The 288358-nt window shown below is 43.3% G+C and overlaps 1 protein-coding gene and 1 pseudogene across 1 annotated transcript; both read left to right on the top strand.

Annotated features, from left to right (window-relative positions):
- The first annotated feature begins 63021 nt into the window (after nt 1-63021).
- LOC145353228 (immunoglobulin superfamily member 3-like) lies at nt 63022-265459 on the top strand. The gene is made up of 10 exons (XM_080203774.1): nt 63022-63421; nt 135876-136253; nt 193020-193427; nt 195595-195984; nt 203579-203980; nt 205954-206355; nt 236730-237137; nt 246330-246740; nt 253071-253487; nt 260568-265459. The coding sequence occupies exons 1-10, from the start codon at nt 63382-63384 to the stop codon at nt 260816-260818; spliced, it is 3507 nt and encodes a 1168-aa protein (XP_080059900.1). The 5' UTR covers nt 63022-63381; the 3' UTR covers nt 260819-265459.
- On the top strand, nt 217627-217743 carry LOC145353533 (U2 spliceosomal RNA; annotated as a pseudogene).
- Nucleotides 265460-288358: the final 22899 nt, after the last annotated feature.

Genomic DNA, 288358 nt, shown 5'->3' with positions numbered 1-288358 from the left:
GATACATTCTTCACAAATTAGTCCATTAAAACAAAATGGTCAAACTACTTTAGTGGATAATGATCTTCAATGATTGTTATACTGTAAGTTCTAATATAATGTTAGTCCCCTTACTACTTTAGGGTTTTGACATATTAAGGAAACACTTTTAGAAGTCTTTTTCTCATTCTGTGTTAATATCAGGCTCCTCAAAACTGTCGGACTCAATAGCTTTACAGGTAGACAATTATTGACATTATTATAATTTTAGTTAGCACAGAAGGTAATGAATTGGAACGGCTTAAAGGCTAAACAATTTCTTTGGAGCAGAAAACAAGGACAATTAAGTAGATTTCACACCAACATCTGAGAGAGAGCACAAGATTCATTGGTATAACCATACAAAGCTCAAGAGGTTAATTTCTAGAGGCAGAAGGCACCAAGACAACCTTGTGAGTTATGGTGTAATAATGACAGTGCAAATGAGGAAAGTATATCCTCATTTTTCGCCTAGATATTTCAGCCAGTAAAAAACTTCAATGTCAGTAAAAGAGTGTAATAAATGACCAGTAGCCTTGGAAATGCTTCCTGCCTGATAGCTAAAATCATAGGAATGTGACAGTTATGCATTCGTTTTTGGATGTTCTGAGCCTCCAATATAGTGGGCAAGAATAGCACTCTCATTACAAGCTATACACAAGCACTCTGCCATATTGATATAGCATGATCATGATGGGCTAAATGCCTATTTCTCTATTTGCTACAAGTATGATCTTTGCATAGCCAAAATATTCATATCCTGGGCCAACAAGTGAAATACTTTTGATATTGGTCTTTGCATTGGTCATTAAGCGCTTATGGCTTACTTGAAGCCCTTCTGCAATATTGATTTGTCCTGAAGCAGACAGGTCTACATGCCTAGGTCTGTAAGAAGTCTCACAACACCAAGTTAAAATCCATCAGGTTTATTTTGTAACATGAACTTTCGGAGCACTGCTCCTTCATCAGGCGACTGGAGGATTTGGTTCACAAACAGGACATATAACTCAATTATAAGGTAATGGTTGGAATGCGAGTCTTAACAGTTAATCAAGTCTTTACAGGTACAGACAATCAAGTGGAGAGAGGATTAAGTACGGTTTAAAAGGGTGTGTATTGTCTCCAGCCAGGACAGTTAGTGAGATTTTGCAAGCCAAAGCAAGTCATGGGGGTTACAGATAGTGTGACATGAACCCAAGATGCCAGTTGAGGCCGTCCTCATGTGTGCGGAACTTGGCTATCTGTTTCTGCTAGGCGATCTTACATTGTTGTGTGTCTTAAAGGCTATCTTGGAGAATGCTTACCCAAAGATCAGAAGCTGAATGTCCTTGACTGTGAAGTGTTCTCTGACAGGAAGGAAACACTCCTGCCTGTTGATTGTCGAGTGGTGTCCATTCATCCATTGTCGTAGTGTCTGCATGGTCTCTCCAATGTATCATGTCTTGGGACATCCTTTCCTCACTAATCTCAAATTAATCATTAAAATCTCACTAACTGTCCTGGCTTGAGACAATTCACACCTCTTTAAGCTGTACTTAACCTTCTCTCTACCTGCATTGTCTGTAAAGACTTGATTACCTGTTAAGACTCACATTCCAACCATCATCTTGCAATTGAGTTTGTGTCTATATGTGCCCTGGTTATGAATCAAATCCTCCACTCACCTGACGAAGGTACAGCGCTTCGAAAGCTCGGGCTACCAAATAAACTTGTTGGACTTTAATCTGGTGTTGTGAGACTTCTTACTGTGCCCACCCCAGTCCAAAGCCGGCATCTCCACATCATGTCTAGGTCTAGCAGTTCTTTAGGCTGCAAGCAATGAGGTAAGATTTTACAATATTCTTATTAAATATGGAACTCTTCCAACATTCAAAACTGTTGGCAAAAGAGAAAGTGCTGCAAAATCTCAGCTGATCTGGCAGCATCTGTAAGGAGAAAAAAGAGCTGATGTTTAGAGTCCAGATGACCCTTTGGCAAAGCTAATGGCAGAGCAGGCTCTGGGAGCCATAAGGCCTGCTGCTGCTCCCATTTCTTATGTTCATATGCTCCTAAGTTGACCCTCTCCATAATCTCCGAACAAGGTTAAGGAGAATCCTGAGATATTCTATAAATACATTAAGGGCAAGAGGTTAATGAAGGAAAGGATAGGATCATTAGAGACAAATGGGGCAATCAGTGTGTGAAGCCATAGGACATTGGAAGGGTGTTAAATGAATACTTCTCATCAGTCTTCATTCAGGAGAAGGAGGACACAGAAGGGACTATGAGGACTTTGAACAGTTTGACATAAGAAGTGAGGAGGTACTTATTGAAGGTTTTGATGGACTTAAAGTGGACAAAGCCTCAGGCCCAGTTGAATTGTTGCTGAGAGAAGCGAGATAGAAAATTACAGGGGTTCTGATGCAAATTTTCAATTCCTCTCTTGCCACAGGGGAGGTGCCCAGAGGACTGGAGGATGGCTAAAGTAGTTCCACTTTTCAAGAGGATGGTAGAGATGAACCAGGAAATTAAGACTGGTGAGTCTCAAGTCAGTGGTAGGGAAACTATTGGAGAAAATTCTGACTAAGAGAATTAATCTCCACTTGGAAAGGCATGGGTTGATTAGAAATAGTTAGCATGGCTTTGTCAGAGGGAGGTCATGCCTAACAAATTTGATAGAACTTTTCAAAAACATGATTGAGTGTGTTGGATGAGGGAAGTACCGTTGATGTATTTTATGTGGATTTTAGCAAAGCCTTTGGCAAGGTCTCACATGGGAGACTGATTGAGAAGGTTGAAGCACATGGATTCAGGGAAACCTGGAGCGATGGATCCAAAACTGGCTTCATAATAAGTCACAAATGGTGATAGTAGAAGGCTGCTTGAGTAACTAGAGGCCAGTTTCCAGCAGCATACCACAAGGTTCAGTGTTGAGTCCCTTATTGTTGTATATATAACTGATAGAGATGAGAATATGTAGGGATGATACACACATTTGCACATGACACCAAGATTAGTAGGGTGGTTAATAGTAAAGAAGAGGGTTGTAGGTTGTAGGAAGATATTGATGAGTTGATCAGATGGGCAGAGCAGTGACAGATGGCATTTAATCCTGATAAGTGTGAGCTGATGCACTTTGGAAGAAGTAACAAGAGATGGGAGTATTTACTGAATGGAAGAACACTAGAAAACTAAGAAAAACAGATCGATCTTGGAGCAGTTATTCACAGATCCTTGAAGGTAGCAAAGCAGATGAATATGGTTGTTAAGAAGGCATGTAGGACAGTTGCTTCTCTCAGTCATGGTATATTGGATCTGTACACAATGTTGGTTAGGCTTCAGCTAGAGTAGTGTGTGCAGTTCTGATCACCTCACTATACGAAGGAAGTGATAGCACAAGAGGGGGTACAGAGGAGATTCACCCCCCAGAATGTTGCCTGTTATGGTGCATTTGAGCTATAAGGAGAGATTGGATAGATTTGGGTTGTTTTCTCTAGAGCAGACAAGGCTGAGGGAGATGATTGAGGTGTATAAGATTATGAGGGGTATGGACAGGGTGAGTAGGGGGTATAGCTGTTCGTCTTGGTCGAGGGATCAATCATGAGGGGCATAGTTTTAGGGCAAGGGGCAGGAGGTTTAAAGGGATTTGTGACAAACAATTTTCACTCAGAGGGTGGTGGGAATCTGGAATCCATTGTCCAGAGGCCAGAAACTTTACAACCTTTAAAAAGTTTGGATGAGCACTTGAAATATCATAACTTTCAAGGATATGGGACAAGTGCTGGAAAATGGCCACCAGGAGCTCATCAAAGGGTTAAGTAGCTCTGACATAATGCAGCAGAATCTCTCCGATGAATCTAGCATGTACAATCAAAAACAGATCAGTTATAGTTTTTCTTATCAACCGTGCCTGCCTTTCAATAGCTTTAAATCAATCATTTTCAGGATACACAACTCAACAATAATACATGTCAAATAGTTTAGCCAATTGAATTCCACCCCTCAGCATGATATTTTATTAGCCCGTGAAATCCAGAAGCTGACTCCTCTCTTGGCTGACTCCAAACCCTGGTTTCTTAGTCTAAGACCCTCAGTCCAGCGTTCAAATGTACATTCTCATGGGTTCCCTTAAAGGTCACTTTCCATAATTCGTGGCACCATCTCTGGGGACCAGTCCATCTCTCCTCGATAGTGACTAAACTCTATTCATGAAATATGACTAAGTGTTTGAAATGTTCTCCCATCTGAAACTTTACTGATAAAACTTGCAAATTTCCAAGCTTGAAATATTCTGTTGAAATATGACTTTACCCTAATGACTTTTACCATAATGTTTTGCAGTAAAATGTTTTTTGACTAAAGTGAATAATATTCCTTAAAATCAATAATTTGAAATATCATCATATGTGTTTTAATCACTTGTTTGAATCAATTACTATATCTCATATGTGTAAATTGCTTCTTGCTAGCTCATAAGTGTATTTTAAAAGTTATTTAACTCAGTGCTGCTAGTTCTGTCAGTGCCTTTAATGTCCACTATCTTGCCACCTCATTAGGGGTTCCACTTATATTTTCTGTGACCACTGACCCTCCTGTGAACAGTGACCCTTCTTGTTACTAGAGAGGCGGTCCTCGACAGACTGGAGGGATTGATTGTGGACAAGTCCCCAGGACCGGATGGAATGCATCCAAGGGTTCTGAAAGAAATGGCGGAGGTGATAGTGGACGCCTTGGTGATTATTTTCCAAACATTGCTGGATTCCGGGGAAGTGCCGGAAGATTGGAAAACGGCTAATGTTACGCCGTTGTTTAAGAAGGGTGGCAGGCAAAAGGCAGGGAATTATAGGCCGGTTAGTTTAACGTCTGTTGGAGGTAAAACGTTAGAATCTGTGATCAAGGAGAAAATAGCGGGGCATCTTGAGGGGAATTGTTTGATAGAGCAGACGCAGTACGGTTTCATTAAGGGGAAGCCGTGTCTGACGAATTTATTGGAGTTCTATGAGGATGTGTCTAGGGCGGTGGATAGAGGAGAGCTGGTGGATGTGGTCTTTCTTGATTTTCAGAAGGCATTTGACAAGGTGCCTCACAAGAGGTTATTACAGAAGGTCAGGGGGCATGGAGTTGGGGGTAGGGTGTTAGTGTGGATAGAGGATTGGCTGTCAAATAGGAGACAGGGAGTGGGGGTCAATGGGTGCTATTCGGATTGGCGGTTGGTGACTAGTGGAGTGCCCCAGGGGTCGGTGCTGGGGCCTCAGCTATTTAACATTTATATAGATGATCTGGAGGAGGGAGCTGAGTGTATGGTGTCGAAATTTGCTGATGACACCAAGATTGGTGGAACGGCAAATTGCACGGAGGGTGTGGAGAGTCTGCAGAAGGATCTAGATAGGCTGGGCGAATGGGCCAGGAACTGGCAAATGGAATTTAATGTTGGCAAGTGCGAGGTGGTCCACTTTGGTAGGAATAATGGTAGGAAGGACTGCTACTTACATGGCGAAAAACTGCAGCAGGCGACGGTGCAGAGGGACCTCGGGGTCCTTGTGCATGAGTCGCAAAAACCCAGCCTGCAGGTGCAGCAGGTGGTCAGGAAGGCAAATGGGATGCTGGCCTTCATAGCGAGGGGGATTGAATATAAAAGTAGGGAGGTCTTGCTGCAGCTGTATAGGGCACTGGTGAGGCCGCAGCTGGAGTACTGTGTGCAGTTTTGGTCGCCGCACTTACGCAAGGATATTTTGGCCTTGAAGGGAGTGCAGGGGAGGTGTACTAGGCTGATACCGGAGTTGAGGGGGTTGAGCTATGAGGAGAGGCTGAATAACTAGGCTTGTACTCGTTAGAGTTTAGAAGAATGAGGGGAGATCTCATTGAGACGTATAAGATGATGAATGGGATGGATAGGATAGAGGTGGAGAGGCTCTTCCCACTCAGAAAGGACAGTAGGACTAGAGGGCACAGCCTCAAGATAAAGGGGGGGGGGGAGTGGTTTAGAACGGAGTTGAGGAGGAACTTCTTCACTCAAAGGGTGGTGAATCTCTGGAATTCTCTGCCCGTTGAAGTGGTGGAGGCTGCCTCGCTAAATATTTTTAAGACGCGGGTTGATGGGTTTTTGATAAGCGAGGGGATTAAGGGTTATGGGGAGAGGGTGGGAATGTGGAACTGAGCAGCGACAGATCAGCCATGATCTTATTGAATGGCGGGGCAGGCTCGAAGGGCTGGATGGCCTACTCCTGCTCCTATTTCTTATGTTCTTATGTTCTTATCACTGACCCTCTCTGTGATCACTGACCCTCTCTGTGATCACTGACCCTCCCCGTGATCACTGACCCTCCTGTGATCACTGACCCTCCGCATGATCACTGACCTTCCCTGTGACCACTGACCTTCCCCGTGACCACTGACCTTCCCCGTGACCACTGACCTTCCCCGTGACCACTGACCCTCCCTGTGACCACTGACCCTCCCCGTGACCACTGACCCTTTTCATGATCATTGCCCCCCCCCCCGAAATCAAGAACATCCCCCCCAACACCACAATCATTGACCATGCCATCCACCCTCTGTCTATTCTCCAATCTCTTTCCCACTCTTGTGACCACACTCCCAACCCACCAAGCCATGCTTTCCCCACCTCCAGTACTCCCATCACAATCTCTAACTGAGCAACAGGAAACCTCAGCTGCTGCTTCTTTTACTAAGATATCTATTTGACAAGGAGCCAAGCCTATCACACAGGCTGTCTTCCTAGCAGGGTCCAGTGGGGTGGGGGGATGGAAAGAAGGAGGAGGGGGGAGGAAAGAAACATATCTGCTACTCCAAAGTGAATAGGAGCTCCTCCCTCACTTCCAATTGGAAATTTCATTGCAGGAAATAACCCAGCCAAAATGAGTTCCTTGCACCTGAGGGCAGAGTGCCTATATAGAAACTACTACATAGTGCCACCCAGAATACATTATGGATGTGACCTGGGTAAAATTGTTCTGATTCCCAGGGGAATTCCACAGTTGGTCAGAGATATTACTTCAGGATTATTATTGACAGTGGTCAAATCTTATTGTCCTGTTGAAGCCAAGGTTCCTTGTATTTTCTTGCCCCATCCTAGCACAACAAGACTGTATCGACACAAATGGATACGATCTGGTGGCCATTACAGAGACGTGGCTGCAAGGTGACAGGGACTGGGAGATGAATGTACAGGGCTATCAAGTGTTTAGGAAGGATAGGCAGGAGGAAAGAGGGGGTGGCGTAGCTCTGCTGATTAAGGATAGCATCAGGGTGGTAGCAAGGGATGATATCGGAGCCAAAGAGCAGAACGTGGAATCGTTGTGGGTGGAGATTAGGAACAGCAAAGGGAGGAAGACGCTGGTGGGTGTCGGCTATAGGCCCCCGAATAATGATCTGGAGGTGGGGCGGGCTGTTAACACGCAAATAAGTGCGGCGTGCAGGAATGGGACGGCAGTAGTTATGGGAGATTTCAATCTGCATATTGATTGGTCGACCCATGTTGGACGAGGTGGGCTCGAGGAGGAGTTCTTGGAATGCTGCCGGGATAATTTCCTTGAACAGTGTGTGTTGGAGCCGACGAGGGAGCGAGCTATCTTGGATCTGGTGCTATGTAATGAGGCAGGTAGAATTAGGGACCTTGCGGTGAAGGATCCTCTTGGAGAGAGTGATCATTGTATGGTGGAGTTTCTGGTGCAGATGGAGGAGGAGAAAGTGGGTTCCCGGACACGCGTCCTTTGTTTGAATAGAGGGGAGTATGGTAGGATGAGAGAAGAATTGGCGAATGTGGACTGGGGGAGTGCGTTGGAAGGTAGGTCTGCTGAGGAGCAGTGGAGGATCTTTAAGGAGATCTTTCTTGGTGCTCAGCAGAAATTTATTCCGATGGTTAAAAAGGACAGTAGGAAGAGAGGTAATAAGCCGTGGATAACGAAGGAGGTGAAGGAAAGTGTTAAATTAAAAGCGGAGGAATTTAGAGTAGCTAAGAGTAGTGGGCGAGAAGAGGATTGGGAAAGGTTTAAATGTCAACAAAGATTGACAAAGAAGTTGATAAAGGAGGGTAGGAGAAGCTATGAGGCTGGGCTAGCACATAATATAAAAAAGGATAGCAAGAGTTTTTATAAATATATAAAAAGGAAGAGGCTGGCTAGGGTGAACGTTGGTCCTTTAGAGGATGAGAAAGGGGAGCTAGTGGTAGGGGATGGGGATATGGCTAAGGTCTTGAATAACTTTTTTGTTTCTGTCTTCACGGAGGAGGACGTGAATAATTTGCCGGGTGTTAGCGATGGAAAGGTGGTAGGAATGGAGGGTCTTAATGACATTACTGTTACTAGAGAGGTGGTGCTCGACAGACTGGAGGGGCTGATTGTGGACAAGTCCCCAGGACCAGATGGAATGCATCCGAGGGTTCTGAAAGAAATGGCGGAGGTGATAGTGGATGCCTTGGTGGTTATTTTCCAAACGTCGCTGGATTCCGGGGAAGTGCCGGAAGATTGGAAAACGGCTAATGTTACGCCGTTGTTTAAGAAGGGTGCCAGGCAAAAGGCGGGGAATTATAGGCTGGTTAGTTTAACGTCTGTGGTAGGTAAAATGTTAGAATCTGTCATTAAGGAGGAAATTGCGAGGCATCTTGAAGGGAATTGCTTGATAGGGCGGACGCAACACGGTTTCATTAAAGGGAAGTCGTGTCTGACAAATTTACTGGAGTTCTATGAGGATGTGTCTAGGGCAGTGGATAGAGGAGAGCCGGTGGATGTGGTCTTTCTGGATTTTCAGAAGGCGTTTGACAAGGTACCTCACAAGAGGTTATTGCAGAAGGTCAGGGGACATGGAGTTGGGGGTAGGGTGTTAGCGTGGATAGAGGATTGGTTGTCAAATAGGAGGCAGAGAGTGGGGGTCAATGGGTGCTATTCGGATTGGCGGTTGGTGACTAGTGGGGTGCCCCAGGGGTCGGTGCTGGGGCCTCAGCTATTTACCATTTATATAGATGATCTGGAGGAGGGAACCGAGTGCAGGGTGTTGAAATTTGCTGATGACACCAAGATTGGGGGAAAGGCAAATTGTGCGGAGGGTGTGGAGAGTCTGCAGAAGGATCTAGATAGGCTGGGCGAATGGGCCAGGAAATGGCAAATGGAATTTAATGTTGGCAAGTGTGAGGTGGTCCACTTTGGTAGGAAGAATGGTAGGAAGGACTATTACTTACGTGGCGAAAAACTGCAGCAGGCGACGGTGCAGAGGGACCTCGGGGTCCTTGTGCATGAGTCGCAAAAACCCAGCTTGCAGGTGCAGCAGGTGGTCCGGAAGGCGAATGGGATGCTGGCCTTCATAGCGAGGGGGATTGAATATAAAAGTAGGGAGGTCTTGCTGCAGCTGTATAGGGCATTGGTGAGGCCGCAGCTGGAGTACTGTGTGCAGTTTTGGGCGCCGCACCTGCGCAAGGATATTTTGGCCCTGGAGGGAGTGCAGAGGAGGTTTACTAGGCTGATACCGGAGTTGAGGGGATTGAGCTATGAGGAGAGGCTGAATAAACTGGGCTTGTACTCGTTAGAGTTTAGAAGAATGAGGGGAGATCTCATTGAGACGTATAAGATGATGAATGGGATGGATAGGATAGAGGTGGAGAGACTCTTCCCGCTCAAAAAAGACAGTAGGACTAGGGGGCACAGCCTCAAGATAAAGGGGAGGCGGTTTAGAACGGAGTTGAGGAGGAACTTCTTCACTCAAAGGGTGGTGAATCTCTGGAATTCTCTGCCCGTTGAAGTGGTGGAGGCTGCCTCGCTAAATATTTTTAAGACGCGGGTTGATGTGTTTTTGATAAGAGAGGGGATTAAGGGTTATGGGGAGAGGGCGGGAAAGTGGAACTGAGCCACAACAGATCAGCCATGATCTTATTGAATGGCGGGGCAGGCTCGAAGGGCTAGATGGCCTACTCCTGCTCCTATTTCTTATGTTCTTATGTTCTTATGTAGTGGAATCGTTGTGGGTGGAGATTAGGAACAGCAAAAGGAGGAAGACGCTGGTGGGTGTCGTCTATAGGCCCCCGAATAATGATCTGGAGGTGGGGCGGGCTGTTAACGTGCAAATAAGTGCGGCGTGCAGGAATGGGACGGCAGTAGTTATGGGAGATTTCAATCTGCATATTGATTGGTCGACCCATGTTGGACGAGGTGGGCTCAAGGAGGAGTCCTTGGAACGCTGCCGGGATAGTTTCCTTGAACAGTGTGTGTTGGAGCCAACGAGGGAGCGAGCTATCTTGGATCTGGTGTTATGTAATGAGGCGGGTAGAATTAGGGACCTTGTGGTGAAGGATCCTCTTGGGGAGAGTGATCATTGTATGGTGGAGTTTCTGGTGCAGATGGAGGAGGAGAAAGTGGGTTCCCGGACACGTGTCCTTTGTTTGAACAGAGGGGAGTACGGTAGGATGAGAGAAGAATTGGCGAATGTGGACTGGGGGAGCGCGTTGTAAGGTAGGTCTGCTGAGGAGCAGTGGAGGATCTTTAAGGAGATCTTTCTTGGTGCTCAGCAGGAATTTATTCCAATGGTTAAAAAGGACCGTAGGAGGAGAGGTAATAAGCCGTGGATAACGAAGGAGGTGAAGGAAAGTGTTAAATTAAAAGCGGAGGCGTTTAGAGTAGCTAAGAGTAGTGGGCGAGAAGAGGATTGGGAGAGGTTTAAATGTCAACAAAGATTGACAAAGAAGTTGATAAAGAAGGGTAGGAGAAACTATGAAGCTGGGCTAGCGCTTAATATAAAAAAGGATAGCAAGAGTTTTTATGAATATATAAAAAGGAAGAGGCTGGCTAGGGTGAACGTTGGACCCTTAGAGGATGAGAGGGGGGACTTAGTGGTAGGGGATGGGGAAATGGCTGAGGTCTTGAATAACTTTTTTGTTTCAGTCTTCTCGGAGGAGGACGTGAATAATTTGCCGGGTGTTAGTGATGGAAAGGTGGTAGAACTGGAGGGTCTCAATGACATTATTGTTACTAGAGAGGCGGTGCTCAACAGACTGGAGGGACTGATTGTGGACAAGTCCCCAGGACCGGATGGAATGCATCCAAGGGTTCTGAAAGAAATGGCGGAGGTGATAATGGATGCCTTGGTGGTTATTTTCCAAACGTCGCTGGATTCCGGGGAAGTGCCGGGAGATTGGAAAACGGCTAATGTTACACCGTTGTTTAAGAAGGGTGGCAGGCAAAAGGCAGGGAATTATAGGCCAGTTAGTTTAACGTCTGTTATAGGTAAAGTGTTAGAATCCGTCATCAAGGAGGAAATAGTGAGGCATCTTGAGGGGAATTGCTTGATAGAGCAGACGCAGCACGGTTTCGTTAAGGGGAAGTCGTGTCTGACAAATTTATTGGAGTTCTATGAGGATGTGTCTAGGGTGGTGGATAGAGGAGAACCAGTGGATGTGGTCTTTCTTGATTTTCAGAAGGCGTTTGACAAGGTACCTCACAAGAGGTTATTGCAGAAGGTAAGGTGGCATGGAGTTGGGGGTAGGGTGTTAGCGTGGATAGAGGATTGGTTGTCAAATAGGAGGCAGAGAGTGGGGGTTAATGGGTGCGAATCGGATTGGCGGTTGGTGACTAGTGGAGTGCCCCAGGGGTCGGTGCTGGGGCGTCAGCTATTTAGCATTTATATAGATGATCTGGAGGAGGGAACCGAGTGTATGGTGTCGAAATTTGCTGATGACACCAAGATTGGTGGAACGGCAAATTGCGCGGAGGGTGTGGAGAGTCTGCAGAAGGATCTAGATAGGCTGGGCGAATGGGCCAGGAACTGGCAAATGGAATTTAATGTTGGCAAGTGCGAGGTGGTCCACTTTGGTGGGAATAATGGTAGGAAGGACTATTACTTACGTGGCGAAAAACTGCAGCAGGCGACGGTGCAGAGGGACCTCGGGGTCCTTGTGCATGAGTCGCAAAAACCCAGCCTGCAGGTGCAGCAGGTGGTCAGGAAGGCTAATGGGATGCTGGCCTTCATAGCGAGGGGGATTGAATATAAAAGTAGGGAGGTCTTGCTGCAGCTGTAAAGGGCATTGGTGAGGCCACAGCTGGAGTACTGTGTGCAGTTTTGGTCGCCGCACTTACGCAAGGATATTTTGGCCTTGGAGGGAGTGCAGAGGAGGTTTACTAGGCTGATACCGGAGTTGAGGGGGTTGAGCTTTGAGGAGAGGCTGAATAAACTAGGCTTGTACTCGTTAGAGTTTAGAAGAATGAGGGGAGATCTCATTGAGACATATAAGATGATGAATGGGATGGATAGGATAGAGGTGGAGAGACTCTTCCCGCTCAGAAAGGACAGTAGGACTAGGGGGCACAGCCTCAAGATAAAGGGGGGGCGGTTTAGAACGGAGTTGCGGGGGAACTTCTTCACTCAAAGGGTGGTGAATCTCTGGAATTCTCTGCCCGTTGAAGTGGTGGAGGCTGCCTTGCTAAATATTTTTAAGACGCGGGTTGATGGGTTTTTGATAAGCGAGGGGATTAAGGGTTATGGGGAGAGGGCGGGAATGTGGAACTGAGCCACGACAGATCAGCCATGATCTTATTGAATGGCGGGGCAGGCTCGAAGGGCTAGATGGCCTACTCCTGCTCCTATTTCTTATGTTCTTATGTTCTTATGTAATATTACACCCTGAAAATACACCACTAAAGAAAAGCAATCTCGGCTACAGTGAAACTTCTGTAATTGCACTTGAAGTGGGTATGCCGGCGTTGGACTGGCGTAAACACAGTAAAAAGTCTGACAACACCAGGTTTTAGTCCAACCTATTTATTTGATAATATACTCACAAGCTTTCGGGGTTAGTCCCTTCGTCAGGTGAATGGAGAGTTCTGGCCTCAGACAGAGCATATAAAGCACAGACAGTTTAGAGATTACTGATTAGAATGCGAATCCTTACACTTCAGGTCTTGAACAGCAGGTTAGGTGTAAGGATTCGCATTCTAATCAGTAATCTGTAAACTGCCTGTGCTTTATATGCTCTGTCTGAGGCCAGAACTCTCCATTCACCTGACGAAGGGACTAACCCCGAAAGCTTGTGAGTATATTATCAAATAAATAGGTTGGACTAAAACCTGGTGTTGTCAGACTTTTTACTGTATTGCACTTGAATCCAGCAGAGGGAGCAGGTTGTAGCAGTAATGCTGGTAACAGGGAAACTGCTGAAACAATTTGAACAGAGGAAGCGTTTCTCCCTCCATCACAACCCAGTTCCGCACCCAGCAGAAATTACTGATGATAGAAAAGATTAGCCTCTATGTTCCTCAGGTGGAAACGGAGAAACCAGCAACAGGCAGTGATCACTGCAGAAAAATACAAGTGTGGCCATCAGATGCATGAAAGGTGCATCTGTAATATAGCCAAACAGTTTGTAAACCCTCCTAATGTACCTGATAGCAGGCAGTAAAAGCGGGAGAGCTGCCTGCTCAACCATACTGCAGAAGGCAATGACAAATACCAAGTCACAACCATAGACTAACCCAACTGAAGTTCATGGTCGCCAACACTCTCTTGATACCTGATATGAGATGGCACGGTGGCATAGTGGCTCACAGCGCCAGGGACACAGGTTCAATTCCTGACTTGGGTCACTGCCTGCATGTTCTCCCCGTGTCTGTGTGGGTTTCCTTTGGGTGCTCTGGTTTCCTCTCACAATCCAAAAGACATGCTGGTTAGATGCATTAGCCACACTAAATTCTCCCTCAGTGTACCCGAACAGGTGCTGGCATGTGGCGACTAGAGGATTTTCACAGTAACTTCATTGCAGTGTTAATGTAAGCCTACTTGTGGCTAATAAATAAACCTTAAGAAGGAGAAGGTCATTCAAAGAGGGCAGGATCAGGCTGTAATCTCTAGTGACAGCCAAAAAACTGACACTTGATGAAGTGCTCTATACTTTCCACTGTGTGCTCTACTAATTTGGATTTTTATATTATTCCACAATCTCCACCTGCCCCATTGCCCTCCCCCCACCACCATTTCCAATCCCCGCCCCCTCTGCAGGCTTCCTGTCCAACACATTGGGGGGGCGGCTTAATCAAAAAATACGGGCAGATTTGTGTCGGGAATGGTGGGATGGGGGGGATGAAATTCTGAAAAACACAGATTCCCAGCTCAAACCTGCCTCCAACATATTCACTTTTGTATTTAACAGAGACAAGAAAGATGAGTAACTTTTAATTACAAAGGCTACAACCCTTGTTTTCAGTTTTTCTGTATGAACACAGACTTTTCTGAACCTTATGAAACTGGGTAGCCACACCAAGGCAATAATTGTTAGACGCTGGATGCAGTATTTTACACTGGGGATGTGGGGAGGAGGCCCCACCCTCAATATAAATAAAATTGGTGGTGTCGAGCTCACCTTTGCTTGGCTGGCTCTCTCTGCAGCCATTTAATAGCTGTAGGGTCTTTTATTGATTTGATGGGACTTCTGACCGTTCCAAGAGGAAGTCCCAGTTCAGAGGCCAGCCAGTCAATCAGAGGGCTGGTAGCTCACTTGTCACAGCAGTGCCATCAAGAGAGATGGCCAAGGTTGGGACTGCAGCCAATCCCAAAGAGAAGATATCAATTCAACCCAACCTTTAGATCCAGGATGGCAGTGTGTAGGGGCTGAGATCATAATGCAGGGTGAAGAGTAAACTCAAGGGGTAGGGTTACCTTAAGGATGTGGTCCTTCAGATTGGCACAGGGTGCTCGAAGAAGAGGCAAGGATGTCCTCCTTGCCCAGCCATCAGTTTGGCAGGTTTCTGTGGCAGGCTAGACACATGTTGCCAGTCTCCCCCACCATGGGTGAAGTCCCAGGGGCAATGGGAGGAAGGCATTAAGTGGCCATTAAATGGTTACTTCAGGGCCTAGGTTGGCCCAGAGTCAAGAGGGCCAGTCCATGCCATCCTGCAGATGGTACAATCACACCCCACCAACTCCCATCCGACCCCATGCAGTCGTTAAATTCTGGCCAGTAGCTGAGCCCTTATACTGGATCCAGCACATTTTTCTGGGTAATCTTTTGAGACCAGACACAAGCTGGTACTCCCATCAACTATTGGACTTGTCTGACCTCTAATCTCCCATCCCATAAACCTCCAACCTTCCTGTCAAAATCACTCTCCAGCCTCAATTTCCAGCATTCCTCCCAGAGAAAACCCCTTACAGTGCCCTGAGATTGACCCCTCCTTCTCTCCACCTCATCCCAAGATCAACTGCCTTCCCATTCTCCCCCAACAGACTGACATCTCCCATGTTTGTTTCATTTGTTCATGGGAGATGAGTGTCGCTGGCTAGGCCAGCATTTATTGTCTATTATTATCAAAGAGAAGGTGGTGGTGAGCAGCCTTCATAGAATCCCTACAGTGCCAAAACAGGCCCCTTGAATCTACACCAACTCTCCAAAAGAACATCTTACGCAGTTAATCCAGATAAATTTATAGTCAATTTTCCTTCAGAACTCCAAGAATCACTTCTCCACCTTTTGGCTAAATCAAATCTGTTGGGTGCTAGGAATAGGACAGCAGGGAACCTGGGTAAGATGTTCTTTCAGAGAATTGGTATGGACTTGATGGGCCGAATTGCCTCCTTCTGCACTGCAGGGATTCTATGATTCCATGATTCTGATCAGTAGTAGCACTACAGAGCCTGTTTTGGGCGTCCATACCTGTAAAACTGTCCCACAGCGTAGGCAATCACGTTTGGATGAGGAAAGAGACCGGGGTAGGAGGAGTATCATCTCACTGTTTACGTAAGGACACTGATTGACCCGTTTAATTGGTACTTTGGATGAATTTGGTTGCTGGTCGGAAGATTTCCAGTCGAGAGGCTCTATTTATCTGTTGAACAAAGAACAAAGAGCTTCAGGAAGCTGTGTCCTTTCCGTGAGCAGACAGATGCGTACTTTATTTCATGCTCACCAACTCTAAAAATACTGTGCTGATGTGATTAGCGCCATTTAGCCAACACATATTGATCTTAAAAAGGGGTTTGATCTCCACGTTAATAATTAAATGGTGCAAAAATAGAATTAGGCTTCAGAATTGTAAGGAAATTGTAAGCATTTGACTTTTATGTAGCTCAATTTGCATTTTAATTCGGTGTTTTGAAAATATATTCCTAAATTGCTGTAATAGGTCTGACATTAAGGTCACTATCCAATGTAGAACTGAGTCATTCAGGCCTAGAAGGTGCATATCTGATCCCTGATCTTAAATGGAGCACCAGTTGTGGTTTCAGCTTAAGTGCCTATGATTATCGAGGGGAAAAATCATGCACTCTCTTTTCTGATTCTATCTCAGGTTTCCCAGTGGAAAACAAATGTACATGGACTTTGCGCGAAAGATGTTTGTTTTACTTATTGGCCATGATGTGGAGATGCCGGCTTTGTACTGGGGTGGGCATAGTGGTCATCTCCACATCTTTTTTATCATCGACACCACAAACTGCCGGTTCAAAGTGGAGAGGATCTCCAAGAAGATTGCACATAGTGACAGATATCAACTTTCTACAGACCATTATTTTGCAATTGTGTCTTCATTTATATATGCTGTGTTTGTGAAATCTACCTCTCCACTCATCTGATGAAGGAGCTACGCACCAAAAGCTTGTGATTCCAAATAAACCTATTGTGAATTATTAGTGTCACAAGTGGGCTGACATTAACGCTGCAATGATGTTACTGTGAAAATCCCCTAGTCGCCGCACTCCGGCGCCTGTTCGGGTACACTGAGGGAGAATTTAGCACAGCAAATACACCTAACCAATACATCTTTCGGACTGTAGAAGGAAACTGGAGCACTTGTAGGAAACCCACATGGATATCACAAGGAGAAAGTGCAGACTTCACACAGACAGTGACCCAAACTGGGGAATTGAACCCGGATATTCAATAGTTCAGGATTCAATATTTCAGACTTGTGTAAGTAGCCCCTGGTGCTCCATATTGAAGAAATGCAATTTGGATAAAGTACCAAAGAACCACACAGTGGAACTATACCACAGTGTGACTTATTGATTTTATGAAGGTCATTGGGAGAGGCCTGAAGAGGAACAAAATAGGATTGTGTTTTGAACACCAGTTCCTCCACTGCTCTGCTGAAGGTGGCATACTACCATGAAACCTAGCATTGCTAATTTTAATATTCAATCACACTGAGTGGTGCATTTTATAGTGTCAATGTTAATCAGGTAGCATATAGTTAACAATTTCACATCATTCAGTTAGAATTTGAAACAAAATGCACTGCCACTGTGGTGTTATTTGGAGAGTTGCCAAGTTGAAATGACTTTGTACAAAAACAATCTTACAGATAAAGTTCCCACCCAAACACCGATGCCAAAGTAGGATGAGAAATAATAAAGTGATGCTGACATCTAAGATCAATCTCTTGTACTTTTCAGTAAAAATACTGGCTCCCTTTCCCAACTCATGACTTCAAATGTAATAATTTAGCCAAAAGTAATGGCTCCAAAAATCTGTGATGCCATTTCTGATGGTGCCACACATACCCAGAGGGAAGATTGCCACCTGCCAGCTGCCTCTAGCATTGTAGGGGAAACACCAAGTTAGCTCATTTATAAACAACTTGTTTTTTTTTAGCAGCACAATCCTACATAACACGACCCTTTACACAGCCTACAGTGGATGACAATTGCAGGATGACAAAACTTGTGTTTATATATAGTGCCCTGGGCAAAAATATTAGTGTTTTTTGAGGTTTTAACTAGTAGGGTGGAGAAAGGGGAAACTGCAGATGTCGAACAAAGAAAATTACAGCACAGGAACAGGCCCTTTGGCCCTTGAAGCCTGCTCCGAAGACTATATGGATTTCCAAAAAAACATAGGACCATAAGATATAGGAACAGAATTAGGCCATTCGGCCCATTGGATCTGTTTCAACATTCAATCATGGCTGATGAGTTTCTCAACTCCATTCTCCTGCTTTTCCCTGGAACACTTGATCTCTTTACCAATTAATAAAATCCTATCTGTCTCTGTCTTAATGACCTGACCGCCACAGTTTTCTGCTGCAATGAACCCATAGATTCATTACCCTCTGGCTGAAGAAATTCCTCCTCATCTCAGTTCTAAACTTTACTCTGAGGCTGTGCCCTTGGATCCTAGTCTCTCCTACGAATGGAAACATCTTCTCCACATCCGCTCTGTAGATAAGGTGCCACACCAAAGGTTAATTCACAAGATATGGGCTCATGAAAGTGGGGATAATTTGTAAACATGGATAGCAGACTGATTGTACAGAAAACATGATCAGGGAACAGACAGTCAGGAATAATTAAAGTATTTTCAAGTTGACAAGCTGGGACTAATAGAGTGCTACAAGGATCAGGGGGAGGGCCCCAGCTATTTACAATCAATACTGACACCTTGGATGAAGAGAGAGGGAGTAATGTATTGAAGGTTGCTGAAGATACACATCTAGGTGAAAATGCAAGCTGTGAGGAATATACAAAGAGGTTTTAAAGTTTCTTCACTGTCTTACTTGTTTGTGCTGGTCTGCAGAAAAAAGACAGGTGCATAAACACACAAAGGATGAGCTGGCTTGTCACATGACCTGCGACTTTTCAACTATCCTGTGACTCAGATATGGTCGTGGCCAGTGGGTTTCAGTTGCCTGGCTTACTTGATTAGGTTATGTCTGGGCAAAATTCTTTCATATCCCGGGTCCCATTGTTCAAATGATTATATATAATTGTTTATCTTCACCCAGTTAAGTATGCAGGTGATTGTCTAGATGGTTTGGTGATGGAATTGGAGATGGCCCCCTTTCAAACTCCTTACATGCATTGTTCCCTTTGAACATTTGCAGACAAATGCTCCCAAAAAAATTCCCATGTGTGGGAAAACGGGAGTAATTTCCACCAGTATTTTTAGCGTGATTTCCACGATGCCTACTGGGGTAGTGGGGCTTACTGGGGGAAGTGCGATTGGTTGGGGAGTACTCACTGCCACTCTGCAAGTGAGATCACTGGGAGAGACAGGGAATGAAGGGGGTCAGGGCTGGCAATCTGAGTGGTTGTGAAGAGGATCAGTGCTGCTGGGGTTGGAAGGGGATCAGAGCTGCTGGGGGGATCGGGGCAGCCACTCAGGTGAGGGGAGGGGGTGTGATCAGGATTGTCGGCGGCGGGGAGGAGATTGGGGCTGGTCTGGTGGGCAGGGAGGACATGGGTGCTGACCTGGGGAGGTCCTGGATAAACACAGTAAGAAGTCTCACAACACCAGGTTAAAGTCCAACCAATTTATTTGATAGTAATCCCACAAGGTCCAGGATGCCAGGGATCATGGAGTGGGGTGTGTCACAGAGTGCCCTAGTGGGACTCCCTCTGAAAAAGGGTGAGTGGGGCCCATTTCCACCCAAGAGGCCGGCAGCATAGCACTGAGTGGGTCACTGTGTGTGAGCTGATCTGTCGGCATGGAGATTGGCGCATGCACAGTGGCACCCCATTGCCAGCCTCCAGATCGCTGGCCAGCCTATTAACTGTTCACCATTAGCCTTCTGACACACCCCACTCCATGATCCCTGGCATCCTGGACCTTGTGGGATTACTATCAAATAAATTGGTTGGACTTTAACCTGGTGTTGTGAGACTTCTTACTGTGTTTATCCAGGACCTCCCCAGGTCAGCACCCATGTCCTCCCTGCCCACCAGACCAGCCCCAATCTCCTCCCCGCCGCCGACAATCCTGATCACACCCCCTCCCCTCACCTGAGTGGCTGCCCCGATCCCCCCAGCAGCTCTGATCCCCTTCCAACCCCAGCAGCACTGATCCTCTTCACAACCACTCAGATTGCCAGCCCTGACCTCCTTCATTCCCTGTCTCTCCCAGTGATCTCACTTGCAGAGTGGCAGTGAGTACTCCCCAACCAATCGCACTTCCCCCAGTAAGCCCCACCACCCCAGTAGGCATCGGCTCATGGCCCGCCCCCTTTGCACTGCCTGGTGAGTAGTGACAAGGTGCCCATTGGTCATTGCCTGTTTGCCCCTTTGGCAGTGCCAGAGTGCCAGGCTGCCGCAGTCCAAGGGGCAACCCCCTTACCTCTGACTTACCGGGGGGGGGGGGGCCTCAATGGCCTCTCTCCCCCTAGCGGGGGCAGGCCACCCATCAGTGGGGAGAAGTTGTAAACTCCGTTGGAAGAAACCACTTCTGGCGAGGGGGAGAGAAATTAATAGGCCCAGAGAATTCCATCCTGGGTCCGCTATTGATTTGGAAATGTCCATTTAAATGAAATTTCCATGTGATAATCAGCTTCACACCCATTTCCAGCACAGAGCTGATGACACCAAAAATGTCAGGTTGGGAGAAGCGCGGAGGTGGTGATGCTCAACGGTAATCCCATGAAACGGCCGTCACTGACGTCTCTCGGCCCACTGAGTTAGTGGATCAGTGCAGCAGGTTGGGGGAATCACCCCCAAGATGTCCCCATTTTAATAGTTTGAGAATGTGGAATGCATTTTAATGCAAATTTGTAGCCACCTTTGACTTTGATTTCAAGTCATTGAGATGTATGTTTTAGACCTCTTAAATTTCAATTATTGGTTTCCAGCCAGTAAATGCATAAAGCCATGTTTTCATAATAATACCAATTATATCCTACCATTCTGAATCCTTGTGGATAAATGCATATCCTTTAAAGTTTGCTAATTGTAAGAACAGGGATCATCTGTACCACAGTGAGTGCGATCAACATTACAATTCACTCCTTTACATGTCAAGTTCTCATTAAATTGAAAAGAAAGAAACTCTTGCATTTTAAATGATTTAATTAGACCTCTCCTAACATATATGACATTAATTGATGAGAAATATTACCCTGGCAGTATGTGGAGTTAAAGCATCATGTTAATGAGGCTTTTTAAATCTATTCTTTGTGACATCTATGGAATCGTTGGCGAGTGCTGAAGTTCTACAATATAGCACATACTAAAATAGTGACAATACCCTTTAATGACTGTGGTGCGCTACCAGATCGATTGAATCATTAATCATACGAACACAACTTCAAAGATTCTCCTACTTAGGAATGTCTGTGTTAGTCAGAATTTCGAGATCTGAAGAGACTCTGAGTGCATGCAATATGCAGTTTTTTTATAATGGTTGAGATTTGCTTTGGACCCCATGGATGGCACGGTGACATGGTGGTTCGCACTGCTGCCTTACAGCACCAGGGACCCGGGTTTAATTCCAGGCTTGGGTCACTATCTGTGTGGAGTTTGCATGTTCTCCCCATGCCTGCGTGGATTTCCTCCGGGTACTCTGGTTTCCTCTATAGTCCTAAAATGTGTGGGTTAGGTAGGTGAATTGGCCATGCTAAATCCTCCCTCAGTGTACCCAAACAAGCACGAGAATGTGGTGACGGGGGGATTTTCACAGTAACTTAATTTCAGTGTGAATGTAAGCCTACTTGCGACTAATAAATAAACTTTACTTAGATGAAAAATTGAGATATAAGTCATAGCTATACCCATGTGTTATAGAGTAAATGGTCCAAGCTTCCATATTTTTCTACCTACCTGATGGATATTGCTGAAGGCACTTTTGGCTAAGAATTGAGACAGTCATGACTTTAAAGATAAATTTAAAACTACAGTTGACAGGTCCACCTTGCTAGGCTCAGTAAGTACTCAGCTTCGATAGCACTCGAAAGCTACCAGTGATGCAATCTAACAAAGCTATCACTTACATACTGTATGCTTATCTGGTGAAGCCATTTTCTGTTGTAAAAATAAATTAGAAATGTAAAGAAGTACTAAACTTTGGATGTGGTGCAGTAAATTATATTGATGGGTCTGCAAAATAAATAGCCTCATTATAAAAGTGTATAGTTTGCTCCAGCCTCTTTCAAGTATTAGACAAGCAAATGCAATACCGTGCAACTATGTGATAAACTGCCTGGCATTAAAGGAAAATTACCTAGAAGTTGCTGTTTCTGAAATATTTATCGTCCTTTATCTTTTAAATGGAGTAAAGCAACTAAATCACGAACAGTCGACTTGCAACAAAGAACATTCTTATATCTTTGCCTTAGTTACAAACGAATAAAAGTGGGGTGGGAAGATTCAGGAAAAGGATTAATGCAAAAGCAGCTGAGGAACTGTCATGGATCTAGACACAGCAGCATTTTTGGTTATAAAGAAATAATCAGAGTGGGTCAGGAGGGAACAAAGGAAATGGAACAGTCGTGATTAAGGTCTGGAACAATCAGAGAAATGAAAGCTAATAGCATTATTTGAATGCATGAAGCATTCACAACAAATTAAAACAAATCGACAACAGAAGTTAATAGACTTAATGTAATAGGCATGTCGGAGACATGGACCAGACTTTCAAAGGGCTGCAGGATTATGACCCGGTGTGGCCAAGATTTGCAAATTGTGGTCCAGGAGGTTCTGACCTCAGAAACCCCTGTTATTTATAGCTCCTGATGGTCATTGTAGTGGTACGGCAGGGTCTAAATCAGTAAAGATATTTATCTGAAACTGATTGCTTAACACATTTAGCAAGAAGTCAATCAATCAACACTGATTAAGTAGTTTCATTAATACATTTGAAATGTTAAAACCTATAGAAGTAAATAAGCATTAATATTTAACAATTTCTGAAGTATTGTTCTGATATTTTGGCAAATTTTAACAGTTATTGGCAGCATTTGCATAATGACCAATCTTGGAACTGGTAGCAATAAACCTTCCGAAAGCTGTTCCCAGTGATATGCCACAGAAAAGTTGCCTTCCTTTTGTTGAATTCTCTTAGAAGGTTAGCATATTCACCTCTCACAGGGACTTAAACAAATGGGGCAAGTGCAGTTTAAAATCAACCAGATTATATGTATGGCCTTTGGGAAGAATAGGCCAGGTTTTAACTCTGCAAGTGGAAGAGTTCTAAACGGGTTAAAATTGAGATTTTGGGCCGTAATGTGCTATTAAGTTTTAGATTATTGTTTATTGTGATTGATAAAGGCATGAATATCTTGATGATGGCAATGACAGTGTTGTGCATTATTTTCAATATTCACTAAATCCTGCTGTCAGTTGTAAACTTGACAAACTGATGAACAGTAATCTTTTTGTCGCACCCTCACCTGTTCCTCTAGCGTTGGCAAGTAATTCAAGAGATCAGAACCCCTGGGAATGTCGTAAGCTCACAAAAGAACCCTAACACTGCATTATGTGAGAGGTTAATGAGGAGGAGGTTCATATATTTTCTAATACAACAGCTGACGGGACAGGAACATGTGGTTACGTGCCCTTGACAATTAAATATGGCATCAGAATCAATATATCATGAGTAAGATTGACAAAACTGGGGTGAAGCTGAATAAACATTTTGAAGGAGGCATGTGTCAAGTGAATTACAACCCTTCCTCTATCTATCATAGGGTCCTACAGTACAAATATTGTGGTCAGCAACTCAAACACTTAAAAGAAAAAGTATTGGTCAGTCTGATCTCAAAGAAGATTGCAGTTGTTGCACAGCAGCTTTTGGCAGGCTAAATCCAAAGGCATTTTAAGTCCATTGCCAAAAACAATTCTGCTTCTATCTTGTGCTGCATCTTTAGCAAAAAGCTTTCTGTTATCTTCAGGAATTTCCACACACAGTCAAGTGTTTCTGGAGATTTGGGATAATCAAGGGCACTTATTCATCTGCCATTTATCAGGAAGGAAAATGACAGGTCTTTGATCACCGTGACTTTACTGTGACATCTGCAGTTGTTAAATAGAATAGGCAAGAGTCAATGGTCACAAAGTTCAGTAAGGCCTGAGAAATGATGTGGGAACTGCAATGCACAGTTAACCTGCTCCTATTGCTTTCAATGCAGGCAGCAACCAAACCTCGTGCTGCTTGCTGATTTACCACAATTGCATCATGCGATCAGTTCTAAGCATGCTGGCGCATGACTGCATGTCTCAAAAGTTAGCTTGCACTAATTAAAGCTGAGTTGTACCTCACAAAACAGTGGTTAGCACTAATGCCTCATAGTGCCAGGGACCTGGGTTCAATTCCTGGCTTGGGTGACTGTGTGGAGTTTGCATTTTCTCCCCACGTCTGCGTGGGTTTCCTCCAAGTGCTTCGGTTTCCTCCCAAAGTCTGAATGACGTGTATTGGCCATGTTACATTCACCTTCAGTGCACCCGAACTGGCACTGGAGTGTGACAACTGGGGCATTTTCACAGTAACTTCATTGCAGTGTTAATGTAAGCTTACTTGTGACACTCATAAATAAACTTTAAAACTTTACTAAAGTGGTGATGCATTTTGACTAGAACAGTTGCTGGAAGTGATTGGGGAGGAATGTCTGTTCTGCAAGAGGAACAACAGGTTCATGGTACAACAGAATCGAGAGGGATTCTAATGGAGCCATTGGAGCAAGTAAGAACCCTAGCTGATGTTACTACTGGACAGTCAGGTCTTGGAATGGAATCTTGCTTCAAAGGATCATAATTTTTATTTTTTGTTTAGAGACATGAATGAACAAATTTGCAAGATTGCTGATTAACTTTTAACAATAGAATAAAATTGTATCAAACAAGAAAAGAAGAACTATAACACACTACTCCTTCTCCCCATCTACATATTTATGGATGTACACAAAATTGTAAGGAATAACACAATTTACAAAATATATCTTGCACTGTAATGTTCTCAGTAAGTACACAATCCCTGCTACCAACAGACCAACTGTGGTCAGACATCCCATGCTCTGAAACCAAATCTCCCTAAGTATGTTTCCACTCTCAAAGAACACACTTTGGAATCTTCCCCCAAAACAAAGTCTTCCCTGGGATGCCTTCACCAAGAATCCACCTCCAAGTTACAACCTGTCCTTTCAATATTCCTCTGCCCTGGATTTCCACATGCATTCAAGCTTCCACACAATCTCTCAGGTACACAGCCATGCAAACAGTACACTACTGCTTGACAGGCTGGATTAAGATATCACCAAACTTTTGATTTACCTTGAATCACTGGCTTCTCGCTGAACTGTCTCTAACCCAGAGCATTTTCTATGCTTTTTACTTTAACTTCACTTAACAAGTACTTCTTCAGCTTTTTGTTCTTTGTTCCTTGAACTTAACCCTCTTCCTGACACATACATTTTGTCCCCAGTTTTGGGTACTTACTTTGCTTTTGGGAACTCTGGATTTTGAAGCTCCCTTGCCCTGTCCAGCTTTTCCTGGTTCTAGCTTACAACTAACTCACAAGTTCTGTCTGTCCAAGGGTGGCCCCTGGTTGCTAAACGACAACCTATTTTTCCATTTATGTCTGTTTGCATTCATGTTATAAACCCTCATTACCATGCATGCATCTAAACCAATGTGAAGTCAGTAACCTTTCCAAATACAGAACCACAAAATTAAGCTTATTAAAGTACCCTTTCCAAATACCCACCAATACAAATATTCCTCAGGCACCTCCTTGCTGTAAATGAAGTGGTAGCCTTTCGATCCCCTTGTTTATAAGCTTTTCATGCAGCTTTATCAGGGTCTAACTTCCCTCCTCTCAGTCTTTCCTCTACCTTCCATTGTTCATCATCCTCATCCACCTCCTTACCCCTCCTTCTGCCATCATGAGTCTTTGTCTTTCCCCCACCTCCTTGCATTAGCTCTCCTTCCAGATTGTCCATCCTTGTATTTGTCACACTAATCCCATTCTCTCTCCCCACCCAAACACAGATCTCTCCTTGCACTCCACCCCTGGTCATACTTTGGACCTTTGTTGTGGTGGCTGCATGAGTCCTGCAGCCACTGTCCAAATAGAACGACTGTGTGGCACCAGGGGCAAGGAGACCACTACTCCCCAACTCTAAACGCAGTACTAATCCAACTCAGTGACATAGGAGAGTCCAGGAGCCCAACAGCACAGCACTGTCCATGAAGAACAGTTCGGCATGGAGATCGAGCCTGCCTGCCCCAGCAGAGTGGTGAACAGCACATCTGGAATAGTGTAGCACAATGGCAGAAAGGCATTTTTGCACTCACCTCGAAGTCTCTTATGAACTGAGGACTGTGTTTACAGCATGGAAACAGACCCTTCAGCCTGACTTGTCCATGACGCCTTTTTTTTAATGACTAAGCTTATCCCAATTGCCATCGTTTGGCTCCTATCCCCTGATAACTATCTTACCCATGTAACTGACTAAACACTTTTTAAAAGACATTTGTGCCCGCCTCTACTACTATCTCTGACAGCTTGTTCCAGACACTCACCGCCCTCTATGAAAAAAAAATACCCCTCTGGACCCTTTTGTTTCTCTTCCCTCTCATCTAAAACCTATGCCCTCTAGTTTTAGACTCTCCTACCTTTGGGAAAAGATATTGACTTGCTGATCTATGCCCCTCATTATTTTATAAACTTCTATAAGATCACTCTTAAGCCTCCTATGCTCCAGGGAAAAAAACCCCAGACTATCCAGCCTCTCCTTATAACTCAAACCATCAAATTCCAATAGCATCCTAGCAAATCTAGATGGAACTATTCCTCTCCATGCTCTGTTATCATAGGATTTTATGACATTGATGATGTAGTCTATGTATTAATATATTTAACATTAACCTTTTCTGCTGTAGCCCCCACGCCCATAAATGAAGGACTGTGGCTGCAAATATCTGGGCTTATTCGCCATGCAGGCAAATCCCATTCGGGCCACAAGATCTCCCGAGAGGGCCATAATGAGATTTGCGTCGGTGAGATTTTCAAGCTCAATGTTCTCGGGCCCTCCTTGATGACTTGATTGGGCTCATTGCTAGAAAGGAAATGAACTTGATTTCTGCAAATTAGAATGAATTTTAATATAATTAAGCTGCTTTACGCCATTGCATCAGGCAACATCAGATGCTCCTTCCGTCAGCTGAATATCATGCCAGCAGGAAACACTGCTGGTTTCTAAGAATGGAAACTTCTTGTGATGACCACACCAGAGGGGCGTGGAAATGTATAGCCCCTAGTGGACTCTGGCAGTGTCAATCAGGGAGGCACTGCCACGGGCAGGGAGTGGACCACTAGGAAACCCTATTGGAGTCGGTTCCCATTATGTGGTGGTGGGTGATGGTGCCAAGGGACGATGGTGGCAGGGGGGTGATGGTGGATGGTGGTGTGATGGTGGAGGGAAGTACCTTCATGGCAGTGGTGGGTGGGGCTGGTTGCAGACCCTGACAGTGGGGGTGGTGGCCCAATGCCAATGCCAATGATGACATCTTAGAATCCCAAATAATCCGTACAGCGCAAGAAGAGGCCATTTGGCACATCGGGTGTGCACCGAATCTCTGAAAGAGCATTTCCCCCCACCTTATTCACATTATCCCACTCATCCTAGTAAATGAGACTAGTTAACAGAACGTTAAATATAAGAGTTTGTTAAAGTATTGACTCGAGGAAAATGACTGCCATGTACCAATAAAAGATGACAATAACAGATGGTGGCAATGGTTAAACATGACACAAAGAGCAAGAAGTGAAGAGGCCAGTAACTAAAAGGAGCAGTAAAAGAAATGGCTAAGCTACTGGCAGCAATGACAGACCAGTGAATCTCACATCTGTGACTGGGAACTACTGGAGAAGGTTCTAAAGGAAAGAGTTTATCTCCATTTGGAGAGGTAGGGTTTGATAAGGGATAGTCAGCATAGTTTTGTCAGAGGGAGATCATGCCTAACAAATTGGATTGAATTTTTTAAGCATGTAACCAGTGAGGGTAATGTGGTTCATGAAGTTTACATGGATTTCAGCAAATCCTTTGACAAAGTCCCACATGGGGGACTTATTAAGAAGTTCACCTGGGATACAGGGTGATCTGATAAGGTGGATTCATAGTTGGCTTAGCTGTAGGAGACTGGAGGCCAGTGACAAATGGTGCACCACAGGGATGTGTGCTGCATATAGGGGACAGGATCGGTAAGTTTGCTGATGACACAAAGATTGGCCAAGTGGTTAACAGTGAAGTTGAGTGTCTTGGGTTACGAGAAGATAGAGACGAAATGGTCAAATGGGTGGATAAGTAGCAGGTGGAATTTAACCCTGAAAAGTGTGAGGTGATGCACTTTGGAAGGAGTAATTTGACAAAGAAGTATTCAATGAATGGTAGGACATTGGGAAGTTCTGAAGAACAAAGAGACCTTGGCGTGTTTGTCCAGAGATCTCTGAAGGTGGAAAGGCAAGTTAATAGGGTGGGGAAAATATGGCACACTTGTCTTAATCAATTGGGGTGTAGATTAAAAAAGCAGAGAGGTCGTAATGGAGTTGAATAGAACTTTGGTGAGACCACAACTCGAGACTGTGTGCAGTTCTGGTCACCACATTATAGGAACGATGTGAACAGACTAGAGGGGATGCAGAGGAGATTCACCAGAGTGTTGCTTGGAATGGAACATTTAGAGTATAAAGAGAGATTGGATAGGCTTGGGTTGTTTTCTCTGGAGAAGAGAAGACTGAGGGGCAACCTCATTGAAGTGTCCAAGATTATGAAGGGCATGAACAGGGTGGATAGGGAGCAACTGTTCCCTTTGGTTGATGGGTCAGTTATGAGGGGACACAAGTTAAAAATGAGGGATGGGAGGTTTAGGGGGCATTTGAGGAAAATACTTTTTATTCAGAGGGTGGTGATGGTCTGGAATGCACTGCCTGGGAGAGTGGCGGAGGCAAGATGCCTCACATCCTTTAAAAAGTACTTTGATGAGAACTTGGCAAGCTGTAACATTCAAGACAATGGGCCAAGTGCTGGCAAGTGGGATTAGATGGGCAGGTCAGAGCCTTTCATGCATCGGTGCTGACTCGATGGGCTGCAGGGCCTCTTCTGCACTGTAGTATTCTGTTATTCTATGTCTGTGAGGGCTATCTGCTCCCACTAGCTATCTGTTCTGTGGATATAGGAACATTCCCCTCCATTCCACATTGTTAGGTAGTTTAAATTATCTATATTGTAGAGGTCCAGGTGAGGCGTATGCATCTTGCATCTGATGGACTTGGGGGAATGGGGTGTGGTTGAATTGAGGAACAGATTTCTTCTTGAGGCTGCTAGCCTTTTCCCTCTGGGTTTCAGAAATCCTGTATTGTCTGGTGAAGACAGGCGGGCTGGAGAGTGTGATGTGCGTGTGCTGGGCTGGTACTTCCCTATGGCCCTGGACCTTTGAACCCCCAGCTGACAATGGGAGGACAAATCAGCTGCTGGCCCATGAGGGGAAGCACAAAATCTGGCACGGGAATCCATCATTCTGGCCAGTGGGAAAGGCATAGCTGGAGCCACCCACCACTCAAAAACAGAAAATTCCACCATAAATTCAGATTTCCCTCTTTCCCTGCCTCAACCCTCCCCTCTAAAAAATTTCTCATATGACAAGATATAGGAGGAAGAATTTGGAAGAGTATGAAGTTGGCACATTTCATAAGGGTAGCATGGTGGTTAGCGCAGTGGCACAGTGGTTAGCACTGCTACCTCACAGCACCAGAGACCCGGGTTCAAGTCTTGGCTTGGACCACTGTCTGTGTGGAGTTTTACGTTCTCCCTGTCTGCATGGTGCCTCTTGGTGCTCCGGTTTCCTCCTACACTCCAAAGATGTATGAGTTAGATAAGTTGGCGAAGCAAAATTGCCCTTAGTGTCAGGGGACAAGTAAGGTAAATGCATGAGTTTTTAGGGATAAGGCCTAGGTGGGATTGTAGTCAGTGCAGACTTGATGGTCTGAATGGCCTCCTCCTATGCTGTAGGATTCTATGATTCGATGATAATTACAGGGACTAAGGTGACAGAATAGTCCACTCTTAGTAACAGAATGATGTAATCTTCTGTAGAAGAACAAGCTCGACAGTAGACATGTGATTCACAGTGCTAGGAGAGATTTCATCATCCCACAAAATGCGGAACTCTGCTATGGATTGCTATCAACACTATTAACCTTTTGCCTCAATAATGCTTGTTTGCTATGCCTACTTTATGTTTGTACATTAAATTCTATAACCTTTGAACATTAACACTTCTGCTGCCACAACCCTACGTGAAGGTATGAAAATAGATGGATGTATGTCTATAAATATTATACTTTTTATGTAGAATTTTTTTTACCATATCCCAACGCTGCCCAGCAAGTCATTTACTTTATGAAGTGCAGAGGCTTGTTCTTAAATCAGCAAATTGCAATCTGATGTCCCATAAACAATAACTGAGAAGAATGACCATCTGATTTGTAAATGGAATAGATAGAATTGGAGTAAAGTTAATTAAACACTGCTATAGTTTGAGTTTTCTCAATGTGTTTTTTCATAGGCATAGGTAGATGGCAGCTCACTTAAGTGGACTTATTAACAAAGCTCTGTCTTCATGCTCTGTGTATAGGTTTAGCAGGCCCAGCTTAGACAATTAATCCCCAATATAATTCATGCCTTACTGGAAAATTTGGGAGGCCAACGTGCTCTCAATACCTCAGAAACCAGAAACGAGAAACAGTGCAACACCACTGCTTATCCACATTGATTTACAGGTGAAATAATGTGCAGAAGCAAAAGTATCCAGTAAGGTACTGGTATAGTATAATATTCAAACTCACAAGGTATGTGAAGTCTTGACATACAAAAAAGGTTGCATCCAAAACCCTTCTATGTCTTACAGGAAGTCTGTGGCACCAGTCACTAACAGTGATCATGCAAACATTTTGCTGTTTAAATGTATGGGCTTTATGACATTGGTAAAGAAAAATGAAAGAGTAAGTGCTTTATAAAACATACTTCTGTTCGAAGATCAAACAAATAATAGCCAGACAATCAAAGTGCAACCATTTTATAACATTTTGATGCTTGGGGGAACATGTAGTTGAAATGGAATTAGCATTTGAAGTAGCCTTTGTGTTACAATTTGTGACAATGACTTACTAGATTTCAAGCAGACGCACTGGACTGAACTTTATTGTGCAATCTGCTTGAGTTGGTGAGAAAATGGGGTGGTGTGATCTACCATTGTCTCTCCTCCAGATTGATTGTTCTCTTCCCAGACGACATCAGGATCACTGGCAACTCCCATTTCCCTGCCAGCTGAACCTATTAGCCTTTCTAATAGTACTCGTATGAAATTCGCTCACCCATATCTTGTAGCTGATGCAAAAAAAATTTCAGTAAATTTGAGAAATTCACAAAATGCAATGAAAAGGCTTCAGAAATAGTGAAAAGTTGGAACTGGCTTCATCAAATGAAATCTTTAATCATGAGAGACTCCCCTGCAGGGTTCGAGGTGAATGATCCATAAAACCAGGTACTACTCTATCAGGAAGAAATTCACACTTATACCATCATTCAAAATCATATTCACGTCATTGTATTGCTCAGAGAATTGGACTATATTTTCCAACTGCTGACTGTAAGTGGGCAGAAAATATAGCTCCATTGTGACTTGCAATGCACTATACCTCATATAATGTTATGAAGCTGGCAAATCTTGCAGCACTCAAATACCATGCCAAGTAAATAGTAGTGAAGATGAACACTGATTCTTAACATTGCCTTACAAATATAACAGCATAAATGTTCTGATAGAATCACCAGAATTGTGGTGATGTGAGAAGAACGCAGAACTAACTCTGCATATTTTTCTGAGAATATTTGCAGTTTCTCAGGAAGCTTCTGGCACTGAAGTTCTATGACTGGGAGTGTGCCCATCATTGGGCAGGTGTACACTACTGCAGAATATAAAGACTTGCAGTGCCTTAAAGGGGCTGAACTGTGCTTCGGAAGGCAGTAGCTTCTTATTGCAAACGGCTCTCCAAACAGTTCAGCAGGACATAGAAAGCCCTCTGGAGCTGATGGAGGATGTGAGCTGACCCTATTGCCCCTACTGACCCCATCGCTCCTACTGACCCCATCGCTCCTACTGACCCCATCGCCCCTACTGACCCCATCACCCCTACTGACCCCATCACCCCTACTGACCCCATCACTCCTACTGACCCCATCACTCCTACTGACCCCATCACCCCTACTGACCCCATCACTCCTACTGACCCCATCACTCCTACTGACCCCATCACTCCTACTGACCCCATCGCCCCTACTGACCCCATCACTCCTACTGACCCCATCACTCCTACTGACCCCATCACTCCTACTGACCCCATCGCCCCTACTGACCCCATCACTCCTACTGACCCCATCGCCCCTACTGACCCCATCACTCCTACTGACCCCATCACTCCTACAGACCCCATCGCCCCTACTGACCCCATCGCCCCTACTGACCCCATCACTCCTACTGACCCCATCGCCCCTACTGACCCCATCGCTCCTACTGACCCCATCGCCCCTACTGACCCCATCGCTCCTACTGACCCCATCGCTCCTACTGACCCCATCGCCCCTACTGACCCCATCGCCCCTACTGACCCCATCGCCCCTACTGACCCCATCGCTCCTACTGACCCCATCGCCCCTACTGACCCCATCGCCCCTACTGACCCCATCGCTCCTACTGACCCCATCGCTCCTACTGACCCCATCGCCCCTACTGACCCCATCGCCCCTACTGACCCCATCACACCGACTGACCCCATCGCCCCTACTGACCCCATCGCCCCTACTGACCCCATCACCCCTACTGACCCCATCGCCCCTACCGACCCCATCGCCCCTACTGACCCCATCGCCCCTACTGACCCCATCACACCGACTGACCCCATCGCCCCTACTGACCCCATCGCCCCTACTGACTCCATCGCCCCTACTGACCCCATCACTCCTACTGACCCCATCGCCCCTACTGACCCCATCGCCCCTACTGACCGCATCGCCCCTACTGACCCCATCGCCCCTACTGACCCCTTCGCTCCTACTGACCCCATCGCCCCTACTGACCCCATCACTCCTACTGACCCCATCGCTCCTACTGACCCCATCACCCCTACTGACCCCATCGCCCCTACTGACCCCATCACTCCTACTGACCACACCACTCCCTATTGCTCCCGTTGACCTTGTCCCTCATATTGAACTGGTACTCATCAGACCCCATTTTTCATCTAACCCCTTAAGTCATTGCTTCTCCTACCCATTCCTATTCTCAGCATCACTTAACTGCCCTCACCATCATTTCTCCAACTCCTCAATTCAGTATAACCATCCCATGTCTATATACCACTTTCCCTAATATACCAACCTGCCTCCTCTTCATCTGACCACAAGATAAAGAGAGATAAGTGCAAAGGCTCAATTTTTCACCCATATGTGGCAGAATCACAATTATCTTCTTTTGTACTTGTTATTTTCATGTCAGTGCAGACGTGAAGAAATTATAATAAAATAAATGATTTTCTTTTTAAAATAGACCCTGATGATAAATTGACTGCCATGGAGTTGGGATGGGAGAGGGGTCACCTGACTTTTGCAACTTTTGTGAGACTTCTTATTATGTTTGTCCCAGTCCAACGCTGGCATCTCCACATCATGATTACCATCAACACTGCAAACTGCCAGCTCCAAGTGGATACCTGACCAAGGAGCAGCGCTTTGAAAGCTAGTGGCTTTTGCTACCAAATAAACCTGTTGGACTTTAACCTGGTGTTATGAGACTTCTTACTGTGTTTTGCAACTTCAAAAGCCTAGCAAGTTGTCTGGAAAGTTTGAAACTGGATTTGAATGGTCAGGATTTATCCATTAATGGATATGCCTAAACAGAACTGTTCTGTGGAATTTCACACTTCTTTGTGTCAAGGTCTATTCCACAAGGTAGGGAAAATAAACTCCCAGTCTCTATGACTCTGGGTCTGCCACATAACAAAGGAGAACTATTAAGACTGAATACTCAGAATGAGGTGCTAAAGACAATTATCTATCATCTATACAACACTGGCTTTTGATCATGTGGCTCAAGCTCCTTCCTCACTATGAAATAACGGTTCCATTGTGCTTATATTGACCTCCTCAGAAGACAAACACGGGACACGGTGGACAGAGTACCCTTTGTCGTCCAGTACTTCCAAGGAGCGGAGAAGCTATGACAACTTCCCCAAGCCTTCAACATGTCATTGATGATGACAAAAATGTTGCCAAGGCCATCCCCACACCCCCACTCCTTGCCTTCAAACAACTGCACAACCTCAAACAGACCATGGTCCGCAGCAAACTACCCATCCTTCAGGAGAACAGTGACCAAGACACCACACAACCCTGCCACAGCAACCTCTGCAAGGTGTGCCAGATCATTGACATGGATGCCATCATCTCACGTGAGAACACCACCCAGCAGGTACATGGTATATACACTTGCAACTCGGCCAACGTTGTCTACCTGATACGTTGCAGGAACAGACGTCCCGAGGCATGGTACTTTGGGGAGACCGTGTGCACACTATGACAACGGATGAATGAAAACCGCTCGACAATCACCAGGCAAGAGTGTTCTCTTCCTTTTGGGGAACATTTCAGCGATTACAGGCATTTGGCCTCTGATCTTTGGGTAAGCATTCTCCAAGGTGGCCTTCACGCCACATAACAGCGCAGAATCGCTGAGCAGAGACTAATAGCCAAGTTCCGCACACGTGAGGATGGCCTCAATTGGGATCTTGGGTTCATGTCACACTATCTGTAACCCCCTCAACTTGCCAGGGCTTGCAAAATCTCACTAACTGTCCTGGCTGGAGACAATACACATCTCTTTAATCTGTGCTTAGCCCTCTCTCCACTCACATTGTCTGTACCATTAAGACTTGATTACCTGTAAAGACTTGCATTCCAACCATTATTTTGTAAATTGAGTTTATGTCTATATATGCCCTGTTTGTGAACAGAACTCCCACTCACCTGATGAAGACGCAATGCTCCGAAAGCTAGTGGCTTGCGCTACCAATTAAACCAGTTGGACTTTAACCTGGTGTTGTGAGACTTCTTACTGTTATTGACTACAGCTCAGCCTTTAATACTATTATCCCTAGAAAACTCATCTCCAAACTCTGTGGCCTAGGGCTTGGCTCCTCCCTCTGCGACTGGATCCTAGACTTCCTAACCCACAGATGGCAATCAGTAAGGATTGTCAATGACACCTCCTCCACGATCATCCTCAACACTGATGCCCCACAAGGCTGTTTCCTCAGACCCTTACTATACTCCTTATACACTTGTGACTGTGTGGCCAAATTCCCCTCCAACTTCATTCTCAAGTTTGCTGATTACACCACCATACTGGGTCGGCTCTCAAACAATGATGAGATGGAACACAGGGAAGAGACAGAGAATCTGGTAAAATGGTGTGATGACAATAATCTCCCCCTCAATGTCAATAAAATGAAGGAAATAGTCATCAACTTCATTAAGCATAGTGGAGGCCATACCCCTGCCTTACATCAACTGTGTTGAAGTGGAAATGGTCAAGAGCTTCAAGTTTCTAGGTGTCCAGATCACCAACAAGTTGTCCTGGCCCCTCCACATCGATATATAGTTAAGAAAGCCCTCCAATGCCTCTACTTTCTCAGGAGGATAAAGAAATTTGGCATGACAACTTTGATTCTCACTCCTTTTTACAGATGCACCATAGAAAGCATCCTTTCCGGATGTATCACAATCTGGTCTGGCCCCTGACTACAAGAAACTACAAAGGGTTGTGAACATAGCCAAGTCCATCACACAAACCAGCCTCCCATCCATTGACTCCATCTATACTTCCTATGGCCTCGGAAAAGAAGCCAGCATTATTAAGGACACACATACCCTGGACATACTCACTTCTACCTTCTTCTCATCAGCAAAAAGATATAAAAATCTGAAATTATGTACCAACCAACTCAAGAACAGCTTCTTCTCTGTTACTAACAGACTTTTGAATGGATGTATTGTATATTAAGTTGCTCCTTCTCTACACCCTATCTGTTGTTGGTGGCACTGGTATTGATGGAATGGGGGAATTATGTACTGGTACATGACTGAGTGTGATTGGCTAATCCTTGGATATCTAGCCTTGTTAGGTTGGTTTTCTATTTTGACTTGGCTGCACGGGTAGTGACAGTGGTTATTTAACAATTCGGCTCATGGAGTATATGGTTGGCATATTATCCTGTCGTTAGAGTTTTTCTGATGAGGGGTAAAGGGTCAAATCTTGGACTGATGGTGGGGCCTAATTGGCATTGCTGGGATACTGAGAGGCAGCGGTAGTTTGCTTTGTTCTATGTGTAAGGGTGTTGTGCATATTTTTGGCTTGTTGCTTCTTATTCTGGTGTGTCATTGAGCAGGTTAGGACAGCAGTGTCTGAGTGCTTTGGTTCGGTGTTGCTGAAGTCTTCCTTTGGTTTGAGATTGAGCCGATTGAAGGAGTAGGTCAACTCCGCCAAATGGTCTTGTATGGAGACTTCTAGTCTCTCCAGCTTCTTGAAGTTTGGGCCCCTCTAGTGGCGCAGTGTCCTGTTTTTGGGAGGTTGCGCTGTTCTCTTCCAGGTATCCTTCCTGTAAAAGTCTGTGCAGAAAGATGTCTATTGGATACTTCTGATATTCCTCCCTCTTTGGAGTTTACTATCTTTATCAGTGTAGGTGGGGTGCTGATATAGGTTCTGATTTGTGATAGTAAATTGTAGAGACTTTCCCTTATCATGTCAGGAAAAGGAAAGTCATATCCCTCCCTAGGATATTGTGTGTAGTTTTAGTTTCCTTATCTGAGGAAGAGTGTCCTTGCTATAGAGGAAGTGCAGAGTAAGTTTATTAGACTGATTCCTGGGATGGCGGAACTGATGTATGAGGAGAGATTGAGCGGTTAGGGCTATATTCACTGGAGTTTGGAAGAATGAGAGGGATCTCATAGAAACCTATGAAGTTCTAACTGGGCTAGATAGGGTGGATGCAAGAAGGATATTCCCGATGGTAGGAGTGTTCAGAACCAGTGGTCATTGTCTAAGGATACAGGTAAACCTTTTAAGACTGAGATGAAAAGATATTTCTTCACGCAGAGAGTGGTAGGCCTATGGAATTTGCTACCAAAGAAAGCAGGTCCAGTAGTGTAGCAAGGTATGACCGAATATTCCCAGACCATTATCAGCCTCACGCCATTCCTCAACACAAAACTGCAGCAGGCGACGGTGCAGAGGGACCTCGGGGTCCTTGTGCATGAGTCGCAAAAACCCAGCCTGCAGGTGTAGCAGGTGGTCAGGAAGGCGAATGGGATGCTGGCCTTCATAGCGAGGGGGATTGAATATAAAAGTAGGGAGGTCTTGCTGCAACTGTACAGGGCACTGGTGAGGCTGCAGCTGGAATACTGTGTGCAGTTTTGGTCGCCGCACTTACGCAAGGATATTTTGGCCTTGGAGGGAGTGCAGAGGAGGTTTACTAGGCTGATACTGGAGTTGAGGGGGTTGAGCTATGAGGAGAGGCTGAATAAACTAGGCTTGTACTCGTTAGAGTTTAGAAGAATGAGGGGAGATCTCATTGAGATGTATAAGATGATGAACGGGATGGATAGGATAGAGGTGGAGAGACTCTTCCCACTCAGAAAGGACAGTAGGACTAGGGGGCACAGCCTCAAGATAAAGGGGGGGGGGCGGTTTAGAACGGAGTTGAGGAAGAACTTCTTCACTCAAAGGGTGGTGAATCTCTGGAATTCTCTGCCCGTTGAGGTGGTGGAGGCTGCCTCGCTAAATATTTTTAAGACGCGGGTTGATGGGTTTTTGATAAGAGAGGGGATTAAGGGTTATGGGGAGAGGGCGGGAATGTGGAACTGAGCCACGACAGATCAGCCATGATCTTATTGAATGGCGGGGCAGGCTCGAGGGGCTGGATGGCCTACTCCTGCTCCTATTTCTTATGTTCTTATGTAAGGCTGATTTAACCTATTTACATTGGGATCACTTAGGTTTTCAACCTCACTGATGGAGATCCACACCAGAGGGGATTCTAGCTGGTCCCAACTGGGGACCTGACATGTTGGCCTCACCAGTGGGACCAGAGCCCATTGAGCCCCCCCCACCTCCCCCACCTTCCAGGAGGGAACATAGTGGCCTTGGGCATTGTCAGCCTGGCACCCTGGCAGTGCCAGCTTGATACCCTGGCACTGCCCCCCAAACATTGGTCAGTGCCAAGGGGATAGAGCCTGAAGGCAAGGCCTCAGAGGGACAGAGCCATGTGGGATGGAGCCAGACTGGGGGAAGTAGGAGGGGAGGGAAAGGTGGGAACTCTGCTTCGTGGGGTGGGGGCTGACGTGGGAATTGGGGATCAGGGCTGGCCATCAGAGATTGGGGCCGGCCTTTGGAAGGCTGGTCATCAGGGGGTCTGGCACAGCAATGGCCAGTGGTGGGGGCAGGTGGGTATGTCAACTGATCTCTGGGAGATCAGTGCATGTCCAATGGCCCCCTGAGCAGCCTTCTGCCAGCCTCTCCAGCAGGATTAGCCCCACCTTCCCTACTGGCGTCATTCTCCTGACGGCCTCTTTATTGCACAGAGTGCCATGAATTATCAAAAGTTAGCTTGCCCAAAACACAAGCAGGAAAATGGGATGCTTTTCCACTCGATGGGCACTTAAGGCGATTGTTCCAAAATAGATCTATGTGTTTTCAAGAAGGAGGTAGGCATAGGTCTTGGGTTGAAGTGGATCAAAGGGTATTAGGGAGAAAGCAGGATCAGGCTATTGAGTTGGTGATCATAGTGAATGGTGGAGCAGGTTCAAGGGCTGAATGGCCTCCTCCTGCTCCTATTTTCTATGTTTCTATGAGATACATTATGGATGGGTGTCTTGATGATTCGTTTTCTCCTTGTCAGCAGGGTTTCCTTGATGGAAAATGGTTTAAATTTTCCGATGATGGGGAACCTGATTGGTGCCTGTGATATAGCCGGAGAGGAGGAGTTATGAATCCTTTTGCTTACTGGTTCCAATATGCAAGAACATATAATACTATCACACTACATCTTGCACCGAAGGCAATGTCTTGGTGTTTCCCCTCACAAAACCAGGGACCTAGGTTCGATTCCTAGCTCAGCTCACTGTCTGTGTGCAGTTTACACATTTTTCCTATGTCTGCATGGGTTTACTCCGGGTACTCCAATTTCCTCCCACAGTCCAAAGATATGTGGGTGAGGTGGATTAGCCATGCTAAATTGCCCTTTAGTGTTAGGGGCACTAGCAAAGGTAAATGGGATAGGGTTTGGGTGGGATCATGGTTGGTGCAGACTCGATGGGCCTTGTGTACTGTAGGGATTCTAGGATTGCGTGGAGGTCTTGAGATGTTGAGTTGGGCCCCGGTCGGTTACATATTACCTATAGGAGTCCTGTAAATTGTGTAGTTCTGTCCCTATTATCCTGTTGAGGAGAGCTTGCACTGGGAGGCCATATGCTTGTGGTTATAACTTGTTATTCTGAGAACTCCCATGCCTCTCTGATATTCTTTCAGGTTCATACAAGAGGAGACGCCGACTATAACCACCGTGGCTGGCACGGTGGCACAGTGGTTAGCACTGCTGCCTTACAGCGCAAGGAACCCAGGTTCAATTCCACCCTCAGGTCACTGTCTGTGTGGAGTTTGCACACTATTTGTGTCGGTTAAGTTGATTGGCCATGCTACATTACCCTTAATATCAGGGGCACTAGCAGAGTAAATACATGGGGTTAAGGGAATAGCGCCTGGGTGAGATTGTTGTTGGTGCAGGCTCAATGGGCCAAATGGCTTCCTTCTGCACTGTAGAAATTCTATTCTATTCTACAACAATTACGATGATGATTATTTGAACTACTTGTCTGTACATTTGCTGGTCTTTTCTGTACATGTATCTGGAATAATGATTACTCTGTATATATTAGCTTTCTGGAAATTTGGTGCATTTTGGGTAAAAGATAAAATGGAACGCTTTCAATAAAAAAAATTAAAAAATAATAAACCATACTAATTACGACAGAAGGGTAAAGAGAATTCAGGGTTTCAGTTTATCTCTATCCTGTCCGTAACATTACCATTCCAATAATTAAATAATCTCAATCTGTACTTGAAAGACTAAATTAAATACCTAAGTAACAGAAGATATAATGAGAACAATTTTCAGTAACTGGACTTTATTGAAGCTGCAAAGTGCTAAAAATAATTTTAATTGGAATAATGAAATAAAATTGAATATTAACTGTAGCAATAAAGTTATGTAATATTGAACTCTTCTGGAAAACTAAACCAAAGGACTTCTAAAACGATTGCATTTGGAGTGCAATATTTTGTGCAGTTATCTTTCTCACTGCATACACAGAACCTGAGATGTATTTTATATGTCAGCATGACAGCTTTAATTAAGAATTATATTATCGTGCAGTTGTGCTTATTAGGTTAGCATAACTTTAACAGATTCCTAAATGTCATGTAACAAATTACATTGAAATTCAAAGAAATGAATCTTGGCAGTATAAGCAATGAATTGCTAAACATCCTATAATGTAAAGAATTAAAACAAAAGAAAGAACCTGCACATGTGTACCATTTGATAGTCTAAGAACATCTCAAAATACTCTCTTGAAATGGAGTTGCATTGTAATGTAGGTTGGGATTTTTCAGCTCCACTGTGACAGGATGGACTGTGGGACCGTCGACAGCTCAGCCAAAAGTCCACTGATTTTCAGAGAGATCGGATGATCCAGGCAGCAAACAGGACAGTAAATCCTACCCATCAGCAAATACAGCATCTGATTTCTGCATGACAGAAGTCTCACAAATAGCACTGAGATAAATGATCTAGTTGACTTGCTTTTGGTGAAATTGTTTGATGAACAAATAACCAGAATGGTTGTTCTTTATAAAGAATGCCTTGGATTTCATTGTATCTACTTGAAAGGGCAAATGGAGCCATGATTTAATGGCTCTTGCAGTCCCAATATGGACCAATGCTGAAAGGTTCATTGCTATTGAGGGCCCAAGTGACACCACAGTTTCTGGGGAACCCAATCCTGCTGAAATCCAGAAGAGTGTTTGAATGGGTTCTGGGATGGTGCACGCTATTGATTCCATTGTGGCAGGGGTTATGGAGGAGCCGATGAGTGTGTGAAGCCAGGGGTAGTGGGTTAGAGGGGAATGCTGCAGCTGAAAGGATGGGGGGCTGCAATTGAAAGTACATGAAGCAAAGAATCAAAAGTCATTGACAGCATTTACCAAACTTTTGCAAATGGGCAATTAATTCAGAGACTGTCACTGAGCTGAAGACAGACCTCAATGGGATGTTTCTTCAGGTCACTGCTTTGTCAGGAATGCCCCACACCACTAGGTCTCCCCAGTTTCCTCTCCAATGGACCCAAGTCCCAGACAGGAGAACAAGTTCCTGCTGCAGCCTGTGGTTAAGGTAGGATCATTGCTTTTCAGTGCTGATCCTAGTTGGTTAGTGTATATGCCTTCATTTTGTCATTCTCCACATCATCTGGGCCATTGTCTTCCTCAAAAATGGCATCTCCTATTGCAGTGTTCCCTCATTATTGTGTTGAAGCCTAGATTATGCAGAAACCTGTAGAATGGGCCTGGAAATTATGACCTTCGGTCTGATGGGTGCTATCACTGAACAAAGGCTAAGAATTTACAAGCTTTCTTGTTGCACTATATAGTCATTTTCTCCTCTTTTTCTTCTTCTGCTGAAGGCAATGCCTTATGTTGGGATATAGTTAATTTACATAGTGAGTACCAATAGCTTTTTCAGCTAAGTCGAAGTCTGCCCTAACCAACAGATGCATTTTTTCACGATGATGTAATGATGGGTAGCAATGAGGAAATTTAAACCACACTGAGCATGAGACACTGAAGCCACATCATCCTGCTTGAGATCAGTTCAGTCAATTCAGATTGATTCCAGGATCTTCCCACATGTTGTGCTGCTCAGTTCCACATTAGGTAGCACTTCTTAATCACTTAAACCATTGAAACCTTTACAATGGAAAAGAAACAACCTGTTAGAGAACAAAACAATATCGTTGGCATTAACACAGGTAGGGCATCAATTTTGGCAAAAATCAAAAGTTGGATCTGATTCTCAGTTATGCTCTGATCAATTAGATAAGCTTCATGTCAAATTTCAAGCATCAAGATGACAACATACATATAGCCTGGTAATAATTCTAAAGAAAGTGCTTGTTAAGTGATATATCAATGTGTACAGTACGTAAAAAAAAACCGCAGGCTTCTCTTTAACTTCCAAGTGATGGATCGATAGGATTCATGTCCTACACTTATGCTTGCTGTCAGCAAAGAACGATCTATTTTTAAAAAATCTGAAACACTGACACCCTCTGTATGCCTCTGCCTCTGTCACTCTTGTTCTTCTGCTGCCTTTTGTCTTTGCTCTTTTAAGTTTCTTTCTTCCTGTCCCTGACCATTTTTTTCCCTGAAGCATTTTCTTTGTTCTATCTCCCATTCTCTTGCCGACAGTTTCTTTGTTTGCTGCCCTGTTTTACAGAGTGGAACTCATTTATTTCCAATCAGGCTCATTAGGAGCGAATGCAATATTCCAAATGACATTTATAGACATCTTTGCCCATCTTTCTGAGCCTCAAATGGTATCAGACGCCCAATTAAATATCCAATGTTGTGAACTCACATGTCCTGCAAATGTGCAGTCCAGTCACAATAAAAAGTCTGACAACACCAGGTTTTAGTCCAACCGATTTATTTGATAGTAAACTCACAAGCTTTTGAGGGGACTCCCTCTTCGTCAGATGAGTCAAAGCAGAAGTGGCAATTTCGGAGTGACAATTCACACCTCTTTTTTCCTCAAGTTCTTTTAGCTGCAGGGCAAGTGGTTTTGTATCAGAGATTATTTCAATCTGCTGTTTCAAGTAGCCAGCTCAAGGATTCCTTGGATTGTGATTGTTGAGGGCTATTTTGGGACTGCACCTGTTACCTTCCATCATCAACAACCACACCCTCTCCCAAATCCTTGCCCACATCAGAGTGTTGTACCTGTAAAACCTCAGATACTTTTGACCAGTTTACTTACTCAAACGTTTTACCCAGGTGTCCTTATTTGCAAGATGAACAAAGGACAAACACAAGTAGAGGTTCAATAAGTTTATTAATAATAATACTATTGACCCCTAAATTAAAACAAGAGGATACCCCAGATTCAAATAAAGTACCTGCAATGATGGTTTGGTTAAACTGCAGGCCCGATTCTCTAAGTCCCTCTGGTCCGTTGTTATGAAGGTGAGTCTTGATGGCAGCTCCTTCTTTCCCTCCTTCTCTGGTCAGTATTCTGGATGGTCAAGGTCAGTTGTGTCGTCACTGCTGGTGTGTTTGAGATGTGTACTTTATCCCCTTCCCTCCCCAACTTTCCAGAAACTTCTCTGGCTGCCAGCCAATGAGGTTCTTGGGGGGAGGAGGTCCCAATACCCACGGAGTTTCTTGATGTCTGCCTGATAGGATGCCGGGACCCACCCCCAGGTGTCCATCTCCATGGTGTTGCCTACATGTAACCTGCTGCCATATAAGGTAACTACATGAACTCTAGCTGACAGAAAATGTGGCCTGATCTGGGCTTCTAACAATAGAGTAAGAAGTCTCACAAGATTTACTATCAAATAAACTGTTTGGACTTTAACCTGGTGTTATGAGACTTCTTACTGTGTTTACCCCAGTCTAACGCTGGCATCTCCACATCACTTCTAACAATAGGCCAGTGCATTTCAATGGGGTGTGATGGTCTCCTGCTGGGTCTCAGAAGAGTGCGATGATTTTTGATGGGTGATTGATGGAACAGCTCAGACATGTTACTTTGTCTTTGTGTATTTGACCTGAGTCAAGTCTGGCCTGCCTGAGGTTTGACTGTTTTTCATTTTAATATGCCCAATTCTTTAATTTATGATATCCAATTTATTTGGCCTTAAAACTAGGTGCCGATTATATTACCACAAGATCTTCCAGGATTTCAGTGGGTGAGCCTCCTACATGAGACAGGCAGGCATAAGCAGCACTTCAGGGGTATCCTGGTGGTGCCCACATGCCCACGACCACTAGATACTCCACTCTAAGGAGGATTTTCACCTCCACAGATTAAGTGCAGTGGCAGGCAGGGAAAGTGATGTGTCCTCCTCTGGCCACAGTAGCTACCTTTTGCATCTATTCATCAACAGGAAACATGCAGCTTTAGTGACTGGATGCCAGTGTCCAGTGGCATACCACAGGAATCTGTGCTGGATCCACTAATATTCACCATTTATATAAATGATGACGAAATAGATGACAATGTGGAGAGTAGGATTAGTAGGTTTGTGGGTGACACAAAGATTGGCTAGGAGGTTAACAGTGAGGTTGAGTATTTAGTGCTACAGGAAGAAATAGATGGAATGATCAAATGGGCAGATAAGTGGCAGATGGAATTTAACCCTGAAACGTGAGAGATGATGCACTTTGGAAGGAGTAATTTGATAAGGAAGTATTCAGTGAACGGCACTGGGAAGTTATGTGGAACAAAGGGACCTTGACGTGTTTGTCCATAGATCTCAGATGGTGGAAGAACTTGTTAGTGAGATGGGGAAAACGGCATATGGGACACTTGCCTTTATCAATCAAGATGTAGAGTTGCCAGTGTTGGACTGGAGTAGGCACAGTAAGTAGTCTCACAACACCAGGTTAAAGTCCAACAGGTTTATTTGTTAGCACGAGCTTTTGGGGCACAGCTCCTACATCAGATGAGTGAAGGGTTTGGTTCACAAACAGGGCTTAAATAGACACAAACTCAATTAACAAGATAATAGTTGTAATGCAAATCTTTACAGGTAATCAAGTCTTAAAGTTACAGACAATGTGAGTGGACAGAGGGTTAAGCACATGTTAAAGAGATGTGTATTGTCTCCAGATAGGACAGTTATTGAGATTTTACAAGCCCAGGCAAATCGTGGGGGTTACAGATAGTGTGACATGAACCCAAGATCCCGGCTGAGGCCATCCTCATGTGTGCAGAAGTTGGCTATCAGTTTCTGCTCAGTGATTCTGCATTGTCATGTGTCGTGAAGGCCGCCTTGGAGAATGCTTCCCCGAAGATCAGAGGTTGAATGCCCGTGACAGCTGAAGTGTTCCCTGACAGGAAGGGAACACTCCTGCCTGGTGATTGTCAAGCGATATCCATTCATCCGTTGTCGTAGCGTCTGCGTGGTCTCCCCAATGTACCATGCCTCGGGTCATCCTTTCCTGCAGCGTATCAGGTAGACAACGTTGGCTAATTCACATGAGTATGTGTACCTGGTGGATGGTATTCTCACATGAGATGATGGCATCTGTGTCGATAATCCAGCATGTCTTGCAGAGGTTGCTGTGGGTAACTTGTGTGGTGTCATGGTCACTGTTCCCCTGAAGGCTGGTAGTTTGCTGTGTACAATGATCTGAGATTGCGTGGTTGTTTGAAGGCAAGTAGTGGGGGTGTGGGGATGGACTTGGTGAGATGTTCATCTTCATCGATGACATGTTGAAGGCTCCAGAGAAGGTGGCATAGCTTCTCTGTTCTGGGGAAGTACTGGACGAAGAAGGGTACTCAGTTCAAAGAACAAAGAACAAAGAACAAAATCAGCCCGGGAAACAGGCCCTTCGGCCCAATGAGCCCGCGCCACCATCTCAACACCACCAGTCCACCTCTCCATCCACGACCCCTGTCTAATGTTTTATGGCCATCCAGATTGAGGGAAACTGATTTAGGGACAATTTATTCCTGCCAATCAGCTTAACAGCACATCTTTGGGGTATGGGAGGAAACCGGAGCACCTGGAGAAAACCCACGCAAGCACGGGGAGAATGCGCAAACTCCCACAGACACCGGCCCAAATCCATGTGTCTGCACAGCAATCAGCGATAGTCACTGAGCTGTCGTCTTGCCCAGTATCTTGTCCAGTTTAGGCACACACTAACGACATAAAGCACTAGGCCAATCTCGAACAACCAAGAGCAGCCCCAGTACGACCCATCGTGGGTATGCCCCTCGTTGGACACGAGGTGGACTGACTTAAAACCTGTGAATGAAAAGAGAAAAAACATTATCATACTATACCCATTTACATTACCAGGGACGCCCCAATGCTAATGACCCTTATTTAAAAGGATCTCCTACATCCACCCATCTCCAACTCAGTCATGTGCCTGTCTAAGTTACTCTTAAAGGACTCTAGCGTGTTTGCCTCCACCACCTTACTTGGCAGAGCATTCCATACCCCCACTACCCTCTGTGTGAAAAACCTCCCTCTAATATCTGTGTTGTACCTCTCCCCCCTCACCTTAAGTCCATGGTCCCTTGTCCTACGTGTCTCTATTATAGGAAATAGCTTACCTCTGTTTACTCTATCTATACCCTTCATAATCTTATATACCTTTATTAGATCCCCCCTCAGTTGACGTCTTTCAAGGGAAAAGAGTCCCAATTTCTTCAATCTTTCCTCATACGCCAGTCCTTCCATACCAGGCAACATCCTGGTAAACCTCCTCTGCACTCTCTCCAGAGTCTCCACGTCCTTCCGGTAGTAAGGTGACCAGAACTGGATGCAGTACTCCAAATGCGGCCTAACCAACGTTCTGTACAACTGCAACATTAGACTCCAACTCTTATATTCTATACCCCTTCCTATAAAGGCTAACATACCATAGGCTTTCTTCACCACACTCTTCACTTGCACTGCCACCTTCAATGACTTGTACACTTGCACCACCAGGTCTCGCTGCGATTCTATACTCCTTACGGGCTTACCCTTTATCATATAACTTCCCCCTACATTATTTCGGCCAAAATGCATCACCTCACATTTATCCGGATTAAACTCCATTTGCCACGTATCTGCCCAATCAACCAGCCTATCAATATCCCGCTGTATTGCCAGACACTGCTCCTCACTGCCCGCCAATCCAGCCATATTGGTGTCATCAGCAAATTTGCTGATCACACCACCTACTCCCGCTTCCAAATCATTTATATACACTACAAAGAGAAGAGGTCCCAGTACTGAGCCCTGCGGCACACCACTAGTGACAGACCTTCAGCTAGAAAAAGACCCCTCCACTACTACTCCTTGACTCCTCTTTGCAAGCCAGTTCTCTACCCATCTAGATACCTGACCACATATCCCATGAGCTTTAATCTTCTGTACCAACCTACCATGAGGGACTTTGTCAAACGCCTTACTGAAATCCATTTAGACGACATCAACGGCTCGTCCTTTGTCAACCATTTTTGTCACCTCCTCAAAGAACTCTACCAGATTCGTAAGGCAAGACTTCCCCTTGACAAAGCCATGCTGCGTATCCTTAATCAGATCGCAACGCTCCAAGTGCGCATACATCCTATCCCTAAGAATTCTCTCCATCAACTTACCTACCACTGACGTTAAGCTCACTGGCCTATATTACCCAGGCTATCCCTCCTACCCTTTTTAAACAATGGTACCACATTTGCTATCCTCCAGTCCTCTGGGACCTCACCTGTGTCCAAAGAAGAGACAAAGATTTGCGTCAGAGGCCCAGCAATCTCATCCCTCGCCTCTCTAAGCAGCCTAGGATAAATGCAATCAGGCCCCGGAGATTTATCGGTTTTAATGCCCTCTAAAAGCCCTAACACCTCTTCCCTCGTAATCGATAGATCTTTCAATTGGTCTACCGCTCCCTCAATGACCGTACCAGACATCAAGCTCCTCTCCTTCGTGAATACCGACGCAAAGTATTCATTCAGGATCTCCCCCATTCCCTCTGCCTCTAAGCACAATTCCCCACGTCTGTCCCTGAGAGGACCGATTTTACCCCTAGCCACCCTTTCGTTCTTAAGATAGGAGTAAAACGCCTTTGGATTCTCCTTAACCCTACCTGCCAAAGCTATCTCATACCCCCTCTTTGCTCTCCTAATTCCCCATTTGAGATCCCTCCTACTCTGTCTGTATTCCTCCAACGCTCTCTCCATTCCCAGCTGCTTAGACCTGACATACGCCTCTCGTTTCTTCCTAACCAGGTCTTCTATATCTCTAGTAATCCACGGTTCCCTAATCCTACCTTTCCCATCCTTTCTCCTAACCGGCACATGCCTTTCCTGCACCCTTTGCAGTTTTCCCTTGAAAGACTCCCACATGCCTAACGTGGTCTTAGAACATAGAACATAGAACATAGAACACTACAGCACAAACAGGCCCTTCGGCCCACAAGTTGCGCCGACCACATCACCTACCAACCTACAGACCTATCTATAACCCTCAATCTCATTAAACCCCATATACTCATCCAGAAGTCTTTTAAAAGACCCCAGCGAGTTCGCCTCCACCACCACTGACGGCAGCCGATTCCATTCACTCACCACCCTTGCCTTCCAACAGCCTATCCCAGTCTGTATCCCTAAGCTCCTGCCTAATCCGGCTGTACCTAGCCTTCCCCCAATTTAGCACTCTCCCCTTAGGACAGCTCTCGTCTTTTTCCATTCGTATCCTAAAGTAGATGGAGTTGTGGTCACTATTAGCCACATGCTCGCCTACTGCAACCTCAACCACCTGACCCGGCTCATTTCCCAGAACTAAATCCAGTATCGCCCCCTCTCTAGTCGGGCTATCTACATACTGTTGCAAGGATCCTTCCAATCCACATCTTACAAATTCCTCCCCATCAGACCCCCCAGCTCTAGGCACCTTCCAATCTGCCCCAGGGAGACTAAAATCTCCCACTGCAACAACCCTATTCTTCCTACTCTTATCCAAAATGTCCCTACATATACCCTCTTCCACTGCTCGTGGGCTATCGGGCGACCTATAGTACACTCCTAGCATAGTAATGGCCCCTTTCCTATTCCTCAACTCCACCCACAGAGACTCAATTCCCAACCCCTCCATGTTACCCTCCCTCTGCACCGCTGTGATCTGCTCCCTAACTAAGAGCGCCACTCCCCCTCCTCTTTTCAACCCTCCCCTATCACGCCTAAAACACTTATACCCTGGAACATTTAGTTGCCAGTCCTGCCCCTCCTTTAACCACGTCTCTGTCACTGCCACCACATCTAAATTCCTCGCGAACATCAAGGCCCTACGTTCATCCGACTTTCCCGTCACACTCCTCGCATTAAAACAGATGCACCTAAGACCCTCAGGCCCTCTCGGATCCTCCTTCCCCTGGGGGATTTTCCTATCAACTAGACTTACCCTGACCTCCAACTCACTCCAAGTGCCTGAGCTGTCTCTCTCCTCCCCACTCCCCCTCCATACTAGTTTAATCCCTGCCTAAACACTCCAGCCAACCTCCCATGTCCCTTGTTTGTCTTCTGAGGAGATCTGTGTGGTTTTTCACTGTCGATCAATGAGTTGAGCACCATATCCTGTTCTTACGCGGGACATATCCTGTTCTCATCAATCAAGGCATAGATTACAAAATCAGGGAAGTCATGTCAGAGTTGTATAGAACTTTGGTGAGTTCAGATCTGCATGCAGATCTGGTTCCAGCCTGTAGGAAGGATTTGATTGCTCTGGAGGGGCTCCAGAGGAGATTCCTCAGGATGTTGCTTGGGATGGAAAATTTATATTATGAAGAGAGGCTGGATAGGCTTAGATTGTTTTGTTGGAGTAGCGTACATTGAGGGGCAACCTGATTGAGATGTACAAGATTATGAGGGGCATGAACAGGTTCAATAGGGAGCAGCTGTTCCCCTTAATTGAAGGGTCAGTAAGAACATAAGAAATAGGAGCAGGAGTAGGCCATCTAGCCCTTCGAGCCTGCCCCGCCATTCAATAAGATCATGGCTGATCTGAAGTGGATCAGTTCCACTTTCCCGCTTTCTCCCCATAACCCTTAATCCCCTTGCCTAGCAAAAACCTATTTACCCGTGACTTAAATATATTTAGCGAGGTAGCCTCCACCACTTCAATGGGCAGAGAATTCCAGAGATTCACCACCCTTACAGTGAAGAAGCTCCTCCTCAACTCTGTTCTAAACCGCCCCCCCTTTATCTTGAGGCTGTGCCCTCTAGTCCAGTAATGAGGGGACATAGGTTCAAGGTGACGGGCAGGTAGTTTAGGGGGCATGTGAGGAAAAATTATTTTACCCAGAGGATTGTAATGGTCTGGAATGCACTTTCTGAAGGATGGCAGCACAATGTGAGGGTTGCCTCACATCCTTTAAAAAAGTACCTAGACGAGCACTTGACATGTCATAACACTTGAGGCTGTAGGCCAGGTGCCTGCAGATGAGATTAGTCAGGTAGGTCAGGTGTTTCTTATGTGTCGGTGTGGACTTGATGGGCTGAAGGGCCTGTTCTGCACTGTGTGATTCTGTGATTCAATTCAAGTAGCCTTTCCAACAGGTGCGGCAGGAAATGCAACTCGCATTGAAGGCTGGAGCGGATGATCACAATCTGTTTTCTTGACAACCGGATACTGACTTCTTGGCTCCCATGATACTTTTTTCTCCCACCTGCTATTATGGTCACTTTGGGTGGGAGGGTTAATCAATCCCTGATTGGGCAACATGGTGGCACAATGATTAGTACTGCTGCCTTACAGCGTCAGGGACCCAGATTAGATTCCCGGTTTGGGTCACTGTGCAGAGTTTGCATGTTCTCCCTGTGTTTGCATGGATTTTCTCCGGGTACTCTGGCTTCCTCCCACAGTCCGAAAGATGTATTAATTAGGTGTATTGCCTATGCTAAATTCTCCCTCAGTGTACCCGAACAAGCGCCAGAGGCAACCCTCACATCGTGCTACCATCCTCCAGAAAATGCATTCCAGACCTTTACAAACTAGGGGATTTTCACAGTAACTTCATTGCAGTGTTAATGTCAGCCTCCTTGTGACACTAATAAATAAACTTTAACTTTTTTCTATGTCAGTTTGACAGTGGGATTGAGTTCAGGCTCTCTCTCCTAACATCTGTCATGGTCCTGTCAGCCTCTAGATCCAGTGAGCTGGCTTGTAACATTCCTTTGTTTCAGAGGTAACGTGAAGTCAGTGGAATTAATAAGATTTTTCTCTCACATAAAATCAAAAATCCAGCCCAAAGAGATTATATTTTTCTAACCTGTCCTTATAACCTGATCCACCTGCATAGGATTCAGTCTCATGGCCCTCCTTTCCATTTCCAGGAATTGGGATGTTCACCATGTAGCTCAATAACTAGAAGCAAAGACAATATTCAAGCTGCAGCATTGCCACTATACCAACCTGCTTCGGCATTATGTGGTATCTGGAAATGATGACGATCAGAATGGTAACGTAGGCAGCCATTTTACTGATTGTCTATATTCCAGCATGATAAGTAGATTGTTGGTCTTGCAGTCTGTCTTTTTCCAGTCAAACAATACATGAATCTAAGTTTTTTTTTGCAGTGCATACAAGTTGAAAGAAAGCCTGTTGTGGTGGTTGACAGCTGTTAGCATGTTGCACGCAGGTTCTGACTAACCATTCAGTTGTGAAGCATCTAACCTCCAAAATTATTTCCCCCAAATATCTGACTATTAATTTCTTGCCTTTCCTTCAGGATTCAGAGGATGTTGCTGATCTTTCCAATGAGTTCCCTCAGTAACAGAAGGCTCTAGTTTGGATCCCTAAATTTGTTTTGGCTTGGGTACTGCAGGTCAAAACGATGGCCTGAATTTTATAGGCCTGCCTGCCACGGGGCTCGGAGCAGGCAAAGGGCGGAGCGTGGGAAGGTCCACTGATCTCGAATGGGATTTTACAGTTTAGGGACAAGTGCGGCTGTATAATTCCGTCCAATGTCAATTTGACACTGAACAGAGATTAAATCCTTTTTCATATTGTATATTCTAAAATTGTATAAAATATTACACCTAACTCTTTCTAAATTACAATAAAAATAGCCACTGTAGAATGTGGATATGAAACACCAGAAAGTTCCTTTGTTCATTTGTTGCAATGACAGCTCATGCTTAAAAGCACAACTATAATACTTAATTATATTCATAATTTTAGGTTACTTCATCTATTTAAAAAACAGAAACAATAATTTGTATTCCCACAGATGACATAAAATAGTAAACATTCCCAGATTCTTTATAAGAGAGAAAATAACAAATGCCCAGGAAAAGCTCGGAGATGTTCAGAGCCATGGTGAAAAAGAGAGGATTTCAGGAAACTTCTAACAGTAATGGATGTAGCAAGGGGAAGCTATTGAGGGAGCAAGTTCAAGAGTGTGGGCAGCATGTTGGCACAGTGGTTAGTGCCACGGCTTCACAATGTCGATTCCTGGCTTGGATCACAGTCTGTGCAGAATCTGCACGTTCTCACAGTGTCTGCATGGGTTTCCTCCGGATACTCTGGTATCCTCCTACATGCTGAATAACCTGTAGTTAGATGCATTGACCATTCTACATTCTCCCTCAATGTACCTAAACAGGTGCCTAGTGTGGGAACTAGGGGATTTTCACAGTAACTTCATTGCAGTGTTAATGTAAGCTGACTTGTGACGCTAATAAATAAACTTAAAGATGGGGAAGGTTCATGTTGGACTGCAGAAAAGGTAGGGAAGATTAAGCCAGAGTGTCCCAAAATGTTTTCCAATACAAGCCCATTTTAACACTTGACCGGCCAACAAAAATAAAGCAGCATAGTAACATGTTTAATATAATTATTAAAGTTTGTGTATTGTAGATCAACATATAAGACATCATAGAAATATAGAAATCTGTGGGGAAAATCCTGGTCCAAAGGTGACACTAGTTGAATATTAAATCTGACTCCATTGTAACTGCTTCAAAAAGTCACCCCAGGAAACCTCTGACATATTTATGTAGACAGATAGTTATTTTGCGGAATGTCTGGTCAGAGCTGCCACGGTCAATCAAATGCCAGGAATTTGTCTTGTGATTGGTTACTTCCCACTGCCAAAACAATTTAAGGGGGTGCCAGGTGCTGGCAGATGGGATTAGACAGATAGGTCAGGTGTTTCTCATGTGTAGGTGTGGACTTGATGGGCTGAAGGTAAAAGCTGATTTTATTTCTTGTGACCTCACTTGTTGCTTTTCCAACCCCCCCTTCCCCAATTTGGAATATTATACCATCTGTCACGATCTCATTAGTCGACCAAACCCAATGGGCTGAATGGCCTACTTCTGCTCCTATGTTTTATGGTCTTATGGGATCATGCCCCCACAGTTTGGGAAGTGCAGGATAGACTATGGGGAGATTTCTTTATCACCAAACACTCTTGTAATGGTACAGAAACTGGTTATGGGTCTCAACATGGTCACCTATAAGATACACTAAACAAGCAAGGCCATGTTTTTATATTCAGCAGGGACCTATAAGTGTAATTGTCATTGTTGTACTTATCTGACAGAAAGAAACACAGGATGAATTAAAATAAATACATATAATGTTGGCTGAAATAAAAACAGTAAGAGTTGCAAATCTATAAGTACACGGTTGCATTTCCACTGTTGAAATCCTCATTTATTCGAGTTCAGTGACAAATGTATCTTTTGGAGCACAGGACCTATGTGAATTGTCAAACTGATTATCATTGGAAATTAAGGGAACTGTGAGTTTCAGGCATTGTGAGTTAATTGTTTTGTGGTTATCACATTTCCCACATCACCTATTGTATTTATGCTGAACTGTAATATGCTGAAATCAGGCAAACAACGATCTGTTGGATTCAGTATAGCAGAACTAGCTTTAACATTTTCCAAAAGAGAAAATGCTGGAAAATCTCAGCAGGTCTGGCATCACATGTAAGGAGAGGAGAGCTGATTTTTCAAATCCAGCTTTGACAGACCTGCTGAGATTTTCCAGCAATTTCTCTTTTGGTTTCAGATTCCCGCATTTGTAGAAATTTGCTTTTATCCAGTGATTAAAATTTTCCAAACTGGAATGATTTAACACCTGAACTCTGCCTAGCTCAAATTAGGGGATGATTTTGGTTTAAATGATGAAATTCTCCTGTATGACTTAACTTTGATTGTAAAAAGAATAACATGATATATTTGATTCACTAAGAATCAACATGACAGATGCTGGAAAATTTCTTCAGATGGAATTTAATTTTGGATGGGGAATGGACTGTGCCTAGGTTTGGGAGTAGAGAGTCTTTTTTCATCAATTCCTAATTTCGTCCTCTCTCTCCCCATTATCAATGACAATTTACATTGGTTGTGGTTCCACAGTTGCTGATCACCTTCGAACCAAGTTGTTATTCTTTAATTTTGATCCTAGATGGCAAACTGTTTGAACTAGTCATTCCTACTCCCATCTGATGTTGCCAAGTGTTTATTTTCCAGCAGGAGACAATCATTATAAGTAGATATCCTTGCTGGTATTTTGTAGAACCAATTAGCACCCTTATGCTGCTCTGGCCAAGCACATACTAGAGGTCATATCTACATCCCTTTCACTCTGTGTGGACCAGTGCCACACTGTCAATAGTGCCGGAGTATCTGACAGGGAGTTACAGGTAACCATGTATGTATTGTATCAACCTCAGAACTCAAATCTGGATGGCAAAGTGGTTAACACTGCTGCCTCATAGTGCCAGGGACTTGGATTTGATTCTCGGCTTGGACCACTGTCTGTGTGGAGTCTTCACGTTCTCCCCGTGTCTGCATGCATTTTCTCCAGGTGCTTCAATTTCCTCCCACAGTCTGAAAGATGTGCTGGTTAGGTGCACTGACCAGGCTAAATTCTCCCTCAGTGTATCCTAACAGGCGCCGCAGTGTGGTGACTAGGGGATTTTCACAGTAACTTCACTGCAATGTTAATGTAAGTCTACTTGTGACACAGATAAATAAAATCTACGGTGGAAAACATAAGTTCCAATTTAATGTGGTTAAAGTCATTATGAAGGGAGTATTTTTAGTTTAGTTGCTGCACTGACTCCTTGCTGAGGTGAGACACCAGCAAGTACCTGTCAGGTACCTTCTGGTTTAAGTAATTATTAATAATGTGTAAGCCTTCACAATGAGAGTCACTTGTCAACTCAATGCAGAGAGCATCGCAATGGAGCCAAAATCCATCCTTACTCCAAATCCACACATTTTCACTTTGGCAAGTTCAGTCCAAAGCAAGATGGCAAACTAACCTTGAAGTCTCAAGCAAAGTGCAGGTCACATCACTGATGTACCATTGTGAAACACGTCAGTGTGGTGGGCACATGATCCAATGTGGGGGGATGATTCTGGCAAGCAGGGCTTAGAATGAGATAGCTGATGTATTGAAATTAGCTTCCTGACATGTGATGGGGACAAACACAGCCTGCTATTGACAGGTGGAGCGAACAATTACAAACAGATTTCATCGCAAAACCAATTTTTGGTCTCCTTGCCATATGTTCTGCTCACGCTACCAAACATGTCGACTGCAAATGGGAATAGAAAGTTTCACCCTTTGAGTCATGTAAGAAGTCTTTACCATTAGGTATGTAATGGCTGATTTATGCTCTAGACACTATAGAATCATAGAAACCCTACAGTGCAGAAGGAGGCCATTCAGCCCATTGGGCCTGCACCGACAACAATTCCACCCAGTCCCTAGCCCCTTAACCCCATGTATTTACCCCACCAATTGCCCTAACCTACACATCTTAAGACACTAACGGACAATGTAGCATTGTCAATCTACCTAATCTGCACATCTTTTGGACTGTGGGAAGAAACCCACCCAGGTACAGGGAGAATTTGTGAACTCCACACAAATGGTCACCCAAGGCCGGAATTGAACTCAGTTTCTGGCACTGTGATGTGCAAGTATTTTGTTGGGGTGTCTCAGTTGTACTTCTGCTTTTAAGCTGTTTTGTAAGATTTTTAAAAAACAACACGGTGTGCCTCATTAATATTGGAAATAATATTTCATAGAATCCACCAGATGATACTTTCATTTCCTTGGCAACCAGTGTTTGCAATATTATTTGGTTTAATAACGATTTTCTTTTGCTCAGTGAGGTGAGGGTTATTTCGTGCAAGTAGAACACTTGACTCACATTTTCCCCCTAACATTAGCATCAGCATATTAGTATTGGCTCATTAATGATAGAAAAACAAAGGTAGTTTTAAGGGACTTATATTTCTAATGTGTACTAGTACAAATAAAGTATAGTTTTAAATGTGTTTAATGTTTCTGTGGAAAGGTTAAACCTATAATTAGATTCCTGCTGGACAAAGGCATTTGTATGGTCAGAGTTGGTTCAGTTCCAACTTTGTGTAGGTGTGAGAGGTTTGGTTAAGTTCCAACTGTGATTTAATTGTGCTTAGAAGAGTAAATAGAAGTAGCAATCATTGCTTAGCAAGTTTTTCAACATTCATTTTTGTATGGGATAGCATTATGAGTGGTTGGTGCTGGATCAAGACTGCTGAAATATATACCTGTTGGAGAGCACAGTCTTTCAACCTTGGCTGGATTCAAGCTTGACAAGGATGAGAGTGCTAAATTATTGTACATCCTGTCCCTTTACGCAAATGTTCTTCAGGTTTCTTCCTTTTCTCTCCTTACAGTATCAATTCACACAGGGGGAAGTTTACACCAGTAGCATTTTTGTGTTAACTTGCCCCCAGTGACCACTAGTCATGTGCAAGCCAGTATTGTGAGAGTTAGCTGTTTATCCAAGCTTTGCAAGCATTGTGGATACCATTCCTGTCCTGATTCAACAATTCAAACGTGAACTTTTCCTGCAGGATTCATTAGAATTCTGGTGGAAGCCATAACTCATGATTTGTAATGGAGACTTGATTGTTTTTTAAATCCCCAACATATCTGGTTAAGTGTTACAAATATTGTTTATTTGCTCACTAAGCCAACAGGAAGCTCAGTTTTACCCATTTTGTTTTATCTCCAAGACTCTACAAAACAGGTGAAGATAGACTGACAGCAATCTATTCACTCAACTTCATTTTAAGCTGCATTTGAAATGTCTTTCTTCTGCCTTATAGGATGATAGTCAGAAGGTTTCAAGTGTCAGTCAGAATTACATATAAAATTTCATCAATCCCTCCAGATACAAAAAATGTCACCAAGGCAGGGTGGATATGGAATAATATCTTCAAATCAAGTTTTACAAAAGTCTGACTAAAACTTACCCAACAAATAACCTGAATCCTAACTGACATGTTTTATGACTAATAAATATGCAACATAATACCCCGAATCTTAGATTACCATAGAACCTACAGATGGATATACACTAGCTGTTCCAGTACAGCTACAACAAGGGCATCCACTGGGCAATATGGAAAATTTCCCAGTTCACAAGAAGCAGAATAAATCCAACCTGCCCAACTACTCTCCATCATCAGTAAAGCGATGGAAGGGGTCATCGACAATGTTATCAAGCAGCACTTGCTCAGCAATAACCTGCTCAGTTTGGGTTCTGCCAGGGCCACTCAGCTTTGGTTTTAACATGGACTGAACTCCAGAGGTGAGGTGAGAGTGACTGCCTCGACATTAAGGCAGCATTGCACTGAGTACGGCATCAAGGATCCCAAGCAAAACTTAAGTCAATGGAATCAGAGGGAAAACTCTCCACTGGTTGGTGTCATATCTAGCATGAAGGAAGGTGCTTGTAGTTGTTGGAGATCAGTCAACTCAATTCCAAGACACCACTGCAGGAGTTTCCCAGGGTAGGTCCAACCATCTCCAGCTGCTTCATCAATGACCTTTCTACTATCATAAGGTCAGAAATGGGGATGATTTCTGATGATTGCACAATGTTCAGTACCATTCATGACTCTTCATACATTGAAGCAGTCCATGTCCAAATCAGCAGGGCCTGGACAATGTTCAGGCTTGGGCTGACAAGGGGCAAGCAACATTCATGCCATCCAAGTGTTAGGAAATGACCATCTCCAACAAGAGAGAACTTAACCATTTCCCCTTGACATTCAATGGCATTACCATCACTGAATCCTGTATTATTAATATCCTGGGGATTCTCATTGACCAGAAACCGAACTGTAATCGATTAGTCATTGAAAAATGTAGCAAATCCATCATTTGGATGCACTCCATAGGATACATGGACATTATACTAAACCTGATACAACATGGCCAATTTCAAGTGGAACAAAGGACATTTTAAAGACAGTATTACTTTAGAGGTTACATTCAAGCAAAATGGCATCAAACTAGATATCGGAATATACAGCACCACCAGACCATCCAAGGAGTGAACAAAGAGGGCCATGAGTCATGGCAACTGCAGCAGGCGACGGTGCAGAGGGACCTCGGAGTCCTTGTGCATGAGTCGCAAAAACCCAGCTTGCAGGCGCAGCAGGTGGCCAGGAAGGCAAATGGGATGCTGGCCTTCACAGCGAGGGGGATTGAATATAAAAGTAGGGAGGTCTTGCTGCGGCTGTATAGGGCATTGGTGAGGCCGCAGCTGAAGTACTGTGTGCAGTTTTGGGCGCCGTACTTACGCAAGGATATTTTGGCCTTGGAGGGAGTGCAGAGGAGGTTTACTAGGCTGATACCGGAGTTGAGGGGGTTGAGCTATGAGGAGAGGCTGAATAAACTAGGCTTGTACTCGTTAGAGTTTAAAAGAATGAGGGGAGATCTCAATGAGACGTATAAGATGATGAATGGGATGGATAGGATAGAGGTGGAGAGACTCTTCCTGCTTAGAAAGGATAGTAGGATTAGGAGGCACAGCCTCAAGATAAAGGGGGGGTGCGGTTTAGAACGGAGTTGAGGAAGAACTTCTTCACTCAAAGGGTGGTGAATCTCTGGAATTCTCTGCCCGTTGAAGTGGTGGAGGCTACCTCGCTAAATATTTTAAAGATGCGGGTTGATGGGTTTTTGATGAGAGGGGATTAAAGGTTATGGGGAGAGGGCGGGAATGTGGAACTGAGCCACGACAGATCAGCCATGATCTTATTGAATGGCGGGGCAGGCTCGAAGGGCTAGATGGCCTACTCCTGCTCCTATTTCTTATGTTCTTATGTTCAAAGCTATCTGACAATATTATGCAGAAGGGTGTTGTTAGCCTTGACCAACTACAGGACAGATAATAGAAATAGTAACAAGTTTTATCCCAGCTATACAGAATTATACTTCCGCTAATGGGAAAACATTTAGCAATTCCAGGAAACTACCTTGGGACACTTAGCTGCCCATCAGATAACTCCTAAAACAGTTTGTGCTCTTTGTCATTGAAACTTGTCTATATCACTTCCATCCTTTAAGCACTTTGCACCCCTTTGTTCTGAAACTGACCAATGGGAGGAGCCAGCCAATTTTATTAAAGGAACTGCCTTTTAAAAACTATCGAACTCTGGGCAAGAAACAAAGACAGGGAGGAGAGGTAGTTGACCTTTCAGCAGTTAACTCGGAAAGGAGTTCTGTGAAGAACAATGCAGGAGAGTTGTGTGACATTGGAAAGGAGTGAATTCAGGTGTCCAAGCAGACAACTACTTTGTGGCAGAGGAAAGATCAAGGAAGATCCAGTAGCAAGGACCTTTTGTTTATAGAAACGATCTGAGGAGTGGTGAGTATATTCCACCAGCCTTCAGAAATCCCCAATTAGGTAAAGGGTGGGGGGGGGGGAGGCGGTGGTGGTGGTGGGAGGTCTAGAATTTTTGTTTTTGTGTAAATCATGTAATGCTAAGAATTTACGTTGTGCCATTAGAGTTTTCTATCTGTAGCATAGTATTGTAGTGTCTATATTTTATTGACTGATTTTGGTTGGAGTTATTCTTGAATAAATTATTTTTAAATTAACTTTGATTAGCCTCTTTCTCTCTCATTGTTCATCTTGGTGATTCACTAAAAAGCCAGAACATATTTCTGGGGTACAGAACTGTAAAGGGACCAAGCACTTTGAAACTGCTCACTCAAGGGGGTCTACTGGTCAGGAATAAACAGTGGCCCCCCTCTCTCTCTTTTTCTTGTGAATCTTTCCCTGTGTGGTACTTCTGGGTTATATTTTACTATGTACAAGAAAGAGAGACACTCAGTTGTAGGTGGCAGCCGGGGTAACTCATGTGGCATAAGGGTGAGCTCACTGGTCAGGAATAAATAATGTATCTTTCTCCCTTTCTCTTGCAAAGCTGTCCCAGCATGACACTTCTGGGTTGTGGTTTGAATATCTGCAGGAGAGAGACATCCACAGTTATCAGTGGCATTCGAGATCTGACTGTGTGGAGAGTAAAAGGACCTTTACATCATATAAATACAATGGCTATAAGAGCAGGTAGGATAGAGGTGGAGAGACTCTTCCTGCTCAGAAAGGACAGTAGGACTAGGGGGCACAGCCTCAAGATAAAGGGGGGGCGGTTTAGAACGGAGTTGAGGAGGAACTTCTTCACTCAAAGGGTGGTGAATCTCTGGAATTCTCTGCCCGTTGAAGTGGTGGAGGCTGCCTCGCTAAATATTTTTAAGACGCGGGTTGATGGGTTTTTGATAAGCGAGGGGATTAAAGGTTATGGGGAGAGGGCAGGAATGTGGAACTGAGCCACGACAGATCAGCTATGATCTTATTGAATGGCGGGGCAGGCTCAAAGGGCTAGATGGCCTACTCCTGCTCCTATTTCTTATGTTCTTAGGTCAGAGGATAGGAATCCTGTGGCAAGTAACTCGGCTCCTGATACCCAAAAACCTGTCCACCATTTACAAGGCACCAGTAATGAATGTAATGGAATATTCTCCACTTGCTTGGAATGAGTGCAGCTCCAACAACACTCAGAAGGCTTGACACCATCCACCACAAAGCAGATCAGTTGATTGACTGTCCATGTACACACATTCATTCCCTCCAATACTGACACTGAGTAGCAGATGTGTGCACCATCTCCAAGATGCACTGCTGTCCTTAGACAGCATCTTCCAAAACCATGACTGCTACCATGTAGAAGGACAAGGTCAGCTGATATGTGAGTACACCACCATCTGGAAGTTCCTCCCCAAGCCACACACCATCCTGACTTGGAAATCTATCACCATTCCTTCACTGTCACTGAGTCAAAATCCTGGAACTCCCTCCTTAACAGCACTGTGGGTGTACTTGCACATCAGGAACTGCAGTGGTTTAAGAAGTGGAGATGCCAGCGTTGAACTGGGGTAAACACAGTAAGAAGTCTCACAACACCAGGTTAAAGTCAAATTGATTACCTATAAAGATTCACATTCCAACCATTATTTTGTAAATTGAGTTTGTATCTTAATATGCCCTGTTTGTGAACAGAACTCCCACTTAACTGACAAAGGGGCAGCGCTCTGAAAGCTAACGGATTTTGCTACCAAATAAACTGGTTGGACTTTAACCTGCTGTTGTGAGACGTCTTACTGTCGTTCAAGAAGGCAGATCAGCACCACCTTCTCAAGTGCAATTAGAGATGCGCAATCAATGCTGGCCTAATCAACAATGCTCACATCTTATGAATAAATTAGAAAGAAACATAAAATCACTGAGGCTTCTACCAATGGGCAGGAAGGGATCAGGCTTTTTTTTGCCATGCTGTTAAAATCTTTTGCCAAATCCAAAACCAGACAGATACAAAGAGACAGGGAGTAGAATCATGAATTTCTTTGCTGCTGATGGAAGTTTATCAAATGCCTCAGCAGCCTCAATAATAATTGTCTTCATGAGGTAGAAAAGTTTGGGGGTGCGATCTTACAACCTCATCCCATCTGACTTTCAACAAGGCCAGGTAGTAAAATCAGGCAGGAGATAAAAAATCCAGAAACGCATTTGGTTTTTCCTCCCCCGATTTCACCAGCAAAATAGGGCCGGTACAATCGGCTTCACAAAAGGGATCGCCATTGGGTGGCGATCGGGGTGGGAGGGAGGGAAGGGAACGCTGCTGGGATGGTGATCAGCAGGGGAGGTGTCCTGAATTCCGTGGGGCAGACGGGGGGGGGAGATCTCCCACTACACTAGGATATTGGGATTCCTGCGCAATGGCACCCTTAGAGCTTGGCAGCTGGCTTCCCTGCTGGTGAGAATTGCACCCTGGCACTTTTATTGCACTCAGTGCCATAAGATTGCATTTTCAAACTTTCCCAGAAAATGAGTCTGAAACTCTCCCGTTTTCTCAGTTGCTCAGCGCTTAGAATTTTTTTCGTAAGGTCGCCTCACTAAGACTGCTCAGCTTAAGTTTTAGAATTCTTCGGTCAAAAAACATCGAAACACACAATCTTACTGTACAGAAGGAAGCCATTCGGCCCATCAAGTCTGCACTGGCTCTCTGAAAGAGCATCTTACAGAGGACCAGCTACCCTATCCCCATGACCTGGCATATTTACCATGGCTAATCCACCCAACCTACACACCATTGGACACTGAAACAAACTGCTTTGTCCAAAATCAGATAAATGTTCTGATTCACATAACTCACAGTTCAACTGAGCAAACACACACCCAGTGAAAAATAACACTATATTTTAAAAATGACTATTCTTACCTGGGGCCAACCTTTCCACACTAGGGACTCAGTTAGACAGTCTCAGATATTATCAAAATTTGATTAAGATATACTGACCCTTCTAAAAAAGAGTTCTGCAAGTCATTGGAAAAAATACGAGTTAGGCAGAAGGGACCAGTGCATCCATCACAGCTAAGACGACAGAACTGTTAATGTTAATGAACCATCTATCGGTCTATCTATTGTGCCATCCACCATACTTTCGGCACAATAAAAGTTTCACCAGCATTATTATTTGAACGAGATTGGAACAGGACTAAATATAAATTCACACTTAGTTCAGATCCAAGTAAGGAGCGCCAGCAATGGTGTCGTTCTTTCAATCTTTATTTCCCCTACCTAATTCCTTTTAGCAATGGGTAGTTTTATTTTTTAGATGGCATTGCATCCCGGATTCCCTTTGTCCCTCCCTGCTGTTAAAAATCTGGCTCTCCCTCCCTTCTACCTTGCTCTTTTTTTTGTCCCCCACAGTAGGTTTTGTTTCATGGCTCCTCCATGAGTCTTTGTTCTGTTTCTCTCCGTCCTCTCCTGACTGCACAGTCCTCCTGCGTCTGTCGATCGCTGAGCCCTTCCACTCTCTCATTTTCACAGCCCACATTTCCACCCACTCCTTGACGTCAAGCTCTTTCCAGCCCCATTCTCCTCCAGCGCTGCTGTGTAATTGGATTCCTTATCCAAGCAGCTTCTGGGCGGATCCCAATCATTCAAACCATTTCCACCCCACAGCCTATAGCCAGAGTGCCTGTGTGTGTGTGTGTGTGTGTTTCCCCAGACCGGCTCAAGCAGCTGCTCAAATGAAGTGAGAGAGCTCAGAGCTGTGCAGAGGGTGTGAGTACTTAGCTCTCCCCCCACATACACACACACCTGGCTGTGACCTCGGTCAAAGCCCTCCCTCCCTCACCTGGACAGCAGACCATCACTTACTACACAGAGAGAGGGGTGCTTAGTATCTTTCAACTCCTAGATCTCTCTTTCTCCAGCTACGGCGCACACCATGGATGCACTGAAGGGTCAAGGCTCAAAGGCGGAATCCTCAGTTTAGGATTAGAAGCAAAGAACGTCTTATGAGAGAGACCAAACTGTAACCTAATTACAAACCAAGGGGCATTGTTTAAACAATTGAAAGCGAACCTCCAGCAAAAATGAACTACCTTCCCATCCGCTTGATCGCATTGTTATTGGGTGAGTTCTTTTTTTTGTTTAAACGTTAGTAACTCTACGGTTCAGTATGAATTGTATCCCTAACAAACGGCAGTGGCGCTAACATCAAAAAGTGCATTTCTGACAGGTTTTCGGTTCACCAGTAATTTCTGGATCGTAATTTTAAAAGACTCACTGTTACCCAAGCTGATGTACTTGTGGTATTATATAGAAGCTCTGGATTGCACAAATCCTTTTCTTCAGACAATCTCACACATGCAGTCTCTGGTGGAAATGTATTTCAGAAGTGCGCAGAGAAAATCAGCATTGCTCAAGTGTCAGTTCAGAGTTGTTTTGACCGGTATAAAGTCACATTTTTATTTGGAACTGGTAAGAACGCTGAAGCCCATTAACAGGTCTTTACTCTCTTTGACCAACATCGCCTTTATTTTTCTGTTGGTTCAATGGCACCCTAGCAGAAGCTGGTGAGGTTCCGGATCAGTCGGAAAGCCCCTGTTTGCTTACATGATCGATCCAGATTGACTTCTGGTCATGTTGATCAATCTCGAGTTGGAACTGGCCATATGCCCTGTGCAGTAGAAGAGAACTGACTTGTCATCACCGTTCTGGTGGTTTTAAATTTCTCGGTGCTGATGTACAACTTGTGACGATGGTGCCACAGGCATATGGTTATATGAATATCACTCCACATATGAAATTAGAATTGAAGGAACACAGTAATTCCTGCCAGTCGCATTTAGCCATTTTACATATGTTGATCTGAGTTTAATTTGCCAATTTCGAATTGTGTACAGCTTATACATGTTGTTAGGAATGAAATTGCTTCTGTGCCATGTTTTGCTATTGGTTTCAGTCTGAAGTCAGAGCAGCCAACACTCTCATGCTCAAATTAAATATGTGAGGCAGCATTAACATGTGTTGTACCTTGAAACGCAACTCATCTGGAAGTGTAAACTGCATTACTTCAGAATGTTAATTTCAAACATGTATACGTTTTATCTCAAAGTGAGAAACTTCTGCTGGAGACTGGCACACTATTGTTCTCTAGTTTGGCACCCAGTAGTTACATCAAGAATCCCTAAGTCAGGTATATCATGCACTGGCCAGGGGTCTGGGTTCAATTCTGACCTCGTGTGACTGATGGTGTGGAATTTGCACATTTTCACCATGTCTGCATGGGCTTCCTCCGGGTGCTCCAGTTTCCCCCCACAGTCAAGAGATATGCAGGTTAAGTTGACTGGTCATGCTAAATTGCCCCTCAGTGTCGGGGAGGGTTAGCAGGGTAAATATGTGGGATTACGGAGATAAACCCTGGTGGAATTGTTGTCAGTGCAGACTCGATGGGCTGAATGGCCCCCTCCTGCACTGTAGGGAGTCTATGATTCTATGGACACGAAGTGAAGTAAACTTCCTTTCAAAGCATATGTCTTCATACCAAATTTTAGATAAACAAAGCCTACTTCAGCAATATGAATTTTCATGTCTCGCAGTACTCACAATGCTGAATTGAATTATTAATTGGAATGTACATACTAAAGAAGTACAGCAGCAGAATGTAAAACCTGTACAATCTAGACAAGGTACACCCCTGTACATCCTATTGTCATTCATTCTATCTCCAGGAAGGGACAACAAAGGGAAAACAAATCTGTGACTGATTAAGTAAAAACTTTTTCCAACTCCTTAAATCAGTTCATGGAAATCAATACTAGTTCATATACATCATAATAGCAATTAACTAATAACATTCACCCCATTACTGGAAATCGACTCTCTCAGTAACGTGTGAAATACCCAGTTAAAGAACTCTAATGACTCCCTATTGCATTTTGTATCTGTCTTCACAATAGAAAACACAAAAAAAATCCTTAGAATAGGAGTGGCACGTGGCACAGTGACTAGCACTGCTGCCTCACAGCCATGATGTGGAAATGCCGAAGTTGGACTGGGGTAAGCACAGTAGGAAGTCTCACAGCAGGAGGTTAAAATCCAGCAGGTTTATTTGATAGCCCAAGCTTTCGGAGTGTTAATCCTTCTTCAGGTGAGTGATGAGTTGTGCCTCACAGCGCCAGGCACCTGGGTTCAATTCTGACCTCAGGTGACTGTCTGTGTGGAAATTGCATGTTCTCCCCATGTCTGCGTGGGTTTCCTCCGGGTGCTCCGGTTTCCTCCTACAGTCCAAAGATGTGCTGGTTAAGTTGATTGCCCCTTAGTGTCAAGAAGATTAGTAGGGTAAATATATGGGGTTTCGGGAATAGGACCTCGGTGGGATTGTTGTTGCTGCAGCCTCAATGGGCCCAGTGGTCTCCTTCTGCACTGTAGATTCTATGATTCTGTAATAGTAGAAAAGTTGATCACTAAAGGAAAAGAGGAATTTAAAACAATCACAATCACCAGAGGAAAAGTACTAGGAAAACAAATGGATCCAAGGGCTGATAAGTCCTCTGGGTCTGATGGCTTTGAAAAAGTGGCTGCAGAGATAGTGGGTGTATTTGGTTATAATCTTCCAAACGGAAAAGGTCCTAGAAGAAAGCTACAAGTACAAGATCATCATTCATGGAAGGAGGCGACAGGAAGCAGCAACCACCGGCCAGTTACTCTTAATCCTGTCATTAAGAAACTACTAGAATCCATTGTTAAGGAGTTTAGCAGGGCATTTAGAAAATCATAACACAATCAAACAGAGGCAACGTGGTTTTGTGAGAGGGAAATTTGTTCGACTAACTTATTAGGGTTCTTTGAGGATGTAACATGCAGGATGGATAAAGGGGAACCAGCAAATGTAGTGTATTTGGATTACCAAAAGGCATTTGATAAGGTGCCACATAAAAGTTACTGTACAAGATAAGAACTCTTGGTGTTGGGGGGGATGATTTTCTTTAGTGTGGATAAATGATTGGCTTATTAACAGGAAACAGTGAGTCGGTATAAATGTGTCATTTTCAGTATGAAGAACTGTAATTGGTGCAGTGCTGGGAGATCAGCACCAGGGCCACTAGAATTCTAGTGGATGGTGGGGTGGACCGACTGCGGGATTCTCCAGCCATGCTCGCCTGAAAACCAGAGATTCCCGCCTAACTTCAGTGGACTTTTACATGGTCCGCCCCACCCCGCCCCTCCCTCTGCTAGAATTACATGGGAGAATTCCGGTCCATGTAAATGTTCATTGAAGTTGGGCAGGAATCTCTGGTTTTCAGGCAAGCGTAGCCAGAGAATCTCACTTGCTGTGTCATTAAATATATTCAATGTTGAGCTGGACTGATTTTTGATTGGCAAGGGTGTTAAGGGGGACACAACAAGAAGGTGATTAAGGTCTCAATCAGATCAGGCACGATCTTACCAAATGGCAGAGCAGGTTCAATGAGCCAGATGGCCTAGTCTTGCTTCAATTTCTTACGTTTTTATGCATGTTATTGCATTCCTTTCCAAAGAGTGATGACGATGCTGATCATTTATCTTTGAGTGTGCTAGGCACATTCTTCTGTTTCATCTTAAGTAACCTGTCTACCTGGACTGTAACCCTTTGCACCTTCATTTTAAAGATCTCTTCCATATCCTTTCCAAGTTCATCAAACTGTGAGTGGAATTTTCCATTCTCTGCACAAAGTGCTGACTGGGGCAAAAGAAACTGGGGTGCAACTCGCCAGTTGCTCGGCTAACTTTTCTCTCCAAATATTCCAGCACACCGTATAGGAAAGATCTGCAGGCATGGCCCATGTCGTCACGCTGGCAGGTCAGGACCAGAAAAGCCGGCAGCTGGGAATTCCAAGATTTGGGAAAAAAGAGAGCTCCAATCTCTGTTAAGCAACACTGCGTCCCCCCATAGACACAACATAGGGAACCACCCCCACCACCAGAGGGACCTCCTGGCACTGCCCCCCACGGGGCAATGGTAGGGTACTGCCCTGGCATGCCCCTCTACCCCTGGAGGGGCTATACTTATTTACCTGTGTGCTCTTGGCTGGTTCCTTTTGCTCATTTTTAAAAAGCAGTTGTAAATTTCAATGATGTGATGTGATATCGACAAGGGAGGAATTCCTAATGTGGGAGGATGAAATGTTGGGGAAGCCCTCTAATTGTATTTAACAGTACTGAAATGAGGTACCCGACCTTCTTGAGCGGGGACTTCATTGCGTCACCAGCAAGGGCGGGGAGAATCGGAAAACAAGATCTCATCAATGAAACTCTCCTTCTCTGCGTTGCGTGGTATTTTCCACCCACATCGCCATTTGCACTCATGGTGAATATCAGTGCAAAATTTCAGTCAGGTAGGAATTTGCCACACTATTTTGCAGAATGGTGGCACAGTGGTTCGTACTGCTGCCTCACAGCGCGAGGGCTCCAGGTTCAATTCTGGGTCACTGTCTGTGTGGAGTTTGCACGTTCTTCCCATATCTGCGTGGGTTTCCTCTCACTGTCCAAAGATGTGCAGGTTAGGTTGATTGGGCATGCTAAATTAGTGTCGGGGGGATGGGGGCTAGCAGGGTAAATGCATAGGGTTACAAGGCTAGGTCCTGGGGAGGATTGTTGTCGGTGGGCCGAATGGCACCGTAGGGATTCTATCACTGCATAATCCTTGGAGCCCCATTTTTGTTTTAACTAATTATTTGAAAGGCATTCTGGTCATCTATCTCTGCATCTCCTCCCTCTGGGGTTTCATATCCTTCACCATGTGCAAAGACCAAAAGTGAACACATTGCTTTATAACAGAGCTTTGTGTAACCCAAGTATGGCCCCAAAATTAAAGCAAAATACCACAGAACTGAAGAATAGTCACACATATTAATTCACGTTTCCCTCTCCAGAGATATTACTAGACCTGCAGAGTTCTTCCAGCATTTTCTGTTTTTATCCAAATATGGTACTCTTTGTTTTGTATGCCATGGTCCTAATAATACAATCTAAATCCTATTTGCTTTTCCAATGCACACCTCACACTACCTGCACAGTTTATTGAGTGTTTATCATGCAAACCTTTTATATCCAGCAGTGGAAGAAAGCAGTCAGCCGTTCAGAGGTCTAGAAATTCATCTTGGGCTATGGTGTAAAACAGGTCGTAAATGGATTGACTAGCCAGTTTATGCAGTGTTTGATACTTGGTTCAATTGACTGTATGTCGATTCACCACCACTTGAGATAAATTCCTACCCTAAGGACATTCAAAGCTGAACATGAAAATGAACTGAGACCAACATTAATAAAGTAATCTGAACTGTCTCTTTTAGCACAGTTGATGTCACATATGCCAGTTGAATATGCGCAATGTCATATTTAACGTTCTGTTATCAAATCTGCCAGTACAAGGGCAAAATGTGCATTTTGAATGAATACACCATGCTCAGTTTGCTAAGCTCAGAGTGCACTCCTGTGCAGTGACTGGCCCTCTGTATGTGTGCATTTGTTTTCCCAGTAATTGCTACCTTGTGGAAATCAGCTTATATAATTCTTTACACACTACAGATTTCGAGTGGACTGTCAATCTATGCCTGTATTTAGGAGAAGGGCTGTTGGCAGGGGTTTTTTTTCCTTGTCACTGGAAGAATATAATTTTGATCTTTCTGAGTCTAGTGCTCCCTCAGCACAGACAGGCTGGTTGTGGCCTTTCCATTGTATTGTCTGGATGATTCCACAGCCTTGCCTCCAAAAGTCCCTGCAGCAGTATTCTGTCCTTGTAGATATCAAAACTGAAGATAATAAATAATCACGCAAAGAAGAGTTCTTGACATGTCTTTTCTTCATGCAGCATGGTGGCACAGTGGTTACATAAGAACATAAGAAATAGGAACAGGAGTAGGCCATCTAGCCCTTCGAGCCTGCCCCGCCATTCAATAAGATCATGGCTGATCTGTCGTGGCTCAGTTCCACATTCCCGCCCTCTCCCCATAACCCTTAATCCCCTTGCTTATCAAAAACCCATCAACCCGCGTCTTAAAAATATTTAGCGAGGTAGCCTCCACCACTTCAACGGGCAGAGAATTCCAGAGATTCACCACCCTTTGAGTGAAGAAGTTCCTCCTCAACTCCGTTCTAAACCGTCCCCCCTTTATCTTGAGGCTGTGCCCCCTAGTCCTACTGTCCTTTCTGAGCGGGAAGAGTCTCTCCACCTCTATCCTATCCACCCCATTCATCATCTTATACGTCTCAATGAGATCTCCCCTCATTCTTCTAAACTCCAACGAGTACAAGCCTAGTTTATTCAACCTCTCCTCATAGCACTGCTGCCTCACAGCACCAGGGACCAGGGTTCGATTCCCAGCTTGGGTCACTGTCTACGTGGAGTTTACACATTCTCTCTGTGTCTGCATGGGTTTCCTCCAGGTGCTCTGGTTTCCTCCCAAAGATGTGCAGGTTAGGTGGATTGGCCATGCTAAATTCTCCTTTGGTGTCAGGGGAATTAGCTTGGGGATAGGGCCTGGGTGGGATTGTGGTCAGTACAGACTTGAAGGGCCGAATGGTCTCCTTCTGCGCTGTATGAATCTATTAATTTTTAACATTCAAATGTGAGACCTATACTAAAGACTTTAGAACATCTTTCACATCCCCTAGGATTGACCAAAATGCTTCACAGCCAATGGCACAGTGGCACTGCTCCGACACAGCGCCAGGGACCCAAGCTCAATTCCCAGCTTGGGTCACTGTCTGTGCAGAGTCTGCACACTTTCCCTGTGTCTGTGTGGGTTTCCTCCAAAAGCCTGAAAGACATGCTGGTTAGGTGCATTGGCCATGCTAAATTCTCCTTCAGTGTTCCCAAACAGGTGCTGGAGTGTGGGGATTACATAATAACATAAGAACATAAGAAATAGGAGCAGGAGTAGGCCATCTAGCCCTTCGAGTCTGCCCCGCCATTCAATAAGATCATGGCTGATCTGTCGTGGCTCAGTTCCACATTCCCGCCCTCTCCCCATAACCTTTAATCCCCTCTCTTGTCAAAAACCCATCAACCCGCGTCTTAAAAATATTTAGCGAGGTAGCCTCCACCACTTCAACGGGCAGAGAATTCCAGAGATTCACCACCCTTTGAGTGAAGAAGTTCCTCCTCAACTCCGTTCTAAACTGCCCCCCCTTTATCTTGAGGCTGTGCCCCCTAGTCCTACTATCCTTTCTGAGCGGGAAGAGTCTCTCCACCTCTCTCCTATCCACCCCATTCATCATCTTATACGTCTCAATGAGATCTCCCCTCATTCTTCTAAACTCTAACGAGTACAAGCCTAATTTATTCAGCCTCTCCTCATAGCTCAACCCCCTCAACTCCGGCATCAGCCTAGTAAACCTCCTCTGCACTCCCTCCAAGGCCAAAATATCCTTGCGTGAGTACGGTGCCCAAAACTGCACACAGTGCTCCAGCTGCAGCCTCACCAATGCCCTATACAGCCGCAGCAAGACCTCCCTACTTTTATATTCAATCCCCCTCGCTATGAAGGCCAGCATCCCATTTGCCTTCCTGACCACCTGCTGCACCTGCAAGCTGGGTTTTTGCGACTCATGCACAAGGACCCCGAGGTCCCTCTGCACCGTCGCCTGCTGCAGTTTTTCGCCACTTAAGTAATAGTCCTTCCTACCATTATTCCTACCAAAGTGGACCACCTCGCACGTGCCAACATTAAATTCCATTTGCCATTTCCTGGTCCATTCGCCCAGCCTATCTAGATCCTTCTGCAGACTCTCCACACCCTCCGCACAATTTGCTGTTCCACGAATCTTGGTGTCATCAGCAAATTTCGACACCCTACACTCGGTTCCCTCCTCCAGATCATCTATATAAATGGTAAATAGCTGAGGCCCCAGCACCGACCCCTGGGGCACTCCACTAGTCACCATCTGGCAATCCGAATAGCACCCATTAACCCCCACTCTCTGTCTCCTATTTGACAACCAATCCTCTGTCCACGCTAACACCCTACCCCCAACTCCATGTCCCCTGACCTTCTGCAATAACCTCTTGTGAGGTACCTTGACAAACGCCTTCTGAAAATCAAGAAAGACCACATCCACCAGCTAGAAAGACCACATCCACCGGCTACTTCTCACAGCTACTTCATTGCAGTGTTAATGTAAGCTGACTTCTGATACTAATAAACATTTTTCTTGATGTACATTTGAAGTATACTCAGTTGTTATGCAGGATATTTGAAAATTTACATATTTTTATGTTTACAGGAGAAAACCTAATGAACATTACAAAGGAGTTTCTTGGTTGAAGTTAGGTAAATGATGATAAATCAGGGAGCCCGTGCTCGTGTGACACTGATATACAGCTTCCATTTAAAGATATAGAAATTCTTGCCGCCACTTGAGTTGAGCTATATAACATTTGTAAACAACTTCACGCAGTATTAATCTGTGAACAAATCAACAGCTTAGACTTTCCTTCACTGCTCTTCTTTGCTATGTTATTGTGCACAGGAGAGGGAAATTGGGGAATTCTGTCACCTCTGCACATACTTCTGGGATTTTCCAGCAGAAGTGATATTTACATGGATGCAAATAAATCTGATGTTACTGAATAAAATAAATGTTTTTCATTGTGCCTAAGCAATTATTCCATTCCAGAACTCAAAGTTGCTAAGGAGACCAAATAATTTAAAAATCCTAAGCCCAGCAACGCATTGCACTTTTAAGATATTCTTTCATGGGATGTGAGCATGGCTGGTGAGGGGACATCTGTTGCTCATCCCTAATTGCCCTTGAGAAGGCGGTGCTGAGCTGACTTCTGGAGCCATTGCACTCCATCTGGTATTGATACTAATAGGCTAAATTGAAAATGCTTTAAAACTTGTCCACTTTCTTCAGTCACCTAGAGGTAGCTGTCGACAGAAATAGCCAAGGCCTGTGATTGTAACATGGTTGTTTTCCCCCACTCTCATGCTGATGGCTAGATATCAGCCAGAAATCACACCATAACTCCACCCAACAATACTTCAATTGGCTGCACAGGATAATCCATCCAGGTCAACAGTGGGGGGCCACAGGGAAGTGCAAAGTTCACCCTGTACTATTTCTGGCCAAAGTATTCCCAGGGAACAAACCCAGCAGGTTGAGTAAATTATTTTTCTACTGTGTCCCTGAAAAGAAATTGCTCTTCAGATTCATTTTTACTTATATTTATAAGCAAGATCTCCTGCAGAAAGAGTAAGGCCCCTTCACTCTCCCCTTGCAGTTGGAAGACTTGAATAAAATCTTTGATCCATGTTTAAGACAGGTGTCAACACTACAGCATTGGCACTTTTACCCTTTCAGTGACTGAAGTAGTCCTAATTCCCAACAGGAAGGCATTCCGATATCTGGGCGATAGTACCATTGTGGTCCGCCGACTGGTGGGTGGGGTGGGCCTGTAAGATCGCATGAGAGCCAAGAAATTAGGTTTATGCCTGATTTCTCGCCTCTCTCAATCTTACTGGATATATGGCAAAGTCAGCTTCACACCCATATCCAGTGCGAGATGGAATAAATTATTCATATTTAATCGCATATCTTTATCATGTGTTTAGCAAGTCTGGGACTCAGTCGTCCAGGCTCACTTGCCTGTGTGGCCGCTCCAGGCGAAAATCATGGCTGGTCTCCAGCAATAGGGGTCAGTCATGATTGCCTCCCCGGGAGAATTGGAAGCCATTAAGCTCCTCCCCCCAAGGAGGGGAAGGGCAAGGGGAGTTGCCCCTTTGTGCAGTGCCAGCTTGGCACCCTGGCACTGCCCAGCGGGCACTGCGCATTGCCAACAGGATGGGGGCTGAAGGGTGGAGCCTACTGGGGGCAAGGCCAGACCTGGGTGGCTAGTTAGTGGGGGAGGGGAGGGGTGACCCACTGCCATTTTGCACTCTGGTTCAGTGGGGGAGGAAGGGGTGGCCATGGGGATGGGTAGGGCTGGCCATGGTGGAGGGTGCGGTCAGGCTGGCCATGGGGGATGGTTTGGGCTGCTGACTGGGGAGGGGATAGGTCTAGAGACCTGAGCATGTGCAATTGTGCCCACTGCTGCTCTCAGCCAGCGTTTGGACGATTTCAGCCTCAGCCACTACTGGCGAGAAATCATTTTAAAGGATATTTTTGGTTGAAGCAGATAAGATAGCAGATTTGGACTCACTTAAAAAGTGGATCAGAACTCTCCTATTTTCACACTTGTCCTGGATTTAGAATTTTCTCCGTAAGACCCCCGCCCACCCTGTGTATTTTGGGAAACAAGCATAACCGTCACAATAGCTCATTTGAATGCAGGATATTTCATCTTAAGTTGCAATGTGACTTCCACACACTCTACAAAAGCCATGGATGTAGATGAAAGGCTGCACAAAAATAAGAATTGGCAAAAGCAAAATGGGAGACCGGATACTTAAAGATGGATGTGAGTGGCACTGCAGAACGGAGACTGGGGGGCAAACTAATTCTGAAGAGTCAACAATTTCGAGTCAACTCAGAGTAAAATTTGTCGATGGCAATGAGTGGCTGATATGACCAATTCCGCAAATTGTCAACTTACAGACGATGATTTTAAATTAAAATAAAAGCAAAACATTGCAGTTGCAATCTGAAATAAGGAAGTAGAAAAAGTTGGTGATACCAGCAGGTCAGGCAGCATCTGTGGAGGGAGAAAGAGAATTAACATAGATGAACTTTCATCAGAATCATGGCTTTAGGTTCCTCTCTTATGTGCGTACGTGGGACATAATGAGAAGTATTAGATTTGGATTTTTGGATTGCATTCCCACATTCTCACTGTAGGTTGATCTGACAGATGTTAAATTCTGATGTAAATAAAACATTTCTCTGTTAATTTTTAGAATGCAAAAGAAAAGATAAAACCATCATGACATTTCACAAAGATGTGAGATGGGTTTTTAGTTGCCAACTATTCCTGGAACAGGGTGTGATGTACTGCCTTGCAAAGTGTTGTGATTAGATTTCTCTGCGCAATCTTGCTATACGGACTGAGCAACCAGCATTAACCAGATAGGAGTCTGCTACTGTTTCATCTACTTCACACTTGCTTTTTGCCAAATAAGGAAGCCAGTAAGATATTAATATTACCTAACCAGCCTGCCAACTGCAGTCCACCTAAACACCACCGGGCTAGAGCTGTGGTACGTTGTTGCAGTCAGTAGGCCAGCATGAATTTATTTATTTCTCGCAGCACCTATATTTGTGGTTTGTTGAATCCAGTTGTCAATTTGTGCTTGTTATTGAATAATTATGTGGTGTTGACTCGTGCCAATGAGCATCTGGGGTGATATTGTGTCAACTATTTCATAGGGAATCTTTGTGACCAGCAGGATGAGGAGACTTGCATTGTATCATTGTAACCTAGACTGAATTTGAACTCTAAATTGTGCCAGTTATCTGCATTTTTGGTGCATATGTAGCATATGAAAAAGTTACAGAAGCTAACTACTGGCAGATTACTGGAGAACTGCCATTGTTGAAACCCCAAGAGTTCAGGTGGTATGGTTGTCATGATGGGGAAACTTATCAGTGATCGCCATCATTATTCCTCTGGAACTGACAGCACATTCTGGTGTCTGAAGTTGTGCAATTAAATGTAGAATCTTGCAGCTGTGGGCAATGATCCTAAGCTACATCATAGAGTGCATTGAAGTCCCATTGACTGAAATCATGTAGAAATCATTGAAATGACTTAAGCTTGCTTTTTTATGCCATAAGTCACCATGTAAAAACCTTTCATGGAGATATAGCTAGTTCAATGTGGTGTGGCTGGTATTTTAACAACATACTTGCTGTACAACAATCTCACTGCCCTGAAAAACTAATGATACGTTTGCGCATTGTTAAATTTCTTCATCATGACAAGTTAACATTTTTGCATATTATTAATGTTTATTTATCATACTTCAGCCTGCACTTTGACCCTATGTGTATGTTCCAGTCATTTAATTGGCTTCCTAAAAAATTTAAATTAAAAGTGGAGAATTCAGGCCATTTCACCTCCTGGTTTGCCACCTCTGGGGAGTCAATGGCCAAGTGGTATAATTGCTTGACTGTTAATCCAGAAACTCAGCTAATGTACTGGGGACCTGAGTTCAAATCCCACCACATCAGATGGTGGAATTTGAATTCAATAGAAAAGATCTGGAATTAAGAATATATTGATGACCATGAAAACATTGTTGATTGTCGTAAAAACCCATCTGTTTCACATATATCTATTAGGGAAGAAATCTGCCGTCCTTACCTGGTCTACGTGTGATTTCAGAGCTACAGCAATGTGGTTGACTCTCCAAGGCAATTAGGGATGGACAACCCATGTCCCCTGAATTAGTTAAAAAATACTTCAGTGCATTTGGTTGCTTAGTCTACTTGATGACATTACTGTTGTTGTTTGCTTGGTGATCCAACTGACTTGATGCCAGATGCAAGATGACATCAACAAACTAAAAATCTATCCCACAGGGATTGTTAAATCTTTGGGGACAGTTTTTTTAATGTGGTTAGTGGTGAGAACCATTATTTCACTGCTGAACACAACATGGAGTCTATCTGAGGTAGCCTCTTTAACTTTCCCTCAGTGGTTTTACTTTAGTGAGCCTGGGTTAAAGTGCTGAGTTTCCATGTAAGCAAATAAATAGAATTGGTACGATATCTTTTCAAGATGAGTAGTAAGGATCTACTCCAGGGGAAACGGTGGTACAATACTAATATCCCTGGACTAATGATCCAAAGGTTAATGCTTTGGGGACACCAGTGGCAGCTGCTGGAATTTAAATTCAATTAATTACTAAATCTGGAAATTAAAGCTAGTCTCTGTAAGGGTGACCTAACAATCATCGATTTGTCGTAAGAACACATTTGGGTCACTAAGATCTTTCAGGGAAGGAAATTGGGCCTACATGTGACTCCAGGCCCACTGCAATGTGGTTGGCTCTTAATTACACTCTAAAATGGCCTCACAAGCCGTTTCAGTTGTGCCAAGGGGCGACAGAAAAGTCAATGGGCTGCATTGATTCAAGAAGGCAACGCACCACCACCTTCTCAAGTGCGATTCAAAATGGAAAATAAATGTTGGCCTAGCCAATGACCCCACCTCCCATGAAAGAATGAAAAAAAAAACACGGTTTGAGAAGGGAATAACATACGGCCTGCTAGTTCTGCTGAATTTGCTTTATCGTTCTATGGTGATGGTACTGTTGGTAAGGGTAAGGCCAGGCAAGGGTTTGCTTATCTCTATCCTGATATATTAAGAAGTCTCACAAATCATGTTAAAGTCCAATAGGTCTGAAAACTGGTAACTCCAAATAAACCTGTTGGTCTTTAACCTGGTGTTGTGAGACTTCTTACTGTGCTCCCCCCCAGTCTAATGCTGGCATCTCCACATCATGGCTACCCTGATATGGTTTTGCCCCCTTTGAAGTTGATCAGCTTCCACTTTGATCTTAGCAGCACCAACTTAACAAACACTTTGTACTGCGTGTACTGACAGGAAAGAGGTGCATTTGACAGATATTTCAGCATAAGTAAGAAGAGCTGTCAGATTTTGGGATCAGGATGACATTTTAATGATTGTATCTTTCTTTGTTGCAGATGTCTCTTGTTAGTCATTGTCAACTCTTTCTGCAGCTGCTGCTACTTGCCCTCTAGACTGCTGGTCACTGCTTAACTTGCACTGTCATTAGTTTTATAAGAAACCCAGTTAGATTTAATTTCCTTGTACTTAATGTTTTGTCCTGCCTGCAAAGCGTTGCTACAAGTGCTGTTTGGTATTGCTATCAGAGTGGTGGTGGCATAGTGGTATTGTCACTGGACTGGTAACGCAGAGACACAGGAGGCACTTTGGACCTGGGTTCGAATCCACCCACAGCGGATTAAAAGGCCAACGATGATCATGAAACCATTATCAATTGTTGTTTAAAAAACCCTATCTGATTTACTAATGTTCTTCCTCCATCTGGTCTGGACTATATGTAAGCAATGTGGTTGACTCCTAAATGTCTTCTGAAATCCATGATGGACAATAAATGCTGGCCAAGCGATACCCACATCCCATGAATGAATAATAAAAATAAATTGCTGCTATCATGCCCTCTTTGTAAGAAACCAGTCACCATTTATAAAACCTCTATATTATCACATGCCTGTTCTGTGTATGTGTGCGACCAATCATTGCTTTTCCTGCACCATATGCTCTGCCATATGCTGATCTGTGTATCTGGATTAGTCACTGTGTTTTTGTACTATATTCTTTATGGGCTGTTTGCTTGTCTTAGCTTTAAAAAAAGTCAGCATGAGTACAAAGTGGCAAAGCCAAATTTGTTCTAGTGCTGCTTCTTTACTAATGGAACCAGGAAAAAGAAAATACACCAATAGGCGGTGTAACAGGAGGAGGCAGCCAGCAGCAACTATAGGAAGAACAGATGGCTCATAATATTAATTCTCGTAGGTGTTGTGAGTACAAAAACATTTGCAAAGTTGTTCTCTGCTATTTATGTGTGTTTGAAATACAATGCAAGAGTTACTTGTAGACTCCCAGTCCCCCAGGAAGACCACCAGAAAGAGAGATGGTCAGGAGACGTCTTGCTCGATACAGAATACTGAGACGCAGAACTACTTGAACTCCTGATGGAAATATAGAGGGCTGGTTTAGTCACTGGTTGTGGGGCGTCAGTCCAGCTATAATCTTGTGGAAGCTGGGAATGGAAACTTGTGCCCTCTCCTGTGGCACATTTGGTGCCAGGAGGAAGGGTGGTAAGTACGTACTCGGTCACTTTCCCGTCTCCATCCCAATTAAGTCTGGTGTAGGAAAGCCTGTAGAGGCCAAACCTCTGCCCCATGGGACCTTGAAGCGGCTGGCCTTTCCAAAAAGAGGCAGGGAGGCTCTGGGTCTCTTACAGGCTCTCTCACAAGCAACCAAAGCCCTCCTCCCTTGCCTCTGTAAGATTCCTAGGGGTCCAGCCACGTTTTTTCAATGTTTCATGAAGTGACCCACTAAATAGTAGGTAGTTAATTTCATTAAGCCCACCACAATGTGCTTAGAAAATCATAATACATTCAGTCAACATGTTTTGAAAGAGAAATCATGGATACCAATTTTATTACATATGTTTTGAGGATGTAACAAGTAGGATAGATAAAGGGGAACTAATAGGTGTAGTATACCTGGATTTCCAAAAGGTATTCAGTAAAGTGCCATACAAAAAATTAGTATGCGAAATAAGGGCTCATGAAATTGAGGGTAACGTAGAATGGATAGAAGATTGCTAATGGACAGGAGGCAGAGTGAGCATTTCAAGTTGGCCGACTGTGAATGATAGAGTGCTGCAAGGATCAATGCTGAGGCTTCAGCTAGTTACAATCAGCATCAATGACTTAGATGATGAGATGAAGAGACAAAGAGACAAATGTATATATATATACATTTGCTGATGATACAAAGTTAAATGAAAAGGTAAGCTGTGGGAGAGACAGTCATAGGCTACAACAAGATATAGACAAGTTAAGATGGCAGATGGTATATAGTGTGTGTAAGTTATTCACTTTGATTATAAGCAAAGGGAAGCAGAATGCTTTTAAAGGTGAGAAACTTGTATACGTTGATTTTTGAGAGACTTTGGTGTGCTGGTACAGGAACACAAAATTAGCATGCAGGTGCAGCAAGCAATTAGGAATGCAAATGACATGTTGGGCTTTATTGCATGAGTGTTGGAGTACTGGAATAAAAAAAATCTTTCTTTGATCATACAGGGCTTTGGAGAGATCACATGTGGATCATTATGTGCATTTTGTTTTATTTATGGAAGGCTAAAGTTGCCTTGGAATCAATTCGGTGGAAATTCGCTGAATTGGCCCCTGGCATGAGGGGGTTGTCCCATGAAGAGAAATTGAGTAAATTGGTAATATGTTCTTCAGAGCGTAGAAAAGTAAGAGATGATCTCATTGAAACAAATAGGAATTTGAAAGGGCTTGAGAGGGTGGGTGCTATGACATTGTTTCCTCTGGTTGGGAATCTAAAACACGGCACAATCTCAGGATGAGAGGTTAATCTTCAAATGAGGATAAATTACCTCACTCAATGTGATGTGAATCTTTGGAATTCTCTATCTCAGAGTGTTGTTGATGTTCCAAAGTTAAACACATTTAAACCAGGGATAGACAGAGATTGGGTCTCCCAGGGAATTAAATGATATAGGGAGCAGGTAGGAAAGTGAGTTGAATCTCAAGATCAGCATGATTGTAGTCATATAATCTCTACAGTACAGAAGATGGTCATTTGGCCCACTGATTTCATTTACTATTGTCACATGTATTAACATACAGTGAAAAGTATTGTTTCTGGAACATTATACAGACAAAGCATACTGTTCATAAAGAAGGAAAGGAGAGAGTGCAGAATGTAGTGCTACAGTCATAGTTAGAATGTAGAGAAAGATCAACTTAATGCAAGATAGGTCCATTCAAAAGCCTGATGGCATCAGGGAAGAAGCTGTTCTTAAGTCGGTTGGTACATGAGCTCAGACTTTTGTATCTTTTTCGGAAGAAGGAAGAAGAGAGCGTACCCGGTCTGCGTGGAGTCCTTTATTATGCTGGCTGCTTTCCTGAGGCATTGAGAAGTTTAGACACTGTAAATGGGTGGGAGACTGGTTTGCGTGGTAGACTGGGCTTTGTTCGTAACTCTTTGTAATTTCTTGCGGTCTTGGACAGAGCAGGAGCCATCACAAGCTGTGATACAACCAGAAAGAATGCTTTCTATGGTGTGTCTGTAAAAGTTGGTGAGAGTTGTAGTGGACATGCCAAATTTTCTTAGCCTCCTGAGAAAGTAGAAGCATTGGTGGGCTTTCTTAACTATAGCGTCGGCATGGACAGACCAGGACAGATTGTTGGGGATCGAGACACCTAGAAACTTGAAGCTTTTGATCATTTCCATTTCATCGCCATTCATGTAGACAGAGGCATGTCCTCCACTATGCTTCCTGATGTCGATAACTGTCTCCTTCGTTTTACTGACATGGAGGGAGAGATCATTATTGTCACACTAGTTCACCAGATTCTCTATCTCTTTTCTGTACTCTGTCTCATCATTTTTTGAGATCTGACCCACTACAGTGGTGTCATCAGCAAACTTGAAAATCGAATTGGAGGGGGATTTGGCCCCACAGTCAAAGGTGTATAAGGAGTATAGTGAAGGGTTGAGGACGGAGCCTGGTAGGGCATCGGTGTTGAGGATAATCATGGAGGAGATGTTGTTGCAGTCTTTGGGTTAGGAAGTCTAGGATCCAGTCGCAGAGGGATGAGCCAAGTTCTAAGCCATGGAGTTCGGAAATAAATTTTGTAGGAAAACAGTGCTGAAAGCTGAATTCCGCACTGAATCTCTGAGACAGCATCTTATCCCTGGAACTTAATGTATTTACCCCACTAATCCCACTAACTTACACATTTTGCAACACTAAGGCAATTTAATACAGCCAGTCATCCTAACTTGCACACATTTGGACTGTGGGAGGAAACCAGAGCACCCACAGGAAACCCATACAGACATGGAGAGAATGTGCAAACGCCACACAGTCACCCAAGTCTGAAATCAAACCCGGGCCCCTGGCATTGTGAGGCAGCAGTGCTAACCATTGAATAGCAGAGAAGGCTCAATGGGCCATGTGGTCTCTTGCTCCTATTTCTGGTGTTCCAATCATAGTTACAGCATTTTGTATGGAAGGGGACAATGAGGATCACAAGTTGTCAAATTATTTTTGCTGCTTGACTTGTTCTTTGAATGGGAGCAATCATTTCTTTGCTATATATGTTATCATAGTTTGTCTTGTGTGTCTTGACTAATCAACGGTTTGCTTATTCTATTGATACCAGTCACTGCTTTCCTCGCACTTTATACCATCAAGACGTCTCCTCTGCCTGTGGAACAGTCATTGCTGTTTCCTGTACATAATGCAGTTAGGATTTATGTGAAGGAGTCACTGCTTGTGTAGCACTCAAATAACTTCTGTTTTTAATTGAAAGCAAATGAATAAACACAAAGTTTAAATGGATTTACTCTGTCAGGAACAAAGGTGACCTCTTATGTTGCCTGTAAACACAATAGTAGCAAAACTAGACTTGCAAAGCTTTGATGAATGAACAAAAAGATTCTTAAGGCTAGCCTTATCTCCTTTGTTTTCATTGAAAACAAACCCAATCACTTTGCAATATTCTTTCAGACAGGGTGTTTGTTTTATTGCTTGTGGTTGTTTACATAAAAGCTTGCTCTCACTTGACAACAGAATTTGATCTTGCCCAGCACTGAATGCAGGTGAATTTTGGAGCCCCAGGGGCCTTGGCGCTTACTGGCCTCAATTTTATTTTTCAGATTTTGGAACATAACAAGATGTTGCACGGGTGGAGCTAAAAATCAGAACATCTGTGTAGAAGGAAGCTTTTTTTAAATTGGGGAAAGTGAGGATATCAAGCTCCACAGTACAGGATCTCACAGATGTTGTTAAAGGGAGAGGAAGATCATGCAAATTGAGAAGCAGTACACAAGAAACACCAAGTTTTAGTAGGAGGTTGTGAAGACTGAGTGAAATAAAACCCAGGCAGGGGTGATTGGTTTAGGATAGAAACCAATATAATGAGCCCTGTTCACAGCATTGGCGGGTGGAAAAAGAATACAAAGCACCATTTGTGGTTTAGAATAAGAAGAAGGTTCATAGAAGTAATGACCGGAGTGAAGTAGCATTTACGGTACAGTTAAAGGTTGAGAGAGAGAGGTGGCGAGAACGGCAGGGAAATGCTACAAGAGCTTTATTTCTTAGGTAAATTTCTGTGTTTATCCTGTCCAGGAAAATGACAACAGTGTTAGCATGGTAAATTATCTTTTGGGTTACCTTGTTGCAGGCTGAAATCAAACCCAGGTACCTTGTACTCTGAGGCAATAGTGCTAACCACTGTGTCCACCGTATAGGCAAAGCAGGCCCCAAGAACAACTTCATTTGAGTACGGGGACTAAATCTGTGCTTTTATGAAGTTCACTTTTAACAGTCGGAGGTGATTATAATAAGTCTCAAGGGAGACTAGAATGTAGTCTGCAAATCCAGGAGAGTTACAATCTTCTCAAGGGCAGTTAGGAATGGGCAATAAATGCTGGCTTAGCCAGCAAATCCATATCTAAAGAATGAATTTTAAGAAGTACTTCTTTGCCTGGGCAATCACAGAGCTTAATCAGAATATTTCTGTGTACCATGAGGATTAGAGAGGATTAAGAATACAGGTGGTAATGAAAACCCTATTGATTTGAATTTCATCAAATCCTGTCACAATGTAAGAAATCAAACTGTTACAATGGTGCATTTAGGCACAGAATTTTAGAGTTGATGATTTCATTAGAACGTGTCCATCTAACATAGTTTGCACCCATGAGTGATTAACCTGGTGTTACGCTTTCTCAAAATCTCTGTGTAATAATCTGACCAAGACCAGTCTTCCGTCACTAATCACCCTTTATTTACAGTGCATTCAGGATGCTGCTGGCAGCTACAGAGTACAGGTCAGTCCCGAGTCTTTCGCCGGCTGGCCTGAGTGGAGCCAGCTGGTCCCTTGTGGACTTCATAACATCACCCCCCCCACCCCCGTGTCACAAGTTGTCTCTTATCCTGCATCCCCGCCATGGGGAGGGGAGGGCCTACTTAGCCACTTAGCACTCAGCCTGGGATTGATTGGAGACAGGATTGGATCAGGGGATGTGAAGTGGACTGGAAACTTTTACTTCCAAAGGGAGTGCTGTAAAGCCACCAACACTTGTCCTTCTTGAGGCCTCGCTTCAATGGGGGTGCCGGTCTCTTCCACCTCCATCCCAGAATCCGTGCCATCATCATCCAATAGCAGGCATGGGGTAGACTTCCACTTGTAGCTCGACACTGGCAGTGCTCACCCCATGGCTGAGAATCAGGCCCGGGGATTACCAGGCCTCCACCTGAGATGGTCCAGGTGTTTCCTGACAATTTTGTCCTGCTCTTGGACTTGATAAGACAAAGGCTCCATTTTGTCCATTTCTTCCTGGGATCCCGGACATCCAACTGAGGCCATCCCTGGAGTTTCTCACATGGACACAGTGGCATGTTTTAATGTTCTTTCTGTCTTAGCAGAATCACAGTTCTTCTTCTGATCCTCTTGCACGACTCCACCCCACTATGTTTGGGAACAGTAAGCTTAATCATGTCTGAAGCCTCTGTCACATTAATAATTCCGCTTGGGTGATTCCTGTCGCTGTGTGTGGGGGGGTTTGACCTGAAGTCAAATAAAAAATGTGGCAGTTTGGTCTCAATGGACTCTGCAAGTTGCTTTTTCATGCTGAACTTAAAGGTCTGCATTGTTCGTTCAGCCAACCCATTCGATGATGGGTGTTAGGGTGCTGTCTTAATGTGTTTGATTCCATTGGAAAACATGAAGGTCCGAAACTTGCTGCTTATAAAGGCAGTGCCACTGTCACAGACCAGGACTTCAGGTATCCCGTGCATGCACTGACTTTGTCGTAGTTGCTCACTGGTAATGTGGGAAGTGATGAAGCTCACACAATGTATCTCCAACCATTTGGAGTGCGCATCAACTACAATTAGGAACATGGGGCTTAAAAAAGGTCCAGAGAAGTCCACATGCACTTGCACCCAGGACCTACCAGGACACTTCCATGGATGTAAAGAGGCTGAGAAGGGCAGTCTTTGATTCTCTAGGCGCAACTCACACTGTCTGACCAAGTTGATAATGCCAGGCCATCGTATGTAACATTTAATCTATGAAATCTAAGGACATATTTGGTGTAACTCCATGAGTATCAGGTATCAGGCTGGGAGAAGGACAACAATGTGGGAACCCCAGAGCATAACACTGAGCTCATCTTTCTTTGTCCAATGATGTTTCATGTAATCTCCAGGCTATCCTCTGAATCCCCATATAGTATTGTACGATTTGTTTTAAATAGAGCTGAGTCCTTTTGCATCCAGGCCTTGATTTACCTTGCAGGCACTGGCAAGATGTCCAAAAAAAATTCAACCCTCCCACATGGTAATGAAGCCAGGCTTATAGGCAATGGCAGATGATTCCGTGCGTCGGCGTGAACTGTCTGGGTCCTGGGGCAAAACTCTAGGAGGTATTCGTAAGCTGCCAGTAATAAGGCCCAGTGCTGTATCCAGGCAGAAACAGTGGGGATGGGAGTGATATTGTCTTGTCTTCATTAAAAAGTCCCAGCGATGGTTTATATTCAGTTATTATGATGAAGTATTTACTGTAGACATACTGATGGAAATTTTTTAGCACTAGAGGCAACTACCAATCCCTCTTTCTCGATCTAGGAAAACTTCTACTCAGCATCCGAGGCACATACGCAATAGGCTTCTCTGTTCCGTCTTTCTAGCAACGTGCCAGTACCACACTCAACCCTGTAGTGGGAGGCATCACATGTCAAGATCAGGTTTTTTTTGGTGGTCAAAATGGCCAGTAAATTAGAGGGCAAAAGATGTTGAAAAGTTCCAGCTGTGATCAAGGCATCAGCTGCTACCTGAGGTAGCACATGGAGTATGTCCTCCATGACCTGTTGAAAAATGAAACATACAAACACGATCCCAAAGAGCAGGCGAGGGTACTCATAGAGGTCTTTGTGCATATTAATTGTTATGTACTTTCTGGAAGGCTGGTTAATTTAGGTTGGAGTTATACATGGCTCATGTTCAACTTTGAAAGTATTTGGCCCCCAGTTAACCTGGTGTAGAGGTCTTCAGTCTGGGACATAAAGTGTCTATCAAGTTTAGAAACCCTATTGACAATATGCTTACAAGGTGGAGTTTTACCACCTCACCCATTGGTGGACAGAGCAAGCTGGTAAAATCATGCGAGAACCGAGAAATCGGGATCACACCCAATTTCTTGGCTCTTGCGATCTTACGAGCGCAGGATTTCTGGCACACTCAGCCTCTCACCGGAAATGGGCAAGGGGCTGAATAGATTATTTAATTATATTTTAATGAAGATTTACATGGCATTAGTGATCCCGTCACTGAATCGTCTAGGCACGCTTGCCTTTATGGCCTCTCCAGGAGAGGTTCTCTCCAGTGAGGGAAAACACCTGCTCCCCAAGAACGGGGATCAGTCATATTGCCCTCGCTGGTAGAAGTGGAGGCCCTTGAGGCCCTCCCCCAGGGAAATGAGGGATGTCCCATGGGCAATGCCAGCCTGGCACCTTGGCACTGCCAGTCTGGCACCTCAGTAATGCCCACCTTGCACTTTGGCTCTGTCCACTGGGTGGGGCCATTGAGGATGGGCCTATGGGGACAATAATTTTGGGGTGGGGCCTGAAGGGGCAGCCCAGTCAGGGAGAGGGAGTCTGCTGCCACTCTGCAGATACAATCGGTATGAGTGGGGGGTACCCACTGCGCACTCTACCTGTGATCAGTGGGGGTGAGGAGACCGCGATCAGCCTAGGCAGTAGGGAGGCAGCAGGGGCTGCATTTCCAGGTGGTGTGAGGCTCATGATCGGCTGCGGGTCCACGTGATTTGGTGCAGGTGGGGTGCTGTGTTCATGCTGCCTGCAGCAGCAGGGGCCTGGCAGCACTCTCTCTGTCAGACCTCTGCTGTTGGAGTTGCACATGTGGAGAATCAGAAATCTGGGTGGCCCAAATTCACAATGTTCTGCCAATTTTCGCAATCTGGTCAGAAATTCAGTGACAGATTCCCCAGGAGTTAATCCTGCCATGTTAAAGCAGTATTGCTGGACTATAATGGAAGGATTTGGAACATAATAGCCTTTAACCAAGTCTGCCAATTCATTAAAAGTCTTGCAGTCAGGGTGTCTAGGTAGGTCAGACCTTTTCTTACACTGAGGGTCAGGACCCTACACGTTGTCAACAGGATCACTTTCTGCTGCTTGTCTGCTCGATACTGCGTGCACTCTGCGTATTAGGCCCTGTCTTATATGCTTGCATCATAGACTTCAAGTTTCTTGAAAGAGGCATTTTTCTTACTGAGGATTACTTACTTTGACAGTAAAGATGGTCCAAAGGGAAGATAAAAACTTGCTTTACACCTCGTTGCCAACATAATAAATCTTATCGAGGCGAGTCTTCAGTCACCCTTTATTTACAGTGCATTCAGGATGATATTTGATGACTACAGAGGTCTTTCAACTGTTGGCCTGGGTGGAGCCAGCTGATTTGAAAATCCCCCTGCTGCTCCTTCCCTATAGAATGAGCCTCCACTTGCCTAATAGTGAAGCTCATACTGTATGCGGTACATGGGGAAATCTATTGGCAGTTCCCAGGGACCATCATATCATTCTGGTAACCCTGGTTAACAAGTCATTGGATGGGATTCCGCAGTTTCATCCATGGTGGGACTTTTTGCAAGCGAGAAGGTGAAATTTGGAGTTTCAGCCAAAGCTCCATTCACTGACGGTGGCAGAGGAAAATCCCAGCCACAAATGAGGATGGAAGATTCCAGCCATAGTTTCAGCATTTTGGTAAAGCAAATATCGAGGTTTAGAATATTTATGCAGCCTTTATTTATTTAGGGTGTGTTTTGAGTGACAAAACCAGCTTCACAGATAATCCTAAGATAACAAACATTGCTTCTATATTTAGCAAACACATTTGTTTAATGAATGAAGCAAGTGTTACTTGTAGGTAATCACAAATCCAATGTCCATACTTGTGCTTGCAGCATATCATAACGAACAGAGTCTCTACTTAGATCAAACTCAGATGCCATTTGTTACTGTTATGTAAGTGGGCGACATTTTACAGCCATTCCTGTTGGCAGAATCTTCCAGTCCTGCAGAAGTTGATGGCCTTTTTAATGCCTCACCATACTTTCCGGCCTCACCCTGCCATAACGCTATGGCATCATAGAATTCTGCCCATGAGCTTACGTTCTCCCTCTATCCTCAGTATGGAAATGCTAGCTTTGGACTGAGGTGGGCTCATCAAGTGAGCAGCACTCCAAAAGCTCCTGATTCCAAATAAACCTTTTGGACTTTAACCTGGTGTTATGAGACTTCTTACTATGCCCTCTATCCTCATCAGGGAACACAACACACCAAATCTGAAGAATTTTGAATTGGTGTAGTTCCAATATATATTTGAGTTGTAGCATTTGCACTGTGGGGCAGAAAGGACATGATGTATTTATAAGTTGACAAAGAGATTCTGTATTATATTTCATTGCAAATTATGTTTCAATTATATGCTTGCTCATATTTTGTGAAATGAAATCTTGTTCTGAATCAATCTCTCTGGTACCAGTCCAATTGCTTCATATTTCACATAAATTAGAGATATGTTATGCAAAAAGAAAAAGAAGAAGTCACTGCGATTCCATTAACTAAGGGGCGGCATGGTGAGATACTGGTTAGCACTGCTGTCTCACAGTGCCAGGGACCCCAGTTCGATTCCTGGCTTGGGTCACTCACTCCCTGTATGGAGTTTGCACCTTCTCCCCGTGTCTGCGTGGGTTTTGTCCAGGTGCTCTGGTTTTCTCCCACAGTCTGAAAGACGTGCTGGTTAGGTGCGATGGCCGTACTAAATTCTCCCTCAGTGTACCCGAACAGGCGCCGGAGTGTGACGACTGGGGGATTTTCACAGTAACTTCATTACAGTGTTAACGTAAGCCGACCTGTGACTAATAAATAAACTTTAACTTTAACTATCTAATAGGCTCCTTCGTAAAGTCAGCATGTTGAACATTGGGCTCATGTGAAAATCAAAGTGGGGAGTGACAAGTAGAATGCACAAAGCAGCTGAAATATCTCAAGATAGGTTTGTAACTTAGCCTTGTATTGTTGCCACTGCAGTTGTCTCTGCCGATGACTCAACAGCTGCACCAGCAGCAACTGGATAGAATTCAGCACTGAGATGTAATACAATGCCAGTGCTGTAACCCTGATTCAATTAAGTACTATACCTTTTCCTTATTGGATCATTTATCTTTTTAAATCAAACCGTCCCCTTATACTTAATTGCTTTCTTGGTTTAACTCCCCTGATGTGCCAAGACCTTTTGCTTTATGCTGGAAACAAACGTTTGAGATCGGCACCAGCCAGCTAACAGCATCTTGTTTATGAAGGGCCCTGTTGTGAGCTAGAGAAGACCAGGTAAATCCAATATCTCTGACATATTTAAGCAGCAGGAATCTCGGAACTGGGAATATATATCCAATCGGTTCAAATCCCGTACTTGATGTATTATAAATGATCTTGCAGCCCACAACGCAAGAGAGGAACCGTTAAAGCAGAGTTTCCCCTTTACAAGACTCAATTTGCCATGTTGTTCAGTTTAGTGAGCAGCTCTGGTTTTAATCTCAAAGATGGAGGCAGACAATCAGCGTAGTTCACAGCATTTCTTAACTGTTTGACTGTCATCTGCACAGTGAGATTCTGAGCAGAAGTGTCAGCGTGCATGTTTGTTTGGAAGCTTACAGAAGCAGAGCACTGCGTTTGAAGGGGAGTCAGCTGGAAGCCAGCTTGCCCTGTGCTTGTCTGCCCCACAGCCATAATACACAGCGGGTGGCATTAATTGGCTAACAGTGGGACTTCTGCCCCTCACTGTACATCTGTCAGTCAATCTGATTAGCCAGGGGAATGTAGCCACCTCGAAGTGCCAAGAGCTCAGTAGCTTGCACTACCAGGACAGCAGCCAGTCCCAAGAAGAAGGTCCGATGGATTCTGGAGTGAGGAAAGTCTGGACTAGTTAACTTGGAGGGTTGAAGGGGGTCACGATAGCAAAAGGGGTTGTGGATTTTGGAGCATAGCCAGGTAGGAAGGAAGGGGCTTGCTATCTTTTTGGAGATGCCCCAATATATAAATAACCCCCCACGGAAGATAGTACCCCCACCCCCTATTTCCTTCTGGACCTTTAAAAAATGTTTTCAAAATAATGGTGGGTTCACCATATTATGGCATGGGCAGCCATATCAGGGTCACCTGGACCCAAGATGGCAGCCATCATGGTCCTTCATGGGGCGGCACTGTGGCACAGTGGTTAGCACTGCTGCCTCACAGCGGGTTTGATTTCCAGCTTGGGTCACTGTCTGTGTGGAATTTGCACAATCTCTACAAGTCTGTGAGGGTTTCCTCCGGGTGCTCCGGTTTCCTCCCGCATTCATGCCGGTTAGGTGCATTGACCCAAACAGGTGCCGGACTGTGGCGACTAGAGAAATTTCACAGTAACTTCACTGCAGTGATAATGTAAGCCTTGCTTGTAACTAATAAATAAACTTTATCTAAACTTCTGAGCAGCTGTGACCCCTTTCTGCCACATTTTCTCACTGGCAGCAGAAGTATTGCCTGCCAGTTTTCTGCCTCCTGGAGTGGGAGAAGGATCTCCTTCCTCCTGCTCATCGCCTGGACCAGGCCCTCCAATGCTGCAATAGGGAACCTAGGAACTATCTCAGGATGTCATGCAGCCAATTTGCGTTTTACAAAGCTTCCTACCGCCTCCAGTCAGACCAGAGCTTCTCTTTAAGAGTAGCTGGCTGCAGCTTTGACAAATGATAATGAGTTCCCAGGATGGATTTCACATAGTCCCAGTGCACACATGATTAGGCAAGTCAGCGTGTGATCCCACCTCCTACCCACCTACTTCCGAATGCAATTCTAGGCCCTACTGCATTTAAATTACCTTTAACAGTCTGGCAAATCAAGTTACTACAGATGTGGCACTGGTAAATAGGATCCAATTTCAAAATTTAAAACACAATTTGCATACATTCAAACCCCTTCAATGGAAACCTTTCCTCTAAACAGTTGGAAATCTTACAGTTCGTGTGCAATTTGCTTCTGTGTTTAACAATCCCACATTTCAAAGCAATTTATTGTGCGAAGTGCTTTGAGATATTTCAACATAATATGACACTGTAAAAATGCAAGTTGTTATTATAATTTCACCTTCTGCATAATTGGGGTTTAGTTCAATAAAATTATTTTAAAGTAATAATGACTGGATATTCTTTGATTGGAGATAAGCAATCTTTCCGATTTTTTACGAAATTGCAAAACAAATTTTTTTGTGCGTACAGTCATTAGTTATATTTTGATCTTAGAAAGACATTTGATACACATTGGGAATGGGAATCTTTGGGCGGAATTTTTCCAGCCTCGCTCTCCCTGAAACCAGAAAATCCCACCCGAGGTCAACAGACCTTTCCATAGTCTGCCCCTTGCCCGCTCCGACTCTTGTGGCAGGTGGGATGTGGTATAAATTTTGTTGTAGTTTGATATTTGTCATTTTTGTTTTTGTCCCGATGAGCACAAGATGAAAAGCTTCAGCAATGTACCTCTCTTTGCAGCAAGATTCAGGTTCTGTACTAACTGTTTACAGGGGCATGATCTCCGGTGTCTTAGTCAATATTATTTCTCAGTCAACATCACAAAAACAAATCACCTGATCATTATCTTATCGTTTGAAGGACCTTGCTGTGAAGAAATTGGCTGCTGCATTTTTCTACATTGGCTCTACACTTCAAAATTATGCTAATTGGTTGTAAAGCATTTTGCAATACTCTGAAGCAGTGAAACGTAGGAATATAGGAATTAAGAGCAGAAGTCGGCAAATTCAGCCCTTTGAGCCTGCTCCACCATGCAATCAGATCATGGATGATCTCTGCCTGGTCTCAAATCCACCTCCCCTATCCCCATTTATCCTTTTTTAAATTAGAAATCCTTCTTGAAGCCATTCAACAATTCAGATTCCACCGCTCTATGGGGCAGTGAATTCCAAGATTCACCATCCTGTCTAAGAAGTCGTTCCTCCTCATCTCAGTTTTAACTCTACCGCCTCTCAACCTATACCTATGACCTCTTGTTCTAGATTGCCGCATAAGAGGTAACATTTGGTCTACATTTACTTTATCAATCCCTTTTAAAATTTTATATACCTCGATCAGATCCCCACTCGTTCTTCTAAATTCCACTGAGACTAAGCTCAAACTGTTTAATCTCTCTTCATACGTCAACCCTTTCATCCCCTGAATTAATCTGGTAAGTTTCCTCTGAACTGTCTCCAATGCCACCACACCTTTCCTCAAATAAGGATACTAAAATTGGACACATTACTCCACATGTGGTCTCATCAACACCCTCTATGATCGCAACAACACTTCTCTACTTTTATACTCCAGTCTCTTTACAATAAATGCCAACATCTCATTTGTCTTTTTTATTACATGCTGCCCCTACATACCGACTTTTGGCAAGTTTATCCTTTTTTACCTCATTATTTCTGGTCTGTGGCACTCAGTTTCACACAAAGCCACACTAATCCTCTTGTCAGTCAAGGTTCATGACATCATCTGCACCTGAGGTTGTCCCATACCGAATGGTACTGCTACAAAATTGTCTTGGCTAACGTGTTACTGAATAAGTCATTGTTGTTATGCGTTCACACAGCATGTGTGCCTACTGCACCACATGTGTTCCTGTAGTCAGGCACTTATTAATTGAAACAGTAATATTAAGTATAACCAGCAGATTACAAAGTTTTATAAAAGCATAAAGCGTCCGTGCAACTTAAGAATTGATTACTCATTCATCAGGGAAATAAATGTGTCTTTGTGTAGAAGTGGGGCTAATAATGTCCTGGGAGGCGGGTTGGGGAGGATTTGGGAAGGTCCTCTATCAAAATCCTCTGGCATGCCTAGAGTATACTTGGAAGCTGCACGTTCCTGGCCCTGAATTATTCTATTAATCACTGAAAATCAATGGATGCACAATAAGTTTAAGCTTATTTATTAGTGTCATGAATAGGCTTACCTTAACACTACAATGAAGTTACCGTGAAAACACCCCAGTCGCCACACTCCAGCGCCTGTTCAGGTACAATGAGGGAGAGTTTAGCATGGCCAGTGCACCTAACCAGCACGTCTTTTGGACTGTGGGAGGAAACCAGAGCACCTAGAGGAAACCCACACAGACAGAGGAAGAAAGTGCAAAATTCCGCACAGTGACCCAAGCCAGGAATCGAACCCGTGAGGCAGCAGTGCTAAACACTGTGCCACCCCACTGGGATTACCAAAGTAGGTAGTTTCCTCCTATTGTTCCAAGGTTTACCTTATTACTCTTTGTGACAGGTCATTGCTGTTGTGGGAAGAATTGATATACTTCATTATTTCAGAAGGGTGGTGATACTACCAGCACAGTCTCACCTAAAGTAATGCATTAGGAAGTCATTTTTTAGAAATGAATTTACAGTCTCCAAAGTGGTGCTGAAAGGACAATTAAAAAGCTACAGAAATAATTGGCCATGCAGCGTTGTTAATTAAATGAAGGGCATGTGAAATCTTCATCTTGTATTCTCTTGAACTGAAAATAGCCTGTAGCATTGGTCTCTCGAGGATATTTGAAATCGTATAGCATTAGGGTAAGCCATTGGTAGGCATACTGAAGTTAACTGGTCACTTCATAGAAGCTGTAAACTGGCAGGGCATTAAAGCATATTGAATTATTTGAAAATTTGCTGGTTACCAAATCAGTAGATAAGACTAATGATAACATGACCAGGGCAACAAAGAGCTTGTATATTGGTCCTCCTGGTAGTTTATCTGAGCTCAGCTAACTTCAAAACAAGGGGATTGTACAATGGAGCTTTCTGTTTGATGGTTATACCACAGTAAATGGGTTCATGAAAGAAATTGTACGAATCTATAAATATAAACAAGAATTTGGATTTCTATAAAGTTAAAGAGTCCAAGTAACCTTTAAATACAGCAGAACCCTGTTGTGATGAAGTTTCCAAGGACAGAACTACAGTTTATCCTCTGCAACAAGTTGAATAACAAGTAAAAAAATGAGTAACACAGCAAAAGAGTTTAATAAATGCAAAGCTATACAAAAAGCAAGGACGGATGATGAGTACTTCTCAGCGTGTAAGATTATTCAGGGCCCAAGAATTCCATAAATTGAGTTTTTTTTAAGGACTAAAATTACTGCTGCCACCATCCTCTGGAATGAATAAAATACAAAGGTGGCAGCATCAATAAAATCATGTGATTTATGGGAAACAGAGGGGGAGGTACTTCTCAATGGAAACGAAGAGATTTTCACACAGTACTTGCTGATGTACTATGAACTAAGATGCAGCACAATCCAAGATTGAGGTTCTATTATGAGGAGTATATATTATATCTTCATTCCACCATTAGTCAATGTGGAAAGCCATGCAGTTCGAAAGGCATGGTCTGATAAGAATTGGAGACACAAAGGGGAACATTTCAGCCATGCCTTTCTTGAAGCAGTCAGGTAATGTCAATGTTGAACCTGGGGCTAGACTATAACTATTCCTTGCCCAATACCTGCCACGCCAATGTCTATGACACTTTCAAACCCCCTGCCACTAACTCAAACTACACTTCTCTGGCCCTAACCATCTTTGTTTCTCTCTGACCATACAGTCGTTCACCACTCATCCAGGTCAACCTCCACTACTTCTTTGAACAGCAACCCAGTCAGTCTCCACTCAGCCATACCTCCTTCACCTGGCTGAACCTTTTCTCACTTTGAGGAACTTTCCTGATGAAAGGTATTGCTAAGGGAGCCTGCAAAGTCCTTGCAATGCCTGCTTTCATTTGATATGTTGAACACCCATTGTTCCAGTCCAACTCAGGTTCTGTTCCTGACCTTTCTTTTTCATTACAATGACAACTGTATTGGAACTTCTCACACTCTGGTTTAGAGAAGGGAAATTTGGCATCAAATTTCAACCCCTTCTTTCCCTGTTGTATGTCCCATGATTTTCCCTTCTCTTTCTGGACTCTCCCTCTCAATTTAATTTGATTTATTATTGTCACATGTATTAGTACACAGTGAAAAGTATTGTTTCTTGTGCACTATACAGACAAAACATACCATTCATAGAGAAGGAAGTGAGAGAGTTCAGAATGTAGTGTTACAGTCATAGGGTGTAGAGAAAGATCAACTTAATGTGAGGTAGATCTATTCAAAAGTCTGATGGCAGCAGGGAAGAAGCTGTTTTTGAATTGGTTGGTATGTGATTGCAGACTTTTGTATCTTTTTCCAAAAGGAAGAAGGTGGAAGAGAGTATATCCAGTTATGTCTGAGTAATGTCTCTCTCCATCTCTGGCTCTTTCTCTCCCATCAGGGGGATGAACTTTCCACTTTCCACTCACATTCCTATCAACTACTGCCTCACAATCTACCTGTGTTACATTTCTTCCTCCCACACTACTTCCTCTAGAGGCCTGATTTTATCATTGTGTTGTGCCCATTTTTGGGCGTGAAAACTTGGTAAAGTTGGGTGTCAGATGAGTAACGCAATCTGCGCCCTCCTCTGCACCAGTTCCCCCTTTACCAAGGCCCAAAAATAGCCATTATTAGACTGCGCCCAAAACAGGCATGACGGCCATTCAAATGCATTTGTATACATTTAAGAACATAAGAACATAAGAAATAGGAGCAGGAGTAGGCCATCTAGCCCTTCGAGCCTGCCCCGCCATTCAATAAGATCATGGCTGATCTGTCGTGGCTCAGTTCCACTTTCCCGCCCTCTCCCCATAACCCTTAATCCCCTCTCTTATCAAAAACACATCAACCCGCGTCTTAAAAATATTTAGCGAGGCAGCCTCCACCACTTCAACGGGCAGAGAATTCCAGAGATTCACCACCCTTTGAGTGAAGAAGTTCCTCCTCAACTCCGTTCTAAACCGCCCCCCCTTTACCTTGAGGCTGTGCCCCCTAGTCCTACTATCCTTTCTGAGCAGGAAGAGTCTCTCCACCTCTATCCTATCCATCCCATTCATCATCTTATACGTCTCAATGAGATCTCCCCTCATTCTTTTAAACTCTAACGAGTACAAGCCTAATTTATTCAGCCTCTCCTCATAGCTCAACCCCCTCAACTCCGGCATCAGCCTAGTAAACCTCCTCTGCACTCCCTCCAAGGCCAAAATATCCTTGCGTAAGTACGGCGCCCAAAACTGCGCACAGTACTCCAGCTGCGGCCTCACCAATGCCCTATACAGCCGCAGCAAGACCTCCCTACTTTTATATTCAATCCCCCTCGCTATGAAGGCCAGCATCCCATTCGCCTTCCTGACCACCTGCTGCACCTGCAAGCTGGGTTTTTGCGACTCATGCACAAGGACCCCGAGGTCCCTCTGCACCGTCGCCTGCTGCAGTTTTTCGCCACTTAAGTAATAGTCCTTCCTACCATTATTCCTACCAAAGTGGACCACCTTGCACTTGCCAACATTAAATTCCATCTGCCATTTCCTGGCCCATTCGCCCAGCCTATCTAGATCCTTCTGCAGACTCTCCACACCCTCCGCACAATTTGCCGTTCCACCAATCTTGGTGTCATCAGCAAATTTCGACACCCTACACTCGGTTCCCTCCTCCAGATCATCTATATAAATGGTAAATAGCTGAGGCCCCAGCACCGACCCCTGGGGCACTCCACTAGTCACCATCCACCAATCCGAATAGCACCCATTGACCCCCACTCTCTGCCTCCTATTTGACAACCAATCCTCTATCCACGCTAACACCCTACCCCCAACTCCATGTCCCCTGACCTTCTGCAATAACCTCTTGTGAGGTACCTTGTCAAACGCCTTCTGAAAATCAAGAAAGACCACATCCACCGGCTCTCCTCTATCCATCGCCCTAGACACATCCTCATAGAACTCCAGTAAATTTGTCAGACACGACCTCCCTTTAACGAAACCGTGCTGCGTCTGCTCTATCAAGCACTTTCTCTCAAGATGCCTCGCTATTTCCTCCTTGATGACGGATTCTAACATTTTACCTACAACCGACGTTAAACTAACCGGCCTATAATTCCCTGCTTTTTGCCTGGCACCCTTCTTAAACAACGGCGTAACATTAGCCATTTTCCAATCTTCCGGCACTTCCCCGGAATCCAGCGACTTAATGGGCTGCACTCTCAACTTTACTGGCACTTCCCTCATTACCACAGCTTTCGGCCATCCAGAATTGGCACAAAACAGACATGCTCCATATAAGTCCAATTCAGGCACTTCAGGGTTAGTGAGGAGCTAAGTGCCGAGCATCTGATGGCTGGCTGTCTGCTTGAGATTGGTTAGCGGAGATGAATCCATCGGCTCTCTGCTTGAGATTGGTTGGGGCTGCGAGAAGATGGGTCCGTTGCCACTCTGCCTGAGATCAGTGAAGGGGAAGGACGGTCTGCTGCCACTCTGCCAGTGAACAATGTGGGGGGGGTTCTGCTGCCGCCCTGCCTGTGATCAATGTGGGGGAAGTGGGGTCCGCTGCCACTCTCCCTGAGATTGGTGGGGATGAAGGGGGAGGGGCCCACGATCAGTCTGAGTAGTGGGGGTAGGGGGTAAGTGGGGTCAGTAAAGTTGTGGGAGTGGGGTAAAGACTGTGGAGGCAATATTTGACCCTGGAGGCATGTGGCAGGGGAGCAGCATTCCATCATTTTTTTCCTGCGAATGCACAATTGGAGGCACCGATTGGAGCTGCAGGATTTTGGGTGTGTTAAGCCCCACCCACAGGCTTGTGTAGCACAATTCACACTCGCTGATATTTTTGCAGGCAGGGTGCGTCAGTTGGTAAGTGATTGCAGGGCAGCCTCAGAACGGGTCAAAAAGTCAGGTCTGAAATACTCCCAGTTTCAAATCTGCCCAGCACTTAGAGTCAAAATGGTAAAATAGGGCCCTAGGAATTTATTCCCTTCTACCAGACTGTCTCTCTTTCTGTTGCTTTTGCTCTAATGAAACAGGGCTTTAAAGTTGTCCTCCTTTCTCCTCAGAGAAGGGTTAACTCACTGATGCAGATAGCAATGTGATTGAGTTTGCCCCATTTCCTGTACGTCTTTCTCACAGTTTTCCCTACACCAGTGGATGTGGTTTATTTAGACTTTCAGAAGGCTTTTGACGGGGTCTCACACAACAGTCTACTATATAAAGTTAAAGGACATGGGATTGCAGGGAATGCCTTGAGATGGATAGAAAGCTGGGGGCCAGATAGGAAGCAAAATGTTGGAATAAATGGGTCTTTTTCTGATTTGCAATCAGAGACTAGTGGCATTCCATAAGTTTCTGTGCTAGGGCCCCAACTGTTCACATTATATATTAATGATTTGGAAGAGGGAACGGAATGTATTATTTCCAAATTTGCAGATGATACAAAGTTGTGGGAGGGTGAGCTGTGAGGAGAAGGCAGAAATGCTTCAGCTTGATTTGGACAGCCTGAGTGTGTGCACATGCATGGCAGATGCAGCATAATATGGATCTATGTGAGGTTATCCACTTTGGTAGCAATAATAGGAAGACGGATGTGTAAATTGAGAGGGTGTAAATTGAGAGAGGTGGAGAGTTAATGCGGTCTTGGTGTCCCCATGCATCAATTGCTGAAAGTCAGTGCGCAGGTACAGCAGGCAATAAAGAAGGCAAATGGTATGTTGGCCTTCATAGGGAGAGGATTTGAGGATAGGGATAGGAATGTTTTACTGCAATTGTATAGGACATTGGTGAGATCACACCTCGAGTATTGTTTGCAGTTTTGGTGTTCTTATCTGAGAAAGGACATCCTTGCTATAGAGGGAGCACAGCAAAGATATACCAGGCTGATTCCTGGGATGGCAGGTCTGTCATATGAGGAGAAATTAAGTCAGTTAGGATTATATTCACTGGAGTTTAGAAGAGTGAGAGGGGATCTCATAGAAACTTAAAATTCTAACAGGATGAGACAGGTAAATTCAGAAAGAAGGTTCATGATGGTGGGCAAGTCCAGAACTAGGGGCCATAGTTTGAGTAAGGGGTAAACCTTTTAGAACTCAATTGAGGAGAAATTTCTTCAACCAGCAGGTGGTGATTGTGTGGAATTCACTGCTACAGAAAGTAGTTGAGGTCAAATCATTGATTTCAAAAAAAGAAATTAGATATAGCTTTTGGGGCTACAGTGATCAGAAGGCAGCATCAGGATATTGAATTTGATGATCAGCCATGATGAAAAACAATGGCAGAGCAGACTCGAAGAGCTGAAAGGCCTACTCTTGCTTCTGGTCCCTATGTTTCTATACCGGATTATTATTGTTCAGATCCTCACTCCAACTGCCTTCCCGTACGATTCTTCAGCTTTCACCATCTCTGTGCCTCCAATGTGATCCAACCATGGAACACATTTCATTTTCATCTTTCCAGTTGTTCTCTCCAATACGTTCTAGTTAACTCTTTCATTGACCTTTCGCTGCCACTTTTCTACACCTGTGCAGGAGATGCAACGTCTAGAAACTCGTAACAAAGGCAGAAAACTGCAGGGAATACTCAGCAGGGTCCCTGGAGAGAAGGTAATGTTTTCAGTACAGCATGATTTCTTTGTTACAATTTTAGGCATTCTGGTAAGAGTCATATTTGGCTTAGAAAATGAACTCTGTTTCTTGCCCACAATTCCTGCCACATCTGCTGAGCGCTTCCTGCGCTTTCTGTTTTTATTTCAGATATTTGGTATCTGCGGTGTTTGTTTTTGTCTAAACATTCAGCATGCACCACATTACTTACTGTCCCGAGCCTTTGATTGAGAAAGCAATTTGCTTGTTTTTCTTCCAGCCTATTTATCCTATATTAATTGTGCATTACGCAGTCGTCTCCACATTAAGACACCTAAACACAGATTAGGCGTGTTGAAAACCTACAGTTCAAGAAGTGCTGTCAATCGGAACGGGTTCTGCCAGAATTTCGAGAATGGGGATAGGAGCAGCTTGCTGTGCTGAATGGTTAGCAAGATGGTCTGCATCTTTCATGACAACCAGTTTTTTTCTGTTGATCAGGCTACTGAACTATTGGCATCTTCTCTTGTTATTTCCAGCTTTTCATGATCCCTATCCACCTATCTCCCACATCTCCATCCCCCCCGCCCCGCCACTCTGTATGTTTCATTTACAGATAGATTTGAAGAATTATTTGGGCTACATTCACTGATCATTTTTCAGCTGCTCCTGCTGGAAGTTTCAAGGACACAAACATGATTGGGTTCTGCTCCCATGGTCATACAGACTGCTAACTTACACAGTTCCAGTTCCCATGTGAATTGTTGGATTAGGTACTAAAGGGTTGGTGACCTTCACAGTGTGATTTAGCTCCTTCAGGGGGTGAAAATCGCAGAAATGGAATTAAAATAAAGAGCAAATCAGCTACTCCATATTGGTGTCACCCTATTTATTTTACAACCTGACCTGAAAGCTGCCAAGCTAGTTGACTTCGGTAACTGACTCATTTTGTACATTGATGTGAATCACAAAGAACAGAAATGATCCAAAATAAGTTGAACACAAGAACACAGGAAATAGAAAAAGTGGAGTCAGCCACCAGCCCTCAAGTCTGTCCCACCATTCAATACGATCATGGCTGATCTATCCTAACATCAACTCTTTTCTATGCCATTTCCCCACAGCTCTCTATTTCTTGGTCTATCAAAAGTTATCCACCTCCACTCTAAATACTTCTAATGATCCAGCTTCCCTTTGGGGTAGAGAATTCCACAGATTCACTGCCGCATACGAGAAGAAGTTCCAACGCACCTCAGTTTTAAACGACTGGCCCTTTATCTTGAAGATATGTCAGCTTGTTCAGAACTCTTCCACTGGTGAAAACATCTCACAATCTACCCTCTCAAGCCCTCTCAGGATCTTGTATGTTTGAATAAGGTCATCCCTTACTCTTCTAAATCCCAAGAAATACAGACCCAGGCTATTTAGTCTCTCTTGATAGGACAACTCTCTCATCCCAGAAATTAGCCTGGTGAATCTCCTTTGGACTGCCTCCAATGTTACTATACCCTTTTTAAGGCAACTGGACCAAAACTGCAGGTTTTCCAGGTGAGGCTTCACAACACCCTGTACAATTGCAATTAAACCTCCCTATTTTTAAACTCCAATCCCTTTGCAATAATGGCCAAAATGCTATTTGTCTTCTTAACGATTTGTTGGACCTGCTTGCTAGCTTTTTGTGATTCATGCACTAGAACATCTAGATCCCTCTGTACTTCACTCACCTGCAGTGTCTCTCCATTTAGATAATAATCTGCCTTTTGATTCCTCCTACATGACCTCACACTTCTTCCCCACATTAAACTCCGTTTGCCAGGTTTTTGCCCAGTCTCACAATCTATCTATATATCCTGTTGTAAAATTACAACATCCTCATCACGATATGCTCTTCCATCTCTCTTCGTATAATTAGCAAATTTGGAAGCCTTACATTCTGTTCCTTCCTCCAGGTTATAAATGTAAATAGTGAACAATTGTGGGCCAAGAACTGATGCCTGTGGTACTTCACTAGATACAATTTTGTACTCTGAAAAAGACCATTTATTCTAACTCTCTATTTTCTATCTGACAACCAGTTTTCGGTCCATGCTAATACACTTCCTCCAATTCCATTTTACTTTACATACCAGCCCCTTATGCAGTACGGTGGCACAGTGGTTAGCAGTGCTGCCTCACAGCGCCAGGAAACTGATTCGATTCCTGGTTTGGGTTACTGACTGTGTGGAGTTTGCACATTGTCCCCGTGTCTACATGGCTTACCTCCGGGTGCTCCGATTTCCTCCCACAGTGTTGTGCAGGTTAGATAGATTGGCCGTGCTAGATTGCCATGCTTAGTGTCGGGGAGACTAGCTAAGGTAAATGCATGGGGTTATGGGGATGGGCCTCGTGGGACTGTGACTGGTACAGCCTCGATCAGCTGAATGTCCACCTTCTGCACTGTGAGATTCTATGAAATTTCTATGAAATCTTGTCAAATGCCTTTTGGAAATCTCAATGCACTACACCTACAGGCTTCCCTCTATCTATTCTTTTTGTTACATCTTCAAAGAATTTGAGCAAATTTGTCAAACATAATTTACTTTTCATAAAACAATGTTGACTAGGTTTGATTATATTCAGCTTTCCTCAATGATTAGCTTTTTTGATTATTGACTCCAGCACCTTGCCAATAATAGATGTCAAATTAACTAGCCTATAGTTCCCTGCCATCTGCCTTTCTCCCTCTTTGAAAAAGGGCATCACATTGGCTGTTTTCCAATCTTATGGTGCCCTCCTGGAATTCAGCGAATTACAAAAAAATTCAACCTATCGGTCCGCTGCAGCCTAATAAAACCCTAGCGTGCAATTCATCGAATCCTGGCAACTTGTCTGCCTTTAGCCCCTTGAGTTTCTCTAATATCTATCCCACATGATTGGGCTTTTTGTATTTTTTTATCATGTCATTTGTAATCAACCCATATGATAACTTAGGGATATGTGTAATGTCTTCCACAGTGAAGACTGATGCAAAATATTTATTTAGAATATCTGCCATTTCTTTGTTTGCTGTTGTCAAATCACCCGCCTCATTCATTAGAGGTTCCACAGTTACCTTAGCTGCCCCCTCCCTATTTATATATAATAGAAACTCTTAGCTATTTGTTTTATGCAGTGTGCAAGTTTCCTCTCAAAATTAATTTTCTCCCTTCTTATGAGTTGCTGCTGGATCCTAAAAACTTCCTAGGCCTCTGGTCAATATTATCCCTTGCCACTTAGTATATCCTGCTTTTCAATTTAATATTACCCTTGATATCCTGTAGGTATAGATTTTGCCTCTTTCTCATGGAATTCCTCTTTTTGATTGGGATAAACCCCTACTGAGCATTTTAGACCAGCTGTTTGAATATCTGTCGCTGCTCTGACCTGTATCTTAGTTTGTTTGCCCAGTTCACCTTAGACAACTCTTCCCTCGTACCATTATAATTGCCCTCAAACTGTATCTAGAATTCTATCACATTGTGGTCACTACCCCGTAGAGGATCCTTAACCACAAGGTCCCTTATTAATCCTTTTTCATTACACAAAATCAAATCTAGAATGGCCTGTTCCTGGATAGGTCCCACAACGTACTGCTCTAAAAAGCTATTTCTGATACACTCCACAAATTTTTCTTCTAGGCTACCCATGCTGGTTTGGTTTGCCCAATCAATCTACAGATTAAAATCTCCCATGATAATTGTAGTTCCCTTCAAACATTCCCTTAGTATTTCCCATTTATGCTCTGTATTCTTGAGAGGTCTATAGACTACTCCCACCCTTCGTCTTCCTTCCGCTATTTTCATGATTTCAATCCAAACTGCTTCTACATCACTATCCATTGCCTTCGCATCACAAGTCAGCACCGCTCCAAATCCTTCCTTGATTAACAATGCTACCCCATTTCCTTTCCCATTTGTTCCCCAATGTTTTGTTGAAACATTGTATACCTTGGAATGTTGAATACCCAGATTTGGTCACCGTGCAACCACATTTCTGTAGTAACTAACACACCATTATCATATGCTGCAATCATCTATCTTGTTGCAAATGATTTGTGCATTCAGAAAAAGTACATTTAGCTTTATGTTGCACATTTTTGTTTACGTTGCCCACCCTGGCCTGTCACACAATGACAGTCAAGTGCCCCCTCACTATCCGCTCCCTCATATACCTCCAATTTTTTTAAACCCTTCATTCTTGGAACCCTCCCCGACTTCAACCTAGAACTCTTGTATGAGTTCTTATTGTAATATAGTGTTCATATGATTTATCTCTACCTGTATTTATCTGTTAACATTCAGACTGATCACTAATCTGCACATTTAACTTTGACTTCACAATTTCCAAGCAACTGAACCCTCACTCCCATTCTAATTTAAAGCCCTCTCTACTTCCTTGGTTATATGATCCACAAGAACGCTGGTCCTAGCATAGTTCAGATGTAGGCTGTCCCAGTGGTACAGCACCTCCCCATCCCCATCCCCAGTGCTGATGACAATGTCCCAAAGTAAAGTCTTTTGAGATTGTTCACTTTCTGGTTTTCACTTTCAGTTGGCTATGTATGAGTTCACTAATAACCATGATCTTATTGAATCACGAGAGAAGCTTAAGGGGCCAAGTGGCCTGCTCCTGCTTCTAATTCATATGTTCGTTATGTAGGTGGGCTACTGAAATCTTTACACTGATATTGTGATAACTGATTGAGGTAGATTACAGTAAGAAGTCTGACAACACCAGGTTTAAGTCCAACCGATTTATTTGATAGTAAACTCACAAACTCACAGGCTTATGATAGTAAACTCACAAGCTCACAAATAAATTGGTTGGACTTAAACCTGGTGTTGTCAGACTTCTTACTGTGTTTACCCCAGTCCAACGCCAGCACCTCCACATCATGAGGTAGAATACCCATGACCAGCCCCAAGGTTCTCATTCCCAATTGCCCTTTATATTCAGGCTAAAAATAGGGACCTCAGGACTAGAAATGGCTGCAAAGAAATGAAAACTGGTGATGTGAAACTGGTGGGAATTGCAGGAAATGTAATGATTAAATGGGCTACTTTTGAAGACAAATGTAAGCACCAATTGCTTTAATGCCTTAAAGCATAACAGTACATTTAAATGAGTTTTCCGACTGTTTTGGTTCAACCTAAAATTAATCAAAGAGCGTGACACTCACCCAATGTCTGCCTGCTTTACAAGTAGGTCATTTGATGATTTGTGTGGTTACTTTACAGACGTGAATCTGTCGGATTTATAAAGAACTAGATTGTGGGAAAGGAGATTACGCACTGTCCAAATTTCAATGATGTAAATTGAATGATGCAGAAAACCTTTTGTTTGTTATCCATACTGATAATTATCTAAAGTACCCATGACATTTTGAACATTGTAATGTGATGTACATTGTAAACTGTCATGTCAGGATGTTGGCTCTGCTGTGGTGCAAGGGATGTGATGAGAGAGGAACTGGACAATATTAAAGTTACTTCTCTTCCTGTTTTCTTGAGAGAGAACACCATTTTTCCTTGCGTTATGCTTCTGTCTAACTTAGAAGCAGAGAGCTAGCAGAGTCCAAGCAAACAAAATCAGAGTATTTCTGGAAGTGGCTGTGTTGGGTTTTGCTTTCATCAGTCAAGTGTTAAGTGATTATCTTGTTCAGCTGCTATAGCTTGGTACAGGTTAGACCTGAATGGCTAATGGGAGGATCTAACTGGAAGTGTGTTGTTTGAATGCAGATTTCAATGCAAACAAATAATTGCATGCAAATAAAATCTGAAGGGGAAGAAAGAAAATTAAAAGGGAAGCAGTGGGATTGGGAGGGCAGGTCACAAAAATTCTGAAGGCTTTTGAGAAGTTTGAGAAGCTATTTCAGCCAATTAACATACATCATGGGGAGACAGTGGCCTGGTGGCATCATCACAAGACTATTAATCTAGAAACCCAGGTGGTGGAATTTGAATTCAATAAAAAATGTTTGGAATTAAGAATCTACTGATGACCATAGAACCATTGTCGATTGTCAGAAAAACCCATCTGGTTCACTCATGTCCTTTAGGGAAGGAAACCTGCCATCCTTACCTGGTCTGGCCTACATGTGACTCCAGAGCCATAGCAATATGGTTGATTGTTAACTGCCCTTGGCAACTAGGGATTGGCAATAAATGCTGGCCATCCAGCAATGACCATGTCCTATGAATGAATTAAAAAAATTACAACAGTGGCTATACTTCAACAAAGCTACAAAAGGTCGTGAATATAGGCCGATCCAAGATGCAAACCAGCCTCCCATCCATTGACTCTGTCCACACTTCCTGAGGCCTTGGTAAAGCAGCCAGCATAATTAAGGACCACAAGCACCCCGGACATTCTCTCATCCACCTTCTTCTGTCAGAAAATAGATGCAAAAGTCTGAGGTCACATACTAACCAACTCAAGAACAGCTTCTTCTCTGCTGCCATCAGACTTTTGAATGGATCGATCTTGCAAGAAGTTGATCTTTCTGTACATCCTAGCTATGACTGACTGTAACACTGCACCCTGCACTCTCTCTTTCCTTCACTATGAACATATGCTTTGTCTGTGTAGCGCACAAGAAACAATACTTTTCACTGAATACTAATACATGTGACAGTAATAAGTCAAGTCAAATCAAAACAACAACTTTAATTTATGCAGTGCCTTTAATGTAATATAATGTTCCAAGATACTTCGTAAGATTGCTATTGAGGAAAACTAAAAATTACATGTATTCCTTTGACTGTAAAGTGCTTTGGAACATCCTGTGGTTATAAAAGGAGATTTATAAATGCAGCTCTTTCCTCTTAATTTTTTGTTAAGGGAAGATGATTAAATAAAAATGGTGACAAGTGATGGAGTAGCCCTATATCTAACCCACTGTTAAATGCTTCTGAAATGGAGGTGGTGCTGCATGTTGTGGCTGTGAGAATAGTGGCCCTCTATAGCATTCTATGAGTGGAATTTTATGACCTCATACTGAAACCATAAAATCCCTCCCAAGGTCCTATCCCTTGTCTGTTCTGATCCCCATGGCAGGCAGGATGGTAAAATTCTGGCTCATAACACTGTTCCCATGGATTGACATTTGCAGTGTGTTTGCATTGATGTGGAGTGAAGTTTTAGGTCACGGCTGACTGCTACTATCACTGGACATGCCAGTGTTGTGATCCCTGCAGCAGATGGCACAGACTTGCTTTGGGCTTTCTGCTGTCCTGGATGCTGAGGGGTAGCTTGCCTTCATTCAGTGGCTGCTATGTACACCAGTATTTTCTGATGTTGATGCCATCCTGGCAGGTGAATCTAATCAAGGTAAACTGGGTGTTGATTACTCTAGCAAACCTCTCGTACAATGCCATTGAAAGTGACATGTTTAGCTGGCTCCCTCTCATACGGAAGCATCTAACATTCCAGTTATTCTGGAATTCATACATCAATGCTGTTATGATCCCCATAGAGACTGATAACTTTAAAAAAGAGTTGAATTCCTAATGACTGGTGTAAAGGAACCACACAAGCTTTCAAGCTTACTACAACAAAGTATTAAAATATTAATTGCCTATTAAACAATAGAAAAAAAATCTCTTATTAGTTTCTTAGCATAACCAATGTTTCCATATTATGTTTATACATATGTGCTACACTCTCAGCAGAAGTGTTGTCTTATTATTGCAGTACCAAATTCCTCCTGGCATATCCACAGACTCTCTTCTCTTACACAGCTGCAAGTTGTTTACAGTCCCTTTACAAAATTCTTCAGGTAATCAAGTCAACTTCCAACTGCAAAGCATTTGTTTCTTCGACTTCCACTTTCTATAAGATCCATCGCTTCAAATGGGGAATTTATTTTCAGTTGTTTTGTGCTCTCAGAGTTAACAATTGCATCAGTTGTCTCTGTTTCTCTCTGTCTCTAAGGTCCCTGAATCTGACTGCCTGAGGGTTTATCTTTGTCCTTTGTGTTCTGTAGGAAGTCTCACAACACCAGGTTAAATTCCAACAGGTGAGACTCACCTGATGAAGGGGCAGCGCTCCGAAAGCTGATGATACCAAATAAACCTGTTGGACTTTAACCTGGTGTTGTGAGACTTCTTACTGCACCCATCTCTGTCCAACGCCAGCATCTCCACATCATGGCTTTGTGTTCAGGTGTTAAGATTGGCACCTGACTTTCAATAAGGCTTGACCTGGGCCCTCTGTCCCTATGCTAACCAGACCACACAGGCTTATCATCTGGCAGAACTAGTAGCAGGTCACATGCTCCATTTTATTTGAATTAGAACAGACTGTTTAAAACATAACCACTTCTTAAAACTCACATTTGTAACAATGCTGAGACTCCGGAGGAATCAAGTTTCCACACATTTTCTGCTCCTGGCTGCCTGATTTCTATTGGTTAAACAAGTGGTTTGGGTTGGAAAATCCAAGCTTATGTTTGGTTTATTTTCAGTAATATTTGTTTCTTTATTGGATCAAAGAACTAATTCAGAAACCTGGGCCCATGCAGATAATGATATTTGAATAGAAGAGAAACATCTCTTTTGAAAAACATCTTGAGGTAGAAATTTGTCATGGACAGTGGGACAGGCAATAATTGATCAATAGCTCATTATGTACATCAGCTCCAGTGCAGTCGATTTTTTAAAAAAATTATTAGTGTCACAAGTAGGCTTATATTAACACTGCAATGAAGTTACTGTGAAAATCCCCGAGCTGCCACACTCTAGTGCTTGTTCTGGTACACTGGCAGAGAGTTTAGCCAATGCACCTAACCAGCACATCTTTCGAATTGTGGGAGGAAACTAGAGTGCCCGGAGGAAACCCATGCAGACACGGGGAGAATGCCTGTGCGGAGTCTGCACAATGACCCAAGCCGGAAATCAAACCTGGGTCTCTGGCACTGTGAGGTAGCAATGTTATAAGAACATAAGAAATAGGAGCAGGAGTAGGCCATGTAGTCCTTCGAGCCTGCCCCGCCATTCAATAAGATCATGGCTGATCTGAAGTGGATCAGTTCCACTTTTCCGCTTTCTCCCCATAACCCTTAATTCCCCTGTCTATCAAAAACCTACCTACCTGTGATTTAAATATATTTAGTGAGGTAGCCTCCACCACCAACAGGCAGAGAATTCCAGAGATTCACCACCCTTTGAGTGAAGAAGTTCCTCCTCAACTCCGATCTAAACTGCACCCCCCCCTTATCTTGAGGCTGTGTCCTCTAGTCCTGCTATCCTTTCTGAGCGGGAGGAATCTCTCTACCTCTACCCTATCCATCCCCTTCATTATCTTATACATCTCTATAAGATCCCCCATCATCCTTCTAAACTCCAATGAGTACAGACCCAGTCTATTTAGTCTCTCTTCATTGTCCAACCCCCTCATCTCCGATATCAGCCTAGTGAACCTTCTCTGCACTCCGTCCAAGGCCAAAATATCCTTGTGCAAGTACGGTGACCAAAACTGCACACAGTACTCCAGCTGCAGCCTCACCAGCACCCTGTACAGTTGCAGCAAGACCTCCCTACTTTTATATTCTATCCCCCTCGCTATAAAGGCCAACATTCCATTCGCACAGTTAACCACTGTGCCACCGTGTTGCCCAGTAAAAATGGGATTAACAATGAGAGTGTGCATGGACAAAATTGACCAAATGGATTCATTTCATCCTCATTGTTCATTAATATCCAGCAACATGCGAATGTCAGAGATGCCCAATTCTTGGCCACATTTTTTTCCCTGTCTGCCCTGCCTTGTAGATCATGAAGTGGTGAATCAGGTGATGACAGGCTGTGTGCTGGTGGCCATTAGGCCCCAAATGTGAGAATGAAATTGGGGTGAGTGTGGAAGAAAGGGCTTTATAATCTGCTCTTTTCTGTCCAGTTTTCCTCAAATACCTATCTTGGTAGGCCTAAGTTAACTGCTGCTTTGGAGAGAGGATTCTCTGCCTTTCATGTGCCCTCTTTGGGTACTCTTTTTCTCTTTGGATGTTGCAACACCTCCTTGAGCTCCTTGGATTACATTGAGCTCTGATGTGCTGTTGGTAACCTTACCAGGAGCCCATGTTGTAATATGATTCCCGACTCAGAAAGATGGGCTGGAGTCATGGCAGAGTCAGAGCCGTGGGTACTGATTCTACCCAATTTTTTTAAAGGCGGAAAAAAAAATCTAGGTATATACTTCAGGATAATTTGTTCACTGAGAAACAAATTGATGGATAAAATAGGAACACGGATCTAGTGTTGTAATGAAATTAAAGTGCTTCAGAATTCTTGGTACTTCAGAGCCGTTAACTGGTAATTGGATTAATGTTACATTAGCACCTGCACCACATAGGATTGGGTTTTGTTACCACAATGTAACTTCAGTTCCACTAAATGAGCTAAAAATATTGTTAATAGCTGCAGAAATCAACATTGGTATCACTCAGAGGGTTGTAGATTTAATTCCGTAGCCTTGTAATCACAACCTTGCTGAGATTTCAGTGCAGCACTCAAGGATTTTGATGTACGTGATGAATCCAATCCACTACATATGTGACCCTTTGACAAAGGGTCATCTGGACGCGAAACGTCAGCTCTTTTCTTTCCTTACAGATGCTACCAGACCTGCTGAGATTTTCCAACATTTTCTCTTTTGGGCACTACATATGTGTAATTTTTTCATACAAAAGTATTGATATGTACAATACACACAGTCTTGAACTCCTCAACAGAAAGAGCAGTCATGAATTCAATTTTAATAATCTGATTTGATTTGATTTGTTATTGTCATATGTATTGGTATACAATGAAAAGTATTGTTCTTTGCTCTATACAGGCAAAGCATACCGTGCATAGAGAAGGAAAGGAGAGAGTGCGGAATGTAGTGTTATAGACATAGCTAGGGTATGGAGAATGATCAACTTAATGCGAGGTAGGTCCATTCAACTTGTGATGGCAGCAGGGAAGAAGCTGTTCTTGAGTCAGTTGGTACATGTCCTCAGACTTGTATCTTTTTCCCAACGGAAGAAGGTGGAAGAAAGAACACCCGGGGTGCAAGGGAATCCTTGACAATGCTGACTGCTTTTCCAAGATAGTGGAAAGTGTAGACAATATCAGTGGGGTACTTTGGCCTTGTTACAATTTAAATGAAAAGAGATATTTATTAACATGATGCTGATTGAATCATGAGTTCAAATGTGAAGAGTTTGGGTTTTCTTCAGCGTAAAACACAGCACTCATACAGCGAGGTGAGCAGTTGGTAAATATTTTGAAAGCTGTCCAATAATTTCCATCTTATTGTTTCATACTTGTAATGGTTTTGTCTCCAGATTAGATATATCTGTTGCTAATCAGAACTCCCATGAATTTGTTCTCTGGGGAGCTCCATGCCATTTGAGTTGGCTGCGTGCTTTTTTATCTGTCCTCTCCTCTTCGCTAATGAGAGAACCTAATTATAAATTTGATGTTGGATGGATGTCAGCAATGGTTTACTGTAGAGCAGTGTAGGGGAGATACAGTTCAGAGTCATTTTCAGGCAGCAGCTGTCATACAGCTGTTCGAAGCAATATCAAAGGCTCTTTTATCTGTTTCGTTTGGAACTCACACACTTCATTAAACAAGACAACTGTCATGAAACCGCAGCCTTTTTTAGTCACAGGATGTGAATGAGGTACCATAACCTGCCTTTTGTTGATAATAAGCGTTGTTTTGAAGGGCCGTCATCCAGCAGACGGGCATGTCTGCCATTGGCATTGTTGACTGACACCTGCCTTAGTCCCACGGCGATCAAATCTGTTTATCCGTTTCTTTCCATGATAGTGCAACAATGCATAAAACTAGGCTCTGATGTTCAAAGGTAAGCAAATGCTCAGCATCTTGTGAAGTGTAACATATGACTTTATGCCTCTGAACACCTCTTTTACCTTTTTAAATCGGGGTGGCACGGTAGCACACTTGTTAGGACTGTTGCCCCACAGCGCCAGGGACCCGGGTTCAATTCCCGGCTTGGGTCACTGTCTGCGTGGAGTTTGCACATCCTCCCCATGAGATCAAAAAGGAGGAGATATTGGGGTTCTTGAGGAACATTAAGGTAGACAAGTTTCAGGGCCTGATGGGATATACCCCAGAATACTGAAAGAGGCAAGGGAGGAAATTGCTGGGGCCTTGAGTGAAATCTTTGTGGCCTCACTGGCTATAGGGGAGGTCTCAGAGGATTGGAGAATGGCCAATGTTGTTCCTTTGTTTAAGAAGGATAGCAAGAACAATCCAGGTAATTACAGGATGGTGAGCCTCACATCAGCGGTAGGGAAATTATTGGAGAGGATTCTTCGAGACAGGATTTATTCCCACTTGAAAATAAGTGAACGTATTAGTGAGAGGCAACATGGTTTTGTGAAGGGGAGGTCGTGTCTCACAAACTTGATTGAGTTTTTCAAGGAAGTGATAAAGATGATTGATGAGGGTAGGACAGTGGATGTTGTCTACATGAACTTTAGTAAGGCCTTTGACAAGGTTCCTCATGGCAGACAGGTGTAGAAGGTGAAGTCGCATGGGATAAGAGGTGAGCTGGCAGAGTGGATGCAAAACTGACTCGGTCAAAGAAGACAGAGGGCAGCAGTGGAAGTGTGCGTTTCTGAATGGAGGGTTGTGACAAGTGGCGTTCCTCAGGGATCAGTGCTGGAACCTTTGCTGTTTGTAATATATATAAATGATTTGGAGGAAAATATAACTGGTTTGATTAGTAAGTTTGCGGATGACACAAAGGTTGGTGGATTTGTGGATAGTGATGAGGACCGTCAGAGGATAAAGCAGGATGTAGATCAGTTGGAGACTTGGGCAGAGAGATGGCAGATGGAGTTTAATCCACACAAATGTGAGTAATGCATACAAATAGGAAATATACCATAAATGGCAGAGCCGTTAAGAGTATTGATAGACAAAGTGATCTGGGTGTACATGTACATAGGTCACTGAAAGTAGTAATGCAGGTGGAGAAAGTAGTCAAGAAGGAATATGGCATGTTTGCCTTCATTGACTGGGGCACTGAGTTTAAAAATTGGCAAGTCACGTTGCAGCTTTATAGAACCTTAGTGAGGCCGCACTTGGAATATAGTGTTCCATTCTAGTCGCCACACTACCAGAAGGATGTGGAGACTTCGGAGAGGGTACAGAAAAGATTTACCAGGATGTTGCCTGGTATGGAGGGCATCAGCTATGAGGAGAAGTTGGAGAAACTTGGTTTGTTCTTACTGGAGTGATGGAGGTTGAGGGGAGACCTGATAGAAGTCTACAAGATTATGAGAGGCATGGAGAGAGTGGATAGTCAGAAGCCTTTTCCCAGGGTGGAAGAGTCAATTATTAGGGGGAACAGGATTAAGATGCAAGGGGCAAGGTTTAAAGGAGAGGTACGTGTTAGATTTTTTACACAGAAAGTAGTGGGTACCTGGAACCCGTTGTTGGGGATGATAGTGGAAGCAGATATGGTAGTGACTTTTAAGGGGCATTTTGACAAATACATGAATAGGATGGGAATAGAGGGCTATGGTCCCCGGAAAGGTAGGGGGTTTTAATTCAGTCAGGCAGCATGGTTGGTGCAGGCTTGGAGGGCCGAAGGGCCTGTTCCTGTGCTGTAATTTTTTTTTGTTCTTTGTTCTTTGTCTGCATTGGTTTCCTCTGGATACTCTGGTTTCCTTTCACAGTCTAAAGATGTATGGGTTAGGTTGATTGGCCAAGCTAAATTGATCCTAGTCTTGGGGGGTTTTATAAGGGTAAATATGTGGCGTTTAGGGGATAGGGTGGATTTATTGTCGCAGCAGATGCGATAAGCCGAATGCTTTCCTTCTGTACTATAGGGATCCAACGATTCTATGAATGACCTCTGAGCTAAAGTGCTGACAACCCTGCTCTAAATTACCATGACACTATTTCAGGTGAATATAGGTAACTACCTGACACAGAAGTCAAGCTCCGATTTTAACTGTGACTGAGAATTTGGGGGGAGGGGGGTACAGACGTTGAAGTAGATGATGATCTCTCCAGTTCCCATAGCGTGGGAGATCTGAGCAGCTTGTACTCCCAGCTTCATTTATATGACCTCTTTGTTGACTCTCAGCTAAGGCTGGCAGCCTAGTCCGACTCAGTGTTATAATCCTCACTTTGAGTTCTTATTTTCGTTATGTAACTAAATATTCTGCTGATTCAGATAATACAATCCCTGGGAGGTGCGTACTGATTTCAGGGTCTTGGGAAGGAGCTTCTCGTGAGGATTATGTCACAGATTGTTCTTATTAAGCGTTTCAGTATCAATATCAGTGTGCGATTGAATAACAGGTATTACTTTCTTCCTCACCTCCACCTGAAATGAGAGCTTATTCTAACTGCAGCAAATGATCAGCAAGGAAAATGTAAGATGAGGCTGGCCTCTGAGATCATCAATTTTTGGGATTGGAGTTCAACAACGTTTGCCAAAGCTACTGGGTTTTACTTACTCCCATGTTGGAATGTGTACATTTTATTTGATTACTTACTATAACGATATTGATTAAAATCAATTATACCACCCTGGCGTCTGAGTCAGAAGGCTGTGTGCTTAACACCACTCTCAAAATCTGGGTTGACACTTGCGTGCAATACCAAGGGAGTTCTCCTCTGTCAAGACCAAATAACAGGTTAGAGGAACAGGTTATTCACAGACCTAAGAGTAATAGATCCAGGTTTTAGTTGTGTTTGTCAAAAATTACAAATGTGAGTTGTGACGAGGAACATAAAGTGAGAGGGTGATATCAGACAATGCCCTCTTTTTGACTGAGTATAAATCTGTGTAACCTCACTCTCTCGACCAATCACCTAGTTTTAAGGATGGAAATGTGGCTCACAATTGATTAAATTTGTGGGGAGACTAAAGCATTTGAGGGCAAGGTTTTGTGAAACATGTTTGAAGTATTACAGGAATGGAATTGGATTTGTAAGGCCGCTGGCAGATCCTCTGCCCTACATTAGCTTGGAATAAATCTGGCGGCAGCACCAAGTTTCCATGCTCCCTATCTCTACCAGGTGTGCACATTAGCATTCTCACACATGACACAAATTTTAGCACAAAGAATTTAGTTCCCACAGACGCAGCATGCAAGATGTCCAGTCCACCAGAGAGTTTAGTTATCGGATTCAACAATGTTGAGAGTGGTAAATGTTTCTCCACAAGGATATTCATCATTGACACGAAGGCCACATTGGTGACAATTTGTGACACACTCCCTTGTAGAGTTTAAAAGTAGTTGAGACCTTCCCAGTGACAACTTGGCCAGCTGCATGTTAACCTATAAGGCTGGAGATCACACGATTTGTAGCAGCATCTGCTGTTCACTCTTCATGCCCGTGAGTTGACAAAGAAAATAAGTCAAAAATAATTAACAAAAGATTGACCATATTGGCTGTCTGAAAGAGACCCCATGTTGTTGATGAGAAGAATAACATGAAGTCTCATAGCATTATAGAGGATTAACATAGTGACTGATCATTGTTTTGTTGCTTGTTCCTACAATTATCGTCTCATTCTGCTGAGGCTCCTCATTTTGATTGTTTTTTCCCCTTTGAAAGGTTTTGGAAACTCTCATGCATTGCGCCTTTTTTTTAAGGACCATCAGGGAACATTTTCACAAAGAGTAGAGTTAATGTTGAGTCCATCCCACTCATATTTTTCTTCAGTGATCCTGAGGCGAGCACTGAAAAGTGAGTTACTGTTTCTTTTTAAAATGTCCCAGAAGTTTGTGATTGTCATCCCGCATCTCCCAAAACTCCAAAGGAGTCACCTGTATCTCCAGCACATTCCATCCACCCTCTGAGGGCCCCTGCTGGAGAGACAGGTGGCTGACATTGGTGTCTTTGCTTGAGCAAGCTGTCTGTATAGGAGTGACCAGTGCTAGCAGCTTACGCCAAGTATACCATTGACTTGAGAGGACCCATTTCCATTGATTCAAGTAAATTTAATTCAGGTCAGGTTATGTATACGCTATCAAGTCTGGGCACGAGAACAACCAACATCAAATTCTGCCCCCTCAAATGTAACTGTGACTAAACCTAGTGTTTTGTCCTTCCCCCACCCCTCAGTATTTTCCTTTTCAAGCATAGGTGTACTTGAGTGCCAAGTGATTCACAAAATCATGATGCAGCTTTTCGTTGTTGCCATAAGAGAAAATGCTGGAAAATCTCAGCAGGTCTGGCAGCATCTTTAAGGAGAAAAAAGAACTGATGTTTCGAGTCCAGACAACCCTTTGTCAAAGATAAAAGGCATAGAAAATGGGAGATATTTATACTGCAGGGTGAGGGAATGCAAGATGAGTCAGAAAAATGTGGCTATGACTCATCGTTCATTCCCTCACCCTATAAATAAATCCCACTTGCTATGCCTTTTAGCTTTGACAAAGGGTCATCTGGACTGGAAACGTCAGCTCTTTTCTCTCCTTACAAATGCTACCAGACCTGTTGAGATTTTCCAGCATTTTCTCTTTTTATATCAGATTCCAGCATCCGCAGTAATTTGCTTTTATCCAGTTTTTTCTATTATTGTCCTTTGGCTTCTGATCTAAGTTGATTTTGGGAGTCCTGCTCACAATCCTGTGTCTCAGTGTTAATAATTTCCATTTACTATTGCCTGATAAGCTAACTACGCTTCATGTTGATGCATGTTTTGCTTGTCACACTGAATGTACAGAGCATCATTCAAGCTTGGCCCTTAGAAACGGTATTCAAATTCAGGCCATACATGGTGTTGCTCACTGCAAGCCCAGTTATATATTGTTTTGCAATTGGACCAGTCAGTTCCATTTCCAGTAGTGATACAGATGGGTGAGTTGCTCAGTATGAATGGGAAAGCTTCTCTCCTACAGAAACTCAGCCATAGAAACAGCTAATATGCCTGTGGGGAATGTTGATAGTCTAGACGTTGTCTCTCATGTGACCTCACTGCTCCCAAAATATTTAGCACAAGAAAAGTCATAGCTGATCACCTCTTGATATCACTTTCTATCTCCTTTCCACGTCCCACCCTTCCTTTCTGGTTTTTAGAGTTGCAAAATCCATTCTTAAGTTTAGCCGTACTAGAAAATTGTCATTGATAATTCAGTGTCATGATTTGTAACTCCATGCAGAGAGTACTTGGAATCCACTTTAGTTGGTTTCTAGGGATGCGGCAAATGTGCACCTAATACTTGCATTAGCTCAAAACTCTTAGGAAAAGGCATTAAAGTAATAAGACAATTCTGGATGAGGAAGGATTAGTTTTTTTCAGAAAAATTCTGTGATTCAATTTCAGCATACAATTGTTTCTTGAAGTTTCCAGAGTTTGTCCTTTTTCAAAGCTGAGTCCATACTTTGATTCCTCTACTGCATGATATTTACTCCATGAAATCAATCCTATTTACCATTTATATACATGATCTGGAGGAGGGAACTGAGTGTAGGGTGTCGAAATTTGCTGATGACACCAAGATTGGTGGAACGGCAAATTGTGCGGAGGGTGTGGAGAGTCTGCAGAAGGATCTAGATAAGCTGGGCAAATGGGCCAGGAACTGGCAAATGGAATTTAATGTTGGCAAGTGCGAGGTGGTCCACTTTGGTAGGAATAATGGTAGGAAGGATTATTACTTACGTGGCGAAAAACTGCAGCAGGCGACGGTGCAGAGGGACCTCGGGGTCCTTGTGCATGAGTCGCAAAAACCCAGCTTGCAGGTGCAGCAGGTGGTCAGGAAGGCGAATGGGATGCTGGCCTTCATAGCGAGGGGGATTGAATATAAAAGTAGGGAGGTCTTGCTGCAGCTGTATAGGGCATTGGTGAGGCCACAGCTGGAGTACTGTGTGCAGTTTTGGGCGCCGTACTTACGCAAGGATATTTTGGCCTTGGAGGGAGTGCAGAGGAGGTTTACTAGGCTGATGCCGGAGTTGAGGGGGTTGAGCTATGAGGAGAGGCTGAATAAATTAGGCTTGTACTCGTTAGAGTTTAGAAGAATGAGGGGAGATCTCATTGAGACGTATAAGATGATGAATGGGATGGATAGGATAGAGGTGCAGAGACTCTTCCCGCTCAGAAAGCGTAGTAGGACTAGGGGGCACAGCCTCAAGATAAAGGGGGAGGCGGTTTAGAACGGAGTTGAGGAGGAACTTCTTCACTCAAAGGGTGGTGAATCTCTGGAATTCTCTGCCCGTTGAAGTGGTGGAGGCTACCTCGCTAAATATTTTTAAGACGCGGGTTGATGGGTTTTTGCTAAGAGAGGGGATTAAGGGTTATGGGGAGAGGGCGGGAATGTGGAACTGAGCCACGACAGATCAGCCATGATCTTATTGAATGGCGGGGCAGGCTCGAAGGGCTAGATGGCCTACTCCTGCTCCTATTTCTTATGTTCTTATGTTCCTGTCTACGCTGGAAAAGCTCTCTCTCCAATTCATTTACAAGTCCACTTACAAAATCCCCACGCTATAGCCTTTGTGCTGCATTCACCACAATATTTCTGTAGCTAGCAATCTGTTCAAACACACCCACACCTCATCTTCAATGTCCTAGACCACATTAAAACAATGACCAAATCTCTCCCCATGTCCAGCAATCTCCCAAGGGGCACTGACTTTACCAGATATGGTAAATCACTGGTTTAGCCATTCACTGCCAGATCTGCTTGGTCTCCATAAAATACTGGGTCCTGGTCTTCTTTTTGAAAATTTCTCATTATTCCAGTATCATTGTGGAATCACAAAGGTAATCCTGGGCTACTTTTCTCTACTGCAATGCAAGTCATCGTCTCCATCCAAGGCTGGAATTGAACCTGGGTCCCTGGTGCTGTTCCTCTCTGTTGGCTCCTTCACCTTTAATTCCAACATTGAATGTGAGAAACTCATGGATTTCTTTGTCACTAAGATTGAGACCATCCAGTCAGTTGCTGCTCATGCTTCACTACCTTTCCCCTAGCTCATTGGCCAAACCTCCTGAGAAACTATCCCCTGTTAGTGATCCAGGGTCAACCATGTACTTGTAGCATCACTAAGGCTGTTTATTTCCCTAACACATCTGACCTCCACCCTTGCTGGAAGCTGATTTGCTGTTGAAGTCTTCACTGATGCCTTTGTCAACTCTAGACTTGACCACTCTAATGTGCTGCTGGTGTTCAACCCTCAGTAAACTCTCATCTAAAACTGTGTTGCCCATGTTAAAACTCTCACAAATTCCCAGTCAAATTCCCTTCACCCCTGTCCTCGTTGACATACACTGGCACCTGGCAAATGAATGGGTCAATTACTTTTAGACAACATTCCATTTTTTGGAAGTAATTGTTACAAAGTTAATTTTCTTTTTACAGAGTTACTCATTTGATTTATTTCTGCCATTCATATTCCAGGGAAGTGCAGGGGATCTAGCTTTCTTGCCGGAAAAGAGCGGCACAGTGGTTAACACTGCTGCTTGACAGTGCCAGGGACCCGCGTTCAATTCCAGCCATGGGTGACTGTGGAATTTGCACGGAGTTTGCATGTTGTCCCCATATCTGCATGGGTTTCCTCCCACAGTTCAAAGTTGTGCAGGTTAGGTGGATTGGCCAAACTAAATTTGTTCCTTAGTGTCTCTAAGTGTGTAGGTTGGGGGGATTAGCAGGGTAAATATGTGGGGTTACGGGGATAGGGGCTGGGTAAGCTGCTGTTTTGGAGAGTCAGTGCAGACTTGATGGGTCAAATGGCCGCCTTCTACTGGAGGGTTTCTTTCATGAAAAGACATGGCTGTGGAATGGAAGCAGCTTGGAAGAAATTCTGGGTCAAGTCTTTTTAATTTTTTTCCCCCCTTGTTCCCAAGTTGTTTTCTCGTTCCCCTATTTTGCTTAAACACATGAACATTTCATAGCTACTTGTGATCCTCTGATTCTCACCTTGGGGACCATTTATTCAACCATAAGCCTTGGCCAGGAGGTCATTCCATTATGGGGAAAAGAACAGCTTTTTTGATGGCTGTTAGTGTATCCAGGTAGATAGAGTTATAGGCCAGAATTTTACCACTTTAAGTGCCAGGTGGGTGTAGAACTGGGAGAGTTTCAGATCTGTTTTTTGGGCACGTTTTCAGGCCTCCATGGCTGCAACATTCTGAGCAAGTCTGTTGCTCGCTACAGAAGCCTGTGGACGCGGCTTAATATGCCCAAACCCTGCAGAGGGTGGCGGTGCAGGCCTCTGACGCTGCACATGCTCATGAACAGTAGCAGGGGGTCTGACAGACAGAGAGAGAGCTGTCTGTTCCCTGCTAGTGCTGGCAGCCTGAAGCAGCTACACTCCCTGCAATAGCAGGGGCCCGCGGCCTGAGATGCAGCCCCCACTGACTACCCAGCCCTCCCCTCACCGATCGCATATCTGCTGCCCTCCCCCCATCTATCACGGCCCCGCTGCCCTCCCACCAGCAATCGACATTCAGCTGCCCTACCCCTGCCTATCATTAGCGGACCCCCTCTCCCTCCCTCCTCCCACCAATCACAGCTGAGTGGCATTGGGCCCCCTCTCCCTCCCTCCCCCACCAATTGCAGTCCCGCTGTCCCCCCCAACCACCCATTGCTGCAGAGTGGCAGTGGGCCCCTTCTTCCTTCGTCCCTCGTTCTCCCCCCACGGATTGCTGCAGAGTGGCAGCAGGCCCTCTCTCCCTTCCTCCCCCATCCTCTCCCCACTGATCACAGCTGAGTGGCAGCGGGCCCCCTCTCCCCATTAGCCCTGCCCCCACTGGCCCCTCCGCCATTGGCCCCACCCCCTGGCACATGCCCATTGGGCATTGCCCAGGTGTCTGGTGGCATTGCCAAGGTGGCACTGCCCAAGAGGCACTCTTGCATTGACCTCAGCCTCCCCGGGAGGCCGAAATGCCCTCTGGTTCCACTGGCGAGATCAAGACAATTGCACTCTGTTTGTGGGGAGTATGTCTATCCCTTGCTGGTGAGAACCTCTCCCAGCGAGAGAGGCGAGCCCTGATGATTGAGTGCCGGGCTCGCTAAACACATTCAAAAGGCGATTTGCATTGTATTTAAATTAATTAATCAGCCTCGCGCCCATTTCCAGCGAGATGCTGACCACGCCGGAAATCCTGTTCTCATAAAATAATGCTGGTCATGAAAACAGGCGCCAAACACACTAAGCACTTTACGCCCCACTTTACAATCGTGTTGTGCCCGAAAGCAGTCCTGGTTCGAACATTTACTGGAATACGCTGATTTCAAGGGAGATCTTCTGGTGAAATCAAACTTTTGCTTTAAGATGCCCACCTCTACGTTTTTGTTATGGATGTGTTTCACTGTTTCCTCCCTAAAATAATATTTTCTACTAATATATTTATATTCAGAAAATAATATTTTAATTGATGGGCTGAATGGCCTCCTTCTGCACTGTAGGGTTCTATGATATTCTAGGATATAAATTCTGTTTACCAGTAATTTTCTATTCTATTCATTAACACGAGCTTTTTATAGTTCCAGCTATTCCTTCACGATCTTGCTCATTACCACCTACCAGGAGAGTTGTTTTAGCAAAGAGCAATTTCGATGAACTATTTCATTACATAGAATTACATAGAAACCCTACAGTGCAGAAAGAGGCCATTCATTTCATTGAGTCTACATTGACAACAATCCCACCCAGACCCTATCCCCATTACCCCATGTGTTTTTCCTGCTAATCCCCCTGACACAAAGGGGCAATTTAGCGTGGCCAATCCACCTGATTGGCACATTTTTGGACTATGGGAGGAAACAGGAGCACCCGGAGGAAATATACGCAGACAAGGGGAGAATGTGCAAAATCCACACAGACAGTGACCCAAGCTGGAATTGAATCCAGGTTCCTGGCGTTGTGAGGCAGCAGTGCTAATCACTGAGCCACTGTGCCGCCCATTATTGAGGACTTAAGGAAGTGGGTGGTGATGGTCTGGAAGAGTGTTGGAGGCGGGATGCCTCACATCCTTTAAAAAGTACCTGGATGAGCACTTGGTGCATCATGTTCAAAGCTATGGGCCAAGTGCTGGCAAGTGGGATTAGGTGGGCAGGTCAGAGCCTTTCATGCATCAGTGTGGACTGCTTGGGCCACAGGGACTCTTCTGCAGTGTAGTATTCTGTGATTCAGTGATGATTGTTGATAGAGAAAATGTTTAAACCAGTCACCCACTCAGTGAGTAAGTCCAGCTAGTTTAAATTGGATATAGTCCCATTTTCCCCTGTGCTGAAATGAGTAGAGGAACATCCTGTTCACCCCCTGCTTATAGATAATGTGGATATTGATAATTAATAAAGGAACATTCTATCAAATCCCCAAAGCTTCTGGATAAGTGATGATGTGCAAACTATCTTGCAATCAGTTGCATTAGAGTGGTTGTGGTTTCTGACTTCAGAAATTTTGTGTACACAAAGATCTATTTCTGATGTTGATTTTAAGTGCCGTGCCACACAGCGGGACAAAATTTTCTATTAGAATGTCTGGCTGTTCCATGCGCATCCTTGTCTGCAATCCAAATATTCTGTCTTTGTGCTCATTTCCAACCTAGCAGCAGGCCATTTTCTTGGGCATGCGGTGACTCTGTTGTTAGCGCTGTGAAAGATTAGTTAGTGTCGGTACTGGGGATGGAGGGGGAGTGATTATAGCAACACTGTAAGGCAAATGTTAAAAACGTCTCAACAACCTCGATTATTTTAACAAACTTTTTTTTAAAAGAAACAGGCCTCCTGCTGTTAATGTGAAAAGAACAGATTATCTTGTTTAAATTTAGATTAAACTAGTTAAAAAAATGCAAAATCACCATTAGTGGAATTCTGAAAGAATAACATTACTGGAAATACACAGCACTCCTGTTACATTTTGCAAGAGAACTTGGCTAATGTTTCAAGACCAGGCAGCTGGGATCCTGGTGGATATTGTGCAGCATGGACTTTGTTCCTATAAATCAAGAAGATCCCAATAGTGTCCTATGATTTATTACACGCAAGAACTATTTCATAAAGTAAAAATAGATGATGCTGGATAAACTTACCTGGCAGTATCTGTGGTGAAGGAAAGAGCTAGTGTTTCGAGTCCATCTGCCTTCGGAGCTGAAGACAGGTAGAAATGAGATGGGTTTTATACTGTTGTACTGGGGAAGGGAGGGAGGTGGAGCAGGTGGGGGGGAATAGGGGGGAGCACAGAAGAAATGACATTTCAGGTCTGTATGACTTCTTCAGAGCTGAAGAGAGGTAAAAATGCAAAGTTCTAACAAAGTGCCTTCCAGACTTGAAACTAGCACTATTCTCTCTCCACAGATGCTGTTAGATCTGTTGAGATTTTCCAGTATTTTCTCTATTTGTTTAGAATCATAGAATCCTGACAGTACAGAAAGAGGCCATTTGGCCAATGAGCCTGCGCCGACCACAATCCCACCTACTCCCGTAATCCCGCACATTTACCCTGCTAATCTCCCTGACACCAGGGTCAATTTAGAATGGCCGATCAACCTAACCCACATATCTTTGCTATTTATTATAGAAATGTGATGGGTTTTGTTTTTACTTTAGAATGTTTCATGGTTTGATTCCTGGGGGTGGATACAGTTAGTGAAATTTAGATGCCAAAGGTTGACAGAAATGGAGCTGTAGTCTCCTTCCTACCTCCTACAGGTTGAGTATGATTGATCCTTCGCATATGAAGAGGGCATGACTGCCTAACTCAGCTGGGAAGTCTGGCCACCCCGGTGATTAACCTTTTGAGAGTCAGTGTTGCCTACACAATTGGCAGGAATACAATTGTATCTCTTTCAAAATGAGCAGCATTTCAATTCTTCCATCCATGCCACCTTCTCCACTCGGTTCTCTCCACTGCATGTCCCTGAGCTCTGCTTTCCAACTCGTGTAATTTTCTTCCCCATCATCCCACTTCATTCATCCAGCACTTTTAGCCTTGGGGTCCCACTCACTTACATTTGGTCATGACTCCTTTCCACACCACAGGAGATCAATTGATATTTATTTAAAAGGTTAAAATTGGGCCTAGTTTGCACCATCCTTTCCCAGTATGAGTTCCTATGGTCCATACATATTATGGGAACCGCCAATGTAAGCCTGTTGTATTGTGAAGGGAGGTGATGGCCTTAGTGGTATTATTACTAGACTCAGCCAATGTTCTGGGGACCTGGGTTTGAATCCTGCTGTGGCAGATGACGGAATTTGAATTCAATAAAAATATCTGGAATTAAGAATCTACTGGTGACCATGAAAACATTGGCGAATGTTGGAAAAACATGTCTGGTTCACTCATATCTTTTGGGGAAGGAAATCTGCATCTTCTGGGCCAAATGTGACTCCAGAGCCACAGCATTGTGGTTGACTCTCAACTGCCCTCTAAACAAGGGTAACTAGGGATGGACAGTAAATGCCAGTGATGCCCATGTCCCACAAATGAATAACAAATTTCCTACCAATGGTAATGTTGATCGCAGCTTATTTATTTTTGCATTACCCGGCTCCGCAACCAGGTCTGAGAGAAACACAGATACACCAACCAATTCATCTCCTTCTGTGGGGAGAAAATAGAGTGAACATTTCAAGTTAGATGATCTTTCGTCAAAGCTTTGATGAAGGGTCATCCAGACTTGAAACATTGGCGCAATTCTCTCCCCATAGATGCTGTCAGACCTGCTGAGATTTTCCAGCATTTTCTGTTTTCATTTCAGATTCCAGCATCCACAGTATTTTCCTGTGTTTCTCAAACTCTCATGAAATTTTTATTTTTTTTAGCAGTAGTGTGTTTTTGGGATGTGTGGGGCAGTTTTGATGGTGTCGGGGAAAGGAGATGTGTTGATGTTTGGAGCTTTAAGTCTTCATCAGAAAGTAGTAAAGGCAGGTTCAGTGCTTTTTCTCTAAAACCCTTTCTTGTCAGGACTGATTGAACCAATACATTTTGCCAACACTTTCTGTCTAAAATTCAGATTTGCAGCATTTCAGTTTGCTTATTCTCTGTCTCTTTTCTCTCCCCTATCCCTTTGCCTTGTTTGTTTGCACCACTCACAAGTCTTTTGACCGTCCCCTATTTACACATTCTTTTGTCCATGTATATGTACCTGATGTGTCCCAATTCTGATCTTTTTATATCACCTAACAAGCATCATTAAGCAATTTGCAGGTAATTTCACTGATGAAGTGGATGCAAAATAGATTTCTCTCCCTTTTCTGTCTTTGGCTCCTCCTTTTACTCCAGTTTACTAAATTGGAACAAAATTGGCTGTTTATCTTTCTGTTTTCATATCTGGTGAAATGTTACACACACAAAATGCATTAATAACTTATCTTTTCTCTTTCTGGATGCCTTGAAAACAGGGTGTCTCCACTTCTTCCTCAACTATTGCCAGATGTGCCTTTTTCCCAGTCTTTTCTGTTTTTATTTCAGATTTTCCTCATTTGTTTCTGGTTTCTTTCCCCGTATATTTTCTAATTGCAGGATATCGTAATGGTTTGAAACAGTAAAAGTGGAAATAAGATAAATCAGAAGGTGGTCAATAAGTGTAAGTGTTATAAACCTATCAGAGGGACAATCAGCTCCAGCTCTGGAATCCTGGGAAAGAAAAATGAACACATATTGGAAGATAAGTGGGTGAGGGCAACCTATCATTGCGACCCAATTGTGTTCTATCCTGGCTTGCATTTGTACCAGGGTGGGAGCTTTATTTTTCTAAGAACCATTCTGATGCAAATCACCTCAACATACAAAGGACTGCCAAATACCAAGGCTGCAATCATAATGCCACCATTCTGTGGTAGTAATCTATTTCATCCTCACTAACTGATTAGCACCCACAAAGAATCAGCACCACCTTTCCCTCTTGGACTTCCTGCTGTAGCCATTTAATAGCAATTGCCTTGAAAACAGGGTGTCTCCACCTCTTCCTTAACTATTGCCACGCTATACAAGCTACTTCATTTAAAGGAGAAAGCGCATATACACTTGTGAAGTGTCTTTTGTGACCTTACCATTCCCCAAAGCACCTGGGTGCCAGTGATGTATTCTCCAGGTGTAGTGCCTTATTATGTGGGAGAAGTGTTGTGAGTAATGCGTGCTTTGCAATAACCTACGTGGCAACTGGAATCAGACAATATAAATGAAAGCTGAACAATTAAATCAGAGATCAAACACAGCTAGTCAGAAACAGAAGTGATGATAATTGCAGTTAGCCCATCATGACAGCAGCCAGGTACCGGAGCAATGTGTCTTTAATCTGCTGCAGGTCTTACTGAATTCCTGACTCTGAACATGCTTCCTCTGGAGAGTGGGTTTGTGCTCAATAAGAAGGCACCATGTGAATCAGGCACATGGTCGCTGCACTCAGATTTGACCCCGGAGCAACTGCGTAGGAATGATCTGACTAGAGCTCACATTAGCCACTCTGTTTGTTGCCTGCTTGGATCCAGGCCAGGAAGGAAAATCAGTCCTATGACGTTCTGAGTGAAGCTTCTGTTTTCTTTTTACAGATAAATGTATCAATGAACAGAAGGCTTCCTTATAAAGCTCCTTGTTTTCAAAAGAATATTTGCACTCAGCTTGCTAACAATTGACACTTCTGTAGGACAGGCTAACTTCTACAAGTTGGATAATCATAGAATCCCTGCAGTACAGAAGGAGGCCATTCAGCCCATTGAGCCTGCACCGACAACAAACTCATCCAGGTCCTATCCCCATAACCCCACATATTTACCCTACTAGTCCCCCTGACACATAAGGGACAGTTTATCATGGCCAATTAACCTAACCCGCACATCTTTGGACTGTGGGGAAAAAACCGGAGTACCCAGAGGAAATCCACGCAGACACGAGGAATACTTGCAGACTCCACACAGTCACCCAAGGCCAGAATTGAACCCAGGTCCCTGGCACTGTGAGGCGGCAGTGTTGGCCACTTTGCCACCATGCCTCATACTTTAACACCATCCAGAATGTAAAGTTAAACATAAACATGTTTCAATACAATGTAGAACTTCTCTTGCATTGTACTGTCAGGTATCAGTAGGATATACTTTCAATATCCAACTTGATTATGTGTGAATGTGGAAAAATATAGACTTGACATGCTGCATTTAAGAGCATTTTTTCAGATTCCAACTTCAGTATCTTTCACCTCAGCAATGGCAAGGATGAGTTTCTCTTGAGAAATGACATCTCCAACACTTTGTTCAAAGTCAGATTAAAGCTATTCAATTCACTCATCCAAAAATATCTGATCGCTCCTGTTAACCTGCTGCTATGCACCACTTGGAGTGGGGGAAGTAAGCCGGGGGTGGGTGGTGGTGGTGGGTATCAGCAAAGTGTTTAATTGGTTTCTGGCTCACCAAGTCAGGTTTTGAACTGCGTTGGTCCATGTCCCCAAACTCTGCCCATCCTGCTCGAGGCTTTGACTAGGTTCACAGGACGCCAGTCAGATGCACCAGTGCTCCAACTTAATTACTCAATTCACACCAACTTCGAGCAGATGGTCTGATTAAAAATAAAATGTGCAAATGAGCCATCTTAATCTAATGAGCTTTTGTATTTCGTCAATCCAAAGCAGCCTCCAGAAGTTTATACAAATGTTGTTTTGCTCTCAGCTTTTAAACTTTGTAAATCAGTAAAGTTTGTCAGGAGATAGAATTGGATCCTTTCAAAGATTCAATTCATGCCTCTTGGCATTTTGTATAATATTTTAAAATTTGAATTTTAATTTTTAAACGTTGATTATTAAGGTCTAATAACTTAAATGATATTATTGTCACATAATGGTTGGGATTTTCTGGCCTCATTTGACCTGAGACTAGAAAATTCACTGGAGGTCAACAGACATTTTCATTGTCCGCCCCTTGCCCACTCCCATTCTGTGGTGGGTGGGTTGGTAAAATTCTGGTGAATATGCACACATCTTCAGCAATGTCACTATTCTGTGACTTAATCTCCTGACCTTCACCTCCCTCATTCCAAGTGCTTCTTATAAGCTCATCACATTCTGAGCTGAGATTTTCAGGAATCTCCAAGAACAGGATTTTCCAGCCCCAAAACTGGAAAATCCCAGCTGAGGTCAATGGACCTCTGCATGGTCCACCCCCTCACCCACTACAATTCCTGTGGTAGACAGGACAGGAAAACACCCCCCCCCCCAGAGACTTTCAATCAAAGATATATTCCATGAGCCAAAGAAATATTATTGATGTGAAACATTTGCATCTCCTCTCATGTGTATAATTTTAAAGTAAGATTCCATCACATTCCATATCTAACCACCTATGCAGTAAAGGCTAGTCACACATAAACACCGGAATTACCCAATCTTTTACACCTCATCATCAATGCCAGTGAGAATGGATAATTTGGCACTCAGCCAAATCTCCATTCACTGCAGCGGGACTGGAGAATCCCAGTCATGGGCGAGATTGGAAATTCTGGCCACAGTCTCTCACACACATTTGTTTGCTCAGGCTGGGCCAATTTTGGCCGCAGTTGTGTCTGGCCACAGGACTGAACCTGCTCGGGGTCTTGGTCTCACTCCTTCTTCAGGCCCCACTCCCACTGCGGGCAGCCCCCCTCCTCCTTGAAAGGTTCCCACTGCTTGCTGCAAGTTTAATCACAGGTTGATTTCTCCCTGAATTTGCTCCTGATCTCAGTGGTTTAGGGCTTTAAGCAGTGCATTAGTGGGCTTTTTTTTAGACCCTGTTCCAAATGTCATTAAGGACATCATTATTTTATAATTATCTAAGGACGATAGATGTTGAAATATCTTTTTATTTTGAACTCCATAATGAACTCATTGGGCAACTCTCAATCACTGGCGAAACATTTCCAATTATCACAATACTAAGTCATCATCAACATTGCATTTGTGGGGTTTGGTTTCATGCTTATAACTGCATCTTTGTTGAAACATTTCTTGCTGTTGCATGTAATGGACATGGTGTAGAAATGCTGGCGTTGGACTGGGGTAAACACAATAAGAAGTCTCACAACACCAGGTTAAAGTCCAACCAGTTTATTTGACTATCAAATAAACTGGTTGGACTCTATCCTGATGTTGTGAGACTTCTTATTGCGTATAATAGGTACTGGAAATACTCAGCAGGTCAGGGAGCATTTGCGGAGAGAGCAAAAGAATTGCTGTTTCAGGTCAGTGATCTTTTATCAGATTCCTGTTCTACTGCTGACTTTGCCTTTTTATAAAGCAGTTGCATTCTGCACCCACACAGGAGATTGTTAAGTATTGCTGCCTCATAAACCTTCACATTAATGGTAACTTTGATATCACGCAGATTGCAGTCGTGCTTGGATAGTCAGCAAAGCACATGCTTCCTCTTTGTACTCAAGTCTTATGTAATCAGATCACAAGCTTTGACAGCATTCAATCTAACTTGGCCAGCAGTGTTCAATGGTCTGACACTTGGCTTTGTAACAGTTTGGGCATGGCACTCACGGCATCCAATTGCCATCTGTGCAATTTTTCTTACTGTGCAAAACCACGTCAGTTATAAAAAAGTGCCCATTGTGTTTAGAATATAATTTCAACAGTGTATTTTCTGTGTGTACTTGGGATTTACTTTTGAGGGAATCAGGGCATATAGATGGGCTGGTCGGTGCCCAAAAAGTAGGAAAATTATACTTGTTCTGAGTGAGGAACAAGCTTGTTAGATAAAATGTATTTTCTCATGTTCTCTTCTCATAGGAAACGCATGAGGTTGTGCCCCCATTATACCTGTCAAACTGGTATCTAATAGGAGAAGTGGAAGTACATCAGCTACCATATTTGTAAAGGCGAAGTATAGTGTTCTAAGTTAAAGGTAGAAATTAGCCTTTTTGCATACCAGCTAGAGTGTCTATGCCCATTATAGGACCCCTTCCTGAAACTGGATTTCACTGTTGAACAGGTATTCTGCATTAGCAAGAATTTCTGTAGAGATTATATTATTAAACTGGAAAGAGTGCAGAAAATATTTACTAAGATGCTACAGGAATTTGATGGTTTGAGTTATAAGGAGTGACTGGTTAGACTGGGACATTTTCCCTGGAGTGTTGGAGGCATAGGGGTGACCTTAGGGGCCAAGATCAGCTAGATGGTCAACATCTTTTCCCAAAGATAGGGGAGTCTAAAATTAGAGGGCATAGATTTAAGATGAGGGGGCAAGATACAGAAGAGTTCAGAGGGGCAAATTTTTCACAGAGGGTGATCAGTGTCTGGAATGAGCTGCTAGAGATAATAGTAGAGGTGGATATAGTTTTGTCTTTCAAAAAGCATCTAGCCATTATATGGGTAAGATGGGTATAGAGCGATATGGGCCAAGAAAGGGCAATTGGACTAGCTTAGTGGTTTAAAAAAAAAGGGCGGCATGGACAAATTGGGCAGAAAGGCCTGTTTCCATGCTGTAAACCTCTTTGAATCTATGTCTGTATCATGATAACCATGTCTACATGCAACTTAACCAGAAATCTTTAAACAGTTGGCTGGTGCCATTGCAAAAAAAGGAATTTGAAAAACAGTAGTCGGAATTCTCCGGCAATTCATGCCCTGCCATCGTTGCTGGCAAGAATAGAGAATTTGATGCTCAGCCAAATCTCCAACTTATAGCAGCGAGACAGGAGACTCCCGGCTGCCAGTGAGATCGGAGAATCTGGTCCTATTATTTTAGCAACACATGAAGCGAGGAAGAGCAGGAGTTTGAAGAGCACTGACTGCCTTTTAGTCAGCACTCTCCCAAACACCTCCCGTCTCTGATGAAGGACCACCCACCCAGTAAGAGATGCTCTTTCGTGGACCTGAAACTTGCTGGTCTTCCAGTACAGAGTTGTCCATGACCGAGTGTTGTGCGTGGACTGGCACATACCAAGGTCCAGGACTATGTGCTGTGGAATACACTAAAGCTTGTGGCACCATCACAAAGGTACAGTAAAGATAAGCTGCTGTCTAAACTTTTCAGACATAGTACGCAGAAGTACTAGAGACTGGATAAAACCTCTTGGGTTGTATCTTTGACATGTTATGAATCTTGTAAATCTTAAATGCAATAGTAATATAGTGAGTAACATACAGTTGAACGTTGTTCAATGCCAACTTGAAATAGTCATGTCATGCACCCTTATAAATTTTATGAATAATGCATATTTTTCCAAAACAAAGATGCTTATGGTATGGCCAAAACCCATTGGTTTTCAGTGTAAACAGTTGTTCATGACTGAGTATTGCAGACTTCATATTTCAAGGACCAGCACTAGGTGCTGAGTATTGAACTAAAGCTTGGCACAGCCATCATAATGGGAAAACGTCCCAATCCAATATCCGCTTGCCATACTACACTGAGATACAGGAAACTTTACAAAACACAGTCATGGGATATATATTGTAAATGTCATTTGTAATTGCAGTTTTGTTGAGGCACCTCAGGACGCCATGTGCTGCATAGAAACAGCTTTACTGCATTTTTAGTGAAGTTGAATTCAAATTGGTATAGAATGTAATTTCATAATTTTTTTTATGAATGAAGTAGGTTTTTGGGAAAAAAGAATTGTTTTAATCGACCTTGTCAACCAAAAGACTAGAACCTGTATGAAACACCTCAGATCTCACACACCAGAGAATGTTTGAAATGAAATGTCAACACAACTTGCAATTGTAAATGTGATGAAGCACCTCAGAGCGCCATGTATCGAGAGAAATTACCCTGAACTACACTTTATGTAAAGTCATATTTGAACTGCTTTGTGCTGTACTTCACAACATTTATGAATACAATATATTTTAAAAGCAAAAAATATTATTTAAAGGCAGTTTACCAACAGTTGCCTCAGGAGACAGAGCAGGTGTCTGTAGTTCACTAGTCCAATTTGAATGCCTTGGGCCTACCCATTCTGGCACCCACTCATTTCCTGTGCCCATTCATGCTGGTAATATCCATGATATTATCCAATTGTAACTCCATTGCGTTCTCATGCAAGCCAAAAGAGCAGCAAACTCTATTTTTAAAGAGAATTTAACACAGAAAATGTTCCTTAGTGCATAAAGAGGAACAAAAGAACAATATGATTGACCCAGGGCGGGAACTACCAGTCCTGCCAGCTGTGGGAATTGTTACAGGTGGAACGGAAAAGTTGACAGACCCGCAAAAGGTTCTTTAACTTTGGGTGGAAGTTTCTGGTCTCATGGTGGGAAAATTCTAGTGAGTTAGCTGATGGCATGGTGGCACAATGGTTTGCATTGCTGCCTCACAGTGCCAAGGACCAGGCTTCGATTCTCCATTTGGGTCACTGTCTGTGTGGAGTCTACACTTTCTCCCTGTGTCTGCATGGGTTTTTTCCAGGTGCCCCTCCTGCAGTCCGAAAGATGCGCTGGTTAGGTGCAGTGGCCATGCTAAATTCTCCCTCTGTGTACCTAAACAGGCGCCCCAGATTGGCAATTATGGGATTTTCACAATAACTTATTTGCAATATTAATGTAAGCCTATTTTTGACAGTAATAAATAAACATTTTAAAAAATCTTAGCGGGGCGGAGGAGTGGTCCTGGGGGGTGGTTGGTGTGTGGTGCATAATGGAAACCCTAGTCGGGGATGCGGCACGGCTCATTTCTCTCCAACCTAGTGAAGACTCATGATTGAAGCACTCTTGGTTACAATGCACTACTGTTGTAATGTGCAGGACCGCATCAGGCTCCACTTTGATGTCAATAATCTCTGTTGTACAAAGAATCTTCACATGGGTGCGACACTGCAGTCCTGTGAATAACTTGGAATTAAATCTCTCCCGTTGCACGAAACAAAGGGGAGACAAGTTCAAGAAAAATCAAGATGAATTGGGAAGAAAATTTTTGCTAATTGAAAGAGCTCAGTAGTTGAGAACCATTTTGCTTAATATTTTAACTCTTGGGGGGCGCATACTAGGAATATTTAATTCTTGCTGGCTGAGTTATTTGTTTATTTCAGCATTAATCTCAAACAGTGAGCTTGATATGTTTCTCAAATCAATCTGAAAAAAGATTGTCTTGTTCTGTCTTGCTTGTGAAATTGTTGGATGAATAATGATTTCAGTGTTTATTAAAGCAATAACAAGTCAGCAAGGATTGACTCCAGACGCCAATAAATGTTTACATGCAGTGAAAGGATTCTCCATGCATACTTTGGTATTGTGCTTTGTTATGGTCAAGCAGCAGCTTAGAAAAAGAGGGAATCAACAGAGTGATACATCAGTGAGCTGCAGGAAGTATATAGGTTTCTGACAATCTTTTAATTTAAGATTTCTGCATGTAGTTCTTTGTAGAATAAAATGTGAATTTGATCAGTCAATTCTTTTCATACAAGCATATATATGTGTAAAGAACAAAAATAGGCCATTTGGCCCTCAAGTCTGTTCTGCCATTTCAAAAGATCATGACTGATTTGATATTGATCTCATATCTGAACCTGCACCCCCCCTACCCCCGTAACCTCTCACCCCTTGCTTACCAAGAATCTATCCACCTCTGCCTTATTGGATCAATATCAAATCAATCATGAGCTTATGAATTGGCAGGACAGACTTGAGGGGCCGAATGGCCTACTTTTGTTCTTTGTTCATATATATATTTGTAAGAGAAAGTTAATTGTAACCAAATGCACGTTTTATTCTACAAATGCTACATGCAGAAATCATAAATCAAAAGATTGTCAGAAACCCATATTTCCATGCCCATGCAGCTCATTTGGCTGAGATTCTCCGTTCTCACTGCTGTTAATGGAGATTTGGCTGAGCATCAAATTCTCCATCCTTGCTGGCAGCGATAGTGGGGTAAACGAGAGAATTCCGGCCAGAATATTTTTAAGGTGGGATTCCTGCTGGGTGGATCAGTGCCATTCAGTTTGTAATGCATCCACACTTGGAAATCTTTTTCGAGGCTGGGGAGATTCTTATTGAATTCTCCAACACTTAGGATTTTTTTTTTGGAGCGGGGACCTAAAGGTGACCATTAATAACCCAGCACAGTGGTTAGCACTGCTGCCTCATAGCACCAGGGACCTAGGTTCAATTCCAGCATCAGGTGACTGTTTCTGTGGAGTTTGCACATTGTCCTCATGTCTGTGTGGGTTTCCTCCAGGTTTACTCCTGCAGTCCGAAGATGTGCGGGTAGATTGATTGGCCATGGTAAATTGCCCCGTAGCGTTGGGGGAATAGCAGGATATATATGTGGAGTTAAGGGATAGGACCTGGCTGGGATTGTGGTTGGTACAGACTTGATGGGCCGAATGGCCCCTTCAACACTGCAGGGATTCTATGATTCTATGCCAGCAAGGGTGGCTGGATCTCCAGAAACCCTATATCCCAACCTCCCCGTCAATCACCAGCTAAGACCAATCCCTGATATCTGAGTGCAGGAGAATTGCAGTGCGGATCACACCAAAGAAACTGGCATGGATCACTCTATTATTCCTCTTCCTGGGAGAATTCCACCCATTTTCTCCCCCTACAGATGCTACCAGACCTGCAGAGTTTTTCCAGCGTCCTTTGCTCATTTTCAGATTCAAGCATCCGCGGTATTTTATTTATGATATATTTTTGTGACCTCTTTATGTCTTTTTTACAACTTACTTTCCTACCTACCTTTGTGCCATCAGCAAATTTGGCAACTGCCCCATCCATCCATCATCCAAGACAATAATATCAATTGTAAACAGTTGAGGTTCCAATTAATGTTTCCTTTTGAAATCCATATACAGAAAATGACCAAAATCTCTGACAAAAATTTAACCTAGAAATGTGAATATACATATTGTGTTTGAACTGCCCCTGATTCACATCAGTTCAGTGTCAGACTGTTCGGACTGACCCTGATTCACATCAGCTCAAACCCAGACTGTTCGAACTGACCCTGATTCACATCAGCTCAGTGCCAGACTGTTCGAACTGACCCTGATTGATTCACATCAGATCAAACCCAGACTGTTCAAACTGACCCTGACTGATTCACATCAGCTTAGTGCCAGACTGTGCTCGAACTGATTCTGACTGATTCACATCAGCTGAACAATTTTTATTTTTCATTTGACTCTGTTTCTTTGGGATCCCCATATGGTACATGTTATCAACAGAGAATAAGTGAGTTCTCAGGAATTGTAAACAACTGGAATTTCAATGTTATGTAAAAGGAATGTTAAATTTATATTCCGGGAATGAGTGTTATGACGAGTGGTTCTCTTTATTTCTCTAACTTTGTAAGTTTGAGCTGTACTAATGTTATCTTCAAATATTTAAGTATCCAATGTATAAAATTGTTTCTGTTTACATCTGAACAATTGCAGGACCATTTATCACAGTTATTTCTATCTACTGCACACACGCAGTTCCTAAAATCACTCTTTATTTGTTATCTGTTTATAGACCCTGTCCTTTGGAAAAATCCAGTCGTGAATTTGATTGTGACTGAAAAAGTGAGCAGTGTCAGACATTTATAATGTATCATACATTCCTCGACTAAGCTCCTGTGTTAGCTCAGCAAGTTTGACCAAGAAAAGCAGGCCAATTTTCTCCTCATCTGAACTTATTTATGTTGCATTTATACCACATGTTTTCTCATTGGCACGAAGCCTCTGTTGTGTAAATTAGTTTGCAAGGCCCAATTTGCAATTTCCTTCTGCAGAGTCTCAATCTGCTCAGCCCTGACTGTGGATTCAACTTACATTCTTAAATACAATGCCACAGAATTCAGACCTTGGCAGTGTTAACGTATCCATGGACTTTCTCAACCATGATTGGTGTTAGGATGTCGCAACTGGGTCTAACGCACCTTGTTTTCAAATGGGAGGTCAGCAATTGCTTATCTGTAGACCCTGTGAAATGCATGCATGTGCTTAGGTGTGTATGAGAGCGAAAAGCTGGGTTTGGAAAGAATTGAACTTGGCTGCAATCGTGCTCATGGTCAAGTGTCTAGCAATATTCGCAGTGAGGGTTCATTGATTAATAATGACTTACTCATAGGTACCAGCAGCCGGTTCCAAAGTACCAGAACAGTCCTCCAGCGAGGTGTAGACATCATCAGGAAAGAAGACAGGAACACTGGCTGGAGAGAAAAAAATGTACTCTTCATAACTTTTAAGTCAACTGCTTGTGAGCAGAATTTGATAAGTTACATCTACACCTATACACTGCCTACAAAGTTTGAACAATATGTATTTGCCATCTACTTTATTTTTTTTAAGATAAAGCCAGTATCAAACTTCATATTTCTATTGGTTGTATTTCTTTAATGATTTTCCCAATTATCTGCCATAACTTTGAGAAAGATGTAAGTAAACTCCAAAGGAATGAGCATAAATTCTGCCAGAGATTCGGCAACGGTGTCCTTACTGTCAGCTGATCCTCATTCTATCGGGCACCCATCCTTCCCTTAGCAAAATAACTGCCAGCCATGTTCCATTACCACTGCCAGAGAAAGCAGAGAATTTAGCACTCATACAAATCTCCATTCACAGCAGTAGGACTGGAGAATTCCAGCTGCATAGCAGGTCGGAGAATTCTGGCCAACATATGCCACAATCTGGTTGCCAGGAAGCCCGGATCCGAGACACACAGTGCAGCAGCAGTAATCAACCAATTGAAATCCTGCCTTTTATACCAGCACTTTGTATATTTCTATCAATTTGTTAGTTGTTGTAATAAAATAGTTTTAATTCCTCAATTATGCTAGCTGACTTCCAGTTATGATCTATCTTGTGTGCTTGTTAAAAATTATAATTCCATCTCTTTACTGGCTTGATAATAAATGTATTCTGGCTAAGGCATCAAGCTGTAAAGTGCAAAACATCCCATGTTTTTGGCCTGTGCAGTTAGATGACTTCAGCCAGGATATCGTACAGAACATTACAGTTTGTGTTCGGCCCGTGCAATGAAGAAAAATATTGAAGCAGTATTCTCACTCCTAATTGCTGCATAGTGACTGCTGGAAAGTTGGACTGCCCATAGCTGGTCAGGCTGGGCCTGAGATATGGCCAGGATCTGGCTCTGCTGTAATAGCCCCTCATAATCGAATATTGCATGAACACTTGCTACCGCAACTGACATATGAAGCATGCTGTGTTGGATGAGATCTTTGATTGCAGTTGTTGCCAATGGAATCTCATCCCAATGAGACTTTATGCCATCAAGAGACAAAATTGGGGAGGGCAGAAGTGGGAAGAGGGAGGGACTGGTCTTCATGTGTAGATTGCTTTTAAGGAATATCCTACCTTCTAACCACATACATATATCAATTTATCTTTCAGGCGTGTGTGCTGCTCAAAGACATGTCCAGGTACAGGAAGGCCCCCTGGTCAGAGCAGAAGGATACCATATAACCATTTGGTGTAACGTGTCCGGATACTCAGGTTCCACACAACAGAACTTTGAGTGGTCCATCTATCTGCCTTCTGCACCTGAAAGGCAAATCCAGATAGTCAGCACAAATGATCCTGACTACCCATACGCTGTATATGGAAGCAGAGTACGGAATAAGGAGGTCTACGTTGAGAGGATTGATGGGGATTCAGCGCTGTTGCACATTACCAACCTGCAACTGGGAGATACAGGGGAATATGAATGCCACACTCCTAACACAGAGTCAACCTATTGGGGATCCTACAATGCCAAGGGGAATTTGACCGGTAAGTAAGTGATCCTTGCCTATGCACCGATTGTCTTTGTTAGTGTGGATGTTTTACAGGTAATAACAGAGCAACATCAAATGTGCAACATCCCTTTGAAGAAGCAACAGGATTTTAATAACATTGTGAGGTTGTAATTATTTTGCAGAAGTTTCAGGTTTATATTGATGCATATTGCTTATGATGACGATAGTTTAAAATGGTATTTGATAGCCTTGAAATATAAAGTGACTGTGAATGTTTTCATTCAGTCTATGGTTACAGTTTTCTAAAAGTTCTCACTAATGGAATTTTAACTGAATATTAAAGTAGGTTTCTTTTTATTTACGGTGTCTATAATCAAGCTTCACTGAAATATAAATAATGGGCAGGTTTTTCTTTAAAATTGATCCCAGGTGTGTTGCATTATTTAAAACAGTTGGCTACAGTAGTATTTTACATGCCAAAGCTCTGAATAATACGTTTCATCTGGGAGCGTTTTTACTGGAGAAGGTGTCTCTAATGTGAAAAACATGTCAAAATGCAAGAAAGATGTCGCCACTTTCAGTGAAGAAAATGCAATGTTCAAAAAATATGCATCGGTATCACACACATGAACACACGAGAACTCTCCATTTGCGCAATATTAGTAGAGTTTAATTTAGTATGAATAATGTTAGATTGCTTCTGGGTTGAATGCATTTCCATTTCCATTCTACGCCAGTTAGTTTCTTTCTAGTTTGAGAGTTTGGTGCTTCACAAATTTGGATAATTCTATTCCATTTATCCCTTGAGTTCAGGTTTCACCCTGGGAGGGAAATTTTGCCAAGGGAAGGAAGGGTACCTGATAGAATGAGGATCAACTTTCTGATTCTGACAGTAAGAACATCGTTGCCGAATCGCTGGCAGAATTCATGCTCATTCCTTTGGAGTTTAAGTGCATCTTTCTCAAAGTTTTTAGAAATATGGGAAGTTTTCAGGCACAGAAGGAAACTATTCAGCTCATTGTGACCATGTATATCTTGGATTAGGCTTCATAGAATCACAGAAACCCTACAGTGCAGAAGGAGGCCATTCAGCCCATTCAGCCTGCACCAACAACAATCCCAGCCAGGCCCTATCCCTGTAATCCCTCCAAACCACTCATCCCGGGACACTAAGGGGCAATTTGGCATGGCCAATGCACCTAACAGCTCATCTTTGGACTGTGGGAGGAAACCCACACAGACACGAGGAGAACGTGCATACTCCACACAGACAGTGACCCAAGCTGAGAATCAAACCCAAGTCCCTAGAGCTGTGAGGCAGCAGCGCTAACCACTGTTCCACTTCCCTAACGTACCAAGAACTATGATGCCTAAGCAGCTGTAAATCTTTAGCAATTCCAGCTGGTATGGTGGAACCAGAGGGAGAACCAAATGAACTGTGACTTTGAGGCCTGCCATTCCAGCAAAACCTCATGATAAAGGAAGAATTTCAGAAGGCCTAGGACTTTATACCCTTGTAGGATTAGTGCAAGCAGACTTATTCCGACTTTACTATTTCATCTTCTCCCATGTACAAACTGAAACAAGGTGGCTAGTTCTGTGTTGTCTGCATGGCAAGGCATCACCCATAGATATCTGAATTTCGTATTTGGTATTGCGCAACTGGCATAGTACCCTGGTTTATGAGGAACTTTAACATCCATTACAAGTGAATGCTCTGGATTACTAAATGTCTCCTGAGCCACTGTGATATTCAGCATGATTCGAGAAATGGTGGAAATGTAAAGATCACATCTGGTTGTTCAATTAACCTGTCCAAACAGTTGTGATGTCTTGTATATTACCATATAAACCCTTCTCACTCCACCCGAGAGGCATGCAAACCTCTGTGAGAGAGACCATAAGACATAGGAGCAGAATTAGGCCACTCGGACCATCGAGTCTGCTCCGCCATTCAATCATGGCTGATATTTTTCTCATCCCCATTCTCCTGCCTTTTTCCCATAACCCCGATCCCCTTATTAATCAAGAACCTATCTATCGCTGTCTTAAAGACACTCAATGACCTGGCCTCCAAAGCCTTCTAAAACTAGGGTTTTTAAAAATTAGATCAGTCAAAGGAGTAAAATATTGAAGATACCTCTCCACACCACCGCCCCCTTTCTTCCCCACTTCAAACAGATCAGAACTAGTCTGGCAGAGGACCCTGGCCAGATTGTCATGATAATTACCTCCCCCCTGTCATTTCCACCTCAGCCATAAACAGTCTCATCTCTTGCTGCAAGGAATTTAGTGAATCAGCATTCACTGCACTTGCTGTTAGCCTGTTTCAGAGGTTATTATTCTCTGTGGAAAAAATCACTTTCTGACATCTAACATAGTTTGAGCCTCACTTAACTTGAAACTGCAATTTTTTTTTGGTCCTTCCTAACCTATTTAGTTGAAACATACTGTCAATGCAAACACAGTCTACTTCTTTTATTGTCAAATAACCTTCAATTAGATCACCCCTCAGTCTGTGTCTCTCTCGAGTGTCGAGAAATCAAGTCTTTTCCAGCTTACTTAAGTAGCTAAGATACTTTAAAGTGGGAATTAATCACGTGACCTTCTTCTGCACCTTGTTTACAGCCTTATCATCACTCAGCCTTTGAGGAGACAAATGGAGACTTAAACACTAGTATTTTAATGGAAAATTAATTAAAGTCTCACATAAGGATAAAATAGTATGTTTTGCAGTGTACTATCCTGTAAATATACCATGACATCTTGTTCACCCCAGCTATTTCTTCATGGTTTCATTCAAGAAACTTCAGTGTTTTTTTTATTTGTTTATGGGAATGGGCATTGCTGCCTGGGCCAGCATTTCTTGCCCATCCCAGAGGGTATTTTAAGAGTCAACAACATTGCACTGGATCTGGAGTCACATGTAGGTCAGACCAGGTAAGAATGGCACAGTAGACAATGTCCTTGCACCCAAAAGAACTGCGTCTAATGAAAGAATGGGGGTAATTTTCCAACCACACCGTACCTGGTGCAGATCTGGAAAACAAGTGCGCAGGCCTAAAACACGGCTTTGTGTCCAGTGCCAAACAGTTTGCAATTGTCCTGGTCCCTTTCTAATGGCACAAACTGCAAAGTAGCAACTAAAAATGCAAAGCCTGTTCGACTCCGGATTCCCCCAGCTCCCAGGATCTTCCAACCCGCAGACAAGATCAGTGAGAACTACTACTAGTCTCCATTAGCATAGACCAGGCATGAAGGAAATGCTGGGTGGCTCAGAGGCCACTGAAGCCCTTGGGTGGTTGGGGACATCACTGGGCAGTGCCCACCTGGCACCCTGGCAGTGCCAGTTGGGCATTGTCTATGTGCCCAGGGCTGTGCCGAGGGGGTGGGGCCTGAATCAGGATGGAGCCTGAGTGGGCGCTATGATGGAGGGGAGGGCTGTGATGTGGGGGGTGGGGATGTGATTGGTGGGAGTGTGCAGGGAGGAGTTTGTGCAAGGAAGGGACATTGACAGGTGTCTGTGCAGAGAGGTGTTCCATTCGGGGGGCGTGGTCTGTGTGGGGACAGGGGAGAGGGCTTTTTGCAGGGGGGATCATGCAGGGGTGGAGCCTGAAGGGGGACATCCCACAAGTCATGATGGGGGCATGTGTCCAGGATCATGAGGGGGAACCCAGTGGGGAAAAATGCTGCTAATGAGGGGGGATCCCGATATCTATGGGGGGACGGAGGGGCTGTCCCAGTGCACTGTGAGATCAAGGTACCCTTCCAAAATGGCATCTGACCCTTCTGCAGCCAGACTCACCGGCATGTTTAGCACCCCCAATTCCCCCCAAACTCAGTGCTCTCCCAAAAAATGTCTTGAGTTGGAGCGATTGTGGTCCAAACCACATCCAATATCTTTCCTTAAGTAAGGAACCAAAACTGCTCACAGTATTCCAGATATTGTCTCACCAGTACCTTGTACAGTTGCAGCAAGGCTTCTGTACTCTTATACTCCAACCCTCTTGAAATAACATTCCATTAGCTTTCCTAATTACCTTTGTGTTAGTTTTCTGTGCTGTGTGCACAAGTGCCCCCAAGTCCCTTTGTATTGCAGCCTTCTGCACTTTTTCTCCATTTAATTAATACTCTTATTCTCCCTTCCAAAATGAACAACTTCACATTTTCCCACACTGTACTCCATTTACCAACTTTTTGCCCACTTACGTAACCTATCAATATCTCTTTGTGAACAGTTTGTATCCTTCTTGCAATTTGCCTGTCCAAGCATTTTTGTGTTGTCTGCAAATTTGGCTTCAATACATTCGCTTCCTTCCTCCAAATCATTAATATATATTGTAAACAGTTGTGGTCCCACTGCTGATCCCTGTGGAACCCACTGGTTACAGGTCACCAACATGCAAAAGAACCCCTAATCTCCACTTTTTCCGGCTCATTGGCCAAGTCTCTATCCACGCCAATATACTATCTCCAACACCATGGGTTCTTATTGACATAATCTTTTTTGAGGCATGTTGTTGAATGTCTTCTTGAATTCCAAATACATCACATCTACTTGTTCCCCTCTATCCACTCTGGTTCAGTTTTCTTCTAGAAATTCTAATAAATTAGTCAGACATGATTTCCCTTTCATGAAGCCATGCTGACTCTGACGTTTGCATCAGCAGACCCAAAATTGATATAAGGAAAGTCCAAAGATGTGCAGGTTTGGTGCATTGGTCAAGCTAAATTGCCCCTTAGTTTCCCAGGATGTGTAGGTTAGAGGAATTAGCGGGGTAAATATGTGGGGTTACGGGGTTAAGGCCTGGGTGGGATTGTTGTTGGTGCAGACTCGATGGGCCAAATGGCCTCCTCCTGGACTGCAGGGATTCTATGAATGTATAGCGCTCCTTTCAAGTTACACTTTGTGGGCAGATAGCTTATCTTTCTGATTTAGAAGTTTATTCCCTGGTGTTGTTTCTGATAAAGGGGGAGCTATCCTCCTTTTGTGCTCCAACAGAAATTAAGTGTTTTTAATTGTACAAGCACCAGAAGTCATATTAGTGTTGTGTTTTGACTGTTGCCCGAGGCACCCTGGCTTTACTTGCAGTGATGTGATATAAATGAAGCAACTTGAACTCTTCAAACGAGAAGGGGATGTTTTTTTTCCCCTGTGTACTGCTTTCAGAAAGCACTGCCCATCAACACCAAATGGTGCCACGGGCTGCAATTTTCTTCTGCTTCCACTCAGCCTCTTGTGGAGGCCATTAGTCTGCTCCTGTGTTAAATTGCTAGCCTGGGGAAGGTGCGTCACCAGCAAAGTTAAAGACATGGCCCAAAATTAGTCAAGGCAGCTCAAAATATCAAATCCTTTTAAATGTTGGAGAAATTGAAGTGCAAATTCCACCCAGCATTATACACTAGTTGAGGAAAACGTGCTTGAAACTGGCCCAGATTGAATTAATTACCACTGGGAGTTTCGACTAATTGCTCCCATTTGCCAGGGCTTTGAAGATGTTCTTTAAAACAAAGCTGGTCCTTTTGGGTGCAAGAACATTGACTACTGTACAATATAACTGGAAATTGGTACCATATTGTGATTTCTAATTCATTTTCTGTTGTTTCGGATCAAGTTCCTTACGGGCAATGGGCTCGGCACATTGAAAAAAATGGTTTCTTATTTCAACAGTATTAATTTATCAGTGTGCTCAAACACATCAAAGAATGTTTCTCAGTGCATTTTTTTTCTTCTAATATTATGTTCCAAATCACTACCTGATTGCACGGGTTCATGGCAGCTATACACTCGGGAAGCGGATTAATCAGAAAGGAGGAACAAAAGGACACTTCTCAAAACTGGCGCTTTTCTTTGCATGTGTCGTTTTCCCATTACCTTTTGGTGCACTGAAATGTATTCCACTGTGTAATTGTGATGTATTTCAACACATTAGCAGAGTCGACATATTGCGCAACCACTTCTGTAGTATAAGTGGAGAGGAAAGATTAACAGTACAGACTGACGTAGTTGTCTTTGTATAAAGGAGGTCTGTAAAATGACAGACTAACCATTTCCTGTAGATTGCACTCAGAGACAGTGGTCTGCTGTCTGTCGTCTGTGCAATCGCATGCACTGCAGCGATGAGTTTTTTTTTGATTAGATTGGTGCCTTGGCTGTCAGTAGAGGCCGTTGTATTGTTCATAAAAGATCATATTCCTCCACCTTTTGCAAGATTAAAATGAAAAATGTAGTCACAGAGAATTCTATCTAATTTAATACTTTGTCAGTGAAATCTGCCAAACGCTGCCCAAGGCAGGCTCCATCCCACACAGTATAACAAGTATCAAATGTTAGTTGTAGAGCATACTTTGTGTTTGTGTAATCACTAACAAGAATCTATGCCAGGCTGTGCAGAGCTAACACTATAGAATCCTGCCAGCTCTATTATCTGTAATATGAATCCGACAACCCATTCTATTATGAACTTATTTTCTCAATGTTCTCCTCAACTGTCCTATTTGATTCTTACCACAGGTTTAGAGGCAGTGGGGGGGGGGCGCGCGCGCGCGCGGTTTGGAGGGGGAGGGAGCTGTGATTCACCCAAAAATAATTCTAAGTGCCGAATTCACGTGAAAACTGGAGTAACTGCCACTGGCTTTTTTAGCATGAATTGCAGATTGAATACTTCACACTCTGAGATTGCAGAGTGAGATTCATGTTGAAAATCAGCAGGCAGGGCCTATTCCCGCTGGGAAGGCCGGCAGCATAGCTTGAGCTGGCCACTGTGCATGTGGCGATCTGTTAGAGCGGAGATTGGTGCAGGCGCAGTAATCCTGTCAGAGCAGAGATTAGTACATACATAGTAGCCCCGCACTGCCAGCTTCCTGATCACTGCCACCCCCCTTCCCCCCTGCATCACTGTCCTTTCTGGATCAGTCCTGATGACTCCCTACCCCCTGCCTCCCCAACAGCACCCCCCCCTCCCCACAGCGGGCAGTGCGCAGATGCCCCTTCGCCATTGGAAGTTTGCCCCTCAAGCACTACCAGGGGGCCAGGCTGGCACTGTTTGGGGGTAACCAACCTCCTGGGGGGGGGCGCTCCGTGGTCTCTCTTCATTCCAACGGTGTTGGGCAGTCTTTTTCACATTAGTGGAGAGCAGTTGTAAACCCCGCTGGAGTGAACCACGCCTGGTGGGGTGTGGGGAGGAGATGCTAGCGGGCCTGGAGACTTCAGTCCTGCGCCTGTGAATGAAATTTAAATTTAAATATTTAAATCAGCTCCACACCGATTTCCAGTGCAGAGCTGATTACTCCAAAAAATGCGGAGCACTTTGACGCACAGAGACCGTGGCACCCAGCGGGGAGCCCGTTAAATAGCTTCTTCTGATGTTTCCCAGCTCAGAGCAGGGGGTTGAGAGAGTCAGCCCCAATACGTTCCTTCATCAACTGGCAATTCTGCATGAAGTGGAGTGTCAGTAGGCTAGTCAGCCGCACTTGACATCACAACTAAGCTCAATCTTGTTTTTAGCTAATTCAACATACACAGACTTTTCAGCAGTAGAATTTGCATGGAAATTGGGAGGAAAATTCCCATTTTAAAGTAATTCCCCTGTAGACAGGCGAGGTCATACCTCTATGCACCGGAACAGGTTCTGATCAACTAATAGCTCACAGCAGAGTTAGAACCTGAGCCCAAAGACCCTCGATAGCTGGGTGAGTTTTCACTGAGTCACAAAGAGCAGGAGAAATGTGTATTTGATCCCCAGTTTGTGCTGAGCTGGACTTGTTTGATGGGGCAGCAGCCAGTGTGCCTTTGTGACCCTGAGCTATAGAGAAGCCTGGGTACCTGACTGTGTACTAGTGATACCTGCGGGGGTGCATTTATCAATATCATGTGAGGACAGAATCAAGCTCAGTTGTGATACCTTTAAATCTAGTTGCCTGTTGATTTTCATTATCAAGCATCATCCATGAAGTATAAAAAAGCAACCAACAGTTTTTTAACTTGCCCATAAAGGCCTTATAAAATGAAACATTAACAGAGAAGGAAGACCTGAAACTTTCCTGTCTATTTACCCACAGGGGCATCGGATCCACGGCTCCGACAGTAATAACACAATCTTTTCAAATAGTCAAAGTATCTGCCCATCAATCAATGTAAACAACTCTATCTCAAGAGCACATTCCTGTCTTTCCCAGTCACTCTTTCTCTTTTTTTTAACTGTTACGTTGGTACGTTGGCTGTTCAAAGGTCATTCCTCCGCCAGTATGACAAACTGCAGGGGCAGCATGTTTAAATCAACATTTCAACCTCTGTATGGCACCAAACAATTCTGCAAATAAATCTCTGCTCGGTGCTGCAAATTTCTGAACTTTACAGTTGGACCCGACACAGAATTGAAGTCAAACCTTGCCCTTGGTAGTGGAAGCAGAGTACAGCAGGGAAACCCAATCCTTATGACTGGAATTGAAAGCTGGGCTCAGTTTTAATTCAAACCCCATCTGTCCTTAAAGACAGCAGAGGTCTAACATTTCCAGTTAGATTATTCCAATACCAGCAGTGCTCCATTTAAAATAAATGGGGAATCAGTTCCAATGAAGGAAACACACTGGAGATAATAACTTGTCCCTCTGCTGACTGAGGGCTATGCATTTCCAGGGTTTCCTGCTTTTATCTCAGATTTGCAGTTTTTCTTTTTATCTAAAATAAGTCAAACCTTGAATTGTCTCAATCTCAGTGCATTTTCAGCGATAAAACCTGATCATCCTTTTGTTTTTCTTTATCTTCCTATTGATGTTAAAGCAAAGACTTTAGCCTGATTGTGTGAGGGAGCCGTATGAATATGTGCAGTTCAGCAGATCTGATCCCTAAGGCACCTTAGATATGGGAATGCAGGGAAGGGAGTAGGCCACTCGTCCTCTCAAACCCTGGGAGCTGTTCTGTTAGATCTTGGCAGTTGTGTACTTCAACATCATTTACTTGTCTTTGAACCATCCAGGCGGGACTTTCCAAATGATGAGGAGTAAAATGCTCCTACATCTGTAAAATAAGTTATTGTAACTGCTGGAGCCGATTTCCTTGGCAAATATTCTGAAACATAGAAACAAAGAAAATAGAAGCAGGAGTAATACATTCGACCCTTGGAGCCTGCTCCACCATTCATTTTGGTCATGGCTGATCATTAAATTCAATATCCTGATTCCCTCCTCCCCTACCCCGCATCCCTTGACCCCTTAGTCCCAAGAGCTGTACCTAATTTCTTCTTAAAATCAATGTATTTCTGAATTTGCCTCAGGGATGTACGAGGTGTAAGTGCTGGGTTTCACTGACTGTTAGGGACGTGTGGGACTGTGGAAAAGTTCAGAAAAGAGGTCAAGGTTTGTCTCCCCAATGTCCATGGTTTCAAATTTAAAACATACCTCTGGAAAGGCCATTGAGGTAGTATCTCAGCAATGTGAAAACCTCATTTACCTACAGTTGCTAATTGACTTTGTTCAGATGATTCTATCATGTTAATGCTAATGATGAAATTATAAGACCAGTGAGCATGCAGCATTTATTTTCTCTGTAGATGTGCAGGTTAGGTTTATTGGTCACGCTAAAATTGCCCCTTGGTGACCTGAGCTGCGTGGGTTAGAGTGATTAGTGGGTAAAATATGTAGAGATATGGGGGTAGGGACTGGGTAGGATTGTGGTCGGTGCAGACTTGATGGGCCGCATGGCCTCTTTCTGTACTGTAGGGTTTCTCTGATTTCTTTGATTCTATGCAGTATTGCAGAGAAGAGGTGGGAGGTGGGGAGACTGTTATTGCTGAACAGGATCGATGTTCTTGTAGCACTCTCAATTCTATTGTGCACTTTCAAACTCTGGGTAGATGGAAAGTTTCGCAACTCTATTTCAAGAAGAGCAGGGCACTTTCGTAGTGCCTTGGCCAACAAATTTCTGTAATCAAAATGTTTAATTCGACACTCATTTGATGAGCTTACAGGCTATGCAGTTAAATTCTCTGGTACCTCATCCAATTAATTGTTTCTTATCGATGACTCTGGACAGTAAGATTTTGAAATTTACATGGAGGTGGAAGGGTGCATATGAACCCAATAAAAGTCATAGAACCTGGCAAGGCCATGAAGACCTCACTGATCATTACAGCTGGTCTTCATTCATTGAAGATGTACAGATCCCTGCCTCCAGATACTATCGCAGTGGGTTTGGGGGTGCGTGTATGGTGAATCTACTTGGCATGTTGGACAGGGGGAGGTAAGGAATGGGGAGGAAGGTTCAGAGTATCATGTTTGTGAGGGTGGGAATGTAGAATGTCCAAACACCACTGACTAATGATCAGGACTAGAAAGGCTTTCTTGTCAGGGCTGGGAGAGACCATTCCTGCTTCTCCTCGCTTACAAGAAGTTAAAAATAGGCAATATTATAAGAATTAACTGACTCTCTTCTGGTTGGTTCCTCCAGCCATAACTCTGCTGCCAGGCAACAGACAATGCCAGATCTCCCCTCCAGTAAGGTTAAAATGTATTGAGGATCAGATCTTGACCTTAGAATCCTAGTAAGCCCTATCCACTTGGTTCAGAACCTGAATTGGTGCTGTAACTAACACGGTGGGTTAGGCTTTGGGGGAGTTGGGGCTTAGATCATTAATTAGGAGAGACTGTTTTTGCTGAACTGGTTCCTATTCTTGCAGCATGCTTAGTTCTATTGGGCACTTTTACATTCAGGGTACATGTAAAGTTTCATAATACCATTTAAAGAAGAGTAGGATATTTTCCTAGCGCCTAGGCCAACAAGCTTCTTAAATCAAAATGTCTAATTCAATGCTCACTCATTTGATGAACTTTCTGCCTGAGAGGTCCATTCCTGGTGGCATCACAACCCTTCACACTGCATCAGCTGAAGCTGTTGGATGGATTGTGTCAGCGTCAAAGTCAAACTGTAACTACTTCACCACCCAAAAACAATTCTCATTTACTCTGTGTGGGACCTTATTTTGTATTATATTAGCTGCTGTGCTTACACATGTGAGAGTGCATCCACTTCGGAAAATTACTCATTGATTGTGACTACGTTAATGAAAGTCCCTTCTCTTTTCACATGAGGACATTTGTTTATAAGTTAAGATGCACACTTCACACCCGCCCACACAACACACCCAACACCGCTTACTCTCTCACGTGATAAAAGCACCTGTTTGTGTGGAAATGAATTGTATCACGTTTTGGTTCCGAACCTTGTCCTGTCTTGAGCTAGCTGATCTCGGGTGATAGGATGTGTACCTGGTCCCAGTGCCCACTTATGCTTCCTAACTCAGTGAGCCTGACTTGATAGTGGGCAATGAAGTACAAGGGCATGAACAGGCTAGGATTTAGAGTCATAGAGACACACAGCATGGAGACAGGCCCTTCGGCTGAACTCATCTTGCTGACCAAGTTTCCTAAACTGAGTGACTCCCATTTGCCTGCCTTTGGCCCATATCCCTTGAAACTTTTCCTATCCATGTACCTGTTCAAACATCTTTTAAATGTTGTAATTTTACTCGCCGCTACCACCACCTTTGGCAACTCATTCCATATACACACCACCCTCTGTGTGAAAAAGTTGCCCTTCAGTTCCCTTTTAAATCTTTCCCCTCTCACTTTAATCCTATTCTGTCTAGTTTTGGACTCCCCTACCCTGGGGAAAAGACCTTGGCTCTTCACTTTATCTATGCTCCTCATGATTTTATAAACCTCTATAAGGTCACCCCTCATCCTCCTGCGCTCCAGAGAAAAAAGTCCCAGCCTAACCAGCTTCCCCTTATAATTCAGGGACAAAGAACAAAGTAAATTACAGCACAGGAACAGGCCCTTCTGCCTTCCAAGCCTGCACCGACCATGCTACCCGACTTAATGAAAACCCCTTATCCTTCTGTGGACCATATCCCTCTATTCCCATTCTATTCATGTATTTGTCAAGATGGCCCTCAAAAGTCACCATCGTACCTGCTTCCACTACCTCCCCCAGCAACGAGTTCCAGGCACCCACCACTCTCTGCCCCATACATCTCCTTTAAAACTTGCCCCTCGCACCTTAAACCTGTGCCCCCTAGTAATTGACTCTTCCACCCCAGGAAAAAGCTTCTGACTATCCACTCTGTCTGTGCCTCTCATAATTTTGTAGCCTTTTATCAGGTCATACTTCAACCTTCAACGTTCCAATGTTCCAATGAGAACAAACCAAGTTTCTCCAACCATTCCTCATAGCTAATGCTCTCCATACTAGGTAACATCCTGGTAAACCTTTTCTGTACCCTCTCCAAAGCCTCCACATCTTTCTCATAGTGTGGCGACCAGAATTAAACACTCTGTTCCAAGTGCGGCCTAACTAAGGTTCTATAAAGGTACAACATGTTGCCAATTTTTAAACTCAGTTCCCCAGCCAATGAAGGCAAGCGTGCCATATGCCTTCTTGACTACCTTCACCACCTGCATTGCCACTTTCAGTGACCTGTGTACCTGTATACCAAGATCACTTTGCCTATCAACACTCTTAAGGGCTCTGCCATATACGGTATATTTCCGACTTGTATTAAACCTTCCAAAATGTATTACCCACATTTGTCCAGATTAAACTCCATCTGCCATTTCTCCAGCCAAATCTCCAACCGATCTATGTCCTGGTGCATCCTCTGATAGCCCTCATCGCTATCTGCAAATCCACCAACCTTTGTGTTATCCGCAAACTTACGAATCAAACCGGTGACATTTTCTTCCAAATCATTTATATATATTACAAACAGCAAAGGATCCAGCACTGATCTCTGAAGAATGCCACTTGTCACAGCCCTCCATTCAGAAACACACCCACTGCTACCCTGTCTTCTATGACTGAGCCAGTTTTGTATCTACCTTGCCAGCTCACCTCTGATCCTATGCGACTTTACCTTCTGCAGCAGTCTGCCATGAGGAATCTTATCAAAGGCCTTACTGAAGTCCATGTAGACAACATCCACTGCCCTACCCTCATCAATCATCTTCGTCACTTCCTTGAAAAACTCAATCAAGTTAATGAGACATGACTTCCCCTTCACAAAACCATTTTGCCTCTCACCAACACATCCACCTATTTCCAAGTGGGAATAAATCCTGTCTTGAAGAATCCTCTCCAATAATTTCCCTACCACTGAAGTAATTCAAACCTTCCAGTCCCATTTCATCAAACAGCCAGCATTCATAAATCATAGATACCCTACAGTGCAGAAAGAGGCCATCTGGCCCATCAATTCTACACCGACCACAATCCTACCCAGGCCCTACCCCCATATCCCCACTAATCCCTCTAACCTACGCATCTCAAGACACTAAGGGGGCAATTTTAGCATGGCCAATCAACCTAACCTGCACATCTTCAGACTGTGGGAGGAAACCAGAGTACCCAGAGGAAACCTATGCAGACACGAAGAGAATGTGCAGTCTCCACACAGACAGCGAACCAAACCAAGCTGGGAATCGAACCCAGGTCCCTGGAGCTGTGAAGCAGTTGTGCTAACCACTGTGCTATCATGCTGCCCTCAATACTTGATAAGAGAGTGTGACATACAGGGTAGTAGGTGCAGGTAGATTCTTGACTCCCACATGAAGTTCATGGGGAGGGGGAGCATTACTAGATTAATGCAGGGGGGAAAGATCTCAGGAACTGGGATAAAGACTTTGTGGTTGCTTATCAACATCACCTCTGCAGATACACAGATGGATTGCACATTTTAGAGCCGTATGAAACTGCTGTTTATCTCCACTTGACTAAATTGATTTGAAAATCCACTGAAATTTGTAACCAGCTGGAATGTATACAACCGAATAAAGCCTCTGTGGACACTTTACAATGATTTTGAAATCCTGTTTTTTTCTAAGCTCATTAAAGCTGTTTTCAGGTTTGAACTCAAGCTAGACATCAGCCCAATGTTGTTTCACAGGATGATCTGAAACCTTTTTAATTTATCTGTTGTTGGGATTGCTAAGTATATAGGTCAAGGAATCAGTGCCATTGTCAGTGTATGCAGAGATTAACAGTAATGTATGAGAATTTGTTTAATATGATCAACCCAGTTGGTAACATTTCCTGTGGTGATTTGTACAATACCTGATGAGGACAGGAAAGACTCTGCTGCCTGAGTGCCAATTCTAATCTCACTGTACGAGATAAAACATTGAAATATACAGATAAACAGAATTAATGTTACCAAAGTGAAAATAAATAGTGAAAAGGTATTAGAGGCACATATTCTTTGGAGCCTTATCTTCAAACTCCTCCAATTCTACCCCGCCACAGGAATTGAAATTGACTTTATCAAAGACACATTACATCCAGTGTAGACCCTTTCTCCTGATTTTTCTACGAGCTTTTACTAGGCCTGTCATACCATTCTCTTTTGTTGATTGCACAGTGTTTGGTACCATTTGCAACTCCTCAGATATTGAAACAGTCTGTGCCAGCGTGCAGCAAGATTCGCGCAACATTCAGGCTTGCACTGATAATTGGCAAGCAACATCTGTGCTACAAGTGCCAGTCAATAACCATCTCCAACAAGAGAGAATCTAATCATCTCTCCTTCACGTTGAGTGACTTCAATTTTGCATGTCGCCCTTTGACATTCAGCAGCATTACAATCAGTGAATGCCCCACTAACTGCATCCTGGGGAGTTGACAAGATACTTAACTGGACCAGCCACATTAATAGTGTGACTACAAGAGCAAGTCAGAGGCTTGGAATTCTAAAGAGAAAAACTCACATCCTGACCTTCTAAAGCTCTTCCCCCATCTACAAGTCATGACTGTGCTGAAATAATCCCCAGTTTCCAGAATGAGTGCAGCTCTAACAATAGCAAGGAAACATGGCATCAGCCAGGCCAAAGCAGCCTACTTGCTCAGAAACCCCATCCGCCAACTTAAATATTCATTCTGACCACCACTGATGCATTGACCGTCTTGTCATCTGCCTGTCCCTTTACCTGCCTCAGACCTGCTATAGCAGGCAGCAACCTGACCCCAGCCCTTTCCTGTTGGGTAGCCATGAAAATATCATGAGTGCTCACTGCCAGCTAGGAGGTGGCATGCAATATCAGGAAATCTTCTTGACTCCCAATTTCCCCTCCCAAGATAACATTTGGCTCTAATTTTTATTACAAATATGACTTGATTCTTTGCTGGGCTCTTGATGCACAGTCTCCAAATTAGTTACTTAATTCATTTACGGAAATCATGCTGTCAAAAGTATTCTCGCGTTTGATTGTTTTGAATAGAACAATCTGAACGCCAATTTCATTATGCAGAGGAAGGACCCAAGTCCTTTATGGTTGCAAGGTACAATTTAGAATGAGGAGCAATAACGCATTGTGCCGAGTGCAGGTTGTCTCAGTCTGGCAGTTCCAGGACCTGGCATTCACACTTGGGGATCATCCAAGATGTGAAGCTTCTGGACTTGAGCCCATTGGAAGTAGCAGTGTAATGGGGTAAATCAGCAGGAATTCTATCTTGACTTATTCCATAGCACCCCCTTGTGTCTGTTCATACAGTGATCACAAGGATGCATGACCTTTGCCTTGGTGATAATACATACTTCAAACATTTGACCATTTTAAAGAATGTTTTGATCTGACTGGAAGTGAGCTGGAAGTGCATTCCAATTGCAGCACACACATTGTGTTGTTGCCACTTCCAGGTTCACACAAGCGGATGTAAAAACAGGAGATGATGTAGATGAATGCCTGGCTGGAAAGGTGGTGCAGGGAGTGAGGGGTTTAAATTACTGGGCTCTGAGGGAGATCGGCCCTACACAAGTTGACAGGTCAGGTGGGTGGCACCTAAACAAACTTCCTTACTGAGCATTTTGTTAGTCCAATTGAGGAGAGGATTTACGCTAACTTGCCCAGGATGTGACACCAGAGCGGATTACCAATGTGCACAGAATATTGAGAGAGACAAATAGCATTAGAGCAAGACATCATAAGGTCAGAGTAAGGGAGAATGTGATGGACCTTAAATTAAGGCTGGTTTGGTCATTTCAAATGTCCACTAAGAATCAACCATGTTGCTGAGGATCTGGAGTCATCTGTAGGCCAGACCAAGCAGAAAGTAGATTTCCTTCCCAAAAGAGGATTAGTGAACCAGATTGATCCCTGGCAATGGGGCATGACCTTCTTTCCTCTTTGGGCTGTATTTACCTGTGCACCCTTAGCAGGGATCATTCGTCAATTTCCTGTTTCACAAAACCTGTCGCAAATCTTGTCAACGTGATGTCATGACAGCGGAGGAAGGAGAGTTTGCGGGAGATCGCTACGTGGGGGATTGATACACTGGGGAGACCTGCTAATTATATTGTGATGTATGCTAATGAGGTTCCCGACCTTTCATGTACTTGTAATACAATGGCATGCCATGAATGCTCATTAGTGTAAAATATTATTTTAACATAGTCTTACCTCAGTTAACGGTGCATAAGAATCTCATTGACCTGGTTCACATTTGTTCAGAGGTGGCATGCAGCATTCTCAAAATTTGCATCAGAAGTGGGGGAGAAGGAGAATAGCAGCTTGTATGGAGGTTTAGGACCAACAAGGGGGAGTCATGCTGAGAAAGGTTGTGAAGTGGGGTTAGGGGTATGGGGGTGAGAATGAAGGATCGGGGGAGGGCAGAGGTTGAGGTTGGGGACATAGAGTGGGAAAGGCCTGGCACCCTGGATGTGTTGGGATGCGTCAGTCAGCCAAGTGAGAAAATGAGGGATCTCAAAGAAGGTGCCAGTGCTGTCCATCTCGGGATTGGCTGTCAGTGCCCTTTCGGTTCCAGTTACGACTTCAGGAACAGCACACTATTAACAAAGTCCTGGCTATGACATTGTGGCTGTAAGAGAAATTTGACTAGGTATTAAATATTCCTGGGTACAAGGAGTTCAGGAAAGGGGAGGGGTGGTATTGATTAAGAACAGCCTTGCCTTTCGGGCTGAGAGAGGAGGTCCATTTTGCTGGGGTAAGGGACAAATAAGATGTGGTACATTTCTCATTGTAGTCTGTAGGCCCCCAACGAGTGGGAAGGATTTGAGGAAGAAATTTGCAAGGAAATTACAGATGGGTGCAAGAATTATATAGTAGATATAATGGTAGATTTTAAATGTCCAAATATAGACTGGGTTAGTAGTACTGTGAAGGGCAGTGAAGGATTAGATTTATTAGAGTGTGTTCAGGAAAATTTCCTGCAGCAGCATGTCTTCAGTCCATCAAGAAAGAAGCTTGACTGGGATCTTGGGAATGAGGTGAACCAAGTGGATCAAGTAAATGTCAATGGAGGAACACTTGGCGGACAATGATCGTTGCATCATAAGGTTTAGATTGGTTATGGAACAAGGCAAGGAACAATGCAGAGTACAAACAATCAACTGGGGGAAAGCCAACTTCAAAGGTTAAGAATGGATCTTACCTGGATACATTGGAAACAAAGGACAACAGGCAAAACCTGAACTGAATAATGAGCTACCTTTGAAGAGACGGTTCAGGTACGATCAAGGTGTATTCCCATGAAGGGGAAAGGTAGGACAAACAAATCCACAGCCCTCAGATGATGGAAGAGATAGAGATTAAGATGAAGCAGAGGAAGTGTCTTTATGGTGGAGGTCAGGTGCGTAATACAACTGAGAACCAGGCTGGATGTAAAAAGTTTGGAGGGAAAGTGAAAAAGCAAATAAGATGAGACTGGCAGCCAACATAAATTGAAATCCAAGTCATCTCAAGGCATATAGATAGTGAAATGGTGGGAAAGGAGGAATGGGGTTAATTAAAGATCGAAAAGGGAATTGACAAATGGAGGCAGGGGCATAGCTGAGGTATTAAATAAATAGTTAGCATCTCTTGTAGTCAAGAAAGAAGCTGCTGCAAAGCTCATGGTGAGAGAGAGGTAACTCAGTCCCTAGAAATGTTTAAATGGATAAAGAGGAATAGATAGGCTCTCTGTACTTTGATTGTTGATGAGGCACCAGGACTGGTTGAAATGCATCTAAGGATAATGAGGGAAGTAAGAGTGGAAATTGCCATAATCTTTCAATCTTAATTCAACTCCAGTGTGGTGCCAGATGGACTGGCGAATTGTCGATGTTACATTCTTGTTCAAAAAAGGGCTTAAAGATAAGCCCAGCAACTACAGGCCAGTCAGCTTCACTGCCAATCAGTGGGGAAGCTTCTAGAAATGATAATTTGAGACAAAATTAATAACCACAGAGATGAATACAGGTTAATTAAAGAAAGCCAGCATGGACTTGTTCATGGCAAATCATGTTTAACAAGCTTGCTAGAGTGTTTGATGAGATAAGAGGGAGGATTGATGAGGGTAATGCTGTTAATCTGATGCACTGGGACTTCCAAAAGGTATTTGATAAGGCCCCACACAACAGAATTTTGAGCAAAGTTATAATTCATGGGGTAAAAGATCAAATAGTGACATGGACTCAGAATTGTTGAGAGGCTAGAGTTAGTGGATATTTTTCAGACTGGAGGTGTTGGGGCGCGACAGTCAGCCAATGTGAGGAAATGATGGATCCCAAAGATGGTGTCAGTGCTGTTCATCTTGGGATTGGCTCGGAAATTCCAGCGGTCAGAGTTAGGATCCTTGCTCTTCCTGATATACATAATAATGATCTAGACCTCAATGTATTGGGTACAATTTCAAAGTTTGTAGATGACATAAAACTTGAAAGCATCCTGAGCTATGAATGTCGAACTTCAAAAGAACATGGACAACTTGGTGGAATGGGCAGACAAGTAGCAGATGAAATTTAATGCAGAGAAGTGTAAAGTAATTCAGTTTATTAAGAAGAATAGAGAGACAATACAAAGTAAAGGGTCTGATTCTAAAGGGAGTACAGGAGCAGAGGGATCTGGCTATTTACGTGCCTAAATTATTGAAGGTACAGCACATGTCAAGAGCCCTGTTAGTAAATCAGGTGGCATCCTCAGCTTTATCAATAGGGGAATAGAGAACAAAAGCAGGGATGTTGTCTTAAACTTGTACACAACATTGATTCAGCCTCAACTGAAGTATTGTGTCTAGTTCTAGATGCCAGACTTTAAGATGAAGTGAAGACTTTATAGACAGCACAGAAAAGATTCACAAACTAACCATTCTAGGGATGAGGAACTTCAATTATGAAGATAGAGTGGAAAGGTTGAGACTGTTTGACACTCCTTCTTTGGAGAGGAGAAGATTGAGAGGAGATTATATAGAGATATTCAAAATCATGGGTGGTCTGGACAGAGTAGATAGGGAAAGAATGTTCCCCTTGATGGAAGGATCAAGAAGATGAGGGTACAGACTTGAGGCAAGCAAAGCAACAGAGACATGAGGAGAAACTTTTTCACACAGCAAGTAATTAGGACCTGGAATACACTGTCTGAGAGTATGCTGGTGGCATGTTCAGTTTTAAAGTTTATTTATTAGTATCACAAGTAAGTTTATATTAACACTGCAATGAAGTTACTGTGAAAATAACCTAGTCGCCACACTCCAGCACCTGTTTGGGTATACTGAGGAAGAATTTAGTATGGGCAATGCACCTAACTAGCACATCTTTCAGACTGTGGGAGGAAACTGGAGCACCTGGAGGAAACCCACACAGACATGGAGAGAATATGCAGACTCTGCACAAACACTGACCCAAGCTGGGAATCAAACCTGGATCCCTGGTGCTGTGAGGCAGCAGTGCTAACTACTGTGCCACCAGGTGGGAATTGGATTGTTATCTGGAAAGGAAGAATGTGCAGGGCTATGGGAAGAAGACCAGAAAGTGGCACTAGATAATTTAGATCCTTCAGAGAGCCAGAGCAGACATGATGGGCCAAATGGCCTCCTTCTGGGCAATAACCATTGTGTCATTCTGTGACACAGTTTGTGCAGAAATAGCACGCTTATGATGAGTGATTTTCTGTATCAGATAGTGTGAATCTCCTGGGATCTAACATTGGTTTGTTGAGGGTACAGCATAACTCCTTTCATCGTCATAAACATTAAAAATACTATCAGTTCTTTGTTAAATGTTGACATCTTTGGCAAAAATTGTAATCCTTAGAAAAAAATAGAAATTTTAAGTTGAATTACACTTTTGAATAATTAACCTTTTGATTATCAAATGATACTTTCTGATATAAAAATGCCATAAATTGTGTGTGAATCCACTTTCAAATTATTTGGCTCTCACAGGAAATGACTTTCCACAGTTTCACCTCAGCCCCCCACCCACCCCCACTGCACTTAAAGCAGTTCCAGTCATCAGCCATGTAATTGACAGTTAATTATTCATCTTTCTCATTGGTCTGAAGCACACACACACACACACACACACACACACCCCCTGGGGCTTTTGAAACAGACACAAACCACAACTCCCACAAAGCCAGCTCCCAAGTAAAAGATTCACAATGAGACTAATCCTTAAATTGTGCTTAAAATATACATTCAAATGGGTCCCCCATTCGAGACGCTGCTGTATGGTTACAGAAGTAAGAATATTTTTTAATAAACCACAGCAAACAATATTTAATTAATGACTGAATTGCCATCTTCTCAACTGGACTGCTTTCCAAAGGTATTCAAATTTTATGCAGAGATTGTGCTAATCTGCAGCTCAGGGTCTCGAGATTCGTGCTTATTATTTAACGAGAGGAAGCATCGATTCTACCAGCACAGCATCCTTTGAAGTAAGACCGCCCCAGATTACTTCAGAGAAATCGTCCTGTGAGTTCTCAACCATGCAGACTATTGGAATGCCCAAGGTGGTGATACTTGAGAATTTGGGACAGGTTTCAAAACTCTGATAAACTTACAACTACCGACAGACCTTGTTGTGAAAGGTTTGATTTGCAGGAACAAGCCCAAACAAAAAACAGGAATGAAAAATACAACACAGGGCCAATTTGCTACACTTATTGCTGGGATAAAAGTAGGCTTTTACATGTCATAGCCTCAAGTTATACGTGTAAGGAGCGCAGATGCTTGTTTTCAGTAAAATGTCTTTCCCAGGAAAAGAAAAGCTGAAAGGGATCTGATTGATAACCATTTGTCTTTTAAGCCCGCTGTTTTACCAATTTCAAGGAATGTTCTATGACCGAGCTCCAAAGTGGGATTACCAGACAATTTGTTTCACAGTCATAATACTTTGGAGAAAGAGAACATCTTTGGCAGGAGGGGCGAGGGGGGTTGGGGGGTGGGTTTATGAAGCCTGTGAGAGTGGGAAAATTGGTGTGCTAGGTGACTTAATTAAGCGGATGAGAAATCTTGATTTCCCAATGAGGGGGTAAGAAATAAAGATGGTGTTGTTTTGGCAGCGCATTGAGCCTCATGCTGGGCTTGTACTTGTAATACATTTGCATGCTATGAATATTCATCAGCAGAAAACATTTTTTAAATGTTATGCTGTACCTTCAAGATAAAATCAGTGATGCACGAGGCCCTCACGGCACGCAGTTGATGCTGATTTAAAATTGGGTGTGCACCATGTGGTTTAGTGCAGTTGTACGGTCAGCGGCTTTCCTTATTTCTCCTGAGGGTACAAGACAGGGGAGCAGGAAAATGGCAGCTTGCAATGGGGCTCAGAACTGACAAGCGTGAGTCAGCAGTGGTGGTGGAGAGGGTGTGGAGTGGGGTTGGGAACATGGAGGAGTGGAAGAGGGATACAGGAGAGGACAGAGGGTAGAGTCACGGAGGATTGACATGGGAAGGGCCTGGCATTCTGGCTGTGGTGGGGGAAACAACCTGTCAACATTTAACAAGTGATGAGTGTAAAGTACTGTCAACCTGCAGGTAAATCTCAGGTTATTGGCCTGACAGGACTTTGAGTTCATGTTTTAATTAACCGCTGACAGTGATTTTGGACAATGTCCTTTACAATGCAGGGAAGGGAGGACTAGCTGATCCTGTAAGTTCGGGCATGTCCCACAGAGTGCTAAGTGCAACATTGAACACTGACATGAACATTCAATAAAGAATGAACAAAAACACACAGGATTGGCCTAAATCTTCCATTCCTCTGGCTGCCATGGGAATCGCTACTGGAGGAATGGATTATTTGACAGACCAGCAACAGATCCGCTGACTTTGTTGGGGAATTTCCGGTCTGATAGAAGACAGGGCTGGACAACCCTACCCACTGCTTCTTGCACAATGATGGAACTTTCCCTAACTGCCCTGTAAGCATCAATGTGTGCCAACAATGAGGTGGGCCAATACATTTAGATCTTTGCCTCAGCTTGTCTCAACAAGTAGCAATGGTACATATGTGAAACCAATACAGTATAAAAATATTTCCAAGTGAAATTTAATTTTGAAAGACAGCTTTGTGCTCTCAGATCACTGCCACTACGTTAATGGCAATGGAGTTGGGCAGGAAAATTCTGGCTGGGATGTAGAGCCTCCCTGTTTGAGCAGCGGGGCTTTTTTATTGCCCAGCCATTGCTGCTATCTTGTCAGTTGACAGCAGGTTTCACTAATGAAAAGATTCCCCCTGTTGTGTGATCACAGGCATCTGTCTCCCCTGCATGCCTCCAGAAGTTTAAATTTTAATTGTAATTGCATGGAAAGTGGGAAAAATCAATAGAGTTGTTACATCATTTGAATGGCTCACTGTTGATGTAATCCCCCAGCAGCCTCCTGTTTGATTGTTTGAGTATGAAGAGGAAATCATCAAAATTCATTGGAAATCATTGCTTTATTATTCAACAATTTCCTCCACAGTTGAGTCTCTCCTTATCGTAAAATTCTGGAAAATATCTGTTGTCATTTCTATAGGGGTTGTTTCGCTCAAATTTAACCCAACTGTTCTTTCCTTACTGTGGATGTTTGAGGGCCCCAGTCTGGGTATGCAAAGTGCTTCAGACAGCTACTTTTGAAAAGATGAGTGGTTTTATTATGACGACAATATGCCCTGAGTGAGGTAAATCATTCCATTACCTTCAACAGCTTCCAATTAATGGCTTCAATTAATCTCTCTGACTATCAGGAAAGTGATGCTTTTTTTAAAAAATTCATTTATGGACTGTGGGCATCACTGGCCAGGCCAGCATTTATTGCTGATCCCTAACTTTCCTTGAGAAGGTGGTGGTGAACTGCCTTCTTGAGCCGCTGCAGTCTCTGGGGTGTAGGTACATCCACAGTGCTGATAGGGAGTGAGTTCCAGGATTTTGACACAGTTTCTGTGAAGGAACAGCGATTTATTTCCAAGTCAGGATGGTGACTGACCTGGAGGGGAAATTCAAGGTGGTTGTACCCATGTATCTGCTGATCTTGTCCTTTTAGATGGTAGTGGTTGTGGATTTGGAAGGTGCTGCCTAAGGAACCATGGTGAGTTCCTGCAGTACATTGTGTAGATGGTGTACACACGACTGCCGCAGTGGAGGGATTGAGTGGTTTGTGGAAGGGGTAACGGTCAGGCAGGCTGCTTTTTCCTGGGTGGTGTGGATGTGCCAGCGTTGGACTGGGGTAAACACAGTAAAAAGTCTGACAACACCAGGTTTTAGTCCAACCGATTTATTTGATAGTAAACTCACAAGCTTTCGAGGGGACTCCCTCTTCGTCAGGTGAATGGAGAGTTCTGGCCTCGGACAGAGCATATAAAGCCCAGACAGTTTAGAGATTACTGATTAGAATGTGAATCTTTACACCTAAGCTGCTGTTCAAGTCCTAAAGTGGCCGACAATGTGAGTGGAAGGAGCACTGATCACAGGTTACAGAGATGTGTATTGTCTCCAGACAGTACAGTAAGTGAGGTTTTGCAAACCCAGGCAAGTCACGGGGGTTACAGATAGTGCAACATGAACCCAAGATCCCTGTTGAGACCGTCCTCATGTGTGCGGAACTTGGCTATCAGTCTCTGTTCAGCGACTCTGCGCTGTCGTGTGTCATGAAGGCCGCCTTGGAGAGCACTTACCCGAAGGTCAGAGGCTGAATGCCCGTGACCACTGAAGTGTTCGCCAACAGGAAGGGAACAGTCTTGCCTGGTGATTGTCGAGCGATATTCATTCATCCGTTGTCGTAGCGTCTGCATGGTCTCCCCAATGTACCATGCTTCGGGACATCCTTTCTTGCAACGTATCAGGTAGACAATGTTGGCCGAGTTGCAAGAGTATTTACCGTGTACCTGGTGGATGGTGTTCTCACATGTGATGATGGTATCCGTGTCGATGATCCGGCATGTCTTGCAGATGGTGTCAGGCTTCCCAAGTGTTGTTGGAGCTGCACTCAAAGAACAAAGAACAAAGAACAACCCAGCACGGGAAACGGGCCCTTCGGCCCAACGAGCCCGCGCCGCCGCATCACCCTACACCTATTCTACCCTGCGTGTCTACGAATAGAACCCCTAACTTAGCCAGATTCAGGGGAGAATAGTGTCAATTTGGTAAAACCAATCAGCCTAAGAGCACATCTTTGGGGTGTGGGAGGAAACCGGAGCGCCCGGAGGAAACCCACGCAACCACAGGGAGAATGCACAAACTCCCACAGACACAGGCCCAAATCCATGTATCTGCACAGCTAGCAGTGATAGTCACTGAGCTGTTGCGGCGCCCGTCTACCGGTCCAGGATCAAGCACACACACCGACACGAAGTACTAGGCCACTCCCGGAACTTCCAAGAGCAGCCCACGCACGACCCACCGTGTGCATGCCCCTTGTTTGACAACGAGGTGGACCTCCATCTGCGGAATAAAAAGACAAAAACGTTAATCTTACAAGCCTGCTTTTCCGGTGTCTCCCGAGGTTCTAACCTTATTTAATAGCCCCTACCATAACCCTCCATCCTTGTTTCACTCATGTGTCTATCTAACTGAACCTTAAACGAGTCCAATGTTCCTGCCTCCACCACCCTACTCGGTAGCGTGTTCCATACCCCCACAACTCTCTGCGTAAAGAACCTTCCTCTCACTTCCAAATTATACCTCTCCCCCCTCACCCTTAAATCATGACCTCTCGTGTTTGTACCCAGTCTAGGGAGCAGTCTCTCACTATTAACTCTATCTATTCCCTTCAGTATCTCATATACCTCTATCATGTCCCCCCTCAATCTCCGTCTTTCCAAGGAGAATAGTCCCAGTTTCTCCAACCTTTCCTTGTAACCCAGCCCCTCCATGCCAGGCAACATCCTGGTAAACCTCCTCTGCACTGTCTCCAGAGTCTCCACGTCCTTCCGGTAGTAAGGTGACCAGAACTGGACGCAGTACTCCAAATGTGGTCTAACCAACGTTCTGTACAACTGAAGCATTAGACGGCAGCTTTTATACTCTATACCCCTTCCTATAAAGTCTAACATTCCATAAGCCTTCCTAACAACCTTCTCCACTTGTGACGCAACCTTCATGGATTTGTGAACCTGCACTCCCAGGTCCCTCTGTATGTCTATACTCCTAATCTGTCTACCTTTTATCACATAGCTCCTCTCTGCATTATTCCTTCCAAAATGCATCACCTCGCATTTGTCAGGATTAAATTCCATCTGCCACCTATCTGCCCAATGCACCAACCTATCTATATCCTGTTGTATCACCTGACAATCCAGTTCCGTACCCGCCAACCCTGCCATCTTGGTGTCATCAGCAAACTTGCTGATCACACCACCTACGCTCTCTTCCAAGTCATTTATGTATACTACAAAGAGGAGAGGTTCCAGTACTGAGCCCTGCGGCACACCACTGGTCACTGGCCTCCAGCCCGACAAGGTCCCCTCCACAACTACCCTCTGTCTCCTATTACCCAGCCAGTTCTCAATCCACCTAGCTACCTGGCCTCGTATCCCATGCGCCTTAACCTTTTCTACCAGCCTACCATGAGGGACTTTGTCAAACGCCTTACTGAAATCCATATAGATGACATCAACGGCTCTCCCATCGTCAACCGTTTTTGTCACCTCCTCAAAGAATTCCACCAGATTCGTAAGGCAAGACCTCCCTCTAACAAAGCCATGTTGCGTATCCCTAATCAGATCGCAACGCTCCAAATGCTCATACATCCTACCCCTAAGTATTTTTTCCATTAATTTCCCTACCACCGATGTCAAACTCACCGGTCTATAATTCCCAGGGTTATCCCTACTACCTTTTTTGAACAGCGGTACCACATTTGCTACCCTCCAGTCCTCTGGGATCTCACCTGTGTCCAAAGAAGAGACAAAGATTTGCGCCAGAGGCCCAGCAATTTCATCTTTCACCTCCCTAAGCAGCCTGGGATAAATACCATCAGGCCCCGGAGCTTTATCCGTCCTTACGCTACCTAAAAGCCCTAGCACTTCCTCCCTCGTAATAGATATCTCCTGCAACTGATCCTCAGCTCCCTTCAAGAGACCGCACGATTCCGAACCCCTCTCCTTCGTGGATACCGACGCAAAGTATTCATTCAGGAGCTCCCCCATTCCCTCCGACTCAATACATAACTCTCCACTCTTGTCCCTAAGAGGACCAATTTTCCCTCTAACTACTCTCTTGCCTCTAATATAGGAATAAAATGCCTTTGGATTTTCCTTAATCCTACCAGCCAAAGCCATTTCATGCCCTCTCTTCGCCCTTCTAATTCCCCTTTTTAGCTCCCTCCTACTCTCTCTATATTCCTTCAGCGCACTCTCCGTACCCAGTCGTTTTGACCTAACATACGCCTCCCTCTTCTTCCTCTCCAAGTCTTCAATACCCCCTGTAATCCACGGCTCTCTAATCCTACCTTTCCCATCCTTCCGCTTAACCGGAACATACCTCCCCTGCAACCATTTCATTTTGCCCTTAAAAGCCTCCCACTTGCCAACCATGGACTTTCCAGCTAACAGTCCCTCCCAATCAGTGTCCTGCAGCTCCCTCCTAATCCTGCTATAGCTCGCCTTTCCCCAGTTCAGCACACTCCCGTTCGGCCGGCACTCGTCCCTTTCCATTTTTATCCTAAAGTAGACGGACTTGTGGTCACTGTTAGCCATATGTTCGCCTACCTCTACCTCACCCACCTGTCCCGGCTCATTACCCAACACTAAATCCAGTATAGCCCCTCCCCTAGTCGGGCTAGTTACATACTGCTCTAGCGACCCTTCCAAAACACATTTCACAAACTCATCCAGACAAATGGAGAGTTTTCCATTACACTCCTGAATTGTGCCTTATTGATGGTGAACAGGCTTTGGGAATTCACGAGTTAAGTCACTCACTACAGGATTCCTAATCTTTGACCTTGTCGCCACAGTATTTGGCCCTCCAAGCCTGCACCGATCATGCTGCCTGACTTAACTAAAACCTCCTACCCTTCCGGGGACCATATCCCTCTACTCCCATCCTATTCATGTACTTGTCAAGATGCCCCTTAAAAGTCACTACCATATCTGCTTTCATTTCCCTGGCAATGAGTTCCAGGCACTCACCACTCTCTGTGTAATAAATCTGCCTTGTACATCTCCTTTAAACCTTGGCCCTCACACCTTAAACCTATGCTCCCTGGTAATCCACCCTGGGAAAAAGCTTCTGATTATCCACTCTGTCCCTACCTCTCATAATCTTGTAGACTTCTATCTGGTCTCCCCTCAACCTCCGTCACTCCAGTGAGAACAAACCAAGTTTCTGCAACCTCTCCTCATAGCTAATGCCCTCCATACCAGGCAACATCTTGGTAAATCTCTTCTGTACCCTCTCCAAAGCCCCCCCAACCTTCTGGTAGTGTGGCGACCAGAATTGAACATTTATATTCCAAGTGCCTGAAACAATTCTCCCAATTTTGGCACAAGCCCCCAGATGTTGCGAAGGAAGACACTGCAGGATTGACAGGGCTGGGTTTGCCATTGTCATTTCCGGTGCCTGGGTCAATGACGAGTGATTTGTCCAGTTTGATTCCTTTCTGTTCCATTTAGATTTCTATGTCATTTTGTTATCTGTGCATCGAGAGATCTGGTCCCTGAGAGAGATTTGGCAATAAGAGCAGTATCCAAGAAAGTTTGCAGGAATATGTGCAAAGTTACCAACAATTAACAATTACACAGGCACACATTTTAAACAATCTTCTACGGAACATATAAATGGAAGCTGCAGTGTTGAGAGGGATGCAGACAGACTGAGTGTCTCTCTACTCATGGATATGCCTAGAGGCCAATACAGTCATTGTTCATGCTCTGAAGCTTTATAACAACACAAGAAATAGACATTGCTACTGGCAAAAGACTTGGGGGCCTTTTTGGTTAAGACATCCAGATATTCTCCAATATAAATTGTACCACTTAGTCTTGTTGTGTGGCCTTAGTCTTGGTTTTCACTGAAGTGAAATAGAAGGCATGTGAAATGTTTTATTGTATATCCTTTACATTGTAAAAATCCTCCAGAAATACAGTTATAATTTTTTCCTTTTGGAAATTGGTTGTGTCCCAAGAGAGTACCTTGAACTATATAACATCAGAGTGCAGTAGTAATGATTACAGTATTACACTGGAAACATTGGCACAATTGTAAATTGTATTGGATTGAAAGCAATTTTCGTATGGTGTATCAATATCACAATGTTAAATTAATTTACTGACAAGACTGGTATGACAACTCCAGAGGAGTTAACCCTTTGTCTGAGTTTGTAAGGAATATTGTGATAGATAATCCCTTTGGAGAGCAGGATGTCTCTCGTCTCTGCTTGCAGTAGTCTGAAAAAAGGAGTCTATAGTAAAGATCCCTACATTTAAAAAAAAGTCTCTTACTCTAATTCAGCGGTCTCCAAACTCCAAACCGGATGCGGCCTGCTGCGGGCCAGATGTGGCCCACGGGCTGTAGTTTGGAGACCCCTGCTCTAATTCAAAGAGCTATCAATTGAAGTATTTGGTTCAGTGCCGATATTTGTCTGAGCACATTTGGGACCTTTCACTATGTTAAAGATCTTGTTCGGGATTTTCCACCCCATTTCCGCGGCAGTGGAGGTGGCCTGCCATTGGCTCATGAAGGTTTTCCAGTCCCGCTGCTGTCAATGGGGCTTCCCGTTGTTCGGCTCCTCTGCCACCAGGTAACCTGTGGCAAGGGCGGGGGAGGGGGTGGGTCACCGTTGACAGGACCGGAAGATCCTGTGGGCTAGAAGGGCAGGAAAATCTCACCCACTACATCATTGCAAGCTGTTGTTGTAATATTTATAATCTAGACTGTGTTTATCTATAAATTCATTATTATATTGCAATCTTGTCATTTACTTAATGTAAGTAAGTTCTTTGGTCAACTTAATACCATGTAATTATTTACACTTAAACGTATAAGTAATTGTAAAAATATTTACATATATAATTGCATAGAGTGGTATTGATTTATAATTATATACATGTCATCTGATTTAATGTTAGCAAAGGTACTGAAAATCCATTAGTATTGATAAAGTTGATTGATAGATCTCCTAACATGTGGATGGGAAGTCTGGCTTGCTTCCACCTATTCTGCTCACCACTATGCAGAATGAAGACAAGCCACTGGAGAAATAAGGCAAAACTTTCATACATTCAGATCAATCACCAACACTGAAATAACTCCTCAGGTGTCCCTTCACCAGATTCCCTTTGTTTACAATCTTATCTCCACTCCTCAAAGAGCTGCAGGTACAAAGTAAGAATCCAAAGTGTCAAAAGACCTGACACTCTTCAATATATATACAAATTGGACTCCCTGATTTGAGGTAATGATTCCTTGCCCAATCAGGGAGCTCATACTCCAAGAGGCCAACCTCATGAACCTCACTGAGGTCATTACAGAAACATTATGATGATTGGATTTATCTTAGTTGCAACAGATCTTCATACAACATTATGCTGTTGACTAGAATTTACAAGATACAGCATTGTAGGGATGTTTCCCTGGCTTGTGAATGAGCCTAGGGATTCACACTTGGGAGCATTGTCACTGATTACAATGCCACATTTCTGCGCAGAGTCAACACACATTGGAATTTGATTGTGACACCAAGGCTGGAATTCCCCTGTAATGCACGCCATCACCACCGCCAGCGAGAGTGGAGAATTTGGCACTCAGCCAAATCTCCATTCACTGCAGCAGGGTTGGAAAATCCTAGCCGAGGGTGAGGTTGGAGAATTCCAAATAAACTAGGCTTGTACTCGTTAGAGTTTAGAAGAATGAGGGGAGATCTCATTGAGACGTATAAGATGATGAATGGGATGGATAGGATAGAGGTGGAGAGACTCTTCCCGCTCAAAAAAGACAGTAGGACTAGGGGGCACAGCCTCAAGATAAAGGGGAGGCAGTTTAGAACGGAGTTGAGGAGGAACTTCTTCACTCAAAGGGTGGTGAATCTCTGGAATTCTCTGCCCGTTGAAGTGGTGGAGGCTGCCTCGCTAAATATTTTTAAGAAGCGGGTTGATGGGTTCTTGATAAGAGAGGGGATTAAGGGTTATGGGGAGAGGGCGGGAAAGTGGAACTGAGCCACAACAGATCAGCCATGATCTTATTGAATGGCGGGGCAGGCTCGAAGGGCTAGATGGCCTACTCCTGCTCCTATTTCTTACGTTCTTATGTTCTTATGTTCTTATGACCCAAAGCTTTACAAGGCAGGCTAGTCAGGTAGGATAAGGTATGTCTTCCTACATAGTGCCAATATTATGTGAGGAATAATGTTAAAGATGTTGACTAATTGTTGGCAGTCAGCTAGACATTTGTGGGTCAGATTTTTTTAAATTCAATTGATTTTCCAAGACCAGACTGATTTCCATAATGCATTAAACTGTGTTGATTGACTGCATGAGGATCGGATACGCATGATGTTACTTCCATACCTTTCACTGGCTAATACAGAAAGTTTCTTTGATTTAAATCAGCCCCTTTGAAATGGTACAAGTTTCAAATGGTTTGTACCGTGGGAATTAGAATCAGTTAAATGTTCACTGCATGAGATCGATTTTTACTGGCTGTTCTGATGTGCAACATCTGGTTGTAACTGTGAAGCAGACCAGAGATTTAGGGGAATATGAAGGGGTGAGGTAAGACAGGGCGGGGGGACATTGGTACATGGGGTGGCAGGAGGGTTTGTACTATTCTAGGCAGGCAGTGTGTTGGCTCTGATTTAGCTTTGTATCTGATTATCTTTTTGATGTTTTGCAGCCTCTTTCGGCCTGGAGTTTTGAATGTAGCCATTAAATACGAGAGGATTGGAGTTCCCCGTCCTACTGTCAAACATTCCTGCATTCCCCTGGGCCCAATTTTAAAAGCAGAAATGTCAGTTTCACAAGTGCTGGCCCACTCTAAATATTGTTAACATCAGAATGTTAGATGGTTTCTCTTGCTATTAGATTTAATTCGACTTTTTTGGGGCGGGGAGGGTGTGGGGCTCTGATTAATTCAGAAAACTTAATGGTTAAATTACTGTTGATGTAACTAATTTGCTGGGATGATATTATTTTAGCTATTTTCCATCTTCACATAGTTGTCAATATAATTAGAGAGATCTGTGACTCCAGCAAGTAAAAAGATCAAGTTTAAATTTATCAGCTTGGGTAGATAAGGTTGACCAAAGTTTCTCCCTTGCCACATTTTTTAAAATCTGCACTCGAAGTTGGAAGTAAGATATATGAGTTTAATAAAAAAAGCAATATAAGAATCTTTCACTTTATTGACAATGAACCATATGATGCATATTTGGACTTAATCACTAACAGAAAAAAAACCGATTAGTATTATTAATCTTGCCAAAGACTGCAGTTCTGTACTGAAATAATTATTTTATACAGTATGCATTGTTTTTCTATTCCTTGTCTTTTGGTCCTCTACTATGGGAAAGTGTTGCTAACACTATTGGGAAATATTGTATGTCTAGTTATTATATACCTTCCTCCTTCCTCACGAGCCATCATTTAAATTGTGCCATTAATTCCTAGCTTCTCAGTGTGACATATTGATCTTTAACAAAAGAAAGCAAGTTGAATTTATGGAACTACCCAATTAAAGATTAATGCTGTACTAAACCCTCTAGTAAAAGTCTTCCACTCACACTGTGGATGTTAGAATAGCTCTTAAAAAATAGAGGGAAAAAGAGAATAGGGCAGATCCTGAGGAAAATTAAAACTGTAGTGTAATGTCATACTGCACTAAAGGATACTGTGTTGTTGCCTGTAAGTAGATGCAGTTCACTGCCTGTCAGAGGAATTCTGAACCTTGAGGGAATCATCCCAAGTCATCGACCAAAGCAAAGCTGCCATTCAAACTGAGATAAGGAGGCATGCTGACCGCATCACTCAAAGGGTCGTGGGAGTGCACAAGTGTCACCATCATGCCAATCACGGCAATCCACAAAATGACCTGGAGTTTGAATATTGGAGAGTAGCAGCTATACAAAGCCTTGGTTAGGGTACACACCTCTCGTGATATCGTGCTTCTATCCTTGAAGGCTTTTACAACATTCAACTTCCTTTTTAATGGTTCTAAACACCACCCCCCCACACTCTGCAACCCACCACCCACTTCCAAAGATGTACAACAATTTACAACAGATGTTCCCATTTAGTTACCATTACATAGGTGGACAGAATTGATGAAGCCATGAGTCTCTAAACTGTAGAGATAATCTGCTCGAATGCCCAGATCTTGTAGTGATAATCTTGTCTGGAGGTTTCTTTGATTGCTCAGAGTGATGCGTGGGATTGTCATTCTTGTTCCTGGTTGCATTTAGTAGGTTACCTTGGATGCAGTAGAATCATAGAATCTCTACAGTGCAGAAGGAGGCCATTTGGCTTGTTGAGCCTGCACTGACAACAATCCCACCCAAGCCCTATTCCAGTAACCCCATGTACTTACATTACTAGTCCACTAAGCAACAATTTAGCATGGCCAATCAACCTAACCTGCACATCTTTGGAGTGTGGAAGGAAACCAGAGTACACAGAGGAAACTCATGCAGGTATGGGGAGAATGTGCAAACACCACACAGACAATGACCCAAGGCAGGAACTGAACCTGGATCAGTGACTCTGTGAGGCAGCAGTGCTAACTGCTATGCCACCGTGCTTCCTACATGGTGGTTAAGGAGCTGGACTAGATCTGATTTGTCTTTAGTTATGCCTCACCATTGTACCTTTGTGTGTAATGACCTCAAAGGACCTTGGTTCCAAACAAATCCTTGTCACCTCAGCTTGTTGCTCCATATCTTCTGTGAAATCCTGGTTGGGAACTTAATGTCCCAACTCTAAACTTGGCAGTTCTGTGCCTAGATCTTTGTTGCGCATGTTGGTCATCTTCTCTCTAGTTTTTGAGAGGGCAGAATGGGTAAGAGCACTGGTATGTCAAACATGAGCTCTGTCATGATGGAATTGTTGCAGTTAAAGGTGTCATTCTCAGATGTAATGCATGGATCTTTCTTGATATGTCTACATTTGAGAATTGGGGAGTGAACCCTGTGAATGTTTGTTCAGCTAGGCTTCTGGATTTAGAGTCTGATTGACATCCCACTTCTTACACACATCCTGAAAGGACTTACCAATAAATTGCAGATCATTATCTTTGGTGATCTCTCACGGCACACCAAATAAACTGGAACTAGTACCTGTGCATGCCAGTTCTGCTTGATGTATCGTGCACATGTTGAATGATGGATTACTTGGTAAAGCAGTCAGCAGAGATGCTGCAATCAGTACCATGGACATGAAAGAGATGTAATTTTGGACCAAGGATGAGGAGGAACTTAATGTGGAATTAGTGATTCTTTGTGCTTTGAGTGCTTGATGTGCCTTGCAGTTCTTGACAAGGACTTCAATGTCATTGTTCATACCAAGTCATTAGACTGTCCCTTTTCCGATCCATGCCCGTGTGTGAGTGATGAAGTTGTTGAAGGACATCAGGTCACAAAGATTCCATTATGATGACCTCTCTACCTTTAAAAAAAACTGCTTGGAGGTGGCTAGCTTGTCCTAATCAAGTCAAAATGGTTTCATATGATGGTGGATGTGCTGAATTGAATCAGGCATTCCTTCAATTTCCACAGTTTTTATGGTGTAAAATCTTTTGCTGTTTCTTCTTGTAGCTGCTGGCATTTGCATTGTGCTAAATGTACAAGATCAGTTGATGGGCTTGCATTCTCCTTGAAGCATAGTGTTGTAACTCTCTTGAAACTGCCAATTTCAGAGAAACATTCTGGGTATTCTGATCTAAGGTCATGAACTGACATGGTAGGAGTAGTTTTTGAGGTTGACCTGTCTTTCAATGTCTGTCTAATTCTATGAATTGTTTCTAGTATGAGATCACAATGTGATGGTAGACCATGATTGCTGGGCCTTTAATTTCAATGATGTAGAATACTTGTGACACCCAGGAAGATTGATTGTACTTGCACTCCAGGGCTAGGAAACCTGAATATGGAATCAGTGATGCAATGTAAGCTGAAAATGTCACACTGGGGGTTTTCACCATGTCTTTTAGAATTCATTGAGGTAGTATGTTTACAGTATAGCCTGTTGGGTATTCATAAAGACCCCAACAAAGCCTGATGGTTAAGAGGGCTTACTTTGTATCAGGCTAAGGACTGCGGGAGCAGCAAAGAACAGGATGTGCAGTTATGGAACCAACATGGGAATTGATTGGATAGTGGCTTTTGCTATGCCTTGAAGAGACAGCGTGTGGCATATCCCTGAGAGAATTACAACCCTCTGACAGAGGCACAACTCTCTGTATTCAAGACCAAAATGATAGTGATTGATCAGTGCCTGTCCTTGGCTATGTAACTAGAAGCATGACCAGTATCAGCAGGATCACTTTAAGAAGGACAGACAAGAAGACATCAACAGCGGTAACCCGAGGTCAACCATTGTGGAAGCAAAGCCCCCAAGTCTGAGATTCGGAGATATCAAAGCAAAACCCATCCGCGGGGAATCTGAACAGTTCACCTCAACATGGGTATGTCTTTAAGTCGTGAGTTTGGATATTTTGTGATGTTTTGATATCTTTTGAATACTACTGTGTAGAATGGAGTAGGTCAAAAGTTAGTTACTGTGTGTGTAAGAAAGTCAGTTAGAGGTTAAATACTTTGCGTATGACGAAGTTTGTTGGCTGGTGTAATTGTAGTAACTTGGTATAGTACAATAAAGGAGATTTATTGTACAAGAATTCAAGAGTTTGAGTCTTTGTCCAGTTAACCCGAGTTTGAGAGCAACACACTTGCCCTTGTGTCAATCTTAGCCAATAGCAGTAACATATAATTTGGATCTTGGCAAACATTTCAGAAGATGAGATGACATCTCCTTTCCACAAGATTAATCATATGAAACACATGTTCACTGCCCTTTATCTCATTGTGCATATCATTGTCACTTTCTGATTTGTCACTCACCTCGAGTATATATATCTTACAAGAAACCAGATGGCCATCCTTATTGCTTGAAGATACCCGTTGTTTACAGCCTGTTTGGATCAGTGGATGACTCTTTGTAGCTGCATTAGCCATTGCTCTAGTGCACTGCATCTGCCAATGTCCCTTTCTCCTGCATGCTTTGTATTTGCAGAATTTGTAGAATTGTAGAATCCCTCCAGTGCAGAAGGAGGCCATTTGGTCCATTGAGCCTGCACCAACCACAATCCCATCCAGGTCCTATCCCTGTAACCCTATTTACCCTGCTTGTCCCCCTGACACTAAGGGCCTGATTTTACCATTGCGTGGTGCCCATTTTTGGGAGTGAAAACGTGATAAACTCAGGCGTGAGGCCATTAACGTGATCTGCGCCTGTGTCCGCACAGATGGCCACTTTACGGAGGCCCGGGAATGACCACGATCCAATTTGCGCCCGAAACGGGATAAATAAAAGTCTGTTTCAGGCGCTCCAGGCGCTGAAGAGGAAAGTTCAACACTTCCAATGGCTCTCTGACTCCAGATTGGTAGTGGGAGGAGAGGGAGGTGGGTCAGATCATTCTCTGGTGAGGGAGGAGGGAGGCCCGATCATTGTCCAGTTGGGGGGTGGGGGTGGAGGAGGAGGCAGGCCAGACGTATCTCTTGGGGGGAGGAGAGGGAGGTCAGATCATTCTTGGGGGGCGGGGGGGTGGTAGGGGGAGTGAGACCAGATCATTCCCTGGGGAATGAATGGGGGGAAGTGAGGCCAGATCGTTCTCATGGGGGGGGAGTGAGGCCAGATCATTCTCTGGGGGGTAAGGGGGAGGGGGGGAATGAGGCCAGATCATCCTCTGGGGTTAGGAAGGGGAGGGGGTAAGATGTATCTCTGTTGGAGGGGGTACAGGGGGAATCTGCTGCCACTCTGCAAGCAATTGGTGGAGGAGAAAGAGGCAGGGGGTTGCAGTCGGTCTGGGTAACAGGGGAGTGGGTGGATAAGGGGGACAGTTATGTCTGTGGGGCCATCATTCTCGCTTTTTGTTACTGGGCCGCTTCTTCCGCTTCCAGTGACCCGGGAGCGATCTGACACGGGCATACTTTTTCAAAGTTTTTTCTAACTGCGCATGCACAGTTCAGAGCTCCGATCATTTCAGGTGCCCACAGCACAATTCAGACCAGCGATTTTTTTTTTCAACCAAGTGCTAATGGGGGCGCCCTGACAGCAGATTTCCAAGTTGGATCTGAATTGCGCTCAGATTCAGCACTTAGAATGAAAATAGTAAAATCAGGCTCTAAGGGTCAACTTAGCACGGCCAATCAATCTAACCTGCACTTGTTCGGACTGTGGGAGGAAACCAGAGCGCCTGGAGGAAACCGACACAGACGTGGGAAAATGTACAAACTTCACACATTCAGCGACCCGAGCCGGAAACTGAACCCGGGCCCCTGGCACTGTGAGGCAGCAGTGCTAACCACTGTGCCACCATGACCCCCAATGCCTCCCATTGATTAAAAGCTGGACATTTCCTCAGTGCCTGCAAAACATTAGACCATTCTCATGTCTTGTTAGGTTTGGATGTTCTGCTGAGTGCACCAACAATTGTGATCATTCTTCTGTAAGTTTGGTTGACCTGCAAGGATTATTTCATACTTAGCCCATTCTTAAGTAACACTTCAGTGCTATGTGTCTTGGCTTGTTCAGCGGATTTTGCTGCAACTTTTCCACGGGAGTGGATGTGATCACTAACTCAACAATTCTGCCTCCCACCTCTGCATTTGGAAAAATCACAGTACCTACCCTTTTCTCTGCAGCAGCTGGCAAAGTAATCTATGGATTCTTTAGGCTGTTGCTAAACCAACATGAATTCTAATTGATGAATATGAAAGTTCAACCTGATACTGAACCAGTCTTCCAATGTAGCCTGTATCTTCTGAAGATCTTTCAACTCTTCTGCTGTTAATCCTAATGTGTTCAGCCTGCATAGGCCCTCATCCTACTTGCTCGACGAATTTTTATGACTTGCTTGTCTGCTTTCGATAGAGCTGAATCAAGAAACCACAGCTTTTTACGCTAATTAAACATTTTGAATTCAGATAGCAGTACAGTTGCATCTTATTTCAAAGCGGGGAATTTTGTGGGCATTCTGACAATATCCCTTTGACCTTCATTCTCCTGTAATATCTGGGATGAATGTCTCTGAAGCCACTTTCATTTGCCTTTCTGAACATCTGCCCATTATTATTGCAACCTTCTCTGGCCCTGCTTCTATTACTTTTTTGTTGAACTCTTCCTTGCTTGCTATCAATTCAGTCCAAACCCTGATCACTCACCTTCCCTGACTATGCTAATATGGTGTTGGTCATCTCTCCATGCTGCCCACTAACAGGCTATCTGCTGCAGTTGAGTCACGATGGATCCATCTGCTTACCAGCTCCCTTTATCTGAGCATTATCCAGCACTGTCTCCAAAGATTTTCTGCCCAGTCACCGTGCTGCAATTTCAACATTCTCTGACACCACAATGTCATAGCAGTCTGACCAAAATGTTGAGAGGCTTTCTGTACTTAATCTTATTGCCAGACTGTTTGACCACCACTGAACACGATATTGTGTTGTTACACCAGTATCACATCAGTCACACAAAAGCACTGTGTAAACATGATAAGGATTCATTTAGTTAGGGTGGCACAATGGTTAGCACCAAGGATCCGGGTTCAGTTCTCACCTCAGGTGATTGTCTGTGTGGAGTTTGCATGTTCTCTCATGTCTGCATGGGTTTCCTCCGGGTGCTCTGGTTTCCTCCCACAAGCTAAAGATATGTGGATTTGCCATGCCAAATTGGGCCTTAATGTCAGGGGGATTAGCAGGCTAAATACATGGAGTTATGGGGATAGGAATTGTTGCCAGTGCAGCCTTGATGGGCCGAATGGCCTCCTCCTACATTGTAGGGAACTATGATTCTAGAATAGGCACATGAGAATATTTATGTGTAGGTAGAAAACTTGTAGCAACAGAGATTTGTATGTGTGTGTGTATGCTGTGTTCAAAGACAAAAAGTAAAACCAAGACTGGATCACATGACACACTTCCTTTCTAATGATGTCATGTTGTTATTCCTTGAAGGTTTACTATGAGCAGTTAGAAGTGTAGGAACATGAGACTTAGGATTGGGAGTCGGTCATTTGGTTCTTTGAGCCTGCTGAGCCATTCAATGAGGTTATAGCTGATCTGTTTGTGGTCTCAAATCCACTTTGTCACCAATCCCCCATAACCCTTAACTTCCTTGTCTATCAAAAATCTGCCCAGAGAAAAGATAAATTGGCCTTGATATGAGTGCAGTGTAGGTTTACCAGAATGGTACATGGATTCTGTGACTTAAATTGCTTGGGGAAATGACATAAACTAAGGTAATATTCCTTGGAATTTAGAAGGTTAAGAAGTGATTTGATTGAAATTTCAAAATGTTAATGAAAACAGAGTTTTTTTTATTCTTTCAGAGCACTTAGCTATCTCTGGCTAGGCCAGCATTTATTGCTCATCCCTAATTCCTGTTGAGAAGGCGGTGTGGAGTTGCTTCATTGAATCGCTGCAGTCAGTCCCTGGACTGTCGGTACACCCACAGTGCTGTTGTGGAAGCAATGAGCTGGGGCAGTAATTGAAGGGGGAACGGCAATCATCTGGGGGGCATGATGGGGGTGGGTGGGACGAGTGATGTTCAGGGGGGTTGTCAGTGGGGGAGGACAATGTGCGAGGGTTTGAGGGGAGTGACAGATCTCCCAGTGCACTATGTACAGACTGTTCACAGCGCAGTGGGAAGTCAGGGCACCTGTGCAAAAGCACCTCTCGGGCTCAGCTGCCCTCTTCCTGGCGTGACTTTGCTCCACCTACTCCTCCTACTGTCAAGAATCATATTTGGGCCCTTTTTAAGTGCCGTATGATTGAGTCTGGGAGCTCGCTGCAAAAATGGGCGTGATTCTCTCCTGTTTCCACACTCATTCAGTGCCTAGATTTATTTTAGTGAGATCACCCCTTAAAACCTTTGATCATGTTTTTGGCCTTTTGCCCTAATATATGTCTAATTTTGCTTTATAATGCTGCTATGATGCACCTTGAGGTTTTTTATTATGTTAAAATTGTGAAATAAATGTAAGTTGATGTTGTAAGTGAACATGTTAGGCTTCATTGTTCTAATTGTCAATTGCTTTTCTGAAATGACATTGACCAAATAACACAAAATCAGCAGAATAAAAGGCCTTAATGTTGTATTCCATATATTGAAATGTACATTGCTGTTTAAAAAGCTGAGAGTTGACCTTGAGTGTGACATTTTTGTGATTGAATCAATAGCGTAAAATGATGTAATTTTTGGAAGTTGACTGAGAACATGAAAGATTTTTGTAAAAACAAAATGCTGCTGACAGGTGATGACCTTGCTCAAAGCCAGCAGTGAGTAGCCTTTAGCTGCATATACAATACGTTATATAACCACATTGTCCTCAATAGAATAAATATTTTCCCTAAAGGATCTCTGAGACCATAGAGTTGTTGAGGTTCTAGAGGCCTTCGTGCGGTTTGATTCATTTTTTGAAAGCCATTTATTTAAAGGATTTTCTTTGCAAAAAATATACTTTTTATTCATATATAGTCTGAAAGACACATTACAAAACATTTCAAACTGCTATAACAGCAAAGTGCAATGATATTCACATTTCCTCCATTGATCAAGATGCATTCAAACGTGCTTCCGTTCAGTATTAAAAACATTACAAACATTTCAATATTTTCATTGCAGAGGTTAAAATTCTTTGCAAACTATCTATATTGGTTATATTGCACTCATGAGGTGCTTCAACACAATTGCAGTTAGGATTAAGCACACAGTCCAAGGGTTTTTATCCGGTTACTAACCCCTCGGCTGAAAGGCCTTATATTGTGGCCTTTCCCCATTGTGCTTTGCTGTCCCAAGCTTGAATGCATCCCTCAGCATGTAGTCTTGGACCTTGGAATGTGCCAGTCTGCAACACCCGGTTGAGAACAGTTCTTCAAACTGGAAGATCAACGGGTTTTGGGAAGACCGAAGAACTCTTAATTGGTGATGCTCCAGAGCAGTTGATGTTTGTCTCAGTGTGAGTCCCTGGGAACAGCCATTGAGCCCAGAGTTCAGAGGTATGGCCTTTCTAAAAGCATTAAGCATTCAAGTACCAGAGTCCATTCTTAATGTCGTGAAGCTGTCCATGGCAACTTCCACCCTCAAAATTGTGTTGACTATTTTATGGACGTTGTTATGCTGTTCGAACACACAGCATAATTGTCTAAGAATCTGGGTACAATTTGCTGAACTCTAGTGAGACTCCAAGAAAGTGCTTGCTTCTGCTGGGTGAGTAGAATTATTCATGTCATTGTGTGAAGTGGGACATTTTGATGAATGATATCATAACTAATGTGTCACAACATGTATATTGCTTCCATTTCATTTGTTTTTTTGCTGTGGTTCACTGTTGCCCAGATACAAAGGCCAGCTCATTGTAGCAACCTTTATCCTACATGAATTTTACAGTATTTACAAGTAAAGCATCAAGGAATTCTGAATTATGATTTTCATTATGCCCCACTGTCTAATATTCTGTTATATATAATAACAACTCTGATGCACAATGTTTACGACTTCTTGATTAAAAGGAAGATCATGCTGTACTGTACACCTCTTAAAAATCTTTTATATTGAATCTTGCTCAGCTTGGATCTTATAGGTCTTTGAGTTTACTTTTTTTTAACTGGCTTCCTTATCCTACCAACAAAATTATAAGTCTGCTTTTGGGGGGTGGGGGGGCAAGAGAAAGATAATAATTAGAATACGCTATATGTCATAGCAATGTAAACAAGGGGAGTGCCAGTCGGGGAGGCCATGTATGAATATCAGCTTCCCTTAAACCAACCCTGCAACTAAATGTGACCTGGATATGGGGTTACACTGCAGCAACACTAGGTCAGGCAAGGGCATCCTGACAGGCTACACAGCCCCCTGGAGTGTGCACAAGAAACTTATGGGAAATGGAGACCAGCTCTGGTTACAGGCTGCAACTTGCTCACCAGAATCAAGGAAATAAGTTGGGTCGGTGGAGATTTTGTCCGACCCAGCCCGTTTCCCATGGGTGTGATGAGGCTGCGAAGCGTAGGATCTGGATCTTTATCCTCAACGTCAGTTCTTCAAATCTTCAACTTTATCAGTCAACTATTCTCTGCCTTTTAATTTCCCTCCCACATTCTCCAATGTTCTTCTGCAACTGCTTCTTAGGAGGTTGTGAATGTGATGTGGGTTAACTCTCGAATTATCCACCTCTTCTCTTCCTCTGAGTAAAAGCCTCACCCTCTACGTGTTGCAATCTCCCAGTGATGAGGTCTGAAGCCACATCCGAGAGTTTTGTGTTGCAGCATGTGTGTACAACAGGGTGATGCTGCATTTGGACACCTGCTGTTACATCCCTTTCCCAACAATGAGTTTTACTCTAGTTGTTACCAGCTTGTTTTAATGTGTTGGTGTCTGTTGAGGAAAGTAATCATTCTATTTTATTTAGTAATGAACTGAGATCTGTGTAGGTATGGCACATGCCATTGTAAGTTTAGATATTTTCCTAACTCTTTCGATTTGCAGTGGCATTGCTCACAGCCTGTGTGGCCCCAACAGCGCTGTACTTTCTTTCTCTTTAATTCTTCTCTAGTTCGACAGTTTTGTCTTGGAGCGAGAATTTTGTGGGTTTAAACCTCTCACTTCATGTAGCACTTCCAAAGAATTGTACCAGTCAGAGTTGCATCTAACTTTAGCTGTGTTGTGAGAAAGAGAGGCGGTTGAATAAGCCATTCATTTTACACACCAGCAAATGTTATGTTCCATGGATTTTGGGCAAGATGTAATTATGAGTGGTCGACCTGACCACATGGGTTGGGTTCAAATGACCGCTGCTTTCTTTCATACGAGAATTTAAATTAAGGCACAGAGTTTAAAACAAGACACATTCTGCCTGTTCTGGTAGGCATTTTAAGAAATCCAATGACGTGATTTGAAAAAAAAATTGAGTGGCCTGACTAACATTCCTCCTTGAACGGATGCCATGGAAACAAGTTAACCAGTCATTCATCTCCCATTCTTTGGAATTTTGCTACGAGTAAGTTGACTTCCTCCTTTTATCGACATAAAAGCAATGACTGCACTTCGAGCCAAGGGCACATCACAGAGTGAACTTGTTTTTGACAGGGTTTCACAAACCTTTCCAACCGCACAACATTTTTGACCTCCCAAGTGTACTGTCGGAACCCATGAGAAACATTCTAATTGCGTTGAAGAGTTAAACCACAAAAAAGGGTTGTTTTTGTATGATTGGTTCCAACATACAAAAAAGATAAGTTTATACGTCAAAGTATTTTCTATTTCTTATGTATGTCCATTTATTATAATTGAAAAGTTCCCTTATTCAACAAAGTAGTTAAGTCATTTTCATTAGGAGGAGTGATGCTGTTGCTTTTGTTCACATGTTTGTTCAATATTAGGAGTGCTACTGGAGAGCTGGGTTCTCATATTAGTCACGCACACATTCACTCTCTTTCACACAGTATCTCTCAGACACACTCACTATGGGTGATTCTCCCAGCCTGCTGCGCTGCTCAAGCAGCAAACTGGGACTGAAGTCTCCAAGTCTCTTATAGCCTTCTCCGCCCCTGCCAGAAGTGGTTCACTCCAGTGGGATTTCCACAGCTGCCCATGAATGGAGAGCTGGCAGCCCGATCCCACTGGTGTGACGGGAGGCCATGGAGACACCACCCTCCCCAGGAGGTCAGGAGTAAGGGGATGGTGCCCCCTGGGCAATGCCAGCTTTGCATGGGGAGTCCCACTGTCATCCTGCACTTGGGATTAGTGGCAATAGGGAGGGCAGGGACTGATCAGTACTGAGCATCAGTGGAGTTGGGGGTGGAGCGTTTGGGGGGAGGGGGTGGGGGGTTTGGGGGGTAGAGATCAGACTAGCCTGACAGGTCTGGGAACCCAGCAATTGGGGGTTGGGGGGGGATTGCATGGCCAGTGATGGAGGGTTGCTGTGCTGGTCAATGACCAGGAAGCCAGCATTGTGGGGCTACTGCATGTGTGCCGACTTCAGCACTGACAGATTGGTGTATGTGCAGTGGCCTGTCAGCACTATGCTGCTGCCCTCTCCAGCAGGAATAAGCCCCTCCCACTGATATTCAACATGAATCTCCCTGAGACACCCTGCAGTGCGCAGACTGTGGGAGACTCATTTTGAAAATCCAGCCTTAGAAAACAGCAGGAGATGCTCCAGTTTTTATGCAAATTCGGCACTTAGAATATTTTCGGGAGAATCCCGGCCACACTCTCTCTCACACACACACTCTCTCGCACACGCTCTCTCTCTTTCTCTCTCTCTCATAGAATCATAGAATCCCTACACTGCTGAAAGAGGGCATGCAGCTCATCGACTCTGCACTGACCACAATCCCACCCAGGCCCTATCGCTGTAACCCCATGTACTTACCCTGCTAGTCTGCCTGACACTTAATGGGCAATTCAACATGGCCAATCTGCCTAACCCGCACATCTTTGGACTGTGGAAGGAACACAGTAAAAAGCCTGACAACACCAGGTTTTAGTCCAACCTATTTATTTGATAATATACTCACTAGCTTTCGGGGTTACCCCCTTCGTCAGGTGAATGGAGAGTTCTGGCCTCAGACAGAGCATATAAAGCACAGACAGTTTAGAGATTACTGATTAGAATGCGAATCCTTACACCTAACCTGCTGTTCAAGACCTGAAGTGGCTGATAATGTGAGTGGAAGGAGCACTGATCACAGTTTAAAGAGATGTGTATTGTCTCCAGACAGTACAGTAAGCGAGGTTTTGCAAACCCAGGCAAGTCATGGGGGTTACAGATAGTGCGACATGAACCCAAGATCCCTGTTGAGACCGTCCTCATGTGTGCGGAACTTGGCTATCAGTCTCTGTTCAGCGACTCTGGAGAATGTAAGCATTCTCCAAGGCGGCCTTCATGACACACGACAGCGCAGAGTCGCTGAACAGAGACTGATAGCCAAGTTCCGCACACATGAGGACGGTCTCAACAGGGATCTTGGGTTCATGTCGCACTATCTGTAACCCCCATGACTTGCCTGGGTTTGCAAAACCTCGCTTACTGTACTGTCTGGAGACAATACACATCTCTTTAAACCGTGATCAGTGCTCCTTCCACTCACATTGTCAGCCACTTCAGGTCTTGAACAGCAGGTTAGGTGTAAGGATTCGCATTCTAATCAGTAATCTCTAAACTGTCTGTGCTTTATATGCTCTGTCTGAGGCCAGAACTCTCCATTCACCTGACGAAGGGGGTAACCCCGAAAGCTAGTGAGTATATTATCAAATAAATAGGTTGGACTAAAACCTGGTGTTGTCAGACTTTTTACTGTGTTTACGCCAGTCCAACGCCGGCATACCCACATCATGACTGTGGAAGGAAACCAGAGCATCTGGAGGAAACCCATTCATACACAGGGAGAATGTGCAAACTTCACATAGACAGTGACCCAAGCCAGGAATTCAACCCAGGTCCCTGGCGATTTGAGGCAACAGTGCTAATACTGAGACACTGGTTATACTTTGTCCAATCAGAAGCCAACTTCTCAGTGTATTGGTGGTTGATAGGCTCACTAGTCAACGGGGTTTCCTGTTGAATGCACCCTTCAGTGTTAGGAAATCCACAGAAGAGGTGCACCGATGGCAGGACTGGAATATCCTGCCAGTGTGAATAGCCAGGAAGTTGTGGCCACACTGTAAAAGGAACAGGTCTCCCGTTCAAGATGGAGATGAGGAGAACATTTTATTCCGAGTGTCAGGGGGAATTCCACAGAGGACAATGGAGTCAAGATCGCTGTATATTTTTAAGGCTGAGTTAAATAGATCATTGACTAACAAGGGAGCCAAAGGTTGTAATGGGTAGACAGGAAAGCAAGTTTGAGGCCAAATCAGATCAGCCATGATCTTATCAAATGACAAAACCTGAAATTATCTCAGCAGGGTGTACTGAAGTCAATTCGATTGACAGCTTAAAAGAACATTGAAGACTTTTGAACTGAAGTTTGTTTTTATGAGAGATTAATCACTTGAGATTTCAAAACTTCATGAATTGGAGCCAAGTCTGCATAATGGGAGCTATATTAGATTTTTAGAAATTTACAGTTTTATTTGGTAGCACATACTTTCGGAGCACTGCTCCTTCATCAGGTGAGTGCAGGATTTGTTTCACAAACAGGGCATATACAGACACAAACTCAATTACAAGATAATGGTTGGATTGTGAGTCTTAACAGGTAATCAAGTCTTTACAGATGCAGACAATGCAAGTGGAAAGAGGGTTAACCACAGATTAAAGAGGAGTGCATAATCTCAAACCAGGACAGTTAGTGAGATTTTGCAAGCCCAGGCCAGTCGTGGGTGTTACACATAGTGTGATATGAACTCAAAATCCCAGTTGAGGCTGTCTTCATGTGTGCAGAACTTAGCTATCAGTTTCTGCTCAGCAATTCTGTGATTCTACTTACTGTGCCTACCCCAGTACAATGCCAGCATCTCCACATCATCTCCACAAGGCTCCTGAGGACTGTCCATGGTGAATATTGGGTGAGTTGGTATTGAGTTGGCATGAAAGGTATGAAGATCCATGGAGGCTGGATGAGGGTATGAGGGCTAGAGGGCCTACAATCTTCTAAAACAACTGGGATCAAATCCCAGAGAAGTGAGGCAGGCCTTCTAACCAGCCTACCTCTGTATCTACCTGCCTCCATATCCTCTCAGCATCTAATTCCAGGGTCAGTGGGACTGATTTCATCCTGTCCCTGCCCACTGCAGAATGAAAATGCCACAAAACCAAGGAGGATTTTGAAGTGAGCTACCTGACTGGTTAGCCGAATTCCTGCCCTAAAACTGAATCTGATCTGGATGGAAATGTCTATTTCTAACTGTCCAACATGTTAACCAACGACCACAGCTTAAAAGGTATAGAGGGTCTCGGCCGATGACTTTTGGTTTACATTTAGACTACACAAATAAATCTCTTGGTGCTTTGTTTGTGTGTTTGTTCAGTCAATGGCTGTGCCACACAGGCTAGACCTTTGCTGATTGCTGCATTTTGTTAGAGCAGAAAGGCTTGGCGCCCCTCTGAGTTACTACTCCTTGGAGAGCCATATGGTTTAACAGTACATGCAAAGTTTCAGAGTGGTTTTGTACGCGCTGTTGGGAGGACTCCACCTGCAGTGTCCTGTCTGACATTGCTATGAGTGTCAGCATTAATGTTTGAAACTTTAGAAATAAAGGACCTGACTGCAGCTGATTCAAAAGCCACCCACTTGCACAATGCATTTTTAACAGCTAGATTCACAAAATCTCTTCACTCAAGACACAATACTACCTGACCTTCCTTCTGTCAATGTTGTCTTTCTAGTTCCACCAGTTGTGTCTCCTGCTCAGTTGCATTCGTTCTGCATACCTCCACAATCCCTCAGGAGTTCTTTAGCTCTCTTGATGTAAACCCTCACTGTGTTTAGACGTTTAGTGCTCAGAAGTGCTGCCAGAGCTAGATGTGTTGGAACTTGCTTGCTCATTCTCAGCAACATTAAGAAATAAAACAAAACAATGAGGCTCACATGGTTTTGTTGTGAATAAAGTTCACATAATCATAGAGGTTTACAGCATGGAAACAGGCCCTTCGGCTAACCTTGTCCATGCTGCCCAGTTTTTACCACTAAGCTAGTCACAGTTGCCCATGTTTGGCCCATATCCCTCTATACCAATCTTACCCAAATGCCATCTAACGTACAACAGTAGGAATTGCCTGAGGCTGTCATGACATGGTTTGCTGATAGTTAAAATGGGCCACAATAGAATGAGAATGAAAAGAAGCAGGTTTTTATTCTGAACCCACAGCTGCCACATCCCCTTTTAATTCCCAGTCTCTGAAACCCAGTATGGGTTCCCTTGTAATGAATTGCTGCACTTTTAGCATATCAAATATGATAGTGCAGGGTTGCCATCTGTTGCAGCTCACTGTAGCATTATGTGTAGACTGCATCTTTAAAAAGAGTGGAAAAGGTTCTAATTCTCCTTTATTATTATATGTAGTGAAACACAGGTCTTGTAATTTGAAGATAGGTGCACACAAGCAATAGCATACCATTCAGGTTTTGCAGAGTCCACGCGATTGAGTTAGAGAAATTATCGGTTGGGGCTGTCATGTACTGCTTCACTCGTGGACATTTATAGGTTATGAAAATGCTTATTAGAGTGAGTTGGAGAAATCATTGTGAGTGATGGTCATGCATATTACAATACATTCTTGGAAGATGTTAGAGCCTTTTATTTGATCAATGGACTAAAGCTATCAACCTCAGAAAAGACTAATTAACAAGCATGTTGTAGAGTTGATATTCATTGCTCTTCCAATCTTCAACCATTTCTTGAGCAAAGCTTTCCTGGGAACCTGCAGCACTCAACATCAAAATATTATTGCCTACCTATGTCTTATTTTATATAACGGCATTTCTACTTTTCCATTTTATATGCCATGCTAACCAAGCTCCAAAAGAAAACTTGGACATGTACCATGACAATTTTCAATTTAAATTTTACTATGAGAGGATATGTGTGCTGAAGTCAGGAATCACAAATTCCAATTCCACTTTTGGAGGTTTTAAATAGTAAATGAAAACATTTATTAACAAAAGAAAAGACTATTTAAATTCATGATTACATTTACACAGTTAACATGAACGTTGCAAAATCTATATCCAAAAAGACTTTTACTTGGTTAGACTCACAAGTAAACACCCCTTTAGGCAACAATCCCTATGGATATTTAATTTATACAAATTCCAGTTGTGTTACTAAAATGCATCCAGTGTTGCCAAAGGGAAGATATATCACAGAGCTTCTCTCTCTCACATTCACTCCCACTCTATGGTGTGGAGAATTCCGAAAGCTTTACAACAAAACCCTGCTTTCTAGAGATAACATGCACTCTTCTGACCCAGTGCAGAACAGCGTCCAGCATTTACATAGCCTCAATAGAGCTCTGACATGTGTTTAAATGTTTTTCATCTATAAAACATCTCTCAACATCACAACATCTTTGTTCAACATCTGATGTTCACAACATCTCTCTGAATTTAACTGTCTTCAAAATGTAAAAGCCTTTCATATTCTCTACTGCCCCCACTCTTGGGTAAATTTTAAAACTTAATAACCTTCTCTAATTTTACTTATGACCATTCCTTATGTTGTAAGCTCCTCCTTCTTCCTTTTGAAACTCAACTGCTAAAAATCCAAACTCTCACTTATCTCCTAATGCAAATTTCTACCCATGTTGTGTTTACTTGTAGGACAACCACCTTGGTCCTTTCCATTTCAAAGGTCTCCTTTTCATACTTCGCCCCTTTGATGGTCTCAATTCCACAGACACTCAAATCCACAACTTAATTTAGTTACACACACACACACACAATATCATCATATAATAATATTTTCATCACACCCAACAAAGGACAACAAGGCTCTTAACCCTCTTGAAAATCTGGCCACCTTTCTGTAAGATTGTACATTTAACTGAACAGATGAAGTAATGACGGTCCCTATCCCTTTAAGTTACAGTAAACCTCTAAATCCTAGAGCTTTGCTTTTGCCTGCCCTGAACTGGACGGAATCACAGAAAAAGGTTTATCTACACTGACCATTTCTGAGGCTAACTTTGGAAATGATATCAATGTTGGCACTCATCACCTTGGTCAGATGGACTGTCAGCTTGCACTCCTTCTACTTGGGCACAGACCCAATCAGAAAATCCAAGCAGAAAGGCCTGTTACAGGGAAATGTCTCACAGCTCTTTAAACCCTGTTCAATCAACCATGCAGCTTTGAAATTTGGAAAGCAGGCTTGATTTGGGCATTTAGTTCATTTATATTTTTCTTTAGCAAATTACTCAGCTGCGCTTGAAGTTAATGGAATGTCACCCAAGATCACTGCTGCATGTGCGTGACTCTCTGCAACAGTGATTTCTTGGAAAAAGAAATTCAGGATCGCAGCTGTGCATAACTCACTTCATTCCCAACTGTTGTTTTCACTGTAGTTCAGCATCAGGATTAACATCAGCAATTGAATACGCTCTCAATTATTTAGTTTAATTTGTGAGGCAGTTATCGATGCATCCTGGAGTCCTATTTGTGGACAAAGTGTTGATGTTGTACATAGAATATGTATTAAAGAGTTACTGATCATTAGTTTGCAGTATCAGATAATTTGTTCTATTTTAATCGTGCAACAGTGTTTTATTAAAAACGAGGTTTTGTAGTATTAATGGGGAGGGCAGGGGGGGGTGAAAAGGAACAAATAAATGGAGTAATGAACATTAGATAGAGTCTAAAATGGATCATTTAGTTTAGTGCCCCTAAATGTCTGTCATTTCAAATGCCTTCATATGTGCAACTGCTTCACATCCTTCTCATCCTGTTATACTCTATTTATTATGATGACTTCAGATTTTGCTTTGAGTAAAACAACAGCTCTAATTTATTCTGTGAAGGCAGTATTTTTTTGGATGATTTCTTGAAGACAAATTCTGCCCATGGCTTTCCATGGCACTCGATGCCTCTCCTGAAGAGACCCAGTGCAACCAAGGAGAAACGTAATGAAACTCACGTGAGTACAGAAGGGTTCTCTGGATAACTCACAGGGGTCCCTGAAGTATGCTTCACACGTGGTATCACAGATTTTGATAGCCTGTTGCATCTTGCAACATTCTGCAATCCAAAAGGACATCAAATTTGTTGTGCCGGAGAAGGCTGCTGACCCCCGTGGAGAATGAATATCAGGCTAAGCAAAAGCAGATGAACCAACACAACTGGAGAGATGTGACTGCTTTATTCAGGACTCACTCACTGAAGCATAAAGCACAGCTTGTCAACACATACTTACAAAGAGAACCTTTGTGCTGCACAACAAACCTTTATATGAATGCCACTCAAAACTCTTCGAGAATGGGAGTTAGTAAAGTGCTCAAAGTCACTATATTAGTAAGTACAAAGTATAACATCATATTTGCTATTTCCTTAAAACAGAAAACAGCATGAATCATTACCCAAACAAAAGAAGCCATTTGCTGTGTGTTTTTATAATGACACTTCACTGTATTCTGGTGAATTTCCAATTTTTTTTTAAGACCTGTATCAAACGTTCTATTTAAGTGCAACCTGAGGAACCGGGACTCTGGGTGTGGCTGGCACCTCAGGAAAATCGACAACCTTGTGGGATGAAGGTGGCCATGAATGCTGAGGTTTGCAGTAGACTGCAGTGGGTTGTGTACTGAACATCAGCTCAGCCAAAGGCTGGCTCTGCTTGGAGCATTTCACTTGTGAAGAATTCTTGGGTGAGTTGAGGGAGGGATGTGGTGGGGGAGGGTTGAGGGGTGGTTGTAGGACAGTCAATAGCTAAATGTCTGAGAAGCTGTCAAAATCTTGAGATCATCAGCCACTTGCTTAGCAGCAACAATACTTTGAACTCTGCTCTGTAGTATCAGGCCCTCCTGTTAAAATTTTAAACTTTTGGACTCTTTGTGCTCTGTGACTAACTTTTATTTATTTATTTATTTATTCATTGGATGTGGGAATTGCTGCCTGGGCCAGCATTTATTACCCATCCCTGAGAGCATTTAAGAGTCAACCACATTGCTATGGCTCTGGAGTCACATGTAGGCCAGACCAGTTAGCGACAACAGATTTCCTTCCCTAAAGGAGATTAATAAACCAAATGGGTTTTTACAACATTTGGCAATGGCTTCATGTCATGATAAGACTTTTAATTCAAAATTTTTATTGAATTCATATTTCACCATTGGCTGTGGTGGGAACATTTCACCATCTATATTACATTGCTGATTGCCAGTCACTTCATCTGGACAAGTGAAAGTGTAAGTAATGGGAAGGGTGGAAGTCTAAGGCCACTGTCAGCTCTGGAAGGGCCTAAAATTCCTTTCTCCACTGCCTCACTTCTTAGCTCTTGGCTTCATAATTTGGAAAAAACAAAAAGGAAAGCTTTCGTTATCAGTTTTCTGCTGCCACTCATTGCTATCTTTATCATCATTTAGTCATAGTTCTGTCATGCATGTCTCTGTTTCCATAACTACAGTCTCTATTAGAAGAATTCTGCATCACAAATTGATTTTGTGCCTTAAAGCCTCCAGGTTTTCCAGCTCCCAAGGAGTTTACTCTTTGGATGGGCTTGGCACATTCCTCTAACTGGGTCACTTGCTTGGCTCACAAGCAGCTTCCACCTGTGACCTGCTGCTCTCTGACAACTCTCCGTGCCAACCTCTAATGGAAGAAGAATTCATGAATGTTAAATAGCAGCAGCACTCTTTGATGTTTATCACATTTGACTGTCAGTGTGTAGTGAAATAGAAGGATGTAACATTGGAGATGAGCTTCAAAGGGCTAGCATGTATTGCAAGATGTGAGGGAATGTTAAACAGAAGGGTCTATGACAGACAAGCTGACTCATAGAGGGAACAACATGTATTCTTTGTAATCCCAACAATGCTGAATCTCAACTTTGAGCACAGACAGTGTTGTATCTTCTCCGAGGGCATCAGCAAGTTGGCAGTGTATTTAATTGGCAGGTCACATTCCCTTGCTGTCACGGTGAGGTTGTTAAATTTCTTCCTACATATTCGGGGGTGGAGGGGTGATGGTTCTTGCTTTTATGAAGGTGCTGTTATTTGCCTTTCCAGCTCCTTCCACATGACATGGCAAGAGTCCATCCCTCCTTTCAGTAAGCACCACTTCCACAGTGTAGTCTACAATGTTTGAAACTCTCATATTCTTTTGTAAGGAGCCATCTTCCTCTCCCCTTCATGAACCATATGCAGAGGGGTTTAAAGGTAATGGCCTGGCGGTATTATTGCCAGACTATTAATCCAGAAACTCAGCAAATGTTCTGGGGACCTGGGTTCAAATTTCGCCACAGCAGGTGGTGGAATTTGAATTCCATTTTTAAAAAACTGGAATTAAGAACCTAATGATGACCATAAAATGATTGTCAGAAAAACATATCTGTTCACGAATGTTTTGGGAAGGAAATCTGCCGTCCTCACCTGCTCTGGTCTACATGTGACTCCAGAGCCACAGCAATGTGGTTAACTGTCAACTGCCTATGGGCAGTAAATGGACAATAAAAGCTGGCCAGCCAGGAATGATCATGTCCCATGAATGAATAAAAATAATTCCTGCTCTGAGTCTGCTTGTGACCTTCCTTCAGCATCCCTGCACCTACCTGCACTTCCCTGCACTCCTACTGATGGTCAGGTTGTCAGCATTTTCAACGATCCCAGTCCAACACAGTTACTTAAATAAACTAACCTCAGGACACGGACAAGATCAACCTCCTGTTGTACCAGCAGTTCAAAGTCCTGTCCATCACATCTCCATCCCTGAAACAGGGCAAGGCACATTTCCGGCCCTATATCTTTAATTCAGTATAGATTAACCACTTGGGCCATGACAACATTCTGGCAATAGTATTTAAGAACTAGGTCCAGAACTAGTTGCACTTCCAGCCAAGCTGCTCCAGTGCACTGGCACCTACCCATCAATGTGGAGAATTGCCCAGGTATGTCTTGTTGATTTTAAAAAAAAAGGACAATCTAACTCAGCCAGTTACCACTCATCAGTTTACTCTCAATCAACAGCAAAGTAATTCATGGTATCATAGACAATGCCACCGAGTGGCACTTACTTTGCAACAACCTGCTCAGTTTGGGATCCACCAGGACCACGCAGATCCCAACCTCATTGCAGCCTTGATCCAAATATGGACAGAAGAGCTGAACACCAGAGGTGAGATGAGATTGACTGCCTTGACATCAAGGCAGAATTTGGCCGAGTGTAACATCAAGGAGCCCTAGCAAAACTGAGGTCAATGGAAATCGGTGGGGGGGAGGGGAGGGGACGAACTCTCCATTTGTTGGAATCATACCTAGCGCAAAGGGTGGCACAGTGGTTTAAGGTGGCACAGTGCTGAACTGCTACCTCACAGCACCAGGGGCCTGGGTTCAACTCCCAGCTTGGGTCACTGTGTGGAGTTTGCAATTCTCCCCATCTCTGTTTGGGTTTCCTCCGGGTGCTCTGGTTTCCTCCCACACTCCAAAGTTCTGTGCGTTAGAATGATTGGCCATGCTAAATTGAACCTAGTGTCAGGGGATCAGCAAGGTAAATGCGTGGGGTTAAGGGAAAAGAGCCTAGGTGGGATTGTGATCGGTGTGGATTCAATGGGCCGAATGGCCTACTTCTGTACTGTAGGGATTGTATGATTCTATTATTCAAAGGAAGATGGTTGTGGCTGTTGGAAGTCAGTCCTCTCAGTCTTGGAACATTGATTCAGGAGTTCCTCAGGGTAGTGTCCTGAGCCTTTTCAGCATTTTCAGCTGCTTCATCAATGATCTTTCTCCCATCGTAAGGTCAAAAGTCCACAAATGATCGCACAATGTTCAGCACCATTCAAGACTCCTCAGACACTGAATCATTCATGTCCATACGCTGATAAGTGGCAGTCACATCACAGAAGTGCCAGGCAATGGCCATCTCCAACAAGATAGTCTAACCATCTCTTCTTGAAATTGGCATTACCATTGCCAAATCCTCAACTATCAACTTCTTGTGGTTACCATTGACCAGAATCCAAGCTTGATCAGCCAAATGAATACTGTGGCTATGGGAGCATCGCAGAGGTAAGGAATTCTGCAGCGAATAACTTACCGCCTGACTCCCCAAAGCTTTCCCATCATCTACAAAACACAAATCAGGAGTGTAATGGAATACTCTCAAACTGCATGGATGAGTGCACGATTCCTGTGGCAGGCGGGACAGGAAACTTCCACCCAATGACTATGATCATGACTCCCTCCACCACCGATGTACAATGGTTGTGGTGTGTACCATTTACAAGATGCACTGGAGCAATACATCAAGTCTCTATCCACAGCACCTTCCAAGCCCATCACAACCACTATTCAGAAGGACAGGGACCGCAGACAAATAGGAAAACTACCACCTCCAAGTTCTCCTCAAAGCCACACACCATCCTTACTTGTTACTATATCTCTGTCCCTGCAGCTCAGCTGGATCAAAATTCATGATCCTTCCTAATAGCACTATGGGTGTATTACACTAAATGGACTGCAGCACATGGTTGAAAAGATCAACTCACCACAACCTTCTCAGTGACAATTAGGGATAGATAATAAATGTTGGCCTAGCCAGTGATGCCCACATCCCATGAACAATTTTTCTATTTTAATTTGCATGTTAAGGGTAAAAAAATTATAATTACAAATTACTGATAGTGAAAATTGTTAGACTAATTTGAGGTAATGAATTTAGTATCAAGCAAAAAGTACACAACTGAAGCCTTTTACCTTAAATACAATATTTCTTGTGACATGTTCATAACAAGAAATTAAATTATCCCAGTCACCTCAATGGCATTCTAGTTTTCTCATATACCTATCCTAGAGTTTAACGATCATTTTAAAAATTCAATCAGTTTTTTTGATACATTCAAGATGATGCCAGAGTGCGGCGACTTCTTGCAAGCTGTCCTCAGCAAACTGTCTAATCCTATCTTTTACTCTCGTTCTATGCTTTTAAAACTGCATTCTAACTCTTTTAAACTCTCTAATAATGTTCTGTAGACCCTAGCCATGACTGCAACACTACATTCTGCACCCTCTCCTTTCCTTCTCCCCTATATACTCTATGAACGGTATACTTTGTCTGTACACAGTACAAATACAATACCTTTCACTATATCCCAATACATGACAAAAATACATCAAATCAAAGCTGGAAACAATGGCCCCAAATTTCCTCAGGAATGGGTAATGTCAGCAAATTACAGCGTTGTCTCTCAGTTACGCCTTTTTTTGTTAAATAGTAGATCCCATGTTTCCGGCTCAGCAGGAACCGAGTGGATTCTGGGCAGACGGTACACTGAGTAAGATGAGGTGCACTGAATCCCAGGTGGTACAAGTGTACCTGTTCCGTGGGGAGGAGCATCCGTGCTCCTGGAGCAACCTGGATCTCTGAAGCAAGGGTGAGGTTTTTTAAAAGATTGGACAAAGGGTCAAGTAGACGAGAGGAGCATTGTTGAGTCCTCGGGGATGATGGGAAGGGATGGAGATTGCCTCCAGGCAATCATAACATCACACCCAGTAGAGAGTAAGAACCTGATCTCCCAGCTGCACGGAAGAAGCAGGTGACAAAAATGTGCCTATGGACATTTTCAATCAAATTTGCAAACACCGGTTAGTCCTGGAAGGCAATGGAACACTTGCGTGACATTGCTGAAACTAATGCCTATTTCTTTCAGCAGAGCATCTGCTTAGACCTGGGACTTAGCAATTCTAAAATCTTGCTGGGCCTCAGTGATCCATACACATGGACATTAGATAACAAAATGTCCTGGAAAGCTGCCGTGACCATCTGGAACTTAATGCTTTTTACTTAGAGTCTTGTATTGGAATTACAGCATGAGATAAAAATATACAAATGCTTAATGCATTTGTCTGAAATTTTTCTCTCCTCTCCCTCACTTTAGAAAATGTATTAATATCTCCTGATATTTTGATACCATTTCAAGCATGTGTCAACATTAATGATGTAATTCTTAGAAAGTGAAAGAATATGAGTATGGGCGGCACGGTGGCACAGTGGTTAACACTGCTGCCTCGCAGTGCCGGGAACCCGAGTTCAATTCCAGGCTTGGGTCACTGTCTGTGTGGAGTTTGCACATTTTCCCCATGTCTGCGTGGGTTTCCTCCCACAGACCCAGGATGTGTGGGTTAGGTTGATTGGCCATGCTAAAGAACTAGCTAGGGTAAATGCATGGGTTTATGGGGATAGGGCCTGGGTGGGATTATTGTTGGTACAGATCCGATGAGCCAAATGGCCACCTCCTGCACTGTAGGGATTCTATGAACCTAAAAATACTGTTAAAACAAGTGCATTGGTTGATTTCACCACCCCATTGAATGATGCAAACCTCCATCTCTTCCTTAGTTTCTCACTCAATGTATTTTTCACAATCAACCTTCATATCTCGGCTATAACATTCCTTAACCATAAAGAAAAGTATTCACCTGTGAGCACTTCCACGGTGAGGATCAATGATGTCTTATAACCAATCTCCAGGGGGTTTAGAATTCAGTACGTTTCAGAGTTGTGAGACAGGCAGTTCCTGTTTTACTTCCCCAAGCCTGCAAAGCGCACTAGCATTGCTCATCAGAGAAATTAAACAAACCTTATTCTCAAATTATTAGGAATCGAATTCTCAGGTATTCTGACACTAACTTCACTTTTTTCCATTGATATTAGAGATGTGTGCATCCCTTTGTTCATTTTTGTCTCTTTCTCTTCCAGTCATTCCAGACACACTGAGTGCAGTATCGGTACCACAGACCCTGAATAAAGTTGAAGGTGACTCCCTGGAACTGGTCTGTGAAGTATCCAAGCAAACGTTCCAGCACACGCACGTGGCTGTCGCATGGTATCTACAGAAGGGAGATCAGAATCTCAAGGTCATCGCTCTAACACGAGATTTCATCCTACGTTCTGGAGAGTCATTTAAGCAGAGACAGGCATCGGGAGATGTACGACTGGATAAGATTGGGGTGACCTCATTCAAACTCACCATCTACCAACTTCAAGCATCTGATCAGGGAGAGTTCTATTGTGAGGCTAGAGAATGGATCCAAGATCCAGACAGGTCTTGGTACACCATAGCTACCAAACGCACTGATAAAACAATGGTGAATATAAAAGCTACTGGTAAGTAGATACCACTCGAAGGTAGTGACTAGTATAGCTATTAAACTAATGCATAGAGAATAATGGACAGAATTTTATCCTCCTCCACCAGCATGTGGTCTGCCTACCTACCTGGCTGGCCTTGATCTGAGTGGCAGCTTTAACTACGCTGGCTTGTGTCGGGCAAGGGAGAAGGAGTTGTACCTCCCTCTGGAGACCCTCGTACCCATCAAAGGCAACCACTTTCACACTTTCTCTTCCCTGCCACCCCAAGTTGTCAAGCCTAGCCTCCCATTCCACTTATTCCTCTATCTGGGCCTCGCCAATATGCCAAATATATCTTCAGCCAGGCTTCTGTTAGCTCCTCTTTTTCAGGGATTGGCTGCAGGCCACCACTCATACCCAACATTGTTGGGAATATATTGGGACTATTCCCTAAAGTGACACTTCCCCTCTCGGATGGGGACAGAAGTCTTGACTTTAGTCAATTTGTGCCCCACTGAATATTTAAATGGCTGCAGCATTGACACTTTAGTTGTCAGGGCAGAACACCCTAGCATCCAAAAACTCCAGCCCAGTGTGTTATTAGCATATAATATAAGTTGTGAAAAGGGCAAAGCTAGCAGGTCAAAGTAAGGGTTTCAGAGCAGCAATGGATGGTTATCTCCTGATTGTTGTGTGTTCTGAAATTCAGACTGTGGTGGCCATTGATGCCAAGCAGAGGCTAAGTAAGAGGCTGGAGAAGAAATATTGGAGGATGAATCCAGTTCAGTTACTTAAACAAATCCTTGGTTGAGTTGGTAGCACAGTTGCCAATTTGGCAGTCACTTTTAACTGTACTCAATTATTGAGAGACACTCCCATTCAACAGCTCAGGGAAGGGTTCTGTATTTCAATGCTGTTTCAGTGACACTGGCTGGTTGGTGTGTATGTAAGTGGATGAACTGACTTCCAGTTGTTTTAGGAGGCTAAATGGATGTAGCCTCCTAGGGGCTACAGGGGGAGGGCGGAGGGGAAAAGTGGGTGGGGGTGCTGAATCATTTTGTTAAAGCAAAAGAGACAGGGGTCACAAGCAGGACAGGCAGTTCCTGCAGTCCCATCGGTCTTCCTGGAGCGCTCAGTACTGTCTTTTTAAAAATATATTTGTGCCTATCTCATGTAGGCTGCAAGGTCCCTGTCTTCATCAGTCATGTCCACATTTCCTGGTGCCGCTGCAGAGGGCTGGCAGCCATGAATTGGCAGCCACCTGTGACATTCAGAGGGTGGTCCCACTAATCACCCCTGTGTGCCGGCACCATGCAGTTCTTGCCTGCATCAAGCCATCTGCTAATTGGAAAAGCTCAGGCCCGTTAGTTCACACTTGCTGTTTGGCTGATTCAACCGGCCATCCCAATGGCAATGCAAATGGGATCTTGTACTTCCTAAAAAATAGAAGTGCTGCAGAGAAGACATGCGGAACCTTCATAAAGCTTTTGTTAGGCCACAACTGGAGTATTGCCTCCATTTCTGGTCATCCCACTTTAGAAAAGAGATGATTTACCAGCATGATTCCTGGGATGTTAGCGACAAGGTCAGGTGGGAAAAACTGGGATTGTTCGCCTTGGAGCACAGGAAAATGAGGGGACATTTGATAGAGGTGTACAGGACTATGACAGGTTGAATAAGACAACAAAACCTGTTCTGACTAGCTGATGGTACAAGGATAAGTGGACACTGATGTAAGGTTTTGTGCAAGAGATCCGGAGGTGGGGGGGGCGGCGTGTGATGTGAGGAGGATCTTTGTTATGGAGCAAGTGTAATTATTTGGAACTTGATGCCTACAAGGCTGGTGGAAGCAGAGACTATCAATGACTTCACAAGGAAATTGGGTAGACATTTGAAGGAATGGACTGAGCGGATTGCTCTATTGGAGAGCTGACGTGGAGTCAATGGACTGAATGGCCTCCTTCTGTGCCATTGTGTCTCTGACTCTACAGCAGTGCTACACTGGAGAGCAGGTGTAATATCCCAGCAATAGTCAGAACCTTTTGAAGGGGGGCAGAGAGGTTTTGGGGGACAAACTGCAGTATGCAGATATGGGGAACAATCTGAGACAGTCCAGGAAGTGACAAACCATGTTTTGGTTGCAATTCTTCACTGCTGAATTCCCATGCTCTAATATTATCCGCATATCCACGTTCTGTTACAGATAAGAGCTTCAATGTTCAGCTGGAGAATGAAAGGAGAGTTTTCACATCTGGAGACACCATGGAATTAAGATGCGCCATTGAGGCTCAAAACATACAGGACCGATATTTCTCTGTGCTGTGGATTTTTAATGGCACGCCAATTGCCAACATTGGCCGCAATGCTGTACCGACAGTCAAGGCTGAATACACAGCTAGAGATCATCTGGGATACGTGAGGTTTGCAAAGGAGACAGATACAACCTACCTGCTGAAAATCTACCATGTTCAGCTGGAGGACAGCGGCAAATACCATTGTCGAGCCACTGAGCATGAGAAAACAGTTACAGGAGAGTTCATTGCCAGGCACACCAATAAATCTACTAAAGTTTTAATCAATGTCCAACCTATCAGTAAGTAACTGTCCAAAAATTGCTTCTGTCCCTTGAAGAATTGACATTATGTGATCTTTTGGTAGCTTGGAATAACTGCAGAGCAATTCCAGCATTCTTTTGTGTACATTTTCAGTCACACAAAGAAATTGATTTGAGGCAGCAGTGCCTCTAGTTAGGGTGCTTTTCACCACAAGCGGTCTTTCTCTGTAACTAATGTTGTCCCATATTTTAAACTGAAAGTATCTAATCAGAGTTAAGTTGCGGTTATCATACTGTCAAGGCTGCTTCAGGCTGTGTGGAAATACTGTTGCTTAGTGACGCAGCTCTTATCAGTACAGAAAGAAACTGTTAAAAAAACTTTCCCATGGTTACATAAGGGTCTGCTTGTTTTTAATAACTCTTCGCAAAGGAATCTGGGTTTAGTATGGCCCAGTTATCAGATCCAGAACATACTTGAAAAGCAGATGTATAATTAAAGGAAGGGGGTAATTTGGACCTTTTTAGAGAGAGAGGAATGAAACACGACCAATGTCACAGGGGCTAAAAGCTCACCCACTCATTTTTTATTACTAGAGTTTTGCTGTTATGCAGCAATCTTATTACAAAGCATGTGTTTATAAGAACTGCGATCACCACACTACCAGAAAGATGTGGAGGCTTTGGAGAGGGTACAGAAGAGATTTACCAGGATGTTGCCTGGTATGGAGGGCATTAGCTATGAGGAGAGGTTGGAGAAACTTGGTTTGATCTCACTAGAATGAAGGAGGTTGAGGGGAGACCTGATAGAAGTCTACAAAATTACGAGGGGTGTGGACAGTGGATAGTCAGAAGCTTTTTCCGAGGGTGGAAGAGTTAATTATGAGGGGACATAGGTTTAAGGTGCGATGGGCAAGGTTTAAAGGAGATGTACAAGGCAAGTTTTTTTTAACACAGAGACTGGTGGGGGCCTGGAACTCGCTGCTGGGGGAGGTAATGGAAGCAGATACAATAGTGACTTTTAAGGGGCATCTTGACAAATACATGAATAGGAAGGGAGTTGTGGGATATGGTCCCCAGAAGGGTAGGGGGTTTTAGTTCAGCAGGCATAATGGTCGGTGCAGGTTTGGAGGGCCGAAGGGCCTTTCATGTGCTGTAATTTTCTTTGTTCTTTTGTTTCTGAGTGATGGGGCAGGGATTTAGTGACCACCCTCAACATCGCTGCCAAATCTCGCAAGAGACCAAAAACGGGATTTGTGCCAGCGAGCTTTCAATCATGATCTTCCCAGGCCCTTCTCAATGACGTGATCAATTTCACACTCAGGAAGGGTGCGAACATGATTTACATGAATTTGAATCTATTACCATTGTTAATTTCGCATCTTCACCCAGTGCAAATTGCTACTGCTCTTTAAAAATGGAAACCAGGTGCCATAACTCCTGAGAGGTAGGGAAGGAGTTATAAATACAGGCTAGGGAGGGGCACAACTCTGGAGGAGCTGTCCTGGAGTCTTCAGTATAGAGGCAATGACAGCAATGAGATCTTGGAATGATGCAGCCTGAGTGAGATGGGTGCCATTAGATTGTATCTAACATTCCTGAGACTCATTCTCATCAAACTAATTTGCCATCAAGAGGCACTCTTAACAATATCAGCATCTACAGTCTCAATGTCAAGGAAGATTCAGGGTTCAATGCTTGGTTGCACAGCATCAAGAGGCATCTATGTCAGACCCCTATGCCTGCCATTCAGGAACCATTATTCCCAAGGTGGTCATCGCCATCCAGTTTACCCTGCCCATTGACGATGTGTAAGCATCTCACCCCCTGTCAAAACCACCAGTGTTAGAGAGCATAAGGGAGGGCAAAACCAGATGGGAGGCTAAGGGCAAGTCTAAGTGGGCAAGGGCACAGGCCAGGGCCAATCCTGTCTGGAGATGGGACAGCAGTGGTCCCAAGGACTGACCCAGTGTTTCAGAGTTCTCCCATCATTGATCTGACCTCTTGCCCCAGGATTTCCACTGTTGACGCCACCATTGCACAGCTGGCCTGGGTACCGTGCAGTGCCAGCAAATTCTCCTGTGATACAAAGCTTTGGGATTCACCCCACAGTAATCTGAGGAATGTAGCTGACATTCCCCTCTGCTTTTTCTGGGTGTGCCTTTGTATCTGCATCTGCTGAGAGACAAACATGTCTGGAGACCCAGCTCCTGGCTGGGGCACAGCTGTGTCCTGCGACCCAGCAGACCTCCGACTGTCTGATCCCTTGGATGTTCCTGCCTCCATCTGATGTGCATCAGAAGCTGCATGGTGCTCACCAGATAGTGACCCAGCAGCCTGCCTGCTAAGGTCACCGACCAAAGTGTGAGTCACTGCACGGTGGATAGTGCGGGTAATGGCTGTGGTGCTTTATCCTGTCCTCCTTTGAGGTTGTGTTGAAGGTAGATGATAAGACACCATTAGTGGATGGGCCAGGCTCTTCAGGTGATGTTCCTGCATGGCAAAGGACATGATTTTAGTACATGGCCAGAGCAGCGGTCTGGGATACACAGAACCCACTTGAGTTTGGCCATTTGGATGAAGGTGCAAGGGCTCCTCACTTTTCTCCCACAGGCACACCTCCGTCTCAGTGCAGGCCCACTCCTGCTCCTTCCCTGTAAACTGTAGGGCTGTCTCCTTAAAAGGAGGCAGCATTGCTCACTCAGGGATCCCACCGCCCATCTTCTCTCACTCACAGCAGTTGTGGGCAAGCTTCTCCTGCAGGAACACAAATGGGAATAATGTGAACTGGATGCCTGGTGGGGTCAGAGTTTGATGAAACCTGCTCATAAGCAGGGAGAGGTCTGAGGAGGAGTGCCAGGGGTTGGGGTGGGATGCGGGCTATTCATTTGTGGGACAAATCCTGTTTTTGGCCTCTTGCAAGATTTGATGTCCATGATGAGGGCGTCACAGGCTGCTCAGCGTTTATTGCCCATCTCTAGTTGTCCTTGGAGAGCAATTGAGAATTAACCACATTGCTATGGCTCTGGAGTCACATGTAGGTCAAACCAGGTAAGGATGGCAGATTTCCTTCCCTAAAGGACATTAGTGAACCAGATGGGTTTTCCCGGCAATCGACAATGGTTTTATGGTCATCAATAGGTTCTTAATTCCAGATATGTTTTACTGAATTCAGTTCCCACTATCTGCCATGGCAGCATTCGAACCTAGGTCTCCAGAATATTAGCGGAGTGTTTGGATTAATAGTTTAGCGATAATACCACTAGATCTTCGCACTCTTGGATGATTGTGGGAGGTTAGGTGCTGGGGCACTGCAAGGTGACGGCAGTGGGATCGAGGTGACAACAAGGGGAGTGATGGAAAGGTGGAGTACAGAGAGGAGACAGGGAGATCTTACTCTGGCTGATTGGACTAGGTCATTCATCTTTTTTTCTGAATTACAAACCCGTCCCCTTGTGCAGGCCACTGGCAGTTGCCAGTGTTGCACCCTATCATCTCCCAGGTATGACTCATTATCTTGCCAGAGGTCCACCTGCCAGCCCAATGATATATTGTAGCCTGCCTCTCCTCTAGGGCATACAGCATATGGGTGAGGGCCTTTTCCATAAATCGAGGAATTGGTTTCCTCCTGGATTCAATGAGAGCAAATGCTGTGGAACCGTTTAAATATCATGCCCCCTTCATTGATGTGCTCAGATGACCCTTGGGGTGGGTGAATCAGATGCTTTGCGTCTCAAGCGTGGCCCTTTTCAAATGAAAAAAAAATCTTCTAAGTGCCTGAAAATTGTGGCCTGGATTGCTCTGCTGGGGCCAGCGGGGAATTGCAGCGATTTTCTCACCAAAAATGACATCTTGTCATTTTTTATTGGGTAAATTACACCCATAGTTTTTTGCTCATCAAATAGACACTGTAGTGACAACCCAGTGTGCAAGGTCTCGCTGATCCACCTGCAGCCTCTGATGTCAGTTTACTACTCATACAAATGCAAACAAAATCTGACCAGAATGGTTGACTGGAAATCATTAGTCAGTGTTATTTATGAGAACATTTCCCTTTGATGTTTTTGCCTTTCATCTTTCCCCCCTTAAAAGTGATAGAAGCTTTACTTTCACAAAAGCAGCAAAACATTACGGTATTAATGTCAGATTTTTAATTTCTTTTGCATGAAAGTATGTGCTTCTTCTGTGAAGTAATGAAAAGGATCATGAAAGTACTTCACACTGACGTGCTTTCACTGGAAGTGCATTGGCTTCAGGTTTTCAAAACGATTAGATGGATAATTTAGACAGCAACATTAAAGCAATGTGCTGAGAATGAAGGGGAGGAATAAAGAGAGCTCCTGACCTCTTCCCCATCAGAACTTCTATCTGTCCCTATTCAGTTGCTGATCATTTGAAATTCAGTTTCCAGGTTTATCATTTATCTGTAATTGCAGTTCAAATCAAAACCAAATCTCAGTGAAGTCCAATTATTATATTTTAAAGAGCTAGCTTCACAAATTCACCATTTAAAAGTCAGAAATGATGTGGCAGCAACTGCATTTATGATCATTTTAACTCTTAATTGCTTGCACCAAGCTTTTATGCCATCCACAGCATGCCCCCTTTTTGTGAGTTGATCTCTCCATTTAAAATAGAATTTGGCATGAACATATTACAGTAACATTGTGTACATTAGCTTCCAGGCTTGTCCCTTCTCTTTGGTTAAATGTAAGAAATGCATAGGAACTGTTCCTGTGAAGCAGCAAGCCTAATCAAAACAGTTTACTCGAGTATAACGTAAATATATTCTTTGTAACAGTTGTTATTTATGATCAATACAGCAGTAACTTTTCCATTGTTGGGGTGTACATTGGAGATAAGTTTGCCTACCATTATGTGATCTCTATAAACCAATGAAACGCACAATATTATCAGGCTATGTCATTCAGGCTAAAAAGTTAGAACAATTTTTCCTGTAATATTACTGAACCATAATTGAATTCGCAATTTTTGTTGAAAAATAACATTATTGTCCTGAAAACAGCAAACTCTTATGTAGTATATTTAACTTAAGTGCAAAGAGTAGCATAGACAGTATTCTGCCTCAATGCAACCATTACGATGAACGTCACAGAAGAACTTAGAAAACCACGTTGCATTTGTGCCCAAATTTAGGCACCTTCTGGCTAAAACAGAATAAGAAGAGTTGGTTTGTATACCATATTGACTTAGCAGTAACTACTCTTTAAACAGAAAAAGCTCACTTTAATGCAACAATATAAGAATATAAGAAATAGGAGCAGGAGTAGGCCATCCAGTCCCTCGAGCCTGCCCCGCCATTCAATAAGATCATGGCTGATCTGAAGTGGATCAGTTCCACTTCCCGCTCTCTCCCCATAACCCTTAATTCCCTTGTCTATCAGAAACCTATCCACCCGTGACTTAAATATATTTAGCGAGGCAGCCTCCACCACTTCAAAGGGCAGAGAATTCCAGAGATTCACCACACTTTGAGTGAAGAAGTTCCTCCTCAACTCTGTTCTAAACTGCGCCCCCCCTTATCTTGAGGCTGTGCCCCCTAGTCCTGCTATCCTTTCTAAGCAGGAAGAATCTCTCTATCTCTATCCTACCTATCCCCTTCATTATCTTATACATCTCTATAAGATTCCTCCCCTCAGCCTTCTAAACTCCAACGAGTACAGACCCAGTCTATTCAATCTCTCTTCATAGGCTAAACCCCCTCATCTCCAGTATCAGCCTAGTGAACCTTCTCTGCACTCCCTCCAAGGCCAATACATCCTTCCACAAGTGCGGCGACCAAAACTGCACACAGTACTCCAGCTGCGGCCTCACCAGTGCCCTGTACAGTTGCAGCAAGACCTCCCTGCTTTTATATTCTATCCCCCTCGCTATAAAGGCCAACATTTATATATATATATATATTGTCCTGAAGTTTCACACGAGTCTTATAAAACAAAGTATGGCACTGACCCACATCAGGTAATATTAGGTCAAATGGTCAGGTAAATTTTAAGGACTGTCTTAAAGAAGGAAAGCAAAATAGAGAGGTGCAGGGAGGAAATTCCAGAACTTGGGCTTAAACAACTGAAGGCACAGCCACCAATTGTGGAACGATTCATTGAATCATATAATCCCTACAGTGCAGAAGGAGGCCATTCAGCCTATCAAGCCTACACCAACAGCAATCCCACCCAGGCCCTACCCCCATAACCCCATGTATTTACCCGACTAATCTCCCAACACTAAGATTCAATTTAGCACGGCCAATCCACCTAACCTGTGCACTGGAGTGTGGGAGGAAACCAGAGCATCCAGAAGAAACCCACGCAGACACAGGGAGAATGTGCAAACTGCGCACAAACAATCACCCAAGGAGAATCAAACCCAGGTCCCTCGTGCTGTGAGACAGCAGTGTTAACCACTGTGCCACCGTGCCATGAGAATTCACAAGTGATGTGGATGTGCCGGCATTGGACTGGGGAAAACACAGTAAAAAGTCTGACAACACCAGGTTTTAGTCCAACCGATTTATTTGATAGAGGGAGTCCCCTTGAAAGCTTGTGAGTTTACTATCAAATACATCGGTTGGACTAAAACCTGGTGTTGTCAGACTTTTTACTGAATTCACAAGTGACCAGAATTAAAGGAACACAGATATTCCAGACAGTTGTGGGCTGGAGGAGATTGCAGATAGAGAGGTACAAGACCATTCAAGGATTTAAAAACAGTGATAAGCATTTTCAAGTCAAGAACTTGTTTGATGGAAGCCCATGTAAATCAGTAAGCATAGGAATGATAGGGAAATGGGTCGTAACGGCTGGGTTTTGGATGATCTCAGTTTTGGAGGGTAGAATGTGGGAGACCAGCCAAGAATACAATAGAATAGTCGAGTCTAGAGGTGATGAAGACAAGAATGAGGGTTCCAGCAACAGATGAGCTGAGACAGGCAAAGTCAGACAAAGTTACGCAGGTGGAAATTGGCAGTATGTGATGGATACAAAGATAAGATTGGAAGCTCATCTTGGAATCAAATATGGCACCAAGGTTGCCAACACACTGACTTAATTTCAAATTGTTGTCAGGGCAATAGATGGAGTCAGTAGCTGGGAAACAGTGCTTGAAGTAAATACCTTTTGAAAAAATGAAACTTTATTTTGGTGATTCAACCAAATAATAGTGTTTCTTCTCACAATGGCGCCATAATATATTACTTGTGGCATCTGGTCAACCAATCTAGAGTCAATCATAGATAACCAATGGATAAAGACAAAACAAATCAGTTGACTACCATTCTGTCCCCATCCTCTGCCACACTTGAGTGTTAACCCCAAGCAGTTTACCCTAGATTTATAGCAATAAAAATAATTAGGTTACTGTCAGTATGAAAATAGCATAAATCAAATAATCTATGCTATTACTTCTTCTGTCTGTTTCAAAGAGAATTAAAATCTCATCCAGAAAACATTCACAAGAGCTGTTTGTAAAAGGTTTACTCATTGGCATTGCTACAAATTCTTATGAAACAAAAAATATAATGATTCTTCTCATCCAAAACTGGATAGATCCTTGGCTCTGGTATAATTGTCTTTCCACAGAACTACCAATTTCACTAAATGTATTTTGTTTCCTGCAGAAAGTAGCCTGAGTACAACAATTACCAGTAACACTACCAAGGTTTTGGAGGGCAACTCGCTCCAGTTCAACTGTGAGGTTCGCTCGGCCGTCAGGAGCCACAGTCGCCTTTCTGTCACTTGGCAATTGATCAACAAACAGAAACAGGTCACTGATATTATCAGCTTGGAACAGGACAGCACTCAGGTCATTGGCACACTGTACCGTAAGCGTGTCTCTAACGGAGATGTCAGGCTGACCAAACCCCGGCCAGATTCTTTTGTGCTGCAGCTGCATAACTCGGCGATGTTGGACGATGGTGAATACGTTTGTACAGTGGGTGAATGGATCATGAATGTGGGTGGAGATTGGCAACGAATCGGAGAGAAGTCTGCTCGTATTGTAGCGACGGTAACACCGCTGGGTAAGTACTTGCATCAGAAAAGTCCGAGGACTGTAAATTGTTTCCGTGTGCCAGTCTACTTCCTGCCTGATTATTTAAAAGGAGCATTTTCTTGTGGACTGGATTAACACTGGATATGTTGTGGTAATTGCGGTATTGATGAAACAAAGTAGTAATGCTGGAATCTCAACTTATGAAATATGTAATGGGGAGGAGGATACTGGGGAGTTAAGAATGAATGTAGCATGATATTTTCAATGTGAGGAGCTCATTGGGTTCGATCCAGCAGATTGAGTTGTGGAGAGACTGGCAAGTATCTTCTGAAACTCTGCACCTCCAACTGGTGGAAACTGGCTGTTGAGCTATACTGTAATAAGGAGAACAATGCTAGCTCACTCACATACAGTGGGTGATTCTCTCAAAAGCACTGAACTGACGAGAAAACAGGTCTTAATCCTGATCGTTTTTCCAGTTCAACTTCAGAACTGAATCTCCCACACTCTGTGAAATGCAGAGATCACAATCGTGAACCTCGCTCAAAATCCAGGGGAAGGGTGGGACCTATTTGTGCCGGAGTCTGACAGTTTCAGAACTCTGTGCATGTGCAGTGACCTCAATCTGTCAGTCTCCCTGTTTGCTGGGCAGACTCGCACTGTCGCCCCTCCAGATCCGATTAAGGAGGCCCAATTACGGCAACCCCCAGCATTCCTGGGACAGCCCCAACCCACCCCTTCCATCCCGGACTGCCCCACTGACACCCCCCCTCCTCGGCAGACCACCCCCGCCCCCCGTTCCGCCCCGATCACTGGCCTCCCTCCAGCCCCGACCGATTCCAATCAGAGTAGCAGCGGGATCCCCCACCCCCACTGATTGCCCCCTAGACCTGACCCTGGCCCCATCGCTTGGCATTGCCCTATGCTTGGTGGGCAGTGGCAAGTTGGCCCCGGGCATAGGGGCACAGGCTGGCACTGCCTTGGGTACCCATGGCCAGGGGGCACCTCCCCCTCCCCATCCCCATCCCCTGTCACCCGACCCCCTGGGGGGCCCCAATCACACCTCCTTTCACTCCGTTGAGGTCTTCTGCTAAGGTCCCTGAACATGGGGAGGTACTCTAAACCCCGCCGTAGTGAAATACTCCTGGCAGCGTGGGGGATGCTATTGGGCTCGGCAAGTTCCATGCTGGGCCCGATAATCACATTTAAAATGGATTTAAAATACATTAAAAGTTTGTTTAAATCATTTACTTCTCATCCTGCTGGTTTCCGACATGGTTGCAACTGTGGTTGTTCTCCGGCTCTGGGAGACACACGCGTGAATTCACAAAATAGGGGGACACATGCACGATTCCTGTGAAATGGCCAGCATGCACAGCTCCCCTGACCTGGACCCGCCAGAAAATTTGTGGGTCATAATGGGAGAATTGTCTCCACGTTGTTTGCTAAGTTGAGGTACTCACTGTCTTTAGCTTTTGATACAAATATGGCCTAGTCCATGCTTGATAGCTGTTACATGACTAACTAAAGGCTATGGACCAAATATTGGAAATGGGATTAGAATAGATTTGTGCTTGGACTCGATCATCCATGAGGTTATGGGGGGAGTCGGGGTGTGGCGGTGTTTGTTCGTGTTTGTTATAATCTTTCAGAGGTGCTTCCAAGGTGATGTGGAATTCCTGGAGATGGAAATATTGTAACCAAATCAACAGATTGTATATAATTTGATAATCCAAAATCTAACTTGGCTAAACTAAGATGTTCCCATGGTCAAATAAGATCCAATGGCTGAGTTTACATACAAAGGTTGGTCACATAGCTAAGATATTAGAGGGTGGGCAATATCTCTGAAACAATACCCCAGTATGAGTGGGTGCCTTCAGGAAGGAGAAGGTTGAGCAGGAAAAGATCCTGGAAACCTTCTATGATGTAACAATTTTTGGGAAGTTTTGTTTAGATCATCTAAATTGACACTAAGTTTTTTTTTGGATTACTTCACAGAAACAGGCTTCAGTGTTACTGCGATAACACGAACACCATCCGTGATCTACAACAATGCATTTGAGCTCCAGTGTTTCATCAGACCCATCTATCCTTCCCGCGTGTCAGTCGCTGTAAAGTGGAAATTCCAGCCAGCTGGATCGAGGAACAACTATGACATTATCACCTTTGCACATGACACATCCATTTCTTGGGGGGACAAGGCGACTGATTTCGCAAATAAAACAATGATAATAAAGACAATGTCCAATATTGTCCGTCTGGTCATCTCCAAAGCCAGTGACTTGGAGGCAGGGAAATATCAGTGCATCGCTGAACTGTGGCACCAAAACCAGATGCACCAGTGGGTGAAGAAAACCAATAAATCTTCAAATATTCTGGAGGTGAAGGTTAAACCCCCCGGTAAGTGAAGGCTCACTCGGTCAACACAAGTAAAGTATAACTGTCAGCCTGGTTAGCCAAACAAATGTCTCTGTTCAATACATCAATATGTCTGTCGATCTGTAATCTCATCCTTTAGTCGCCCTTTTCAATTCTTTGCGGTTGAACAAGCGACTTACGTTCCTAAGCAATTTGCTTAATGCCTTATTAGCTTACAGCCCAGAATATTTTGCTTTACAGTATTTGGATAGACTAATGTGAGTTGCAAGAATTCTTATTAAATTTTAAGCAGCAATCTCCTTATGATTACTGAGTAACACTGTGCTTTAATCTTTCAATTTTAAGAAATTCAGCAGTCTGAATTTGCTGCTTTTCACCTACACACACATTTATTGAACTGACGCATTGATTGGCAATGTGCAGTTTAAATATGTATCATTTACTTATGACAGATCTTTCTTCTCCTCTGGCTTGAAGGTGTCCATTCCTTGCTGAAGTAGTTTGTCTGGTGCTGGATTGCACTATGGTATCTTGCCCAGAGAGATTCATTAAGCAATTGTGAATCTTGACAGTGAGCCTTTGTAGGTTGTTGTATGGGATTCCAAGGCTGGTCCCGTGATTACCCAACATGGGGATGCATACATAAAAAACATAGAAAATAGAAGCAGCAGTAGGCCATTTTTCCATTTGAGCCTGCTCTGCCAACATTATGATCATGGTTCAATAGCCTGATCTCCACTACCACACCTGCCCCCCCCCCCCCCCCCCCCCCCCCCCAATATCCCTTGACCCCTTTCGCCCCAAGAGCTATATCTAATTCCTAAATGAACACATATATTTTAGCCTCAACTACTTTCTGTTATAGTGAATTTCACAAATTCACCACTCTCTGAGTGAAGAAATTTCTCCTCATCTCAGTCCTGTGACCACTAGTTTTGGACTCCCCACCATTGTTTTAAAGTTTATTTATTAGTGTCACAAGTAGGCTTACATTAACGCGGTAACAATGAAGTTACTGTGAAAATCCCACAGTCGTCACACCAGTTCAGGAACACTGAGGGAGAATTTAGCATGTAATGTCTTTCGGACTGTGGGAGGGAACAGGAGCACCTGGAAGAAACCCACGCAGACACGGGGAGAATGTACAGATGCTGCACAGACAGAGACCCAAGCCAGGAATCAAACCTGGGTCCCTGGTGCTGTGAGGTAGCAGTGCTAACCACAGTCCCACTATGTCACTCCCAAATGTTGGGAAGATTCTTTCTGAATCTACCTTGTTTAATCCTATTAAACTTTATAAGTTTCTATGAGATCCCCTCTCACTTTTCTAAACTCCTATTAATATAATCCTAACCGATTTAGTGTCTCCTCATATGACAATCCTGCCATCCTAGGAATCAGCCTGGTCAACCTTCACTGTATTCCCTCTGTAGCACAAACACCCTTCTTCAGATAAGGACACCAAAACTGCACACAATACTCCAGGTGCAGCCTCACCAATTCCCTATACAATTGCAGTGAAACATCCCATCCTTATACACAAATCCTCTCACTAAGAAGGCCAACATTTGCGTTCTTTACTGCCTGTTGTGCATGTGCACTTACTTTCAGTGACTGGTGTACGAGGACACAAGGTCTTGCTGAGTATCCACCTCTCTCAATTTAAATCCAATCAAATAGTAATCTGTCTTCCTATTTTCTGCTATTGAAGTGGATAACCTCACATTTATCCACATTATACTGCATCTGCCATTCATATGCCCACTTACTCAGCCTTCCAAATCATGCTGAAGCATCTCTGCATCCTTCTCACAACTTACTTCCTGACCAACTTTGTATCACCTGCAAATTAGGAGATAATACATTTAGTTTCCTCATCCAAATCTTCAATATATGTAATGTGAACATTTGGGGCCCTAGCACAGGTTCCTGCAATGCCCCATTAATCATTGCCTGCCAATTGGAAAAGTACCCATTTATATAACTCCTTGCTTCCTATCTGTTAACTGGCTTTCTATCCATTTCAAGGCACTACCCACAATCCCAGGCGCTTTAACTTTACATGGTAATTTGTTATGTGAGACCTTGTCGAAAGCCTTCTCAAAGTTTAAATAGACTGGTTCTCCCTGGCCAACTTTACTAGTTACATCCTCAAAGAATTCCAGTAGATTTGTCAAGCATTTCCCTTTTGTAAATCCATGCTGACTTTGTCTGATTATGCCACTGCTTTCCAAATGTTGAGCTATGAAATCCTGGAAAATGGATTCTAGCAACTTCCGCAGTACTGACATTAGGCTCACTGGTCTATATTTCCCTCTACCTCCCTTTTTGAATAGTGGGCTGAGCTACCCTAAATCTGTAGGAACCATTCACAAGTCCAAAGAATTTTGGAAAATGATTACCAATGGGCCACTTTCTTAAGTACTCTGGGATGAAGGTGATCAGGCCCTAGAGATTCATCTGCTTTCAATCCCATTAATTACTCCAAAATCATTTCTCTACTAATATTGATTTCCTTCGGCTCCTTACTAAAACTTATGTTTCTTAGAACTTCTGTTACATTATTCATGTCTTCCTTTGTGAAGTAAGAAGTCTCACAACACCAGGTTAAAGTCCTGCAGGTTTATTTGATAGTGCAAGCCACAAGCATTTGGAGTGCTGCCCCTTCATTAGGTGAGTGGGAGTTGTGTTCACAAAAAGGGCATATAAAGACACAAACTCAATTTACAAAATAATGGTTGGAATGCAAGTCTTTACAGGTAATCAAGTCTTAAAGGTCCAGACAATGTGAGTGGACTTTAACCTGGTGTTGTGAGATTTGCGAGTAGGTCCTGCCCCACCCCCATGGCACTGCCTGATGCCCACTGGCAATGCCAAGGTGCCCCTGGCCAGTGGCACTTTGCCACTTGAGCAGTGCATTGGCACAGACTAACACTGCTAGGGTGCCCGTGCCCAGGGGGCACCAACTCCCCACAATCTGACCTCCTGGGAGACCTGACTGCAACCCCCCCCCTTCACTCCAGTGGGGTCTCACCTTGTTCCTCGAAAGTGGGGAGCTAGCCTGAAGCTTACTGGAGTGAAATACTGCTGGTGGGGCGGGAGATGCTATCGGTCCTGGAGAATTCAGTCCCAGGCCCAATAATGACATTTAAATAACATTAAAAATGGATTAAAATTACTAACCTGGTCTTCCTGTCGGTTTCCAGCATGGTCCCGACCATGCTGATTTCGGGAGGTGGGAGATGCGCATGTCTCGGGAATGCACGCATGAATCCCACGAATCAGTGTACATGCGCATCTCCTGACCCGACCCACCAAAACATTAGCAAGTCAGAATGGGAGAATTTCCCCGTGTCTTTGTTGATTGAACACGCCTGCACTTTTTTCCTTCATAGACTTCTAGAGATTTACAGCATGAAAACTGGCCCTTCAGCCCTACTTGTCCATGCTGCCTTTTTTTTAACCATTAAGCTAGTCTCACTTGCCTGCATTTGGCCCATATCCCTCTATACCCATCCTACCCTTGTAACTGCCTAAATGCTTTTTAAAAGGCAAAATTGTACCCGCCTCTACTAGTACCTCTGGCAGCTTGTTCCAGACTCTCACCACCCTCTGTTATCTTCATAAAAAGACAATTTGTTTCAGAAGATTACTACATCACATAGATGACATTGGTTCATTTGCACTGCATCAGTGAATGCCATCCAGTTATCTTTCCTTTACTGCTGTAAAAAGGTTTCTTTAAAAATAACATCAAACCTTAATTTTTATGAGTTAGTTAGACTCTGTCTTTCTTAGATTTCATCTCTCTCTTTCCATTCATTCCCATTTCCATCATCTACTTCAGTGTCAAACATAGCTGTCCCTTGAGGTCCTTGAGTCATCTTTGTGCCAAAGCTCATTTCTTGCAAGTGGGATTGAATGGAGCCGATGGCCATTAATGTTCTGGCTGTTCTTTCACAGCACTAATTAGAATCACTGCGCTGTAGTAGCAATGAGTGTTCTTCCCTCAGTCACTCCAGAATCACTTGGAATGGTGGATTTGTCTTTTAACTTTAAGATCTTCAATCGTTTTCGTTAGATATTCTGAGGCATGCCTCAAATATTTTCAAATCATCTTTAACATAACGCATGTTTATTCATGACGCTGAATGGGTCTTATTTTGATCTGAAGACATTTTCCTCCAAAGTAATGCACGAGCTCAGCATATTAGAAACACACTGCAGAGAAGAAAGGGGATGAGAGACATCGCAGTTTCCAATACACTGATGGGCTCAGAAATCTGATAAAATGGCAGCATTTACAGATGTAAAGTTGACACCAAAGCATCCTCTAAAGTAGGAAGTTGTTACTGATATATGTAAAAAGATTCATCCAGTTTCTGCACCAGAAGCCGATGTTTGCCCTTGGCACATGTAAGTAAGCAGCAAGACGCCTATTTGATGTACTTTTAACGGATTAGTTGCCTTGAACACAGCTGGTGCTGGGCTAACTGTATTCAGGAAAACCAGGTCTCCATTCTGGAAATCAGTGGATCTTTAAAGGAACCAATTTACAGTTGCAGCCAAGAAGTGCGTTTCTGAAAAGGAAGTGGTGACCTCAGCTTGGAATTAGAAGGTACAAGAGTGTTTCTCCCAGCTCTGTAACAGGGGCCACAACCAACCTCCAATAGCCACCACCAGCCCTATCCTAGCCACTGTCTCAAACCCCATATCCCCCTTTCTATCACTATCTCAAATCCCCACCATCCCCATCACTGCCTCAAATCCCCACCATCCCCATCACTGTCTCAAATCCCCACCATCCCCATCACTGCCTCAAATCCCCACCATCCCCATCACTGTCTCAAATCCCCACCATCCCCATCACTGTCTCAAATCCCCACCATTCCCATCACTACCTCAAATCCCCACCATCCCCATCACTGTCTCAAATCCCCACCATCCCCATCACTGTCTCAAATCCCCACCATCCCCATCACTGTCTCAAATCCCCACCATCCCCATCACTGTCTCAAATCCCCACCATCCCCATCACTGTCTCAAATCCCCACCATCCCCATCACTGCCTCAAATCCCCACCATCCCCATCACTGCCTCAAATCCCCACCATCCCCATCACTGCCTCAAATCCCCACCATCCCCATCACTGTCTCAAATCCCCACCATCCCCATCACTGCCTCAAATCCCCACCATCCCCATCACTGCCTCAAATCCCCACCATCCCCATCACTGTCTCAAATCCCCACCATCCCCATCACTGCCTCAAATCCCCACCATCCCCATCACTGCCTCAAATCCCCACCATCCCCATCACTGCCTCAAATCCCCACCATCCCCATCACTGCCTCAAATCCCCACCATCCCCATCACTGCCTCAAATCCCCACCATCCCCATCACTGCCTCAAATCCCCACCATCCCCATCACTGCCTCAAATCCCCACCATCCCCATCACTGTCTCAAATCCCCACCATCCCCATCACTGCCTCAAATCCCCACCATCCCCATCACTGCCTCAAATCCCCACCATCCCCATCACTGTCTCAAATCCCCACCATTCCCATCACTGTCTCAAATCCCCACCATCCCCATCACTGCCTCAAATCCCCACCATCCCCATCACTGTCTCAAATCCCCACCATCCCCATCACTGCCTCAAATCCCCACCATCCCCATCACTGTCTCAAATCCCCACCATTCCTATCACTGTCTCAAATCCCCACCATCCCCATCACTGTCTCAAATCCCCACCATCCCCATCACTGCCTCAAATCCCCACCATCCCCATCACTGTCTCAAATCCCCACCATCCCCATCACTGTCTCAAATCCCCACCATCCCCATCACTGCCTCAAATCCCCACCATCCCCATCACTGTCTCAAATCCCCACCATCCCCATCACTGTCTCAAATCCCCACCATCCCCATCACTGCCTCAAATCCCCACCATCCCCATCACTGTCTCAAATCCCCACCATCCCCATCACTGCCTCAAATCCCCACCATCCCCATCACTGTCTCAAATCCCCACCATCCCCATCACTGTCTCAAATCCCCACCATCCCCATCACTGTCTCAAATCCCCACCATCCCCATCACTGTCTCAAATCCCCACCATTCCTATCACTGCCTCAAATCCCCACCATCCCCATCACTGTCTCAAATCCCCACCATTCCCATCACTGCCTCAAATCCCCACCATCCCCATCACTACCTCAAATCCCCACCATCCCCATCACTGTCTCAAATCCCCACCATCCCCATCACTGTCTCAAATCCCCACCATCCCCATCACTGTCTCAAATCCCCACCATTCCCATCACTGCCTCAAATCCCCACCATTCCCATCACTGCCTCAAATCCCCACCATTCCCATCACTGCCTCAAATCCCCACCATCCCCATCACTGCCTCAAATCCCCACCATCCCCATCACTGTCTCAAATCCCCACCATTCCCATCACTGCCTCAAATCCCCACCATTCCCATCACTATCTCAAATCCCCACCATCCCCATCACTGCCTCAAATCCCCACCATCCCCATCACTGTCTCAAATCCCCACCATCCCCATCACTGTCTCAAATCCCCACCATCCCCATCACTGTCTCAAATCCCCACCATCCCCATCACTGCCTCAAATCCCCACCATCCCCATCACTGTCTCAAATCCCCACCATCCCCATCACTGTCTCAAATCCCCACCATCCCCATCACTGTCTCAAATCCCCACCATCCCCATCACTGTCTCAAATCCCCACCATCCCCATCACTGTCTCAAATCCCCACCATCCCCATCACTGTCTCAACTCACCCCCACCCATTTCACTGTCTCAAACTCCCATCATATGCCCTATCCCATCACTGTCTCAAACTCCCTATCCCCCGTCACTACCTCAATCCCTACCATCCCCTCTCCCATCACTGTCTCAAACCTCCTATCCCCCATCACTATCTCAAATCCCCATCGTCCTCATCACTGTCTCAAACCCCCACCATCCCCTATCCCATCATTGTCTCAAACTCCCTATCCCCCGTCCCATCACTATTTCAAACCCCACCATCCCCAACATTATCTCAAATCCTCACCATGCCCATCATTGCCTCAAGCCCCCACCACCCCCCATCCCCTGTCCAATTGCTACCTTGAGTTTCCCATCCTTCACCCTTTAGCACTGCTCTCTCACAGTGCCAGGGATCCAAGTTCAATTCCCGTTTGGGTTACTTTCTGTGTGGAGTCTGCATGTTCTCCCCGTGTCTGTGTGGGTTTCCTCCGGGCCTCCAGTTTCCTGCCACAGTCCAGTTTAGGTGTACTTGCCATGCTAAATTCTCCCTCAGTGTACCCGAACAGGTGCTGGAGTGTGGCAACTAGGGGATCTTCACAGTAAATTCATTGCAGTGTTAATGTAAGCCTACTTGTGACTAATAAATAAACCTTAAAACTTTATCTTGACCCGTCAATCCCCCATCCCAAACATTACATTGACATCCCGATTCTAATCACTGCCACTATCCTTATATCCCTATAAAGCAAGGCGGTTTTTAAAATGAATAAGGAGGAGAAAATGTCTTACCAGCTTTTTTTTAATTTAACTTTTTAGTTTAGAATTTTTTTTTATCAGACAAGACAGGGGGTTAACATAATACAGTACAACTGAAGCTTTTGTGGGGGAATAAAGGAACACAAATCTAGAGGAAGCCCAAGAAACGCATTGCAGAATTTGTGTCTTTGAAAATGTCTTTTTAGGTGAACATTTTTAAAAGCTGACCTGAAATCAGCTTAGCATTTGCAAAATTATCAATAAAAGGTAGGACAGAAGCTGAAAACATTACAAAAGTTACAGGAATTCCCTGTGCAATAGGAATTAGTCTTTGTAATGTGCTTCTCTTGTTGTGAGGACTGGTAATCTTTCTTTTCTCACTCAATGTCCTACTAATTACCGTTAAACCCACACAGTGAATGCCAGCAGACATGGATTATCTTATGATTCACCATTCCCCTGTATTTCACAGGGAACAACTAACTCAAATGCATGTTTATCAGTGGGAATCATGGGATTATAATCAGGAGCAGGATCTCAAACTGGATTTCCCCTCTCCCAACTTGTTATGATGGCTACAGAGGATCATCATTAGTTCTCCCCCTGGGCCTCGTAGAGTACCAGCTCCCCTACTAAGCAAGTGGAGGCTCACCCATTAGGGAAAGAGCAGCGAAAAACAACTTTCTACTGTCTTCACTTGGAAGAAGCAAACATTTGTTATGCTCCATTTTTGTAAATAAAATTTGATTGTCATTTAAGCTCAGAAAAAACTAAGCTGGTACTACTCAGGCTGGCAGTCAAAGAATTTCGGGACTCTGATCTGTACACTGTAACCGCAGAAGTGGTACTCTAAACATGTTATAAGTAGAGTGTGATGATGGAAGACTGACCTTGACAAGATTATTATACAACTCATTATCATTGAGTTCAATTTTGATACCACAATTGTGCCAGTTAAATTGGCACAAACTCAGAATGAAATTTAAGGTCTTTTGTTTTATATGGTTAGCTATCACAAGCCAAGGATGATCCTGGTCATTATGCAACGGCCTTCCTTGCTCACAAATATGACTCTTCTGTGATGAAAAGGTAAAAGTCATAGTGATATAGTGAAGGTGGAAGCCTTTTATTCCTGGGCTGGCTCATTGCAAGGACTACCTAATTATTCCCACTCCCCCAAAATTTCCTCAAAATAATAAAGCTCTTGCTTAAGAGACATGGATGTAGCTTTTCTACTTTGCTGTGTGTGGTGAGGAGGGGAAATTGGGCAAGAAGCCTTTTATATCTGGTCTTTCTTCTGATAGCATCAACTTGGGGTTGCCTGGAGTCCCCTCACTTGGCAAAACTGGACCAGAATCTGCTTTAGCCATAAGCCTAAATGAAGCAGAAGAATATGTTCCTACCAGAGATCTATTACAGATAAGAAGCATTTCAAAGGGAACAAAGCAAAGGAAAGTTGGAAGAATTAAAAATGTAAGCACACAGGCACAGGAAAAGAAATGAAATAGCTTCTAGATTGCTCAAGTAGCGAACAGGGAATAAAGAACTAAGAGGCACGTAAGGCATAGTGAAATATGAGTTGCCAAAGAGGTGAGGTTAGACTGCCGAAAAGAACAGCACAAAAAACTGGCAAAGTGAACAAGTTGCAGCAGCCATAAGCCTGTTAGAAGAATGGAAATGGAAATTGGGCAGCAGCTCTAATAGGCAGCTGCTTCATTCCACAGGTTTATTGCCCTAATAGTGAGAGTGCAAACTACTCTTTCATGTTAACCTGCTTCTTTTTTCTGCCAGGCCCCTGGGGCATTGCTGCCTTTCCATCATGCTAACCTTACCCTTTCAGCTAGCCACGCACTATTTGTTGTCTTCTTCCAATTTACAATGGGTTACTGCAATGCTGGTTCTTCACCCTTCTCCGCATCTCTCACCACTGCATCCTTTCATCTGATCTTAGACTTTCCACATCTCCTCCTCCCTGTCATTCCCATCTCCTTCACTCACCTTACCACATTTCCTCTCTCTATCTCCTGCAACAATGACCATACCATTTCAACCTTTTCTCTGCTACTTTCTTCAATGGTCCCATGGCCATCACTAATCTCCTGATGTGCTGATTCCTGATTTTGTCCTTTCGAGTTATTTCATATCTCTTTCTCAGCAACCACATCCCAGAAGTATTCAGTTATCGTTCCTATTTTCTTGATGTTGCCTGAGTTTCTGCATTAAAAAACAAGGCCAGTCTCATATCTGTCTTGTAGATTCTTCATTTCAGTTTCAGCAATACTCTTCTGTCATGTAACATTCACAATGTTTGTGTCTTGTAATACAGAGAAATATAGAAAGTAGGAGCTGGAGGAGGCCATTTGGCCCTTCGAACCTGCTCCACCATTCATCACAATCATAGCTGATCATCCAACTCAGTAGCCTAATCCTGCTTTTTCCCCATAACCTTTGATCCCATTCACCCCAAGGGCTACATCCAGCTGTGTCCTGAATATATTCAATGTTTTGGCATCAACTAGTTCCTGTGGTAATGAATTCCACAGGCTCACCACTCTTTACGTGAAGAAATGTCTCTTCATCTCTGTCCTAAATGGTCTCCCCCGAATCTGGGCACTCCCACCATCGGGAACATTTTCCCTGCATCTATCCTGTCTGTCCTGTTAGAATTTTGTAAGTTTTTATGCAACCCCCGACCTCATTTGTCTGAACTCTAGTGAAAACAATCCTAGCCTAGTCAATCTCTCCTCATACATCATTCCAGCCATCAGCCTGGTAAACTTTTGTTGCGCTCCTTCGAGAGCAAGAACATACAACTCGCGTGCTTATGTTACTTCTATTTTATTGTTGCAGTTTTCAACCTGAGTGCTTTCCAAGTTATACAATTTCATTTCCTTCTTGTGTGGTCTCACCATGGTTTTATTGTTTAATTTTTCCCTTATTTTGATTATTTTTATTGTTGTAATGGAGTCAGTTAGCTCGCTTGGTTACATTGCCCATGTGTAGCAACATGGGCAATGGCAACAGAGTGGGTTCAATTCCCATTCCAGCTGAGGCAGGTCTGGGACCTGCCTCCTCGCCCTAACCTTGAGCGTAGAAAGCATTGTCAAAACACCACTGGCAAAAACTGCCATAAAAACGGCCTAGGATGGAGCACCAGCAGACATTGAGCCACAAACCTGCCTTCAGGCAGTACATACTGTTTTGTCTTGTGTTTAGGGTCTAGATGGGGTTCTTTGGGGTTGGTTTATTTTCCCTAAGTAAGCTATGCAAGACTGTAGTTTATTAAAACCATTATAATTTATTTTCAGCTCTCTTACATCTTAGGAACTCTGCACAAGTTTGGACTTCTCCATCCTCCAGATCGGGGCAGCATGGTGGCACAATGATTAGCACTGCTGCCTCACAGCGCTAGGGACCTAGGTTCAATTCCAGCCTCGGGTGACTATCTGTATGGAGTTTGCACATTCTTCCTGTGTCTTTGTTTGTTTCCTCCAGGTGCACCGATGTTCTTCCACTGTCTAAAGATGTGCGGGTTAATTGAGTTGGTCATATTAAATTGACCCTTAGCATCAGGGAGACTAGCGGGGTAAATACGGGACGTTATGGGGAAAAGGGGCCTGGGTGGGATTGTTGTCGGTGCAGATTAGATGGGCCGAATGGCCATCATCAGAGATTCTATGATCTCTGTTACTTAGGATTATGTCATTGCTTCATGGTTACATCAGCATCATGCGCTTCTGAAGTTAACCCTTTACTTCTCGGCCTTTTGGCTAAAATCTAGTGTAGTATCTGTTCTTATCAGTTTAATATCTAAACACACAGGAGATGATGACATAACTGTTGTAATAAAGGAAATTACAAGCCAATTCGCACATAAAAAGTTCCCACTAACTGAAATAACGTAATGACCATAATATCTATTTTGGGCAGAGGGTGAGGAATAAATATTGACCAGGTCATTGGGAATAGTCTCGTGTCCCTCTGTGAATGGTTTTTGCTACCAAATAAACCTGTTGGACTTTAACCTGGTGTTGTGAGACTTCTTACTCTGTGAATGGTGCCATGGAATCTATTCTATCCACGTGAGAGGATAGACAGAGTCACAGTTTAACATCTCAGCTAAAAGATGGCATCTCGGATGCTCCAGCACTCCCTCAAATTGAGGTGAAGTGTCAACTTAGATTACATGTTTAACCTTCAGGAGTGGACTTGAACCCACAACCACCTGACACAAAAGCAGACAGTGCTGCCAAAGTTGTTTATCTGTAATAGCTTCCGGTTCTCATGATGGATTTGTACCCAAAAATACTAACTTGTCTGCTCTCTCTGCAGCTGCAGCCTCTCCTGCTGGGAGTTACTCACACTTTCTGTTCTAAATTAAAATAGAATCTGAATTGAACATTTAATTAAAAATATTTTTTTCATATCTTATAAATTATTTATAAACTATTAAATATTGAATTTGCAATTTCCATACAGATCATCAGTCTACCTAAGATCAGGTTACCTGACACTTATTAACACATATCATTTTCCCCAGTTATGTTCAGCAGAACAATGGACGCAGTGCTTTGTTTAATTCCTCCCTCACTTGGGGGCAAGATCTTGCTTTAGTCTTGACAATACAAGTCATTAGTGTTTCCAGCTAAAACTCTGTTGAGTTTTAGTTCTGATCTCTAAAGGGACTACAGAAAGGCACTTAAGCTGAACACTAATGGAGTCAGAGCATAGTATGCAAATAGCAGGGAATGGTGGCAAGTTATTATTTCAACTTTTACAATCCCTTATGTATTTATGGATTAATTTAATATCACTTCCCAGGGAGAAATGGTGGTGCACTGCTTTTCACTTCAATTGGATAATCATCTCTTTCAAGAAGTAGAGTTGAAAGTTACTGTGAAATACTTTTATCTTTACATTTCTAATCAATTATAACTAGTTTCACACATTGAAACCACTTCAGTCTCAGTGACATAATAGTGTAGCAAGACCAAAGAATTCGTGTCTGCGTGGGTTTCCTCCGGGTCATCCGGTTTCCTCCCACAGTCCAAAGATGTGCTGGTTAGGTTAATTGGCCATGCTAAAAAAATTGCCCCTTAGTGTCCTAAGATGCTTAGGTTAGAGGGATATGGGGGTAGGGCCTGGGTGGGATTGTGGTCGGTGCAGACTCAATGGGCTGAACGGCCTCTTTCTGCACTTTATGGTTCTATGGTTTTTGCCTTCATTAAACTTGAGAACATCTGATCCGCTGCCTTTACCATCTTTCTTCCACTAGCCTACCCAGCCACACTTCCTCTAAAGATCCCCCTCTGCATCAGCCTTGAGCTGACATCTTGCTCCAGTTTCTCTCCTATCCGAGCTCATCTGGTCCACAAGATTCACCTTCCTCTACCCTATTTGCACGAAACTGCTAACATCCAAATTCCCTTCCTGCTCTTTATGTTGTTTGCTTTAGAGGTGCTCACTCTTCAGGTACAGTCCCAACTACCTTTGAATCTGCCGTCAATTACTCTCTTCTTAAAAATGGACCCTTGACTTCACCATCATCCTTGCAAACTACCCCCCATCTCCAACCTCTCTTTTCTCCCCAAGTCCCTGAACATGTTGCGCTTCTCAAATCCATGCTCATGTTTCCCTCAACTCTGTGTTTCATTCCCTTCAATTAGGTCTCTGCCCCTGCCTCTGTACCAAAATGGCTCATATCAACTTAACTAATTACATCTTATGGACAAACTTAGTGTCTTCCTCAATGGCAAGTTTGGTGGCAGAGAGTGCATTTAATCAGGAGTGAGAGTGGCGAATAGGGACATTGCCACCGTCTCAACTTTGCCCCAATTAAGGCATGGACAGTCTCCTGCCAGCCACCAAATGAGATCCTTCATGCTCATTTAAGGGCCTCAATCCATCACCACTAGTATTCACCCAGCCCACAGGCATTGGACTCGCTATGTGGGGAGCAAAGTAAACCCTGTTATGAGCTCCTAGAGAGGTCCTTCCTTCAAAGACACTCTGCCTGATTGAGGGACTAATTTTGGAAAGATTTGTTGGTGGTGGTGGTGGTTGGGTAGGGGTGGTCACTGTGAGCCACATACTGCCCTTGCTGTTCAATTACTGCTCAGTTGTCCCCTCATAAGTGATAGAAATCACAATAATAGCTCTGGGTGGTGCAGTTTTCCAGCTTGTATGGAAATTCCTGTGTTTACCACATTGTCAACAGAAGTGCATAAATGGAATTCCAAAAAAAGACACTTTTTTTTCTCTACCTTTTAAAATGACTTGCTAATGTTCTCACTGTGAGCATTAACTATTTCTTGCAATACAGTTTCAAAGACAACCTTCAGTAACATGTCCATTAGTTATCTGTGAGCTTCGATAGTGAATATTGATGACTGTTTGACTTTAGAGGCATCATGGTCATGACAGTTGTCTAGCTAGTTTTACTTAGACAGATATTTTACAGCTAATTTACTGCCAACTACTAATTGGGCATTAACTAAAGATACAGCCTAGGGTCTTTCTGTTGTGTACGGCACAGCTGCTCCTTGGGAAAGTTCATTGAATTGCTAAGGATGGACATCAATCTCTATTTCTGCTAACTTCAAATTGACATGTAAATGATCCTAGAATCAGAGAGCAATTACAGTAACAGAAGGAAACCATTCAGCCCATCTTTCTGCCAGCTCACCTGGTCCTCATCTCCTGCTTTTTCCCTTTGGCCCTGAACGTCTTTTCTCTTCAAATAATTGTTCAATTCTCTTTTGAAAATCACGATTGAATCTGCCTCCACCACAATCCCAGGCAATGCATTTCAAATCCTAATAACTTGCGACTTAAAAATGGTTTTCTTTATGTTGTCATTACTTCATTTGACACTAACCTTAAATTAACGTCTTCTATTTCTGGATCCTGCTGCCAAGGGAAGCAATTTCTTCTATCGACTGTGGCATGACCCTCATGATTTTGAACGCTACTATCAAATCTCCTCTTAAACTCATCGTCTCCAAAGAGACAGACCTCCAGTTTCGCCAATCTATCTACATAACTCACATTCCTTGTCCCTATAACCTTTCTCATCTCTGATGCATATTTGCTTTACGAGGAGGCAGGATGGAGGGTAAGGCAATACATAGCAGAGCTTGCACTTGAGGTAGAATAAATTTTCACCCTAGACCGTGTGGACTTTCTGTTGCTCTAGTATTCAGAGCCATTCCTTCGAGTGGTACTAGTAATCCACAGATTGATGCACAACTTGTGAGTGAGAGACAAACGGGAAAGCTGCGACCTCAGAGAGTGGAAGCTGGGATTCATGTCTCAGGAATCTTGGAGGAAGCATTAAAGTCAGGAGGGTCTGGACACAGATCTGGAAAGGAGTTTGCACTGTGATTTGTGAAATAAATATTGAGGAAAACTGTTAAAAGTAACATCAGCTGGAAACTGGCACTAATATATCCCCATGAAGAAATAGGAGGAGTTCACATGCAAACTTAAATTTTGTAAAATGTATATTAAAATAAAACATTTACTTATTTTTTATGTGATCATTTTCCTTTCTTTCCAAGGTTAACGGTATTTTATTGATGAGACAGGAAGTAGACTGTCGGTTTGGTGTGGACTGTGAAAGAGTGGGCAGGGAGATAACGCTGGTAGGCAGGGGGGACCAGTGTGGAAATAACTTGGAAAGGAGAAAGCTTTGGGTTTGGAGACTGAAGGACAAACTGGCCAGAGAATGGCCTGGAGCACTGTGCAACACTATTGGGATGGCCACTGAGACTCAATTCATAACTTCTCACATTGTTGACAGGTCCCTGGCAACCATCAGAGTGATCAAACATAGATAGTAAAAACAGAAAATGCTGGGTAAACTCAGCAGGTCTGGTATTTGTCAGGGACATTTTCATTTCAGATGTTCAGTATCCGCAGCATTTTGTGATCATTCATTTCATTTTCAGCTGTTTCCCAAAGACCAAAAGTGAATTCTAGAGAGGGAATATGATAAATCTGTAGGTTATTAATTGATCTTCCATGGTGGGCTGGGGGTGGGTGGGGAAGTGGCAGGGGTTGTGGGGGGGCGGGGGCTGCAGTGTGGGGGATGAACTGAGGCACTGTTGCATTCTTGACTCCTGACTAATCTCAGGATTCTGTGCTTCCTCCTAGTCCGATTTAATGACCAATACTATATGGGTCTAATTCCAGTTTCAGTTTCTGCAGGGTCTGGCCTTCTTTCAGACCCCCCACAACACCGGGTTAAAGTCCAACAGGTTTATTTGGCAGCACTAGCTTTCGGAGTCTCAAGCTCCTTCATCAGGTGAGTGAGGACTTGTGTTCACAAACTCAATTCACAAGATAATGGTTGGAATGCTGGTCTTTACATGTTCTAGCAGAGTCAAGAGGCGAGTTACAGGCGAGTCAAGAGTTACAAGAAGATATCTAGTAAATTGAGTTTGTGTCTTTATATGCCCTGTTTGTGAACACAAGTCCTCACTCACATGATGAAGGAGCTTGAGATTCCGAAAGACAGTGCTGCCACTAAGCCTGTTGGACTTTAACTTGGTGTTGTGAGACTTCTTACTGCGTTTACCCCAGTCCAACGCCAGCATCTCCACATCTTCTTTCAGATGGTCATGTAGCTTCTCTTCTGCTAAACTTTCAGTTGCAATATAAACTCTTAAATATAAGTGATTAATTTAACTAAGCTAACATTTCCAGTCAGAGCTTTTAAGTATTTAACGTTACTTCAATTTCCTCAATTTCCTGTTGCCACTGGATTGTTGTGTTTTTTCTGCTAGAATTGGTTAGCAAGCACGTGCAGGGGAAGTCAGCAGATAATCGTACACTAAACACCTTATCAGGGATGGAGATTGATGGATAAATAAATGCACACCTGACCTGAGCTACTACAGGATTATTACATTGGCATGAAGGAACTCTGAGCTGTTCACCACTGGGAAATCAAACACATTTCTACTAATTCTAGTATTTTATTGCAGATCAGTTCTGCAACTGATAGGTAGTCCTATTTGGACTACCTGCCCCAAGTTAATGAAAGTTCAAGAGAAAAGACAGTGTTGTGTGGATAAAAGAATGGATTTACTTTAATGCAGCTTAGAAGACCACATTAGGATTTATCAGTTCTGTGTAAAAACTGAGCAACATTAATTGTCACATTGATTTTACTGTTTGACTGTCCTGGATCCCTAGAAGCAGTTGACATGATCGACAAACATCATCTCAATTAAAAATCTGACACTTCTAATTTTACTTTTCCCTTGGATATTTATTTTCTTATACTGGGCCTGCGCTTAGTGCATCCCATTACTGACAACCTGATTTAATCATTTTAAAAAAATATTTCTAGCATGTCTTAAAGGACCATACTTCACTGTCAAAATAATCATGAGGATAGCAGTTTTCACTATGATGTGCAAAAATTATACCAACTTCAGAAAATGTCAGATGTTGATTTTTTTTTATTGTCATACATATTGGGGTACAGTGAAAAGTATTGTTTCTTGCATGCATACAGTCAAAATATAACATCCATAGAATACATAGGGGAGAAGGAAAGGATAGGGTGCAGGATATTGTGTTGCAGTTGCAGATAGGATAAAGAGAAAGGTCAGCTTAATCTATGATAGGACCATTCAAAAGTCTGATGACAGCAGGGAAGAAGTCTGTTGGAAGGTGTTTTCAGAGTCTTGTATCTTTTTCCCAATGGAAGAAGGTGGAAAATAATTATGTTGAGGATGCGTGGGGTCCTTGGTTATGCTGGCTGCTTTCCTGAGGCAGTGGGAAGTGTAGACCAGAGTCAATGGATGGGAGGCAGGTTTGCGTGATGAACTGGGCTTTGTCCACAACCCTTTGTAATTTCTGGCAAGTCTTGGTCGGAGGGGGAGTCATACCAAACTGTGATACATCTAAGAAGGATGTTTTCTATAATGCATCTATAAAAATTGAGTCGAAGTGGACATGCCAAATTCAAATTTCCTTTGGCTTCTGAGAAAGTAGAGGCGTTTGTAGGCTTTCTTAAACATAGTGTCTGCAAGGAGGGATCAGGACAGATTATAGGTGATCTGAAAACCTAGAAACTTGAAGCTCTCGACTATCTCCACATCATCACCAATGATGTAGACAAAGGCATGTCCGCCACTACGCTTCTTGAAGTCGATGATTATCTCCTTCATTTTACTGACATTGAAGGAGACATTAATCTCATTGCACCAGTTCACCTGATTCTTTATCTCTTCCCTGTATTCCATCTAGTCATTGTTTGAGATCCGACCCATTATAGTGGTATATTATCAGCAAACTTGAAAATTAAGTTGGAGCGGAGTTGGAGTATGAAACAGAAATCCAAAAGTTATTGCCTCAGTTGTATCTTTCCAGTTAGTTTCATTAAAAAAAATCTGTCAGCCTCACTATTCATATGCAATGAATGACCTGAAATTGTTATGCATATACAGTAGATGCAAACTAAAGTTAAATCTTGTCGTTGTCAGTTTAAGGATTTTTTTAACAATGTGATATGTTTTAATTACAGCTGAACAACTTATCTGCCAGTGAAAATTGAACTATTACAAGCATAAAGCTTCATTCTTTCAGGTTTTAATTGATTGGGATTTTTAAGATGCAACATTGTAAATCAAACATGTTCTTGCTTTTTCCTTGTCACTTTTTCAATCTCTCTTTTAATCCAATCTTTCTTTCCCCCTCATTTAATTTTCTTTCTGTACCTGATTTGGGGTTGAATTTATCAACTGTTAATTTGCACTGCTCTTCACAACCCTTCAATCAGATGGGATAAGGAGATGTGCAGTTGTTTACCCAATTTACCCAGGTTCCAATTATCAGCTCGGAGAAACCTATAAAATTATAACAGGACTAGACAGGGTAGATGCAAGAAGGATGTTCCTGACGGTGGGGGGGAATGTCCAGAAACAGGTCTGAGGCTACAGGGTAAACAGTTTAGGACGGCGATGAGGAGAGATTTCTTCAACCAGAGAGTGCTCAGCCTGGAGGCCAAAACAGTGAATATTTTCAAGAAAGAGTTAGATATAGCTCTTGGGGCTAAAGAGTTCAAAGAATGTGGGAGGGAAGGCAGGATCAGGCTGTTGAGCTATGATCATAATAAATGGCGGAACAAGTTCGAAGAACCAAATAGCATCTTCGTGCTCCTATTTTCTATGTTTCGATGTTACATGCTTGATAGAAACATAGAACATTACAGCACATATTTCAAATCCAAGCAGAAATGGATTTCATTGAGTACTCCTGCCCTGTTGTGCCACCTGCCTCATTGTGCAATCCTATCCCAATGTGCTACTTGCTGTCGATGTGATGCACATTTTCCTAGGGATCTAGCCTGGAAGTGCAAACTGGGTACAGCAAATACTCATGTACCCGGACAGGTAATCCTGAGCAAACAAGATTTTGCATCTTTGGTCCTCATTTCAGTGAGACCAGGGAAATGTGCACAAAGGCTGGGCACCCAGAAGCAGTCCAAACAGTGAAGAAACATTGTGTTTAGAGCTGCAAGAAGAAAGTATAATAAATGACATGGGATTATTCATCAGTTTGCAGTGGTTGTAGTATTTTTTGGGTCTGCTGCCTGGTCATTTCCCTTTGTAACAGCATAGTCCCCTCCTCCATTACCCCCAACACTTCATCCACTTCCCATGGCACTTCCCCGTGCTATCACAGAAACTGCAAAACCTGCCTCTTTCCCTCCTCCCTCCTCAATGTTACAGGGCCCAAACACTCCTTTCAGGTGAAGCAGCAATTCACTTGCACTTCCTTCAATTTGGACTCTTCTACACGGGGGAGTTTATTTTCTCTTATTCGGTTCCCCTGACTTCTCCCAACACAACCCTACACCTGTACATCCTCCCACACAGCCACTGTTCCTTGTTGTTCAGTATTACTCCCACTGGGCATTTACTTTTGTACTCCTTTTATTACATTCTGCTGTCCTACCTTAACCACTATTAATACTCTTCAGTTCCTAATGGCACCATTAACCAGGCATGGTGGCATTGTGGTTGGCACTGCTGAATCCACAGCACCAGGGACCCGAATTCAATTCCCAGATTGGGCCACTGTCTGTGTGGAGTTTGCACATTCTCTCTGTGTCTGCATGGGTTTGCTCTGGTTTCCTCCTGCACTCCAAAGATGTGCGAGTTAGGTGGATTGGCTGGGGTAAATTGCCTTTAGTGTCAGGAAGATTAACAGGTTAAATACTTGGAGTTACAGGGATAGGGCCTGGATGGAGTTGTTGTTGTGCAGGTTTGATGGGCCAAATGGCCTGTTTCTGCACAATAGGGATTCTATGATTCTGAATCTATAATTTTATCTCATTTCTATGACATCTTTGAAAATATCTCCTCATCTGACCCATCACTGACCTTCTTTCCTTCCCCACCTCCACTCCAAGTGTCCCTGCTGCCATTAGACTTTTGAATGGTCCTATCCCACATCAAGCTGATCTTTCTCTTTACGCTATTGGTAACTGCAACTATTATATTCTGCACCTTATCTTTCCTTCTCCCCAATGTACTCTATGAACAGTATGTTTTTCTGCAATAGCTCACAAGAAATGATCCTTTTCACTATATCCCTATGCACGTGTCAATAATAAATCAATCAATAATTCTTCACATTTCTATCCCTTTTTAGGTCTGTACAAGAATCCTCAGAATATTAATTGTGTTTCTCTCTCCACAGATGCTTCCAGGCCTGTTGCGTTTAACCAGCATTTTCTGTTTTTATTTCAGATTTCCAGCATCTGCAGTATTTTGCTGTTATTTGTGTATTTGTATATAGTCTAGTGTGAACGTGGAACTGGGCAAAGATAGAGCAACAAGACCATTTGAGTTTCTGGGAGGGCTTTTAAACTAATTTAAATAAAACAATCGGTACAAAACTACCTGTAATAAGAAAGTCATGATGTTGAGGTTGGAGCAACTAAAATGAAAATTCCTTGAGTTGCCCACTGTCAAGGAGACACTGAGGGCCCTATTTTACCATTTTGATTTTAAGTGCTGGGAGAACTTGAAACTGGGAGTGCTTCAGATCCAACTTTTAGACCTGTTCTCAGGTGCCCCCATATGCACTCTGCCTGAAAAAATAACAGTAATTCCAAGTGCTGCAGAAGCCTGTGGGCAGGGTTTAACATACCCGGAACCTTGTAGCTCCGATCAGCGCCTCCAATTGTGCACGCGCAGACGAGAAATGATAGAATGCTGCTCCCCTGCCACGTTCCTCCCAGGCCTGATAATGTTTCCTCCTGGCCCGCAGTGACATTGCCCCACCCCCTTAACAGACTGACCCCCTTATCCCCCCACCCCTGCCACCACCCAGACCAATCGTGGGCCCCTCCCCCTCTTTCCCCCAGCTGATCTCAGGCGGGATTAAGGGTTATGGGGAGAGGGCGGGAATGTGGAACTGAGCCGCGACAGATCAGCCATGATCTTATTGAATGGCGGGGCAGGCTCGAAGGGCCAGATGGCCTACTCCTGCTCCTATTTCTTATGTTCTTATGTTATGTTCTTATGGACCCCTCCTTCCCCACCACTGATCTCAAGCAGAGAGCTGTCCAATGCTCGGCACTTATCTCTTCACTAACTGGAGCGCCCGAATCAGGCTTTTGTGGAGCATGTCTGTTTTGCGCCAATTTGGGATGGGTGAACGCGGTGGTAAAGGGGGAAGTGCCGGTAAGATTGTGGCATGCACCCCATTAAGTCAATTTAAATGGCCATTCTGCCCATTTTGGGCGTGGTCTCGATTACAGCCATTTTCGAGCTTTGGTAAAGGGGCACTGGCGCAGATCGCTGTTCTCACCTCATGCCCGAACTTACCAAGTTTTCACAGCCGAAAGCGGATACAACTTGATGGTGAAATCGGGCCCTGTATGTCACCTGGGCATGAACTGCAGCTTAAATAATAGACAAGTAGTTAGGGGAAACCTGACCAGTGTTTCGGTGTATTCTGGGCTGCAGGGGGCTGACTTGGCTGGGCCCAGGTGCTTTCAGTTCCAGATTACCCAGCTAGAAAATCAGAATTAGAACCAGAATTAGTGTGAACTGAAATTGCTCTGAAGTACCGACATTCAACATATTATTTGCCTCAAGTTGCACTGTTTAAGACGTTAGATTTTGGTCTATTATAACGTGCAACAGCCACAACAAACAAGCACCACTTTTTCAGGTTAAATACAGATTGTTTATTGGTCTTCCATAAGACAAACTGATAGGCAGAGGCCATGTTCTCAAAATAAGAAACTCTAAATCAATCTCCCCTGTTATTGTGAATAGTAATGACCTAGGAGTGGTGGTTAGCTTCTAGACAATGTAACAATGCAGACTACGGTGAAGTTCACATGATATTGACAATCCTCTCATCACCTTCGTTAGCACAGTTCTGAGAAACTTCGAATAATTGTACAGCATCCATACACTACTGGGCTAAGGCTCTTGTCATATCCAACCAGAGTCTTTCGGGAGTAATTCTCCTACCTCATTCCCAGCGAGTAGCAGTGTAGGCACCATCTCCATTTCACAAAGGAGGTGTTCACTAAAATCTGCTATGTTTTGCAAGAAGACCTTGCGGCCTCAGAGCAGGTGGTAAATGACATTGTGGGTGTGAAGGTGACTGTGGCCATAAACCTAGCAGCTTTCAGTTTGCAGCAAGCAACGTCTCACACATCTTACAGTTCAATATCCCCTCTTTTCTGTAAGGGAGGTCACTGACTATCTGCATGTAAAAAGAGGGGAAACATTGCAGAGAACAAGCACATGCCTTGCCAGAATAACTGGCTTCCCCATGCTTCAGGGAGCTGATGACTGCATATACATCGTTTTGTAGACGCCACATGTAAATTCAGAAATGTACTAAATTGGAATGTACTGTACCTTCAGTGTGCAGCTGGTGTGTGCAGCCCATGCCAGTCAATGCATGGCATTCTGACAACAGACATCATGCCTTTATTCTGCACCAGTTTGTTATGCCATCAGCATTTGACTCACCCATGGAGACCAGAAGGTCGTTGCTGGATGTCAAAGATTATCCACTGATAATCTGGCCACCTGCATACACAGCATTCATAGAACCAGAACCACACTGCCACATGAAAAATCATCAAAAACACCATTGGGTATTTCAGCAACTCCCCTACTGCCTGGACTGCTATGGAGTAATCCCTCATACACTCACACTATGTGTTGTCAAAATACTTTGCACGCACTCGCTGATACATTTCCCTCTCTCTTACAAGACAAGGTGATGCGAAACCGAAGGGGAAATGGGATGTGAGAAGAAGAATTAGGCATGTATGTAATATTTAATTTCAGTCATGGCCTTTCCAAAGATGGTGAATACAATCTCCTTCATTGGGATGAGGCAGCCATGCCTATCCCCCGCTGGTTAGGTGCTGCTGCCAACAATTGTGCGTCACCGTGTCCTGTAAGAGAAAGGAAAATGTATTATTGAGTGCGGTGCAATGTATTTTGGTGATATGACCATCATAATTGAATAGCTTGCAGCAGTGTGAAGGTGAGGTGAAGCTATGAATGTGAGGTAAGAATAAAGGTGAATAGTTGAGTGAAGAGGAGGGTGGTGAATGGTGCAGTGTGTGAGGCTGGTGGTTCATTTATGGGGATTTGGCATTTGAAGGTGCATTCACTGATCTTGACCACTCAGGTGAGGACATTGAACTTCATTTCGCATTGCACCCGGAGCTACATTGCCTCAAAAGGTATCAGCTCCCATTGCCTTTGCAGTATCAGTCTGGAGGGTCTTCTGATCTCCAGTGAGTAGGGGACCTCTGTCCTTCTCTCCATCTTCTGTATCACGGCCCCCATGCAGCACTATTCTGTTGTACCATCTTTTCCAGCCACTTTCAGCACCTGCTACAGCAGGAACACGGTTGCCTTTTAAGGAGTGCAGACTGCCTTGAATTTGTGCAGGCAGTCTTTAAGCAGTGCTAGTTTTGCATGAGTTTGCATGCCCTACTCAGCCTGCAGCCCCTGAGCAATATGCTTGGTGCTGGCTGTACTACAATGATGGTTAATGAACAAGCAGCACAAAGTTTGCTTGCTGCCTGCGTCGGAAGCAAAGGGCAGAGGTTAATCACACAACCTCCGATTTGTTTAGGGACCAAAGTGAATTTTGTGGCCTGGGCTTTTGTAAAATTGAACAATTTTCCTTCTTAAAACATGCATTTAGCTTCTCTATGCAAATAAGCTGGCTTTGTCACCTCAAATCAGCCCCGAATCACTTACTATATATTTCATATTAATTGTCCAGAATACCACATGTCGGCTTTGATGATTGCCCAGCTGAAACGCTGTAAAAAAGAAAATAAGATTTCAGTTCTTTTCCTGTTCCTAAACTGGTTCCTAACAGAATTCTATTGAGCAGGATTTGAATGATAGCATCTAATAATGTGTTCTACCCAGCACAGATTGTCTTTCTTGAACTGAAAAAACACCCTTCTATTTAGTTTTCCCTTGATGGTCTAATTGGTGTATTTAATCTATTGCTATGTTGCTAGCCAACAGGGTGTCGCAATTAGGAATACAGATTGGCCTATTAATAGTCCATTCTCAAAGATCATTAACCCTTTCACTTGCTGGTTCGGATGATTCAGGAGCTCTGGAAACATCACCAGCTTCTGGTTTTCAAAATCAATGCTCAGCATTTCTTTTTGTCTCTTAAAAAAGTGAAAACACTGACTAATTCCATCGGTTTAATTCACAAAGTGACAAACGATTGGGATGCTATAAATGTTGAAACAAAAATGTAAAAGTAGCAATGGAAACAGAAATCTAGGTTCATGCTATCCCATATACATTTTGTTCAAAGCTAAATAGATGGATAGAAAATAGGAGAATCATAGAATTTCTACAGTGCAGAAGGAGGCTATTCAGCCCATTGAGTCTGTACCAACCACAATCCCACCCAAGCCGTATCGCGATAGCCCCCACATTTATCCTGCTAATCCCTCTGACACTAGGGTCAATTTAGCATGGCCAATCCACCTAACCCACACATCTTTGGACTGTGGGAGGAAACCGGAGCACCCAGAGGAAACCCACACAGACACAGGGAGAAAGTGCAAGCTCCATGCAGACAGTGACTGAGGTCGGAATTGAACCTGAGTCCTTGGCACTGTGAGACAGCAGTGCTAACCACTGTGCCACCATGGCGACCCAAGCAATTGGAAATGTTTCTGCCCAGGCCCGAACTGGGGGACCTTTCAAACATGATAACCACTACACTACAAAAACACTGTGATAAGAAGAAGCAAGTAAATAATAATAAGGTAGTTAGGTAAAATACAAAGAAGTCTACTCATTTGACAAATGTTTCAATATTTCCATGTTTCCATGCAATTCTGTCTATATCTTTGTGTCTGTCTACGACTTCTTTTGAAATGTTTGCATACCTACCTGTACTCGCATGATTGTTTATGTTACTTTATGGACTGGATTTGTGCCGTGGTCACAATGGCACTACCATCTCCCCCAACAGATTGTGGCCTGCCTACAATCCCGACAGCAACAATGTAAATGTTAATTGCTGTAAGGAGAGACATCTGCCCCTTGGGAGAAGGTCCTGCCTTAGCATCAAGCTGCCTTGAGCCACTCAATCAGCTGACTGGCAGCTCTGTAGTCTCAACAGTGCCACCCAGAGTGATGGCTGCCACTGGGACTACAGGCAGTCCTAACATGACATGGAGCCCAGGTAGTCCAGAGTCAGAAGTCCCACCAATTCCTGCCAACCTGTCCTAGTGAGAGCAGCTGAGGGCACAAGGATGTTGGGTTCAAGAGGCCAATGGGAGAGTTAAAATGTGGGATGACCTTGGGGTGCTGCTGATGGGTGCAGGGGAACTGCAAAGGAGGCTCCATATCTCCTCATCCCTTGCCTGACACCAGCCCAATTTCAGACTAATTGAGGTTGTATAGGTAAGCAACAGGAAGGCCACTCACTAGATTTTACATTCTACCCTACCTTCAAGCCAGCAAGCAACGGAGCACAAACTCCTGACCTGTGTACATGTGCAGTTGAGTGTGTGTGTCTATGTGTATGTTGTGGTGTGTGCCACAAGTCTATATGTGTGCACATGCTCCTATTTGTGTGTATGCACCTGTGTGTATACTCCTATGTGTGTGTCGCATGTCTGTGTATGTGCATGCACCTTTGTGTGTGTGTGCGCATTTTTGTGTATGTATGTGCTTGTGTGTATGTTCCTGTGTATGTGCCTGTGTGTGCCACATGTCTGTATGTGTGTGTGTGCACCTGTGTGTATGTCTGTGTATCTATATGTGTCGATGCCAGTCTTTGTGTGCTCCTGTGTGTTGTTATCTTTGTCTGTCTGTATTGGCTTCTGGTTCTGAGTCAATCTACATGATTGCATGTGTGAAGGTAAATTCTATTGTAATTTAAAAACATTTAAAAACGTGGTGGTAATGATACCTCCAAATATTTTCCTTCCTTTCTGTCAATGGTTCCATAACAAAAGCTCTTCCAGATTTGCACCTATTATTTTTGATGTGCAGTGATAGAAATAACAAAGCAATGTTTTCTTCCTTCTTCTTCATTCCCTTTCTTAGTTAATTTTTTAGTTAATCATCTGTAATTCCAAACAAGCTACTAATTTATCTATATCTATTCATCATGACAATGTTCGCTTTTGTCTCAGAAATGAGGCATAAAATTAAATGCTCCAAGTAGAGAATGTGTGGCAAATTGGACTGGCACTTTCGAGGACTGTGGTCTGTTCCAGATATTAATAATGATACACTGCTAGAAACTGCAAATAGAAATGATGTCAAAGTGAGAAGATTAAAAGCATTGCTTAAAAATTGGAAGTAATTGATCCATTTTATTTTTCAAAATCATCAGCTCTTGGAGTGGAAACATTTGCTAGCTGAACAGCCCTGACATTTATTAGACGAACATCAGTGTAGGACGGTTACATATTATCCATTAATGTATGCCTGATCCACTCAGCTCCATTAATCAATATATAGTAGATTTATTGTGCTTCTCCAAAGCCTGTGACTGCCACATAGAGCTCTCTAAATCCTTTTGTCTGCAAGCTGCCGTCTATGTTGTTTTAGTCTCCTTGCCTTGGCTGCCAGCTCATGTCAAACATAGGGGAATATAGTCGGCACTCAGCTAGTCTAAAGCGGATGATATGTTGGTGGCATATCAATCATGTAATGTCCATTTTTCAATCATGTTAAATCATCATTTGTTTTTCAGTTGTTGCTTAGAGAAACTATTTTTTGTTTTTTTTCACATACCAAGTCCATGCTGGTTAGCTCAGTTGGCTGGACGGCTGCTTTGTGATGCAGAATGACCCTGACAATGTGGGTTCAATTCCTTTACCAGCTGAGATTATTCATACCCTGCTTTCTCAACTATGCCCCTCGCTTGAGGTGTGCTGATCCTCGGGTTAAATCACCACCAGTCTGCACACTCTCACAAAGGGGAGAGCAACCTATGGTCATCCAGGAGTAAGGTGACTATTTTACCATGTTGATTCTTTGAAGGCATCATGAGTCCAAAAGCCCTCGGCTTAACAGTCTAGCGATAATGCTGTGATTTACCCGTCTATGACCTCTGGTATTGATCCCACCAAAGTTCAAGGGATTTGAGGTCAAGTTATTATATAAGGCAGTCTTGCTAATGAGGACAAGTCTCAGATGTTGCTGTAGTGTCAGGGAAGATGCTACAAACTGCAGTTTTGAGGTGACTAGGCCCACATGGAAATCCATCTTACCTGGGTCCATTGATAGGAAACAACTAAAATTATTTAGCATTCTTCGGAAGACCAGACCATAACATAGGCCTGGGAAACCAAGTGGGCCCCAATTCTGAGATTGGGTTGAAATGCCTGCTCCCAGATAAATGTACCAATTCCCAATATTCCCTCGAGATTAGGATAACATGAACTCTTGTATGGAAGCCTCTTTCCAAGATCATGTCTAATCCTACACCACAAGCATTGTGGTTGTGGGCACACTCTTAACAAGGCTGTGTAAAAATGGTCATTTCTGGGCCCTGGTCTTCACTGCAGATGTTTCTTAAGAATCCTGCTTATGATACAATGGAGAGTACCGGAACACCTCCGGAATTTTGGTGCCAAGCGTCAACAAAAAGACCTACAGCCATTATCTCAGTAGTGCAGTTTTCCATATTCAGAATATATTCTGAAAAGAAATTATTGTTTTTTTTACACAGTACTTTATTCTAATACTCACTACTTCATACAGTGATTTGTTTCCCAAGAACCAGTCTGCAAGCGAGAATGATTTCATTACACAGTTACTTCTCATGTTACGATGCAATCTGAGGGACTTGCAATCTGCAGGTTATTTTTAAATTACCAGCAGGAGTAACATTACAATTGGCATGCTAATATACGAGTGCTTTGATTAAATATTAATGCTGTGCAGATCTGCACAAAAAGGATGCAAACATGGCAGTTTTTTTGGATATAATACCTGTTGTACATCACATTGATGGCCTCAATGAATATTGCAGAGCTGAAACAGCATCAATGCCAAATTATTCCAGTGAAAAGTAAAAGCAGGGACAGGAGGAAATCTTTTTCTGTTTCTCAGCCAGGTTTTGTAGCTGTCTTAGCTATATTTTGCTTTTATTCGTAGCTATCTTTGTTCTTGGCCAGATGGAGTCACACTAAACCTCGGTGTATTTGAAATTATCCTGCTCATCACTGACTAATCTCCTTGTATTTTCCATGGCAAAACAGTTACTCAAATGACTCACAGTCATCTCAATTAGTTAATTGACTCAGGGGGGGAGAAAAATGAACAATTCTTGAAGTGGTTTGCTTAAGTTGTCTGTTTTGTAGACCTGAGATTGTGAGTTTGAGTCACACTGTTGTCAGATGGACCAATGTAACCACAATTATGAAGAGTGTTATTTGATGTTGACTAATTTATTATGTGGGTGAATGTTTTAAAGTGTAAAAATGTATTTACTGGTGTCATAAGTACGCTTACATTAACACTGCAATGAAATTACTGTGAAAATCCCCTCCCAGTCGTCACAGTCTGGCACCTGTTCAGGTACACTGAGGGAGAATTTAGCATGACCAATGCAAATAACCAGCACATCTTTCCGATTGTAGGAGGAAATCAGAGCATCCAGAGGAAACCCATGCAGACACAGGAAGAACATGCAGACTCCCTACAGACACTGACCCAAGCTGGGAATCAAACCAGGGTCCCTAGCGCTGTGAGGCCCCAGGTTCAACTCCCAGCTTGAGTCACCGTCTGTGTGGAATCTGCACGTCCTGGTGTCCTGCTTAAAAGTAAATTGCTTCACAGCACAAATTACAGAGAAGTGCTTGCTCCGGCAGTAGAGGAAGATGGCTTAGATCTTGCAATAGTAATGATGGCAAAACCGTCAGTATTCACCATCATTATTCCTCTGAAACTGACAGCAACTTCTGGCATCTGCACAGATATAGTTAAATGTAGAAATCCAGAAGTTGTTTTACTTCTGTTCATAACTGGGACATGGGTGTCACTAGCTGTTTGAGCATTTATTGCACATTGCTAATTACCCTTGAACTGAGTGGCTTGCTAGATCATTTCAGACGACATTTAAGAGACAACCACATTGGTTGTGGATCAGAAGTCAATAAGGAGTCATTTGTAGGCTACACCAGGTAACGATGGAAGATTTCCTTCCCTAAAGACATGAGCTAGACGGGATTTTACAACAATTGACAATGGTTCGTGGATATCAAAACCTTTTAATTCTGGATTTCTCTTGAATTCAAATTTCATTATCTGTCATTGCAATCAGTAATTCTTTGCTGGACCAAATGTGTGCTGTTGGAAACTGCAAATAACTAGAAGTGACAGAATAACAAAAAGATGCCCTTTTACACAACTAGATTTGCTGTAGAAATCCTTGAAAAAGTTGCACCTTTTTGAACATGGTGTAACTGGGTTCATTTTTACTGTTGAACTACCTATCTACTCTGATAAGCCAATGCTATATATGTAGAATGCCAGATTTCTCCATTATGTTATTTTAAAAATCCAGATTTTTAAATTTTTAAAACTTTGTTTATAATAGTTCAGCTTCTACTGTGATTCCATATGTTAGTATCAATGATTTATTTCACCATCTGTAAAATGATATTAGAAAGTAAAAAACAATCAATGCATTTTACTTCATGGTTTGCTGGCTGTGTTGTCTATTTCCATGCGCTTGGCTGATTACACTGTTTGATAGACTCGCTGCTCCTGGACACCCAGAGACTCCATCGGACTTGGCGCGCAATTCAAACTAATGTCAAGAAAGGGGAGATCTGCACCTCTGAGATTGCTCAACCTTAATGGTGGAGCAGTAGTTAGCACTGCTGCCTCACAGCACCATGGACCCGGGTTCGATTCCCACCTTGGGTCACTGTCTGTGCAGAGTTTGCACATTCTCCCCATGTCTGCGTGGGTTTCCTCTGGCTGCTCCAGTTTCCTCTCTCAGTCTGAAAGACTGCTGGTTAAGTACATTGGTCATGCTAAATTCTCCCTCAGTGTACTCTACCTGCCAGAGTGTGGCAACTAGGGGATTTTCACAGCAACTTCATTGCAGTGTTAATGTACACCTACTTGTGATGCTAACAAATAAATTTTAAATTTTAAAACTCTTCACCAGGAGCTTTCTTGGAGGTCAGTAGCACATCTCCTCATTTTGCTGCTCACTGCAAAATCTGAGCCGTTATGGTTGCTAGAAAATAAAAGAGAAAAAAAAATGGTAACAAAATGTGTTTCTATTTTGTATTCACCATTGTGACCCAATTTTATTTTTCTTCACAGATTGTAGATTAAAGGTCAAGCAAATGAAGAGGAACATTGTAGTAAAAGAAAATGACAACATTCATTTCGACTGTGTCATCACAAATCAAACAAGACCAGACTCGCAGTTCTCTGTACAATGGTACATTCAGAGATCACCGGAGAAAGATGACAAACTCATCCTGATATCAAACCGTGATGGTGTGGTTGAGTATAAGGACTGGTTAAGAAGAGACAAGATAAAGGAGCGACTGCAGGCTGCAAAACCATTAAGCGGGCATTACACTTTGGTCTTACTAAAAGCTGATATTGCCGATAGTGGGAAATACTATTGTCACGTGGAGGAATGGCTACTCAACCCCAACAACATCTGGTATAAAGTCGGAGAGAATGTGTCCGGACTGACCTCCGTCACTGTCCAGCGTCCAGGTACTAAACCCATATTCAATCATAGAATCCCTACAATGCAGTAGGAGGCCATTTGGCCCATCAAGTCTGCACTGACAACAATCCCTATCTCTGTAACTCCGTGTATTTACCCTGTTAACCCTCTTGATACTAAGGGCCAATTTAGCATGGCAATTCTACCTAACTTGCACATCTTTGGAGTGTGGGAGAAAACTGGAGTACCCAGAGGAAACCCACACAGACATGGGGAGAATGTGCAGATTCCACACTATCTTTCAAGTATAGAATGAACCTTTCCTCCCAGCATGCTTACAAAGAGCATTTTGTGCAGTTGTGCCTCCTTATCAGGACAGGACGGTAAATCCAAACATAAACCATATATTTGTCTTGATAACTGTGTTGGAGGAATCCTCTTCTTGGCCAAGGGGTGGTACTGAAATTAAAAAGAGGTGGTAAAGCGGGCAGGATGGGGTCTGAATGTATGTTTAATTACTTTGCAATGTGTGGTGACCAATGTCAGCCACCTGAACATCTTTTATAGCTCAGGATCAAGAGAGAGTGATATTTTACAGATTGTCTTCCCTGACGGAACTAATCTACCTAATTATAGTTTTAAGTCTGATTTATTGACATTCTCTGAAGGATTTCATGTCAGTGTTATTTGCAGCACAAGTGCATTTGCAATATACAAAAAATTCTGTATCTGAACCCTAGTGTTGGCTGCCATTTTCATGGTTATAAACTAGGAGGTGGAACTGATGTAAGCACTTGCCACTTTTGATTTGTTTGACATTTTGCTGACTGGCTCCATTGAATGATTCAGTGCCCAAGGTAAGTGCACTATCATCTTTATTTTATATGTGTTTCTTAACTACTTCCTCTCCAAAAGGCAGCAAACCAATAGCTAAAGCATAGTGTGTGACATTAGTGTTACAAAGAACCAAGTATACACAGAGAAAGCAAAGCTGCTGAGCTCTTTACTAACAAAACTTCCTTGCAGTCTCAGCACAAGCTCCCCAAAGGTCCATCTGCTAGTGAAAGATAATTATCTGGTCTGCAATTATTACAACAATCACGATTTTCTGTCTCCAGCTGTGCCATAATCAAAATCAATTTGGATGTTTCACCAAATTGAAAATGTTGAATATCAACTCTCTCTGGTGCTTTATTGGCTCCGACATCTTCTATTCAAAACAAGTGCCATTGTCACTCTTGCTTTGTTAGTTGACAGAAGCTACAGTGTGGCCAGATGGCCTAATGGCCTGACTCGTAGGCCCAATGGACAGTGGAAACTCTAAGTTAAACTGCTGCAGCAAACAGCTCCTACAGAAAGGATTGCTGGGAACCCAGACAGGACAAGGCCAAAACCAATCCAGGTCAGGGCTGTCTCAGTGGCAGAGATTGAAAGGACCTTGACTATATTTGGGAAAAAAGTTTGTGTATTCCCTGGTTTCAGTTGGACTCTCTGGTTTCTTGGGTTCCTGCCATGACTTTATTTGGAAAGGGGCTACATGGAATACGCATACCCTGGTGATGGTTACCTGGGGTACATCTAGCATCCTCCAAGTAAACGATTTGCAACCTCATTGGGTGCCATGATCTCCACCCAGTAATCCCATTGACTGGAAGAATGCAGAGGAAGGGGATAAGAGGAGACCCTTGAAGGACACTAGAAGTGAAGACTTAGCATGACCCACAATGAAGAAGACTACAAATAAGACTTGGCAGCAACCCACAGATGAAGAAGAGGGTAAACAAGATTCATCTTCGAAAACGTGGACCCTGAGGTGGCAAAGGCCCAGAGAATTGGACTCATGGCTCAGTCAAGTTCATCAGCACAGGTAGTATTCGAGTCCCAGGCAAACAAGGTTTAGATAATTTGGGAAGAGTAACCGTGTGTTAATAGTTGTTGAAATTGTTAATAAAATTGGGTTGAGCCAAGAACTGACTTTTGTCCTTTTGTTCATCTCATAAATAAGAGCACCTGGGTAAAGTGTTTGAGATGTACAAACTTGTCGAAGCAGCTGTCCACCTTTCACAGACAACATAAGAACATAAGAAATAGGAGCAGGAGTAGGCCATCTAGCCCTTCGAGCCTGCCCCGCCATTTAATAAGATCATGGCTGATCTGTCGTGGCTCAGTTCCACATTCCCGCCCTCTCCCCATAACCCATAATCCCCTCGCTTATCAAAAACCCATCAACCCGCGTCTTAAAAATGTTTAGCGAGGCAGCCTCCACCACTTCAATGGGCAGAGAATTCCAGAGATTCACCACCCTTTGAGTGAAGAAGTTCCTCCTCAACTCCATTCTAAACCGCCCCCCCTTTATCTTGAGGCTGTGCCCCCTAGTCCTACTGTCCTTTCTGAGCGGGAAGAGTCTCTCCACCTCTATCCTACTCCATCTCTATCCTATCCATCCCATTCATCATCTTATATGTCTCAATGAGATCTCCCCTCATTCTTTTAAACTCTAACGAGTACAAGCCTAGTTTATTCAGCCTCTCCTCATAGCTCAATCCCCTCAACTCCGGTATCAGCCTAGTAAACCTCCTCTGCACTCCCTCCAAGGCCAAAATATCCTTGCGTAAGTACAGCACCCAAAACTGCACACAGTACTCCAGCTGCGGCCTCACCAATGCCCTATACAGCCGCAGCAAGACCTCCCTACTTTTATATTCAATCCCCCTTGCTATGAAGGCCAGCATCCCATTAGCCTTCCTGACAACTTGCTGCACCTGCAAGCTGGGTTTTTGCGACTCATGCACAAGGACCCCGAGGTCCCTCTGCACCGTCGCCTGCTGCAGTTTTTCGCCACGTAAGTAATAGTCCTTCCTACCATTATTCCTACCAAAGTGGACCACCTCGCACTTGCCAACATTAAATTCCATTTGCCAGTTCCTGGCCCATTCGCCCAGCCTATCTAGATCCTTCTGCAGACTTTCCACATCCTCCGCGCAATTTGCCGTTCCACCAATCTTGGTGTCATCACCAAATTTCGACACCATACACTCGGTTCCCTCCTCCAGATCATCTATATAAATGGTAAATAGCTGAGGCCCCAGCACTGACCCCTGGGGCACTCCACTAGTCACCAACCGCCAATCCGAATAGCACCCATTAACCCCCACTCTCTGTCTCCTATTTGACAACCAATCCTCTATCCATACTAACACCCTACCCCCAACTCCGTGCCCCCTTACCTTCTGCAATAACCTCTTGTGAGGTACCTTGTCAAACGCCTTCTGAAAATCAAGAAAGACCACACCCACCGGCTCTCCTCTATCCACCGCCCTAGACACATCCTCATAGAACTCCAGTAAATTTGTCAGACATGACTTCCCCTTAACGAAACCATGCTGCGTCTGCTCTATCAAGCAATTCCCCTCAAGATGTCTCGCTATTTCCTCCTTGATGACGGATTCTAACATTTTACCTACAACTGACATTAAACTAACCGGCCTATAATTCCCCACCTTTCGCCTGCCACCCTTCTTAAACAATGGCGTAACATTAGCCGTTTTCCAATCTTCCGGCACTTCCCCGGAATCCAGTGACGTCTCAGGATGCAGGAAATTCTAGAACAAGAAATACAAACAACATTTTTGCAGAGTCCATTACTCAGAAAAGACCTACTTCTTTAGAGGAAGGGTTTCATTGTCACTATCCTATTTTCTCGATAAGGGGTTTTTCATTATGTTACTGCAATATCAAGAAAGCACAGATAAACTGATTAAAGAGTTATGCCTCAGTACTTCTAATTCATTCTGAAACATTTCATTCTCAGTCACAAATAAGAAGTTTTCACTGAATCCAGAAATCACTTAACGTGGAGTGTTCAACAAATTAACATTTACATCGGTGACAAAGGGGATCAATAGTCTAATTCTCAAATATGAATGTTTGTGTTTGAACTGCAGGTTTATAGTCTAAAGTGAAAATGCTCTTTGTTATAATGTATTTAATCAAGCAAGATTTCAGAGAAATTCACAGAAGATAATCGTCAAGGATTCCGCAAACTGGCCACATACATTTTGATGCTAAGAATAATACTGTTTTACATTCTCACTCATACACATGTGGGAGTATTCTTTGAAAGGAGGATCACAATATAACGGCACAGTAGGTAAAGACAAGTCTTAACTGGACCATGAAGGTCCCTGTTTTAATCCTTCATCTCTTCTGTGCTAATTAAAAATATACAAAAATGGCAGGGAAAGAAATGGTTTATCAAATCTGGCCTCTGTAGCTCTGAGTTGGCACAAACACTCCCTACCTGCTTGGAGCCAGGTTGTCACCAGAATAAAAACCTAGAACAATAGAGGGAAATACCTGAAAAATTCCTCTCCAAACCTTTTTAAGCAATTGAAACTATTTCAGGAGATTTCATTAATTCTGATTTATACTATAGGGTGGCTCCCTCTTTCATGTTGTGATTTTTTTGTCCTGACTGGTAGCAGGTCCTGCTGTCTTTTGAAAAAATAAGGAATAGTGTTCACCACACGATCTAGTCTCTTCAATATTTTATAAACTTCAATTAAATCACCCAAGTATAGATTTATATGCACATTCACCATTCTTTCACAGACGCTGGGTCAAAACCCTGGAATTCTCTCTCTAACAGCATGTGGGTCAAACACAATGCAGTGATTCAAGAAGGAAGCTCACTACCACCTTCTCAAGGGCAACTAGGAATAGGCAATAAATGCCAGCCAACCAGCCACGCCCATGTCCCACAAATAATAAAAGAAATATATATACATACCCAATTACTTAAGTTTATTTGGTTAACTGAAGTGTTTTAAACTGGGAATCAAATCAATTGACCCAAGTAAAAGTAACTGATTTGTGCTGTGATCTCCTGTGTGAATGTCAGGTAAGAATGTGATGAGATTCATCTGTGTCACCTTCAAAGATAAATTATTCCATATTTAGTTTTACATGAGTGGCAAGGAAGTGGCTGATGCCCACGAAACAGTCCCAAAGAAGAAGTAAGTACTGTACCATCAGCAAACTAGGGAAGAAATTGATCGCAATAATGTTATCATCCATCTTATGTTACATTGCCTACTCCTTTGCTTTCTTATTTCAGAGTTTTTGTTTCAACAATCATCCCAATGACCTAATATCTGGAAACTACCTGGCAAGAGTAACCACCATGTCTGACCTGAACTATCACACACAGTCCAAATGGCAACATCACTGAAGTGTCTTGAATCGTTAAACTCATCTCAAAAAACATTAATTCAGTTGTAAGGTTCAGTAAAACCTACAACCAAATTCCTCAATGATATTATATCTGCATCAATAGAATTTAAACTAAGATATGCCAAAAAGGTAAACTGAATCAGCATAAAAACACATTCAACTGTTCTGCTTAAAATGGAAATGGACATTTGTTAAGCATCGTCTATGTTACAATTATCATAAGGATACAAATTGCCTTTGCCAAACTGTATGGGATGAGCAGAAAACTATTCTTAACACACTTTTAAAACTGACAATTCGGGATGCTGTCTTAAAAAAAGTAATATGTGTAGGGGAATACTTTCAATAAAGTCTCATCTGAAAATCTCGGCTGGGATTCTCCCAAAAAAGGTCGGGAAATGGGAGTAATTCCCACATGCTTTTTTAGTGTGCTGACCAGAGCAAATCTCTGACATTCTGAGCACTGCAGAGTGCCTCAGTAGTGTTCACTCTGGGAAGTAGGGGGCAGGGTCTATTCCTGCCCAAGAGGCCAGCGGCATTGTGCTGAGCGGGCCACTGCACATGTGCTGATCTATCAGAGCAGAGATTGGCACATGTCTACATCAACGGGGATGAAGTAAAAATGATCAAGAGCTTCAAGTTTTTAGGTGTCCAGATCACCAACAATCTGTCCTGGTCCTTCCATGCTGACACTAACATTATGAAAGCCTACCAACTTCCTCTAATTTCTCAGAAAACTAAGAAAATTTGGCTTGCCCACTACAACTCTCATCGAGTTTTACAGATGCACCATAGAGAGCATTCTTTCTGGTTGTATCACAGCTTGGTATGGCTCCTCCTTTGTCCAAGACCACAAGAAACTACAAAGGATCATGAACGAAACCCAGTCCATCACTCAAACCAGCTTTCCACCCATTGACACTGTCTACACCTTCTGCTGTTCCACAAAAGCAGCCCCCATAATTAAGGACCCCATGCACCCCAGACATTCTCTCTTCCACCTTCTACTGTGGGGGAAAAAGATACAAAAGTCTGAGGACATGTACCAACTGACTCAAGAACAGCTTCTTCCCTGTTGCTGTCAGACTTTTGAATGGACCTACCTCGTACTAAGTTGATCTTTCTCTACACCCTAGCTATGACTGTAACACTACAATCTGCACTCCATTCCTTCTCAATGTATGTTATGTTTTGTTTGTATAGCGCACAAGAAGCAATACATTTCACTGCCTTTTAATACATGTGACAATAACTCAAATCAAAATCAGCAGCATGAATAATAAAGAACCTAATGACTCCTAACAAAGAATGAGGGATGGGAGTCTCCCAGAGTAGCACTGCCTAAGGGGCATACCCCCCCACTTACCCAAGAGCTCTCTGTGGGGCCTCAATGGCCTCTAATCTCTGCAGAAGGGTCAGATGCAGCAGGTTGGGGGACACTGACAGAGGTTGTTTCACAGGATTGATGTTGGACCCAGGCCTCTGTGTGTCTCCCATGCTACTCTTTTTAGCATCATCAGCAACCGAGATCTCCATAAGAGGACAGAGGCTCCAACACTGTTGTCACCATCCTTCTATATGACAGGGAGACTTTGGTCAGATTCTAAGGCTCTGGAGAATTTCCACCAGCAGTGTGTCTACAAGAGACTCCATATAAACAAACTCCGACATTCTCACCAAAGCCCATTCGTCCAGCATTGCAACCATGATCGTGTGATGAACCATGATCTGTTGATCCAGACTCTGGTTCCATGCCAACGAATCAGCTTACAAAACAAATCCCCCTTTCACAACTTATGACACTCAATCTCAAAGAGGACACAGAAAACATTTTAAGGACACTCGGAAGGCCTTATTAAAAGGGAGACAAATTGACATGGGTGTGTGGGTTGAGCTTGTCGTTAATCAGGCTGTGTGGCAGTGCCTCATCCGACTAACTGCAACATGATCAGAAACTGACTGTACAAACTGTACTGTGGAGAAGTGATGAAAGAGGAAAGATGGACAGCAGAGCCCTGGCTCAAGGAAACTGCCTTACTCAGAGCAACTCTGTAGTTCTGGTGTTAACCTACTGAATCACCTGAAGATACACAAATCCTAAAGCCCAGCAAACGTCATCCCAATTTTGAGTGACTAAGGACAACAGCAATGGTAATTTGCATGGAGTCATTTGACTGTTGCTATGGAGCTGACTCACAATGTGCATCAAATGGCACCCACATTACACACATTCCTGCATTAAGAGAAGCCAATTTTGAACTCTAAGGAGGTCATCAATGTTTCATAATAAGTGGCCTCTTGGAAATTACCTTTCCTAACAACCAATTAAGAAATTTGAGTCTGTATTTGTCTGGCACTGCTGAACCTGAAACCTCATGAACAATGTCTAGTAGAGGAGCTCGCATTGATTTCTGTGGTTGCTTTCCCAAGTGTTTTCATTATTTGAGTAGCTCATTGAAGAAGGTAGACACTCAGGAGTTGTATATTCTCATGGAGGAGAATGTGTAGTTTACATTCCTTTTGTAAAATAAGTTTTGTTTTGAGAAATCCCCTAAATTGTGAAAGAATTTGTGACACAAACATGCTTTTCTTTGTGTATTAACTATTGTTGGGACTGGTGATCAGTGCACTCGGTTTAGTTAGATTGTATCAGCATCTACTATTACTGTTCATTATCCTGCCATATTCTTTGCTTGCCTCCTGATCTACTACCTGCAACTTTTCCAGACAGTAATTTGAATAATAAACTCCATAATAAACTGAATTGATTCCAGTAATCTGAATAATAAGCTCCATGTGGTACTTTCAAATCATAGTAAACCTCAGTAATTCGCTCAAGTTATTTTATTTGAGACTATCTAATTTCTTGTTCTCATTGTTCATTTTTGACAAACGTCAGTCACATGCTGAAGAATGCTGTTTGAAATCATTTCCCATTTTGACTGATCATTAGCATATTCAATTTAGGAAGTCTTCCATAGACAGATAAACAGTAAAAAGGTGGTCAAGAGATAAGTAGCATTGACCAAAAATTAGATTTATACATGGAGGCATAGGTATGACTGAGATACTAAATGACTACTTTGTATCCATCTTTACCAAGAAAGAAATGAAAGAAGAAGTAGTTAAAATTGATATAGAGGAGGTTTTAGTGAGGTTGACTGTACTTAAAGTTGGCACTCAAGGAGAGATGGTGACTAGGGCCAAAACTCTAGTAATGCTCTAGGAGAAACTTGTTGATTTTCTCAGCAGAAACAACACTGCCATTTCTTTGGTAAGATTTTGCCCATTGTGTCTAACTTTGGGGAAGAATGTCAAGGCAATGAAAAGAGTGCAGAAAATATTTTGGAGAATGGGCAACAGTAACGTGGATAAATTGGAGAAGCTGGGGATGTTTGCATTAAAGAAGAGAAGGTTTAGAGAAGATTTAATGGAGTTGTTCAAAGTCTTCAGGGGTCTGGATGGAGTCAATAGGCAGAAATTGTCCCTGTTGGTGGAAAGTTGAGAACCAGACAACACTGATTCAAGATCACTTGCAAAAGAAACAAAGGCAACATGAGGAAAAACCTTTATGTAGCAAATGGTTTGGATCTGGAATGCACTGCCTGAGAGTGTGATAGACGCAGATTTAGCCATGGATTTTAAAAGGAAGTTACATCTTCTAATCATTTAAAAAGGAAAAACATTGCAGGGCTATGGGGAAAAGGCCGGATCGTGGGATTAGTTGAGTAATTCTCATATAGAGAGCTAACAGAAGCATAGTGGGCCAAATGGCCTCCTTTTTTGCTCGAACCATTTTATAATTCTTTGATTTCCAAACGCTCAAAGTATTTTCCAATGTGTTGACATGAATCACTTCTTTTTTAACGCAGTCAAGTTGATCCATTTGAATAGAATATTTGATAGGTATATCGGTTGGGGAGTTATGAAACTAGTCTTCCATGAGATGTAAATTCTTTGACTTTCAACTTCCCTTTTAATGAGGTGAAAATCTTTTGTACCCACAGAAAGCAATTTGCAAACTGTCAAAACTGAGAAGAGTATCACAGTGCTCGAGGACAAACCGATTCAGCTGGAATGCAAGATCAGCAATCGGACCAAGCTGGATTCCCAACTGTCGGTGGTCTGGTATGCCCAGGGTACTCTGGATCAAATCAGACTCCCCATTCTCAGCCTGAATCGCAATTCTGTTTTTGAGTATGGCAGCTCAGAGAATAGCAGTGCAAGCCTGAGAGAAAGGCTGCAGTTTGAAAAAATGACCAACGAACTCTACAGTCTGATACTGCAAAAAGCAACTCCAGCTGACACTGGCACTTACTTCTGTTATGTGGAAGAATGGCTCCTTGACCCAAATGACGTATGGTATAAACTGGGAGAGGATCAGTCTGGACTGACTACTGTCACTGTGCAACAACCAGGTGCAGTATAGCTATTAATTTCAGTTTAGGAGAAATGCTTTATTGAAGGGTGATTTACACAACCTATTCCTGTAATTGGCAACATGAGGTCACCTTGTTGGGAATTTTAAAAGTTGCTTAAAGGAATGAGGAATGAAGTTATACAGAACATCAGCTGAAATCTGGACCACGATTCTCCCAAAACTGCTGAAATGGCGGGAAAAATGTTCTAACTCCCCACTGTTTTTGTCAGTTCGGCTTCTCACCTCAGTATCCGCACTCTGTGCAGTGGAGAGGTCCCAGTCATGAACCTCGTTAAAAACCCAAGAGGTTGGGGCCTATTCGCACCGGACTCTTGACAGCTCTGGAACTCTGCACATGCACAGTGGTCCTGATCTGTTAGACTCCTGGTTTGCAGGCAAGCTTGATCACTGGCCAGCCCGGGATCTCCACAGTGTTGCCCCTCCAGCCCCTCTCGATGGCCCAATCGTTGCCCCCACAACAATTCCCAGGCCAGCCCTGACCCCTCCCTCGTCCCCCCCTCCATTCTGGAATGCCCTGATGCACAGTCCACCCCATACCCCCGGCAGGAATGATCCCCCACCTCCCACCCCCTTACCCTGGCAGAAGCCTCCCCACTGACCCCTGCCCCCTCCCCCTCCCAGAGACAGCCCCACCCCCCGCCAGCCCTCCCCAATTACTGGCCTCCCTCCATACCAGACTGATTCTGTCTGCAAAGTGGTAGCGGGATCCCCCCCCATCCCCACTGATTGCCCCTAGGCCCTGTCCACAATAGGCTGCACTCCTTTGGCACTGCCTGACACCTGGTGGGCAGTGCCAAGGTGCCCCCTGGGCATGAGCACTTTGCTCCTTGGGCAGTGCCAGGAGGCACAGGCTGACTCTGCCATGATGCCCATGCCTAGGGGGCGCCGATTACCACCGCCTTCATTCCAGTGGGGTCTCCCACTAGTTCCCCAAATATGTGGAGCTAGTCTGAACCCCGCCGGAATGGAGTACTCCTGGCGGGGTGGGAGATTCGATCAGGACCCGATAATGAACTAATAAACATATTTAATACATTAAAAAAATTCAAATGACTCACCTGCCACCCTGCCGGTTTCCGGCATGGTCTGACCAGTGACTATTTGCCGACTCTGGGAGATGTGCGTGCGTTTCCGGTGCATGTGCAAATCCCTGTTCAAGGTCGGCGACACACATCTCCCACCACGACCTGACAGAAAAGTTGCGGTCGCGATGGGAGAATCGTGGCCCTGGTTTCTGAAATGCAATATCTTCCAGCTGACTGATGTGTGCTGAGTTAGCATCAGTTTTAAATTACAATGTTGTTTGCATTGCAAATATAGCACAAATGCGTTGCCTGTTTTGGCACCAAACCCACAGCACAACAATGCAAACATTGCCATGCTTAAACCACACATACAACGCCCAAATGAGCTATGTTGTCTAGCCTCCAAAACTATTGCCAAAACACAGTGTTCATCCAAGTGCCACAGTACACGTCGTACAAAAACCTTCCTCGCTATGTGAGTTACCCCCAATCCCACGTACAGGTAATGTGGGACTGGTAAGATTTAAGCATGTGCTCTGGTTTCCTGAAAGCTTGTGAGTGCTACCATTCTGTGCACTTCTGTGTCTCAAAGGAGTTGTTTCAGTGTCATGGGGTTAATACAATCCTGTTAGTTGGAAGATGCGATATTATTAATGTTAAGGTTGAATTTAACAAGGGCACCAGATTGCCCAGTGAAATTCAGCACACTCCATTTTACTCAGCTATGACAAAATTCACCTTATTCTGCCTGTTATATTTACATGTATCCCTCTTTCTTGGTATTCCATGTTAATTGAAAGTTTCTTTTAAAATCCATGTACAATATGCTTTGTAAAGTTTAACAGATTCTGTAAGCACTTCCTGGCCAATAACTGAACTGTGAGCAGCATTGCCCTGTTCAACAATATACGACATTTTCACAGACCAAATGCAATGGTGTGTATTCCTCATGTTTATGCAATGAGGCAGGGGAGGAAAGCATATTTGGTGGTCACAGAGCTGCCCTTAAAGGACATGAACGAGAGCTGATCTCCCATTTAAGATATTTAAGGCATCTCCCATTTAAGATAGATATGAAGAGGATTATTTTCTCTGAGGATTGTTAATCTTTGGAAATCTTTACTCCAGAAATCAATGGAGGTTGGATCATTTATAGCAGCAAAGTGATGGAAGAGGTCATCAACTGTGCTTTGAAGCATCACTTACTCAGCAATAACCTGAACCCAGATGTTCAGTTGGGTTCCGTTAGGGTCACTCAGCTCCTGATCTCATTACAGCACTGGTCAAACAGAGACAAAAAAGCTGAATGCCAAAGGTGAGGTGAGGTGACAGCCCTTGACATTAAGACAGCATTTGATCATGTGTGTATCGAGGGGCCCTCGAAAAACTGGAGTCAATGGGAATCGGGAGGGGGGTGCTCTTCAGTGGTTGGAGTCATACTTGGCCTAAAGAAAAATGGTTGTGATGAGCAGAGGTCAAACATCTCAGCTGCAGATTTCCTCAGAGTAATGTCCCCCGCCCAACCACTTTCAGCTATTTCATCACTGGCCTTTCTTCCATCATAAGGTCAGAAATGGGAATGTTTGCAGGTGACTGCACAATGTTCAGCACCATTCACAACTGCTCAGATACTGAAGCAGTTCATGTACAAATGCATAAACTGAATGGGACTAGCCATATAAACACTTTGCCTACAAAGGCTAGGAATATTGCAGAGAGAACTCACCTCCTGATCCCTAAAAGCCTGTCCACCATCTACAAGAGACAAGTTAGGAGTGTGATGGAATACTTTCCACTTGCCTGGATGAGTGCAGCTCCAGCAACACTCAAGAAGCTCAACATCCTCCAGCCTGCTTGATTGCTACTCCTTCCACAAACATTCACTCCCTCCACCACAGATGAACAGAGGCAGCAATGTGTACCATCGACAAGATACACTGTAGAAATACATCAAGATTCCTTAGGGAGCACCTTCCAAACCCATGACCACTACCATCTAGAAGGACAAGAACAGCAGATACCTGGTAACACCACCACCTGGAGGTTCCCCTCCAAGTCACGCACCATCCTGACTTGGAAAAATATCGCCACTGCTTCAATGTCACTGGGTCAAAATACTGAAATTACCTCTGTAATAGTACTGTGCTTGTGTACCTACACCTCAGGGACTGTAGTGGTTCAAGAAGGCAGCTCACCACTATCTGCTGAAGGGATGGACTATAAGTGCTTGCCTAGCCAGCGACATCCATATCCCATAATGTGAATTAAAAGAATTATGGTTGAGTCAGACAGATTTTAATCTACAAGGGAGTCCAGGTTTATAGGGACAGACAGGAAAGTGGAGTTAAGGCTATGATTAGATTAGCCATGATCTGATCAGCCATGATCTTATTAAATGTAAAAGCAGGCTCGAGAGGCCAAATGGCCTACTCCTGATTCTTATGTTCTCTTCAGAAGTATAATGAGGCATTTATACTCAAATTGCTCAAATTATAATTGTGACATTGCTTACATGTGAACCTTTAGCAAGGCACAGATGTTAGTAAATGAAAAAAAATGAAACATAGCCAAGCACAATCTAACAATATAGTTATAGCTTGCCTGAGGCAATCTCTTTAAATCTCATTAGCACTGCTGGTGTTAATATTGACTTAAACACTGTCTGACTTACTTGCAAAAAAATCTTTTGAATTGAAATAGCACCTAGACATTCATTTCTGCCTCATTTACTCACTAAATTGGTGTCCAGCTTTGGTGGCAGAAAAAGTGTGAGACATGATCAGACGTGATGGCATGACAAATGATGCTGTCTAGATAAGAATTTATTCAAGTATGCTGAGGAGCTTGGTCCTCCTGGAATAACCTAGCAAAAATTTAAATTTCTGAGAGCTATGATACAAGGTCCATTATAGCTGCACTGAAGCTAATAAACAGGCCACTATGGATTGGGATTTTTTGGAATGAGCTCCATATGACAGCCCACATTGTCCTGGGATTAAATGTGAGCCTCCAGCACTGGCTGTGTCAGTGCAGTTTTGTTACAGGGTTATCTTACTCCGAGTGTTAAACTGAAAGTTTCTATAATCTATAATTGATGTCTCTAGGCACAGGCGATGTTTGGGTTATTTCCGAGTCCTGAAGTCATGCATTTCACATGCATGTGATGGCCTCATTTTGCAGGATGTGGCCAATTAACAGGCTGCCTCTGCATTTGTTGTTCAATTAGTTGTGGCGGGCATTTCCCCAGGCTGGGCAGCCGGACCTCGACAGTGCTGGTGGCAGCTTCCAACTCTTCTGAGTTAGACTTATTAAACTAAATGAAACAAACTTAGGGACAAAGTATAAGAGTTAGCTCCTTAAAGGGGAACTGCCCAAAACTAAGACAAACCACAAATGAAATGTAAAACATTAAACCGAAAGATGATTAAGAGGGTCGATAAGGCACCCCAGTCCCTGCAGTGCCCAATGGGCACGGACGGCAGCTGGCAGCTTCCACCATGAGAGGTGTGCGAGAACTGCTGAGAGCAGTCTCTGGAACAACAGGGAAGGGTACTGCATCTGCCATTTGTGCCCATGGAGTGCTTTGAAAGTAATATGCATCTGGCTATCACAGACACCCATATCCATCCATTCAGAACTCAGGCCTGCACTGCGATATAGGCTCACAGCAGCCTTGCACTGCTGCCATATCACCAACCTTAGCAATTCCGATGTTCTGACATCCCGCTGTGAAACCATCTCCTTTCACCTGCCAGGGAGAGCAGTGGGCCCGTGCCCTGCTCGCAAGATTTATTCTCCGCTGAATAATAGAGCTTAACTGCCCTTTTAATTGCATTTTAATTGGCAACCAGCCACTGTCATGCAGGGAGCTTCAGTCATTAGGGGCCAGTTTGGGGGTAAAGTGCTTGGAGGTGGGAAGATACCATGGAACCAACATACTGTGTGTCACAATTGCAGAAAGAAAACTATTGGAGGACCTGCTTCATTCTAGTGCTATTGTAGAAAAGTATGATATGAAAGAGCAATAGTGTTCAGAATGTATCAACTTCTTTGCTTTGACTTGATCTGCCTCTTTTTTCTGCTTCTAATTCTTTCCTTTGCCTTTGCTAAAGGGGCTCTCTCATGTAGCCCTTCAGCAGCACAGAGGATTGTTACTTATTTTAACTTGTGGTCCCAGAGTCGACAAGATGTTCAGCTGTGAGAAACTACCACAGCTGGGCCCAACTCTGGCATCATCTTGAGGTCACATCTACTGCATGAATCAAAAGTCCTATCTGACTTTCTCAATTAGACTTCTCCGGTGATTACTTGATAACAAGTATGATTGTCCACCTAGGAAACTCATATTACTGGTCCGGTTCTGTGGGTCCTTGCATGGCTGAGGAGCCTGATCCTAGATCTGATCTCAGTCGTACACTTGGCAGATATTTCCGGTCAGTGGGATTGATTGTTGGACTTCAGGTTGCCGGCAGCCCTTTATCAGGCTCCTTTCCCATTAGGCTTCTTTTGCCATGAAGTGTCCTCAAAGAATTATCCCTTCAATCATAAAGTTCCTCCAGGTATGCTTCTTCTGAGCAAGGGTCTCCCAGGCAGGTGTCTATGTTGCATTTCTTGGTGTAAGCCTTCAAGATGTCTTTAAAGTGTTTCCTTTGTCCTCCTCTTGTTCGGCAGCCTTTAGCTGGGCGAAGAAGATTTGCTTTGGCAGCCGGGACTCTTGACATCTTAAATACGTGGGCAGCCCTGCCAAGTTGATTTCCGATGATCATGGTCTTGATGTTTGTGCTCTTGGCTCCTTCAAGGATGCCGATGTTAGTATGCGTGTCCTCCCAACTGTATATAAATTAGATTATAGATATATAAATTAAAAGGCCCATCTGAGTATCCCAAGTACAATAAATTACACACAGGAGGGGGCTGCAGGAACAGTCTGCTTAGAATAAGTCCCTGTCTGCATTTTTTAATCTTTCCTTCTGTTGGGTTGACCTTGGAAGAGATGTTTGAAAGTGGGCTTATTTTAGCCGTTGGCTGAGGGAAATAGTGTGAATATAAGAGTAAGTTTATTGATCCTGGCCTCCCAGTAGGAAGCAATGCTCAGAAGAGTTGTAGATTGGAGATAGGACTGCAACACTCTAACTGTGGTTCTCTGAGCTACACTGCCTTCCAGTTCGGGGACCCTCAGATAGATGAGTTTCTTTGACGGAGAGACAAATGTGTGCATTCTCAGGTCTCCACAAATGAAACATTATAACCTGTTATTTCCTTGTTTTCAATTTCACAAACAGAATTTAAAATGCAGGTGGATAAAACCGAACTGAACATTAGCGTACCGGAGAAGGACCTGTTTCAGCTCAGCTGCAATGTAACTCAGCGGACACAAGATGACTCCCAGTTTGCCGTATCTTGGTTTGCATGGAAGGTCAAAGAAGGTGCTGACCAAAGGGAGTCAATTTTAAAAATTGATCACAATTCAGTGTTTGGGTTCGATGTCTCATTGGATGGCGCTGAGGGAATGAAGGAGAGGCTGCAGTTGGAGAGACCGTCCAATGGATTCTACAGTTTGACGGTTCAGAACTCTGCCAGCAGTGACACGGGGTATTACTACTGTCACGTGGAGGAGTGGATTCAAAATGCCAACAATATCTGGTATAAACTTGGTGAAGATGAGTCTGGGCTGGTCATGGTCACTGTACAAGATAGAGGTAACTTATTGACAAAATGGTGATCGTTCCTAAATCATACGCCGTCAGTTAAATTAAATAATTTAAGTGCGTTCCCACAGCTTTGCACATGATGCGTCAGGAATCCTGGAATCCTAGAATCCCCTACATTGCAGAAGGAGGCCATTTGGTCCATCGAGTCTGCACCAACCACAATCCCACCCAGGCCCTATTCCAGTAACCCCACATATTTAACTTACTAATCCCTCTGACACTAAGAGTCAATTTAGCATGGCCAATCAATTTAAACTGCACATCTTTTGTCTATAAACCAGAGCACCCGGAGGAAACTCATGCAGACACAGAGAGAATGTGCAAACTCCACACAGACAGTGACCCGAGGCCAGAATTGGACCCGCATCCCTGGCACTGTGAGGCAGCAGTGCTAACCACTGTGCCGCTCATGAATAATTCATGAAGGTGGCTAGGTTTTGACCAGATAATAGCAAGTTATTGCAGATGTTGGAATCTGAAACAAAAACAGAAAATATTGGAAAATCTCAGCAGGCCTGACTGCATCTGTGGGGAGAGAACAGAGCCAATGTTTCAGGTCTGGATGACCCTTTGTCACACCAGCTCTGATGAAGGGTTGTCCAGACTCGAAATGTCAACTCTACTCTCTCCATAGACACAGTCAGATCTGCTGAGATTTTCCAGCATTTTCAGATTTTGACCAGCCTTGGAGGCTGATGGGAAAAATTAAAGGATTGCAGACACTTAAGAGGCCATTGAGTACCTGTTCAATCCACATGTGAGCAGTGCATTAGCTGATATTGTGGTGCTGGCTGCAAATGAGCTACAAACATAGTATCAATCTCTCAGAGCTGCAGTGAAGTGTCAGCTTATATTTGTGTTCTCTCTGTGGACAGCCATTAGCAGTCTTTTCCCCTGGTTTCTGTGGCTATGATTCATCTTTCATTCCCTCCCCCTGCAGTATAAATATCTCCCACTTTCTATGCCTTTTAGTTTTGACAAAGGGTCAGCTGGACTTGAAACGTCAGCTCTTTTCTCTTCTTACAGATGCTGCCAGACCTGCTGAGATTTTCCAGCATTTTTCCTTTTGGTAACACAATGACAGCATTGCCTCTTGAAAAGTATCATCTGAATCCTGCTTTGTGTACCCCAAGGTATCTGGGAATACGGTGGTAGGTCTGTACTGTATTTAAAATCGTTGCTGGGAATACTGGGGTGGGTCTTGAACCCAAAACCTTCTAGCTCAGAAGCAATAGCACAATCAGTGAGCCATTTCTAACATGTCTAAAGTTACATAACAGATTTACCTTCACTGTCCTGTTCACTGTGTTACACATCTTTGAGGTAAAATACATCCAAACAATGCCTATGTTTTTCGTAGATTGAAAGCAATATTAAAGTATGTTAAGTTAATATTGCATCTACTGTGCTGCCTGATGCTGGATAGGTTCTCTCACTTCCAAATTTCTTGAATGCTATGAAAGTCCATGGGGATTTGATATTAAAAATCTATGATGTGTCACTAAGATTTTCCATGCAGAAGTTCTATTGCAACAAGCTCAAACATTGCCAGAAAGAAAAGATGCATAGGTGGCTAACTTATCTAAACATTTCAACACAAAATATCTAGAATATTCCCAGCAATGATTTTAAATACAGTACAGATCTACCACAATAATCCCCAGAGACCTTCAGGTACACAAAGCAGGATTCAAGTGATACCTTTCAAGAAGCAATGCTGTCACTGTGTTACCAAAAGGGAAAATGCTGGAAAATCTCAGCAGGTCTGACAGCATCTGTAAGGAGAGAAAAGAACTGATGTTTCGAGCCCAGATGACCCTTTGTCAAAGTTAAAAGGCATAGAAAGTGGGAGATATTTATACTGCAGGGAAGGAAATAAAAGATAACCCATAGCCACAGAAACCAGGGGAAACGGCTGCTAATAGCTGCCATGGAGAGAACATAAGAACATAAGAAATAGGAGCAGGAGTAGGCCATCTAGCCCTTCGAGCCTGCCCCGCCATTCAATAAGATCATGGCTGATCTGTCGTGGCTCAGTTCCACATTCCCGCCCTCTCCCCATAACCCTTAATCCCCTCACTTATCAAAAACCCATCAACCCGCGTTTTAAAAATATTTAGCGAGGTAGCCTCCACCACTTCAACGGGCAGAGAATTCCAGAGATTCACCACCCTTTGAGTGAAGAAGTTCCTCCTCAACTCCATTCTAAACCGCCCCCCCTTTATCTTGAGGCTGTGCCCCCTAGTCCTACTGTCCTTTCTGAGCGGGAAGAGTCTCTCCACCTCTATCCTACTCCACCTCTATCCTATCCATCCCATTCATCATCTTATATGTCTCAATGAGATCTCCCCTCATTCTTTTAAACTCTAACGAGTACAAGCCTAGTTTATTCAGCCTCTCCTCATAGCTCAATCCCCTCAACTCCAGTATCAGCCTAGTAAACCTCCTTTGCACTCCCTCCAAGGCCAAAATATCTTTGCGTAAGTATGGCGCCCAAAACTGCACACAGTACTCCAGCTGCGGCCTCACCAATGCCCTATAGAGCCGCAGCAAGACCTCCCTACTTTTATATTCAATCCCCCTCGCTATGAAGGCCAGCATCCCATTCGCCTTCCTGACCACCTGCTGCACCTGCAAGCTGGGTTTTTGCGACTCATGCACAAGGACCCCGAGGTCCCTAATGGCAGAGAAGCTAAAAATGAGAGGGTAAGCTATGACAGATGAAGATGTGGGGGGTGGGGGTGGGGGTGGTACGGGGGAATGGATGGGCCAGAGGTAAAATTTAGAAAAGGAGAAGCAAAGGGGGAGAAAAGGTAAGGGAAGGGGGATAAAGTAGGGGGAAAGAGTGGGACGGCAGGGGGGAAGAAAGACAATAAGGAAATAAAAGGTAGAGAACAGGAAAAAATAAAACAAAATAGAATAGAAAATGTCATTGTGTTTCGCTTTGAATCAGATTCAATATGGTAATAGTGTGTGGCTGAGAATGTGTGGTGGTGGGATTAGATAGGTGGTGGTTAATGTGAGATTGAAGTTGGACTGGTTCTACTAATGAAATATTTAAACTTTCCTGAATATCTGGGATGAAAGGGAATCTTGTGACATGTGTCCTCGTTGGAGGGCTGCTATATGCAGACAACCCCAAATAGCTTGGCGAATCCCTTGAAAAGCTGCCCTAATGTCTTTCCATGCTTTTGTTCCCCTCGTGCATTTCTCCCTTCCTTTGTCTTAGTCAGCCTCACTTTATGCATCTCTGTCTCTCTCACCTTTGTATCTTTGCTCCATCCCTGCTTTCAATGTGTATGAAGATTTTGCTTCTCAATAGGTGGCACAATGGCACAATGGTGAGCACAGCTGCCTCACAGTGACAGGGACCCAGGTTCAATACCCAACATGGGTCACTATCTGTGTAGAATTTGCACATTCTCCCCATGTCTGTCTGGGTTTCCTCTGGGTGCCCTGGTTTCCTCCCACAGTCGAAAGATGTGTGGATTAGGTGGATTGGCCATGCTCAATTGCCCCTTCGTGTCAGGACACTAGCTAGCATAAATGCATGGGGTTATGAGGACAGGCCCTAGGTGGGATTATGGGTGGTGCAGACTCGATGGGCCAAATGGCCTCCTTCTGCACTGTAGGGATTCTATGATTCTGTGATAATGCCAAGTTTGGATTGTTTCTCCTCTTGTTGCCCAGCCAAGTCTCAGCCCCCAACTACTGGCCAGCCAGGCTTTGGTTCAGATGTCCATTGAGCTGGACCTTTGCTCATTTCTCTCAGGAAGACCCAGGACTCTAAGCTCCAGTCAGTTAGCTAATCTACAGGCTGCAGACCTCTCCAACCAATGCTAACCCCAAACATTTCTTGACCGCTGTCAAGTTTCGAACTCGCACCAACCACCTTGAAAATGGAGATCTACAACCATCAGTAGACTCTAAGTTGTCTCCCTGGCTCTATCTGGACTGTCTCAAACAGTAACTTCGGAATCCATTTAATTAGCAGTAAAGTTTATTCTGTTTGACACGCATGATAACCTCACCCACAGACTGATGAAATTATGCCTACATCACCAAGGATGTTTATGTATCTCACAACCATCTTTCTTTTCTCCGCTGCATGCATATTTTAACTGTTATCAGGACCTCAACTCATTTGTTTTTCTTATTAACATATTTTTCATATCTGTTTTGATCCTCCAGCATCCCTCTGGGCTTTAGTCACCTAATCCCTCCCTCACTGCTGCATAGTGTCCACTTTACAAGCAGCCCGTGTTATTTTAGGGCAATGCTACTACAGCATATAAATTAATATTTTGCCATCCCTATTAATCTCTTCCTGTAACCCTTACTATCTCAGTTTATCTCTATCAATTTGTTATTGTATCTCCTATTCTCTGTTGATCTCTGTTAATCTATTCCTGTGTCGGTTACTTTTCCTCTATTTCTTGTTTATTTTCTTTATTATTTCTGGGAACAGTGAGAGGCTGCAGAGGGTGTGAGCAGGGAATCCCTGGAGCAGTAAGTGGCAGGATGTGGAGTGACCACAGATGAAACTAGAGTGGTATTGGGTCAAGGGCACTGGCGTGGATTGGGTCTACCAAGTTAGAGGTATTGAGGAAGTAGCTGACCAAATAGAAAATGCAGTGGATATAGAATCATATAATTCCTATAGTGCAGAATGAGGCCATTCAGCCCTTTGAGTTTGCACCGACTCTCAAGGTATCCCACCCAGGCCCTATTCCCATAACCCCATGTATTTACCCTGCTAATTACCCTAACCTACCCAACTTGCGACACTAAGGGGAAATCTAGCATGACCAATCCATTAACCTGTTCATCTTTGGACTGTGGGTGGACACTGGAGCACCTGGAGGAAACCCACACAGATGCAGGGAGAATATGTAAACTCCACACAATCACCCAAGGCTGGAATCGAATCCGGGTCCCTGGAACTGTGAGGCAGAAGTGGTAACCACTGTGCCACCTTGCTGCCCCAAATATGTCTGTGATTTTCCTGGTCAATGTATTTTATTCTGTTAACTTTGTAATAAAGTTTATTTTCATGGTGCATGTTTGGAATGGAGAGGAACTGACTTACATCATTACAGCTATACATCACAGAAATTCTTTTTTGATAGAATGTGATTGGACATTTTTGATAAGAACGATGACTAGAGCAATTATTTTGGAGTCTGCTTAGCCTCCAGCGATGCAGTTCTCGAGTTAAAGCCCTGCCCATGGACAGACAGGGTAGGGTTACGGGCTGAGGGACTTAAAATTTCACAATCAGGCAACTTGCCCCCTTCTCATCCTTTAAATTACAAAGTTCCAGAAATTAGTTCATGGCCAAGTCCCCTGCAAGAGGCCAAGGGGCCTAATGAACTTAACGAAAGCACAGCCTGCTGATATCTGCAGCATCAAGACTTCAATGTTATACTATGTGAAAGAGAGACTTGAGATTCTCTGCAGTTGATCTGAGGCTGAAGCTGTCAGCTTCTTAAATGAATGTGATTCTTTCACATTTCTTGTGGACCAGGAGGAACAGGAGTGGTCAGCCTTGGCTTCTCAAGGAAGCTTTCAGCTTCCCCACAGCCTTCCAAACCATCAGCATCTCCACTCCCTCTTGATCAATAAGAAGAATAAGGTAAATTTCTTTGGATTCTGTAATTAGAAAAGTATCCACTCATTAGCATTAAATGCATTGGATTACATAGGATTACCCATCGCAAAGATTTAATTCATTCCACTTCCTTAACCACAGCTTCTACCTCAGCTCAGCTGCTGAAACACACACCCATGTCTCTGTCTTCATACTTGACAATCCCAATGATCCCCTAGCCAGCTTCTAATTCTTCATCCTCAGTATCCTTCAGCTCATGAAAAATTTAGCTGCTATCCCACTCCAAGTCCTACTTATCCGTCATCTTGCCTTCACTCCCCGACATTGATTTCCAGTCCTCAATACTTCAAATTTAAAATGCACATTCCTGTGTTCAAATATCCCAGTGGTCAAGTCCCTTCCATATTCTACAACCTCCTCCCACCAATGGCAACTTCCCTTTAGCCACTAACCACCTCCCAGAAACCTCCTCTCCTCTCTACATCCTTTGCCTTCAAGACAATCCTTAAAGTCCACCTCTTTTACCAAGGTTTCGATAACCCGTAATGTTTCTTTCTTTGGCTCAGTGTCATTTTTCTATGTTAAAGACACTTTGAATGCAAGGTGATGTTGAATTATAGTGAGTGACCAATGTGTGGCAACAGTACACATGTGGCATTGATAGTTTATATAGTACTTTATTTCTTAAAAAAAATTTTTACTCCATCCTTAGAAGTTACAAAGCCAATGTTCAGAATGCACTGGGCAAACCCAAATCCATTCCTTGCTTGCTCCAAAAAAACAAATTCAAAATCCAGTTGAATCCAGTTCATGGTCCCCACAAGAGAGACAAACAGGGTCCAAGCTGACAAGATAAAGCACTTGCACCCCATCTTGAGCTTGATCTGCCGTTTGATCTTAGCCAAAAAGGTATAGTACTTTATGGTAGAAAAATATTGCACAGCTCTTCACAAAGGTGTGTAATTCAAGGGTTTAATTTGATGTCACAATCCTGTTAATACTAATCCAAAAAATCTGTGTTCTAATGAAATATGACATCAGTTCTATCAGAATCAATAGCTCCCACTGTTAACTCCCTCTCAGGCATTTTTACAGTAACACAATCAGTGTTAATCAGTTTACATTCCCTCAACCACCCAGGAAGAGAAGATTTCTCTATATCTATGATAGGTGACCCACACTCTGGGTGGGAAAGGCCTTGAGTGTTAATCAACTGTGCCTCAAGTTATGCATAAGTGTGCAAAGTGTGCTCAGACTAAGCTTGTGAACATGATCTATCCACAAATTCTGGTGAAAAGATTTCTTATATGCAGATTTACAAAGAAACCTCAGATGCTGAAATAAAACAGAAAATACTGAAAATAAGCAGAATATTCTGTCAGCGCCTGCAAAGAAAATTTTCTGATGTGACAAAAAAGAAAGTGAGTTTCTGATCTTTCACTATTTCTTTCCTGCAGGTTCTTCTCTTCAGGAAGCCATTTGTTCGAATGATGCCCTCTTCTACTTTATATTTTTCTACCCCTTTCCAATTTTTGGAATCCTGCTGATTGCAATTTTACTGACGCGCTATAAAACCCTAAATTCGCAGAAGAAATCTGATGGCAAAAATGGCGTCCCATTGCTCTGGATTAAAGAACCCGCAGTGACTTATTCTCCGACAAGCCTTGAGCCACCAGATTTCAGAATAGGGCCAGGAAGCCTTGGTTAAGGGAGAGAAAGAAGGAAAAGGATTTCGGGAAAAAAATGAGATATTCAACCTAAGGGGTCAAAGTTATAATGAATTAAAGATGAATATTTACCCCCAAAATAATCAAGTTTGGAAGCAATATCCTCCACCTCTTACATTAAGAATGTACATTCTGAGGGTCATGGCAGTGAGATTTGGGGGAGAGAGGGTACATTTATTCCAAGATGTTTGCCTCAATTGGCATCCTCCCCATTACTCCCAACACAATTAGTTGATATAGTTGGAATGTTTAATTTTACACTAATGTAGATGTATAGTCTTCTGCCAACTGTTTTTACTGCATGAGAGTTCTGCTTGTCACATTAGTCCACCATGTGTAATAGGTATGATCTCATTCAAATGCCAGATGATCTCCTGAATGTTAAGATTATTGTTGCTCCTGAAGAACACAGAACTGTAGCAAATGCAGTCCCATGGAGAGAAATATTGAGCTGTAATGATGTAAAATTGTGGGCTTTTTTTTAAGCTTCATGACATTTACCCGCCCCCTGTGCTTAGTTAATAAGTCTAAGAAGAGTCAACTCTAAACCAGAGAAGTCATGGCTTGAGGGATGGACCCTACACCCAGACCTTCTGTTCAATTACTGCATAGAATAAGTGACCAACAGAAACGATCAAAAGGGAGTGAAAAGCTCATGGAAGCTGAGAAGAAGCTGTAGCACTGAAGACTCAGAGACATTGTGTCAGGCAAATTCAATGCTTGACAAGTGTCAAATGACTATGACTTGTGCAATAGAAAAGCCAGGAAAGACACCCTGTGTGGGCAATGAACATCATCAGTGTTAAGACCGCATTCTGACAGGATTACAATGAAGACAGTGTCACCCGGATGCAGGATATGGGACAATGAAATTCCACCCCTTCACAGCGGATATAGATAAGGATCAAGTTGATTATTTTGTAAGAACAACCAATGCTTCTCATTTATGAAATTTTTTGATACAAAAACCTGATTAAGCTGTAACTGTGTAGAACGGATAGGTTTTTTTTATACATTGTTTTTGCACTTTTTGAAACAACTTTTTATTCTGTGTTTGAACAAGAATCATTATAGTTGCCTGTTTTGTTTTGAAAATGTTCTTTGAAAGAGTCTAACTTGCTCAATAAGAAATGATTGCAGGCCTGAACAGATCCAGTGCCCAAGCAAGTTCAAAGTGCATCATTACAAGCTCAGTTAGACTTGTCTCAGCTTGCATATCTTCAGAGAATTTTCAAACATTAATTCATATTCTGTTTTAAAACAACTCCATTTGTATTTACTAAACCACTCCTGGAATTTTTAATTATCCCTGACATGTTGCCGTACACAGTGAAACTGAGGTGTGGGTGGGGATTGAATTATCCACCCTGAAAATGTTTTGCACTGAAACAAAAATGACTATTTCATTAGATAAAACTCTCAAAGATCATAAATTCCACTGTTTGAGAAAACAAGTACAAATACTTGTGTGAGGAAAGAAAAGTGGGATTGGGAAGGGGAATGCCAGAAATCCAAATAATCTTCTCAAGACAGTATTGTATCATGGGGATGGAGTCTGATACAAGATAGAGAAGGAAGATTCTATAATTGGAAATTTTTTACCCCAGCACTGACTGATTAACCAACCTGTCTGGATCCCTCTGCATAGTTGATTTCTCAGTTATCATGTTGAATTGATATAAATTCATGCAATTCAAATTTTGAATTAGTTGGTTATTAATTGATTAATTTGATCTGACAGGAGTGTTCCCTGACTTGTTCACATAAATCCCACAACCTGAACAGAACAGAATTAACTATTTTCTTGATAAAGTGGCTCCACTCTCTTCTGGAATATGTTTCTGTAATATCACCCACAATGCATGTATAATGAACCATGCACCACCAGGAATACAGGGCTCAGACATATAGGTCCATTGTAAGTCACTGCATCCTTAATCCAGTGGTTCTAATTTACATGGTATTGTTACAGTTTTACTGTTAAGTGCACAACAGCTACCAGTTCGGATACGGTTCTGACAATACCTTTATCTTCCTTCAATGATCTTATTTGTCAGATGACCAATGATGGCTTCAAGGTGTATTTGGTATTTGTGAACCTGGGTGCTTTGTTACGTCTGCTGTCTTCTTGCAATGAAAGCACAGATGAATTATAACAACAGCAGCTTAACAGTCTGGTCTGGGGTTCCTCTGAAATATGTAGTTGTACCCTGTTTGCCAGTTGGACTTGTTGTATGGTGTAGCACAGTATCTCACCCTGTAATCACAGGATACTTCATCAGACTAAGTATTAAGCCCAATGATACTTTAATTGATTGGGTGACCAGTGTCATACAATGTACACACTAGGCAGAGCAGGAACAAGAACAAGCCTTTAGTAGATAACATTAGTACACGCATATTTGTGTGCATCTGTGTACATCCATGGATAGAGACTGTAAGTGAACCATGGAGTCGAAGCTAAGGCCAATTGATCACTCACTTGGACTTTTCTGCACAGCTCACATATCCCTGTGCTCCATCGCTGTCAAAGAAGCGATGGATTGAAACTCTAAACCTGCAAGACTATGGGATGCTCATAGCCCTGATTAGGTTCTTACCTCCTCCAATCTCACAACTTCATATTGCTGTTACATTGCCTCTGCATTGTGCATAGTACTTCAATTATAAGATGAAAATTGATCAAAAGGTTTTGATTTCCTTTGCTTATAAAATTTGCTCGAACAGAAACTGCCTCTGAATTTGCTCTTTTTGATCCTGGACCAGTCAAACTTCCTCAAGCTTGATGTTGGAGAGTGCAGCACTTGTTTACAAGATTCTAGTACTTGAGTTCAATAACTGTTAATCGTTCAAGAAAAAGTTATGGTATGCAATAAAAACGCATTTTAGATGGAGCTAGTAAACCAGTGCAATTTAATTCAGCAAAGATTCTCAGATGTGGGAGGGAGAATCACTAAGTCCTCTCAGTTGTAAAATAGGTTCTTGGAGTAAAGTTTAAGCAGTTTATTCATTATAAAAATGCAATGAAGTATAGCAATCTCCACAAAGGTGTAGAACTTAAATGATAAATTAGTAATCAAATATGTTAAAGCTTGATTGTCAATACAGGTTAAAGAATGTCCCTAGTTTCTTCTGTAATAGGAGGACTGAGTTTTTTTTTGTGTGGATAAAGAAAAAGGCTGAGACCCATGATAATTCTGCAAACAGGAGCAATGTAGTGATGTCTGTTCATTAAAAACAGTGCAAAGTTTGATCCAGAAATGGATGGATTGTTTTAGGAACAATATTATGTCAGGTAACAAGGGTAGGAAAGGATATGGAAGGCACCAATTTAGCCAATGAGAAAACTTGTGTATATCAGACCCACTGCAACATTTGGCAGTAGCAAGAAAATGTGCAGTATATCTGGGTTCAAAACTATGGGATTATTGTGTGGAAAACTGTCATTGGGTACACCATTTTCATTCCTGAATATGTCTATCATTGGTTCAGCTTTGGATATATGCTGATTCTATATATTTCATCAGTACGACCTGTATACCTATGAATAAAATTCACCAAAATCCCAAAGGAACAGAGGGTGCTGTCCCTCTTTTTGAGAGAGAGAGAGAGAGAAAGAGCTGACTGGCGGTGATTTAACCTGAGGATCACCACACCTCAGGTAAGGGACAAGATTGAGAAGGTTATTCTTCTTGAATAACCTCAGACGGTACAAGAATTGAACCTGTGCCGTTGGCGTCACTCTGCACAAACCGGTTGTCAGCCAACTGAGCTAACCAACCCCCACTCCCCCCCAGGATATTTATGAAACGCTGAAGCCATATAAAGTTGCAATATTGGTATAAAGCACTTAAACCTTGGCTGAATAAAAAACTGTTTCTGAGTTGGGCTTCACAAATTTAAAGATTATTCTGCAGCTTTAAAAAGCAAACTGCAATTGGTGTTATTCAGAGCGTCAGCAAATGCATATTCTTCTATGCAGTATGGATCAAATAATTGAGCAGAAATGTAAAAGGGACAATTTTATAAAGTTGGTGCTTAGGGCTTCATTGCACACTTCAGGGAAATCCTATATTCAGCAATATTCTCGCAATACAAGTCACGCAAGCGTAGTCTTTAATTAATATTTAAATGAAGGTGTGATGACATGAATGATGTACACTATTCATCACCATAACCTGCAGGGAAACTGATAATGGATCACAATTTGCAGATGCTGCAAGTTTCCAAGAGTTGAAAAAATCGGTATGTTTTGTATATTTTCACGATCTGGGCAAAGAGGGATTGTTTTTCAGTGAAAATGGAAACAGGGAGTTGTGAACTGTTGAGGAAAAGGTACTGTCAATAGAAAACAAATGGTAAAATTTTGGTTTGGATGTTGAATCTGGCAAACAAGCAACAGGACAAGATAAAAAGGCAATTCAAATATAGTATGTGATAGAAAAGCTGTCAACATTATAGGAATCCAGTATTGTTTTCCTCACAATCCCAAAAACTATTTTTCTTAAAATCCCCAATAAGAAAACAGCTCAAATTTTTACTGTACTTCTCCCCTTAAATATGAATTTAAATTGGTGAGTTGGTTATAATCTCTGTAGAAGTGAGTTACAATGCCTCTGTATCAGTGATGATGTGGGTATGCCGGCGTTGGACTGGTGTAAACACAGTAAAAAGTCTGACAACACCAGGTTTTAGTCCAACCTATTTATTTGATAATATTCTCGCAAGCTTTCGAGGGGTTACCCTCTTCGTCAGGTGAATGGAGAGTTCTGGCCTCAGACAGAGCATATAAAGCACAGACAGTTTAGAGATTACTGATTAAAATGCGAATCCTTACACCTAACCTGCTGTTCAAGACCTGAAGTGGCTGATAATGTGAGTGGTAGGAGCACTGATCACAGTTTAAAGAGATGTGTATTGTCTCCAGACAGTACAGTAAGTGAGGTTTTGCAAACCCAGGCAAGTCACGGGGGTTACAGATAGTGCGACATGAACCCAAGATCCCTGTTGAGACCGTCCTCATGCGTGCGGAACTTGGCTATCAGTCTCTGCTCAGCGACTCTGCGCTGTCGTGTGTCGTGAAGGCCGCCTTGGAGAATGCTTACCCGAAGGTCAGAGGCTGAATGCCCGTGACCACTGAAGTGTTCGCTGAAGTGGCGAACACTTCAGTGGTCACGGGCATTCAGCCTCTGACCTTCGGGTAAGCATTCTCCAAGGCGGCCTTCACGACACACGACAGCGCAGAGTCGCTGAGCAGAGACTGATAGCCAAGTTCCGCACGCATGAGGACGGTCTCAACAGGGATCTTGGGTTCATGTCGCACTATCTGTAACCCCCGTGACTTGCCTGGGTTTGCAAAACCTCACTTACTGTACTGTCTGGAGACAATACACATCTCTTTAAACTGTGATCAGTGCTCCTACCACTCACATTATCAGCCACTTCAGGTCTTGAACAGCAGGTTAGGTGTAAGGATTCGCATTTTAATCAGTAATCTCTAAACTGTCTGTGCTTTATATGCTCTGTCTGAGGCCAGAACTCTCCATTCACCTGACGAAGAGGGTAACCCCTCGAAAGCTTGCGAGAATATTATCAAATAAATAGGTTGGACTAAAACCTGGTGTTGTCAGACTTTTTTCTGTATCAGTGAACAGACATTGATGAGCCAAAGGCATTTCACACTTGAGTCAGTCTAAAAATATATAGTTCTTTTTTTTCTGCTTGTTAGTTATCTACATTTCTCCAATCTCACCAGAAGATGCTGAATTTTGCTGGAGAACAGTTCCACGAACAGACCCCCAGTACTCCTATGCAAGTGGCTAGTCATCCCATGTAAATGATAGTCTTTGGGCAGGATTCTTCTGTCCCACTGCAATGAATGGAGATTTGGCTGAGCACCAAATTCAACATTGGAGAATTCCAGCTTCTCAAATCTGACCCTAGATAATTTTCTGTAGGCTGCCTAATTATGAGTGGCGGAAGAACTGCGTCTGAATCTGTTCTCAGTGAAATTTCATGCACATTTTCCGACCTGAGTCATCCTGGCTATTTTTCCCCCCTTTGAGTCAGGCTCTCTGGTTACTATTGTCATATGCAAGTGATCAACTAATTAGGTACACTCCATTAATTGAGCCTGGGCCTTTTTTTGTCTTGTTTGTTTCATCTGAGGAGTAGTTCATTTACCACCTCATTGGAATTGTTTTCACAGAATCACAAAGGTGGTGATTATACTTTTGACAGTTCTTTCAAAGAGCTAACCAATTTGCCCTGCTACCTTATTCTTTCCCCTATCCCTGCTCATTGTTCCTTTTCTAGGATGGTTCCAATTTATTTTTTGAAATCTGCTACTGAATCTACTTCCACCACCCTTTTAGGCAATGCTTTCCATTTAATAAGAACTGTTTTAAGAGCTTGCCTCATTTCCCCTTTGGTTCTTTTGCCAATTATCTCAGATCTGTGCTTTTTACGTCAGCCTTCTGTCCTTACTTATTTTATCAACAACCTTCATGTTAAAGGTTACATACGGGTGTGTGTGAAGGGAGAACAGGCATGTGAAATGGGAAACTTCAGGTATTTGCTATAGTTCCAATCGGATCTTTCAAGTTTGTGTGATTCCACAGGGTGTCCAAATTCCTTTCAATGCAAAATCTAGTGTGCTTGCTAGACAGATTGGAAAAGAGCCATTCAAATAGTATTTGTATCCCTGAGTCCATTTTATTATAAGATATTTTCAACTAATGCCTCAGTCTCCCAGTTCTCACATCATCCATCATTCTGGGGGATTAGCCCAAGTCTTTTTGACTGGAGAAATGCAGCAAATCTCACTTCAATCCTCTCCCTTCATCTGTTTTTTTTATTTTGCAAATTTCAATTTCAAAGACGAAATGCTTCAAATGCTAAATAATAATCAACTGCACCATATTAAAGATGGTCAAATTCAAATTAAACATGACAGGTATTGGAAGCAGACGCCTTAAAAATTAATGCTTGCGTTAATCATGGTAGTAGTAACTATGATATTTTATACTTAACTAAGTCTCTATCTTTTATCCATTCTAATGCAGTTAAAGTTTAATAAAACAATATTTTGTCATTTAGGTATTTCTGGTAAAAAATTAAATACCACATAAGTGAATATGAGCTGTTACGGCATTATAGTATAACTTATAGAGATTTCTCCCATTAGCAGTGTCATTACTAAAATTGAACACTAACTGGAAAGGGTCAGGTCTAATGTCAAACAGCCTGAGTTATATGTATCTTCAGACCTGGGGGTAAAGGTGGATGTTGAGACAAAAAGAAATACGTAAGATTTCTTTTGAGTTTAAATAATTTCAATTTTCAATGTGAAAATTTCTAAGTATTCATCAGTTTGTTTAGTGTGCTGGCAAGAATTGACAGCAAGGTACCAAAGCAGGCTCAAGTGCAATAAGCGTGCTTGTAAGGATTGATTTGACCATTGTATCTGGCTGATTGCTATATCTGAGACTGTCTTATTCTTCCCCGCTTGCAAATGTTACCAAAATACTTTCGTGGGATTGTATCAGCATGTTACTACTGATGAATAGGGCCGGTTGTTAAGTATAATGTCAGCTAGTTATTGCACTTTCAAAGAACTCATTCGCATTTTGAAACTGTTCCAGTTTAAAATTGGAGTTTAAAAGTTTAAAATGCTATTGCGCAGAGCCCGTGATTAACCTAATTGGTTATGGCACATGAAGCAGTGTGTTTCAATCAGCAAATAGCAAAGCAATCTTCGCAAATTTCCTCAGAGCTCAGGTAGATAATCACACAGCAGAGGGTATATTCTCAGCTTCCCCACAAGGGCAGTAATCTTTGGAATGGAATGCAACCTTTTCCACACCGCCCACCTCTCCTTACCCGCAGCCTCATCACCACTCTTTCGCTCTGTTATAGAACCCATCAGTGGAATAAAATTCAGGTGGGTTGGATGTTTGATGTTCCATCAGTTTATTGCCATTATGACTACAGTGAATGTGAAAATTTTCCTGATAAGGTTCAGCATGGGGAAAAGCGGGAGATTCTAAATGTCCTTAGAAATGCATTCATCTCATCGACACAATGCAACTACATTGACTAATTTAAATGTAGCCACATGGCTACATATGAGTTGTGGATTTGCAAAGACAAAACATGAATTACAGCTGAATTACAAGAACGATCATTTGTCGCTAAAACTGAATGCACTGTGATCAGTTGGTCGTATTGGTCCTCTAGCTTCTCCAATGGAGTGTCTTGTAACTTCTGACTTGTGATGTAACTGAAAATGCTTCCTTGCAATACATTATTGTGCATCAATTCTGATTCATTTTACTTTATTCAAACTGTCTGAAAGCTTTACAGTCAATCAGAAGTGTCAACCTTGCGCACAACCATGTCAAACCATTTGATTAATTCGGTAAATTTGTATTGTTTTCACCCAGTGAGATTGTTACACTTAATAACTATAGTACCGATATTTTCTTAAGGACTTATAGAGTGTCCCTGCACTGCCTGCTGGTAGAAGTGTTACACTGGGATGAGATCCTTCTGATTTACAGTCTTACTTCTAACTGGGGAAAAATGGTCGCGAGGTGAACGTATCTAACATGTTAAAAGAATAAAAATCTCGCACAACCAGTCAGACGTATGAGCTTCCTGTGAACAGGCATTTCTTCCAGCATATCCTGCTTTACAGTTGACCTGATTTCAAATTTGATATTGAGAGGTGGGAACCTTTACTCCAAGCCATGATCAAAGTAAACAATTCTATACTGAAGTGTTGGGATATTCCCAGTTTCTCATTGGTTGGACGGATGTCTTGTTTTAGGTATTTTCAATGTATCAGTAATGCATGATACTGTGGAACTTCATTTGTGATGTAAGTATTTTAATGGAAAATTTCAAACGTGATGTGCTTTGATTGAAACCTTTTGTCATTTTGTTGTTAATAAAATAATGGGTCTTGAAAAATTTTTTGTCTTTTAGCCGGTGCTTGGTCCCCATTTATGCATAAGAACCTATCATTTTTTTTCTTCTGATTCACTTAAGATAGTTTATGGAAACGGGAAACGCTCTTCCCTCCCCCAAAGGTCATTTTCCTTTGCACACAACAACTGCCCGCAAATAGTATTGAATTAAATGACCATATCATCCATTTTGGTGGTGAGGTATAAAAGTTGGCCAGGACATTGGGAGCTCTTTTCAAATTACCCCAGCAAGACCTTTTATGTCCACGTGATTTGATTTGATCACATGTATTGGAATATAGTGGAAAGTATTGTTTCTTGTGCTGTACAGACAAAACATACCACTCATGAAGTACATAGAGAAAAAGGAAAGGGTGCAGAGTATTGTGTTGCTGTTATAAATAGGGTGAATAGAAGGATCAGCTTAATATATGGTAGGTCCATTCAAAAGTCTGATGGCAGCAGGGAAGAAGCTGTTCTTGAATTAGTTGGTACATGTTTTCAGACTTTTGTATCTGTTTCCCCAATGGAAGAAGGTGGAACAGCGTATTTCCGGGGTGTGTGTGTCCTTCACGGATCCTTGATTATACTGGCCGCTTTTCCGAGACAGCGGGAAGTGTTGATGAGTCACATGAGAGAGCAGATAAAGCCACAGTTTAACGTCTCACCTAAAGCATGACACATCTGACGGTGCAGCAATTCTTCAGTCCTGCATTGAAGGTTGGAATTTTCCAGCCCCTCTTGCCGGCAGGATCATCTGGTCAGTGTCCATTTGAACGGCTAACTGCATTCCCTGCGGTGGAATGCATCGCAGCGTAGCTAGCCAATTCCAGCCAAAATGTTAGGTCTAGATTTCTGTCCTGAAATCTCTTAAATGAGGTATGAATCACTAACTTTTTAACGTCCTCTGTGTTTCTGCTGGGTAGTAGAAGTAAGTTAATAGCTTTAGGTAGAAGGCCTCGCTCACCCATCCGCAGAATTCCCTTCCTGCATTTCTAATTACCTTGAATCCCCTTTGTTGACAAGAACTTGCCTACTTGTTTCTTAAAAAGCCATTAAGTGGTATTTTAATTAATTGACTGCTTACGGGTACTGCTAGTAATTAAGGCATTTACTGTACATGCCTAAATGCCCTTGTGATGGTGGCAGTCAGCATTCTTAAACTGCTGCAGCCATTGTGGTCAAGATATTCCTCCAAAGCTCCATGGGAATTTCCAAGATTTTGATCCAGTAATGACATTGGATTGATGATTTATGCCTAAGTCGAAATTGTGTGTGACTTGGAGGCGATGGTGTTCCTATGCACAAGGTGAGTGCAATTTTGTCTTAATAAGCATTTAGACAGTTACTTGTGTAAAATGGATATAGAAGGATATGGGTCAAATGCAGGCAACTGAGGCTAGCTTAATGGTAAAAAGTGGGTGGCATAGACAAGTTGGGCCAAAGGGCGTGTTTCCATGCTGTAAATCTCTATGTCTCTGTGACACTTGCTGTCCTTGTTTATCTAGGTGATGGAAATCACGGGTTTGTCTGTTGCTGTCAGAGACATTTTGATGGTTTGCATATTATACTATCCATATTATATTCAGGAATGCTGCTTTGCTGATGCGGAATGGAATAAATGTTTAAGTTGACTGTCAGGATGGGGTACTGATGAAAAAATTCTATAAACCACAAGGAATGGTGACTTTGAGTCTTGCTAGGACTAATGCTTATGGCATAAATTTATGCCCATTCTGAACTGACATGAATTCAGAAAATTCTGATCATCTACAAAGAGGCAGAGTTATGATAATGAATTAAGTTGAGTTTTTCCAGTGGGAGCTCAGGAGAAATGCAAATGAAGAAATTCATGTGCAGTGGGTAAATTGGTGTAAAACTGGGGTAAATCAGCCACGTGCAGATTTCCTTGGGGGAAATAAGGATGCAACTCAACTCCCGTGGGTTATATTGAAAACTTCAGAAAATTCCAGCACATGTACTGGGACTGCAAATGTCAGGACATATAAAAATCATTTGTAAATCTTCTGTTCAGTTTGGATCATGGTAATAATTTACATCACATAAACCTGCTCATTATACTCTAAATTGGTCATTTGGAATGCAGACGTTCACATCAGAACAGCAGAATAGTATCAAAAGAATTATCTCAAAGCGTGACTCTTGTTGGTGCTTAAAACCTATTTAAAGCAGCCCCGGCACCCAAGCTCCTTTCTAAGTTTTTCCATTGATTGCATGTTTTATAATTGCATAAAAATACAGGACAGACACAGGTTTGATGAAAATTAAAGTATATCAATTGCTGCTCCTGTGCAATAACTGGTATAATTTAAATTATCAGCTTAATATCTTTCCTTCAAAATTTTATGAAAAACCAATGTGATTTAATATATCCAGTGTTTAGTATGGAAGACAGGGGATAACAATGCACTCTCTGCATGCGTCACTGAATGTAAGCAGTAGCTTTAAGCTGCTTTAATCCATTTTTCTGGCTGCTAGCTCAAGAAGGGCAGCAGCAGGGACCTAGGAGTGAGTTGAGTCGGAAACTTAATAGCTGCTCCAGAAGTAAGGCACTATTTTAACTCCCCAGTCTTGTTTAAATCCTATCGGTTGATGGGTTAGACACAAACCAAAGGTCATGGACACCTACAATTCTTATAACTAAATTAATGTCCATTCACAAGTATTGAAGGGATAGTCAATCTTCTACAAGGGCAAAGTTATTTGTGATTGAATCTGATTATTTTGATAAATTAAACCTCAAAAGCAAGATCCCTCCTGAGATTCCACAGCTAACATGTCTATGTTCAGAGGTGAAAAATGTTCTGCTAATGCTTTATTATCACCCTTATCTTGTTGGGTTAAAATTGACTGTTTCCAAGCCACAGATTAAATTGCAGGGCACTGCAACAATAATATTCCATGGGCGGCCTTCCCCAGTCACATGTGAACTGGAGGGGCAAGGCAGGTGAGATCAAGCCTCTCCCCTCACTCCAGTTGAGGGCTTAAGGCCGTTCCCACCCTGGACTCCATTTTGAAGCTGGCAAAAGGAGGTCAAAGGCAGGTGAGAAAGCCCAACAGAATTTCTTCAATAAGCTTTAAGGGAGGGAAAGGGTAGGTGCCTCTCTCATGGGTCCCCTTTCCTTATCAGACCTCCACACCCCCTCCCCATGGTCCTCTGCCCTCCTCCCCCATTGAGGCGCTTCCACTCACCTGATTTTTCCAACCTGACCACCATCCCCTTTCCTAAAAAACATCGTCCAGTTATTGTCTTGAAACCTCTGTACCTAGTCCTGCAGTTCCCAGCACATAGAAGACGGCACAGTGGTTAACACTGCTTCCTTACAGCGCCAGGGACTGGGTTCGATTCTCGGCTTGGGTTACTATCTGCGTGGAGTCTGCATGTTTTCCCCGTGTCTGTGTGGGTTTCCTCTAGGTGCTCCAGTTTCTTACCACAATCTGAAAGACATGCTGGTTAGGTGAATTGGCCACGTTAGATTGTCCCTCCGTGTACCCAAACAGGTGCCAGCTTGTGGCATCTGGGAGATTTTCACAATAACTTCATTGCGGTGCTAATGTAAGCCTACTAGTGACACTAATAAATAAATTTTAAAAGCTTTAAACATATAATCCAGGGACTAGGTATAGTCCTGGCAGCAGCCACCTATCCTGTTGCATCAGTGGGACTACAGGCTGTTGGGCACTCAGGTTGACCGGCAGCTCTCTGAGTGAGGGGCTGCAGGACCCCTCTGGCTGATTCTCACTCCACTGAGTGTTAAATGGCTGCACTGCTGGTGACGGCATTGAGGGTGCATTCACCTGCCAACTGTTTTGGTGACGGGGCAGCACCATTTGAAAAACCCTGCCCACTGTCTCTGCCAATGAATTAGAGGTTTATGGAAGGGCCTGCAGCAAACAAAAACAATTTGCAGAGTCTATCTGATGAGTCTTTACAAAAATACAGCAAACTGAGTTCAGCAACATCTCCTCATAAAAGCAGGACGCTTTTTCTGGCAAAATACAGTGGGTGGAGGATGGTTAAAATCCCATCCAGTCACTTACAAAAGAAAGTCTCTGTGCGTGAAAGGTGCAAGTGACAATTGTCCAATTGTTCTTATTCTGTCTGACATAATAGTTTTTAAAAGACTGACTGGTTGGGATGTTCCGGCCACACTCACCCTGAAACCAGAAAATCCCACTTGACGTCAACAGACATTTACATGTTTCCCCCTCCCTCAACTTGCTATGATTCCTGTGGTAGGCGGGATGGGAAAATTCTGCTGTATGTGGCCATGGATGTTGACTGATATGCTACTTTAAGCCACAAAAAAAAACACAAGTTAACCATTACATACAGATTAAAATGTACAATTTGTTATACTAATCCTGGCTGCTGGTTTTTATCAAATCCAGAATTTCAGTCCCATAGGACTCGCATGTGGGTTCCATGTTTAAAACAGCTGGAGACTCTGCCAAATCCAGACTACTCCCGACTACTCCTATTGCTATATCCTCCAAACACTACAGCAGTCAGGGCCATTGATGTATTAAATAAATTAACACCCAGGTTTTTAAAATATATTTACCAGTAACTTAATCATTAATCCTTTTCCGAACAACTCCAAATCTTGCATGCTATCCTTTTCTTTCCCCGTACACATCTTTCCTGGCATACATTTCAATACAATAAAAGCCCCAAAGGGAAGTAAGATGCCCTACTCTACAAAAGCATGGGTTTGCGCAGTGTGCGATGATACTCATCACTAAAATTACTTTGAGTATAAGAATAATCCTTGTAATTACTGAGCGTGGATGAAAAGGAAGTGGCAAAGTGAGAGGATCTTGATAAGAGAAAGTGTCAAAGTGAACGGTATAAAGGGCTGTTTCACTGCAGGAATCTGAGAGAATGAGATCAAATGCAAACCTCTGCCTGTGAAACTCAAGGCAGGCTGCTGTTTCTGTAATCTCTATCTCAGCCAGAGCATTGTTAAACATTATAGTCAGGATAATGATACAGGATAAAAAAGATACAAGCTGCTTATACTAAACACAAAGGCCATGTAGTTAACCATTTAAGTCCTTACTTCAAAAAAAACCCCTTTGGGCTGGATTTTCTCAGCCCCCTGCAGATACAGTTGGACACAATAAGAAGTCTCACTACATCAGGTTAAAGTCCAACAAGTTTATTTGGTAGCAAACGCCACTAACACTTGGGGCTCTGCCCCTTCGTCAGGTGAGTGGGGTGTTCAGGTCACAAACAGGACATATGTCTTTATATGCTCTGTTTGTGATCAGAACTCCCCACTCACCTGGCAAAGGAGCAGAGCCCCGAAAACTAGTGGCTTTTGCTACCAAATAAACCTGTTGGACTTTAACCTGGTGTTGTGAGACTTCTTACTGTGTTTACCCCAGTCCAACGCCCACATCTCCACATCATGACTATCATTCGAGGCCAGGGATAGGAAAATAACAGGGAGCCGTATTGCTCTGGCATTCAGGGTGCCAGGGAAATTTCCCACGGGTACTTTGATTTGATTTTGATTTATTATTGTCACATGTATTGAGATACAATGAAAAGTATTATTTCTTGCGCACTATACAGACAAAACATACTGTACATAGGGAAGGAAAGGAGAGAGTGCAGAATGTGGTGTTAAAGTCATAGCTAGGGTGTAGAGAAAAATCAATCTAGTGTGAGGTCGGTCCATTCAAAAGTCTGATGGCATCAGGGAAGAAGCTGTTTTTGAGTTGGTTTGGGAGGAGGATGAGTTGGTTGCATCATGACAACGGGCAGTCAGTTCAGGTGATTGACACTCCAGTGGAAACCAATTTTTCAGCGTCATCGATGTATTGCTGCTGGTAAAATGCCAACCATCCACAGTTCACCATGGAGGCAAGCTGGGCAATGGGGTGAAGGAAAGTTACTGCTGCCAGAGGCTCCAGACTCCAGTCATGGGCTTTGTGCAATAACAGCTGCAATTTCAACCAATCCATCTTTCAAAGGTGTTTTCCCATCCATTCCTATGGACCTGCAGCCTTGAACTTGTTCTTCTTTCTGCTGTGCAGGCTGGCAAAAGCATCTCATGCTGGGTTGGAGTGCCTTCCAATGAATTCAGATTTCCCCATCTGCTTTGGTGGGACTCAAACCCACGTTCCTAGAGTATTCCCTGGCTCTCTGCATTACTAGTCAACGACAATACCATGGTGCCATCATCTCCCCATGGAGTGCCTTCATATTGCTGCACCCTTTGTGGTCTCCAACCTTCCTCAGAATCACTCACCTCTCCAAAGCTTTGATTGGACCAACACCATTGAGAATCTATCCATCCCACCCTTGTTCGGACGGTCAGTTCAGAGGCAGGCAGTTAGGAAGCTGCCTCCAGAAAGATTGCTGAGCTGGACTTGCTGTTGGTAAGTGGGGACTTGGGCACCCCAATTAGTGTTAGGTCAGGAGCCTGAAGGCCACAGGAAGATCCAGCTCTTTGTGATTACTAGATTAATGGTCTTAATCATAAAATATGATCTTTTTTTAAATCAAACATTCCAATTGCAAAAAAATCACATAAGTATTAATGAATAGGGACCCTCCAGGTGTGATGTCTGGTCTGTACAGAGTGAGCTAATTTTAGTCAGAAAAGAAAATAAAACACTAATTCTCTTCAAATTGAGAAGACAATCTGATGATATTCCGTCTCTAAATTGGCTGTGCAATAATTCCGGTGGGACCGGGATTGGGTGTGTGTACGTTGACAAATGACAAGACTGGATTTTCTGCTGATGGTTTGAGCTTAAATAGTTGGTGGATGAGATATTGAAAGGATTGTGTTTCTCATGGAGCTAGGCCCTGATGTGTTACTTTCAAGAGAAACTTGACAATTTCTCATTTCTCCGCTCCTTGTTCCTTCTCCTAGACCTTCTCCAGATTCCAATCCCTCTACCTTCCTGTGTTCAAAATTCTTAATGTTCCCTGATGCGAAAATTGCCTTATTGATGATAGAGCCTAAAGCCTCTATACCAGAATCACTCTCCCTGTCTTCATACAATCTCCCCTTCCAGTCTAGACCCTCGTCCTTCACAATATGTTGGACATTCTTTTCCAGTGCTTCCAGGCCCTACACTGCACCTCTCTACCCCAGGCTTCTGCAGCACTCCCAGATTTACCCAATGCTAACTTGCCAGGGTAAGTCAGGCAGTACCCGTGCAAAGAAACAGAGTTAATGTTTCAGGTCTTTAAAACTTGTTTCTCCACACTGCCTGACCCACAGAGTAGAATTTTCTGTTTTTATTTCAGTTTTCCAGCATAACCAGTGTTTTGCTTTAATTTTAACAAGTCTTGGATCTTGATGATACGAATTAACAAACATTCAAAATCCCTGATTTACTGTAAGCAACATAAGAGTAACATTGAATAAGAAATACTCTTGATGCGAGATCTGATGAACGTGTTTAAAAATTGGGAAATGATGCCACCCAGTGGACAATATCTGCATTCTTTAATACCTGATTAACACAAAGTGATATTGATCTGAGCGTAGTTTCCTTTGGCATTCCTTTGTTCCAATTATGAGAAATCCTCACTTCAGGCAATACATGTAAACGTCTCAGTATGATCCCGTTATTCATATTGATTCTTCCCTATTTTAATTTTCAGCATGTCAAGAAGAAGTAAATTTGTGAATCTTATGACCCAATCTCACAGGGTTGCAGTTAAGCAGACAAATTAATTTTCATTCAGACTAGGAGGCAAATTCAAACCATGCTGCACAAGATAACTAAATTGGACAGGACTAAATGGTGATTATTACCAGTTATGCATGCCTGGTATGAGCTGTAGGCCACTCAGCCTCTTGAGACTGCTCTGCCATTCAGTAAGATCAACTCAACTCCACTCTTACCTACCCTGATAGCCTTTCACCACCTTGTCTATCAAGAATCTATCCACCTCTGCCTTAAAAATATTCAAAGGCTGGAATCTTACCACTGTTCATGCCAGCAGGATCTTCCCATCCCGCCGCAATGAATGGAGATTTGCAAGACGCCAAGTTCTCTGACCCACTGCAGCGGGAGTGCCGCACGAACAGCAGGTAAAATTGTGCTCATTGACTCTGCTTCTACTGCTTTATGAGGGAGTTCCATAGACTCATGGCTCTCTGAGATAAAAATGTTTTCCCTTATCTTTATGTTTAATTATTAATGCCACAAATGGCTTACATTAACGCCACAATGAATTTACTGTGAAAATCACCTAATCGCCACACTCCGGCACCTGTTCAGGTATACTAACGAAGAATTTAGCATGGCCAATGTGCCTAACCAGCACAACTTTCAGACTGTGGGAGGAAACACATTAGACATGGGGAGAACGTGCAGACTCTGTACAGACAGTGATCCAGGCCGGGAATCAAATTCAAGACTCTGGCACTGTGAGGCAGCAGTGCTAACGACTGTGCCACCGTGCTGCCCATCTCGTTCCCAAATGAGCAACACCTCATTTTTGAACAGTGACCTCTTGTTTCTAAATTATCTCACAAAAGGAAACATCAGCCAGAATTCTCCAGTTTTGCACACTCCACTACTGCTGCCAGCAAGAATCGAGGATTTGGTGCTCAGCCACATCTCCCATTCACTACAGCGGGACTGAAGAATCCCAACCATGAGCAAGGTTGGAGAATTCAAACCATCATCTCCACATCCACCCTGTCAAAACTTCTCAGGATCTTATATGTTTCAATCAGATTGCCTCTTACTCTTCGAACTTTTTTTTTGTTTACTTTATTCCAATCCAATCAAGTCAAATTAAAGACAATTCAGAGTCCCAACAAGTTGGGACATTCCCGATCCAAGCTGACAAGACAGGGCTCTCACCTCCTGTCTTGGGCTTGATCTACATGATCCAAGCTGTTTGGAGTAGGTGTAGATCCTCCTCCAAGGCTTGATCTAATTTGCATCTTAGCCAAAAGGCCAAGATGCTGCTTTAAAAAATTGCTTCAAATGAAGCTGAAATGTAACCTAATGACTTCAACCAAGTGCAGCATGTCAATACTACACTTGATCTTAGCCAAAAGGCCGAGATGCCGCTTAGCTGTGACACCGGGATTCTACTCTTACTCTTCAAACATTTGAGACACGTGCTTGTTAGATCGAGGGAGTTCTCTTGGTTCACCACCATAATTTTGTCAATTTTCAGGAATTTCTACACACCTTCCACCGAAATTACTACTTTCAATTGGGAAAACCTCCAAGGAAATTTGCCCCCTGGCTGTTGTATTAGTGATTCTTTTAATTCTAGTTTAAGAAACCTATAAGATGTTAATAGAACATAAAGGGACTGATTTATGGCTCACATTTATTTGTATACATTTCTTACCATAGGACTCTGAAATGTGCTGATTGATATGTTGTGTACCTCAGTCGTTCAGTGGTCCTCTTTAATTTTTCCAGGACTTGCCAATTTTTGTTTTCTTTACTTTGTGATGGCCAATTCTCCAGTATATTTGATATTTTGAGAGTTGTTAGTTGTGTCACGGCACAGGAACAGGCCATTCAGCCCATCTGGTCTATGATGGCCTTTAGTCTCCATATGAGCGTCCTCCCATCCTGACTTCATCTAATCCTGTTAGCATGTTCACCTCAACCACTCCAGTCTTTTAAATTCTGCCCACTCTATGCACAAGCAAGTTTCTTCTTCAATTATTTGTTTGATTCATTAATGGCTACCTTACACTTATGACCCCTAGCTTTGGATTACCTGTGAGTGGAAACATCATCTCTGCTCCATCAGCTCTATTAAGTTCTTCTCCTTTCTAGGTAGCAATTGTCAGAACGTCGATATGTTTTTACTTTGCTGTTTCATTTGTGATAGAAATAAAATGCAGACAGAATTGGGATGAATAGTGTTCTCAAAAAGCCTTCCTTTCCCTTCACTGATAACATTATTGAAGGATCAATTTCAGCAGTAAAGATGCTGTAATGTACTATAAAGGCAGGCACATATAAATAAAGCAGGTGGAGAAATATAGAGTTTAAAGAAATATCAAGTTTGAAAGATGAAAGCTTTTGGAATACAGTCTTTTCATCACAGCAGGATAAGAGCATCAAAGGTTGCTTCCAACAAAGCTATAGCTTGAGGATCGGAAGTAATGGTACCGTATGGAAAGCCGCAGAGACTCTCATCTCTGTTTAGCAATCAATTCAACAAACAGAGTGGTCATAAAATATTGGTTACTTTCAGCAGGAAGAGAACCATAAAAGAAAATGGTATAAAGAAACCTCACGTTTTTATTTATTTTGAAATAAAGAAGCTATAGCTGCTTTTCACACTTGGTGGTGTGAAGAAGACACTTTTACAGGTCCCCATTAAATTGACACAGTTTGGGTCACAGGGCTAATCTGTGGCTGCTTAGGTTAAGGTTAATGTTGTATCAATCATAAATGAAGTGTTTTATTAAACACATTGCTATCTCCAGATTTATGAATATCTTTAATGTTTAAAGGATTCATCTAAAGACTGACAAGCCAGGCAGGAGCTAAGTTTAGTAGTAGTATGAACATTGAATTGGGGACTCCCCGGCACAAAGGCGGTAAGACCCAAAAGGTGGTACAAATGATCCAAGATGTTCCTCTCAGATATTTGAACAATGGAAAAATGAGAGGCACATGTAGCCCGGTACTGCATGGGACATTATGGTGGACATCATCTTGGTAACAGACTTATGGGAGAAAATGCTGAAGAAGAGTTTTTTGAGTGACCCCAAACAGAGACACCCCTAAATCTGAGAGTGAAAGGGAACACTGTGAATAGAGGATTTGCAGGAGTGAGACCTGTAGTACAAATGATTCAGCAGTTGAGAACTTGGACTTTCAATGAATTTCTCAGTGTCTGCTTCCTTCGCTATTCAATGCAATTACATTTTTAAAAATATTATTTGTTCAGGGGGTGTGGGCATCACTGGCTGGGCCAGCATTTGTTGCCAATCTCTAATTGCCCTTGAACTGAGTGATCTGCTAGGCCACTTTAGAGTCACATAATGTCAATCACATTGCTGTGCCTCTGGAGTCACATGTAGGCCAGACCGAATAAGGATGGCAGATTTCCTTCCCTAAAAGACAGTGAATCAGATGGGTTTTTATGACAATCGACAATGGTTTCATGGTCATCACAAAATTCTTAATTCCATATTTTTATTGAATTTAAATTTCACCATCTGCATGTTGGGATTCAAACCCAGGTCCCCAGAGTTTTACCAAGTCTCTGGATTATTAAGCCAGTGGCAATACGTTATGTCACTGCCTCCCTGGAACATACCTTCCTTTGTTCAACAAAAAAGGAAAGTAAAACGTGCAGGAGGTTCAGGGGTTTGTATTTGCCCTTTCACAATGTTGTTAAGCAGTCAAGTAAAAATTAAGTACTGGATGTACAAAGAGTAAGCATAGGTCAGAATTCTCCAGCCATTCAGGCCCTGCCATTGCTGCCAGAGAGAGACAGGAGAATTTGGCGCTCAGCCAAACCCCCGTTCACTGCAATGGGACCTGAGAATCCCGCTGGCATGCAGCCAGAGAATCCAGCCCATGGAAGATAAATAAATTGAAAACTGAAGCACATATCAGCAATTAATTTTGCTGTGTGAAAATAGGATTGAAGTAAAAGAATAATAGATTTTCTTTGGTGTTTCATGCACTGTCTCTTTAAATATGTGCGCTTTCTGCTGCTTCATGGTGCAGTACCTCACAGAATGAAGAGCAGTTTAAACTTCTGTAATTTTTGTCAGTGTCATTAGGAGCAACATAAACATTTTGCTCATTGTATCTTCTATGAGCCTGTGCTATTTTGCATCTGTTAATTTTTTTTTACATCTAAATCAATATTTTTACGATATCGAGTTCTTCTGGGGAGATTTTGGGGTTTGAAATTTGCCGACCGTATATCTGACCAAAAGATCAAATTATGGATACCGCATTGTTACCCACAAATACTTTAGAAAACTGCTAATGTAAATTGTGTGAATGAACTCACCTTGGAATTAATATATAGAATTTGGCACATTTGCGTGAATTAAGATGTAAGAAAGAAACAATATTTTAAATTGAATGCGGAAAAATCAGGCTTGAATGATTGAGGCTAATTAAGGTATCTGAGTAAATGAATTCAATTAAGCTGGCACTTGATCAAGTTGAGGAATGTAAGCAGTGTGCTGCTGTTCATTTCAATGACTGTGCCATGTAGCTCAGTGCAAACTGAGAGGGGTTGCAGGAGGAGTCCCAGAATTAAACATGAAAAGCACAACACACAGCTAGCCTGAAGGCACAGTCAGGTCACAGCAGCTATGATGCTGGATCAATAAGTGTTTGATGGAAGAAGGAGATTTCAAATGGAGAAATAGGTCAGAGAGAGAGAGAGAATTCCCGGGTTCTCTGATGCAACACTGGAGGATTTAATCCAGGAATTCAAAGAAGTAGAGAGGTGTTGTTTCCACATGATACCAAGAATCCCTCAAGGCATGCAGAATGAAAGGAATGGGAGACAGTCAATTCCCAGAGTTTAGCCTCCAGGATCTGAATACTGTGCTGGAAAAGTTCAAAGATCTCACATGGCCCATCAGTGAATGCATCATTCACCAAGATCTCACACTGTCTAATCCATTGCTCACCCATCAGCATCCAAAACTCATGTTGCATGTTTAGATGTCCCTCACCCTTCCATTGTTACCAATGCTGCCAGCCACACATCCACCTCTCCCAGCTTCCACATATCTCCAGTTATTTGGCAATGTAGGCAAATCACCCACACTGCTAGACACTCACTGACAAGGTCACTCATTACGACAGAGAACTGGTGGTGGGGCACAGGCGTGCCCGTATCACCTGAGTTCTTTGGAGGTAGTGGTGCTCTTTCTTCTAAGACCAGCAGTGACTGAAGTTACTGCATCCAGCATTGCTGAGAACATTCAGCGTGAGGTTATCCGTTTTGGTTGAAGAAATAAAAAGGCAAACTTATTATCTAAATGGAGATAAATTTCAAAATGCTTTGGCGCAGAGGGATCTGGGCGAACTTGTGCATGAATCACAGAAAGTTATTGTGCAGGTACAGCAGGTAATAAAGAAGGCAAATGGAATTTTGGCATTCATTGCCAATGGAATAGAGTATAAAAATAGGCAAGTGCTGTTCCAACTGTAGAGAGCATTGATGAGACCACATCTGGAGTACTGAGCACAGTTTTGGTCCGCTTACTTGAAGAAGGACATAAACACATTAGAGATGGTTCAGAGAAGTTTCACTAGATTGATTCCATAGATGAAGGACATATCTTAAGATGAAAGATTGAGCAATTTTGGCTTATACACACTGAAATTTAGAAGAATGAGAGGACAGCTAATTGAGGTTTATAAGGTGCTACAGAGGACTGACTCAGTGAGTGGATGTTTCCCTTGTTGGACACTCTAAAATGAGAGCCATAGCTTAAGGCTAAGGGGGAGCAGATTTAAAACAGAAATGGGGAGGAATTCACTCAGTGTTACAAATCTGTGCAATTCTCTACCCCAGAGTGCAGTGAACACTAGAACACTAAACAATCTTCAGGAGAAGATAGATAAGTTTTTAATTAGTATGTGTTATATATATAAATGATATATATGATAAAGTAGGGAGAATCATAAGCAAGTTTGCATATAACATCAAGATTGGTAGGGTGGTTAATAGTGAAGAAGGTCATAGGTTACAAAGAGACATAGATGGGTTGGTCAGATGGGCAGAGCAGTGCCATGCAGTAGTTAATCCTGGTAAGTGTAAAATGATGCACTTTGGAACAGTTTAAGTTTAAAGTTTATTTAATAGTGCCACAAGTAGACTTACATTAACACTGCAGTGAAGTTACTGTGAAAATCCCCTCGTTGCCACACTCCAGCACCTGTTTGGGCACACTGAGGGAGAATTAAACTCAGCCAATGCGCCTAACCAGCATGTCTTTCGGACTGCGGGAGGAAACCAGAACACTCAGAGGAAACCCATGCAGATGCGGGGAGAACGTGCAGACTCTGCACAGTCAATGACCCGAGACCAGAATCAAACCTGGGTTCCTGGCTCTCTAAGGCAGCAGTGCTAACCATTGTGCAACCAACAAGACAAGGGAGTATTTAAGGAATGGCAGGGCAGTAGAAAGCTCAGAGGAACAGATGGACATTAGGGTACATTTATTCACAGACCCTGAAGGCGACAGAGAAGGTGAATAGGATAGGTAAAAAAGCATATGGGACACCTGCTTTTATCAGTCATAGCATAGAGTATAAAAGCAAGGAGGATATGTTGGAGTTGTACAGATCCTTGGTTAGTTCACAGCTGGAGTGCTGTGTGGAGTCCTGGTCACTTCACTATAGGAAGGATGTGATTGTACTAGAGCGGATGTAGAGTTTCACCAGGATGTTGCATGGGATGGAGCATTTGAGCTCTTATGAGAGAGTTGATAGGCTTGAATCGTTTTCTCTAGAGCAGAGAAGGCTGAGGGGGACATGACTGAGGCTTATAAGATTATGAAGAATATGGACAAGGTGATTAGGAAGCAACTGTTCCCCTTGGTTGAGGGATCAATCATGAGGGTGCATAGTTTTAGGATAAGGGGCAGGAGATTCAGTGGGGATTTGCAAGAAAAAATAATCACTCAGAGGGTGATGGGAACCTGGAATGCCCTGCCTGGTAAGGTAGTGGATGCTGGAAACCTTACAACCTTTAAAAGGTATTTGGATGAGCACTTGACATGTCATAACATTCAAGGATATGGGACAAGTGCTGGAAAATGAGATGAGCGTGACTTTAGTGGTGTTATTGTCGGTGCAGACTCGATGGGTGAAAGGGCCTTTTCTGCGCTGTATGACTCTGTGTCTCTAAGTGGTGCTATGGAGTCTAAATTTGCAGAACTAGAGTTGAAAGTTGTTAAAAATCTTAATTTACAATTACATTTGTGTCCTCAAAACTGAGATTTGAGAAAAACCTTTGTACTTTTATGCAAGATGTTTTGACTTTATACCTTTTGCAAAGATAGGTGGTGTGGAGTAATTCTGACTCTAATATTCATTATAGCACCTAAAGTGCACAAGAGATTTTTCTTGCAAAAGGTGAAGATATCTTTGAAGAATTACAAAGTCACAGTTTGACCTTTTTCAAAGTACTGCCTTAATTCACTTAGCAGCTCATCTGGAAGTGCTATTGTGCTGGCTGACTGCTCCCCAAACCCCAAAGGATTTCTCAAAGTGAGCAAGTCATTAATCTCTTATTCTATTTGCTCTATTAGTTTCTTTTAAGTAGCAGTTTGAAGCGATGCCATTGTACTGCCTACTGCAACTGTTCTTGTGGAATAGATGCCTTCAAAGTGAAGGGTTCAAGGTAATGGATAGTGATAGTGGAGGCTGATTTGTGCATCAAGGATAGGAAAGAAATGTACATTGTTAGGAATAGAACAAAAATAAATTTCCATAGCATCTGCAAGTGTCAGACTTGATGGAATGAACAAATAGAATGGATAAAATTTAAAATGGTTAAAAAAAGTACTCAGTGAGACTGATATCAAACTATCCCTGATTATGATGGTAATGGGGGAATTGTCTTTAAAACAACTGACCTAATATTTTTGAAGCTATGACCAATAATGAACATACATCTTCAAAACATTTCCATGTTCCCCCAAAAACTGATATAGTCAAGCAAATTGTTGGCATTAAATCCTTTCGGGGCCACTGATCATTAAAAAGTGTTTCCCCCTTTCAGTTCATAATTTCTTTACTTGCTGATAATTTCTAACTTGTATTTGAAATTAAAATGACATTCCTTACTGCTCAGAGAAAAGAAATACTTTCCTTACTCACTACCAAGCAGCTTGTCTGCAGGAAGTGGCATAGTGGTTAGTGAGGTTGTACAATGCTAAGCAGTGGTTAGCACTGCTGCCTCAGAGCGCCAGGGACCTGAGTTCAATTCCCGGCTTGGGATGTTGTACAGAGTCTGCATGTTCTCCCCGTGTCTGCGTGGGTTACCTCCGGGTGCTCCAGTTTCCTTCCAAAGTCCAAGAGACATACTGGTTGGGTGCATTGGCTATGCTAAATTCTCCCTCAGTGTATCTGAACAGGCGCTGGAGTGTGGCGACTAGTGGATTTTCATAGTAATTTCATTGCAGTGTGAACGCAAGCCTATTTGTGACACTAATAGATAAACTTGAAACTGACATTTCTCTGACGTTATGATGCGCCTGGAACTTTAACATTTCTGGGAAAAAAAATGAAAGTGAATAATTTAGGATTTAACAATTGTTGTAATTAGCTGGACTGCAGACTCATGTTAAAGAATAAAGGAACATATCCCTTGTTAACAAAACAAAAAATAGATAAAGTTGAATCAGCATAGTGCCTGAGACAAAGAAAAGGATCAGATAATGGATGGATAATAACTTGCAATTTGGACATTTTCCTCTTTAAGTCTTCCTTTTGCAACTTTGCCTTTGTTTTATGTGATAGTAAGTTACAATTTTATCCTGTGCTGTTGAAAAAAATGGCATGGTTTCACTAAATGCAACTTGGCAATAAATCAGGTGAAGTGACGCAAAGAAATTGTGGGAACGTGATAAGACAATGAACATATTATAAAGGGATGGTTTACAAAAATGATTAGACAGATGGAATTTTAGATTAGAACAGTAAAAACTAAGAACAACTGATCTCCATTAATTACATCACATTAGCATGTGTGGAACATGTTCCTACTTAAATCAAACCCAAAAAGGGTTAAACAAAATTGAAAATAATTGGATACCAAATTTTATTTTGGTCAAAGAAATGAAAAATTGAAATCCAAGGGGAGTATGGTTTGGTATAAAGTGTGAGAATTCAGATTGATGTGATATCACAGGAGGCCTGCAAATGAGGTGACTTTATTTCAAATTGGTGTCATCACAAGAAGCAATGTGATTACCATCTGTCAATGTAAGACCAATGAAAATATTCACATTTCAATACATTTGTTCTGTCTGCCATAGCTCAGTTGGTAAAACTCTTGTCTTTCAGTCAGAAAGTTGAGGATCCATCTAGGATGAATACAAAAACCACAGCTGACATTAATTCAGCATGGGGTGGGAGTGCTGCAATGCTGGAGGAGCTGCCATTTGGGTGAGATGTAATCTAGTCACTATTTATCTGCTGTTTATCATGTTGTTTATGGGAGATTCGTGTGCAAATTGCATTTAGTACATTGCAACAGTGACTATACTTTGTTAATTATAAAACACCTTGAGATGGTTGGAGGTCACAACAGACGCTATATAAATTCTTTCTTGTTGGAGATGATGTACACAAGAAATTTGTAAAGTAAAGAGGTAAAGGGGGAGCTACAATAGCCCAAGATACTTATTGATAATCCAGGAAAATTGGTTTCTGTCTCATGGCTATGATATACGATAGAACTCATTCTCAGTCATTTAACTTGAAAATACAGTTAATAAATACAAATCAATCAATCAATGACTGTGTCCTCAGCCCCTTACTATACTCCTAATACACTTATAACTGTGTGGCCAAATTTCCCTCCATTTTCAAGTTTGCTGATGACACTACCGTACGGGTCAGAACCCAAACAACAGCAAGACGGAGTACAAGAAAAAGATAGAGAATCTGGTGACATGTTGTGATGACGATAATCTCTCCCTCAATATCAGTAAAACGAAGGAGATTGTCATTAACTTCAGGAAGCTTGGTGGAGGATATCTCCCTGTCTACACCAATGGGGATGAAATGGAAATAGTCGAGAGCTTCAAGTTTCCATGTGTCCAGATCACCAACAACTTGTCCTAGTCCCTCCACGCTAATGCTATATTTAATAAAATCCATCAACACCTTCTCAAGGAAATTCAGCATGTCTGCTATGATGCTCACCAGTTTTTAGAGATGCACCACAGAAAGCATTCTTTCTGGTTGCATCACAGCTTGGTATGGCTCTTGCTCTGACCAAAACTACAAGAAACTACAAAGGGTTGTGGACAAAACCCAGTCAATCACATAAAACTGCCTCACATCCACTGACACTGTCTACTCTTCCCACTGCTTCAGAAAAGCAGCCAGCATAATTAAGAACCCCATGCAGCCTGGACATTCTCTCTCCCATCTTCTTTTGTCAGGACAAAGATACAAAGGTCTGAGGACACGTACAAACCGGCTCAAGAACAACTTCTTCTCTGCTGCTGTCAGACTTTTGAATGCATCATTCAGTTGATCTTTCTCTACACGTTAGCTGGCAATAACACAACATTCTGCACCCTCTCTTCTTTTCTATGCACGCTATACTTTCTCCATATAGTGCGTGAAACAATACTTTTCCCTGTATGCGAGAATCATAGAAACCCTACAGTGCAGCAGGAGGCCATTCAGCCCATTGACACTGCACCAACCACAATCCCACCCAGGCACTAGCCCCATACATTTACCCTAGCTTGCCCCTGATGGCCAATCCACCTAACCCGCACACCTTTGGATTGTGGGAGGAAACCAGAGCACCCAGAAGAAACACGGGGAGAATGTGCAAAC

The sequence above is a fragment of the Carcharhinus amblyrhynchos genome, chromosome 15, assembly GCF_965287045.1.
Source record: "Carcharhinus amblyrhynchos chromosome 15, sCarAmb.v2.hapA, whole genome shotgun sequence".
NCBI classification, from domain to species: domain Eukaryota; kingdom Metazoa; phylum Chordata; class Chondrichthyes; order Carcharhiniformes; family Carcharhinidae; genus Carcharhinus; species Carcharhinus amblyrhynchos.
Note: the sequence above shows the minus strand (reverse complement) of the source record. Positions and strands in the feature narration are given on the sequence as shown.

Coding starts and splice junctions, on each gene's coding strand:
- LOC145353228 (XM_080203774.1), top strand. CDS start 63,382: ATGAACTACCTTCCCATCCGCTTGATCGCATTGTTATTGG. Junction 193,428..195,594: donor GGTGAATATAAAAGCTACTG/GTAAGTAGATAC, acceptor GTTCTGTTACAG/ATAAGAGCTTCAATGTTCAG. Junction 203,981..205,953: donor AGCGACGGTAACACCGCTGG/GTAAGTACTTGC, acceptor ATTACTTCACAG/AAACAGGCTTCAGTGTTACT.